The sequence below is a fragment of the Saccopteryx bilineata genome, chromosome 2, assembly GCF_036850765.1.
Source record: "Saccopteryx bilineata isolate mSacBil1 chromosome 2, mSacBil1_pri_phased_curated, whole genome shotgun sequence".
In the NCBI taxonomy this organism is placed as follows: Eukaryota; Metazoa; Chordata; class Mammalia; order Chiroptera; family Emballonuridae; genus Saccopteryx; species Saccopteryx bilineata.
The window spans coordinates 191,316,337-191,586,282 of record NC_089491.1 but is presented as its reverse complement, the minus strand read 5'-3'; the positions used below and the strand labels follow the sequence as shown (position 1 = coordinate 191,586,282).

The 269,946-nt window shown below is 40.5% G+C and overlaps 2 protein-coding genes across 9 annotated transcripts; one reads left to right on the top strand and one right to left on the bottom strand.

Annotated features, from left to right (window-relative positions):
- Window positions 1-67,028: 67,028 nt before the first annotated feature.
- Window positions 67,029-235,218, bottom strand: WASF3 (WASP family member 3). Of its 8 annotated transcripts, none has more exons than XM_066258978.1 (11): window positions 235,092-235,218; window positions 195,202-195,309; window positions 154,559-154,653; window positions 105,163-105,305; window positions 88,780-88,914; window positions 86,701-86,854; window positions 83,431-83,548; window positions 77,284-77,459; window positions 72,385-72,642; window positions 70,079-70,446; window positions 67,029-67,766 (listed from the first exon to the last, which is right to left on the bottom strand). In XM_066258978.1, the coding sequence occupies exons 4-11, from the start codon at window positions 105,293-105,295 to the stop codon at window positions 67,609-67,611; spliced, it is 1,500 nt and encodes a 499-aa protein (XP_066115075.1). In that variant the 5' UTR covers window positions 105,296-105,305; window positions 154,559-154,653; window positions 195,202-195,309; window positions 235,092-235,218; the 3' UTR covers window positions 67,029-67,608. The 8 variants fall into 8 exon arrangements, with proteins under 8 accessions (XP_066115075.1, XP_066115080.1, XP_066115073.1 ...); XM_066258983.1 differs by lacking the exon at window positions 195,202-195,309 and adding an exon at window positions 105,726-105,787 and having other exon boundaries at window positions 235,092-235,202; XM_066258976.1 differs by lacking the exon at window positions 195,202-195,309 and having other exon boundaries at window positions 235,092-235,202.
- Window positions 131,714-131,930, top strand: LOC136323094 (mitochondrial import receptor subunit TOM5 homolog). Its single transcript, XM_066254905.1, has one exon. It carries the CDS (start codon window positions 131,714-131,716, stop codon window positions 131,867-131,869), a length of 156 nt encoding a protein of 51 aa, XP_066111002.1. The 3' UTR covers window positions 131,870-131,930.
- Window positions 235,219-269,946: the final 34,728 nt, after the last annotated feature.

The window sequence follows — 269,946 nt, the reverse complement described above, 5'->3', positions numbered from 1 at the left end:
CTGGGCCAGAATTCTCTAGCAATGTATTAGCTTAATAAGCAACATTGTATTTCAGAAGTCATTAAAGCAAGACAGTTAGTTGCTTTCTTAGTTCTACTGAGGAAGGAAGGCATTGACTGAGTATTTTCTAGTCTTCCAGGTTTACAAGCTTTCTAAGAAAATGGCCTATACTTGGGTCTCAAGTTCGATGAGTCAGCTGACTACTGTATGAAATGGACATCTAAATAGCATTTTCATTGAAATATTTCATCAATATAAATAGCATTTTCACTTATATTGACTCATGGAACTGACTCATAGAATTGAGACCCAAGAATAATAATTCCTACTGCAAGTAACACCTACTTAAAAGCATACTTCAGTGGTGTGTGTGCACACATTGGTACAGATGTATCATCTAAGTATTCTTGTTTAGGTTTTGGCAATGAAAACTGTCAAGGATGTATAAAACAAGCTTATTATTATTTTTTCTACAAGAGATATGAAATAAATTGTGGGAATAGAACAAAACTGAAGAGTTCAAGAATGCATACTCAGTTTTCTCAAATATGAGTTTTTAAAAGCATACAATTCAATAGTCAGTGAGTTATTTTTAATGGCAATATTTCATATTGATGTTACATATTTTGGATTGTATAATTTTAGTTCATAAATATTTACTATAGAACTATCAAAAGTAAATATTTATTTAGTTTTAAAAGCTCTATCAACAGTTACTTGTTTTAAAAGCTGTGCTAACTGTATTTTCTATTTTGATCACCTAGAAAAACTCGGGAGAAGGGCTGTCTGATGGAGCTTCCTGTGTTGACGGAAATATTCTATGTGTGTGGTATCCAGCCTAGAGGCCGCTGGCGTGTGACTGTTGAGCATTTGAAATTTGCTAATGAGGCTGAGGAATTCAATTTTTAATTTTATTTCGTTTTAATCCCTTAAATATAAAAATCCACATGTGGCTAGTAGCTACTGTATTGAGCAGCTCATACCAGATATAATTTCTCATGGAGACAACTGTAAGAAAGATTACATTTAAAATAGCTACAGATGTGGTTTTTAGAAATCATATTTCTGCCCCTTAGTTCTTCTTACTTTCCACCAGCTTTAAATTGTACACTATGCCCTGTTTTAAGAAAATTGAACATGAAGATTTTAAATCAATGACACTAAAACATTGTGTGGTTATCACTTTGAACAAGAATTTTACTTTATAAGATTCAATGTTTTTAAAAAAAATAATACAACCTTTTCTCCTGCTTTTAAATTTTAATTTATTTAATTAGCCATAGGATACAAAGTTTCAGTTATACAAAATAAATAAGTCCTACAGACTACTACACAGCAAAGAGCCTATAATTAACCATACAGTATTGTACACCTAGACATTTGCTAAGAAGGCAGTTCTTAGGTTAAGTGGTATAATAATAATAATAATAATAATAATAATAATAGTAAATAGGAGGGTGGGAGGAAACTTTTGGAGGTAGTGAACATGTTTATGGCATAAATTGTGGTGATAGTTTTACAGATGTGTATACTTTTATTCCCAAATTCATCAAGATGTATACATTCATTTTGTACAGCTTTTTATATGTCAATCATATCTTGACAAAGTGGCTTTTTAGAAAAAAAATGTATTGTACCAATTCTAATAAAGTTCAAAGACCATTTACATATATAAAACTCATTTTTATGAGAATTATCATCCCGCCCTACCCTGCCCTGCCCTGCCCCATGAAGTGGTCAGGTCAGGACGGATGGGAAAGAGGAGGGTGGGTCTCTGAGCTGTTTGCTGTGGCTTCAAAGGCACCAACTGGTCATTCCTCTTGAGCTTAGGTTAGAATTAGAAACAGTGTCTTTTGTCATGAAGTGTCTGTATTCTGGGACTGGTGGGTGAGCTGGGGCCAAGCTGGGAGGCCCTAAATAAAAGTGGGTCATCAGGTTTCTGTCTGCTTGGGGGTCATGGACACTCAGCAGGTAAGAGAATAGCCGTCATTGCAAGTGTAGCCATCCTCAGGTCACCTGCAAAGAGGAATGCGTTTTCTTGATTCTCATACAATACTTTTTTTTTCTTTTACAGAGACAGAGAGTCAGAGAAAGGAACAGATAGGGGCAGACAGACTGGAAGAGAGAGAGATGAAAAGTATCAATTCTTTGTTGTGGCTCCTTAGTTGTTCATTGACTGCTTTCTCATATGTGCCTTGACCGGGGAGCTACAGCAGACCGAGTGACCCCTTGCTCAAGCCAGCAACCTTGGGCTGAAGCCAGCAACCATGGGGTCATGTCTATGATCCCATGCTCATGCCAGCAACCCCACGCTAAAGCCGGCAAGCCTGCATTCAAGCCGGCAATGTCACGATTTCAAACTTGGGTCCTCTGTGTCCCATTCCAATTCTCTATCCGCTGCACAACTGCCTGGTCAGGGTCGGTTCTCATACAATACTTTTGTTATTACAATTGTGTGTTTACTACATTTCCCTTCCCTTTCCATTGATGTTTGATGGATATGAAGAGAAAGAGAAAAATGCAAAATAATCTACAGTGATCTTCTTTCATGTATTTTTTCAGATATCAGGAATTAATAATTTGCTTTTTTTTGTGACAGAGACAGAGAGAGACAGAGAAAGGAACAGATAGGGACAGACAGCTAAGAAGGGAGAGAGATAAGCATCAATTCTTCCTTGTGGCACCTTAGTTGTTCATTGATTGCTTTCTCATATGTGCCTTGACCGGGGGGCTACAGTGGGCCAGCAACCTTGGGCTCAAGCTAGTGACCCTGTGCTCAAGTTGGTGAACATGCTCTCAAGCCGGATAAGCCCGTGCTCAAGCCAGTGACCGAGGGGTTTTGAACCTGGGTCCTCTGCATCCCAGTCTGACACTCTACTCACTGTGCCATTGCCTGCTCAGGCTAATTTGCTTTTATTTGAGCAGCTGATTTCAGCTGCACATGGTATGAGCCCCACCCCCTCTAATGGAAGCAGACAGTCTCAGCACCTTGGTGTAAAGGTCACTTTGTCACAGTAATGCTAACTGATGGTTGATTGTATGAAGACTCTGTGATTAACTTTCATACTGCCTCCTAAAAAACTTGTTGTGACACTTTGAAAGTTAATCTTTAAAATGTCAAATATTAAGAATGCATTGACTTCTTTCTTTAGTTTCCTCAAGGTTTCAACTGTGGGTGAAATCAGCTTTATGTGATTTGCATGATCATACATTTTATTTTAATTTTTTTAAAAGGGTATAAATTATTCTTTGTCAAATATCACAATGGCACTGTGCTGTCAGTCTCTTGCTAAATTGAACATGTACAGTTTTCTAGCTCATATTATAAAATAGCTTAGTTAAAAACAAAACATTGGCCCTAGCCAGTTGGCTCAGTGGTAGAGCATTGGCCCGACATGTGTATGTCCCAGGTATGATTCCTGGTCAGGGAACACAGAAGCACCCATCTGCTTCTTCACCCCTCCCCCTTTTACCTCTCTCTCTTTCTCTCTCTGCCCCTTCTGCAGCCATGGCTCGATTGGACTGAGTTGGCCCCAGGAGCTGAGGATAGCTCCGTGGCCTCCCCTCAGGTGCTAAGAAGAGCTTGGTTGCTGAGCAGCAGAGCAATGCCCCAGATGGGCAGAGCATTGCCCTCTAGTGGGCTTGCTGGGTGGATCCTGATTGGAGTGTATGTGGGAGTCTGTCTCTGCCTCCCCTCTTCTCACTGAATAAAAAACAAATAAAAAACTTGTCCATGAGATTAATGTCATTTTATATGTGGTATATGTGACAAACACATTTTGCTTTGCAAAATATCTCTTTCTGTTGAATGGGCACATTTGTTGATTGTTTACAATTCATCTAAGTGTACCCTTTAGAAATAATAGGTCACCTATGTCTAGAATGCAGATGTTGACTCTAGAACAGTGTTTCCCAACTTTTTTTGTGCCATGCCCCACCTTAACCTTTCTAAAATTTTTATGTCCCCCCTATGTAACATACATAATTTTTAACATTAAAAAATTGATTTGTTCACTTAATAATCATAAATGATAGGTTCTAGGAAGAAATCACTATGAAATTGTTAACAAAACATAGTAAGTAAAATTTCAAAACATATAATGAAAAACAGAAATTTAAATTCCAAATAATTTTAATACAGATTTTTCTATATTAATTTATTATTTTAATTTAGTGTGATCCTTGTGCTTGATGCTTGCTGCACAGAGATTTTATATTAGGTTCCAATTTGGTTAGCTTTAGTCTCAAGTTTCCACGTTGTGTTATATCCAGCTGATTTCTTTTTTTTACCAGTAAATCATTTACAGCACTAAATCCACATTCAGCTAAAAATGAAGATGGAAACGGTAGCAATAGTTTTCTTGCACATTTGGTTGAATTTGGGTATTTGATTTCTGTTTCCTCACAAAGCCATGCCATCGCTCCTTTGATATTAAATAAAGCTTTAACTGACTCATCATTTTGCAATTCTGCGAGTTCTTCTTGATACTGAATATTTGATATATCAGACAAATCCACTAACATTGGCTGCATCATCCATGTTGGGAAATCAATTTGTTTTAAATCAGAAAATCTTTCTTTTAAATCAGCCGATAGAATATTCAAATGATTGACAATAACAAGTAAAGCGGTATCAGTTACTTCACATTTTTGGAGCCAATGAAACTGTTTAAAGTTTTTGTTGTTAATATGTTTCTGACATAACTCAATATTGGTAATGAAACCAAATATCTTTGCTTTTGCAGCGACAAGAGTTTTATTTGTTCCTTGAAGTTGCTTATTTAATATATTTAGTTTTTCTAAGATATCGGCTAAATAACTCACAAATGCTTTACCATCTATTGTTAACAGATACTTCATTTCAGGTTTGTCGCTTAAAAAATCACTAAGAGTATCAAACAGTTCCATAAATCTTTTCAAACAGTTTCCTTTAGATAGCCATCTTACTTCAGTATGAAGTAAAAGTCTCACATGGTCTTCATTTTATTCTTCACAAAATAGCTTGAAAAGATGCTCACATTTGGCACTAGCTTTAATAGCATTAACACACTTTATTACTGTATGTAATACTTCATTCAGAACAGGCGAGATGTTTTTAGCTACCAAGTTTTCCCTATGAATAACACAACGCACAAGAATCATTTCTGGATTCGCATCTTTCATCAATTTTAAGCAGCCATTTTTCTTGCCCATCATATTGGGAGCACCATCTGCAGCACAAGATGTTATATTTTTCATTGGTATATCATTGACATCTAAGTAGTTTTTTAGTTTATTATATATATCTTTGGAGGTAGTGGTGCTTTATAATCTTTTCCAGAACAACATTTCTTCAGCAAAATGTCCTTTATCAATATATCTTACGTAAGTTATCAATACTGCCTCACTGTCTCTCAAAGTTGATTCATCCATTTGCAAGGAGAATTTTCTTGTTTTCAGCTTTTCAATAAGTTGTTTTTCAATATCCTCACTCATTTCGTCTATTCTTCTGCTAACAGAATTGTTACTGAGTGGCATAGCTTTTACATCTTTGTCATCTTTTTCAAGAACCGTTTTAAAAAATGCTGATATTGACAGTTTTATTAAATTCTCTCCTATAGTGTGATTTTCTCCAGTTTTAGTGATGAATAAAGAAATTTGATAACTAGCCTCAAGAACACGGTTATTAGTTAAAGTATGAGCAGTAAATAGAGACTTTAATGTTGTTCTTTTTTCAAAATTTTTCTTTAAAGTTTTAAAGTAACTCAAATCTGAATTAATATGAGCACTATGTTTCACCTTCAAATGAGCCTCAAGACGACCTTGATTCGTTGGTCAAGCATTGCTGGCATAAAAGACAAAAAGGAATCCGCTCATCATGAACAGTGGGTATGAACCCAAATTTTAAATATTCCTCCAAATATTGACGAGTTTCTTTCTTGCTTGCACCACTCATTTTACTATGTGCTATAATAAAAATAAGATCAATTAAAAACTAATATTAAAATATGTGTTAAAATATATTCAATGTGACATAGAGTAAACGTATACTAAAAATTCATATTTATTTAAATGTATATAACACATTTACTACACTACCACCGCAAATCAAAAGGTATGTATATTTTTTCCACTTGACAAAATTTTCTGGAAAGTTATGCTTCTAAAATTAAAATTGTCGTGCATGCACTATTATAGCCCCAATAATATTTATAAAATATTAGTGCTTTCTAGCCCCGATGCAAGAAGTACTTAATAAAGAGTTTAATATTGGTAAAAATAAAATCAAATACTTACCAATTATATCTATACAATATATATATGTATATTTATTAAATCAACGAGCTTTTACAACAGTTTTGACTGACACTTATTTCAAATTAACACCAACTGAATGATGTGAAACACTACAGAAGTTGCGATGGGCCAATTCGGTGAGAATAACTGCATTGTTTAGCGAGTTTTTAAAAGGTCCGGGGTTCCCTGCGGCAGACGGCACACTCCACAGTGAACCCAGGACGAAGTTTACTTGATGACGCCAATCACCCAGTTGATATTTTGGTTTCGTCAAACGAAATTACACTTAATAATTATTTACCGCAATCATTTAAGAATTGCATTTTTTGTTAAATTTGGCACCAATATCTAGCATTGCATTTAAATGGCCCGGGGCGAAAGAGTTAAAGTCGTGTTGAGTCCATTTTCAAATTGCCCCCCTTAACTATCGAATTGCCCCCCTGTGGGGCGTGGGCCCCACGTTGGGAAACACCGCTCTAGAAGTTGAAGTTTCAAAACCTTGAAAAGGCAACCAAATTTCATTTAATTACATTTTTTATAAAATTCTGATTATATTTTTGCATAAACTAAACACTTTTAGAATGTACAAGACCTGAAACAGACAAAGCTTATATATGGATTGAGCCAGAGATTAAATAAATAAAATTTACATGTGTCCCCCCAAAATATAAACTCTGATCTTGCCTTTACAGATTTAGCTTGTTTTAGGAATATTTCTATAGCAGCTCTGTACTACACTCTGTCCTCCTGGGCTGTGGGGAGCCCATGGCCTGCCTGCAGCCTCTAGGAGGGAGGTTTACCATCGCCTGTCCTAGGGATGCTTCTGAATTTCAGCAGGACCACAGCCCAGGGAGGGTACAGATGTGGAGGGAGACCAAACCCAGGTATCACATCTCCTGGAGGTTAGAATTTACTGCCCTCGTCTTTCTCCCAGTAGCCATGTGTTGTGCGTAGAGCACTAGTGGTGGTGGTGCCAGCCAGCTCCCCTGACTCTGGGGCAGGGTACCAAGTCAGGTGAAAGAAGGCAGACATTAGCTTGAAACTTGGGAGAAGGCAGGTGTGTGGGCCCACCAGCTGCTTCATCACACATTACTGATCTTTTTGTGATCTGCAAGTCAGATTTTAAAGCAGTTTAGTTCATACCTTCTTCCTCTTAGAGATAAGGAGAGATTTGGGGAGATTGAGAAAGAAACAGGAGCCCCAATCTGGAGTCTGGGTTCAGCACCTCCTTTTCTCCATAATTTGGGGGAGACACATAGGAATGCCCTGAAAGAGGCTCTCTCTCCAGTGTGCCCTCTGCTGCCCAGAGCACAGGGCCTTGTCCTCCCACACAGGCACTTCTAATACAGCCACTGGGGCCCAGCCCCACCTCCGAGAAAGCATCAATTGTCTCCCACCAAAGGGGTAGGGGAAAAGACACAGTAGAGAAATATATGTATCTCAGTTTGCATAAGTTTAGGGTAGAACTGTTAGGGTGGTTGTAAAATTGTATGTAAAACTAAGGCTCTAGTGACCACACAAGAGGTCCCCCTTCCATCTGCCTTCCATCAGAGACAGAGGAGGACCTCTACCAGAAACAGGCCTGTCTTGTGGGGGTGCCCCTCATACCAGGGGTATCTGCCTCTGGGGGCTCTCTGATTGAGGATTAAGCTAGGTTAAGTAATGTCCTAGATACAGAGTAGAATTTAGAAAGCGGTCACCCAGAAAATATCCTAGAGCAAGGGGCATGGGGTCAATTTTATTCCCATGGGACAGCCTCCTGGGGCTGACAGAACTCACAATCAGATCAGTCTCACAATGTCCAGCCCACACGACCTGCTGCTGTACGTGTAATGTTCCCTCCTCACAGCCTGGCAGTGGGAGCCTCTCCCTGGGGGAGGGTGGCAACTCCCCACAGGGCCATCCTGCAAGCTCAGGTCTGGGGCAGGTCCATGCCATCAAGTTTTCCGGGTGCCACACCATCTCAGCCCCTTCTTCAGTTCGGCCACAGCCCGGATGCTCTATCTCATTCCAGCCCATGCTTTTCTCTGAGGTCACCCCGGGTGGAGGTCCTGTCCTGGAGCTGGCTGCAAGGTGACTCACCTGGGCCAGGGGTCCTGTGCTCAGGGAGTTGGTTGCTTCTTGCAGGTAGGGAGCTGTGTGTGAATCCTAGAGCTCTTACTTTCTGTGTGTCACCTCAGGTAAGTTACTTCATGTCTTTACGCCTAAATGTCCTCCTTGGTAAGAGACCTCTGCCAAGGTCATGGTATACAACTGCATCTGGCAGGGCTCAAGAAGTAGAGCTGTTTTTATTTTTACAAATAAAAATTCTCCTGAGCATCAGTGTAAGCAAGTATTCCCCAACCTAAAAGAGTCAGATATTATTCTCCAAATGGGTAAACAAGACCTGGAGAGGTAAAGGAAAGAACTAAAATCACAGCGGGAGGAATGCAGTGGGGTTGGCTCTGGCCCCCACCACCCAGCGTGGGGCTCTGTCCAAAACTGTTCTAACGGGGCAGTTGGAGGATTCCAGCGAGACTCTTTGTAACACTAAAGCGAAAGTACTAACTAACTCGTCGCTGACACTCAGAAAATTCAGAAAAGCACAACGAACAACACATAAATCTGCAATTCTTCTTCCCATTAATAATCACTTGAAGTTGTATTTTCTCCCATTATTTATGAATGCTTCTCTGAAACATCAGGTCATACTATTAAAAGTGATAGTGATTAACACAGGGTTAACTATCATCAAAGTGCTAAGTGCTCCACCTGCATTCTGTCTTACAATGTTGTCAACTGCATTTTGCTACTTAATGTCCAGTGAATATATTTCTAGAGGTGTAAGTGGTATAATCTTTAACCGCATACTTTTAAACAACTCTATAGAATTATACAAAATGAAAACACTGTGGTTTATTTAACCAATTCTCTTTTTATTGACTTCCCAATTTTATTATTGGAAGCATGCTTCAAAGAAGGCCTCTATCACCCAAGTGTTCTCAGTAGATTTTTTTTTTTTAAGTGAGAGGAGGGGAGATAGTGAGATAGACCCGCATGCACCCTGATCAGGATCCACCTGACAACCCCCATCTGGGGCTGATACTTAAATCAACAAAGCTATCCTCAGTGCCTGAGGCTGACCCTCGGATCAACTGAGCCACTGGCTGTGGAAGGAGAAGAGAGACAGAAGAGGGACAGGGAGGAGAAGAGAAGCAGATGGTTACTTCTCATGAGTGCCCTGAGCAGGGATTGAACCTGGGACATCCACATGCCAGGCTGACACTCTACCACTGAGCCAACTGGCCAGGGCCTTCAGTAGACTTTTGATTCTAGTTTTGATACATCTGCCCAGACAAGAAGGCAGAGAGTGTTTAATGATTCTGTTGAGTGAGTGGCTTCCCTTGCAGGTCCGACCGCAGTAGGAGCTGTTGGTGGTTCTGTCTCTACCTGGAGCATAAGGAGAGGAGACACTAGTGAGGTACGAGGCTCCAAGTAAACACAGAAGGAGGGTGAGGCCTGCCTTTCCTCCTACCTCTGCCCCAGTCATGTTCCCACAGTCCCTTGGGTTCACTGGGGACACTATTTGAAAATGGTCAGTGTTAACTTGATTAAAGATCAGGAAATAGTCAGTGAGGAAAGATGAAAGGAATTGGGTTATTTGTCCTGAAGAAAAGGAGGCCAGTTGGTGACCTAATTACTATCTTAAAGTTACAAAGGACTTGAAAGAGAATGTTTTTCCCCCTTAGTATTAATGAAATACTAAGTAAGGATAGGTCCTATTAAAATGGGATTTTTCCAGTTGGAGACTGCAAATGCTTTACATTCATTTTCTCATTTAATCCTAATAACCACGTTTTGATATAGGTATCGTTTTCAGTATACTCCAGAGCACTGAAAGAAATTACTTATCTTGCTAAAGGACCCACAGCTCTCTGATATCCCAGTCACTGCCATATACCCAAACACCTAGCACTGTGCCTGACAGTAAAGACCTATCAACTGACTGCTGATTAAAGGTCATAGAACTATGACTTGAACCCAGATCTTCTGGACTTGCTTGGACATGCTGCTATGCTTTAACCACTAGGATACACTGTCCCAGTGCAGTCAACTCTGGGTGCATTTTGAGGCTACTGTGTGACCCAGATATCAGCTGTTTCCTTGCAAACATGATATAAATCTTAGTCTTGTCATCACTCTCCTTCTGAGCACATTGTGATACATTTTGGTTTCCCCAACATTTGTGGGGTCCAGGGATGAGTCCATGGTTCAGTGTGTCCTCTTCCCCCAAATTCTCCTTGGGCAGGTTTTTTCTCCAAACAAGATATCCCCCGTTCCTGTCCCAGCAAAGGAGGCTTTCTGCCTCTTCCCCAGGTGGCAGTGTGCCAAGTGGTCGCCCCCCTGCCTCTTTCAGAAGTAAGCTCCTTCCTCGGCTCACCCAGCTCTTCCAGCTTGTCTGTCATGGCAGCAGCTGGCCACAGTCCTCTCCTCTGAATCCTGAGGAGTTAGGGGGAGCTTTCACACACAGACACACCGCAGGTCTCCGCCAGAGACAGTGTCATAGCAGCTGCTGAGAAAATGACATTTAGTCCCTATCATCTTATTACATAATATATATCACCTGGTGTGAAGATATAAAAACATTTCATTCAGCTTGAGTCTATACAAACCTCCTGGCCAAGCTCCATCCCACAGCTGCCGGAACTGCACTCCCCTCACTCTAACAACTGACCCTCGTCTCTTTTTTTTTTTAATTTAAATTTTTTTAATTTATTCATTTTTAGATAGGAGAGAGTGAGAGAGAGAGACAGAGAGAGAAAAGGGGAGAGGAGCAGGAAGCATCAACTCCCCTATGTGCCTTGACCAGGCAAGTGCAGGATTTCGAACCAGCAACCTCAGCGTTCCAGGTCGACGCTTTATCCACTGCGCCACCACAGGTCAGGCGACCCTCGTCTCTTAAACTGCCACCACGGGGTCTTCCTGGGCCTCCAGCCTCCAAAATGCTGAAGGTCAGCGGGTTCATCAAAGAATACAGTTGCCTGGAGCTGGGAGAGCCATCCAGGTGCAGCTGAGGAACCCTCTGTTGTTAAAAACGGCCAGTAGGTGCATTTCAGGGGCAAGCCAAGGATGGGTGGACGAGCAGAAGGTCATAGCGAAACTCAGAGAGGATGTGCACTTTTCCTTTTTTAATTGAATTTTATTGGAGTGACACTGGTTAACATAATTATATAGATTTCAGGTGCCTAATTCTACAACACATCTCTGTACAGCCCCCCAAGTCAAGTCTCAAGTCTCCATCCGTCACCACTTACCCCCCCCCCCGTACCTTCTTCCACCTCCCATCACCTACAGTTTTATTTTCCAAAACATCCTCTTTGGCTGAAATTCAGTTGCAAATGTGGGCTTAGAATTTGCGTGGGCTGAGTGTACACAGGTGATCTGCACCGAGAGAGGCCCTCCTGGAATTCCAGAGCTGAAGTGCCGCAGCATGTCACTAGCCAGCATTCTACTTGTGAGAGACGCCTTCGGGTGGAGGTGTCCTCCACACCCCATCAAACATGGGCACACGGGACCCAGGTAATTCTCAGTCCACACTTGTTTCACTTTTGTCTTTCTATGTTAGTGAGGAGTATTTTCTATGTAGAGAACACCATGTGAGACTGTGTCCTGAGGTCAGAAGGAACCAGAGCATCACCTCAGCACCTGTTGTGGCTAGTAGTCCCCACGAGGCACATTCCTGGGCCCACTCACTCACACAGAGCCTGCACTCCTCCCACTTCAATTTTACTCAAGAACACATACTGGGATGTAAGTGAGGGTGACAGTCACTCTGGAGATAATCTTGACTCTGCCTTAAATGGGGTTGAAAGAGTAAATAATTCAAGTGCCAGCTCTTTCTAGTCAGCAACAATCTGCTCAGGACACACAATCGTCTGAGATAGGATTCTCAGCTCTCTAGAGGGACAGAATTCACATCTCAGTGAAGACAGGGCCATTTCCACAGGACAAAACTTGGTCAGACAGAGCGACATACTGAGAGCAGAAGGGTCTATTGTTGCTGAAAAGCTGGACGAAGTTTGGGGAAGGTGTAGCTCACTTTGTTGATGATCTATCTGCTAATGCCCTGTCTCAAACCCCACACCCAGGAGATGGAAATTCAGGCTTTGGACTAACACACTGTGAAACCCTATGCATGTGCAAGACATGAGTCTTCTCATGACTCTGCCCTCTCACTTCCAGCCTCTGCTATAAAGACTTAAATGCTGCTGACTCAGTTCCTCCTCCCCCAACTCCCAGCCCAGGAAAGGTTCCTTTTGCAAGAGCATTGAAGAACTGGAGAGGCAGGAGGTAAGGGAAGGAAGAGACCAAAAAGCCCTGTGGGCTGGGGGTGAGGAGTCAAAGTTAGAGTCTGGGTTTGGGGCCAGAAGGCCCCAGTGCAGCTGCTGGGGATAGGTGATGAGTCTTTTCATGGAATCTGGCTGTGCATTCATAAACTGGATCAGCTTTTGTGTTTTCTAAATTATGCAAGTAACTATTGGAATTGTTTCCCTCCTTCTGTTAGGAGTATACCCATATTTTAGCAAGAGTATGACTACCCAGAATAAAAACTACACTTACTTGCCTTCCTTGTACCTGAGGTGACCAACGGGCTATAAGCAAGATTGGTGTCTATAACTACCTAGAAATGTCCTTAAAAGGAAGAAACACACTGTTTCTCACCTTCTTCCTTCTAGCTAGCTGGAATGCTTATGTGAGAGCTGGAGCTATAGCAGTTATCTTAGCCATGACATGACATTCCTGTGTTTGAGAATTAAGGTAGAAGGATCTGGGTCCCCAACAATGTGGTGTACCATCTCAGTCTGCACTTATTATACTGATGATTCCTCTGACTATTGACAAATTGTCCTTTGGCTATCAACTTACACTTCTCCTAGCCATATATGCTCTGCCCTAAACTGACTTTTCATTCTGACTAGTCTTTAAATAAATAATGGAAGGGGTGTCCCCCTCTATTTGTTTAAACCATTGTTATCTGGTATTCTTTATTCCTCACCTATCATCTTAATTTTAGTAAATATTAGCCCCATCCAATGTGTGAGAGTGTAGCATATTGCTAAGTAAAGGAAGTCAACCTGAAAATGCTACATTCTGTGATTCCAACTATATGACATTCTCAAAAAAGCAAAACTGTGTATACAGAAAAAAAAATCAATGGCTGCCTAAGATTAGGGTGCAGGGAGGGATGAATAGCAGAGCACAAAGGATTTTTTAAGGGCAGGAAAACAATTCTGCATGAGACTAATGGTGGACATATGTCTTTATATATTTATCAAGACTCATAGATTGTACAATACCAAGAAGGGACCCTAATGTGAACCATGAACTTGAGTTAATAAAAATATATTGATGATTGCAAATGACATCAGAGTAATGGCAGTGTGTGAGATATTCCTGATCATTCCCCTTAAAATTTCATCAAATTGAACAATTATGATGCAGTGAAGAAACCCCAGCTGGGCTTGCAGGCACACCTGAAAGATCCGAGCACTGAATAGACTGAAGGTGGGACGGGGTGAAAAAGGGAGCAGGAGACAAAATGCATTCACGGTCAGCTCTGCAGAGGAGACAAACTCGGATTTTATTTCTGTCTGCTGGACTATGGGGAGGAGGGAAGTTCAGGCTGTTTGGATCTTGTCTGAGGGGTATGGAGAGGGAAACCTGGAGTGACTGGGTCTCCTTCTGCCAGGAGGAGCAGTGAGATATAGGGGCACAGGGAAGATAAACCAAAGCAGCCAGAGCACAGGGTCAGTGTTCCTGTGGTCTGCCTGTAGCCCACACTTGGCAGAGACAGAGAAAACTAATGTGCAGCCCCAGCCTCCCAGATTCCACTTCTCTTACCTCGTGGTAAGGAGAGTGGCAGAGACAAATGCCACAGCTAGCTCTCCAGAGCCCCCCCCAGAAGAACAGAGGTATTCCACATCTAGCCCCCAGGTCTGTGGAGACATGGGGAGGAGCGCCTGGAAGCCTGAGATCACCATTACTAGTGCAGTAAAGCCATAAAACCACAGCTGCAGAAGCCATAGAGCCCTTACAACACATCCCACCCACCAATGCAACTGTGGCCCCATCTACACAATTGTGACAGCAACATCTCAGCAGAGGGCATCCCAGGAACTTCGCAGTTAAAACTTGCCATACAGAGACTCTTATTGGAAGAAACCTCTCAAAACTGAAATTTATTTTTACTTTTTTTCCTTTTTCTTCTTATTCTTTTTCTCTTTCTCCCTTTTAAATTTCATTTTCTTTAATTTTTATATATCTTTAAAATATTTTTAATATATCTTATTCTTATTTTTTTCTGGATGTTTTTTATTTTTTGGTTTTTGGTCATTTTTTGTGGTTTTTCTTCTTTACTTGGCATAATTTTAAAATTTTTTATATTTTTTATTGTATTTAAATTTTTTTAAATTTTTAGTTGCTTTTTGTTGTTGTTAGGGTTCTTAAAAACACCACTCTCAAATGCCATCAAGGCCTGACCAGGCGGTGGTGCAGTGGATAGAACGTTGGACTGGGATGCCGAGGACCCAGGTTCGAGACCCCGAGGTCACCAGCTTGAGTGCGGGCTCATCTGGCTTGAGCAAAATAAAAAAAAAAAAAATTCTCACCAGCTTAGACCCAAGGTTGCTGGCTCAAGCAAGGGGTTACTCCGTCTGCTGAAGGCCCATGGTCAAGGCACATATGAGGAAGCAATCAATGAACAACTAAGGTGTCACAATGAAAAACTGATGATTGATGCTTCTCATCTCTCTCCGTTCCTGTCTGTCTGTCCCGATCTATCCCTCTCTCTGACTCTCTCTCTCTGTTCCTGTAAATAAAAAAAAAAAAACTTAAAAAAATGTCATCAAGGAAGAAGAAATGGCTATACAAGACAGAGATATAGTTCAGAAATAAAATTAAAAATCTCCAGACAAGATCTCAATCACATGGAAGCCTTGGAGTTAAATGATAGAGAATTCAAAATTGAAGTTCTGAAAATACTCAACGAGATGTAAGAGGACACCAATAAGCAATTTAATGAGTTCAGAAAACAAAACAAACACCTTGCCAAGAATATTGAAACTTTAAAAACAGAAATGAAGAACTCAATACATGAATTAAAAACTGAAGTAGCAATTTTGACTAATATAACAGGACAGATAGAGGAAAGAATTAGTGACATTGAAGATAGGCAACTGCAGATACTACAGAGAGAAGAGGAGAGTGACTCGCAAATTAAAAAAACACTGAGAGAGCTCTACAAGAATTGTCTGACTCCATCAGAAAGAGCAATAGAAGAAAAATGGGTATATCAGAAGAAGAGAGGGAGAAGGGAATGAAGAGCCTATTCAAACAAATAATTGATGAGAGCTTTCTAAGCCTATGGAAAGAGTTAGACTTGAATCCAAAAAGCAAACAAAACACCGAATCACCACAACACAAACAGACTTACTCCAAGGCTCAACATAATAAAATTGTCAAAAATTGATGACAAAGAAAAAATAATAAAAGCATCTAGGGAAAAGAAGAATACAAATATAAATGAAAGCTCATTAGGTTATTGTTGAAATTCTCAGCAGAAACTCTACTAGCCAGAAGAGAGTGGACCCAAACATTGAAAGTACTTAAAGAGAAGAATTACTGTCCAAGAATACTATATCCATCAAAGTTATTCTTCAAATATGAAGGGAAAATAAAAACTTTTACAGACATACAGAAGTTGAGGGAATTTATCACCAGAAAACCCCCATTGCAGGAAATATTCAAGGGGGTTATTCGACCAGACATGAAGAACAAAACAAATCAAAACAAGTAAAAGCTCTAACAAAATCACAATAAAAACAGGAATAATCTGTAACAACAATAACATAAAAGGGGAGAGGATAAAGATCTGCAGTAGCAAAGGAAGATGGAGTGCAGAAGCACTCATAAGAAAAAGGACTCTTGTACATATGAACATTTTTCTCTTAGTAACCCTAATGACAACCACCCATGAAAAAGCCACTACTGAAATACACAGCTCAAAAAAAGAAGAAACAGGGGAAAGAATTGTGAAATACCACCAAACAAAAACAACTGACAGAAACAAAAAAAGAGAAGAATCAAACAAGACACAGAGCTACCTGAAAACAAAACATCAATTGGCTATAGAAAACCCTCAAATGTTAATAATTACCCTAAATGTAAGTAAACTGAACTCACCAATAAAAGGCACAGAGTAGCAGAATGAATCAAAAAGCAAAACCCAACTAGCCCTGGCCGGTTGGCTGAGCGGTAGAGCGTCGGCCTGGCGTGCGGGGGACCCAGGTTCTATTCCCAGCCAGGGCACATAGGAGAAGCACCCATTTGCTTCTCCACCCCCCCTCCTTCTTCTCTGTCTCTCTCTTCCCCTCCCGCAGCCAAGGCTCCATTGGAGCAAAGATGGCCTGGGCACTGGGGATGGCTCCTTGGCCTCTGCCCCAGGCGCTAGAGTGGCTCTGGTCGCAAAAGAGCGATGCCCCAGAGGGGCAGAGCATCGCCCCTTGGTGGGCAGAGCGTCGCCCCTGGTGGGCATGCCGGGTGGATCCTGGCCGGGTGCATGCGGGAGTCTGTCTGACTGTCTCTCCCGTTTCCAGCTTCAGAAAAATACAAAAAAAAAAAAAGCAAAACCCAACTATCTAAGCTGCAAGGACACATCTAAGCTGCAAGGACAAAAGTGGACTCAAAGTGAAAGGTTGGAAAACAATTCTCCAAGCAAATAATATCCAAATGAAAGAAGGTTCAGCCATACTCATATCTGACAATGCTGACTGCAAGACAACAAAAGTAACCAGAGACAAAGATGGACATTTCATAATGATAAAGAAGACATTTTATCATGAAGACATGACACTTCTTAGTATATATGCACTGAACCAGGGAGCACTAAAATATCAATATATGACATCTACTAACTGATCTAAAAATAGAAGCAGACAAAACCCCAATCACACTTGGAGATATCAACACACCATAGATCATCGAAACAGAAAATCAATAAATATCAACCTTAAACAATACACTGGACCAAATGGACATAATAGACATTTATAGGACATTTCATTCCAAAATGTCAGATCATACATTTTTCTCCAGTGTGCACAGAACATTCTCAAGAGTAGACCATATGTTGGGCCACAAAACTAACATCAACAAATTCAGGAAGGTTGAAATTATATCAATCATATTTTCTGACCATAAGGCTTTGAAATTAGAATTCAACTGTAAAAAAGGATGTAAGAAAACCCACAAAAAATGTGGAAATTAAGCAACATACTCCTAAAAAATGATGAAGTCAAAGAAGAAATAAAAGCAGAGATCAAAAGATCTATACAAACAAATAAAAATAACAGCGTGACATATCAAAATTTCTGGGATGCAGCAAAAGCGGTAATAAGAGGGAAGTTTATATCATTATAGGTTTATATCAAGAAACAAGAGAGGCCCTGGCCGGTTGGCTCAGCGGTAGAGCGTCGGCCTAGCGTGCGGAGGACCCGGGTTCGATTCCCGGCCAGGGCACACAGGAGAAGCACCCATTTGCTTCTCCACCCCTCTGCCGCGCTTTCCTCTCTGTCTCTCCCTTCCCCTCCCGCAGCCAAGGCTCCATTGGAGCAAAGATGGCCCGGGCGCTGGGGATGGCTCTGTGGCCTCTGCCTCAGGCGCTAGAGTGGCTCTGGTCGCAACATGGCGACGCTCAGGATGGGCAGAGCATCGCCCCCTGGTGGGCAGAGCGTCGCCCCTGGTGGGCGTGCCGGGTGGATCCCGGTCGGGCGCATGCGGGAGTCTGTCTGACTGTCTCTCCCTGTTTCCAGCTTAAGAAAAATGAAAAAAAAAAAAAAAAAAAAAGAAACAAGAGAGATTCCAAATAAACAACCTAACACCACATCTTAAGAAACTAGAAAAAGATAAACAAAGGCAACCTGAAGTCAGCAGAAGAAAGGACATAGTAAAAATTAGAGCAGAACTAAATGAAATAGAGAACAAAGAAACTATAAAAAAATTAATACAATAAAGAGCTGTTTTTTTAAAAAATATCAATAAAATCAAAATACTAGACTCACTAAGGAAAAAAGAGGAAGGACTCATATAAACAAAATCTGAAATGAAAGAGGAGAAATTAGCACAGATATCACAGATATACAAAGAATCTAGTAGAATATTATGAAAGATTAAATGCCACCAAATTCAACAACCTAGAAGAAATAGATAAATTCCTAGAACTATACAATATTCCTAGACTGAGTCATGAAGTGGAAAACATAAATAGACCTATAAGCAGGGACAAAATAGAAACAACTATCAAAAAACTTCCAAAAAAAAAGGCCCTGGCCGGTTGGCTCAGTGGTAGAGCGTTGGCCTGGCATGCAGGAGTCCCGGGTTCGATTCCTGGCCAAGGCACACAGAAGTGCCCATCTGCTTCTCCACCTCTCCCCCTCTCCTTTCTCTCTGTCTCTCTCTTCCCCTCCTGCAGCCAAGGCTCCATTGGAGCAAAGTTGGCTCGGGTGCTGAGGATGGCTCTATGGCCTCTGCCTCAGGTGCTAGAATGGCTCTGGTTGCAACAGAGCAATGCCCCAGATAGGCAGAGCATCACCCCCTGGTGGGCGTGCTGGGTGGATCTTGGTCAGGTGCATGCGGGAGTCTGTCTGACTGCCTCCCCATTTCCAACTTCAGAAAAATACAAAAAAATAAAAAACTTCCAAAAAAAAAAAAAGTTCAGGACCAGATGGCTACACTAGTATATTCTACCAAACATTCAAAGAAGATTTGGTACCTACCCTTCTCAAAGTCTTCCAAAAAAATTAGAGGAAGCAATACTCCCCAACACATTTTATGAGGCCAATATAAACCTCATATTAAAACCTGGCAAAGACAACACACAAAGAAAAAAGACTACAGACCAATATCTCTAGTGAATACAAATGCAAAAATTCTAAACAAAATACTAACAAATCAAATAGAACACATTAAAAAAACCAAACACTGCCTGACCAGGCAGTGGTGCAGTGGATGGAGCATCTGACTGAAATGTGAGGGACCCAGGTTTGAAACCCTGAGGTTGCCAGCTTAAGCGCAGGCTCATCTGGCTTGAGCATGGTCTCACCAGCTTGAGCACAGGGTCGCTAGTTTGAGCTTGGGATCATGGGCATGACCCCATGGTCACTGGCTTGAGCCCAAAGTCGCTGGCTTGAGCCCAAGGTCACTGGCTCGAGCAAGGGGTCACTTGCTCTGCTGTAGCCCCCCCTTCCCATCAAAGCACATATGAGAAAGCAATCATTGAACAACTAAGGAGCCACAACGAAGAATTGATGCTTCTTATCTCTCTCCCTTTCTGCTTGTTGGTCCCTATCTGTCCCTCTATCTCTCTCTGTCACTCACACACACACACACACACACACACACACACGGGTGTATGTTTTTTTCAAATTAAGTGTTTGGTATTAGTGTATTATATATTTAATACATCACAATCAAGTGGGAGTCATTCCAGGAACACACGAGTACTTCAACCTATGGAAATCGATCAACGTAAAAAAATCAAGAAAACAAGAAAAAAATCATATGATCCTATCAATAGATGCAGAAAAGGCATTCAATTAAACTCAATATCCCTTTATCTTTAAAACACTCAATAAAATCAGAATAGAAGAAAAGTACCTCAACATAATAAAGGCCATATATGATAAACTATCAGCTAATATCATACTAAATGGTGAAAAAATGAAGGCTTTTTTTCTAAAATCAGGAACAAGACAAGGCTACTCACTCTCTCCACTCTTATTCAACATAGTCTGGAGGTTTTAGCCACAGTGATCAGGCAAAAGAAAGAAATAAAAGGCATCCATATCAGGAAGAAAAAGTAAAGGTATCACTTTTTGTAGATGACATGATCCTGTATATAGAAAACCCCAAAGACTCCACCAAAATGATTAGAAAATGATTAGAATCAAAAAATGATTAGAAACAATAAACCAATACAGTAAAGTTGCAGTATACAAAATCAATATACAAAAGTCTATTGCTTTTCTATATGCCAATGATGAAACTTTGGAAAATTAATTAAACAAACAAAAATATTTCTTTTACAATTGCAACAACAAAAAAATAAAATCCCTAAAAATAAACTTAACAAAGGATGTGAAGGACCTATATACTGAAAACTACAAAATATTATTGAAAGAAATGGAAAAAGACCCAATAAAATGGAAAAATATTTCATGTTCATGGATTGAAAGAATCAGCATAGTTAAAATGGCCATATTACCAAAGAAATATACAAATTTAATGCAATACCCATTAAAATCCCAAATGTCATTTTTTAAAGATATAGAACAAAAAATTACCAGGTTTGTATGGGACCATAAAAAACCCCGAATAGCCAAAGCAATCCTGAGGAAAAAGAATGAAGCCAGAGGTATCATACTACCTGACTTCAAATTATACTACAGAGCCATGATACTCAAAACAGCATGGTGTTGGCAGAAAAATAGACAAACAGACTAGTGGAACAGAATCAAGAGCCCATAAATAACACCACATATATATACTGCTCACAAAAATTAGAGGGTATTTCAAAATGCACTTTCAAGATCAGGGAACGTGCAGATACTCCAGTACTTTCAGCCTTTTGTATAGTGCATTTTCACCAATGAAGTAAAAGTTGGTTTTGCATATCATTTGCATAATCAACTTCCTTTGACTTGTTTGCTTTTCTGATTCTTGTTTAATAAAAAAATCAAATGCTTCTTTTTTTAATCACTTCATATTCATTTTGAAATATTCCCTAATTTTTGTGAGCAGTGGACAAATCATCTTTAACGAAGGAACCAAAAACACACAATGGAGAAAAGAAAGCTTCTTTAATAAATGGTGCTGGAAAAATTGGAAAGCCACATGCAAAAGAATGAGACTTGACTACAGTTTGTCCCTCTGCACAAAAATTAATTTAAAAGAATCAAAGACCTAAATATAAAATCATAATAAATTACATAGAAGGAAACATAGGTACTAAACTTATGGCCATAGAGAACAATTTATGAATTTTACCCTAAAGGCAAGTTAAAGCAAAATTAAATGAATGGGCATATATCAAGCTAAAAAATTTCTGTACAGCAAAAGAAACTGACAATAAAAGAAATAGGCAGCCAGCTAAATGGGAGATGATATTTGGAAACAACAGCTTTAATAAGGGGTTAGTATCCAAAAGACATAAAAAATTCACAAAACTCAGCAACAAATAAGCAAGCAATTAAATTAAAAAATGGGAAAGGACATGGATCCTGGCAGTTGGCTCAGTGGTAAAGTACTGGCCTATCGTGTGGAAGTCCCAGGTTCGGTTCCTGACCAGGGCACACAGGAGAAGCACCCATCTGCTTCTCTACGCTTCCCCCTCTACTTCCTCTCTGTCTCTCTCTTCCCCTCCCTCAGCCAAGGCTCCATTGGAGCAAAGTTGGCCCAGGCACTGAGGAAAGCTCCATGGCCTCCGCCTCAGGCAGTAGAATGGCTCTGGTTTCAACAGAGCATCGTCCCCTAGTGGGCTTGCTGGGTGGATCCCGGTTGGGTGCGTGTGGGAGTCTGTTTCTCTGCCTCTCCGCTTCTCACTTCAGAAAAAATACAAAAAAAAAAAAAAATGGGAGAAGACCTGAACAGACACTTCTCCCAAGAAGACATACAAATGGCCAACAGGTATATGAAAAGATACTCATCTTTACTAGCTATTAGAGAAATGCAAATCAAAACAATGAGATATCACCTCACACCTGTTAGGTTGGCTATTATCAATAAGACAAATAATAACAAGTGTTAGAGAGGCTGTGGAGAAGAAGGAACCCTCATTCACTGTTGGTGGGAATGTAAATTAGTACAACCACTATGGAAGAAAGTATGGTGGAGGAGGGGGAACTGCACATACTCTTCCTGCCCTTGGCTTTGTACCACTGATGTCTAATTGCTTTATGAGCCAGACCGCCCATGGCCAGTTGTGGACCCACAGTCTGATTGACCATCTTTGAGTCTCCCTGTATGTAAATAATAAAAGCCATGTCTGCTCCATCTGGTCCTCCTTGTGGTGGTTTTTTATTTTTTATTTATTCATTTTAGAGAGGAGAGAGAAAGGGAGAGAGAGAGGAGAGAGAGACAGAGAGAGAAGGTGGGGAGGAGCTGGAAGCATCAACTCCCATATGTGCCTTGACCATGCAAGCCCAGGGTTTTGAACTGGCCAACCTCAGCATTTCCAGGTCGACGCTTTATCCACTGCACCACCACAGGTCAGGCTTTTTATCGTATCTGTGAGACAGGTAGACATACCTGTAATACTCCATTGTGTAAATGTACCACAGTTTTTTATCCACTCATCTACTCATAGGCACTTGGGCTATTTCCCAGTCTTGGCTATTATCAATACACCACAATGAACACAAGGGTGCATGTATTTCTTTTAATTAGTGTTTTGGGATTCTTAGGATATATCCCCAGAAGTGGGATCGCTGGGTCAAAAGGCAGTTCTGTTTTCAATTTTTTGAGATAACTTCATTTTGCTTTCCACAGTGTCTGCATGCTCACCAACAGTGCACAAGGGTTCCCTTTTCTCCACATCCTTATCAAGACTTGTTTGCTGATTTATTGATGATAGCCATTCTGAGAGGTGTGAGGTATTATCTCATTGTAGTTTTAATTTGCACTTCTTTTAGAATCAGTGGCATTGAGCATATATTAAGGTCTCTTGGCCATCTGTATGTCCTTTTTAGAAAAGTGTCTATTTGGGTCCTTTGTCCATTTTTTAATTGGACTGGTGTTTTGGTGTTGAGTTGGGAAGTTCTTTATAAATTTTGGATATTAAACTCTTGTCAGCTGTATCAGCAAATATGTTCTCCTATTCAGTGGGTTGTCTTTTCATTTTGTTGATGATTGCCTTTGCTGTACAAAACTTTTTAGTTTGATGTAGTTCAGCTTATTTATCTTTTCTCTCCTTTCCCTTGCCCAAGGAGATCTATCTGGAAAAAATATTGCTACATGAAATGTCTGAGATTTTACTGCCTGTGTTTTCTGCTAGAATTCTTATGCTTCTTTTGTTTCTAATATTTAAGTCTTTAATCCATTTTGAGTTTATTCATGTGTATGATATAAGAAGGTTGTCTAGTTTCATTTTTTGCATGTATCTGTCCAATTTTCCCAATACCATTTATTGAATGAATTATTTTTATCCCACAGTATGTTTTTACCTCCTTTGTCATATATTAATTAACTGTATAGGTGTGGGTTGATTTTGGGGCTCTCTATTCTGCTCTATTGATCTATATGTAAGTACCATGCTGTTTTGGTTACTATGGCTTTGTATACAGTTTGATATCAGGTAGTATGATTCCTCCAACTTGGTTCTTCTTTCTCAAGATTGCTTTGGCAATTGGGCTTTTTTTTGTGTTTCCATATAAATTTTTGGAATACTTCTTTTAGTTTTTTGAAATACAACATTAGTATCGTGATAAGAATTATAGGCCGATGTCCCTCATGTGGATTATGTGAGCTTACCTATTGTAATTGAGTCTTGATTGCTATTGGCCCATTGTGCATGAGACTGACCCTCCGGCTGGCTAACTGGAGGCTGTACCTTGACCAATGTACACAAGTGGCTGTTGTAGGTGCTGACTACAGGAAGTAAAATTCGCCTCAGCTGGATCTGGTGCCTGATGAGTTCTCCCTTCGGATATGCTGCTGATAAAGCTAACTGAATTCTGCTCTGATGTTTCAGCTCAGACCAAGGCTGTCTTTTATCAGCACTGGGTCTGGGAACAGGTCAGCCAAAGGCTTAAGGCACCCTGAGATCCACCACGAGCTGCCTCTGCCTGCCAGCTGCTTGTTAGGCCTCAGCCACTGAAAGAGCCTAGAGTCGAGTTGGAAGGATATGGCTACTGTATCTCCTCTGATGGGGAGATGCCCTTCTGGCTTTAGGAAAGGTGGTGGGTGTGGCCCCCACCCCAGAGCCACTGGTCTCAATCTGTTCTGGATTTTTATTCCAACTAGGAATTGGGCAGGTGGGGCCTCTGGAGTCACTGGTATACCAACAGCCAGGAAATTGTTTCTACTAAATCTCCTGTGAGGAGGAAGCACCAGTTAGGTTCTCAGGAAAGTGGGGGGCATAGCTTCCATCTCAAAGCTAGACCAAGTCACTGTCTCCCCCTGAGTCTGTCTAGACCTCTACTCTCTGGCCAAGGCTGCTGACTTCTCAGCAGGGCCTGATCTCTGCAAGGTGGGGTGAGGGAGATCCCCAAGGGTGGGGCAGTTACTTTCCTCCAGGCTGATGCCACATGGAGGGGAGTTCTCTGCCAATTGAGATGGCAACTGCAGTATTGGAGAGTGACTCAGCACTGGGGTCCTGGGGCTGAGCCCAGAGCCATAAGCCTCAGATTTTCCACACACATATCTAGTTTGCTCAGCTCTCCCTTCACCGGAGTTCAGGGTGAGTGGCTATGCATTGGCCCTGTAAGAGGGTGCCTCTGTCTCTACAGACTCTTGTCTCTTGTTGGCAGGCAGAAACCTTGCCACTTTTCACAACTGAACTCTATGTGGGTTCCTCTTCTCAGCTCTGGTGGCTGGGAGCCCCACACTTCTCAGGGTTACCCCCCACCATCTGAGATTTCCCTCTGAAATTCAGCTGTCTCTGGCAGGAGCAGGACCAGCCCTTTTCACATCTCTGCTCTTCCTACCAGTCTTGAAGTGGCTTCTGTGAATCCTTGGTTATAAAACTCTTCTTCATTTAGTCTTGAAATGGTTTTTCAGGATGATTGTTCTCAAATTTAGTTATATCTCCAGTTTGAACTGGGGAGGAAGTGGATGTGACATCTACCTACTCCATGAACACCTTGGATCTGTAAACTCCTGTCTTTTTTAATCCTTTTCTTTCAAACTTGCTTTATCTTCCTTATATTCCAGATGTGTCTCTTATAACCTGCATGTAGCTGATTTGTGTTTTTATCCAGTCTAATTTTCTTTTATTTATCACATTTATAGTTAAAGACCTTGTATACTATAGATTTTATAGATTATTTTTATCTCATTTTATGATCTCATTTTTATCTTATTATATACTTTTTCATATTCTTCCAGTGGTTACCATAGAGATTATGAAAACACTTCAGTTGTGTCCAAGTCCAGTATTTATGGGTTGGTCTGCTTATTTCTGCTGTGGTCTGCTTCCTGTGCCTTTTTATCCACAGCCCCAGATTGTTGAATGTATTTGACCAAGTGTACTGGCTGGCCAGAGCTCAGGCTCAAATTGTCCTGCAAATAGAGTCTGAACTGCCTCAAGAATCTATTTGCACCCATGACTCTTTCCTGGGGGAGGACACTCAACCTTTGTTGACAACCTAGCATGGTGACACCTGCAAGCCCACCCGCCATACATGCCAGGGTGGCAGGTAGAAGCCGACTCTCATAAAAAATATCAAGACTTCTAAGGAAAAGAATGCACCATGGGGAGGAGATCAGAAGGTCAGTGTTCAAGAGAGTGCAGGTACCTAGACATACCCGCTCCAAGACTTTCTGGCCACACATGTGAACCCTGAGAAGCAAGATTAGCAGACTTTGGGCTGTGCCAGGCCACCTCCCTGAGGGTGCCATTGGAAGTGGGTGGGTTCTCTTCTCTGGCTGAGCGTCACTGACTGGGAGGAAATTGCAGGGACCCAAGATGAGGATAAAGGCATATCTGGCCCACTACATGGGACCCTGGTTACCTTGCCAGTCATCTGCAAAGGGAAAGTGCCCCCTGACCCTCTGTGCAGGATGCCCAGAGACACTCGGGACAGCTCCGTGAACTCTGATGTTAGTGTTCATATGATTGTTTCAAACTCACCAGCAGGGAAGCCAGACACTTGGGGTTTGTGGAAGAGAGTAGACCACAGTCTAAACATGAAAATCCCACATGGGGATATCTTGTCTGATAGACTGTAGGAAGGGGGCTTAGAAATCACTGGGCAATAGGCTTCTTGACTGGATGCAACAGGCCTGAGGCTCTAGTCCAGTGGTTCTCAAAGCATGCGCCCTAGGAGATTTCCAGGTGCGCCCTATGGTATTCCAGAGAACTATGTGCCTGTTGGGAACCAAAAAACCAACAGGGTTTTTGGAGTTTAGATTTTTGGGGGACAGAGGTATGGGGAATTGGCTGTAAGCTGACAGTCTGCCCAACCCTCCACCTCACTTGCCTGATTAGGTTGCAAAAGTCTGTTAAGTTGTGGTGCTGGATTGTTTACACTACCCTCCATGTTCCCCAGAAAGACTGGAGGCAAGTTTCTTCTATCCTTTGTTTGGTGTAAAGTTAAGATGGTATGTATGGTGGGGGTTTTGGATTAATGATTAAACATAATAAATTGTCTCTTGAAGCCTTTTGGATTTCTATAAAAGAAGGATAAGGATATGTGGCAATATCTAAAAAAGCTTCGAGCATTTTACTAAAATTTCAATACCCTACTTATGTGAATTAGGATTTTCTACCCTCAACACACATAATTAAGAGTAAAAAGAGAGGAATTCTTCAATGTATTGATGAGGAAATGAGAGTTTGCCTTTCAAATATATGCCCAAACATTAAAGAAATTGCTAGGACACATCAGGCTCATGTTTCTCATAAACACAAGAATGAAAAATCTTAACACATTCATGCCAAGATCTGCTGAATTTACTAAATCTTCATAAGAATGTATCTATATATATAAAAAGATAACTTTTTTCTCATTTTTAAAATTTTTTAACCCCTCTTTTTTACAAATTCTAAAAAAGCATAACTAAAAAAATGTAACATAAAATTGTTTTTAATGTCAGAATAAATTTAATTTTGTCATATTTATTTTGTTTAATTACCATAAAAGCATGCTTGGACTTTATATATATTTTTAATATTAGACTTAATTATTATAACATATTTCTCAGAAATTTGTATATAGTGCGCCTACAATTATATGTAGGATTTTAAATGCACCCCAACTTCAAAAAGTTTGAGAACCACTGCTCTAGTCAAATCTTCCAGGGATCTAATCAAAACTGCACTTCATGCTTCTTCAGTAATGTTTTCTGAGAATTGCTGCCTCTTAGAATGCCCTTCTCAGCTGAGACATCTTTCTTGTCCTCATATCATAGCTGTCCTGGTAAAGCACATTTCTGGAGAGTCACCCCTCTCCCAGACTCACCACAGTGGTTCCTGGAATCTCACTGAGGAAAGTTGGGGTCATGGCCCACCAGTCACAAAACCTCTAAAGAACTCAGGTGCCAGCTTTCTCCGCAGGCAGCCATGGTGGCAAAGAGGAGACCATAAGTCTGAGCTTGGGTGCTGGGAGGACAAACAGAGCCATTTCTTCACAAGACAGAGGTTCACAGAGGCTTGAAATAGAGCTACACTCAGTTTTTGGTGGTTGAATGCTGACAGCTCTTTTTCCCCCCACAAGGCAGTTTCCTATTTCCTGAGCCTCTCTGTCACACCCAGAGGCGGATTTAATGGTGGGTGCCCTGGGCATGCTCCCTGGGCCCCGACTTCTGAAGGACCCTGCAAAACTCCAACTTTACACTTTTTTCTAATATAAGGGGCCCGCTATTTTCTTCTGTACCCGGGGACTCAACTGACCTTAATCTGCCTCTGATCACACCATTTGGTGGCATTACTCTGGGGAAAGCAGGAGGCGGAGGCCGAAGAACCAGCCGCCGGGCCCATCCCTTGCCCTCACCAGACAGGCCGCTTCAGCAGAGTCCTCCTGGTGCCTCTCAGCTTCTTCCTGTCTCCGTGGAGGCTCATGGAGACTACATGTGACAGCACCTGAGATTTAACAGACCATAAACTTTAGTTTTTTCTTCCTTTCCAAATTCTATTTTCAAAAGAATTATTCAACTGATTTGATCTTACAGTAGACATTTTTCTCTCCCAGCCTCACTACCTCCAGCTGGCCCAGGGTCCTCCCCTGACTCCTGGGAGTGGATAGACTGGGACATTGTGGGGAGGCATATGTGTGGGCTCTGAGTGCCATTAGCCCTTTCAAAGTCTGCTTTTCGTCTCAGGCAGAAATGGCCTTGCATTCATCATAAAGAAGCTTCAGTTGGCATAAGTGAATTTTTCAAAACTGTAAAGAAGCTAAAGCTTTCAAAATATTGTGAAAAAATTTGGATAGTCTCCTTAAGAACTATGTTCTTGCTAGTGTTCAAAAGAAGCAACAAGCCCAAAATGGAGTCACTTGTGCCAAGCCTCATGTCAGCTAACCAAGGTTTAATACTTAACCTCACTGCAGTGTCTGCTTCCCAGAAATGTATCCATCAATCCATCAACATGAAGTTGCCTGGTCATCACTAGGGAGATAATTGGCCAGGTGGGCCCTTCCATTCCCCTCAGGAGGGCAATCTTGCCTGAAAAAATGCATTTTTTGCTGATAATTTCCTTCCGACCCCTTTTCTATCTTTAAAATCTTCCTTTTTGTGCAACCTTTTGGAGCTCTTTTCTAGTTGCTAGATAAGATGCTGCCTGATCCATGAACCATTCAGTAAAGCCAAGTACATCTTCAGTTTATTCAGGTGAATTATTTAACACTAGCATTGAAAAAGGATTTTTGAACAGTACAATCCAGCCTCCCTATACTGCTTTCAAGGAAAAAAAAAAAATCTTTTGGAGGGAAGAGATCTTTAGAAAACATTTCCTAGGTCAGGGGTTGATGTAAAAAAAATGAAACTTTTGAATTTGGAGTGCCAACCTAGCTCTGGACTACCTACCTTGGCTTGATACTAAGGTAAATCTAACTTGATGTTTTGGGTTTTCCCCCAACTCACAGCTAAACTTAATCTTACTGGTACAGACCCATAAAACTCTGCCCTCCTGTGTTGCATTCATCCAATCTGCAAGACAAAATGACCCCTCTAGGAGTGGGTCCAATGGGGCAGGCCTTGGGTTATAAATGTTAATTAAATAAAAGACAACTGCAGATGGAAATAAAGGTGGGAACCCTTCTCACCGCTATGCTATTTCACACAGCTAAGATTTTGATGAAATGAACCCAATGCACTTCAGAATACATTTGCATAATCCCTTTTAATTAATTATACTGGTTAATAAGTTTACTCAGCTTGAGGAAGAAATACCACTGCCAGGTCTTTAGGGCAGCCACCCGGCTGTAAGAACTGGGGTCTTGTGGTCGTCTATTCTCTGCTGGGGCTGCCGAGCAAAGTCCCCCAGATCAGGTGGGTTAAGTCACAGCCACCCATTCTCTCCATGCTGGAAGCTAGTAGTCCAAAACCACGATGTTGGCAGGGCTGCCCTCTCTGAAGACTCTGGGCGAGGACCCTTCCTTGTCACCTCCCGCTCTGGGGCTCCTGGCGTCCCTTGGCTGTGGCAGCATCCCTCCAGTCTGCCGGCATCATCACGTGAGTGCGCTCCTCTGTGTGTCTGCGTGTCCTCCCCTCCAGGCAGCGGTCCATCTCGCTGGCCCGAGGCTGGGGCGATCTTCTCAGGATGAGCAGCTCCTGAGCACGCACAGTTGGGAAGGAAGGGCCAGGCTCCCCCCGGGTGCCGCCTCTGCCCTCCTCTTGCCTGGCCTCCGGTCTTTACAACTACAACCTGAGACCCAGCCCGGCCTGGGCAGCCATCCTGGCGCAGGAATGGCAACTGGACTTGGCTGCTCGCCCAAGTCCTTGTCTTAGTAACTTCCTCTCTCACTCAGGGTTCACCATATTGGCAAAACCAGAAGCCCAACTCTGACCAATTTCAGCAGAAAGGAAATATTTTTTTAATGGATATTAGGATGCTCCCAGAGGGCAAGTGAATCGGGACTCCTACATGCCAGAAGCAGTGTCAGGAGACTTTACAAGTCTCCTCAGTGACTCTGATGTGTGGCCAACATCCCCAGGCACGGAGGACCCACCTTTCCTATTAACTGCAGCACTGGTGAACAGGGAAAACACCACACACAGCTTTTAATGATCGCAACATCAAGTTTGTGTTATGCTAAGAAAATTCAGCTGTCTTGTTATTTTGCCTATATCCCAATCAGCCTAAAGTTGTACCGCATGGCATAATTTAGAACCTTAATGAGAACTGCTTTCTTGGTTCTAACTGGGTTCCAAGTTACAATAGTCCTTTATAAAAATCTCTCAATATCTTATGCTTACTATGCCCACCTGGGTATTAACAAGCTCACTTCCTTGCTACGAAGGCACTATTACATACCTGACTTAAGTAGTCTTGTAAAATCAGAAATATCTAGATGCCTTGCATGTGCAAAAGTAAACCCACACCAATGGAAGAATACAGCTAAGGAAAGACAATGGGGACACTCTCAGGTGAAATTTGGGAAGTAGACTTTACTGAAGTAAAGAAAGGAAGATATAGATACAAGTACATACTAGTCTTTATTGATACTTATTCAGGATAGGTTGAAGCCTTCCCTACAAAGCATGAAACTACTACCACTGTGCTCAAGTACCTCACCTCTGAGATTATCCCTTGATTTAGCCTTCCCTTTGCTCTGGAGTCAGACAATGGTCTGGCTTTAATAACCTTAGTTTCTCAAAATTTAGCCAAAGCTCTAGGTATTAACTGGGAACTTCATTGCATATACAGGCCACAGAGTTCAGGACAAGTAGAGAGAATAAATAGAACCCTAAAAGAAACTTTAACTAAATTAAGAGAGGAAATAAGTGATGATTAGGTAGGCCTCCTGCCCTTTGCCCTTCTCCGTACTAGGTGTTCTCCTTACTATAAAGGCTTAACCCCTTTTGAAATTCTTTTCGGAAGACCTCCTCCTATCCTGTCCGAGTTAAGTTCAGGCATGTTAGCCCCCTTTGATAACTCACAGTTCCTTAAGTCCTTATAGGCCATCGAGGTAGTGCAAGCAGAAGCCAACTCCCACACCCAAAGAATACCTAACCAGCACCCGCATTCCAGTGAGCCTCTCATCGAGCCTGGCCAGTGGGTTTAGGTCAGGCGGCTCCATCGTGAGAACCTTCAGTCCACTTGGGAGGGACCTCACCTTGTTATCCTGGCTACTCCAACAGCAGTTAAGGTAGCGAACCGCAAACATTAGATTCATCACAGCCAGGTAAAGCGAGCACATCCTAACCACATACCCACTAAGGACAAACAATAGAAGGTAAAAAAGGACCCTATAGACCCCTTAAAGCTCCAGTTCACACCATCACTGGGGTAATCCTATTTACACTGACTTTCACTCAAGCAGGAACCCCTAGCTGCAGTGAGTGGGTCCTCATTAGAACTCAAGATGGGTCTGTAATTACCAGGAATCAAACTTGGGTTACTTCAGCTGTCACCTTGTCAGTAGATTTTTCTAAACTCTTTGATGAGAAATTTTGTGACTCACCGCGGCTTGGAGGCACTCTGATTCAGCAAGGAGCCCCCTCCTAGACGACTGGCCTAGTTCATATACATAGGTAGCAAATGCTCTCCCCACGTTAAAAATAGAGCCTTATAGTATACTCCTCATTATGCTTGTCCTGAACCCCCTTCTGGGCAGCACCATACTTGTGGGTCTACCACTGATTATTATTGTAAAAAGTAGGGTTATGAGACTCTTGTTAGTGAATTCCAGTGGAGTCCTCCTAAACAAGACCCGGACATAAACCTTCTCAGATTAGGAACAAGACCAGGGGGAAAAAGACCAAATGATGGATGGGATGATAATTGTGCTAAAGATAACCCCACCATCATTACTATTAAGAAACCCCAAGACCCAAGTTGGAATACAGGGAAAACGTGGGGCCTAAGAATATATATCACGGGCTCAGATCCAGGAACCTTCTTCACCATCAAGAAGTTACCCCCTGAGGCTCCCAAGCCTCTCTTGAGAGGGTTAACTCATACCTTACTTAAAGCCTTTAAGCCCCCTAAGGCCGACTCACCTAAAGTAGAATTAAATCCCAATTTTACTGCTTCGCATAGTCCGGAAACTGTATCACCCACTAAAGCTACCCCTATAGCTAACACTTTACCACTTCCTGACCCCACATTAGAACAGAGTTCTTCAATCTTCACACTTCTAGACTCTGTTTTTCCAGTTGTAAATAGCTTCCAACCCGAAGCTACTAAGAGTTGTTGGCTCTGCCTGGATCCTCAACCTCCCTACTATATTAGATTAGGAGCTAATGTTTCTTTTCAGAATGTCACTGTAAATGATTCAGACTCCCTTGTTGAGTGCGAACAGGAAGGACGCATCCCTCTGGCTGGATTCCAAGGAAAAGGACATTGCTTCACCTTAGGAGAACTGACGGACCCCACCACCATTGGATATCAGAACTCTTGTCCCTCCATGACTCACATCAGTTCACCAGCAGCCAGAGACCGTGGGTACTAAAAGCACCAGAAGGAACTTAGGTTTCTTGTTTATCTCGAGTCAGTAAATGTATCTTACCTAGCACCTCTGATGATTTTTGTATATCTACCTATATTGTACTTCAGGTTTACTTATATGGGGAAACTCTGAATCCCTTCTCCAACCCGACATCAGGTACAGAGCTAAAAGAGCTGTACCCCTACTTTTACCTATCATAGCAACTTTAGGGATCACTGGAGCCATAGCTACAGGAGCATCTGCTCACATCACCCTAGAAACTAGAATTAAACAATTATCTTCGACCTTTTCAAAGGATAGATCTATTTTACAAACTCAGATGTCATACCTTGAACATGCTGTAGATTCTTTAGCAGAGGTAGCTCTTCAAAACAGGAGAGGGCTAAATTTACTCTTCGTGAAACAAGGAGGATTATGTACTGCTCTAGGAGAAGCTTGTTGCTTTTTTTTTTTTTTTTTTTTTTTATAATTTTATTTTTTTAATGGGTGACATCAATAAATCAGGATACATATATTCAAAGATAACAAGTCCAGGTTATCTTGTCGTTCAATTATGTTGCATACCCATCACCCAAAGTCAGATTATCCTCTGTCACCTTCTATCTTGTTTTCTTTGTGCCCCTCCCACCCCCTATCCCTCTCCCATTCCCCCCTCCCCCCCGTAACCACCACACTCTTATCAATGTCTCTTAGTTTCACTATTATGTCCCACCTACGTATGGAATAATACAGTTCCTGTTTTTTTCTGATTTACTTATTTCGCTTCGTATCATGTTATCAAGATCCCACCATTTTGCTGTAAATGTTCCGAAGTCATCATTTCTTATGGCTGAGTAGTATTCCATAGTGTATATGTGCCACATCTTCTTTATCCAGTCATCTATTGATGGGCTTTTTGGTTGTTTCCATGTCCTGGCCACTGTGAACAATGCTGCAATAAACATGGGGCTGCATGTGTCTTTACGTATCAATGTTTCTGAGTTTTGGGGATATATACCCAGTAGAGGGATTGCTGGGTCATAAGGTAGTTCTATTTTCAGTTTTTTGAGGAACCACCATACTTTCTTCCATAATGGTTGTACTACTTTACATTCCCACCAACAGTGTATGAGGGTTCCTTTTTCTCCACAGCCTCTCCAACATTTGCTATTACCTGACTTGCTAATAACAGCTAATCGAACAGGTGTGAGGTGGTATCTCATTGCCGTTTTGATTTGCATTTCTCTAATAGCTAAAGAAGATGAGCATCTTTTCATATATCTGTTGGCCATTTGTATTTCTTCCTGGGAGAAGTGTCTATTCATATCCTCTTCCCATTTTTTTATTGGATTGTTTGTTTGTTTGTTGTTGAGTTTTATGAGTTCTTTGTATATTTTGGATATTAGGCCCTTATCTGAGCTGTTGTTTGAAAATATCATTTCCCATTTAGTTGGCTTTCTGTTTATTTTGTTATCAGTTTCCCTTGCTGAGCAAAAACTTCTTAGTCTGATGTAGTCCCATTCATTAATTTTTGCCTTCACTTCTCTTGCCATTGGAGTCAAATTCATAAAATGCTCTTTAAAACCCAGGTCCATGAGTTGAGTACCTATGTCTTCTTCTATGTACTTAATTGTTTCAGGTCTTATGTTTAGATCTTTGATCCATTTTGAGTTAATTTTTGTACAGGGGGAGAGACTGTAGTCCAGTTTCATTCTTTTGCATGTGGCTTTCCAGTTTTCCCAGCACCATTTATTGAAGAGGCTTTCTTTTCTCCATTGTGTGTTGTTGGCCCCTTTATCAAAAATTATTTGACTATATATATGTGGTTTTATTTCTGGACTTTCTATTCTGTTCCATTGGTCTGAGTGTCTATTTTTCTGCCAATACCATGCTGTTTTGATTGTCGTAGCCCTATAATAGAGTTTGAAGTCAGGTATTGTTATGCCCCCAGCTTCATTCTTTTTCTTTAGGATTGCTTTGGCTATTTGGGGTTTTTTATAGTTCCATATAAATCTGATGATTTTTTGCTCTATTTCTTTAAAAAATGTCATTGGAATTTTGATGGGAATTGCATTAAATTTGTATATTGCTTTGGGTAATATAGCATCTTGATTATATTTATTCTTCCTAGCCAAGAACAAGGTATATTCTTCCATCTCATTATATCTTTTTCGATTTCCCTTAACAATGGTTTATAGTTTTCATTATATAAGTCCTTTACATTCTTTGTTATGTTTATTCCTAAGTATTTTATTTTTTTTGTTGCAATCGTGAAGGGGATTATTCTTTTGAGTTCCTTCTCAGTTGTTTCATTGTTGGCATATAGAAAGGCTATTGACTTCTGTATGTTAATTTTGTATCCTGCGACCTTACTGTATTGGCTTATTGTTTCTAGTAGTCTTTTTGTGGATTCTTTGGGGTTTTCGATGTATAGGATCATATCATCTGCAAAAAGTGATACCTTTACTTCTTCTTTTCCGATATGGATGCCTTTTATTTCTTTGTCTTGTCTGATTGCTCTGGCTAGAACCTCTAGTACCACATTAAATAAGAGTGGAGAGAGTGGACAACCCTGTCTTGTTCCTGATTTAAGGGGGAAAGCCTTCAGTTTAGTGCCATTTAATATGATGTTAGCTGATGGTTTATCATATATGGCCTTTATCATGTTGAGATATTTTCCTTCTATACCCATTTTGTTGAGAGTCTTAAACATAAAATTGTGTTGTATTTTATCGAAAGCCTTTTCTGCGTCTATTGATAAGATCATGTGGTTTTTGTTCTTTGTTTTGTTGATATGGTGTATTACGTTAACCGTTTTACGTATGTTGAACCATCCTTGAGATTCTGGGATGAATCCCACTTGATCATGATGTATTATTTTTTTAATATGTTGTTGTATTCGATTTGCTAGTATTTTGTTTAGTATTTTAGCATCTGTATTCATTAGAGATATTGGTCTGTAGTTTTCTTTTTTTGTGCCATCCTTGCCTGGTTTTGGTATGAGGGTTATGTTTGCCTCATAAAATGTGTTTGGAAGTATTGCTTCTTCTTCAATTTTTTGGAAGACTTTGAGTAGAATAGGAACCAAGTCTTCTTTGAATGTTTGATAAAATTCGCTGGTATAGCCGTCAGGGCCTGGACTTTTATTTTTGGGGAGGTTTTTAATGGTTTTTTCTATTTCTTCTCTACTGATAGGTCTGTTTAGGCTTTCTGCTTCTTCTTGACTCAGTCTAGGAAGGTTGTATTGTTCTAGGAATTTATCCATTTCTTCTAGGTTGTTGAATTTAGTGGCATAAAGTTTTTCATAGTATTCTACAGTAATTCTTTGTATAGCTACGGTGTCCGTGGTGATTTCTCCTCTTTCATTTTGGATTTTGTTTATATGAGTTCTTTCTCTTTTTTCCTTGGTAAGTCTTGCCAAGGGTTTGTCAATTTTGTTGATCTTTTCAAAGAACCAGCTCCTTGTTCTATTAATTTTTTCTATAGTTTTTCTGTTCTCTAATTCATTTATTTCTGCTCTGATTTTTATTATCTCCTTTCTTCGGCTGGTTTTGGGTTGTCTTTGTTCTTCTTTTTCTAGTTCCTTAAGGTGGGAAGTTAAGTGGTTCACTTGGGCTCTCTCTTGTTTGTTCATATATGCCTGAAGTGATATGAACTTCCCTCTTATCACTGCTTTTGCTGCATCCCATAGATTCTGATATGTCGTATTGTCATTTTCATTAGTCTGTATATATCTTTTGATCTCTGCACTTATTTCTTCTTTGACCCATTCATTTTTTAAAAGTATGTTGTTTAGTTTCCACATTTTTGTGGGATTTTTTTCCTCTTTTTTGCAGTTGAATTCTAGTTTCAAGGCTTTATGATCAGAAAATATGCTTGGTACAACTTCAATTTTTCTGAATTTGCTGATATTGTTTTTGTGGCCCAACATATGGTCAATTCTTGAGAATGATCCATGTACACTGGAGAAAAATGTATACTCAGTCACTTTGGGATGAAATGTCCTGTAGATGTCTATCATATCCAGGTGCTCTAGTGTTTTGTTTAAGGCCACTATGTCTTTGTTGATTCTCTGTTTGGATGACCGATCTAGAACCGTCAGCGGTGTATTGAGGTCTCCAAGTATGATTGTATTTTTGTCAGTTTTTGTTTTAAGATCAATAAGTAGCTGTCTTATATATTTTGGTGCTCCTTGGTTTGGTGCATATATAATAAGAATTGTTATGTCTTCTTGATTCAGTGTCCCCTTAGCCATTATGAAATGGCCATTTTTGTCTCTAAGTACTTTTCCTGTCTTGTAGTCAGCATTATCCGATATGAGTATTGCTACACCTGCTTTTTTTTGGATGTTATTTGCTTGGAGTATTGTTTTCCAGCCTTTCACTTTGAATTTGTTTTTATCCTTGTTACTTAGATGAGTTTCCTGTAGGCAGCATACAGTTGGATTTTCTTTTTTAATCCATTCTGCTACTCTGTGCCTTTTTATTGGTGAGTTTAATCCATTTACATTTAGTGTAATTATTGATACTTGTGAGTTCCCTATTGCCATTTTATATCTTGCTTTCTGTTAGTTTTGTGTCTTGTTTGATCCTTCTCTTTCGTTTTTCTATCTTTTGTTTTTATTTGGTTGTATTCCATACATCTTTCCTCTGTTGCTATCTTTTTTATCTCATGTGCTTCTGTGGTGGTTTTTTCAATGGTGGTTACCTTTGAGTAATGAAAAGGGTCCCTACCCTGTTCATTGTAGCGAACTATTTTGTGAGTACTTTTGCACTCCATCGTCCTTTGCTACTGTTAATCTCCGTCTTCTCCCCCTCTTTCTTTTTGTTGTTGTCACAGTTTAAATTTGGTTTTATTGTGTTCTTCTTGGAGCTTTTACTTGTGGCTCTGTTTTTTTTTTGTTCTTTGTATCTGATTGGAGAACCCCCTTTAGTAATTCCTGGAGTGGGGGTTTTCTGATGATAAATTCCCTCATCTTTTCTGTATCTGTGAATGTTTTTATTTCTCCTTCGTATTTGAAGGATAGCTTTGATGGGTATAGTATTCGTGGCTGAAAGTTCCTCTCTTTCAGGACTTTAAATATTGGGGTCCACTCTCTTCTAGCTTGTAGAGTTTCTCCTGAGAAATCTGATGATAATCTAATGGGCCTTCCTTTATATGTTGTATTCTTCTTTTCCCTGGCTGCCTTGAGAATTTTTTCTTTGCTGTTGGTTTGTGTCAATTTCATTATGATATGCCTTGGAGTAGGTTTGTTGGGGTTAAGAAAACTTGGAGTTCTGTTTGCTTCTTGAACTTGAGGCTTTAGTTCTTTCCACAGGCTTGGGAAGTTCTCATCAATTATTTGTTTAAGTATGTTCTCCATTCCATTTTCTCTCTCTTCTCCCTCTGATATACCTATTATTCTTATGTTATTCTTTTTGATGGAGTCAGATAATTCTTGTAAGGCTATCTCATTTTTTTTAATTTTTGAGTCTCTTTCTTCTTCTCTCTGTTGTGCCTCAAGTTGCTTGTCTTCTATTTCACTAATCCTCTCTTCTATCTGACCTGTTCTATTAGCTAAGCTTGTTACTTCATTTTTCAGCTCGTTAATTGAGTTTTTCATCTCTGTTTGATTTGTTTTTATAGTTTCAATTTCCTTGGACATATATTCTTTGTGTTCATGGAGTTGTTTTCTGAGCTCCCTATATTGCCTTTCTGTGTTTTCTTGTATATCTCGGAGGATTTTTAGGATTTCTATCTTGAATTCTCTGTCATTTAGCTCCAAGGTTTCCAATATATTAAATTTTTTCTCCATAGATTTTTCCTCATCTAGCTGTGTTACCTCTCTTTCTTTTGTATCCATGATATTCGATTTTCTCTTCCTTAATGGCATCTGAGGGTGGTTTTGTTGATAGTATTAATGAGATTTAATAAAGAATAAAAAGTTAAAAAAAAAATAAAAAAATAACAAATCGAAAAGAGTTGTTTTTTTTTAAAAAAAATTAATAATGAAATAAAGAAAAATAAAATAAAATAAAAATTTTTTAAAAAAGGAAATTATTCCCCCCCTCTTTTTTTCCTCTCCTCTCCTCTCCTCTCCCCTCTTTCTTGAGAAAATCTTGTGGTGGACTGTGAGTTATAACAAACAATGCCTGTGATGGAGGGCCTGAATTGGGGAAAAGTAATAAAGGGGCAAAAAAGAGAGAAAGAAAAAAAAAAAAAAAAAAAAGAAAAAAGAAAAAAAAAAAGAGCGTATGGACCCACAAAAAGCAAATAAGGAAAAAATTTGGGTCAAGAATAAAATGATTTGCTTTTAGGTGTTGGTTTTCTAAGAGTTATGATGAGAGGAATAAGAGGAAAATGGAAAAATGGGGGGACAAATTAAAAACTTACTATTGTATTTAGTGGAACAAGAACTAGATAATATGGAGAGCCAGGGATGGGAGCACTGCTAGTGAGTTAAAAAGGTGAAGTAAAAACCCCCCAAAATGCCACAAACATAGGTTTGAGTCCCAGATAAGATAATTTGTTTGTTATTGAGGTTTGAATGAGAGGAGATGTAAAGGAGAAAGGAAGAAACTAATATAGAGGGAGAAAAGAAAGAGAGAGAGAGAAAAAAAGAGGGAACCACTAAAAGAAGAAAAAAGAAAGGAGAGAGAGAGAAAGAGTTAAGGGTTTTGGAGTGCAACCCTCATAGAGAGAAAGGAAGAGAAGAGAAATGATAATGGGAGATGTAACACTTATGGGTAGTGTAGTTCAAGGAGGGGAGAGAGTAAGACCGGTAGAGAGTTAATCGGCCAAATTGGAGGAGGAAAAAAAAGTATCAAGAATGAAGATAAGAGAAACAAACGAACAAATATAATAAAATGGGATAGGTTATAAAGTCTGCAGATTATTCTTGATTTTGAGAGGTTATCTTCTTGCTTTTTCTTTTCTCTCCCTCTTCCTGGTCGGTGACTCTGTACCCCGGGTTCTGCCCCTTTGGCACGCTCAGGTAGAGGTTTGCAGTTGATAAGTCTCTATGGCAATGTCATGTATTATGCTTTATTCTCGTTGGGAGTTGAGGCTCATTAGCATTTATAGGCTCCGACAGTGAGAGAGTCCGTGTTCCTGGAGCCTTTCTCCTAGTCTTTCCTTCCTCAATTAGTAGCCTGATAGTCCAGGTATGGGGTTGCTGCTGCCTCTGCCTGGATAGTAAGAGGCTCAAATTGCTGGCAACTCCCCACTCTATTTCCACTCAGCACAGGGCTCTGGGTAAGGCTCAGTCAGTCAGAGCTGCTAGCATAATCAGGTGGGCTTTCCGCCCACTCAAAGACCACTGGCTCTGCCACTCTGTCCGGTAACACAAGCGGGCGCCCACTTCCGGGGCGCTTGGAGGAAACTGTCACTCACTGTCTGCAACCAGGATATCCGGCCAGCAGTCTCACGCTCTGAGTGAAACCCCCAACCGCAGGGAAAAGTTGCAGCGTTGGAATTGAGTCTCGCTCCGTCCCCGTGTGCGGCTTTTGCAAGGCGCTGGGGCGGCCCGAGATTCCGCTTTGGCCCACACAAAGGCCCCTGACTCTGCCCCTCTCTGCGATAACACGGGCGCGCACTGCCGAGGCACTCGGAGGAATCGCTCACTCCTTATCTGCGCGCGCACACCAGGATATGAGGCCGGCCGCGGTTCCCTCTGAGTGAAACCCTCACCAGCACGGAAAATCTCCACCGTTGGAAGTAGTTCTCACTCCCTCCCGTGCGTGGCTTTCCCAGGGCGCTGGGGCTGCCCAGAGACTCTGCCCTCAGCCCACAGAAAGGCCTCTGACCCTGCCTCTCCGTGGGGCAACACGGGCACCCACTTCCGCGGCTTAGGAAGAAATCTCTCTTCCACTAACTGCGCACCGACCAGGAGACCGGGTAAAATGGCCGCTCCGCTTGTCTTTCTTTGTTTGGGTTTGGCGCGAGTGTTAGCTTGTATTGCCCGGGTTGCCACAGGATCAGATTTTCCTCGGCTTGGATCTCTGAGCCACAGCCTGGTTCGGCCGTTTTTGCTGCGGCGGCCTGGATCTATTCACCCCCTTTGCCCGCCTCAGTTTCTATATTCACAGTTACCAGAGAAAGCTGCCCTGTTTAGGTTAGTGAGGAAGGCGGAGCATTTCTTACTCCCTATTTCCTTCGGGGTTTGGTTATATATTTAGCCAATTTTTCACTCAATCATACCTTTGGGTGTATTGCGAAGAATCTGGAAGCTCCAAGTATAGGTTTTTCTGTTTCTGGTTGAAGATCTTGTTGAGTTTTGGGGGAGATTTATCGGTATCGCTTCCTACCCCGCCATTACTTTGACGTCCGAAGCTTGTTGCTTTTATGCTAACCATTCAGGAATAATTAGAGAAAGTATCCAAGTTTTAAGAAAAAGGCTCCAAGATAGGGAAAAGAAATTACAACAAGACAATAACTGGTATCAAAATCTTTTTAATTGGTCCCCTTGGTTAACAACCTTACTTACTGCATTAGCTGGGACAGTTTTAATACTGCTACTCATCCTCACCTGTGGACCAATCATTGTCAATCGTTTAGTAGCATTTGTTCGAGAAAGAATAGATACTGTAAGACTTATGGTCTTAGCTCAGCCCTAACAGATTATACCCAGTTCAGATGAGCAATACCAAAGTTCAATGGTTTGAACTAGTAAGAAGAAAAGGGAATGTGACATCTTACAACAAGCAGTGCAGGCCACCAGCCATGAAAACGGAGTACATCCAGTACATGGCTGGAGGCAAAAGATAAACAACCGTTAGAAATGTAGCAATATATTCCACTGAACTCTATACCCAACATCCAGGAAGCCCTACCCTAGAGACTTAGCCAAGAACAAGGTCAGCTAATAGTACCTCTTCCGCCCTTGTAAACGCTGCTTGCTTGCTCAGCCTAGATAGCCACCCTATAAAAAGGAGCCATTTTAGAGGCTCGGGGCTGCAGTGTTCCCTTGCATGGGTTACCTGCAGTCCCTGCGCAGGTTTGCAATAAAACTTATAAAATTCACTTTGGGTTTGCTGTGGTCTGTCTCCTGGGATGTAACAATCTCCATAGTCTACTTGCCTCTTCTTTCCCTAAGGCTACATACACTCTCTTGATGACTGAGGTTGGGTAGTGTCCATCCTCTGATTTTGTTCTTCTCCTTCAATGTTGTAGACTGCAAGTGGCAAAAAACCTTTGTAAATTCGAGGCTTAGCAAAAGGCTAAATTCTCCCCCCAGCACCTCCATAATGGCTATGATGCTGAGTATTTGCACCCACTTCACTTGCTTGCTTATACATGCCCTTCCTCTTACTCTTTGATTCAGATGTTGGTTGATTTGGCTTATGTATGGTAGGGGGATTCCTGTTTATGCCTTAGGAGAGTTCTTGTTTTTGCCTCAGATGTGTAACTTTGTATCAAGGACTTCCTTATTTGCATATGGCTATATAATAAAGCAAACTGGAGCTATTGGGCACTCGGATATTGCCATCAGCATTGAAGAGGCCTCCCAATCCTGTCCTTTTTACTTAATGAATCTGTTTTCTTAATTCCGCACCGTTCTCCCTCAAGACCTGGAATTAGGAGCCGCGTTGGTCCACAGCACTAAAATACTGTGATGGCTCTTCTGAGTCACCTGCAGATCAGCGCTGGCCCATCCACAATCACTAGCAGCAGTGGGCTCTTTCTAGAGGCCAGCCCACCTCGTCTGTGTGCTCTGGTCAGGTCAGGCCACCTCTGCAGGCTGCTAAAGCCTGTCCTCATCCCCCGGGCGCAGGGGCCAGCCCACAGTCCCCGATAGGGTTTGTGTCTTTGTCGCCAGTAGCCGGCACATTTTTGCGGTAGCTGCCACTCTTTGCAGAGGCCTCAGTGTTGTGGGAGGGTCCTTCCCTCCCTAAGTCCTTGGGGTCTTCATGGTGTTCTGGCTCACCTACAAGTAGTAGCTGTTATATACCACCTCCTACCTCTGAACTCCCTGAGGGCCTCTGGGACCCCTGTTAGTAATTTGCCACCTTGAGCTGTTCCACTTAATTATTCTTTGTATTAAAATATCCCTGTTCAAATAACTGATACAGTTTTGGTCTCCTGGTTGGACCCTGCCCTACAGACCCCCAGCAGAGCCAAACACGGACCGCTGGCTGAGGCGGGAAAATCGCTGGCAGAGTTCAGCTCCAGGGCACAGAGCAGAGTGTGTCTGTGTGTGGGGTGAGGGTGGGCAGAGGAGGGGTTGGAGATAAGAGACTGTTAGTGACTGGGACAGAGGGTGAAATAAAGACATTTTCAGATGAGCATAGTAAGAGTTTTACCAGCAGCAGATCGTCCCTAAAAAAATAAATTTAAAATAATGTACTTTAAGAAAATCCTAAATGATCCCGAATGGAATGCCTGAAACACACACAAAAAATGATAAAAGTATTAGGGTAAATCTAAAAGGACATGGACTACATGAAATAATACAATCTTATGAGGTTAAAAAAAGAAAAATATGCCTGACCTGTGGTGGCGCAGTGGATAAAGCATCGACCTGGAACGGTGAGGTTGCAGGTTTGAAACCCTGGGCTTGTCCAGTCAAGGCACATATGGGAGTTGATGCTTCCTGCTCCTCCTCCCTCCTCTCCCTCCCTCCCTCTCTCTATCTCCCTCTCTCTATCTCCTCTCTAAAATGAGTAAATAAAGTCTTTAAAATAAAGAGAAGTAATAATATTGTAATAATTACGTATGGTGTCAGATGGGTATTAGATTTATTGGGGTGATCACTTAGTTTTATGTCTAATTACTGGGTTACTGAATCTAATGCAATATTGTATATCAACTGTAATTAAAAATAAAAAAATTATATAAAGTAAAAGAAGGATAAGGAGAAGAAGAGGAAGAAGGAGGAGGAGGGGGAGGAAAAGGACAGTAGGAAGAAAAAAAGCCACGTAAGTCAGACAGGGGTAGTTATGGACCAAACCATATTCCTCCAAAACTCCTGTGTTGAGACCCTGTCCCTCCATGAGATGGTATTAAAGGTGGGGCCTTCATGAGGTAACTCAGTTTAGATAGAGTCATGAGGGTGGTGTCCTCATGAAGGATCAGTGCCCTTCTTAGAAGAGACAGCAAAATTCTTTCTTACATATATCTGGTGAAGGTTTTTATTTTATTTTAAATAACATACCTACAGCAATCATCATATATATTAGCAACCCATTAATATAGTAAGGCAAGAAAAAGACATAAAAGTTGTAAAGATTAGAAAAGAAATAAAGCTGTTATTCAAAAGTAACATGAATATGTACATATATGTGAATCTGTACATGTATGCATAAAAATATTTAACACAAAAGATACAGAAAGTTTTTTTAAAGTTATTGACTATATCCCAGACAAATATAAACAAAAAGAAAACAGGTATAGCAATTTTGGTATCCATATCAAACCGTTTTAAAACCAAAAATTTTAAAATCAGAAAGAAAAGGAAAGAATTATAAGTAAAAGGAGAATTAACAATTGAGTTAAAGATTTTAAAAGTCATTTTGAAACTGATAGAACAAGCAGACAAATCATAATGAAATGAGTGGAAGACCTGCAGTGCTTCATAAGCTTGTCAGCTAGACGTCAGAGAACATGCTTAGCGCCGCACACAGAACCTTCACACACGAGACTGGACACATGGCCACAGGGGCTGCTGGGCATTGCAAGAAGTCAGCATCGTTCAGACTATCTTCTCTGACCTCATATAAAATAAAGTAAATCCCTATTAAAGGATCAATATGTAAAATCCCATTTAAATGAAAAAACTAAAAAACAAAAACAGAATGTGACTGAATCATCTTCAGAATAAAGAAGAAATAAATTATTAAACATTTGCAATTGAATGACTACATGTCAAAAAGTACAGAATAAAGAGGGCTAAAGTGTTATTTAGATGTAAAATTAGTTTTTTTTGTTTTGTTTTGTTTTATAAATAAATTTTTATTTTAATGGGGTGACATCAATAAATCAGGGTACATACATTCAAAGAAAACATTTCCAGGTTATCTTGTCATTTAGTTCTGTTGCATACCCATCACCCGAAGAGAGATCATCCTCCGCCACCCTCTATCCAGTTCTCTCTGTACCCCTCCCCCTCCCCCTCTCCCTCCTTCCCTCCCCCCACCCCCCATAGCCACCACACTCCTGTTCATGCCTCTTAGTCTCGCTTTTATGTCCCACCAATGTATGGAATCCTGCAGTTCCTGTTTTTTTCTGATTCGCTTATTTCACCCCGCACAATGCTACCAAGACTCCACCATTCCGCTATAAGTGATCCGATGTCACCATTTCTCTTAGCTGAATAATATACCATGGTGTATATGTGCCCCATCTTCTTCATCCAGTCCTCTATTTTTTTTACAGTGATTAACAGCCTTTAAGCAAACTCTTGGCCAATACAGCAAGAATCCATGAATGAGTAGTGTCCTTAACATGTTCCCCAAGTCCAAGTTGGCCCCATCACCATGCCAAATCCCTGAAAAATGCGACCCAACCACAGTTCAGTCTGTTAGGAGCTGTCACAGGGAGCAGGAGTCCAGGAAAGTTCCCCACAGGAAAAGTCCGCATGGCACTGGAATTGTTGTCACCATTCTATACTTTGCAGCTCATGTCCAAGTCCCAATGACCGCTGCTTCTAGCTGGTAATGATTCAGGCAGACTGGAAAAAGCCATTTGCAGCATGCGTGGATATGGAGCTTCTGTTCTCCTCTGCCTGGAGAGTTGAGACCAGGTTGCTTTTCCCTGGAGCTCTGTGACTGTGGCCTGGTAAAGAGAACCTTGGGATACACTCAGCTGGGTGGCAAAGGTAAATTCATAATAAAAGTTGGCAAAAGGAGGAAAGAGAGCTCTAAATTAAGAGTAGGTCTCAGCCTGAAATATGAGTGGGGCATTGAGGTAGGAGGGATAAAGGAAACACTATATATTAAGCAAAGCAGCAGAAAATAGGACTATCAACACCCACAACAGAGATCTTTGAGGGAAGAATAAAAAACCTGACTATTCAGGCAAAACATAGTTAAGTGGCCCTTGTGCAAATGAGATCAGTTTACCTGCTTCTTGGAAGAAATACCCTAGGCTCGTCCACAGTGTCGTAAATGGGGCCTACGGCCCTGGGCACCTTCAGCCTTCAGTGGCAAACCCCAGCTTTCTGGGCAAGGTTAGGTCATAGGTGGCTGGAGCAGGGCTGGAAGAGACTGTACCCTCCCTTAGAGGAGCGAGGGGGAAGCCCACCTTCCAGTGTCCCTGTTTCCTCACAGCAGAGGCGTGTAAGCCTGGCAGGCTTTAGCTCAATGACCTTCCTTTCCACTATTGAAGCAGGACCCAGATGGCATCCTATGAGACCCTTTGGGGTGTTGGAGCCTTTAAGGGTGTATCCTAAAAGCTGGTAGTTCCCCTGATCTCTATAGGGCTTTTTCTGCCTCTAGGTATCTTAAAAGCCATTCTCAGAAGATCTCGCTGAGGGGTTTGAGGATCCCCTTCCGCCTATATAAATCTTTTCCATATATCTGGAGCTATTTGGAAAAAAGACAGAACAGTGTTATTAGCTAGATCTAATAAAGAAGATAGTAGTTTGCAGGCGAAAAAGATTTGGTGTCTCTTGTTCATCAGCATTCTAAAGAAATGTAAATTTTTTTTTTTTTTAAGTAAAAAGCATGATATGGTAGACCCGTCGGAATCATTGGCCTAGTGTGCAGGATTCCCGGGTTCGATTCCCGGCCAGAGCACACAGGAGAAGCGCCCATCTACCTCTCCACTCCTCCCCCTCTCCTTCCTCTTGGTCTCTCTTTTCCCGCCCGCAGCCAAGGTTCCACCGGAGCAAATCCACCCTGGACACTAAGGATGGCCCCATGGCCTCCGCCCCAGTCGCCAGAATGGCTCCGTTGTAACAGAGCAACATCCCAGATGGGCAGAGCATTCCCCCGGGTAGGCATGCCAGGTGGATCCCAGTCAGGCACATGCAGGAGTCTGTCTGACTTCCTCCCCATCCCCATCCTCAGAAATATACAAAAAATAAATAAATAAAAGAAAAAATACTAAAAAAATAAAAAATAAAAAAAAAGGGGGGGGCATTCCCTTGTGCTAAAGCACCAGGGAGCATGGAGTGAGCTTGAGTATGTCCTATGAAACATGGAGCTCTATGTTTACATATAAGTCTTTGAAGAAGGAGGAACTGCTGAAATAGTTTATCAGCATTTGTCCCTAAGACAGCAGTCTTTATAGTGGGAACACCATACATAAATATTTGCTGTCTGTCTATAGATTAAGGGGGGAATATGGCAAATGCAGAAAAGCCATGATCTTTGTGCCCCTCCTCTCCCCCAACTCCCTCCCTCTCCTCCCCCCACCCTGTAACCCCCACACTGTTGTTCATGTCTCTGAGTCTCATCTTTATGTCCCACCTATGTGTGGAAACATATAGTTCTTAGTTTTTTCTGATTTACTTCTTTCACTCAGTATAATGTTACCAAGGCCCATCCATGTTTTTGTAAAAGATCCGATGTCATCATTTCTTATGGCTGAGTAGTATTCCATAGTATATATATACCAAAGCTTTTTAATCCACTCGTCCTCTGATGGACACTTGGGCTGTTTCCAAATCTTTGCTATTGTGAACAATGCTGCCATAAACATGAGGGTGCATTTCTTCTTTTCAAACAGTGCTATGGTGTTCTTGGGGTATATTCCTAACAGTGGTATAGCTGGGTCAAAAGGCAGTTCGATTTTTAATTTCTTGAGGAATCTCCATACTGTTTCCCACAGTGGCTGCACCAGTCTGCATTCCCACCAGCAGTGCAGGAGGGTTCCCTTTTCTCCACATCCTCGCCAGCACTTATTCTGTGTTGTTTTATTGATGAGCGCCATTCTGACTGGTGTGAGGTGATATCTCATTGTGGTTTTAATTTGCATTTCTCTAATCATTAGTGATGTTGAGCATTTTTTCATATGCCTATTGGCCATCTGTGTGTCCTCTTTGGAGAAGTGTCTATTCATTTCTTTTGCCCATTTTTGGATTGGATTGTTTGTTTTCCTGGTATTAAGTTTTACAAGTTCTTTATAAATTTTGGTTATTAACCCCTTATCAGATGCTATGTCAAATATATTCTCCCATTGTGTAGTTTGTCTTTTTATTCTGTTCTTATTGTCTTTAGCTGTGCAGAAGCTTTTTAGTTTGATAAAGTCCCATTTGTTTATCCTGTCTTTTATTTCACTTGCCTGTGGAGACAAATCAGCAAATATATTGCTGTGACAGACGTCAGAGAGCTTACTGCCTATGTTTTCTTCTAAGATGCTTATGGTTTCACGGCTTATATTCAAGTCTTTTATCCATTTTGAGTTTATTTTTGTGAGTGGTGTAAGTTGGTGGTCTAGTTTCATTTTTTTGCAAGTAGCTGTCCAGTTTTCCCAACACCATTTGTTGAAGAGGCTGTCTTTACTCCATTGTATTGTCTTACCTCCTTTGTCAAATACCAGTTGTCCATAGAGCTGTGGGTTTATTTCTGAGTTCTCTGTTCTGTTCCATTGATCTATGTGCCTGTTCTTATGCCAGTACCAGGCTGTTTTGAGTACAATGGCCTTATAATATAACTTGATATCTGGAAGTGTGATACCTCCTGCTTTTTTCTTCCTTTTCAGGATTGCTGAGGCTATTCGTGTTCTTTTTTGGTTCCATATACATTTTTGGAATATGTGTTCTATGTCTTTGAAGTAAGTCATTGGTATTTTCATTGGTATTGCATTGAATTTATAAATTGCTTTGGGTAATATAGACATTTTAATGATGTTTATTCTTCCTAACCATGAGCACGGTATATGCCTCCACTTATTCGTATCTTCCCTGATTTCTTTTATCAATGTTTTATAATTTTCCGCGTACAAGTCTTTAATCTCCTTGGTTAGATTTATTCCTAGGTACTTTATTTTTTTGGTTGCAATGGTAAAGGGGATTGATTCCCTGATTTCTCTTTCTGACAGTTCATTATTAGTGTATAAAAATGCCTCTGATTTCTGAGTATTGATTTTATATCCTGCCACCTTGCCAAATTCTTTTATCAGGTCTAGTAGTTTTTTGACTGAGACTTTAGGGTTTTCTATATACAATATCATGTCATCTGCAAATAATGATAGTTTTACTTCTTCTTTTCCAATTTGGATGCCTTTTATTTCTTTTTCTTGTCTGATTGCTATGGCGAGGACTTCCAGAACTATGTTGAATAAGAGTGGTGAAAGGGGGCACCCCTGCCTTGTTCCTGATCTTAAGGGTATTGCTTTTAATTTTTGCCCATTGAGTATGATGTTGGCTGTGGGTTTGTCATAGATGGCCTTTATCATGTTGAGGTATGTTCCCTGTATTCCCACTTTGCTGAGAGTTTTGATCATGAATGGGTGCTGGACTTTATCAAATGCTTTTTCTGCGTCTATTGAAATTATCATGTGGTTTTTCTCCTTTCTTTTGTTTATGTGATGAATCACATTGATTGATTAGCAAATATTGTACCAGCCTTGCCTCCCAAGAATAAATCCTACTTGATCATGGTGTATGATTTTTTCCATATATTGCTGGATCCGGTTTGCTAATATTTTGTTGAGGATTTTTGCATCTAAGTTCATCAGGGATATTGGCCTATAATTTTCTTTTTTTGTGTTGTCTTTGCCTGGTTTTGGAATCAGAATTATGCTCGCCTCATAAAAGGAGTTTGGAAGTCTTCCTTCCTCTTGAAGTTTTTGAAATAGCTTGAGAAGGATAGGAGTTAGTTCTTCTTTGAATATTTGGTAGAATTCACTTGTGAAGCCATCAGGCCCAGGACTTTTCTTTTTTGGGAGTTTTTCGATAGCTGTTTCAATCTCATTTGTTGTAATTGGTCTGTTTAGGTTTTCTGATTCTTCCAGATTGATTTTTGGAAGATTATATGATTCAAGGAAATTGTCCATTTCATCTAGGTGGTCTAGTTTTTTGGCGTACAGTTCTTCATAGTATTTCCTTACAATATTTTATATTTCTGTTGTGTCAGTTGTTATTTCTCCACTCTCATTTCTAATTTTATTTATTTGAGTCCTCTCTCTTTTTTTCTTGGTGAGTCTTGTTAAAGGTTCATCGATCTTGTTTACCTTTTCAAAGAACCAGCTCCTGGTTTCATTGATCCTCTGTATTGTTTCTTTAGCCTCTATGTCATTTATTTCTGCTCTGATCTTTATTATTTCCTTCCTTCTACTAGCTCTGGGCTTTACTTGCTGTTCTTTTTCTAGTTCTTTTAGATGCAGGGTTAAGTTGTTTATTTGAGCTTTTTCTAGCTTCTTGAGGTATGCCTGTAATGCTATAAACTTCCCTCTCAGGACTGCTTTTGCTGTGTCCCATAAATTTTGAGTTGATGTATGCTCATTATCGTTTGTTTCTAGGAATTTTTTAATTTCTTCTTTGATCTCAATGTTAACCCATTCATTGTTTAATAACGTGCTATTTAGTTTCCAAGTGTTTGAATGTTTTTCAATTTTTCTATTGTGGTTGATTTCTAGTTTAATGCCATTGTGATCAGAGAAAGTGCTCGATATGATTTCAATCTTCTTAAATTTGTTGAGCCCGCTTTTGTGCCCTAACATGTGGTCTATTCTAGAGAATGTACCATGAGCACTTGAAAAGAATGTATATTCTGCTCTTTTAGGGTGAAAGGTTCTGAAGATATCTATTAAATCGAGTTGATCTAATATGTCCTTTAAGTCTGCTGTTTCTTTGTTAATTTTCTTTCTTGAGGATCTGTCTAATGATGTTAATGGGGTATTGAAATCTCCTACTATTATAGTATTGCTGTTGATCTCACCCTTTAAGTCTATCAAAGTCTGCTTTATATATCTAGGTGCTCCTATATTAGGTGCGTAGATATTTATAATGGTTATATCTTCCTTTTGTATTGCTCCCTTTATCATTATGTAGTGACCTTCTTTATCTCTAACTATGGTCTTTGTTCTAAAGTCCATTTTGTCTGATATAAGTATTGCTACCCCAGCTTTTTTTTTTATTTCCATTTGCGTGAAATATTTTTTTCCATCCTTTTATCTTCAGTCTGTGTGCATCTTTTGATTTAAGGTGTATCTCTTGTAGACAGCATATGTATGGGTCCTGTTTTCTTATCCACGCAGCTACCCTATGTCTCTTGATCGGATCATTTAATCCATTAACATTTAAGGTTATTACTGATATGTAATTGTTTGTTGCCATTTTTTTTTCTTTAAAACTGTTTTTTCTCTTTTGCTATATTCTTTTTTTTCCTTTGATCTGTTTACAAGAGGTCCCTTAGCATTTCTTGCAGCCTTGGTTTGGTTGCAGTGAAATCCTTGAGTTTTTTTTTGTCTATAAAGCTTTTTATTTCTCCTTCAATTTTAAATGATAGCCTTGCTGGATAAAGTAGTCTTGGTTGTAGGTTCTTGTTCTGCATTACTTTGAATATTTCTTGCCATTCCCTTCTGGCCTCAAGTGTTTCTGTTGAGAAGTCAGAAGTCAACCTTATGGGGGCTCCTTTGTAGGTGATAGTCTTTTTTTCTCTAGCAGCTTTTAATATTTTCTCTTTATCATTTAGCTTTGGTAATTTAATTATGATGTGTCTTGGTGTTGGTTTCTTTGGGTTTCTCCTTAATGGAGTTCTCTGTGCTTCCTGAACATGTGAAATGCTTTCCTGCTTTAATTGGGGGAAGTTTTCTGCTACAATATGTTTGAACAAAGTCTCTATCCCTTGTTTTTTCTCTTCTTCTTCAGGAACCCCTATGATGCGGATGTTGTTTCTCTTCATGTTGTCACAGAGCTCTCTTAGAGTTTCCTCAGACTTTTTGAGTCTCTTTTCTTTTTTCTGCTCTGCTTCCATGCCTTTATTTATTGTGTCCTCTAACTCACTGATTCGATTCTCTGCTTCATCCATCCTGCTTTTAATTCCTTCCATTGTATTCTTTATTTCAGATATTGTATTTGTCATTTCTGTCTGATTCTTTTTTATTATTTCAATGTCCTTTTTTATATTTGTTATCTCTTTATTTAGGTTTTCGTAATGGCCATCTATGGTGGTTCTAATATCTTTGAGCATCCTAACTATCGTTATTTTAAACTCTGCATCTGGTAATTTGGTTATATCTGATTCACTTAGGTCCTTTTCTGGGGATTTCTCTTGGTTTATTTGTGTTGTATTTCTCTGCCTCCGCATTTTCTCTTCACGAGAGTGGCTGTGATCACGTGCTTGGGTGCACAAGGGTTGGTGGACTTGGCCTTTGCCCCGCCCCCGTGTGTGACGTTATGCTCCGTCCTGAGAGCACTGGCAAGCACCTTTGCTCTGCTGCGGGTCTCCACCTGTTTCCAAGCTTTCGCTCTGCCTTTGCAGGATGATCCCACTCAAGGAACAGCTGCTAGCCTTGGCTCTACCACCGGGCAGGAATGCGTGCCCAAGCTCAGCTCAGTAGCAGAACTCCGCCTCTTCTGGGCTTTTGGCTCCACCCCTTGCGGGAGGAGCAGGCTACCAAGTCAGACCGCAAGCCTGGGTTACAGGGGCGGGGCAGCGATGTGCTCCTCTGCCCTTGCTCCGGGGCTGGTTTCTACCCTTTCTGGGTTTCCCGCCCTTCTCCCGGAGGCTGGATTACAGGCTGCCGGCAGCTGAGCTTGGCCGCTTTTGCACGCCCCCTTCTCCCTAGGCGGGCAAGATTGAGCTCACACCTGAGCCCACTGGTGGCCAGCCGGCTTTCGCCCCTGCCAGCAGAACCGCGCTTTTGTCTCCCGCTGCTGCCCACTCTCCGGTGCACCCTCAGCCGCGTGGGTGGGGGCGTTGCAGCTCGGACCCTAAGACTCACTACTGTAGACCATAAAGCTCCCTCCTTCTATGCGACTCTGCTCTGAATGCTGCGGGGGAGCTTGTTTGGCTGCTCTCCTGCTTCCCTTTGCTGATATTGCTGTTTCCGGGGGAAATATTCACTTCAGCTTTGGGGAGTGACTCGTCCCAGGGGTTAGGGTGGCTATCTCCCAAAATGTTTTTCCCTATGCCTCCTAGATTGCACTCTCTTCCTGTTACTGTGGTTCTCTCCCCTCTCCCTCCGTCTCCAGGAGCCCCGGGTGAGTGTTTGTGAGAGAGATGTTCTGCGTGGTCCCTTTAAGAAGGATCCTGGGTCTGAGAAATGAGACTCTCTCACAAACAGTATCCTGACTTGTTTCCAGCTAAATACTGTCCTTACGCTTCTTCTGGGCTCTGGGGCTGCAGGCTGGGGCTTTGTTCCTGGGGCTCAGGACCCTTCCCCCTCTGCTAAACTCACTTCCCGCCACGCGAGTCTCTCCCTGCTGCCGTTCACTCCGAGAAGCTGGGCAGCCCTCTCCGCGTTTCCGCTTTTCCTACCAGTCTCTGTGTGGCTTCTTCAGCATTCCTTGGTTGAAGAGTCCTTTTAGTTTAGTCCAAAGTTGGTTTTTCCAGCTGATAGTTCATAAAATTAGTTTGTAATCCACATTGGTTCTGGGAGGTAGATGCTGGTACGTCCGCCTACTCCAGCGCCATCTTGTCTCTCTAAAATTAGTTTTAAATACCATTTATTATAAAACAACAAATGAGCCTGACCAGGGGTAGTGCAATGGCTAGAGCCTCGGCCTGTGATACAGAAGACCCAGGCTGGAAATCCCCGAGGTCACTGGCTTGAGTGCGGGCTCATCGGATTGAGCCCAAGGTCACTGGCTTAAGCAAGGGGTCACTGTCTCTGCTGTAGCCAACCCCCTGCCCCGGTCAAGGCACATAAGAGAAAGGTATCAATGAACAACTAAGGTGCCGCAACGAAGAATTGATGCTTCTCATATTTCTCCCTTCCCATTTGTCTGTCTCTGTCTGTTCCTGTCTGTCCCTTTCTCTCTAAAAAGAAAAGAAAAACAACAAATGAGTTAAGTTCTGATTCAATAAGCTCCAAAAAAATAGGAATAAACCCAAACAAGCAAGCAAACCACCACCAACAAAACAAAGAGAAAGGTAGAAATAAATGAAATAAGGAATTATACAAAAATAGAGAAAATGAATAAAACCAAATAACTGGTTCTTTGAAGTGATTCCTAATAAAGACAAGCCAGTAGTAACACTAATAAAAAGACAGAGAGAGAAAGTGGGGGAGGGGAAATTCAAATAAACAGAAATATAAAGTAAAGGTAGAAGATAAAACAGATACATTTCTAAAAATTTTAAATGCTTAAATTAAATAGAAAATTTCAATCAATCAAGCTAATTGCCCCAAACTCAACAACCCTTTGTGATTAATCCTATTATCCTCCACTGGACAGAGGAGGAGACTGAGGAGTCAGTCACAGGAGTAACCTGCCCAGGGTCACATAACAAAGGCAGGACCTGAGCAGCAGCAGCCCAGCTCCTGAGGCCTCACTGTGAGCCCCCATACTGACCTGCTCTGCCGGGTAGAAGAGCAGTAAGACACACTTGATAGCTGAACAGGAGCTCTGTCCTTCCTCTCTGTGTCACCCACCTCTAGCACATCAAAAAAGCTTCATACACTTAAAAATAGTCAATTTTAAAGCTAGGCGAACATTCACTTGGTTGGGAAATTTGCAGGGACTACAGGGCATGCCACAGAGACTGCCTCTCCCCATCCCTGGAGAAACCCAGAGCCCAGCCCTCAAGGGCATGCTACTCCTTTGTTGTGGAACCTTTCAGAAATACTTTATGTACATAAAAATGAAGACATATATTACTTTTCCTTTTTTATCTAATGACTAGCACATACACACATTTTTCTGCTCATTTTTTTCACTTTCATAATGTGTCCTGAAGATCTCATTGATTAAAAATCCTCATTCTTAAAGCTGGGGGCATTACAATACCTGACTTCAAACTATATTATAGGGCCACGACAATCAAAACAGCATGGTATTGGAAGAAAAATAGACACTCAGACCAATGGAACAGAATAGAAAGTCCAGAAATAAAACCACATATATATAGTCAAATAATTTTTGATAAAGGGGCCAACAACACACAATGGAGAAAAGAAAGCCTCTTCAATAAATGGTGCTGGGAAAACTAGAAAACCACATGCAAAAGAATGAAACTGGACTACAGTCTATCCCCCTGTACAAAAATTAACTCAAAATGAATCAAAGATCTAAACATAAGACCTGAAACAATTAAGTACATAGAAGAAGACATAGGTACTCAACTCATGGACCTGGGTTTTAAAGAGCATTTTATGAATTTGACTCCAATGGCAAGAGAAGTGAAGGCAAAAATTAATGAATGGGACTACATCAGACTAAGAAGTTTTTGCTCAGCAAGAGAAACTGATAACAAAATAAACAGAAAGCCAACTAAATGGGAAATGATATTTTCAAACAACAGCTCAGATAAGGGCCTAATATCCAAAATATACAAAGAACTCATAAAACTCAACAACAAACAAACAAACAATCCCATAAAAAATGGGAAGAGGATATGAATAGACACTTCTCCCAGGAAGAAATACAAATGGCCAACAGATATATGAAAAGATGCTCATCTTCTTTAGCTATTAGAGAAATGCAAATCAAAACGGCAATGAGATACCACCTCACACCTGTTCGATTAGCTATTATTAGCAAGACAGGTAATAGCAAATGTTGGAGAGGCTGTGGAGAAAAAGGAACCCTCATCCACTGTTGGTGGGAATGTAAAGTAGTACAACCATTATGGAAGAAAGTATGGTGGTTCCTCAAAAAACTGAAAATAGAACTACCTTATGACCCAGCAATCCCTCTACTGGGTATATACCCCAAAAACTCAGAAACATTGATACGTAAAGACACATGCAGCCCCATGTTCATTGCAGCATTGTTCACAGTGGCCAGTACATGGAAACAACCAAAGAGCCCGTCAATAGATGACTGGATAAAGAAGATGTGGCACATATACACTATGGAATACTACTCAGCCATAAGAAATGATGACATCGGATCATTTACAGCAAAATGGTGGGATCTTGATAACATGATACGAAGTGAAATAAGTAAATCAGAAAAAAACCAGGAACTGCATTATTCCATACGTAGGTGGGACATAAAAGTGAAACTAAGAGACATTGATAAGAGTGTGGTGGTTACGGGGGGGAGGGGGGAATGGGAGAGGGAAAGGGGGAGGGGGAGGGGCACAAAGAAAACTAGATAGAAGGTGACAGAGGACAATCTGACTTTGGGTGATGGGTATGCAACATAATTGAACGACAAGATACCCTGGACTTGTTATCTTTGAATATATGTATCCTGATTTATTGATGTCACCCCATTAAAAAAATAAAATTATTAAAAAAAAAAATCCTCATTCTTGGTAAGGTTGCCAAGTATTCCATGTGTCTACACTATATAACTTAATCCATATTATGTTGATAGAACAGTATAATGTTTCCCATTTTTTTGCTATTTCAAACAATGCTGGTGATGATGTCACATATGTAAATAAATTTTTTTTTGCATGTGTGAAAATAAACCTGAAATGTACACCAATCCCCGTTACTGAATCACTCTCTCAATCACTAAAGCCATGTAACAGATTACTGCATGTCTGAGACGCCTAAAATGATGACATTTATGTTTGTTCACAATCCGCAGGTTTGGCAGGCAGGGCTCAGGGAGGATGGATGGTCTCTGCTCCACTGGGCATAGGCTGCAGCTCAGGGCAGGGATGGGACCCCGGTCACTCACAGGACTGGCAAGAGGTGCTGGCTGTTGGCTGAGATCTAAGCTTGAATGTGGCTTTTCCAGGTGGCCTAACCTTCCTCATCACATAATGGTTGAGCTTCAGAAGTGGCATTCTAAAACAGATATAGGCCCGCTGCCTTTTGAGACCTAGACTCAATGTCAGTCATGCAGCCGGACACTCCCCAAAACTCACCAGCTTCTGGGGGAGATAGACTCCACCTCTTGACCTGGGTAGCAGAGTTCTGGAAGAGAAAGTGGGCCCGGTAATACGTGGTCACACTTTTGGAAAATCAGTCTGCCACAGACATGTTTCTAAATACGGACTTGTTCCATCAGGGGTATGTACCAACTCCCTCTCAACAGCGTTGCATGGGAAACACTTGCTTGTCTAAGAAAGGAGTGCAATGTGAAATCTGGCCAGTGAGCAGGGAGCTGTGTGCTGGAGAGCTGGCCTTCAGAGGGACACTCATCTGCCCACTGGAGGGCAGTGTGTTCCCGTGGCAGCGCAGGGAGGGGCCTTGGGAAAGAGATTTCTTAGCACTTGAGTGACATTTGCTGGAGGAGGAGGAGGCCAGGAGTCTCTCTGCATCCAGGCCCAGTATATTATGGTTTTGTATCTCATTGGATGCCCTTGACAGACTGGGAGAGGAAAGACAGGGTCACAGCTTTGCATCTATTTGTTCTTTATGGCACAGGAGGCCTCGGAGCCATGTGTCACATCCACCCAGAACCACAGGCCCAGAAAGCAGAACAGACCTGGCTTCTTCAGGGGCCTCCAGGGTATTGAGGCAAGCCTGTCAAAAGCAGATTTCCAAAAGGCTTTAGTGTGAAGGCTATAAGTACTGGCACAGCCCCGGATCACTAGAGCTGGTGTGCAGAGACCAGAGAGAGGCCGAACCCCGCCCTCCAGCACTGCCCCAGGGTGAGTCCTCCCGCACTCCTTTACGGAAAACCACTGGTCAGTTCCAGAGACAGCTTAAAGTTACCAAGACCTGTACCTTGCCTGACTCTTCTCTCCTGCCCAGGGAGGCTGGCAGGCCCTGGGTGTGGAGTCTGGGGGTGTCAAGCAAGATTTTGCCATCTCCAGGTATACCACTGGGCAGACCCACCCTGCTTCTCTGTCCATACAGCCTGTCCTCTGAACTTCACATCCTGAGCCCCCAGCCTGCTCAGGTCACCCACTCGTATGCTACTGCCTGTTTCCTGACATGCCACCTCCCAGTCTGCAGCCAGCGCTGAGTCTGTGCCGAGTCTGCTCACCACAGCATCCGCCATCCTGTCTCCCTCTCCACCCGTGTGCTAGGGCAAAAGGCCAGGGAAGCACACGGTGGCCTGTGACAGTCCATGAGCAGCAAGCATTTCACATGGGGGGGTACCCCCCAGAGCAGGGCTGCAGCTGAGCAGCCTTCCCTGTCCCAGGTGGGTCCAGCAGCTCACCCTCAGCTTCCTGCCTCCCTAACACTGCTTCTCACACATCGCAGAGAACAAAGCAGGGCATTTTGATAAGGCAGCTTGGAGGTGAGGCTTATTCCATTGGGTGAATTTTCTAAAAAGCCAGGTGAGATGGCAGATGTCCCCCTACCCATCCTGAATGCTACCTCCGTCACTGAGGTCCAGGGCCAAGCTCGGAGATGGGATGGGGAATCAGGGATAGTACCCGGAAAGCAACAATAGGTCTCTGAACAGTACCAATTTGTTTCTAGTCCAAACGAGGAAAGCAGCAGGCCTCTTAGGCGAACCCTGCAGCCTGCCAGTAAGAGGCCATGCCATCACTTGCATTAAGCTCATCTACTTATAGAAGTCCACGTGGACCTGGTACCTTCAACGCACAGCCCTGCCTCAGCTCGGAGGTACAAGAGCAGCAAAGGCCTGTAAGCTGACCACCAGAGTCACATGAGGAAGGCCTGGCTTTAATGTCAGTTTTGTGACCTTGGGCTGAGGACTGGGCCTCAGTTTCCTCACGTAGGAGACAATGCCAGTTCCTACCTAATACAATCACTGTGTTAATCAGTCAGAGGGCAAATGCAGCCAACTCAGCACAAAGCCAGGACAGAGAGGCAACCTTGGGGCAGTTCCCACCAAGCCTGCCCTTCTCGTACCTTGTAGCCCAAACACTATTTTCCAAACAGGGAATGTAGGCATTTTGTCCGCACTCCCAGCAGAGTGGGGTCAGGCTGAGACTTAGCACCGCTGACCCTGATGGGCGGTCACGGCCCCTCTTCAGCTGCCTGTCTACACTGGTTTCTCCAGCTGGTGTGGACAGCGCTCTCCCAGCCTGGAAGATGCAGTGATGGCTTGTTCTGTCACCTGTCCCTCAGGGGAGTGTGTCAGGCACCAAATGTCAATTAGGGTCAATCCCTGGGCCATTTTTTTGTCTGATTACATGGATGCAAGTTTCACCCTGACCCCCCGGCCACAGAGGGGTGCCACGGTTGTATTGCCTCCCTCTTCTCCCCCAGCTAACCTTACACAGGCCCCTGGATAATGCCCACACAGAGAGCCCCATCTCCTGCCCCTGGAGTTCTGAGAGAGACATCGGTGCCAACCCACTGCCAACATTTCTCCTGTCAGTGTGGCCTGAGTAGACAGCGCTGCTCCCCAGTTCCAGGAGTGGCTGGGAATGGGTCCAGCGGGTCAGGCAGGGGCAGGGTGGGCAAGCTCAGCTCCAAGCCACTCAGGCACTGGCTCTCTGAGTGGTCCTGGGCCACCAGGTTGAACCCAGACACAGTCTTTTGCATAGGTCAGGAGCCCACCAGGGTATAAATCAGTCTCTGGGCAATTAATTATCTTAGCAGAGGACAGGTAACCATGACTACCAGGTATGGGCTAACCTAGGAATGGTTATTCTATTCCCCATTTAGAATCAGCTAACTAAATGGGAAAGGGCACCCCTGGGGAGCCCCCTAAGGGAACCAGTTAGCTCCACAGACTGACAACACTTAAGGGAGAAGATCTTCCTTCTCTGTTGCCCAGGGTGACCGACTGTGGCCAGCCCCCAACAAAAGCATCTTGGTAAAGTGTGTGACCCAAAGAAAACCAACGAAGTGTTTTGCTTTTTATGCTTCCTATGATGCAGCCTGTCCCAGCAGGGGCCAGCGGTCAGCTCCTGCCAGTGTGGTTTAGTGCCTCATGTACACTTGTTGCCCAGGGAGGAGGGACTATGCAGCCAGAAGCGGCTGGACTGGGAGAAAAACTCACTAATCAAATGGAACAGGGAAGAAGTCGGGAGAGGGGGCTGGACCATGAAGAAAGACAACTTTTAAGAGTGTGTGCTGAGGTTCTGGCTGCCACAGGTCACCTCAGCCCTACTCTTGCCCCCGAGGCTCCACAGCTGTTGAACCAGAATCCCTCTGCAGCCAGGGAAAGGTGAAGGCCTACGGCCGATGGAGACAGCCCACTGAAGGAACAGTAGGGATCAAGGCTACCATGTCTCCCCCTTGGTACTGGGGACAGGAGCTGAAAAAGTCTAAACAAGGGTCCCCAAACTACGGCCCACGGGCCGCATGTGGCCCTCTGAGGCCATTTTTCTGGCCCCCGCAGCACTTCCAGAAGGGGCACCTCTTTCATTGGTGGTCAGTGAGAGGAGCATAGTTCCCATTGAAATACTGGTCAGTTTGTTGATTAAAATTTACTTGTTCTTTATTTTAAATATTGTATTTGGTCCCGTTTTGTTTTTTTACTTTAAAATAAGATATGTGCAGTGTGCATAGGAATTTGTTCATAGTTTTTTTTATAGTCTGGCCCTCCAACAGTCTGAGGGACAGTAAACTGGCCCCCTGTGTAAAAAGTTTGGGGACCCCTGGTCTAAACCATCTGCTCCAGGACCAGAACATCTCCCTCGTCCTCTGTGCCACCACACCTATCGGTACTAACGAGTGAAGAGCTTGCGCACCACTCTAGCGCCGGACTTCGCATGGTGGCTAGAAACCCAGAGATGCCACCTGCAGTGATCTGGGCTATGAGTCAGCAAGCTGAGCTCTGAATGGACTCGAGGCTGGTCCTGAACCCACCAATCTGCAGCTATCCGTCACTCTAGTGCCTGGTTGGTGGCGGTGCTAAGATGGTGAACTTTGGTGTTCTTCAGGATCACTCTAAGTCAGGGAACAACCTGCATTCCAGAGACCCACGCTCAGGATTTAATTCAGCAGGTTTTGAGATGGGAGCCCAGAAATCTGCATCCCAGGCAACTCTGATGTGGGTGGTCTCACCTGGGACGTCTGCCTGGCTCCTATCCTGATATTCAGGGGCCTCTCAGCTCAGATGCACTTTACAGCAGTTTCTGACAGGGTTCACCCCTCTATTTACTTCCTTGGGCTTCTGTACTCCTAGTGTTGCCACCAAAGCCCAGGGCAGCAGGGTCTGGCCAGGCAGGAAATGGAAGAAGGTGAGGGGATGGGGGGGAGAAGAGGAAGGAATCATAAGCCGGAAGCTCCAGAGGGTGGATGGTGACAGTGATGGTGGTGTGAGGATAGTGGGAGTGTGGAAGATGACTTACAACAGTGACAGGAGAGCCACCCAGAAAAGGGGAAAGAAAGGGCGCAGGGTGGGCTGGGGACCCAATAACACTGCGCTGGGTCCCGGTGGGAAAAGCCAGGTGCCCAGTCAACCTGCAACAGGGCTGCTAACAGGCGGGGGTGCTTGTGGAAGGGAGGGACCCAGGGGTTGCTAAGGGGAATTCTCCATCTGAGACTCACTCACTGTGCTATTTTTGGCCCCAGACCTCAAGGCATAAGTCCTTGTAATGCTCTAACTTGCTAATCACATGAATGCCCAGGTCCATGAAATATTAAAAGACACTTCAAGGGAGCTGAAAGTTGACACCCTGCAACACAATCTGGTTACCAAAAGGGCAGAGTTACATTCCAAGCCATCATCAAGTATGTACACGGAAGGCGGCGTCTTACCCATGTGAGTGCGCAGTTACACTCACATTTTCAGGATGTGTAGGCCACATTACTCTTAAATCACTTGACTTCTATTTAATCTTGTTTTAGGCCAGAACAGTTGAAGTACATCTTAGAATATTATATGCTTTTAATGTCACTTCATGGCAAGTACCACCTGGTAGGTTTTAAATGACTCTCAAAAGGACATACCTTCTTAATTTTTCTTCATGGTAAACCATTTACCAATTCGGTGCCTCTAATTATGGTGCTGTATTTGAAGCTAATTACCATATTTTTCACTCCATAAGACGCAGCACCTGACCACACCAGGGTTTTGAGGAAAATAAGAAAAAAAATATTCTGAACCAAATGGTGTGTTAAAATATTTAATAAAATACTGTATTTTTTGCTCCATAAGACACTAGAGGAGAGGGGATGCCTAGAAGGAAAAAGCCTTTTGGGTAAATTTCCTGTTTTTTAACAGCTTTTTGCCCAAAGACAAGCTCTGTCTTGCCAACTGGGGCAGGTAAACTGTAACAGAAAACTAACCACCTTGCTGGCTTACCCCAGCCTTACTGGCTTAAAAAAAGAAGAGGACCAAATGTAGTGTGACTAGAGCAGATAGAAAGGGAAAGGAGGGAGGATCCTAGGGAGTACCAGAGAGCGGGGTCCACAAATTCTGTGTAAAACTGCCCAAATCTCTGGTTGATCCTGTAACCCGACATGAGCGAAGCAAACTCAGAGCAGCCTGGCTAAGAACTTAAGAGGTTTCTACTGCTATTCACGGCAGGGGGCAAGGGGCGGGAATGAGGGGAGGACTTGAGTCTAGCCATGTTAACTGTCTCCCTTAAAAAATATCAGTATTTTCCCAAGAAATGTAATAGAATCCACAATCTCTTAAATGTATGATTCACAAAGTTTATGATACAATTCAAAAGTACCACCATACACTCAAGAGAAAAGATAATAAGATTAATTCTGAAAAAATCCAGATGTTTGAATTAGGGGCAAGGATTTTAAAGAGTGTACTTATGCTCAAAGAGTAAAGGAAAATAAGCTTGTGTAATAAATGAACAAGTAGGAAATCTAAGCAGAGAAACAAAACTACAAAAAGAAACACCAATAGAAAATTCTAAAATGGGGGGAAAAATGCCTGAATAAAAGATTTACTAAATGGGCTTCAGAGCAAATTGAAGATGACAGAATAAAGATTCAGAGAACTTGAAGACAAATAAAAATAACCCAACTTGTAGAACAGAAAGAAAAAGAAATTTTAAATTTTAAGATCCTTAAGGAATTGTGGGCCAACTTCAAAAGGTATAAAATATGTCACAGGAGTAAAAGAATAGAAACGGACAAAAAATACATCTGAAAAAATGTCCAAATACATATTTCCCAACTACCACAAAAGATATAAATGTACAGAGTCAAGCTTAGTGAACCCCAAGCAAAATAAGTACCAAAAAAATAACATCTAAAGATGTGAATTAACATCACTGATGAGTGTGAAACAGTACAGCCATTTGGCAAAACTGGCATTTTTCATAAAACTAAAATACACCTACCTATGACATAGCAATTTTTAAAAAGATTTTATTGATTTTAGAGAGGGGGAGAGTGAGAACTATCAACTCATAGTTGCTTCACTTTAGTTGTTCACTGATTACTTGCTGTATGTGCCTTGACCAGGCAAGCCCAGGGTTTCAAACCAGAAACCTCAGCATTCCAGGTCGATGCTTTATCCACTGTGCCACCACAGGTCAGGCTGTAGCAATTTAACTGAATATTTATATAAGATAGGATGAATACAAATGTCCAGAAATTACTTGTATAGGTCTTATCCAAGAGAACAGATAAACCCACTCTGGTATATACAACAATGGAATCTTAGCAATAAAGAGAAATAGACAATTAATATATGCAATGATATAAATGAATTTCAAAAACTATGTCAAAGGAAGCCAATGTAAAAGGATACATACTGTTTTATTTCATATATATACAATTTGAGAACAGGCTAGACTAATTTAGGAAAAATAAAATCCAAACAGCAATTGCTCCAGGGAGTAATTGCTCTAGGACTAGGAGAGAATTGAGTGACAAGGCATGAGGGAACAGTCTGAGGTCACAGTAATGTTGTCATCTTGATGGAATTTGTGTTACATGAGTGTCACATTGTTAAAACTTGTTGAATGGTATACTTAAGATTTATGTATTTCACTCTAAGTATCCTTTACCTTAAAATTTTTAAGTTAAAATATTATGACATTTTTAAGTTAAAATATTATGATATAAAAGTTAATTTATGACATGGATATTGAAGTGTTCAGGGTGAAGTATACTGGAACTTGCTTTGAAATGCATAAAACATGGTGAATAGATGGACAAGTATGGGTATATTTCCATTACTGGACAAATTTTCTTCCTTTTTATTGAATATATTGCGGTGATAGTGGTTAAATAAAATTATAGGTTTCGGATGCACAATTCTATAACACACCATCTAAATGCTGCACTGAGTTCACCACCCCAAATCAAGTCTCCCTCCATCACCATTTATCCCCCTATGCCATCCTCCATCTTCCCCTACCCCTGGCTGAACAATTTTCTTGTAGGTTTAAATTTTTTTCATAATAAAACACTGGGGAAAGGGGATATTCACCTGACTCTTGAAAGACTACTGTGAAACAGGAGGATCAAGGTTGAAAACTCAGGAGTTAACAGACAAGCTTTGAGACCCAAGCAATGTCAGCAATGGCCAGTTTCCCCACCTTCAACACTAGGGAGCTGAACTCGTTGAACACTAAGATGCCTTCTAAATATAATAGTGCAGTCTAAGGCACGAGGCTTTCAAGGTCACTGAATAACCAATAGACTAAAATACGAAGAGATTTTCTGCACTCACATCTGTCGCTGCTACAGCTAGCTGTACTGGTAGCTGCTGGCACAAAAAGTTTCCTCAATCCTAAATGCTGAGGACATGAAGATTCTCACCATCTTTGTCTCCCGATACGTCCTCCTCCTCTCTTGCTTCCATTTCACTAATCCTTTGGTTCCACTGTCACCCACACTGTCCTTCCCACCTTAGGGAATGCAAGTCCTTTCTCTGCCGTTGAGAAACTCCTTATCCTATCCTTAGTCTCTCACTAATTTCCACTTGTTCTTAGACCTGTTTCCCTTGGCCCACAGACTACACTGGGCACTTCCCCCTCCACCCCCAACTAAAGCACATGTCATGTAAAGTGACCTCAATTACTTATCTGACCATATTAATGCCTCTCTTTCCATTAAAAGACCTCTGAGGGCAGAAACTGGCTTGTTGCCTCATCTCCAGCTGGTGACTTGTAGGTAACAGCGATGGCTTACACTCACACACTGTTAAACCTTTAGGGTTAAAAGTGTAATTTTATTTAGATGTTACTTGTACATAATCTATAGTAAGGTATACAAACAGATAAAAATTGTTTAACAGAAATTTTTAATATTACTTTAAATTCCATTTACAACAGCGCTGGTAACACTGCAGGATGACAGACACTGGGATCAGGAAACAGTGTGCTTGCTGCTCTGGCAGATACATTCCCCCTAGTATCGAATGGACTAACATGTATCATGTCTTTCAACAGCAAATTATTACACAACTTTTACAACCTGGCCACTTGGTGTTCAGAAAAGTTTTTATGTTCTCAAAATTTACTGAAATGAAAATGTTATTTGTCTAACAGTATACTTTTACTAAAGAAAAACGTAAGGATACCAAATCTTTTGGTCTGGTTGAGGGCTAACACTAGAAAATGGACCACATCATGCTCGTGTTGCCGACGAGGGGTCTGGGGCGCCCTGCAGCCCTCAGCCGCATCTGTGATAGGAAAAAAAGCTGTGGGACATTAAACTGAAACACATGGGGGGGGGGGGGGGACACTGGCGACAATTCAAAATAACCTTACAATAATATAGAACTACTTTAAAATGTAAAATTCGTAGACATGAAATACACTTATAATTGTCTTTTCTCTATTTGTTTTGGTAAATACCTCTTGAAAATGAAAACTAAACTTCAAAATATGAACTTTTTCCTTTTCATGTAATAATACCATATTAGAAAAAATGTCTGAATTTAAAATTTAGAGTCAATCAAATTTGCTGAGAAAAATACTGCAAAAATAATCTAAGCTGAAGTTTAGTCCTTTTTCCATTCTTTTAAAGGCTCTATAACTCATTAGGGTAAAAGCTTTTCTCTAGTCAGAAAATCAAGTTGAAAATAACTTGCTGACTAAACTACAGGAAGACAACTAATAACTAGTAGAATTATAAATACTTATCAATAAAGTGCCACTGGCTTTCTGGTAGTAAGATATAAACAGAAGAGGTCCTATGGAGAGAGTAGCTTTATGTGTTCTCTCTATATTGAGGACAGAAGGAACAGAAAATACAAGCATCACCAGATCAGAATTCTAAAATCACACAGGTAACTTCTAATGCAAAAGTAACAAAGATAAAATACTTTAATAAAGGCAAAATATTGTTATGAAGACAAAATAAGACTAAAAATGATAAAAGTCTCAAGAATAATGCCAACAGAGTAGGCCTCTACTTTGGAAAAAAGGAGAGCAATTTAAAGGTTTACTAATAACCATTACTTGTATTGAATAAAATTACGAGGACCAAATGATGACCAGCTCCAAGAAACAAATCCAAGAGCATGTGCTTGAACGGCTGGGGCAGCTGGAAAGTCTCAACACCCCAGGGTGAGCATGGTCCCGGAAAGGGGTACAGACACAAGGCTTTTCGAGTTTCAAAGCTACATGACCCGAACCCAGTGAACAGGCTTTACACAGTGCCCGCGTACAAGCTGAGCCAGTGTCCACGCAGAGCTTTGTGGGGCGGGCTGTTGCCCCAGGTGAACTCAGAGACACGGCCCTGCTATCTACAGGTTTGTTTCCATTCCTGCCATCTACCCACACAGCTCTGCCTCGAGTTTGAGTCCTTCATCATGACTGAGCACCACCAATACCTGATATCTGTCTGAAATGCTGGGAACTCCTTAGTAAGTAAAGTGTCTTAGTGTATTTGTGCAGTCCTACTTATAATCAGTGCCTGGGTGTTTGTTTATTCTAGAGAAGCGGCTATCCTTCACCCCAAATGACAAAATATAAGCTCTCGCTCATGAGTGTCCCCACAGTTGACTTCACCAGCAACGTGACCCCATGGGCCTCCATGGTGCCGTGTGGGAAGAACGGTGGGAGGGGCAACGGTGAAAGGAGTGTGGTCTGCTACTGCTGCGGCCTAATTGAATCTGAGTGCTTTTTAAAACGCAGTGTACTGATGACCACGTGAGAGAGGACTGTGCTTCTAAGATGGAGCGAAGGCCCTGCTCCTGTGAGGGGTCCCTACCCTGGCCACAGCACCAGGAATGGCAAGAAGCTGTCAGCATCCACAAGTGCCCAGCACGAGGCTCTCAAAGTTCAGACCAAGTGAAGAGGTGTCACCTGGTGTGCTCTCGGGAGCACGTAGAGGAGCTGAGAACTCCAGCTGGTCTCACTTGGGACAGGGCTCCTGGGAAGGGAAAGACGCAAGTCCCCTCGCGTCCGGAGCCGACACTCAGCAGGATCTGCCCAGCTCGGCCTGCAGCTTCCAGACCGCTAGGTCTGTTCTGCCGGGCTGTTCTGAGTGTCATCCCTAATGGCCCCTGAAGGAAAAAGGACCCTGCCCTTCATTTTTATTACTACTGAACAGCTTGCCTCTTAAAAAATTATCAACAGCATCGACTAAAATGAATGCCCATCAGGAATTGTGCCTGTAAAGGGCCCTTCCAATTTCACATTTTATAAGAACGTGCAAAGGCAATGAAATTTTATTCAAAAGAACATTCAAATTCACAGAGTTTATCACGCTAAGAAAACGAGAGCAGAAGCATTGGATTCTCCTGACTTTGCTAAAACTTTCTCTCTAGAACCAACTTCTGAAACACACACACACACACACACACACAGTTGAAACAGTATCACTGACTGGAAGACGTCACAATGACGCAGTCATTAATCCTGCCCAGGCCTAAACCCAAGCAGCTTCACAAACACATGGCAAGTCTGCAGGATCAGAAGGTATGAGTAAAACCAAACTGCACCGAACATTATCATGGCCAAGAAAAAGGAAGCAAAATGCTGTTTTCAGGACAATGCAATAATTACAGCATATTTTCTTGTGTGCTGCATGATCTGCTGTGTTTAGTGGCACTTAAGTATTACGCAGTAAGTACTGAAAGAACCCAGAATTTTTGGATGTGCAAAAGCAATATCACATTATTAATACAAAAGTTGCTAAGCTACAGGATTATAATACCACTATTTGGGTGTTGAGACCACTTAAAATTTTCAATACACTTCAACACATGGTCTCCTGGCTGGCCACCAGTCTTGTTACCATGCTGTCCCTGCACACTGCCTCAGTCAGACCAGTCATTTTCATCAAACTCTGAGTCATCGTCGGAATCGCTGTACTCCACCGCTATGCGTCTGGACAGGATGGTGGCCACGTCATTCCCCACAGGTTCACGCTTGGCCTCTAGTTCACGCTGCTCTTGAACTTTTTTCAGCTGAATTCCTAGAAACACAATACATGGTTTGGAAGTAAATTCTTTTGCTTGCTCCAAATTAAAGAAAAACAAACTAGAAAATCTACTTGACTTTGTTATATACATACACTAAGGATAAATAGTTTTGGAAATTTGAAGGGAGAAAAGTTTTGGAAATAGAAGTTTCATAACAAAAAAAAAAAGAATGTGTACTCCAAGTCATAACATTTTTTTATAGTGAAGCAATGTGTTGAAACATAAAAAAGTTGTAATTTCAGGGCACATGAACACCATAAAAAAATATTCTAGAGTTGCATGGTCTAACGTGGTAGCCACTAGCCATATATGACTGTTTCAAGGTAACCTGATAGTGGCTAGTGGTTACTATGTTGGACCATGTAAACATGAAACATTTCTATTATTAAAGGACATTCTCCTGGACAGGCTTGGACAGCTCTTGGCTAACCTGCAGAGGTAACAGAAAATTTTGTTTCAACAATTATTGCTGAAAATGGATATAAAATACAACCCTCTACTCTCTTATTTAGTAAGCAACAAAGTGGATTATGTGATGATTTAATGTATAAATTCTTTAACTTTTTCTTTTTAAATAGTTTCACATTTATAGAGTAGCTGTAAGACTAGTATTAAAATGCTTCCATATGGCCTACATCCAGATTCCTCAAATGGTAACATTTGATCACATTTGTTTTAGCAATCTTTCTCTATCATTGTAAATAATACATATATGCCCTGATTGGTGGCTCAGTGGATAAAGCGTCATCCCAGCACACTGAGGTTGTGGGTTTGATCCCTCGTCAGGGTACGTACAAGAAGCAACCAATGAGTACACAACTAAATGGAACAACTAAGGGGAACAATGAATTGATGCTTCTTTCTCTCTCAAATAAATGGGAAAAGTAAAAAAACAAAAAACAAAAAACAAACACATATAGGCAGCACTTTCTTCTGGATATTTGAGAATAAGTAGCACATAATTTGCTATTTTGCCCTTTGCCTCTAAAATAGTTAATGCATAATTCCTAAAAAAAACCAAAACCAAAACAGTTATCAAATTCAGACTATTAGCACAGATACAATACCACTATCCAGTCTAAACATTATTTAAATTTTGCCAATAGACCTAATACAGCAAATGAAAAACAGTCTCCACCAGGTTTGGGATCCAATACAGATCACCCGTTGTTAACATTAGTTGTGTTTCATTAACACTCCTTAATTGGGGAAGTTCCTCAGTCTTGGTGTTTTATGACCCTCATGGTTTTGTACAGTGTCTATAATATAGGCTCATCAGAGGCTTTCTCATGATCAGATCCTCATAGCTAGATATTTACATGTACCACTCATACTGGTCAGGGCTCACACAGCTGTTTAAAATTGAAACATGTTCTATTATGGCCCCAAATTCATTATCAATGAATCAATTCATTATCAATTAAATAATTCTGAGACTTTTTTTTCTTGATAAAATCAAAATGTGCCAATGACATTCAAGACAGATGAGAAACCTGGGATCTGCAGGTGTGTGAGCCACACTCAGGACTGACTCATGGTGCTCAAGCAAAGAGCAGAGGCAGCCGTGCCCAGCTGTCCTGTGAAGGATGTCACTGCTGCTACAGCCAGGCTCCTCAGTCACTGCCAAACTGAAATAACTACACTGTGACCCAGAGGCCGTGTGGCCCCACAGTGTCTGAGCAGCTTTCAGCATATTTCTAATTCCTGGCAATGGCCCTCAACCCTGGGCTCTGACCTGAGGTAAAGAACAAACGAGGAGAAGCAGATGTTTAATGAGGGTTCTGAGGGGAGGCCATAGTGGGGAGAGCCCAGGCTCCCCATGCTGACCTGACCCCAGATGCCTGACTTCCACATTTCGTGTTCTGGGGGTTCAATATAGGACTTTCATTTGACAAAAGAGTTTTGCTGCTACATAAATGTTAAAAACTATTGGCTAAGCTCATTAGGTTAAATATATGAAAACTCTAGGACACAGCTCAGATATTTAAAAACTTTAATATGAGCTCATTTTCTCTCATAATTTTATTAGTAGAGTAAAATGTAGAGAAAAGAGTCAATTAATAATCATTTATATTATTTATTTCTAGTCAAATAAAACTTTCCTGAATGTTCAGTTCTTTATCATTATACATTTACTTTGCAATGGTAAAAAGATCTACTATTTTTTAAAATATCAAATAAAGCTCCTTTAACCACATTCTAAAAAACAATGTAGTGTCGGAAATGTCCCTAAAGACGAGGCTGTCGCTGGCTGGAGACAGGCTCTCTCTGGGAATGGAAGATGGCATGCTTGGGGATCACTTACCCATTCGAATGGCAGCCAGAAGGTCACTGCGAGCATCACTTATGGGTGGCTGTGCGGCTTCTTGTCGCTTGGCCTCAGCCACTGGCAGGCCGTGCATAGGGGAGGATGACAGAGAAGAGCCAGCACCAGGAGGGCCTGGTGGGGGTGGCGGAGGGCCTGGGGGAGGCGGGGCCGTGACCACCAGCCCCGTGGAGGGCGGGTGAGGCGGCGCTGGGAAAGAGGACCCAGCTGAAGCTGGGAAGGAGGGCTGCATGGGAATCTGCAGAGGACTGACAAAAGCAGTTTGTGCTGAAGGGATCATGGGGGGTGGGGGGGGAGGGGGTGGTCCTGTGGGGCTGTAATATTCAACGATCTGGGCCGGGAGCATCCTAATGAGAGAGGAAACACAGAGTCACTAAAACAGCAGCAAAGGGTCATGTCTGAGGCTCCGGCACGGCTAACAGAAAGGCTTCCCCACACATAATGCAGACTGTCATTGGGACTTAAAATACTGCTGGAGGCCCTGGCCGGTTTGCTCAGTGGTAGAGCATCAGCCTGGCGTGCAGGGGACCCAGGTTCGATTCCCAGCCAGGGCACATAGGAGAAGCGCCCATTTGCTTCTCCACCCCCCCTCCTCCTTCCTCTCTGTCTCTCTCTTCCCCTCCCACAGCCAAGGCTCCATTGGAGCAAAGATGGCCCGGGCGCTGGGGATGGCTCCTTGGCCTCTGCCCCAGGCGCTAGAGTGGCTTTGGTCGCGGCAGAGCGACGCCCCGGAGGGGCAGAGCATCGCCCCCTGGTGGGCAGAGCATCGCCCCTGGTGGGCGTGCCGGGTGGATCCCGGTCGGGCGCATGCGGGAGTCTGTCTGACTGTCTCTCCCCGTTTCCAGCTTCAGAAAAATGGAAAAAAAAAATAGAAAAAAAATACTGCTGGATGCAATATCTACACCCTTTGGGTCAGTTGTTTTCACAGATCTACATTGTTCACTACGATGTAATTCACAATCATGCACTGAAATGCATTCAAAAGATAACCACGCAAAAACTAATTTTCTGTGAAATGCTAGAATAAAAGAGTTGACTGCAGAGGTAAGAACAGCAATACAAATGCATCCTTCATACTGGGCATCTCAAGAACAGGTGGTTCTGATGGAGGGCAATCTGACTTTGGGTGATGGGTATGCAACATAATTGAATGACAAGATAACCTGGACATGTTTTCTTTGAATATATGTACCCTGATTTATTGATGTCACCCCATTAAAATCAATAAAATTTATTTATTAAAAAAAAAAAGAACAGGTGGTTCACTAAACTTGTCTTACAAGGGTTCTGTGGCCAATCAGATTTGAAAAATTCTGTAGTTTACATCCCACATCCATGGAAATCCCCCAAGTCTACAATGCCCATTAGAGTATCAAAAGCTTTGAGAAGTCCTTCAACCAAGAAATCTGCTGAATTTTATTTAGTCAAAAGTTTTCCAAACCAACTGGATCCCAGACCCTCTTTCTGCCTGACACTTAAGAGTCTCAGACAGGCTCTAGGAGTCCTGACATAATAAGAACCAATGATGGGAAACAGCCAGGACTGTGTGGTCAGGGAGCAGGCCCCTGAAAGCTGAGGGACATACACTTAGAAAGTGACACATGCTTCTCTGGACCAAAGAATACATGGTTAATGGAAACACACATTCAACTTTCTTGGGCACTGACTCTGGAGGGTAACTCTTTCAAGATTAGGTCTAAGCAAAAAACGAGAGAGTTAAGACAGCCCATCAAAATACAGGATTAAATTACTAAACACTTGAACATGAGGGTCTTTTCTAGGGGGTGTTTGAATTTTCCCCACATGACTGAAATGAGAAATGGGTACCACGAGGTGGAGAAAGGAGACACACAGCCACGTGTGGGAAGTGATGCACAGGAGCCGTGCTGTGGTGCTCTCCCTGGCGGTACGGATTCTCTGTGGTTCACCCAGATATGTGAAGAAAACGGAGGATTTGGGATAGGCTCACAAAATTGGAGTTCCATCCTTTATCAAGGCCTCAGCTTAATGACCCACTCAAACATACATGAACTTGTATACAGAGGGAGTGTACCCATGACCACAAACACAAACCTAAGATTTATCCATAATAAAGAAAGGGAGGTAGTATGACACTGAATTTTTTTTAACAGAATTTGTCATAACCAGTAGTATCTTTATTTAATTATTCTGGGCTGCATTCTGGCTTCTAAAATATAACTATTCAACTGAAACACTTATATCACACACAGCATGATTCCATTCCAATAGTGAGCAGCAATCAGAGCACAAGGAATACAAAGTACCCGTAGTCTGCTGGAGCCGAGGCCTGGGGGCCCTCTGTCGCCTGTGGTGGGGGTGGTGGAGGTGGCTGCTGAGGTCTGTTCAGGGCCATGTGCCTTGCTGAGGCTGAGGGCGGTCGGTACTCATGCTCGGGGGCCTGGCTGGCTGGCCCATGTGGCTGCGCGTCGCCCGCTGCAAAGGCAGGGGTGATGGGCTGTGGGTGCAGGGAGTGGTTGGGAGTGGCTGGGTATGAGTAGTCTGTGACATCTGAAGCGTGAGACCTGACGTCCAAAGAAAGGGTGGAAGAAATTCCAGTTAAGTTAAAAAGACTTCCCCTAACAGGCATAAGCATATATTTGAATAATAACATTGCTAAGCACAGAAATCACATATTTATTTCCTTCACTTGTCAACTAGGTGTAGCCCCATGAGGCTTCCAAGCAACAATGTCATTTTTACCTTAGCAGTAAGCCCAGTGTTATATGGATTCAGACTCATAGCTTTGAAGTGACTAAGTTGGACAGACTGGCAAGCAGGAAATAGCAGAGCCCCATTTCACAATATTTCAGTGTACCTTTTTGTGAGAGAGAAGGCTACAAGAGAAGGTCCATTTAATTTAAAAACGGCGTCGAAGACAGAGAACTTCAGTGGTCATGAAACTGATAACCTATCGTTAGAAATTACGAAATGGCAGATGAACTGGATGAATACTAACAGTAAGAACAGAAAAAGAAATCAAGAACGCAGAATGGGGAAACAGTTTTCTTCCACAGAAGAAATGTATTTAGCCAAAAGAAAGAACAGGTGCAGCACAGAAGAGCCGTTCTGTTTTCCTTGAATGCACCTGCGGGTGAAACACTGAAAGGAAGGGAGGTCGTGCAGTAGTTGACAGAGCTCAGACAGACACTAGCCAGGCCCTCAGGAGGGCACAGGGACTTGTGGAATGCTGCAGCCGTACAGTGCCATGGCATCAGTGATGGACAATCACGCTCCTGGCCCAGTTACAGGACATGCGGTCAGTACAGGAGCTGCATATCCTCTTAGGATGACCAAAGCAGCGTGGGCAGCCTGAGACTGGCAACCCAAAGAGTAAAATGGCAAACCCTCTGGGCAGAGGCGATTAAAGTCAGGTGAGGCCCCAGGCACAGAAGAAAATATTGGGCCCCTTAAAAAAAAGAGAGAGGAAGAAAAAATAACAATACGTGTTAACCATATTTTTAAATACATAAAAAATACTATGTACTATTAATGTTAAAATTGCACATATGAAACCAAACTTGGAGTCATTAGAAAAAAGTGTAAAGTTGGGGTTTGCAGGGACCTTTGGAAGTCAGGGCCCAAGGTGCGTGCCTGGTGCGCCCACCATTAAATCCGCCTCTGCCTCTGGACGTCCTGTCCTCTGTCGTGCTCCCTGCCAGGTTCAGTGTTCACTTGTCACTCAAAAACTCAATGCCCATTTCCCTCTTCTCCCACTCTTCTCTTCTGGTTCTGACTTTTCGCACATTCATTTGCTCATTCTGGGTAGGACTCAGCTTGTGTTTCTCTCTCTGGAGACAGCAGACACACGGGATGCAGAGGAGCAGAGACACCAACTGAACTTAGCTGCAGAATCGCATGGCATAGGAAAGCTCTCTACCTGACATGAGACTGCTTCATTTTTTTCCCTTCTTTAATTGCAGTATAATAATAACTAACTCACTCTTTTCTTCCCTAATTGCAGTATAAATTCTATATTACAGTGTGCATATGATTATGTCTTTTTATGCAAACTGCTATAAGTAAGTTAAAAATATTTTTAACGGGGAAATAACCTGACCTGTATTTAGAGTTGGCATTTTTTCACAATGTAAATACCTAAAATTCTAGAGTCACCGGTAATGTGGGCTTAATTCTGTGTGTGTGACTTTGTCATAGGTTATATGTATAACTTTCTAAGGGAAATAAAGTTATCTATAAAAATATAGAGTGTTTCTCATTATATGAGAAGTGAGAAGTTGTAAATATTCTGGATTAATTTAGAGTGCAGTCTTTATAAAGAGCTTTGTGACAGGAGGCAAAAGAACCTGAATAAAGAGGGATGACCAGATGGATGAGTGAGTGAAGGAACAGGCAGGGAGTGTCTGAATTTGAGAATTACAGCAGGGAGTGTAGAGGGCAGGGCATGGGGGAAAGGTGCAGGAGACAGGACTGAGAAGTTGCAGAGTAAAGGCCCATCTAAAGGGGGATCCAGCGGGCTGGAAGAGAAGTGAGGAGTGGGGTGACTGCTGGGTGACAAAGACCCCCATGTAGGAAGGTAGAACTCAGCCACAGAGACACTATGCCAATGCGCAGGTGAGCGGAGCTGTCCGGTAGCATCTAGAGAACCAGTAGGAGTGAGATGATACGGAAACAGGAAGTACAAGCAGTGGAGACTCGGTGGGAGAACCCAGTGACTCCCCCAGGGTTCTGTGGACAGAAGGGCGGGCAGAGTCAGAGCTATAACGTGGGCCCAGAACAGGATGAGAAACAGCACAGGGACAGTGGAAGTCTCACACCTCCCACATAATGGTGAAAGAGGGCCATGGGCAAGCATCTAATCAAGTCTCATCCTAAATTTACACTCAGAATTAAAGAAAATTCCTGATAATCTATAAAGAGAGAAAAATTTTGTGATTAGCTTATGTGACCTGGGTTAAAATATACTACTTATATGAACAACCATGAAACTTAATATTTAAATATCCTTCAGTTGTTCTGAATATACTAAGAGCCACATTTCTAAACACTTAAAATATAAATATAAAAAAGTCAAAAGATAGAAAATATAGAGCATGATTTCAATTTTGTACAAGAAAAACATAGACCTGCATAGAAAAAAAGACTAAAGAAAAAATACACCAAGTGCAAATAGCAGTTTCTCTGGACAACATGATTATGGATAATATTTCAATGTTTTCTGTAATTACCAAATATAAAAAACTTGGCTCTGGCCGGATGGCTCAGTGGTAGAGCGTCGGCCCGGTGTGTGGAAGTCCTGGGTTCGATTCCCGGTCTGGGCACAAAGGAGAAATGCCCATCTGCTTCTCCATCCTTCCCCCTCTCTTTTCTCTCTCTCTCTTCCCCTCCTGCAGCCAAGGCTCCATTGGAACAAAGTTGTCCCAGGCACTGAGGATAGCTCCATGGTCTCTGCCTCAGGCGCTAGAATGGCTCAGGTTGCAGCAGAGCAAAGCCCCAGATGGGCAGAGCATCGCTCATCTTAACTTTACACCAAACAAAGGATAGAAGAAGCTTGCCTCCAGTCTTTCTGGGGAACATGGGGGTAGTGTAAACAATCCAGCACCACAGCTTAACAGCCTTTTGCAACCTAATCAGGCAAGTGAGGTGGGGGGTTGGGCAGACTGTCAGCTTACAGCCAATTCCCCACACCTCTGTCCCCCAAAAATCTAAACTCCAAAAACCCTGTTGGTTTTTTGGTCCCCAACAGGCACATATTTCTCTGGAATATCATAGGGCGCACCTGGAAATCTTCTAGGGCGCACCAGTGCGTCCTGGCGCACACTTTGATAAGCACTGTATTAGAGTATCAACCACTCAATGGAGGGATTGACAATTATTATCCATCTGCATGTACTGAAATAAAAGAGTACATATGGAGTATTATAAAATAGAGTATATATTTTGCACGAGTAAACAATACAACTAAATTAGCTGGAAGAATACAAGACACAAAACTGGCATCCTGGGAGCTATCAAGTTTAAGGGCTCCTCTCCACCCAAAGAACTATAAGCAGAACTGTATCGCTATTCTTATCATCAACAGAAATAAGCTCTAAGAGTCAAACTTGAGACTAGAGCTCCAGTAATTCTCTAATATTTAGCAGGTAACAACTCATGCAGAAAAATTACCTAAGAACTTGCCTCATATCCAGTGAATAACTTACAGCCCTTCTGAAGTAGGAATATTTACAGGCCCTATAAATAGTAAATATTAAACAGCTTCTGCACACAGAGTCTGTGCTAAACACTGAGGTTATAAAGATAAAATTTATTTAAAAAGAACACAAATTGAAGGCCAGGTTCAGGTTGTTGCTGTTTCTGAAAGATCCTTCACTCATCTAAGAATTCTCTATTCAAAGTTTTAAATGATGATGGAAGACTTTGAGAGATTATGCAAATGCAAAACAACTTTACAAAAGCAGAAATAGGAAATTAAACCATAAGTAAAATCGACTGGTCAGTTTTTGTTAGATGAATCCTTTTGTGACAAATGTGACGTACCGACTACATCATTCACACTTGCAAGAAATAATTTTACTTAATTGCTAACATAATTTTAAACACAAACAGAATTCTTCTCCTGAAATCAGAGCACATAAGATTAGTGAACTGCAGAAATAAATTTCTTTTGTTCATCAGTTTTTCAAAAGGTTATCAAAATAAATAATGAAGTTATTCCTTAATCACATCAATTACTACCTACCAATCATTTTTTGATACCAAGTAGCAAAGGAAATTCTACATTCTAATCTAAAGAGTAAGACAAAGAGTTAAATGATTAAAATAAAAATGTAACTCACCAGAAATCATTAAGCCCAAATCCGAATCCATGTTAAAACACTACACATCTATATAGACCAACTGAACAATAAACTAAAATAAAAATCAGAGATATGGAAAATCATACCACTTAACCCAACATAAAATAAAACTGTTTTAAAGTATTGTTTGAAATTTCAAATACATTGATAGCTAGAAAGACAGACAGACTGACAAGACAGATAAAATTTTTAAGGAAAGATTTGAAACATACTGTGGCCATATAAACACCAAATACTAGTCATTTCCAGGGAATAATAAAAACCAAGCACTCCTCAATACTACTATTACTACAACCACTACTATTACTACTACTACTACACACAGACACACACACACAAACACACCTAGTATCTGGGGACAGGGATCCCTCGGAAGACGCTCCATGGTACACGCTCTGAGACAACCTGTTGTCGGGTCTGAGCTCTTTGTCATACGCCATCATATTCCATTCCTGGCGCCTGTTTCTGGCTTTTCTAACCTTTTTCACCTCACGGGTTGTGCCATCTATACGCTTTTGCTCCTGAAGTGCAGGAAAAGAGAGCAAGCATGCCGAGACAGAAGGGAAAGGAAAACAGGTTAAATACAGTGATAATGCTCAGGAAACAAGCCTGATATGCAAAGAGACAGTCCCCTTTCCATCAGTCTGTTAGAAAATCAAACACAGCACATACTCTTGCCCAACACAGACCCAACAAAAAGTAACCAACACTTACTACTTAACCATAATAAATAAAAATTACTTTGCTGCAACTACCAGAATTGCTTACCATCATTTTTAGTATTCTCACCTTGTTTTAAATACACTATACCTTTTATTTCTATAATACACAGATGAAACATCTGATGACAACATACAGAGAAATCATGGCTACCCCTACATAGTTTGACTGGCTCTTTAACATGCAATCTTCTTTCAAAAAGTAAATCAAAATGTTCTATTTCTAGTTTCTAAAAGAAATATCTAGGCTAGTCCTGCAACAAGCTGAACCCAAAACAGATCAAAGTAAGAACTTACCTTCCCATACAGACTCTTTCTTGCTCCATCCCTACTTTGCCAGCAAAAATGTATTCAATAAATACTTGGGTCCCACATAGGTGCTTCTTTAAAGTTGAGAACAATGACTTCTCTGTGTGTTTATGTTTTTCCTGCCTCCCTCATAAAATTTTATGATCCCTAAGGACAAGAACTATGTGCCTTTAAATACCATACTCCTCTTCCAGTCTCTCCACACATGATTCTACCTACAGCACACAATCAATGCTGACTGAATGGCTAAATTCAGGTGAGCTTATGGGACTTACTATACTGCTCACAAAAGTTAGGGGATATTTTATCGCTTCATATTCATTTTGAAATCTCCCCTAATTTTTGTGAGCAGTATACATCCCAGCCTCTGCCAGGCATTGATGATACCAATGGCAAACAACAATAAAAAAAGACAGGTGTCTGCCCTCATGGAGCTTGCAGTCCAATGGAGGAAGCCTATAAAATCAGAGAAATAAATATGTGATTATAAAATGTAAAACATAAATGTACCATGTACAGAATGCTGCTTAGTCTGGAAGTCAGGCCAGCATCTGGGAGTGAGTGAGAGGTAAGACCCATATGTGAATGGGCATTAATGCTGCAAAGAAGCGTGAGTCTGATGCATTCCAAGAGAGGGCACAGTGTACAAGGGCTCTGAGGAGGAGGGAGTACATCCCATGGGGAGACGTGAAAGAGGTGAGTGGCAAATGAGGGTGAATGGCCCAGGGATCAGAAACATAGGCAGGACCTTAAAGGCTATGTTAAAAATATTGTTCTTTACCCCAAGAGCAATGGGAAACCACTGAAAAATAAGGGGAAAGAGCCTGACCTATGGTGGCGCAGTGGGATAAAGCGTCGACCTGGAAATGCTGAGGTCGCCGGTTTGAAACCCTGGGCTTGCCTGGTCAAGGCACATATGGGAGTTGATGCTTCCAGCTCCTCCCCCCTTCTCTCTCTCTCTGTCTCTCCTTTCTCTCCCTCTCTGCTCTCTAAAAATGAATAAATAAATAAAAAAAAATAAAAAAAAATAAAATAAGGGGAAGGGGTGACACACAAAGAAGAAAAGGCATTTGAAAGCCCCTACGTTGTGGAGAATAGACTGAAGGGGAAAGGTAGAGATGCCAACTAGGAAGCTGTTCAGGCGGTCTTGCTGAGATGATGCAGGTGGTTCAGGGTGGCAGTAAGGACAGGTGATGACCAGACTGTTTCAGAGTGGTTAAGGAGGTGCAGACAATGTATTGGCAAAGAACATGAACATAAAATTCACAGAACACATTTAATGGTTAATAAAGATGATGTGTAATGCAAATTGTAAGGTTTGGGTTCATGGCACTTTTAAAACCAAAGCTCCCTTTAAAACTCAAATTCCCTTCACCCAACATCTGACCAAAGCTCAACACAGAACATTTCCTCCCTCACTGTGTGGTTGTAGTTAACTGGCTTGCTATTCTCTCACTTACGGCTTCCTGGCCTTCACTTGGAAGTGTAGCTAAAAGTTTATCTTTGCAGAAATGTCAGAGAAAACTTATACTTGAAAGGGACCTGACAATTAGGAAAGTTTATATCACAACAGTAGTTTGTAAAAGCCTAGCTACAAGCCCAGAGATGCTGCAAACCAGTGGGAGGAGGGGGACTGGCTTGCTTGAAGCCTCGGCCTGCCTGGCCAGCCCGGATCTTTTGAACTAGCACAGGTCTCCTTTAGACAGGTGAGCCGGGAGAGAAACAACTTGGAGAAACTGTGGCGCCTCTCCAATCCACATACGAAAAAATATTCCTTTGCACCTATAGAGGCAGTGATGTCAGCGGCTTTTTCCAAGACCCCTGACTAATCTATAGAAACCCTACTCCAACCCGCCCCAGGGCTGACTCGGCTTTTGGGTCCGTCCCAGTACACCTGCGCCCAGGCGTTTAAAATAGACAATCTTTTTGGAACACACCAGTCTTGTGTTGTCAGTTCATCCCACAGTTTCAACCTTTCACAAATCAGACTTTTTTTTGGTGGGGGCAGGGCTCACCAAAAATAATAATAATATCCAGGACCAGAGGAGGCTTGTTAAGAATAAAAAATGGTTCAGTGTAAGGGTGAGGAGCAATATGATGGTATCTTTTAACATTCACCTTCAACTTCTAAAAATTTACCCCTACGAAATATCTGCATGTGTTTAGAGGGATACCAATTGCGGTATTGTAACAGCAACAATTTTTAAGCAATCTCAATATTCATTAATATAGTAATGGGCAAATAGTTTATGATACATCCATACTTTGGAATACTATACAACTATTAAAAGGAATGAAGTCCTCTTCAAATTTATCAATATATGTGTATGTGTATAAGTTATGTGTAGTACACAACTTACATATGTCTATAAAAATGTATAAAAATACACTATGAAATGTAAATGCATATATTTATGAATGCATGAGAATAAAAAGTCTAAATATAAAAATATGCATGCTAAACTGCTAAATGGTAACATAGTTAGTTATGCCCAGGAAAGGGAGAAATTATTTGTTAGGCAAACAAGTGTGTTGCAAGTGTGTTAGGCTTGCTCGCTTGTATTTTGCCTGGTTGATGCATGAGCACGGGGCAGCACATTGTAAATTGTGGACTGCCTGCTGCCACTGGGAGGGGCCCCTGTTTGCCAAAGAAGATTATTTTTTCCTGGCCTGCATTGTTTGTGAGTCCTGAGAAAGAGAGAGAGAGAGAGAGAGAGAGAGGTTTTCCCTGCCAGCTTCTGCCATTGCGAGCCTCTAATAAAGGGAATGGCCCACCATCCACTGGCTCCACAGTTCCTTTACCGAATCCAACAGGAACCTGCCTGGCCTCAGCCACAGGCCTTACATTATTCCCAAATTTTCTAAACTAATGTATTTACTTTGGTGCAGTTTGAACATTTTACAACCTGCATGTAATGTTGGCATATTTTAAAAAAACAAAAAATAAAAATACTAACATCAAAAGAAAAAAAAGGGAGATTTTAATGGATCCCAATATCCATCCTGAATAAGAACACTGTACTAAATTCAAATTGAAAGTGACCTGCTTTTCAAAAACCCCAGAGGATTCCCAGAATGAAGGACAGCTTGCCTCATTCTGTTCCTATATAAAGCACATTTGTATTACAATTTTCATAATCCTTTCCCTTTAAGAGTTCCAGGGGGCTGCATAGTTATTTAGTGCATTTCCCCCATTCTACTACAATCTCCACGAGGTGATAATCCTATCATTTCACCACTGTTTATCCTGCACTTAAAGGCACTTAAAAAAGAAAGAAAAGAATTTTATGTGTTTGAATAATGTGCAATGAGACAAAACTACCAACAAAATGACAACTAATTTTGATGACACAATAATCACACATAGATTAAGACTGTTTTGCCCCGAAGAACATTGGCAAAAGGATTAAACAATTTTTCCAAAGTATCACTGAGAAAGGAAACCTAGAAGGTAATGTAAAAGGACAGGCATGTTTTATTTTTTTAAATGAGATATAGAAACAGACTCCCACCTCCCACTAGCACCCAACTGGGATCCACCCAGCAACCCCCTTCTGGGGCCATGCTCGCAACCAAGCTATTTTTAATTTTTTAGCACTTGAGGCAGAGGCTCTATGGAGCCATCCTCAGTGTTCTGGGCCTTGGCTGTGGGAGAAGAAAAGAGAGAGAGAGAGAAAGAGAAAGAGAGAGAGACAGAGAGAGAAGAGAGAGGGGGAGGAGCAGATGGTTGTTTCTCCTATGTGCCCTGGCCAGGAATCAAACCTGGGACTTCCACACATTAGGTCAACATTCTACCACTGAGCCAACTGGCCAGGGCCATGACAAGCACGTTTAAAAGGAAAACGCTCTTAATAACTCCGGGGTTTTGCCCTGTCCTACCAAGAGCTATGGGAATTAAGACCAATAATCTTAAGTATGTTTCTTTTCCATTCTAGAAAATGGGATCTTCCTCCTTTTCACTTGAGTGTTTTGCAGCTTCTTAGCTTGACTACTCCTATACTTAAGTACTAAGTAACTCTTCCAAGATTCCCAGTTAATCTCCCCAACCCAGGAGCATGAGAAGAGGGGATGAGGAACCAAGCCTTTGGACTCTTTCCTAGAACTCAGTGGTAACGTCTTACACTGACAGTTTGCAAACTGTTTTCATATTTCCTGTCCTAAATCCTGTTTTTTAAATTTCAAATTCTCTTCGATCCTAAATTGTCAATCCTACTGAGCCAATACACCAAAACGCCTCAAAACTTTAAGGCCATGAACCCACAAAAAGGTAAGTATTTCTCTTAACTAAAGCACTCTTCTATTTGTCAAGCAAATCATGTGGTCATTTTTAAAAAAACACAGCCTATGTGTTCTTGTGAACTAATGCGACCCCATTAAATTTAATTTCTAAATTAAAAACAAACAAACAAACATAGCTTACATATAAAAAGTCTTAGCAGGCCCTGGCCGGTTGGCTCAGTGGTAGAGCGTCGGCCTGGCGTGCAGGAGTCCCGGGTTCGATTCCTGGCCAGGGCACACAGGAGAGGCGCCCATCTGCTTCTCCACCCCTCCCCATCTCCTTCCTCTCTGTCTCTCTCTTCCCCTCCTGCAGCCAAGGCTCCACTGGAGCAAAGTTGGCACTGAGGATGGCTCTATGGACTCTGCCTCAGGCACTAGAATGGCTCTGGTTGCAACAGAGCAATGCCCCAGATGGGCAGAGCATCGCCCCCTGGTGGGCATGCCGGGTGGATCCTGGTCAGGTGCATGCGGGAGTCTGTCTAACTGCATCCCCATTTCCAACTTCAGAAAATTACAAAAAAAAAAAAAAAAAAAAAAGGCTTAGCAAATATTAGCCTTTGGAAAACTCTTCTCAGTGGCTCAAATCTAATTTTTGGGCCCCAGAGGGACAACTTTCAAAACAGAAGTCCTTACACCTTAGTTGGGTATGCTTGTCTTACAATGCAAGTGCTTCTCAACCTTCAACGTGCTATGATCTTGCCTACCACCATCCACCAAAGGTATCTCCTCCAGTAAATACCATGCTCTGAACTGGCAGATCACACTTTTCAATCCAATATCAACAGCTCATCAAAGCAATAATTACAGCTAGGTGGCAACCCAACAATGCAAGAGCTTTTAAAACAATAAAAGCAGAGAATTATTTCTGATACTGTTGACTGTATAAAATTTGAAAGGGTAGAACAAAGTTTTAAAACATGGTTACAAACAATACTAAAATTTTAGCCATTACTTTTGTGAAAGCAAAGCAAGTATTAGAGAACAAATCAAGAGTATTTATTGAAAAATATTACTGTTTTTAATAAAGTGACTTGTCAGTCTCTTTATGTAAAAAATATAATTTCTAAAAAACCATCACTAAATCCAACATCTCAACCATTCAAGTAAAAAAATTTACTAATTTCTTTGTAAACAAGAATCCATTTCCATAAATTTACATACATTTCCCCTAATGGAATTTATTTACCTTTTGACGTCTTTTCTCTTTCCTTTTGTCTTCTGTGTCCTGTAGCATTTTTTCTTTCCAAAGGTCAAAGAAATAGGAAGGATCAGTATAGAACTTCAGCCCGTCCTTTTTATCATCTCTACAAATCAAGATATTACAAGTCAGAAAAAAAGGCTGTCAGCTATCTTCATAAGCACATAAAATTAATGCAATTGTAATTCATGAGATTATAACATCTACATGGGGCACTTTAACTGTTCTATACATTAAGTTTCTCAGAATTCCTTACTTGAAAAAAAGTATAAATATTAAAGACAGCAACTTTTTCTAGAGTAATTAGGTAAAAAGTACTCTTGAAAATTTATATTCAAGTATAAAAAAGTGCTCCTAAATATCACAATATGGCTCATAAAGTAACAATACTTCAATTATTGTCAGGAAATGTCTTGTTTATTCCAATAGGGGGCTATACACAGAAACAGATGGCTTCTTTATACACACACACACATTTACTTCAACTCTGGAATGTCAATGTTATGAGGATAAAAATTAGTAAGTACTCTGTCCCTTTTACCCTTTTTCTCAGTCAGGTTTGTCCAATATCTAAAAATATATTTTAAAAAGAAGCAAAATAGTCATGGTGTATAAACTGAACTAGGAAAAAGTGATGAATTATTTTTAAAGTGGAGGTAACTCACAAAGATAATTCACTCGTAGCCATTTTGTTTTAAGCACTGCTATAATTACTATGGTCTCAAGAATATCTAAATCTTTATATAAGTTATTAACTTATCATAAAATAGTAATGCAGCCAACATAAATCCAAAGTTGTAATATAAATCAATAACAAATCTGAAAATAGTCATGATATAAATTAAACACTCTATTCTAGTAATGCTTTAAAAAGTATCTAGCACTACCTCTAAGAGGAAACAAAATATTTACATTTCTAATGTAATTTAAGTTACATAGAGAAAGCAAAAATTAGTGAAATAAGTATAGGAGAAAGAGTTTATGCCCAAATAGTAATAGAAAGCTCAGTGAATTATTCCAGGGCAAACTTGTGTTCCTGCGAAACCCATCAACTCCTCATCAAACAAAGGCCCTCAGCCCTCAGCCCTCAGCCCTCATTCCTATGAGGACTATTCTGATCACTCTCTGAAAATCACTAAACTAACCAGTGCATTTCACTCTACACTTTAACCTTAGATTTCTTAAAATTCTTCCTTTGTTTCCAAATTCCCTAATTGATAAGCAAACTGAATTAGAGATTTTATTGATAACATTATTGTGAAAAACATAATTGATTTCCCTAAATACAAGGCCTTCAATACAGAAGAAGATATAGAAAATCTGAGCATGAACTTGCTGCAAAATTTAAGATGTAGAAAATGTACATTAAAAAAAAATGGAGTGAATATATAATGAGGGCAGAAACTCAAATAAATAATGTGAACCTGGACATAAAAACATAAGCAGAAATGTCCTGTCTACAGCAACTAAATATTTGATTTTCAGTCACAATGAACTCCTCATATATTAACTGTGGTGTGGCAGTGTCATACTTAACCTCAATTGCTAAAGTTTGTGCTTCACATACCTAAAACATTACTGTATTAGCAAAAGTCGATCTGAATTGGAGCTGTTATTCTTAAACGTACCATTAAAAAGTCAAAAAACATTTTTATTTTCCATAAAACTGATTATATACATATAATATATATAAAAGTCAATTCATTTTTTTGTGCAATTAAAAATTTTAAATCAGCACAAATGTTTCATCTTGATCTTGATTAATCAAATAAAGTAGTTAGTTGAGTTTTCTGGGGTTTTTTTCCTCTTTAGAACAGAATATTTAGTGAGGTTTCTTAGGAAAATATTAGTTAAGTAAGCCTCATGGCTCCCAGTATGTAAGTAAAATAGAAATTGTTGCAAAAAAATGCCTATTGAACCCAAGCAAAATTACAAGTTAAAACATCAGGCTTTCAATAGCACTGTTCACACATATCATTCATGTAGAGTAGTGTGCTAAAGCCATAGAAAAATGTGGCTCCTGGTCCTCTCTCACCAGCGTTTCCAGGGGCTCCTACGTTCTTCTGAGAGAGTCTGTGTCTGTGCTGAAAGGAAGGGCTGTAGCGTGAACTGCCACTTTGCCAGCAGAGCTGTAGATCCAAACACTGACTCGTGGACCATGAGGAGGGACAGGAATTGAGACCAAGAAAAACTCTGGACACCCACTGAGACACCAATGGCCCATGAAGGCAGAATGGAGGAGAAGTCAGTGAATTCTGGAAGGCCCCACGCAACACCACTTACCTGGAGGGCAGTGAGGACCAGTCCCCACCTGTCTGCTCAGGAGAGGCTGAAGGAATGAGCTCCACAGAAGGGTGGAAAGAAGAGAGAAACTCAACATGCAACAAGAAAGAATATGGAAAAGAGAAACAGGAGAGGAACAGAAAATATGGAAAGAAAGCACTGATGCAGCGGGAGGTAGCACAGGGTTTGTAAAAAAGCATTGTAATTTCTTAATGTTAATTTTTTGCAACTATTTATTTTTCATTCCTTATCTTGGAAGTCTGGTCCTAATAATATGTCCTAACATTTTGTAGTAACAGAAAGTTAATTCATTGATTGTATTTTCACTCTTTAAAACTCCCTAATGTGGCAGAATGCATTTTTTCTGAATTAAATAACAAATGTCTCTACAGGGCTGAAATGCTGACAGTTATTTTGCTGAATCACAAATGAATTATGTGGTTCCTTTAAAGTTGACTTTGAACAACACAAACACACAGACACACACACACACACACAATACTGTTATATAATGTGCTCACTTTTACTTAAGATGCTTACATTTTTTTTTTATTTAATCTTCTTTTTTTTAAATTTATTTATTCATTTTTAGAGAGGAGAGAGACGAGAGAGACAGAGAGAGAGAAGGGGGGAGGAGCAGGAAGCATCAACTCCCATATGTGCCTTGACCAGGCAAGCCCAGGGTTTCAAACCGGCAACCTCAGCATTTCCAGGTCGACGCTTTATCCACTGCGCCACCACAGGTCAGGCTAAGATGCTTACATTTAAAAACTAAAATTAGAACTCACACTTTTCTAGGTAAGTTTATCTATATTTTGAAATACTGAAACTTTAGCAATTCTGTACCAATGACTAATTTCATTGTCTATAATACTGCAATTGTTACTTTCAAAATTTGAAAGATGCTCTCACAGCCCGTCGCCCTCTTTCAACTTGTCTGTACTGAAAAGGCCCCAGGAACACATGAAACCATACCTGTACGGTGTCAGAATATTCAGAGGAGGTGGCTTATCGCTCTGGTTGTAGATGTCAGCAACAGGGTTAGGAATACTGTTCTTTGAAACCACCTGCTGGTCTTGGACTGTGGAACTTTTGAAAGCTTTTTTCATGTTGATGTCCTGTAGTGATACTATTTAGAGAACAAAATACTTTAACTGTTTTGAAATAAGTATAATTTGAGTCAAAATCATAAACATCTCCTAAAATAAACAAATATCATCTTTATTTTTCATTTACAAACATGCTGAAATAGCATATGCATTTCTTCCAACTCCATGAGATTGTGTCTTTTTTCTTTGGTAGTAATGTAATTACTTCATTGAACTTAACATTAGATTCAATCATTCTATTTAAATAAATCATTCTTTATTTAAATAGAACTTACTAGAAACCACACAGAAATATAGTTATAAATATTAACTGTCATGTAAATACCGACTTGGGTATCCTGGGGAGTGGAACATTCAAACAATATCAGTTTAATTATGACACACGTAGAAAAGATTTCTGCAAAATATTAAAAAACTAAAAAAGGCATTACATTTTTCTGACACTATCATTAAGGAGAGACAGCAAAGCTTTTCAATGTACAGTCCTAGAAATTAAGCAGTGTGATGTAAAACTAGACTAAGGAGTGAGAATTGGGCTGACTATGCTTATTTCTTGTGTTTGTGCTAACTTTACATCTCATCTATTAACTCATCTGACTTCTACACAATCTTTTTGAGATGGGCAAACTGGTCCATTAACCCACCTGACCAGGAGCACTGACACTCAGGATATTCTGTAAAGTTTCATGAAATTTATTCTACAGGTTAACCTTTCCCAGTTAAGGTTTATCACAAGCGTTTCAATATTTTAATTGTGAGACCAAAATAAAAAAAAATGAAGGAAGATAAATATAAATCACTTTAATATCTATTTGAAAAATAAATGATTGATTTAAGATGTTAAAAACTTCTTTGAATAAACCAAGTAGGGATTAAAATTTGTTTTTTAAAATAAAAGATAAATTTTAAAAACCAGATTAAAAAGGACATGCCTTTAGTGCCCCCATTTTTGTTGGAAATGTCCATAAGAATACTTATAATGAATATTAAAATTTTAATGTTTTATATTTTTGTTAAATTTTTAATTCACCTAATTTAATTCTGACCTTTGAAAAAGGCATGAAGATGAGAAAACGTTCTTCTAAATAAGAGATAAGTTCCATAAATAATCACATTAAAAAAACCCTTAACTTTTTATTAATACTACTAGTATAGGTCTAGCAGAAAAATCAGGTGTTAAGGGCATTTTAACACAATAAGACAAACTGTAACTACCATTATATAAAGGTAAAAATAAATTTTAATTTGAACATTTTCCTAAAAGTAAACATGTAATGGCATTTTTTATAATTTCTTTACAAATCCTTTCCCAGTCTAAGCTCAATCCTTCATTTAAAAGATATAGAAAGTAAAATTTTAAAAAAGGAATTGAATTTTAATTTTGCTTAAACTGCCACAATTTCAGAGTATCATCAAACTGATTACAGTTACCTACACAGTGCTTGCCAATAACTGGCGTTATTTTAAGACCCCGACACTATTCCTGAGATGTTAAATCACCAAGATTATTTACAGGCATCACCCTAACAAGAATATGGGGTGAGAGCCTTCACTCTGTCACACTCTGTATGTACAACCCTGTTTCTTAGTTGGATCACATCTTTGGATTAATTCTGTAATTTTTAGGTAAGAAAATAAAATAATTACAAATATCCTAAATTAGGCCTTCTAATACTGAATGCATTCAAAGAATTCTTTAAAACAAACACTACATGTGTGACTTTTTTAAAAAGAGAGTTTGGCATATGAGATAGACAAGATGTGTGTCTTTTAATCACTAATTAACCCAAAGTTGTGGGTTATTCCCCCTCACTATTCTTCTAGCAAAAGACAAGATGAAATATTAGCATACTACCCCAAAGGAAAAGCAGTAATTGCCCTGCAATTAATTACTACCCTTTTGTCAAGATCCCTTATAGCTCATTACTTTCATGCAATTACCTACCCTCTTCCACTGTTGAATCCAGCTGGGTAACTTTGACAGCAAGGCGATCAATTCTGTCTTGAAGAGAATTTGCTCTGATGTAAAAGTTGTTGGCCTCATTAAACAGCTCACCAAATATGTCTTCAGCATGTTTGCCTATAGTAGAAATGAATGGAGAAAGCCATCTGTTAAGAACTGCCAGGCCGCCTTCACACATTCTCGCCAATGCTATTTACTGTCAACACATGGGATTTTGTGTAAATGATTATAAAAATGGAGTGTCACAGTCAAGGGCCTTTAGAAGTTTTGAAAATTTATTATGGTTGTTCACACATATCTAAAATTGACCCAAAGTTATAGAATGTTAAAATACACCAGATAGTATAGAATTTTTATTCAATTGCTACATGGGCTATCATGCCAGTTGTTTCCAATTAAATTAAACTTCTTTGGAAAAAAATTACTCTCATTTTGTATGCTTTATGTATAAATAGAATCTCAGGACCTAAATTTTCCTTTTACTTCCAATGATAATTTAATAAATCATGATGGTTTCTAAATTTAGGATTTTATCTTATGCACAATTAGAAACATTAGATACCTTACTTTCCAATGCCATTAAATTGTTCTAATTCATATTCTGAAATCTACGTATATAGTGCTGACTCTGGCACTCTCTAAAAATCAATATTTTGAATTTTGAGTTAAATTTCTCTGTATGGATCACTTCTATATTCTTATGAGTGCTAAACACAACTACTTTTCTTAAAGTGTTCTTAAAATACATTTCTGAAAATCTGATAAGATAGCAATCATACCTGCTGCCTATGTTGAATTGCCAAATCCCAACACCATTCCTTGATTCATCCCACAAGTATTTCATGACTGCCTACTCTGAGTGTACCAAGCACATCTGCATCCTATCTGCCTCCACCCCCACACATGCACCATCTCCCCCTCTATCAACATCCAGCAACAGAGCGGTACATTTGTTATAACTGGTAAACCCACACTGAGACATCATCATCACCCAAAGATGGTGTTATACATACTATAGGTTTTGACATACAAATCACTGTATGTACATTCCTTTGTAGTATCATACAGAAAAGTCTCACTTCCCTAAAAATACTGTTCTACCTATTCATTCCCCACCCAACACCTGGTAACCAGTGATCTTTTTACTTGTCCCCATAGCATTAAAAGAGAGAATAGCAAGCAAATTAAGTACAACCTCACAGTGGGGGATGAGAATGTTCTGTTTTGAGCCCTAGTGGGAAGTTGGGTGAGGGGAATTTGAGTTTTGAAGGGGTTCTGGATTTAAAAGAGCCCTGAACCCAAACTTGACACTTTTGTGTGAACATAAATTGTCAACTCATTTGGGAAAATAACAAGTAGTAAAATTGCTAGATTGTATGGTAAGAATATGTTTAGTTTTATAAGTGAAACTGTCTCCTAAAGTGGCTGCACCGTTTTGCATTCCCACTGGCAATGAATGAGAGCTCCTGTTGCTCTACATCTTCACCAGCACCTGGTGTTTTAGTGTTCTGGACTTTAGCTATTCTAATAGATATGCAGTGGTATCTCTCTTTAATTTGCATTTCCCTTATGACACAGGTAGAACATCTTTTCATATGCTCATTTGGTACCTGTGCATCTTCTTTTGTGAGTTACCTGTTTAGGTCTTTGTAAGGCCAGGCTGCCTTCGCCATTGTGGCCATTCACATGCAGGTTCTCATTAAATTCAGGCAGACGGTAAAGAAACAGTGGAACTGGAGGATGGTGGGCCATTCTGTTTATTGGTGTCTCACCAAGACAGGCAAGCCACAAGAAAGCCAAGGGAAAAGCAGAAAACCTGCTTTTCCCATTGAGGGCGAGGGATCAGGGAGGAGAGAAAAAAAGAAATCCTACCACACCTCTTGGTGATGGGGGCAGAATATCCCAGTAAACATTAGCAAGACAATGGCCCCGCCCAATCAGGAAGGCACCTGCAACCTCACAGCTCACTGTATCTGGTGTTGCCCAGCCCCCAATGCAAACCATAAGCAAGCCGATATATACATCATATTTACAAATTTATTTTACCAACAGTCTTTTTCCTGTTTTTTACTCATTATTTTTTTCATTGTTCAATTTTAAGAGTTCTACGAAGAACTCTTATTTGGATACCAGTCCTTCATCTTATTATTCCTTTTGAAAATATTTTCTCCTAGTCTGTGGACTGTCTTCTTATTCTCTTGACAGTATTTTTTGCAGAGCAGAAGTTTTTTTTTATTTTTATTTTTATTTATTTATTTTTTTTATTTTTTCCCCGAAGCTGGAACAGGGAGGCAGTCAGACAGACTCCTGCATGCGCCCAACCAGGATCCACCTGGCATGCCCACCAGGAGGCGATGCTCTGCCCCTCTAGGGCGTTGCTCTGTTGCATCCAGAGCCATTCTAGCGCCTGAGGCAGAGGCCACAGAGCCATCCCCAGCGCCCGGGCCATCTTTGCTCCAATGGAGCCTCGGCTGTGGGAGGGAAAGAGAGAGACAGAGAGGAAGGAGAGGGGGAGGGGTGGAGAAGCACATCGCGCCTCTCCTGTGTGCCCTGGCCAGGAATCGAACCCGGGACTCCCACACGCCAGGCCGACGCTCTACCACTGAGCCAACTGGCCAGGACCTGCAGAGCAGAAGTTTTTAATGTTAATGAATTCCAGCTTCTCAATTATTTATTTCATTTGTTATGCCTCTGGTGTTGTATTTAAAAAGTCATCATAGGTCATTTAGATGTTCTCCTATGTTCTCTTTATAGGGTGGTGGGCAAGGGGAAAGGTCACGTGAGACATCAGACCCGGGAACTTGGCTAGAGCTGCCCACAACCATATGCGCCAAAAGGAACTTCCTAGGAGCCCTTTGGAAGAAAGTGACTGTCCGTCAGCGAGATTTCACCATGTCATATTAGCTCGACCACCCTAGAGACCTTTTAAATATCCCCCACGTGGGTCACCCTATGCGACTTCCCTGGCCTCTGTGTCCCTGGGATGCACTCTGTACTCAATAAAGCTTTTACTGTTCCAAACTTTGTGGCTACGCCCTTCCTTCTTGCTCAGCAGAGGAAAAATACCTTACACTCTTCTGATTATATAGTTTCATATGTAGGTCTGTGATCCATTTTGAGTTAATTCTTGTGAAGGGCAACAGGTCTTTGTTAAGATCTATTGTTCTTATTATTTGCATATTCTATCAATTTATCACTCAAATGAGAAGAGAGCCTGAATCTCCCAGAAAGACAACTTACTGGGTGCAAGAATAACTGTTATGCTCTCACAGGCATTCTCTCAGCCACTTTCCAGACTGCTGTGATCCTAGAGACTGCACACCCTCCGAGTTAGAATGTGTTGGCCTGCTCTGTGCTGCAGCCCAGCCCTGGAACAACGCTCCCTGGTGCCCACCTGTTTAATGAAAGAGGGAGCTTGTGCGGTAAGCAGGGAGCTATGGCTTTCATTTTCCAGATGACTGACTGAGCATCAGAAAGATAAGTCTGTTCAAATCCAATCACAAGTGGGAGAAACAGATAAAAAATACTTGTAAGGTACCAAAAGCTACAGAATATTAATATTAATATTTTAGGAAGCTTAAAGAACATTTTATTAATTTGGGCTAGGTTCAGAGAGATTTGAAAATGATCTTTGTACTTGTGTGATTAGCATCAAAACCAGGATGGCCGATGGCATTGTATTATAAATGCAGAGGGGAAGGAGAGTTGGATTCTCTGACCTCCCCCACACCTGTGAGGAAGTAAGTGAATAGCTAGCCAAGTGCAGGAAGAGAAAAGATTAAATTAAACCTTTTCTTATATTGATGGGCCATTTACAGGCATTTGTCCCCATGGAAACTACCTCTCCCCTCCTGAAAACATGTAGTTAATGTTTGTATCTATGAACAAAGGAATAGCAAATGAACACTAGAAAAAATAGAAATGTCTTTTAATATGTAGAGCGACATTTTTACTATTGTGTTACCTTGTAAGTTTTAATGTGTAGAAACTTTTTAATGAATCCTATAGACAAATGTTATAAACTTGCTAATGAACTGTGTCCCATCCCCCCCTTCATCCTTTTCCCAAACCTGTGTAGGTGAAAACAAAGGTTATAAGCTTATGCCATGATGTCAGGCTTTCCCCCCACCCATGTATAATTAAGGGTATATAACCAGCCCCTAAAATATTAATCAGACACATGATTTGGGACTGCTGCCTCGTGTAAGATTTATGTGGCCGGCATATTTAGTAAAATTCCTCCTTCAATAAAACTTCTCCAAATTCATCTGGACTGGGTGTCTCTATGTGAACTTGATGAAATGAGGTACAGTGCCTTCCAGAATCTGGGGTGCAGTACTTTATAACACACTTGGTCTTCTAACTTCCAATTCCCTGCTCTTATCATGTATTTTCTTAAACTTCCTTGGCTAGAAATTAGCAATTTTCAAGAATTAGTTCAGACCATAAGACACTTAGTAATATCCTATTTACTTAATAAAATGGACTCAAATATTTTTTGGCCTACATGGTTATTTACAGACACTAGTTAAGTATTATCAATTTAAACTAGTATGATTTTGTAAATCCTAGTAGTGTAACTGTCTTAACAAGAGGAATTTTCTATTAAAACATAACAGCAATAAAAGAAATGAGTAAAATCACCAGCCCACCCCAGATGAGCAGTAAACTGTTTCTTCTACTGTCATATATCTATAGTATGGTCCTCTGGAGTCACTTACACTTCTGCCAACACTTACCACACCCACAATATACAAAATAGTTCCAAAAAGGCAAAGAAATAAAGTCTTCACACAAATTATGTTTTAAAACACTACAGCTAGATGTGCTATCCAGAATTACGATTTTTACTGCCTTATGAACTCTTTCCTGAGCACTGGACCCATGCACTTAATCTGTATTGATGTCCATGTCTAATCCTGTACATATTCTGTATCAGTTCATTTTCACATTAACTCGAAGCCACACTCCCCATGTTGAAAGGCATCAACCATCCAAAATGAAGCCCAAGGAAGAAACAGTTCTCTGTGGCTGCTGCTCCCTTCCTCTACAGCTCACTGAATGCCAAATCTAGTCACTTCTCTCCCTACCACCCCAACTAGACCCTCCCATTTCTCTCCTGAATTATTCAACAGTTTTTGTTTTCTCTGCTTTCAGATTCAATTCTCACCCCTTAAAACCAACTCATCACGCTGCTACCAAATGTTTCTTCCTAAAGAAAGACCTGACTGGTTTCTTCCTGTTTATATCCCTCACTGCTTCCCCTCATTTCAAGACACAACCCAAGCCTCTGAGCAGGTCATGGAAGGCCTGGGCTCTTCATTGTGCTCCAGTCAGAACACCTTGCAGTCCCTAAACCCATCCCACTTTCTCACAGATTCTGTTACTCCTCTGCATTTTCAAACCCCTTCTATGCCTTGTCATCTCACTTGGAAAAACGTGGAAGGCTATGTGTGGGAAAACAGCTGTTAGGCCAGCTCTCTGGTTTCCTGGCTGCAAGTGCTGTGCAGGATTAGTGTGTGAGCATGTGGCAGAAAGCCACATGTGTGTCTCTATGAAAAGCTATGAGTGCTTTTCCTCAGGGGCAATTCTCCCAGATTGCTCTCCCGCCACCGCAAGGTGTGGTTCCCTCAGCCGCCACCATGAGGGGAAGTTTTCCCAATCCCTTGCCCTCCACTGCAAAAAGCAGGTTTTTCTTTGTTTCTTTGCTCACCTGTCTCTGCAAGCCTCCAGTAAATGGGAATGGCCAACAAATGCTTTCTGGCTCCACAGTTTCTCTACCATCTGTCTGAATTCAATGTCAGCCTGCCTGGCCTCAACCACCAGCATTACACTATGTCATGGCTTATAAAGTCCTCTGCACTCTAGCTCCATTTACCTTGGTAGCCTCATCATCTATTACCTCTCCCTCGCACAGTCCACTCCAACTACACTGGCTGCTCCCTGTTTCTCACACATGCTAATCACATGCCCTCTCCTAGGGCTTTTGCATTTCCTGCCCCTGCTGCCTGGGCCATTTTAGTCCCAGAGAGTCACATGGTTTGCCTCTTCACCTGTCTAGGACTACTCAAATGTCACTTTCTAAACTAAGCTGCTCAACACACACACACACCTTGTCCCTTCCTTGCAGTATTTTTCTCCTTAGCCCTTATCATCATTTGTATGTATTCATTTCATTTCCTGCCCCTCTCCTTCAACTAGAATGTTTGATTCAAGGGGACAAGGACTCTCTGTTTTGTGCTTTGCTACACCAATCTTTAAGGTCTAGGGCAGTATCTTTCAACTGCTGGTACATGGGCCAGTATGCCAGAAATTTCTTGCCAGTCTGCAAAAGAGTTAAATACACTGATGATGTGTGAAGATTATAGACCCAATGATCTTAGTTGAATTCACTTATGTTCAGGATGATTTCTGCCTTAGCAGTTCCCAAAATAATTCTCTAATTTTCACCAGTCCCCAAGTGTAGAAAGTTTGAAAACCACTGGTCTAGGACATGTCTGGCTTAGAGTAGGTGCTCAAAGCCATTTGGAATAAATAAAAATACATTAAAATTAATCATTCACGATGCAGATTAGTGTGTGTAGGATCTGATGCCCTCTCTGAGTTTTCACATACCCTAACATGCCTCAGTCGCAAGATCTTACGTCTATTTATGTAAGTTCCCTGAAGTTAAGCCTCTTCTCTCTGCATTGTGCTGAGCCAATGTTCCATTATTTCTTGAATGACAAACACAGATTCCATACCAATGTTTTCTTGTTAATAAGTACACAACCAACAAATGCTGCCTGGGCAAGTTTGGGGAACTCTAAGATAAAAAAAGATTAAAATGTTTCTATGCCTTCGGGCATCTCAAAAGCTTTAATTGCTAATGTGTATTAGGAATCTGCAAGAGAAGCAGCTAGCACACCATGTTTTCAAACTGACTGGACCTGGAAACACCTAATAAGATCTTTCAGAACTACTGTTTTACAAAGCCCAGTGGGGAAATGCCAGCCCGTTCAATCGGGTGATCTGGAGACAAACACCATATTCCAAATGCTTTACATCCAAGTCTGTCAGTAGTTTATTGTGAAACCCAATAGTCAAAATGTAACCCAACTAATTTTCATTTTTCTAGTTGATCATGCATAGCTTTAAAAAATTATTCCAGTGCAACTCCAAAAAAATCCCATTCCTTACCCTTCAGCTCTGCAGAAATCTAATTAACAGAGCCAGCATATGTCACCATGTGAAGATGGGAGTACTAAAGCCTCTTGCAAAAGTTACACCAGCATTCTCAAAGCACAGCAACTATGGTTAACAACCACACTCTGCGAGACACTATATAAATTGAAAAGGACACATACCAAGGAGCCTCTACCTTCAGTGCTTAACCCCATTTGAAAAAAATAAATGCATTGATACTCTACTCCCACTGGAAGTTCTCAATTTACAAAAACCAACAAAGAAATAGAAATTAAAGACTTCCATATTTAATCTTCTGCCAGCTGCTGAAAGCTGACAGTGACTAAAGAAAAGAGTACTGAAGGAACTATGTTTATTGATGAGCAAGAATAAAGTGTTGCAATTACAGTATGCAGCTTTGCAAACAGCAACTTATTTGAAAAGTGTGCCTTACTCTTTCAATGGCAAGTCCATTAATTGCTAAACTAAGAGAATTCTGAATTGAACCGAAGACCACATTGAGGTAAGTACAAATTCATTCATTCTTTACTGACAGAAAATCTCTTATGGATTTGTCAGGCTCATAATAAACTGTATGCAAGTATGTCAGGTTGAGAAGCATGTCTCTAAACTACCAAAGTATAAAAATTATGCATGGATTTTCAACTGCATTTTAATAAAAGTGAAGATTCATTGGAAACAACCAATATGTCTGTTATGAGTCTTTTCTGTGGAACAAAAACCATTCATAACAAAGTCATTCAGAAATTTTAATACACACATCTAGTACCTAGATCTTGGTTTGTCAAGGTGGTGACTTTTCATTCTCCACTAAAAGGAAGCAGGCTTCTTGGAACAATTACTGGATCTAGTGCTGAGGGTGAAAAAGTACAAGATGAACTTAGAATACCTTGCTGTGCTTTTCTTAAAAAAGTAAAGAAAGGGCCCTGGCCGGTTGGCTCAGTGGTAGAGCGTCGGCCTGGCGTGCGGGGGACCCGGGTTCGATTCCCGGCCAGGGCACATAGGAGAAGTGTCCATTTGCTTCTCCACCCCTCCCCTCCTTCCTCTCTGTCTCTCTCTTCCCCTCCTGCAGCCAAGGCTCCATTGGAGCAAAGATGGCCCGGGCGCTGGGGATGGCTCCTTGGCCTCTGCCCCAGGCGCTAGAATGGCTCTGGTCACGGCAGAGCGACACCCCGGAGGGGCAGAGCATCGCCCCCTGGTGGGCAGAGCATCGCCCCTGATGGGCGTGCCGGGTGGATCCCGGTCGGGCGCATGCGGGAGTCTGTCTGACTGTCTCTCCCCGTTTCCAGCTTCAGAAAAAAAAAAATACAAAAAAAAAAAAAAAAGTAAATAAGTACTCAGAGTGGTGGGAGCATTTCTAAAGAACACAAAGCCAGCCTAAAAGGGCTCCAGCTGGCCACATCTGAGAAAATGGGAGCATCAAAATAAATAATAAAGACAATAGCTTATAACCCAGATGATAAAATAAGAATCCATGAGTCCATAATGATACAAGTGAATGAATGAATGACAGGAAAGAAGGGAAAGCAGTTATATCAGAATCCTAAATAATAAGTGTAGAAGAAATCTGGAATGAGAAAAATCACCATTCTGAACTACTACAGTAGGTGTTTTGGTCAAGAATCATCAATGGATGCTCAGACTAGTGGAAAGAAGTGGGATGGGGACAGATTATAGTCTTAACCTGTCTCCCTGTAAGATACTTATATAGGGATGAGAGGGATATTACGTTAGAAAATCCAATGGACAAAATGTTAACCAAGTATCAAAGTTAACATAAGCACTTACGGGACAAGCAGATAATCTCTGATTCCTGATAAAATGCACTGAGGACAATGGTTATCACTCTGTGACAATCCTGCCAATATCCTATATCTAATCATGAGGAAACATCAAAAGATATGGACCAAGGGACAGTACACAAAATAAATGGCTGGTTCCCTTTAAAATTGTAAAGTCACAGCCCTGGCCCGTGGATGTGGATAGTGTCAACCTGGAGCATGGATGTCGGATGTCACCAGCTCGATCCCGAGGGTGTTGGCTCTGACCCCAAGGTCACCGGTTCAAGCCCTGATCAGGGCTTGATCCTGAGGGTACTGGCCCAATACTGAGGTCGCCAGTTGGAGCCCAGGGTTAGGGTCAGGACTGTATGAGAAGCAATCAATAGGTGCAAAATTATGTGGAACAACAAGTTGATGCCTCTCTCTCTCGCTCTCCTGCTCTCAAAAATAAACAAATAAATAATGAAAATGTGAAGTTACAAAAACTAAAAAAAGACTGAGAGCTATTCCAGATTAAAGGAGATATATATATATATATAATATATATATAATATATATATATATATTTACTTATTTATTTTTACTTTTATTTTTTTAAAAGTTTTCATTCATTTTAGAGAGAGAATGGAGGTAGGGAGTAGCAGGAAGCATCAACTACCATATGTGCCTTGACCAGGCAAGCCCAGGGTTTTAAAACTGACAACCTCAGTGTTCCAGGTCGACACTTTATCATCGCACCACCACAGGTCAGGCCGAGATATATTTATTAACATGGATGTATATATGTGTACATACACACACACCCATATATTGGGGAGAGGGAGGAGTAAGGAGGGCAGGAAAAAAGAAATAAGTCTCTAAGAGAAAAAATGTGGTAAAATAACATATGGGTAAGTAAAACTTTATGAGAATTCTTTGTACTGTTTTTGAGTTTTTTGTAAGACTGCTATCATTTTAAAATAAAAGTTACAAGGAGACTTTTTTATAGTACTTGTAATAAAGTCCAATTGCTACTGAATTCCATAAAAGTAACATAATTAGTGAGCCTTAAGGTTTTTTTCTCTTAAAAGTTTCTTAGAAGTACTATAGAAACTCTTAAAAGTACTATAGAAACAATTGATGTTTAAGAAATATAGAAAACATGGGAAAGTAATAGGAAAAATGGCTAAATCTATAACATTTACTGCTAACATTTTGATTTATCTTTGTTGTGAAAAATAATAAAACGTAGTATATACCCTGATTCTTTGAAATGTTTTTTTTTTTTGCATTTTTCTGAAGCTGGAAACAGGGAGAGACAGTCAGACAGACTCCCGCATGTGCCCGACCGGGATCCACCCGGCACGCCCATCAGGGGCTACGCTCTGCCCACCAGGGGGCGATGCTCTGCCCCTCCAGGGTGTCGCCATGTTGCGACCAGAGCCACTCTAGCACCTGAGGCAGAGGCCACAGAGCCATCCCCAGCGCCCGGGCCATCTTTGCTCCAATGGAGCCTTGGCTGCAGGAGGGGAAGAGAGAGACAGAGAGGAAGGCGCGGCGGAGGGGTGGAGAAGCAAATGGGCGCTTCTCCTGTGTGCCCTGGCTGGGAATCGAACCCGGGTCCTCCGCACGCTAGGCTGAAATGTTTTTATGTATAATACATGCTCATGATAGAAAATCTGAAAACTCAGGAAAATAAAAAGTAGAAAGGTCATACACAGACAACTACATTAATCTTTTTAATATACTCTTTACAATACTCTTTCTAAGCATTTTATAAGAACTAAGATAATAGATGTTGCTTATTAAGTATTTTCTGTCAGTTTACTCAGCAAATATTTATTAAGCACTGTGTACCAGGCACTTAAAGATATATCCAGGGTGAACACAGCCACAAAACTTGTATCATACATGAACAGACAGGCAATATATCACATGATGATAGGGTCATGAAGAGAATAAGATGGTAAGGGAAAAGAGAGTGGTAGGAAGTGAGTGGTATTTAGGGGTCACTCAAGGGAACCATATGGATACCTGGGGTAGGAACCTTCCAGGCAGAATGCAGAAACACACTCAGTATGGGCAAGCAGCACCGAGGAGGCCAATATGGCTGGAGCCCAGTGAGTGGACGGAAAAGTGGTAGAAGACAGAGAAATCAACATACCTCCCTTCAGGGAAGGGTAACGAGAGCAAAAAGCAGGGAGGATGACAGGATGCTACTGTAGAGCAATGGGAGACTGTGGTGGCTTGGACTAGATAAGCGGCAGTGGAGGTGCTAACAGACATACAGACTTGGTACATATTTTGAAGATGTCTAGTATGAGAGATAGAAGAAACAAATCAAAAGCAACTGGAAGAGTAGAGTTCCTATATGCTAACAGATGCGGGTAGAGAGGAAGGGAATCATTACTAGAGATGCTGAGTTGAGATGCCTAACAGAAATCTGAGTGAAGACATTCAGTAGATACAAGTTTGAAATCCAGGGGAGAGGTTTGAACTGAGGACACAAATCTGTAGGTCTCAGGGTAAAGATGGTATTTCAAACCATGGGACCAGATGAGATTGCTTAGTGAACAGGAACAGGCAGCACAGACTGTCAGTGACCCAGCCCTGAGCACTCCAGCATGCAGAGGTTGGGAAGATCATCAAAAGAGACTAATAAAAGAAGAGCTTGTGAAGTAGAAATACCAAGTGTGCTGGCATGCAAACCAGGCAAAGAAAGTTCCTCCAGAAGGAAGTTATCAGTGGAGTCAAACCAATGGATCAAGTAACAAGACAGAGACAGAGCACTGGATTTGGCAACACAACATCACTGGTAACATTGACAAGCAGTTTCAAGAGTGGACAGGATAAAACTTCAATGGAGACAAGATAATGAGGGAAGACAGGACAGGGGAGATATGAATGGTTCTTTAAAGCATCTGGCTATGAAGGGGAGAAAGAATGGGTCTGTAGGTCAAGGATGATATGAGGTTTTTTTTAGTTGGAAGATTTCTCAATATATTTATACTTAGTACTGAGTGCTATAGACAGAGGGAACAGATGATGCAGGGGAGAGAAGGTATATGGATGAGCATGAAGGGGAGAGGCTGGGTGCTTTAGATAGAAACATCACAGACATCATTCTAAAGGAGGATGAGGAGAACACATGGTACACGGGCATATTAGATCTGGCGGAAGGGTGATGTCTTGTTCTCCTATTACTACTTTTATTTTCCCAGTAAGATGAGTAAAGCAAGGTCACCAGTTCAGTGGGGAAGTTTGAGGTGAAAAGAGAAGATATGAAAGAACAGGAAAGCCAATTAACACAGGAACTGCAGCAGGTCGTCTGGGCAACACAAGGGCTCACCTGACAAATGTGCTCATGATTTTAAACCTTCCTTCTTCCTAGTATAAGCATTTAAAGCTACAGATTTCCCTCTAAGCACTTCTGTAACCAAATCCCACAAACACATTGGTATTTTGTGTGTTCATATCCACACTGAAATAGTTTCTAATTTCCTTTATTTCTTCTTTGACTCAAGGATTATATTAAAAGATACTGCTTTATTTTCAAATATGTGAGAATTACTGTATCTAAAATGACTATTATAATTATCATCTCATTATTATCATACTCCTTCTGGTATCAATCTTTTTAAATGGATCAGTGTACAGCTGAGCATATGTTCCACCTTGATGAACATTCCACATCCACATTAAGAAAATGTGTATTCTATAGAATGGATTGGTTGGCAGTGTGGTTAAAACCTTCTATATCCTTACAGATTTTTGTTTATTTCTCCCATTAGTTCTATTTTTATTCTATGTACTATGGAGTTCACTTACTAGGTATATATACATTTAAGATTGTGTTTTGATAAAATGACTCATCACTATGAAATGTCCTTTATCTCCAATTTATACTTTATTTGATATTAATGTACCATATAAGCTTTCTTATGTTTTGTGTTTACATGGTATGTTTTTCAGTATTTTCTTTGATCTGTGTTCTTCATCTTTATAAAAGCATGTATGTAGTCTTGCTGTTTTATTTAACCTAATAGACTCTGCCTTTTAAGTACAATGTTTAAAATGTTTCCATTTAATGCAATTATTGATACGGCTGGGTTTTATTTTATCATCTGAGTATTTGTTTTCCATTTGTCCTTTCTGTTTCTTGTTCTTCTGTTGGTTTCCTGCATTTTTTGGGACAAATTTTATATCCTCTATGTGTTATCCAAGAAGTTACTGAAAATTAAAATATGTATCCTAATTCATCAAATTATACTCTGAAATAATACAGCATTTCATAAACAATATAAAACACAATAGTATAAATTTCATTTACCCCCTTCTGACTTTAGAGCTCAACTGTATATATTTTAATTTCACACAGTAAACAGTTCATAATATTTTAAACAGATAGATAGATGTACAATTTTTAATCATCTTTCTGGTGATCTTAATTCATTCTTGAAGATCCAAGCTACCATCTGGTATCATTCCCTTCAGCCTATTCTTTTTTAGCATTTTTTTTGTAGTGTAGATCTGCCAAACTCATTCCCCCAGACTGTCTGAACAAAACGTCTTCATTCCACGTTTATTTTTAAGGACATGTTCACTGGTTTTAGAATGATAATTTTTTTCTTTTGCCACTTTATTCACTATTTTCTGGTTTCCATTGTTTCTCATGATTAAGTCACTGTCATTCTTAACATTGTTCCCCCTATTTATTTCTTCTTGCTTCTTTTAAGATTTTTATCTCTGTTCTTTAAGAAATATTATGATATGACTAGATGTGGTTTTAATTTACGCTTCCTGAAATCTGCTAAACTTATTGGATCCATTGGTTGATGTCTATCATCAATATTCAAAAATTCTCATCCATATTTTTTTCTGCCCTGTTCTCCTCTTCTCTGGAACTCCAATTACATACGTGTTAGACCAGTGTGTTTCAACGGCCAGTCCATGGACAGGTGCCAGTTCGCCATAAATTTCATGTTGGTCCACAAAAGAGTTCACCATCCTGATGTTGTATGAAGATTACAACCCCAATGATTATAGACCCCTGTAATCTTCTATTTCAAAGCCAACAATGGCCAGTTGAACTTTGCTCGTATCACAGTTCTCTGGCACTGATTCTTTTACCTCTTCTTTCTACATTTAAAGGACTCCTGTGATGACACTGGTCCCACCCAAAGAATCCAGAATCATCTTCTTTTAAGGTGAACGAATGAGCAACCTTAATTCTCCCTGCATATACAAAGGTCTTTGGAGGGGCTGTTGTTATTCTGCCTACCACAAGTGGACCATGTGAAGAAAAACCTGCTGTGTGATTAGTTTCACTTAAAAGAGACAGTGGCCACATGGACATAATAAACATGGCTAACATAACACTAAACTGAACATTTCAGCAAGACATACAGCTCAACAATTAAAACGTTAACATTTTGTGTCAGTTTTCATTACTTATACTCTATGCCGGGGGTTAGAAACTTATGGCTTACAAGCCAGATGTGGCTCTTTTGATGGCTTCATCTGGCTTGCAGACAAATCTTTAATAAAAAAATGTTAAAAATATAAAATTCTCATGTATTACAATCCATTCATTTCCTACTTCTCATGTCCATGGCTGCAGGTGGCTGGAGCCAATCACAGCTGTCCTCTGGGACAATACCAAATTATTATTGGATAATGCGTAACGTACACAGGTCGTTGTATGGCTCTCACGGAATTACATTTTAAAATATGTGGCGTTCAAGTCTCTCTCAGTCAAAAAGGTTCCCGACCCCTGCTCTATGCCAATACATTCAGCCATAATAACAGACAACTAAAACCTTCTTACAAAACAATATATGAATGCAAACAGAAACATTTTACCCTTTTAATAATTTACAAGGTATCTTCTGCTGTAATTATACAAATTTAATCATTTTATCAACCACTACCAAAAATCAATTCTAATTAGTTCAGATTCTAGATATCTATTGTGAAATCCATTAATTTCCAAGTTACTGTGACTTAGCCAATGATTATAGATATTAAAAATTAATGAGTAATAATACAGTACAGTTCTTTTTAGAAATACTTATCTATTCATAGGATTTCCTCTTAAAAATAAAATAAAAATAAAGAAAAGTACTTGAGGTTTTTAGGAAACATTCCCTGTGCTTGAGACTACCAGTATATGAAATTTCATGGAGGATTTTCTAGTTATTAACAGTTTCTCAAAAACTTAACTGTGAAAACCTGTCACTTAAAATGCAGTTTAGCCTGACCAGGCGGTGGCGCAGTGGATAGAGCATCAGACTGGGATGTGGAGGACCCAGGTTCAAGACCCCGAGGTCGCCAGCTTGAGCGCAGGCTCATCTGGTTTGAGCAAAGCTCACCAGCTTGGACCCAAGGTTGCTGGCTTGAGGAAGGGGTTACTCAGTCTGCTGAAGGCCCACGGTCAAGGCACATATGAGAAAACAATCAATGAACAACTAAGGTGTTGCAATGAAAAACTAATGATTGATGCTTCTCATCTCTCTTCATTGCTGTCTGTCTGTACCTATCTATCCTTCTCTGTGACTCTCTCCCTGTCTCTGGGGGGGGGGGGAAGGTCATGCAGTTTAAACTATCTAAACCTGAATGGAGTGGGATGAGGTGTGAAAACAAGATGACGCTATAGATATAAAAGTTAGGGAGAAACACTGCAACTTCAAAAAGCTTTGAAGGACAACATATTTTCAAACACATGTTTGAGTCTTAAAACATGGAATATTCCTTGGGTATTTCACATGAACGTTCACAATTAGAATAGAAAATCCTTTTCCAAACAAACTATGTATGTAATACGTGCGTAGTACTGCATATATGTAACAATCACATTTTACTTCAATCTGGAAGTCAGTTAGCTGCATTTTAACTTTTAGTAGGTTAAAATCAGTAAATATCAAGACTTTTAGCTTTATTTTTATTAATTTGAAATATTATTCAATCAAACATTTATTGAACATCTACTCTGTGCCAAGCATAGTATAGATGTTAACTAGTTTTCAATTTACATTTTATAAGACAGTTCTGTCCAAGTTTAACAAAATACTTCAATCAAGTTTAAAAAACTATATTAACCTCATTTTAATAAGCTTTTGAAAAATGTTTAAAATAAAAACACTACTTTTTATCTACTCATTTGGTCTCATCTAATAATTTGTGAATTGGTCAATTCTAACTTTATGTCTTTATCACGTAAAGTTGGTCTCACAAGACCAGAGAGGGTGCCAGTTAATTTCACACTGAGACGTTTAGGAGGGAGGAAGGGCAATTCATTCCTTCAAAGCTGTAGTCTCATCTTTGGATAAGAACATAAGTATTGAGTTGAAATCTACTCACAAATACTGAAATTAATAAAATGCCACTGGTAAAAAGTTGTTCTAGAAATGAAATGACTTACTTAGACTGCTTAGCTGGCGTATGATAGCAGCAAGGGTACTATTGGTTACACATTCAAGTTCACTGGTAATGCCTTCAGGCAGGGCACCCCGGCAAAGGTGCCGGGGTTCGATGTTCCTCTTCACTAAAGGCATGGCTTACAATCTGTAAATTAAGCAGACATTAAAAGAAAAAGGTTCATTACATATTTTAACAAAACTAGTCTTCATTCCCTTGAAAACTAATTTTCTTTCCCATGAGTTTTCATTATCCTGTCATTTCCAAGAGAAAATCAGATAAATATGTAAAAGATGTCAAATAACTTAAGTTTTATTGAGATCAAGGGTGCAGTGCAACCCAATTTAATAGAAAAAAATATATGCAAGATTTTCAGGTAAGCACAAATGAATGAATACATGCATTCTTACCTCCCCTCCCTCTCCACTGAGATGACAAGAGAGAAAAGGCGCAAACCCACAAGTAGTAAAAGTAGGACACAAGAGCCCTAGAACTGTGGGCACAGCTTAATCGGATTAAGACGGAAAAGACATACTGCAAGTGGAGGGAGACAGGAAGTAAGCTCACTTGTACCACAGAACCTCGCCCACTCTCCTCCACAAAGTTCAGGAATAGCAGATGCCAGGTATCTATGAAATGGAGAATGGAGAGGTATGAAAACAGAATTGGCTTTTAAAAATCCATAAATTCCTTCTCCCTTCTTGGGCTGACCTTCCTCTACCTCACCCAGCACATTTTACTCTCTGGAAAAGGGGAATTCGAGGATCTGGACTTGAGAAACTAGGCATAGCTCAAGGCTGGGGTAGACAACACACTGAAACCAGGAGTATTCAATCAGTCTGTTCTGACTGGTAAGTGAGATACGCTCCGCATGCTCTGCTCCCTTCTCCACTTGGCTTCCACAACACTGGGGCCTGGTTTTTACTGCCCACCACAGAGATTAGAACATTCTTCCTTGGAAAGTGTTTGAAGGGAAATAATGTACAAACATGAACACTGAACCAGGGCATCTCCCTAATGAACTGCCAACCAGGTTACCGTACAGTAACACCTGTCAGTAATCTCTCCCAACAGTTTCCAATCACCTTTCATACCTTAGACTTAATCCTCTGAATAGTACGAACATTCATGTATGTCCTCATGCCTACTGACCATCCAGAGTACAATTGTACAAAAACTTTTATTTTAAAGATGTGTAAGGCAGCATTTAAAAAAGGCAAATGTATGTTCTTCTTGTTTCTACAAATTGGTTATCAAATATGATTTTAAATTAATAAAACTGTAACTGGAAATAATTTCATTTTTTGAAAAAAAATACAAACAAACACATTCCCAGGGATCAGCGAGCATGAAAAAAACTCACTACTCAAAGGGTTAAATGAAAACAGTAAAGGATCATCAGACACTTTGGGAAAGTCTTCCCCATTATCCTGGGAATTCCTTTCATGTTTCTTTTCAAAAAGTACATTATAAATAAAATAAAACTTTTTGGTTAAGGGGGGTATATAAAGTATCACATCTTCTACTCATACAACAGATTTACTGCTCATACCATAGTAGATACTCCAGTTACTGTCACTTTGTTAAGATTGTCATATTTCCCAATTTGCAGGAGCAGAAACAGAGAACAGCCTAGAACCTCCGTGACATTTGTTAACAGTCAAAGCAGCCCAAAACATTGATCTGGAATTCTTTTCATGTGAGACAGATAACATTGCATTTGTTTAAGCCATTGTAGTTGGGCTGTCTGTAACCTAAACTTACAGTATTTCCACCTGGTACAATAACGGAATGGTATGCTGTACCTAAAGTTAGAGTTGAATGTGGTCACCATATAATCAACCTTTGTTCTTCTTCCTTATTTCTTCATAACCTTTGTTCATGTGCCCAGTAAATACTTTCTAAGCACCTGCCACATACCTGGCAATGTGTGAGGTGACAGGGACCCAATGGCAAATAAAACCAAAGTCCCCAATGGAACTTTACTGTGGTGAGGAAGTGAGACAGTACCCAACCATCCACGTCACTGGACAGGGAGTCCTGAAAATGTGTGGGGGCTGGAGTGCTGGCATCCCTGAGGAGTCACAGCAGCCCCGCTGGGGACACAACAAACTAAGATGTAAAGGGGGGACAAGGGCTTCAAACTGAAATCATAAAGGGCCTGTGACAGAGGCAGTATGGAAAATGAAGAAGAGGCCACAGCTAAAAAGGAAAAGTTCAATGTTTTCATTGACTATTTCTGCCTTATGTCCACTAAGGTGGTGGCTGAACAAACTGACCGTATTTTTAGATTCAAATACTATTTCATCTAGTGCCTCAGGTACACTGCATAGGGCCAATCACCTCTCTGTGCCTCAGTTTCCTCCCTGTAAAATGGATAACAGTACCTACCTCACAGAGTGAGGAATTACTGAGTTATTACATCCATAATCACTTAAGAGCAGAGCGTGGCATATAGCAACCTCAAAAAGTCTGGCTGATTAATTTTTAGTATCTTATGCCATAATGTTAATTATTATTCTGCTTACAGGAATAAAAAGGAACAGTTCACTGGCTGAGGATAAAGCTGAACCATGGAGAATAGCTAGAATATTTACACTAAAACTGTGTGAAAGAAGAGGGGCACACAGAAGGACTGCCATGACATGCAAGTTCCAGACACACACATCTCAGGGCCGAAGTGCAAGATTCACTGGGAGCCGTCACTTCTTTCTTGGAGAGCCAATTAGAACAATCAAAGTAGGATGGTAATTAATCACAGTAAAATAAACCAGGATTCCTTATAAGGAGAAAAAGAATCATTAATAAACCTAATAAAAGCATAAAGTGTGGGAAAGAAAATTACTGAAAATTAATCAGTAGGGACTCATTCCATAAAAGCTAGAAGAAAATCAATCAACAAAAACCATGATGTTGCCTGACCAGGCAGCGGTGCAGTGTCGGACTGAAATGCAGAGGACCCAGGTTCAAAGCCCCGAGATTGTCAGCTTTAGCACAGGCTCATCTGGCTTGAGCATGGGGTCACCAGCTTGAGCATGGGGTTGCTGACTTGAGCATGGGATCACAGACATGACCCCATGGTTGCTGGCTTGAGCCTAGGGTCACTGGCTTGAGCAAGGGGTCACTTGGTTTGCTGAAGCCCCCCCCCCCCCCGGTCAGGGCACATATGAGGAAGCAATCAATGAACAACTAAGGTACCACAGGGAAGAACTGATGCTTATCATCTCTCTCTCTTCCTGCCTGTCTGTCCTATCTCGCTAAAAAAATAAAAAAAAATAAATCCCATGATGTCCACAAACACAGAGCAATTGCGGGGAGGGGGCACATAAAGACAGCACAGGTAAGCTAAAGAAGGGACAGACCACTGGCTCTGAAGCCATCAGCAGTCTGCTTCTAAATGCTTTGTGAGACGAGCCCAGGCATGAATTAGCTTTTAAATAATTTCTCAAAAGAGGGTTTTACAAGAGTTCAGGGTAAACATGAGATTTATGAGCTGAATGTTGACTTTGTATGTAATAAACACTTTTCCACTTTCATTTTGTTTATTCAGGATGAAATGTCACCCTTTCCCTATATTTTAGATTGTGACATGCCCAGAAACATGCCAGCCTGCCATCCCCCCGCCTACCAACCACATTTCTCTGTACCCACAATTGTTCAAACAAACCTCCTAATTACACACACATCACACAGAGGTCCTGCCAGAATGTCCAAAAACATTCAAAGTTAGTTAATAGCTTACCTGCTCTTTCCCTGATATCAGACACACGGTCATTACGGCACATGCGGGAACTCGAGTGGCTGTTTTCCACATGGGGAGTCTTGAAAACACTCTTACAGGATTCTCTCAACATTCTCAGTTACAAGTGCCCATACCCTGCTCTGACAACCACCCCTGCCAAAGGCCTTCACTTACCTATTGAAGACATCCCCTTCCAGTGCCACACTGACTACATGCCAGGTGCTGGGAGGCTCCACGCATCTGTGGCAGCCTTGCTGAGAATGCTAACCTGGAGACTTGCTTAAGATGTCACTACACTGCAAAAGGAAAAACTTAACTCTATACAGGTGTATAAACCACATCTTCTACTTTTGTATTCTGTTGCTTTCATATCTGGGGCCCTGCTGATGCTGCAGAGACTGCCTTATCAGGACTAGCTAATTCCATGAACTAGTAAACAACTCATAGGAGCTTGCTTTCCATATGCAAACCTATCATCCAGAGCCCTTGCCCCGCACCCTTCTCTGTGGAGCTCTCACACACAAGACCTCTGTCCCCACACATAATTACACAGGGCCAGGTACCAAACAACTAGGGACAACATCATGCCTGTTCAAATTATCCAAGCCAGCGGATCCCAAGCCTGCTTACCCTGCCTCACCTGTTCCTGCATGCCCAGTCCTAGTTCCCACCGCCACCAGCTCCTGACAGACCCTGGCTTCCCTGTGTATTCTATATACACACCTCTCCTTAGCACAGCCTTCATTTGGGCAGTGTGCCTGTCACTGCAGCATTTCAACTAACACTAATTAATTTAGCCTTCATTTCTCACTACATGACATCCTTACTTGGAGCTCCCTCATTTGTCAATATACAAACAGAGAAAAGACAGGCTGCTGTTCCTACAATTTTAGAAAAAGGACTTCATAGATCCTTTTAAAAATTCTATTCACCTACAATGACTTTTACGGCTTTCTAATTCAGTGTAAAGTACTCTTAACAGTTGTATTTTTTTCCCAGATAGCCTTTATTTTTAACTGATACAAATCTGTTTAAATAAACTGAACAGCTAGGAAGAGTTAAAGGAGAAAATATTGGGTCCATCATTACTCTTGAAAATGCTTTGCAGTAACAAAAACAAACGTAACAAACTAACCCAAACAGTCACCAGTGATAAAGGAATGCCTCTGGATTCCTTCATTGGGAAAAACTGTGTGAGCTATCCAAATCATTCTTTAAAGTCATGATATGCGCTAAGAAAAACCCAAAGATTGCTCATCAAACGTTTAAGAATTATTTGAGATTACATAAAGTATCAGCATTAAACCTGTAGTCTGTACAACTTTTCTGGGAATGTTTCAATTTAGAGAGAGACAACCTGATTCACATAACTGTGAACTATATTCCAGACACAGCTAAAACCAGGCCAGTCCTTCCCTAGGAATTTGAAAGTGGGACCGTGGTATCCAGCCTAGTTGCTGTCCTCCTGAACAACAGAGATAATTCTTCCACCACGTGAAATGGAGGTTGACAAAGTTAGTCAGCAGCATGAAATCAAAATGAAACAACTGAGAAAAATGGGCAGAGACAAGAGAAAGACAGTGACTCCCCAGTGGCTCTGCCCTCTTCCCCAGACTGCACAGCTGGCTGGGAGAGACGGCACCCCCACTTCACTAAGGGTTAGATCAGGGGTCCCCAAACATTTTACACAGGGGGCCAGTTCACTGTCCCTCAGACCGTTGGAGGGCCGGACTATAAAAAAACTATGAACAAATCCCTATGCACACTGCACATACCTTATTTTAAAGTAAAAAAACAAAACGGGAACAAATACAATATTTAAAATAAAGAACAAGTATATTTAAATCAATAAACTGACCAGTATTTCAATGGGAACTATGCTCCTCTCACTGACCACCAATGAAAGAGGTGCCCCTTCCGGAAGTGCAGTGGGGACCGCATAAGTGGCCTCAGGGGGCTGCATGCGGGCTGTGGGCCGTAGTTTGGGGACCCCTGGGTTATGGGGACCCCTGGGTTAGATCGTAGCCTGTCTGATGGCTCTCTCTTCCAGTCTCTTCTTAGTTCTCTGTTTCCTTTCACAATCACATCCTTGCAGATGTGATCCATCTTGGTGTCTGTTTCTCAAAGGACCCAGACAGATACAAGTGGCACTGAGTGGTCTAAGAAAACATGTAGTGGCCCTGGCTGGTTGGCTTAGTGAATAGAGCATTAGTCTGGAATATGGATGTCCCAGGTTCAGTTCCCACTCAGGGTATACAGAAGTGACCATCTGCTTCTCCCCCTTCTCTCTCTCTCCCTCCCTCTTCTCCTCCTGCAGCCAGTGGCTCAACTGGTCTGATCGTTGGCCCCAGGGTACTGAGGACAGCTTGGTTGATTAAGCATTGGCTCCAGATGGGGGTTACCGGGTTGATCCCAGTCAGGGTGCAAACGGGGAGTCTAACTCCCCACCTTTCACTAAAAAAAATAAAAAAAAAAAATCAAGTGGTAAGATGGGAATTGGACTTACTCTGTATACCACTCTGCAGGTTGTCTAGTCCTGACACAAGTCATGTATAACTGCCAAAGATTTCATTGTTAAGTGACCTGGAAGGTGTCCTGGTGGAGGAAAATGCCATGACACGCATAATAATGCAGACACGTGGAAGATACCTCAGGAAAAACACCTACAGAAACAAAAGTGGCTCTTTACCGCCAGGCTGTCCTGACGCCCTGCACAAGCATAATGAGATCCTGGAAGCTGTTAATAAGCAGTTCATAGCTAAGTGTAAGAAAGAACCTTAGAGCTTTCCTGGTAGGAACAAAGTGGTCCTCATCATGACCTGCAATGGCACTGCAGGCTGAGGACCCAATTACAGCATTCAGAATGTTTGACTGCTCAGTCCAAGGAAGCACTCTTTCTGGGTCCAGGCTGTGGTAAAAAAAACCTGGACTCCTGAAACGCAGGATAGGGACTTCTGGCGGGTGCCCATGATGACACCGATCCTCCAGGTCCTCTAGAGTGGCAAGCACACCAGAGGGCTAGAAGATGCTGCAGGGGCCTTTCCCCAGAATCAGCACTGGCTGCACACATCTCTTCCCGGGTGCCTCCTGATAACTAGTGCTGGACCTGATGAGGGAGGTGAGAGATGACAGAGATGACAACATGCCAACTGCATGGAAGGAGCAAGTGGTGGCACCTGGAGGCCTGGGTAAGACACGTACTCCTCACCGTGGGAGATAAACCCTGTGATAATGCAGGATCTGGTAACTACTGTGAAGTTTCTAGGGGCCCAGTGGTCAGAGGCATGCTAGGATATCCCCTCCTAAGTGAAAGATACATCTTACATCCCCCACCACAAAGAAGGAAGCATAGTGCCTGCTAGGTAAGGTCTCAGGAGCAACATTCCTAGAATACTGCTCTGCTCCACAGACAGATGACACAACAGCTGTCACCTTTGAGAGGGCAATCAAGGACTCTGCAGTAGGGCCAGGTGGGGGTGCGAGCAGCCTGGTACTGAAGCTGTCTGATCTAGTGAACCCTGGATGGTGCAAAGGTGTCAGCGGTGGGAAAAATCACAGGATGGGGCCCATGAAGAGCTTCACGGGGGTGGGGTTAAAATGTATGCCCCTGGGATTCCGAAGTCAAGCCATGCCATTGAAGCAGAGATTTACACACCCTTTAATAAAGCTTTTGGTGTATTACTGCGTACTGGTAGAGACACAGGGACTGAGCATCCAAGGTGTCCCATGATGAGCTGAGTCTGTTTGCCAAGGTATTAAGTTAAATAGCAGCATCGACTCCGAGATGAAAATGGTACATCCCAGATCAAACCAGAGCAAAAGGACTGTGAGTCACAAGAGCGGGAAGCCCAGATCTCTGAGCCAGCCAGCACAGCTGCGTGTGCCCTCCATGCCCTGTGCCACCAGCAGTAAGTTGGCTGTATACCCAGTTGAGCACAGTTCACAAGCAGGTCAGCTCGACACAGAGGTATGAGCTACAAATGAACCCAAGCTGGTGACAACAGTATTCAGGGGTGACCTGAAGACTGACAGTGCAGAGGAAAATTTGCCCTATGGACAGAGCTATAAGCAGCCCACCAGTCCACCCTACTCTGTGTGGACTGAGAAGTAGCCTGAGCCGGAAAGATACATGGGCAGCCCTCAATATCCTGGTTCTGTGGACAGGGGACTGGAAGACAAGGAACTAGAATATGGGACAAGGTCTGAGAAAAGGCAAGTGGGTGGAAACCTGGGAGTGGGCATGGTGTGAAGACTTTGGAGCGTACGTTAACCCCCACTGAGATGAATCCACCACAGAAGAAGCAGTGGACACAGTGTAGACAAGAATCACTAGCCTCTATCACTGGCCCTCCAGAACTGACCTGACGGGATCCCATGTCATCACATCTGACCAAGGGCCTACTTCACAGTGGGGGGTCAGGAGTGGGCCTGTCACGGTGGGTGGTCACACACCATACCACTCGGGGCATACTGAAGCAGCAGCTCGAGACACTCTGAAAGGATGGGTGCCACCCTTCACCATGCCTCTGTCTACGAAGTCAGAGACCGCTAGGTGGCGCAGTTCCCTAAGACACTGGGGTTTAGGAGCCAAGGGGTACACACAGGAGTGGTCCCACTTGTCATTGCCAAAAGCCCCATTTGAGGGGCTTGTGCTTCCATTCCCACCCATGGGACTCTGCAGGGCTGGCGTCCCAGACAGAAAAAGGACTCACTCTTGCTAGCAGCAAAGCCAGGGTCCCACTGATCTGCAAGTTCCAGTCTGGATGGTTCTCTGAACTCATTCTTTCAGAGACTAGAGAGTGAAGAGAGAAGTCTGCATACTTGCAGAGGAAGCTGACTGTGACCAGCAGGACAGCGAGTGGCATCTGCCACAAGGGGCCAGGCAGGATTGTGTATGGAGCCAGCAGGCCAATCTGGAATCTCTGCAGGTATGGCCCATCTTGGCATCTGTTAAAGGAAGGATCTGATACTTTACTGATCTCCAGTATTTTGGGTGTGCTGTGTATGTAAAGTGTGTGTGCATGTGTGTTCACGCATGTGCGTGCATGTGCTGTATCTGCAGACATGTCCTTGAGGGTCGTACTTATTATTGTAAACAGCGTTTCTCACAGTGGAGGCTGGTTCTCTGCACTGTTTCATGAGTTCCCTTATAGAGCAACTTGTTTGCTTCTACTGAGACCCCAGCACAGGTCGAAAAACCCATTTCTCACTGAAGAGTTTGGGTTTTGTTCTTACTATAGGAGCCCTAGGCAGATGACAAGCTATTTCGCAGGGCTGGTGAACAGTTTTTCTATTCAAGTTTTTTTTTGGGGGGGCTCTCTTTTTTAATGTGATAAAATATGCATAACATTTATTATTTTGGCCATTTTTAGTGTACAATTGACTGACATCAAGTATACTCATAATGTTAAATCATTACAAAAACTGTATCCAAGGCCTGACCTGTGGTGGTGCAGTGGATAAAGCATCGACCTGGAAATGCTGAGGTCGCCGGATCAAAACCCTGGGCTTGCCTGGTCAAGGTACATATGGGAGTTGATGCTTCCTGCTCCTCCCCCCTTCTCTCTCTCTCTCTCTCTCCCTCTCTGTCTCTCCCTCTCCTCTCTAAAATGAATAAAAAAAAAAAAAAAAATTAAACAAACAAACAAAAAACAAATACTGTATCCACTAAACAATAACACATTATTTCCCCCTCCCCACCACCCTCAGTTTCTAGCTACTTGTATTCTACTTTCTTTATGAAGCTGCCTACTCCAAGAACATCATATAAGTCAAATTATACAATATATGCTCTTTTGTGTCTGCCTTATTTTCCTTAATATAATGTACTCAAAGTTACTCCATGTTGTAACATATGTCAGAATTAATTTCATTTTCAAGTTGAATAACATGCCATTGTATGTTTATACCACATTTTGTTAACAAACAAACATACAATGAAATTGTTGATGAACATTTGGGTTGTTTCTACCTTTTGACTATTGTGAATAATGCTGCTATAAAAAGTAGTATACAAATATCTATTTGAGTCCCTGTGTTCCCTTCCTTTGAGCATATACCTAGGAGTGGAAGTGATGGGTTATATGGTAATTCTATGTTTAGCTTTTCTGAGAAACCACCAAACTGTTTTCCACATGGCTACATCACTTTACATTCCAACAATACACAAAGGTTTCCATTTCTTCATATCCTGGATTAATACCTGTTATTTTCCTTTTTTTTCTTTTCCCTTTAAAATTAATTTTAATTTATTGTGTTAACATGTTATATTGAGTGGGACACTTGAATCTATTCAACTTTTAGGGCTCCGACAACCCATTTTCAGAAATGAGGACTCAGTTCTGGCTCATGCCTCAGGCTGGTCCAAGGCACATTCCTCTCACAGTGGCAGGAACAGAGCCTCCAGCCCCCATTTCAGGGTTCGGCCTGTCTCAGCTCCCTTAGCTGCTCCCATTTATGGAGGAGTCGCCAATTCATCTTTCTCAGCACAGTGATGTTTTTAAAAGATGTAAACGCAGACACACGTGTTACATTCTATCCAGCACTTGTATATGTTCACAGCAATCAGAGGAGCAAGCTAATTTCTTTATCATGTCACTTGTGAGGAATCACTTTAGAATCTCTGGCCTCTGCTAGCTCCCTCTCCATTACTGTAACTCCACATTTCACTGTCGCCCTACCACTCCCCAATGCAGTCCTCAAATGTATTTGGAATGATAAACAGGAGCACTTATCAATTGTTGACTATGTACAGAAGAAACCCAAAAAAGAGAATAAAGTGACCAGCAGAGAATAAACAGAAAATACAGCAAAAATGTATACTCAACTCTGATTTATCTATCACCTAATCAAATAAGCCCATGAGTCTCTGTGCGCACTACTGACAGCTTCCTTGCTTTCTTTACAGGGGGTGGCAGGCTCACACAGAAACATATGCTGGGGAAAAAAAAAACCTAGATCCTAATAATATTATTACTTTAATTTTAATATTAATAAGGTACTTAATATTTTCTAATTTTATTAAGCCTGAATTTTTCTGAAGTTTTACTTGTGATGCAACTAAATGCCTGAACACTGACATGGACTTCTCTTTGAATTAAAGTCAAATGATTAAAAAGTTTCAGGCCCTGGCCGGTTGGCTCAGCGGTAGAGCATCGGCCTGGCGTGCGGGGGACCAGGGTTCGATTCCCGGCCAGGGCACATGGGAGAGGCGTCCATTTGCTTCTCCACCCCCCCCTCCTTCCTCTCTGTCTCTCTCTTCCCCTCCCGCAGCCGAGGCTCCATTGGAGCAGGGTTGGCCCGGGTGCTGGGGATGGCTCCTTGGCCTCTGCCCCAGGCGCTGGAGTGGCTCTGGTCGAGACGGGGCGACGCCCCGGAGGGGCAGAGTGTCGCCCCTGGTGGGCGTGCTGGGTGGATCCCGGTCCTGCGCATGCGGGAGTCTGTCTGTCTCTCCCCGTTTCCAGCTTCAGAAAAATACAAAAAAAAAAAAAGTTTCAAAATACTCTCAATGTGCTTTCTACTTTAAAGGAACTATTCTACCTTCCAAAACCTTAATCTCTCTCTGTTTTTTAATTCCATAGGCTAAAGCTCTTAAGTATTCCTATGACTTTACTAATTGAATTTTTCCCCTAAAAAAAAAGTTACAGAAACAATTCAACCAAGGTTTAAAACAGAATAAAGTTCTATGAATGTCCTTTCCCATATCCACACCTGTCCACATTGAACCATCTGGAAGGTCTCTTTGAGACAGTACTCATTTTAGCAATCCGAATAAACTGGTGCATTTTTCCAGATCTCTTATGGTTACCAATTTTCAGTTTAATTTCATTGTATTTAGAGGACATGCTCTGATTTTCTTTTTAAATTTGTTCAAAGTTGTTTTATGTCCCAGAAAATGGTTTGTCTTGGTGAATGTTCCAAGTACACTTCAGAAAAATGTGTGTTCGGCTGCAATAATTGATGACATTGCTGTGATCTTATCCGTAATAGATTTTTAGTATATTTGTTCTATGAATAATTGAGAAAAGCATTGAGGCTGCCAACAGTAACTGTGGGTCTGTCGAGTTCTCCCTTGAGTTCTGTTAGCTTTTATTTATGTTCTTTGAAGGTCTGTTGTTGAATATATACACACATTTAAGATTATTGTATCTCCTTGGTGATATGACCCTACTGTCACTATGTGATGGTCTGTTTGCTGCTGGTCATAATCACTATCCCAAAGTATACTTTGATATTAATGCAGCCATTCCTTCTTCTTTTGATCAGTGTTTGCATAATACAACTTTTTCCTTTTAACTTTCCCATGTCTCTATATTTAAAGTGGGTCTCTTTATTTAAAGTTGGGTCATGCTTTCTTATCTAATCTGACAGTCTGACTTTTAGTTGGTGTGTTCAGATCATTTGCATTCAATGTGATGTTGATATGGCAGAATTTAAACCTCCCATCTTTCTGGTGGTTTTCTATTTGTCTCGTCTGTTCTTTGCTCCATTTTGCCTCTTCTTAGTCTTCTTTTAATTATTTTTATATCACTTAATCTCCATAACTAGCGTTTAGTCACTTTTTGTTTTAAACTTTTTTTTTAGTGGCTGCTCCAGGTCTTAACATATATGTTAACCGTATCATAATTTATCTTGAAATAATACTAAACTACTTCCTAAAGTGCAAACAATGTAACTTTAGAATAGTATATTTGTTTCCCCCTCCCATGTTTTGTCCTGTTATCATGTATTATACTAGAGACTGACCCCACAATACACTGTTACTACTTTTAATCTTGAAAACCAATTATTGTTTAAAGTACTTAAAAAGAAGGGAAAATATGATGTTTATATTTAGTCTCATTTTTACCATATCAGGGTCTCTTCATTTCTTTGTGTAGATCCAAATTGCTATCTAGTACTACTGTCTCAAGGACTTCCCTTAACATTTCTTACAGTGCAGATCTCCCACCAAAAATTTCCCCACAGCTTCAGTTTGTCTAAAAAGTCTTTATTTTTAAAAGGTACTTTTGCTGGGTATAAAATACTAGATCAAAAGTTTTTAGCTTTTTTCCCCCTTTTTTCTCTTGGTACTTTAAAGATGTTATTTCACTGTTATTCTTATCTTTTTCCTTTGTAATGTTTCTTTTCACCAAGACTTTCCTCTTTATCCATGGTATTTCAGCAGCTTGGTTCTGGTGTTTATAGCATTGGAGAGGAAGTAAGTCTCATTTTGTTTATCTGGGTTTGTCTGCTTGGGGTTTTGGTGTTTGTTTTTTTTATTCTTGTATCTTTTTGTATATATATATATTTATTATTATTATTATTTTGCTTTCATTAATTTTGGTTAGTTTTCAGAAATGTTTCTTCAAGTATTTCTTCTGGACAGGTTTACCTTCTTTTCCTTTGGGTTTCCACCCAATTACATGTATGTTAGACCACTGATATTGTTCCATATCTTTAGAAATTCTGTTCCCTCCTCCTGTACTTTTCCCCCGTTTGTGAAATTGTTCCTTGTACAGAGTTCTTAAAGCACTTGTAAATTCCTAAGTGATAAGAGCACTAAGAGCATCTTTTGTTATAATATTTGGTCTTTGAACCTGATTCCTAACACCATGCTCCTAAATCTCTTAGAATTTCTGGGTATTACAAATGTCTTTTGTTCTAAAGAAGTGATTCTGGTGGGCTCCTGGAAGGAAACTGGTCACCAGAAAGACTGAGCCATAATTAAAGTTTGAAACTTTCTGTCCTACCCCCTATAGTCTGGAAAGGGCAGAGGGGCTGGGAATTGAGTCAATGATTGATCATGCCTACATGATAAAACCTCCATAGAAATCCCCAAAGTGTGGGGTTTTAGAGAGCTTACAGGTTGGTGAACACATCTGCAAACTGGGAGGGTGGTGTACCCCAACTCCACAGGAACAAAAGCTCCTGCGCTGGGAAGCCTTCCAGACTTTGTCCTAGGTACTTCTGCATCTGTACCCTTTACGATAGCCTTTATTAATGTAATAAACTGGTAAATGTAAATAAGTGTTGCCTGAGTTCTGGGTGCTATTCTAGAAAATGATCAAATCAAATCCAAGGGGGTTATGGAAACCCTGGTTTATAGCAGGTTGATCTGAAGTTAAGGTAACAGTCTGGGACTTATGATTGGCAGAAGTCTTGTGGGACTAAGCCTTTTTAGCATCTGAACTGAATTAAGTTATACTACACTGAGCTAATGTTACACAGACTTGCTTGATGTGGTGTCAGAAATGATGTGTTTTATGTGTAGTAGACGAGAAACAGGAGTAATGTAGTTTTTCCTATGCACTCTCCTTTTCTTTTCCTGCCTATTCATTTTCTTTCTTTTAATGTTTTGCTGACCTGAGTTTCAATTCCTTCCTCACTTCCTCAGCTTTGTCCAGTTTGCTAACAACCCAACTTACATTTTTCTGTTTCCAGCAGTTTCCATTTAACTTGTTTTAGGCTTTCATCTCTCTGTTGATATTCTCCATGGGACTAAGCATGTTGTCCACCTTTCCCACTGCGTTTTTACATTAATCATAGTTATTTTAAAGTCCGTCTGACAGTTCTCAAATCTGGGTTATCATTGAGCCTGATCCTGTTGATTGCTTTCTGGACAATGGGTTGTTTTTTCTGTGTCCTCTTTTTTTTGTCTGAATGCCTGACATCATTTGTGAAACAGTAGCAACTGATATACCTAAAAAATGGGCTTATAGGATCTTCTGGTATGACACTAATACTGGAGATTGAGTCAATCTACGCAGTGGTTTAACAGATGTGTTGCTATGAGTTAATATATCACAGCATTAAAATTCCCTTGTGATGGGGGGGGGTTACCTTGTGCCAGATGTGGGGTCTAGAATGCCAGATTTTCCTTAGTGTTCCTGCTCCACCCTGCGGTCCCTTCACACTGTGTCACAAAAGTAGTTCCTCACTACTTCACCTTCCAGCAAAGGACTGCTGTTGTTTTGTTTCTAGGTACAAGGTTCATGGTAGGAACAGAGAGGGTTCTCAGTTCTGGTCCAGCCTAAATCTTACAAAGGACCTATGGACCTCAGAATGAGAGCTCTTCAGCACCTGTGTCTCTCTCCCCCTGACAACTAAGCTCTGCCTTGTGTTTGTCTTGTCTCAGGTGGGAGTTTCCTGCCTCTCCTCAGCAGAAGCAGAACTCTGTTTTCTATCAATGAAAGATCATGGGCCTGAGAAGTTGTCCTGCTTTTGCTACCATGCTTTGCCCCAGAAGCAGAGGACCTTTGCTAGTTACCTAGGGCAGGAAGAAGGGTTTCCTAGCCCTCCACTGGAAGCAGCAAATCATGGGGGTAGAGGGTTTGCTGCCCTCCCAGCAATTTTAGTGTCATAGGAAGATGACACTGGGGAAGCAGATGCTACATTGTGCCTGTCCCCCAGTACAATTACCTCCTGTGTGGCTGTCTACCAAAGGAGGCTCTGTCTAGCCTCAGGGCTGCCTCTAGTACTTCTTATGAGCACCTGGCAGAGGTCTGAGGGGAAGAGCTTTGAGTGTGACCTCCCCTTGTCTCTGGGCTCCTGGTTTCTAAACTGATGTAACTCACAAACAACCTTTAAGAACTCATTTTACCAACTCCTGTGGTGGTCACCTGTTCCTCCCATGCTCTGCTAAACATAAAATAGCTCAAGTGCTCTGTTTCTCTTCAGGAGGGCTTGTTACTCTTTAGAAGTCAAGAAAAATTATTCCTTTTAGACCATCTGGCTTCGTCTCTTTCTTACTGATGGAAGCAATGTTCTTGCAACATTTTACATCCTGATTGGAACAGGAACTCTGCCATCATGGTAAGAACAAGAATATATCAGCTTCTTGTTAAGACTTTAAACTGCTAATTATATATATTCACAAAGAAAAGTAAACTGACATTGTTGATGAGTGAACATTTGAGCAAACCATTTTTGAAAGAGAAGAACACTACTATTGTATATATTAGTATAGGTAATAGCTAATTTTCACGCACAGAATATACTGCAGTGGGCAATATAAACTAAACTGAAACTTACAACTGCAATCATTCCCTAGTTTATACTGTGATTATAGAAAAGGCTAATGGGATGCAAAATAACCACTAACTGTATTAAGTCCTTATTACATAGTTTATAGTACCCATAGATCTAGTTGACTCTACAAAACTGACTGAACAGATTTTGAGGATGGACTTCCCTCTCTATTATTCAGCCTCAAAGATTACTCTGTGAGTTCTGAGAGCATGAACAGTTCACAGAACCTGACAGGGTTAATGATTCTGTCTCTTCTGTTCTTGACATGCTTGCTAACCTTTGCTCTGATTGCTGTGTGCCCGACAATGAGAGCACAGTGCATGGCAGAGCCAAACCACACAGTACAGACGGTATTACACAAACCAGACTAAATGTGTGCAGACTGAAGATGTCTGACTTTAATCATGCTGACTTGTATGTACTTTTGAACTCAGAGTACAAGTGATCCGAGCAGAAGTGGTCGAGTGTTGTCCCTGTATCCATACAAAGCCAGTGACACAATGCTGCCTAAGCCCCTTTCTTTGACTTCCTGCTGTGCCATTCTTATTTTGAAAGGCAAAGGCCACATCGGCTCAGCCCAGTTTTACAGCACCCCACTTGCCTACTGACAGTCCCCAGAAGTTATTCACCAGTAAGAATACATTGCCACAACCAAAGAAGAGTCTAGGCCTCCTCAACTCCCAGCCTGTCACATTACCTCATACAGCTGCACTGCTTCCCCTCCTCTTACAGCTAAGTTTCAAGTGACAGTTGTGATGCAGCCAGGGGTTTACTCAACAATGTGTCATTACAGTAAGTGCTGACATTTTTCTATTTAGAGCATGGCCCATATGTACTGGAAGATGGACAGAAAGGCAGAGTGAAACAAGCCTGAATTAGGAGTGGGGACCTAACACTTTCTGACCGTGTGCAGGTTCTGTCATTGAGGTGGGCCTCACTTTCCTCTTTTGTAAGACATATTTGCTTCCTCAGTTTCCCTCCAACTTTTACAGGCTTTGTTTCCTTTCAGTTCAATATTCAGCCAGATTTCAGAAACTACCATATTGAATTCACCCACTCTTCAAACAGTCCATGCTTCTTTATTATGCTTTAGCTAGTGGAAGCACAAAGAACAGACAAAATAAAACAAAACCCTTTTCCATTAAAGAATTAATGGTTTAATAAGATAGACACATAAAGTTACAATCACTGTGATAAGCATTACATGAAAGGTATTCCTCATATCTTGGAAATGAGAACACAGCGAGACAGGCTCGAGTGGGGCAGGGGCCGGCGCAGAGCCTGAGTAGTACGTCTGGCACATAGAAGCCATGCAACAATATTAGAGATGGAAGAATGGAGTTCCTGCTAAAGGCTTACAAGTAGTAGTCAATCAGTTTTTTTAAATCATCTCTGGGATTAGAGGAAGGAAAGGGATGAGAGAAGGTAGAGGAGGGTAGAAGGGGGTATATGGTGATGGAGGGAGACTTGACTTGGGGTGGTGAACACATAATGCATTATACAGATGATGTGTTATAGAATTGTGCACCTGAAGCCTGTGTAATTTTATTAACCAATGTCACCCCAATAAATTCAATAAAAATAAATAAATAAAAATAAATTATCTGGTCTTTGCTAAATATCCTTGGAAACTAAGTAATAACTATCCTGAGGGAAAAAACAGATTTATGTCTATGGGATAACATAATGATATAGCTGAAACCTCTGTCAACTTTTGGAGGACGTTTAAAGATAAGAAGTGGCCCTGGCCGATTGGCTCAGTGGTACAGCGTCGGCCTGGTGTGCAGCAGTCCCGGGTTTGATTCCCGGCCAGGGTAGACAGGAGAAGCACCCATCTGCTTCTCCGCCCCTCCCCCTCTCCTTCTTCTCTCTGTCTCTCTCTTCCCCTCCCGCAGCCAAGGCTCCACTGGAGCAAAGCTGGCCCAGGCGCTGAGGATGGCTCTGTGGCCTGTGCCTCAGGCGCTAGAATACCTCTGGCTGCAACAGAGCAGCGCCCCGGATGGGCGGAGCATCACCCCCTGGTGGGCGAGCCCGGTGGATCCCAGTTGGTTGGGCACATGTGGGAGTCTGACTGCCTCCCCGTTTCCAACTTCAGAAAAATACAAAAAAAAAAAAAAAGATAAGAACTAATCATCTAATCATTTGTCTTTTGTGGGCTACAAAATGGCACAAGACATTGCAGGTGGAAACTAATGTCTGGTTCCAATGGACAAGTCAGAGATTAGGCACCTACATTGAGATTTCTCTCCACCAAGGTTTTCACCATTGGCTCCTGTCTTACGTTTCTCTGCTGTAGAAAGAAACGTCTAAACCAGTAAAGGTAAAGAAAAACAATCCATCATGAGTGGAAATACAGGAAAGGGGGAGCTTGCTAAATACAATGCTGGGTCTATCCTGGTAATAATGAAGAAGGGGGACAGCGGCTCTAAAAACAGCTGCTGTTCTACAATCTTCCACTATTTATTTCTATGCAGCTCTACTTAAATCTGTTTTATATGCCTTTGTTTGTTGTTTTTTATAAAACGTGGACACAAAGAAAAGATCTGAGAGACAGATGAAAGAAAGCAGAGGACTGAAACTTGTAAGGTGGAATCAGCCTCGAACATCGTTCACTGTGTATTTATTGGTTAACATACAGTTGGGGGTGCGCCAGTCTATGTTATTTTTATTTTCTAAATATCAACTGTAATCTTTAAATTATGCACTTCTCCATTTTTCCCGGAACACTAGGTGAAGGACAGGACAAATGCTTTAGACAGTCTTAATCATAAACAAGACATCTGTTTCTTGTGGTGTGCCTCCAAGATTCCTGTGTGTCTGCATGCAAAACAGCACAGGCCAATGTCTTGTCATTCTCAAGACTCCTTCACCTTCTCACGCCCTCCAATAACTCCTGCTCTGGGTTTATGTCAGTGCACAATTAAAATTCCTTCATTTGCTGTGCATAAAAATGTACTCTAATGCATATACTACCAGGAACCTCTGAGATGCTTTTACCAGGAATCACTGTCCTTTCTTTCCCGTTTTAACTAGATAAAACCAGCTATTTAATAAAATAATAAAGTTTTTAGATAAATGGAACCTGAGAGAGCTAAACTAACTTCATTTTACACTCAGAGATTAATACAAAGAGATAAAAAACCTCCCATCTTACATGTAGATTTGCCAAGGGTGAGTCAACACTAGAATCTCAACCTGACTTCCACTAGTGCTCTGCCCTCACATCTTGAATTGTAAATATTCCCCCACAACCTCTATTTGCAAATACAGGGTGGGGCAAAGGTAGGTTTATAGTTGTTCGTATGGAAAATAACACAATAATTAATAACTAGTAATAACAAGAATAAACTCCATGTTTCACGAAGTCACAAATGTAAGCCTACTTTTTGCCCTACCCTGTGAACCAACAAGCCAAGGCGACTTCATTTCTGTGTCGTATCAGGATATAAAGGGAGCCAATGCAGCAAAAATCGTGTACCTCAGTGTTCAAAGGAATCTCTGATTTATAACATGAGGTTTCTATTTTATTCTCTCTCCTTCCTTCTGTCCCTCCCAATACTTTTTTAAACTTATTTTTATTAATTTTAATGCAGTGACATTGATAAATCAGGGTACATATGTTCCGAGAAAACATCTCCAGATTATTTTGACCTTTGATTATGCTGCATACCCCTCACTCAAAGTCAAATCGTCCTCTGTCACCTTCTATCTGGTTTTCTTTGTGCCCCTACCCTCCCTCCACTCCCTCCCTCTCCTTCGCCCCCTCCCCACCCCTCCACCCCACTCCCTGTTACCATCACATTCTTGTCCATGTATCTGAGTCTCATTTTTATGTCCCATCTATGCATTGGTTCATATTGTTCTTAGTTTTTTTTCTGTTTTACTTATTTCACTCCATATAATGTTATCAAGGTCCATCCATGTTATTGTAAATGATCCGATGTCATCATTTCTTATGGCTGAGTAGTATTCCATAGTATATATGTACCAAAGCTTTTTAATCCACTCGTCCTCTGACGGACACTTGGGCTATTTCCAAATCTTCGCTATTGTGAACAATGCTGCTATAAACATGGGGGTGCATTTGTCCTTCTGGAACCATTCTATGGTGTCCTTGGGGTATATTCCTAAAAGTGGGATGGCTGGGTCAAAAAGCAGTTCGATTTTCAATTTTTTGAGGAATCTCCATACTGTTTTCCACAGAGGCTGCACCAGTCTGCGTTCCCACCAGCAATGCAGGAGGGTTCCCTTTTCTCCACATCCTCGCCAGCACTTATTCTGTGTTGTTTTGTTGATGAGCACCATTCTAACCAGTGTGAGGTGATATCTCATTGTGGTTTTAATTTGCATTTCTCTAATGTTTAATGCTGTTGAGCATTTTTTCATATGCCTATTGGCCATCTGTATATCCTCTTTGGAGAAGTGTCTATTCATTTCTTTTGCCCATTTTTTGATTGGATTGTTTGTCTTTCTGGTGTTGAGATTTACAAGTTCTTTATAAATTTTGGTTATTAACCCCTTATCAGACATACTGTCAAATATGATCTCCCATTGTGTAGTTTATCTTTTTATTCTGTTCTTATTGTCTCTGGCTGTGCAAAAGCTTTTTAGGTTGATATAGTCCCATTTGTTTATCCTGTCTTTTATTTCCCTTGCCCGTGAAGATAAATCAGCAAATATATTGCTGTGACAGATGTCAGAGAGCTTACTGCCTATGTTTTCTTCTAAGATGCTTATGGTTTCACGTCTTACATTTAAGTCTTTTATCCATTTTGAGTTTATTTTTGTGAATGGTGTAAGTTGGTGGTCTAGTTTCACTTTTTTGCAGGTTGCTGTCCAATTTTCCCAACACCCTTTGTTGAAGAGGCTGTCTTTACTCCACTGTATTTCCTTACCTCCTTTGTCAAATATCAGTTGTCCATAGAGCTGTGGGTTTATTTCTGGGTTCTCTGTTCTGTTCCATTGATCTATGTGCCTGTTCTTACGCCAGTACTAGGCTGTTTTGAGTACAATGGCCTTGTAGTATAACTTGATATCAGGAAGTGTGATACCTCCCCCTTTATTCTTCTTTTTTAAGATTGCTGAGGCTATTCGTATTCTCTTTTGGTTCCATATAAACTTTTGGAATATGTGATCTATATCTTTAAAGTATGTCACTGGTATTTTAATTGATATTGCATTGAATTTATAAATTACTTTGGGTAATATAGACATTTTAATGTTTATTCTTCCTAACCATGAGCATGGTATATGCTTCCACTTGTTTATACCTTCCTTGATTTCTTTTATCAATGTTTTATAATTTTCCGAGTACAAGTCTTTAGTCTCCTTGGTTAAATGTACTCCTAGGTACTTTATTTTTTTGGTTGTAATAGTGACGGGAATTATTTCCTTAATTTCTCTTTCTGATTGTTCATTGTTGGTATATAAAAATGCCTCTGACTTCTGAGTATTAATTTTATATCCTGCCACCTTGCTGAATTAATTGATCAGGTCCAGTAGTTTTTTGACTGAGACTTTAGGGTTTTCTATATATAATATCATATCATCTGCAAATAATGATAGCTTTACTTATTCTTTTCCAACTTGAATGCCTTTTATTTCTTCTTCTTGTCTGATTGCTGTGGCTAGGACTTCCAGGACTATGTTGAATAAGAGTGGTGAAAGGGGGTACCCCTGCCTTGTTCCTGATCTTAAGGGGATTGCTTTTAATTTTTGCCCATTGAGTATGATGTTGGCTGTGGGTTTGTCATAGATGGCTTTTATCATGTTGAGGTATGTTCCCTGTATTCCCACTTTGCTGAGAGTTTTGATCATGAATGGGTGCTGGATTTTATCAAGTGCTTTTTCTGCATCTACTGAAATTATCATGTGGTTTTTCTCCTTCCTTTCATTTATGTGATGAATAACATTGATAGATTTGAATATTGTACCAGCCTTGCCTCCCCAGAATAAATCCCACTTGATCATGGTGTATGATTTTTTCCATATATTGTTGGATCCGGTTTCCTAACATTTTGTTGAGGATTTTAGCATCTATATTCATCAGGGATATTGGCCTATAATTTTCTTTCTTTGTGTTGTCTTTGCCTGGTTTTGGAATCAGAATTATGCTCGCCTCATAAAAGAAGCTTGGACGTCTTCCTTCCTCTTCAATTTTTTGAAATACCTTGAGAAGGATAGAAGTTAGTTCTTCTTTGAATATTTGGTAGAATTCACTTGTGAAGCCATCTGGCCCAGGACTTTTCTTTGTTGGGAGTTTTTTGATAATTGTTTTGATCTCATTTGGTGTAATCAGTCTGTTTAGGTTTTCTGATTCTTACAGACTGCTTTTTGGAAGATTGTATGTTTCAAGGAATTTGTCCATTCCATCTAGGTTGTCCAGTTTTTTGGCATACAGTTCTTCATAGTATTTTCTTACAATCCTTTGTATTTCTGTTGTGTCAGTTGTTATTTCTCCCCTCTCATTTCTAATTTTATTTATTTGAGTCCTCTCTCTCTTTTTCTTGGTGGGTCTAGTTAAAGGTTCATCAATCTTGTTTACCTTTTCAAAAAACCAGCTCCTAGTTTCATTGATCCTCTGTATTGTTTCTTTAGTCTCTATGTCATTTTTTTCTGCTCTGATCTTTATTATTTCCTTCCTTCCACTACATTTAGGCTTTACTTGCTGTTCTTTTTCTAGTTCCTTTAGGTGCAGGGTTAAGTTGTTTATTTGAGCTTTTTCTAGCTTCTTAAAGTGTGCCTGTAGTGCTATGAACTTCCCTCTCAGTGATGCTTTTGCTGTGTCCCATAAATTTTGAGTTGTTGTATGCTCGTTATCATTCGTTTCTAGGAATTTTTTTATTTCTTCTTTGATCTCATTCTTAATCTACTCATTATTTAACAACCTGCTATTTAGTTTCCATGTGTTTTGAGAATTTTTGAGCTTTTCTGTTGTGGTTGATTTCTAGTTTCATGCCATTGTGATCAGAGAAAGTGTTTGATATGATTTCAATCTGCTTAAATTTGTTGAGACCACTTTTGTGCCCTAACATGTGGTCTATCCTAGATAATGTACCATGAGCACTTGAAAAGAATGTATATTCTGCTGCTTTAAGGTGAAAGGTTCTGTAGATATCTATTAAATCAAGTTGATCTAGTGTGTCCAATAAGTCTGCTGTTTCTTTGTTAATTTTCTTTCTTGAGGATCTATCTAATGATGTTAGTGGGGTATTAAAATCCCCTACTATTATAGTGTTGCTGTTGATCTTGCTCTTTATATCCATCAAAGTCTGCTTTATATATTTAGGTGCTCCTATATTAGGTGCATACATATTTATAATAGTTATATCATCCTATTGGATTGCTCCCTTTATCATTATGTAGTGGCCTTCTTTATCTCTTACTATATTCTTTGTTTTAAAGTCCATTTTGTCTGATATAAGCATTGCTACCCCAGCTGTTTTTTCATTTCCATTTGCATGAAATGTTTCTTTCCATCCTTTTACCTTCAACCTATGTGCATCTTTTGTTTTAAGGTGTGTCTCTTGTAGACAGCATATGTACGGGTCCTGTTTTCTTATCCATCAGCTACCCTGTGTCTTTTCATTGGATCATTTAATCCATTTACATTTAGGGTTATTATTGACATGTAGTTGTTTATTGCCATTTTATTCTTTAAAGCTGTATTCCTCTTTTGCTATATTCTTTTCCCATTTTGATCTGTTTACACCATGCCCCTTAACATTTCCTGCAGCATTGGCTTGGTTGTAATGAATTCCTTGAGTTTTTTTTTTTGTCTGGGAAACTTTTTATTTCTCCTTCAATTTTAAATGATAGCCTTGCTGGATAAAGTAGTCTTGGTTGTAGGTTCTTGTTCTGCATTACTTTGAATATTTCTTGCCATTCCCTTCTGGCTTCAAGTGTTTCTGTTGAGAAGTCAGATGTCATCCTTATGGGGACTCCTTTGTAGGTGATAGCCTTTTTTTCTCTCACAGCTTTTAATATTTTCTCTTTATCACTTAGCTTTGGTATTTTAATTATGATGTGTCTTGGTGTAGGTTTCTTTGGGTTTCTTTTTAGTGGAGTTCTCTGTGCTTCTTGAATTTGTGAGAGTTTCTCCTGCATTAATTTAGGGAAGTTTTCAGATATGATATGATTGAACAAAGCCTCTATCCCTTGTTCTTTCTCTTCTTCTTCAGGAACCCCTATGATGCAGATGTTATTTCTCTTTATGTTGTCACAGAGCTCTTTAAGAGTTTCCTCAGACTTTTTGAGTCTCTTTTCTTTTTTCTTCTCTGCTTTCATGCCTTCATTCCAGTTGTCTTCCAACTCCCTGATTTGATCCTCAGTTGTATCGATCCTGTTTTTAATTCCTTCCATTGTGGTCTTCATTTCTGATATTGTATTTGTCATCTCCGACTGATTCTTTTTTAATATTTCAATATCCTTTTGAATACTTGCTATTTCTTTATTTAGGTATTCGTGATGACCATCCATTGTTGTTCTAAGATCCCTAAGCATCCTTACAATCATTATTTTAAACTCTGCATCCGGAAGTTTGATTATTTCCATATCACTCAGTTCATCTCCTGAAGGTCTCTCTTGTGGTTTCATTTGGATTGCACTTCTTTGTCTTCTCATTGTGCCTACCCAGGGTGTTTTCTTTGTAGAATTGGTTGAGTCTAGGCTTGGTGTTGTCTGCCTCTAGTTTTTACTTGTGTTGTTTCTAAGTCTTCTTGCGTTGGCATCAGCTATTATTTGTAATCCACTTTAGGATTTGGGCCGCTTTGAAGTCTTGATTTGTTTGTTTTCTTTTTTTTTTTTTTTTTTTGCAATTTTCTGAAGCCGGAAACAGGGAGAGACAGTCAGACAGACTCCCGCATGCGCCCGACCGGGATCCACCCGGCACGCCCACCAGGGGGCGACGCTCTGCCCACCAGGGGGCGATGCTTTGCCCATCCTGGGCGTCGCCATGTTGCGACCCTCCTGGGTATCGCCATGTTGCAACCAGAGCCACTCTAGCGCCTGGGGCAGAGGCCAAGGAGCCATCCCCAGTGCCCGGGCCATCTTTGCTCCAATGGAGCCTTGGCTGTGGGAGGGGAAGAGAGAGACAGAGAGGAAGGCGCGGCGGAGGGGTGGAGAAGCAAATGGGCGCTTCTCCTATGTGCCCTGGCCGGGAATCGAACCCGGGTCCTCCGCACGCTAGGCCGACGCTCTACCGCTGAGCCAACCGGCCAGGGCTATTTGTTTTCTTAACAGATAATTGTCTTGTTTGCTGATCTCAGCAGGGGGCTTATTTGAAACTGTATCCAGGAATGCGGTGGGTGTGACCTGAGGCTCTGAAGTCCTCTTCTGCCAGTTAATCTCTCCGGAGGTGGGTTGCTTTCTCAGCTTCAGTAGGGGGAGGTGTATCTCAGATCTCCAAGGAGACCTGAGTTACTGCCCCTCCTCCCCACTTCTTGTTTTCAGCTGTGTCTTGTTGTGCTGATTGGAGCTGGAGAGATGTCTGTATCTCTGTGACCTGGAAGTACTTTTGTATTTTGCTTTGTGGAAGGATCAGCCCCTCCCCCAGTTATGGCCAAGTCTAGCACTGAATGAGTCAGCTTTTTATGTCATCACCCATATTCCTCTCCCTCTCACCATCCGTCTCTCTCTTTCTCCTCTTTTTGGAAGACAAGCGGGCCCTTTCAACACACCTTGTTCCCTGGTCGCCAGGTAAGTGGCTGTGAGCAGTATTTACTGCTCTTTTCCTTGGAATTGAGAGCCCAGCCTCACCCCCCCCCATTCCTGTAAGCAGGGGAGATTCAGGCGCTCCCTTCCAGGTTTGTTGTGGCTTCTTCTTTGCTTCTTGATTTTTGAAAGCTGTTCTTGTAGTCCAGACTTTGGTTTTCACACTGATTGTTCATAAATTAGTTTATAATCTAGTTTGGTGGTGTGAGCTGGGAGTCTGTGCATCTGCCTACTCCACTGCCATCTTCAGGTCCTGTCCCTTCCAATATGGAACTGTCTAAACCCTTGACCATCTGCCATGAGTGGTCGACTCTGACTAAAAAAGGAATAAATTGATCTACATTTCTAAAGTTCTGCTTATAAAAGATATTTTATTATTTTATTAAAGAGTGGTTTTGTCTGGTCCCCCAAATCCTGAGCCTGCCTTGTTGCTGTGTGCATAAGCTTCAGACCTCTAAATCTTACTCTGTTCTGTACTTTGATATATATGACTTTTGCATCATGACTGGTTTTGGGTTACCCACTGTAGAATCCCACATGTGTGTGTCCTTCCCAGGCTAGCCCAGGGAAGCATTCTACTCACCAAGATTCAGCTTGACACCTGGTAAACTAAAATTCCATTTGATATCTGCCAGGAGCTGTGCATATAAGACTTTGAGTACATACTTAGTCTCTAAGAAGATTTAGGGACATGCTGCTGTGTGTGGTTACGGTGAAGAAAACTACACTTTTAACATGATCTCTGGGTCAAGAGAAAGGGACCATCTCCTTTTCCTTTGACTTAGAATGATAATTAATTTATTGTTTTTTTCAGGCCCTAGCAATGGTAAGCATATTTTTCAATTAAAATGAAACATTGATAAGAACTACAGTATAATAAGTATGTGTGATATTAGCTCATTTACAGAAAATCATGGCCAAAGTATGTAATTTGTACTGGAGGATTAAAAAACAAGAAACAAATCTAAGTAAAGAGAATAAAGTGATGCTTATCTTTAAGTTTTAAATCCCACCCCCATAATGACAAAAATAAATCTGTATTTAAAATACCGACAACAGTGCGGCAGGTGGAACACGTTGGGAAAGTGCCGCGATGTTCCGTATTGAGGGCCTCAAGCCAAAGCTGGACCCAGAGGAAATGAAATGGAAGATGCGCGAGGATGTGATCTCCTCTAAACAGAACTTCCTCATCTATGTGGCCCTGCTGCGAGTCACTCCTTTTATCCTAAAGAAAGTGGACAGCATATAAAGATTGGACATCACATGTGAACACATGATATGAAGAACTTGGTTCCAGTTTCTTCTCTGCAAATGAAAAGGCCCAGAAGGATGTAGGATACTCTTTGATTGAATGGACATAAAACTTCTACTTGTTCAGACCAAGTTTGGTTGTGGTAACTGACTTTCATAGCTAAAACAGAAAACTATTTGGGAAGTATGAAAGACATTTTGGGGTCATAGTACACCCTTATGTCTGTGATTTCAGCCTCCGTGAATGTTGATATAATTGTAAATAATGTCAAATTCAATTTTCTAGCAAGTACTAATTCTATAAGGGACTATGTCTGCAGTGGCCCTGTCTTGTCAGTCATTTCTGTTGACCTTTTTACTTCTGTCTGGAGTATATTTGTCGAAGAGCTCCTTATGATTAGTAGTTATGTTTTATGGAAGCCAGCACACAACCACAAGAACATTTAAGCACAGGACCATTAGTCTTTATTTTTAATAAATGTACCAATTAGGAAAAAAAAATACTGACAACAATACTAGAGGAATATAAATGACAGATAATCTCCAAAGTTAAAAGGCAATAGGATCAGATTAAAGGAAGTAAAAGCCAAACATATGACAGAGAGGACATGGCCATCAGTGTACAGGTACCAACCAAGAGATAAGAAGTTGTCCCATCTTCCTAGCAACAGGATAGTGGAATAAAAAGACAATTTTCCCCTTACCAAACTAGCAAAAATTTAAGTGTGATTCTATCAGGTGTTGGAAAGATAAGGAATTAGTAGAGTTGTTTGATGGACATGTAAATACCATCAAATTGCCCTTCCGAGGGGTAATATCTAATAAAACTAAGAATAACATATCCCTAATATTTCCACTTTTAATCTGAGAAAAACATGCATAAGGATTCATGTACAAGAATGTTCACTGCAGTACTTTTCATCAGGGTGAAAAACTGGACATGACTACCAACAGCAGAAAAGCAGTTGTTAAAAGCAATGAGCTGGCCCTGGCTGGTTGGCTCAGTGATAGAGCATCGGCCTGGCATGCAGAAGTCCCGGGTTCGATTCCTGGCCAGGGCACACAGGAGAAGTGCCCATCTGCTTCTCCACCCCTCCCCCTCTCCTTCCTCTCTCTCTCTTCCCCTCCTGGAGCCAAAGCTCCATTGGAGCAAAGATGGCCCGGGCGCTGGGGATGGCTCCTTGGCCTCTGCCCCAGGCGCTAGAGTGGCTCTGGTCACAACAGAGCAACACCCCGGAGGGGCAGAGCATCGCCCCCTGGTGGGCAGAGCGTCACCCCCTGGTGGGCGTGCCGGGTGGATCCCGGTCGGGCGCATGCGGGAGTCTGTCTGACTGTCTCTCCCCGTTTCTAGCTTCAGAAAAATACAAAAAAAAAAAAAAGCAACGAGCTAAATATTGCTGACCTGTGTTGGTGCAGTTGATAAAGCATCAACCTGGAATGGAATATTCAGGTCATTAGCCTGAAACCTCAGACTTGCCTGGCCAAGGCACATACAAGGAACAACTACTATGACTTGATGCTTCCTGTTCCTCCCCTTCACCCTTTCTCTCTCTCCTCTCTCTAAAAATCAATAAATATAAACAACAAAAAGGTCAACAAGCTAAATATATATGAAGTGATCTCCAAAAAACAGCGATGCGTAAAAAGCAAATTTCAGAGTTACAGTATACTCTGTGCAAAATTACTACATATTTCCTGTGTGTATGTGTGCATACATGTATGTGCGCACGCACACACACACACACAAAAAAAAAAAATTGGGAAGAAACATCCCAAATTCATAACAATGGTTACCTCTGTGGATGATGGGTAGATATGAGAGTCAAAGGGTACTTTACTCTCCAATGTGTTTCAAGTTTTTAACGAAGAATATACACAGGAATTACCTGTGTAATTTTTGTTTTAATTTAGTGCAAACAACTAGAAAATACTAGATATATCAATAGCAAACCATTACAGAAGAAAAAACTAATAGCAAAGGGAAAAAACGTTTATTTTTTTAAAATAAAGGCAGTAATAGTGAACATACAATATAATTACAATAAATGTTTATGGATGAACTTACCTATTAATATAATAGCTAAGATTTATATAATATGCAAAACACTTAGGTGTTTCACATAAATTATTTAATTATTAAAGAATGAGATAAAAACTATTAATATTTCCATTCTACAGGGAAAAAACTAAGGCACCAAGGGTTAAGTAAACTTGACCAACACATTATAACAAGTTTTTTGAAGAGTCTGAAGTCAAAACCAGGCACACTAGACTTGGGGTCATTGTTCTTACCCATACAAACTCACTTAAAAAGAAAACAACAGCTAAATATTCAAAAGCACATCTAAAACAAAACAACCAGGAAGGATGAAAATAAAAACAAAAAATCTAAATATATACTAGGCTAATGCTAACAACAAAAAAGAACAGGTAAGGCAATGTTAATATGACACAATAGAAACTCAAGTAAAAAGCAACTTAATAAATGAAGGCAAAGACACATTTGATACTGAGAACGTTAATTTTTTTTTTGTAGAAGACCCAACATTCTTATCTCAGAAATAAGAAAAAAAATCAAAATCTGAACTTTACAATTAGCAAGGTTTAACTGATAATATTTTTAAATTTGTACAATGGGAGAATGTATTCATTTCAAAATTACATGGAAAACTGTTTAAACATGGCCATGAATTAGGCAATACAAAAGGTCAACAAATTCCAAAAAGTTAGAATTACACAGAGTAAGTGCAACACAATTAAATAAAAAATGAACTGCCTGACCAGGTGGTGGCGCAGTGGATAGAGCGTTGGACTGGGATGCAGAGGACCTGGGCTCAAGACCCCGAGGTCGCCAGCTTGAGTGAGGGCTCATTTAGTTTGAGCAAGGCTTACCAGCTAGAGCTCAAGGTTGCTGGCTCGAGTAAGGGGTCACTTGGTCTGCTGTAGCCCCCCAGTCAAGGCACATATGAAAAAGCGATCAATGAACTAAGGTGCCACAACGAAGAATTGATGTTTCTCATCTCTTTCCCTTCCTGTCTGTCTGTCCCTAGTCCCTATCTGTTTCTGTCTCTGACTTTGGGGGAAAAAAAAAGAAAGAACGAACGAACCATCTAATTAAAAAGGAGATATAGGTAAGTTTTGTCTGCAAGGTTTTCACCAATGATTCTGAACCCCTGCTCTGTTCTCTGATAAGGACCCTGGGGTAATTCAAGCCATGCCTAAACTGCTTCCATGGTGCTTCAGATAAGCCAAGTCAATAGTGATCAGAAATGAAATGGCAGATCTCCAGACTCAAGAAACAATGCACTGACAAGCCTACAGCCAACAAACACATTCACTAATTATGGATCATTCACCTAAAAGGTATTTACTCAGATACAGCTAGCTGAGAACCTGACTCTAATAAAAGAGAATACAAGCCAAATATGCAGACATACAGAGGGAGAAAGGGTAGGAAAAGAGTGAAGAGGATGTCAAAAAGTAAGTTTATGGGAGGAAGTTGGAAAAAGTGTCAAAAATAAAAACAGAAAATAATTCTACAACACGCCCAAAAGTATCATTCTGGGGTAAAAGGGAAAAAAATTGCTAATAAAATAAAGTATAAATCATATCTTTAATAAAGTATAAATGATATATCTAGTATTTTTTATAAGCTTGAGACTATTATATTGAGTGAAATAAATCAGAAAAAGCTAAGAATGATATGATTTCACACATAGGTGAGATATAAAACTGAAACTCATAGACATAGATAAAAGTGAGCTGATTACTAGGGGAGGAGGTGGTGGGTGAGGTGAGTAAAGAGAGACAAATACATGGTGATGGAAAAAGATTTGACTTTGAGTAATGGGTACTCAACATAATCAACAGTTCAAACACTGCAGAAATGTTTACCTGAAACCTAAGCACTCTTATTGATGAATGTCAATAAATTAAGTTTTCTAAAAAAAAAAAAAAAGAATATGAAAGAACTCTCAAAGCTCAATAAAATATCCTAGATGAGAAAATACTAAGCCTGACTGGTGGTAGCGCAGTGGATAGAGCATTGACCTGGGATGTCCACTTGAGTGCAGGCTCACTAGTGGAATCATCAACATGATCCCATGGTTGCTGGCTTGAGCCCAAAGGTCGCTGGCTTGAAGCCCAAGGTAGCTGGCTTGAGCAAGGGGTCACTGGCTCAGCCAGAGCCCCTTAGTCAAGGCACGTATGAGAAGCAGTCAATGAACAACTAAAGTGCTACAACTACAAGCTGATGCTTATCATCTCTTTCCCTTCCTGTCTGTCTCCGTCTCTTTCTCTAAAAAAAAAAATTGCCCAGTAAGTTCATCCTACTAAACCAATATTACAAGAAATGTAAAGGGACTAAGTAAGAAAAATCAGAACAAAAAAATGAATAATAAAATGGCAAGAACTACATAGCTATTAATATTACTATAAATGTAATGATTAGATGTTCCAATCAAAAGACACAGGGTGGCTGAATGGATAAGAAAATAAGACTCGTACCTAAGCTGCCTACAAAAGACCCACTTTAGATCAAAAGACATACACAAGCCCTGGCCGGTTGGCTCAGCGGTAGAGCGTCGGCCTGGCGTGCGGGGGACCCGGGTTCGATTCCCAGCCAGGGCACATAGGAGAAGCGTCCATTTGCTTCTCCACCCCCTCTCCTTCCTCTCTGTCTCTCTCTTCCCCTCCCGCAGCCAAGGCTCCAATGGAGCAAAGATGGCCCGGGTGCTGGGGATGGCTCCTTGGCCTCTGCCCCAGGCACTAGAGTGGCTCTGGTCCTGGCAGAGCGACGCCCTGGAGGGGCAGAGCATCGCCCCCTGGTGGGCAGAGCGTCGCCCCTGGTGGGCGTGCCGGGTGGATCCCGGTCAGGCGCATGCGGGAGTCTGTCTGACTGTCTCTCCCCGTTTCCAGCTTCAGAAAAAAAAAAATACAAAAAAAAAATACACAAAAAAAAGACATACACAAGCTAAAAGTAAAGGGGGGGAAGAAAATGTTATGCAAATGGAAACAAACACACAAAGCTGAAGTAAGCAATACTTATATCAGATAAAACAGACTTTAAAACAAAGGCTATAACAAGAGACAAAAAAAGGACATTCATAATGATAAAGAAATTAAACAAGAGGCTATAGTATTTATAAACATTTATGAACCCAACATAGGAGCACCTACATTAATAAAGCAAATATTGATGGGCATAAAGGGTGAGAATGACAGTAATACAGTAATAGTAGGGTACTTTAACACACCATTAAAATCAATGGATAGATCCAGATAGAAAATCAACAGGAACAGTGGCCTTAAATGACACATTAGACCAGATGAATTTAATTGATATTTTTAGAAAATTTCATTCCAAAGCAGAATATACATTCTTTTCAAGTGCAAATGAAACACTGTCTAGGATAGACCACATGTTTGAACATAGAAAGTCTCAATAAATTTAACAAGATTCAAATACCATCAAGTATCTTCTTCAATCACAATGGTATAAAACTAAAAAAAGACACAAACACATGGAAGAGGCTAAATAACATGCTAGTAAACCGTATTTGGGTTAACAACAAAATCAGGGAAAAATTAAAAAACATGACAAAATCTGTGAGACACAGCCAAAATAGTCCAAAAGGGGAAATTCATAGCAATACGGGCCTACCTCAAAAAACAAAACACAAAAAAACAAAAAACAAACAAAAAAAATTAACCAAAAAAAATCTCAAATATTCTAACCTTATACCTAGAAAACAAATGTATAAAAATAACAACAAAGTCCAAAGTGAGTAGAAGGAAATAATAAAGATCAGAGCAGAAATAAAAAGTCTTAAATTACTACAAATATATGTCAACAAACTGGACAACCTAGAATAAATAAATAAATTTCTAGAACCATACAGACTTTTAAAACTAAATCAGAAAACAGAAAATCTGCTTGAACAGGTGGTGGCATAGGGGACAGATCATCGACGTGGGACACCAAAAACCCAGGTTCAGAACTCCAAAGTCGCTGGCCTAAGTACGAGCTTATCCAGCTTGAGTACAGGGTCACTGGCTTGAGCGTGGGAGAGACATGACCCCGATGGTTGCTGGATTTAGCCCATAGGTCAATGGCGTTGTTGGCTTGAGCAAGGGGTCGCTGGCTCAGCTTGAGCCCCTCCCCCCCAGTCAAGGCACATATGAGAAAGCAATCAATCAACAACTAAAGTGCCACAACCACAAGTTAATGCTTCTCATCTCTCTCCCTTCCTGCCTGTCTGTCCCTCTCTCTTCTTCTCTATCTCTTGCCAAAAATCCCCCAAAATCTGAAAATATAAACAGATAACAACTAACAAAACTGAATCAATAATCAAAAACTCCCAACAAATAAGTCCTTGACCAGTTGGCTTCACAAGCAAATTTTACCAAACGTTCAAGAAGAAATTAACATCTATTCTTCTCAACCTATTCCAAACAAACAAACAAACAAACAAAAAAAACGGAAGAAAAGTACAGGCTCCCAAGTTCATGTTATGAAGCTGCGACTATCCTGATTCCAAAACCAGACAAAGGCATCACAAAAAAGAAAATAATAAGCCAATATTCCCAATGAACACAGATGCAAAATTCCTCAACAAAATATTAGCAAACTGAATTTAGCAATGTATTAAAGAGATCGCACATATGATGACATATGATTTATTCCTGGGATACAAAGTAAAACTGTCATTATTTGAAGATTACATGATACTATATAAAGAGGATCCTAACAATTCCACCAAAAAGCTATTAGAATAAATGAATATATTAAAATTGCAGGACACAAAATTAATATTCAGAAATTGGTTGCATTTTTATACACTAATAATGCATTGTCAGAAAGAGAAATTAAGAAAACAATCCCATTTATAATTACATCAGAATATAAAATACAAATTTAAGGAGGCAAAAGACACATACTCGAAAAATTATCAGACACAAAAAAATTGAAGATACAAATAAATAGAAGCATATACTGTGTTCATGGAAGAATTGAAAAATTAACATTAAAATGTCCACACTATTCAAAGCAATCTATGAGAAAATGCAAATCCTATCAAAATACCAATGGCATTTTTCACAGAACTAAAACAAATAACCCTAAAATTTATATGAAACCACAAAAGACCCTGAATAGCCAAAGCAATCTTGAGAAAGAAAACAAAACTGGCAGTATCACACTATCTGATACCATACTACAAGACTATAATAATCAAGAAAGCATGGCACTGGCATAAAAATAGACATACAGATCAATGGAACAGAACAGAGAGCCCAGAAATAAACCTACATATATATGGTCAATTAGGCTATGACAAAGGAGGAAAGAATATAAAATGGGTTAAAGACAGTCTTCTCAATAAATGGTGCTGGGAAAACTGGACAGATAACATGCAAAAAAAAAAAAAATGAAACTAGACTACCTTCTTACACTATACACAAGAATAAATTCAAAATAGATTAAAGACTTAAATTTAAGTTCCAAAACTATATAAAAAATCCTAGAATTTCTCTTAGAAATTTTGGATTTTTGCTCATCAGGAATATGACATTGTTCTTAATATATATTTTCTTGGTTATGTCTCTTTGAGCAAGGGAAACAAAAGAAAAAATGAACAAATGGAATTATATCAAACTAAGTAGTTTTTGCATAGCAAAGGAAACCTTCAGTAAAATGGCAATCTACTGAATGGAAGAAGATAATCACTAATGAAACATCTGATAAAAGGTTAGTACCCAAAATATATGAAGAGCTCATACACTTCAACATAAAAAAATATATATATCCAATTTAAAAACAGGCAGAGGGCCCTGGCTGGTTGGCTCAGCAGCAGAGGGTCAGCCCAGCGTGTGGAAGTCCCAGGTTTGATTCCTGGTCAGGGCACACAAGAGAAGCAACCATCTGCTTCCCCTTTTCTCCCTCCCTTCCGCTTTGGCAGCCATGGCTCTAATGAGCAAGATGGCCCAGGACACTGAGGATGGCTCCATGGTCTCGCCTCAGGCACTAAAATAGCTCAGTTCCTGAGCATTGAAGCAGCAGTCCCAGATGGGCAGAACATTAGCCCCAGATGGGGGTTGCCGGGTAGATCCCGGTTGGGCGCATGTGGTAGTCTGTCTCTTCGCCTTCCTGCCTCTCACTTGATTAAAAAAAAAGTGGGCAGAGGACCTGAATAGACATTTCTCCAAAGAAGACATACAGATGGCCAACAGACATATGAAAAGATACTCAATGTTACTGATTACCAAAATGGCTATCATTAATACATTAACAAAGAAGAAGTATTGGAATGGATGTGGAGAAAATGGAACATTAGTGGGACTGCAAATTTTTGAAGCCTCTATGAAAAACCGTAGGGAGGTTCCTCAAAAAATTAAAAATAGAACTACCAAATGATTCGGCAATCCTACTTTTGTGTATTTATCTGAAGAAATCCAAAATACAAATTCATAAAAATACATGTGTCCATATGTCCAAAGCAGCATTATTTACAACAGCCAAGATATGGAAGCAACCTCAGTGTCTATTGATAGATGAACATATAAAGAAATTGTGGTACATATATACAATGGAATATTACTTGGTCATAAAAAAGAACAAAATGTTATCATTTGCAGTAACATGAATGGACCTAGAGGGTATTATGCTAAGTGAAATAAATCAGACAGAGAAAAGCTAATAATATATGGTTTCACTTGTATGTGGAATCTAAAAACAGAATAAAACAGAAATAAACTCATAGGTATAGAGAACAAACTGAGATGGTTAGATGGGAGGGGGTTAAAGGGCTAGGTGAAAAAGGTGAAAGAATTAAGAAGTACATTGTTAGTTACAAAACAGTCACAGGGACGTAAAGTAGAGCCTAGGGAATATAGTCAACAATACTGTAATAACTGTATGGTGCCAAGTAGGTACTAGACTTATCGGGGATCACCTCATAAACTATATAAGTGTTTAACCACTATGCTGAACACCTGAAACTAATACAATATTGAATGTTAAGGTAATTGAAAAATTTTAAAATTTAAAATAAAACTGGAAACAAAACAAGCTATCCAATTAAAAATAGGGACAAAAGGCTTGAATAGATACTTCATGGAAGAATACAAATGGCAAATAAGCACCTGAAAAATGTTTAACACCATTAGTCATTAAAGAGATGCAAACACACACCACAATGTACGTACCACTACATACCCAAAAGAATGGCTAAATTTCAAAGGACTAACCATGCCTAATGTTAGTAAGGACCTGGAGAACCTGGAACTCTCATACCTTGTTGAAGAGAAAGTAAAATAACCTAATCACTTTGGAAAACAGTTTGGCAATTTCTTCAAAAGTTAAACACACATTTTATCCAGTGGATCTAGCCATCCTACTCCTAGGTATTTATGCAAAATGAATAAAAGCATTTGCCCCCATAATGACTTGCACATGCATTTTCATACAGCTTTATTTGTAATAGCCAAAATAATCCAAAAATCCATTAGCAGGTGAATGGATAAATTAACTGTACTATACATGGAATGACATACATGCAAAAACATGCATGAATTTCAAGGTAATTACACTGAATGAAAGCCAGACTAAAAATATGTATATGCTGTATGATTCCATCTATATTACTACAATATTGTGACTTATAATAGGAAATATATACTTGATCTTCATCCCTGTTTTTGACACAGAGCTCCTGAGACCGTTGGAATTTCTTAATCCAAACTTGAAATCATAATTAGCCATAATTTAAATAATTTTTTTACAGAAAATTAAATTTAACAGGGTGACACTGATCAATAAGAAAGTACATATAATTTTGATATTTATAACAATCTTCTATCTCACATACCGTAAGTATATTAACAAGGTGACTTTTGGAAGGTCCCCAAGGATGGGTAATGGTGCCAGGCAAACCATCCATGTGATGAGGGGGTTGGACTGTTCCGTTCCACACACCCCCACCTCAGGGGAGAAGAGAGCCCTGGAGATTGAGCTTAATCACCAATGGCCAAAGATTTAATCAATCATGCCTGTCTTACTCTTTTGCATCAATTACTGGAGAAGGACCTTCACCAAACAACTTAACAAAGAAAATCCAAAATATATTGAAAATAAATTTCAGTTTCTGGAGGAAACAACAAATTATAAGCTACAAAATTAAATGATTGGCCCTGAAGAAACCACTGTTCACCGTACTCTGAAATATAAAGCCAAATCATATAAAAGTACCCCGTCTGTTGGTCAAAAATAGTCATTTTTTGTCAATTTCATATGAATGAACAAAACAAAATCAAATAAAGTCAAAATAGCAGTGTGTCCATGAAAGTTAAGATACATGAAATGCTTATTTTTGTTAACTATTCCCAATTGTTTGAGCCATGAAAGCAGAAAGAGGAGTAGGAGATAGTAAAAGATCTCAAATTTGCAATTTATGTACTTGATCTCAAATCATCAAGACTGGCATCCTGTCAGCTCCATTCTTCTGAACATACTGCAACAATAAATCATGTCTACAGCAAGGAAGATCAGTCAGAGTTTCTACGTAACTCTATAGAAAATCACCAACAAACAAAAGCATAAAGCTAATATTAGTACACTGGTAAAGATGATAAATGAGAACATTTTACAAACATATGCATTTTATATACATTATGTCATTTACATCCTACTACAACTTTATAGATCAGTATTACCTTCATTTAACAAAAGAAATCAGAGCTCAAAAAATAAGTAATCCAAAATGACATTAATTATTAAGTGTAAAACCTTAAATTCTTTTTTTTTTTTTTTTTAATAAATTTTTATTAATGGTAATGGGATGACATTAATAAATCAGGGTACATATATTCAAAGAAAACATGTCTAGGTTATTTTGTCATCAAATTATTTTGCAAACCCCTCGCCCAAAGTCAGATTGTCCTCCGTCACCCTCTATCTAGTTCTCTGTGCCCCTCCCCCTCCCCCTAACTCTCTCCCTCCCTCCCTCCCATGTCCTCCCTCCCCTCCCACCCTTGGTAACCACCACACTCTTGTCCATGTCTCTTAGTCTCATTTTTATGTTCCACCAATGTATGGAATCATGTAGTTCTTGTTTTTTTCTGATTTACTTATTTCACTCCTTATAATGTTATCAAGATCCCACCATTTTGCTGTAAATGATCTGATGTCATCATTCCTTATGGCTGAGTAGTATTCCATAGTGTATATGTGCCACATCTTCTTTATCCAGTCTTCTATTGAAGGGCTTTTTGGTTGTTTCCATGTCTTGGCCACTGTGAACAGTGCTGCAATGAACATGAGACTACATGTGTCTTCACGTATCAATGTTTCTGAGGTTTTGGGGTATATCCCCAGTAGAGGGATTGCTGGGTCATAAGGTAGTTCTATTTGCAGTTTTTTGAGGAACCACCATACTTTCCTCCATAATGGTTGTACTACTTTACAGTCCCACCAACAGTGAATGAGAGTTCCTTTTTCTCCACAGCCTCTCCAACATTTGCTATTACCCGTCTTGTTGATAATAGCTAATCTAACAGGAGTGAGGTGGTATCTCATTGTAGTTTTGATTTGCATTTCTCTAATAACTAATGAAGCTGAGCATCTTTTCATATATCTGTTGGCCATTTGTATCTCTTCCTGGGAGAAGTGTCTGTTCATGTCCTCTTCCCATTTTTTTATTGGATTGTTTGTTTGTTTGTTGTTGAGTTTTATGAGTTCTTTGTAAATTTTGGATATTAGGCCCTTATCTTAGCTGTCGTTTGAAAATATCAGTTCCCATATAGTTGGCTGTCTGTTTATTTTGATATGTTTCTCTTGCTGAGCAAAAACTTTTAATTCTGATGTAGTCCCATTCATTTATCTTTGCCTTCACTTCTCTTGCCATTGGAGTCAAGTTCATAAAATGTTCTTTAAAACCCAGGTCCATGATTTTAGTACCTATGTCTTCTTCTATGTACTTTATTGTTTCAGGTCTTATATTTAGGTCTTTGATCCATTTTGAATTAATTTTAGTACACGGGGACAGGCTGTAGTCGAGTTTCATTCTTTTGCATGTGGCTTTCCAGTTTTCCCAACACCATTTGTTGAAGAGGCTTTCTTTTCTCCATTGTGTGTTGTTGGCCCCTTTATCAAAGATTATTTGACCATATATATGTGGTTTTATTTCTGGGCTTTCTATTCTGTTCCATTGGTCTGAGTGTCTATTTTTCTGCCAATACCATGCTGTTTTGATTATCGTGGCCCTATAATATAGTTTAAAGCCAGGTATTGTAATGCCCCCAGCTTCATTCTTTTTCCTTAGGATTGTTTTGGCTATTCGGGGTTTTTTATAGTTCCAAATAAATCTGATGATTTTTTGTTCCATTTCTTTAAAAAATCTCATAGGGATTTTGATGGGAATTGCATTAAATTTGTATATTGCTTTGGGTAATATGGCCATTTTGATTATATTTATTCTTCCTATCCAAGAACAAGGAATATTTTTCCATCTCATTGTATCTTTTTCGATTTCCCTTAACAATGCTTTGTAATTTTCATTATATAGGTCCTTTACGTTCTTTGTTATGTTTATTCCTAGGTATTTTATTTTTTTTGTTGCAATCGTGAAGGGGATTATTTTTTTGAGTTCGTTTTCTAATATTTCATTGTTGGCATATAGAAAGGCTATGGACTTTTGTATGTTAATTTTGTATCCTGCGACCTTACTGTATTGGTTTATTGTTTCTAATAATCTTTTTGTGGAGTCCTTCGGGTTTTCGATGTATACGATCATATCATCAGCAAAAAGTGATAGCTTTACTTCTTCTTTTCCGATATGGATGCCTTTTATTTCTTTGTCTTGTCTGATTGCTCTGGCCAGAACTTCTAGCACCACGTTGAATAAGAGTGGAGAGAGTGGACAACCCTGTCTTGTTCCTGATTTAAGGTAGAAAGTCCTCAGTTTTATGCCGTTTAATAGGATGTTGGCTGATGGTTTATCATATATGGCCTTTATCATGTTGAGATATTTTCCTTCTATACCCATTTTGTTGAGAGTCTTAAACATAAAATTGTGTTGTATTTTATCAAAAGCCTTTTCTGCATCTATTGATAAGATCATGTGGTTTTTGTTCTTTGTTTTGTTGATATGGTGTATTACGTTAACCGTTTTGCGTATGTTGAACCATCCTTGAGATTCTGGGATGAATCCCACTTGATCATGATGTATTATTTTTTTAATATGTTGTTGTATTCGGTTTGCCAGTATTTTGTTTAGTATTTTAGCATCTGTATTCATTAGAGATATTGGTCTGTAGTTTTCTTTCTTTGTGCCATCCTTGCCAGGTTTTGGTATGAGGGTTATGTTGGCCTCATAGAATGTGTTTGGAAGTATTGCTTCTTCTTCAATTTTTTGGAAGACTTTGAGTAAAATAGGAACCAAGTCTTCTTTGAATGTTTGATAGAATTCACTAGTATAACCGTCTGGGCCTGGACTTTTATTTTTGGGGAGGTTTTTAATAGTTTTTTCTATTTCCTCCCTGCTGATTGGTCTGTTTAGGCTTTCTGCTTCTTCATGACTCAGTCTAGGAAGGTTGTATTGTTCTAGGAATTTATCCATTTCTTCTAGATTGTTGTATTTGGTGGCATATAATTTTTCATAGTATTCTACAATAATTCTTTGTATTTCTATGATGTCTGTGGTGATCTCTCCTCTTTCATTTTGGATTTTATTTATTTGAGTCCTGTGTCTTTTTTCCTTGGTGAGTCTTGCCAAGGGTTTGTCAATTTTGTTGATCTTTTCAAAGAACCAGCTCCTTGTTTTATTGATTTTTTCTATAGTTTTTCTGTTCTCTATTTCATTTATTTCTGCTCTGATTTTTATTATCTCCTTTCTTCGGCTGGTTTTGGGTTGTCTTTGTTCTTCTTTTTCTAGTTCCTTAAGGTGTGAAGTTAAGTGGTTTACTTCGGCTCTCTCTTGTTTGTTCATATAGGCCTGAAGTGATATGAACTTTCCTCTTATTACTGCTTTTGCTGCATCCCAGAGATTCTGATATGTCGTATTTTCATTTTCATTTGTCTGTATATATCTTTTGATTTCTGCGCTTATTTCTTCTTTGACCCATTCATTTTTTAGAAGTATGTTGTTTAGTTTCCACATTTTTGTGGGTTTTCCCCCCTCTTTTTTGCAGTTGAATTCTAGTTTCAAGGCTTTATGATCAGAAAATATGCTTGGTACACTTTCAATTTTTCTAAATTTGCTGATATTGTCTTGGTGGCCCAACATATGGTCAATTCTTGAGAATGTTCCATGTACACTAGAGAAAAATGTATACTCTGTCGCTTTGGGATGAAGTGTCCTGTAGATGTCTATCATATCCAGGTGTTCTAGTATTTCGTTTAAGGCCACTATATCTTTATTGATTCTCTGTTTGGATGACCGATCTAGAGCCGTCAGCGGTGTATTGAGGTCTCCAAGTATGATTGTATTTTTGTTAGTTTTTGTTTTAAGGTCAATAAGTAGCTGTCTTATATATTTTGGTGCTCCTTGGTTTGGTGCATATATATTAAGGATTGTTATGTCTTCTTGATTCAACTTCCCCTTAATCATTATGAAATGACCATTTTTGTCTCTGAGTACTTTTCCTGTCTTGTAGTCAACATTATCCGATATGAGTATTGCTACACCTGCTTTTTTTTGGGTGTTGTTTGCTTGGAGTATTGTTTTCCAGCCTTTCACTTTGAATTTGTTTTTATCCTTGTTGCTTAGATGTGTTTCTTGTAGGCAGCATATAGTTGGATTTTCTTTTTTAATCCATTCTGCTACTCTGTGTCTTTTTATTGGTAAGTTTAATCCATTTACATTTAGTGTAATTATTGACACTTGTGGGTTCCCTACTGCCATTTTATAAATTGCTTTCTGTTAGTTTTGTATCTAGTTTGATTCTTCTCTTTTGTTTTTCTATCATTTGTTTTTGTTTGTTTGTGTTCCATACTTCTTTCCTCTGTTGCTACCTTTTTTAAGTCAAGTGTTTTTGTGGTGGTTTTTTTAAGGGTGGTTACCATTAAGTAATGAAAAGGGTACCTACCATATTCATTGTAGTACCCTATCTTATAAGTATTTCTGCACTTCATCATCCTTTGCTACTGTTAATCTCCATCCTCTCTCCCCTTTTTTTCCTTTGTTGTCACAGTTTAAGTTTGGTTTTATTGTGTTCTTGGTGGAGCTGTTACTTGTGGTGTTGTTTTCTTTTGTTCTTTGAATCTGGTTGGAAAACCCCCCTTAGTATTTCCTGGAGTGGGGGCTTTCTGTTGATAAATTCTCTCATCTTTTCTGTATTTGTGAATGTAAAACCTTAAATTCAAAACCAGTCCAGTCAGATATCAAAGTCTTTGTTTTTTTGTTTTGTGCGTTTTTTATTTTAGGGTATAATTAACATATAATAGTATATTAGTTTTGGGGTATGCAACATAATTTAATGACAAAATAACCTAGACATGTTTTCTTTGAATATATGTACCCTGATTTATTAATGTCATCCCATTACCATTAATAAAAATTTATTGTTATAAAAAAAATAGTATATTAGTTTCAGGTGCATAACATTAATAATTCAGTATTTGTACATACAGTTGATCCCTGAACAACAAAGGAGTAAAGGCATGAACTATCCCCATAGTCAAAAATCCACATATAACTTAACTTAAGTTGGCTTCCTGAATATCTGGATTCCCAACTTCAGATGGAAAATGCATTTGCCCCTTGGATGTGTGTTTCTATGCGTGAGTGGACGCAGGCAGTTCAAACCCACATTGTTTCAGGGTCAACTGCACTGTGAAATGATAACCACAATAAGTTTAGATAACATGTCACAATTCATAATTATAAAAATATTTTTTTAATTTTTAATTTTTAATTTTTTGTATTTTTCTGAAGCTGGAAACGGGGAGAGACAGCCAGACAGACTCCCGCATGTGCCCTACCGGGATCCACCCGGCATGCCCACCAGGGGTGAAGCTCTGCCCACCAGGGGGCGATGCTCTGCCGAGACCAGAGCCACTCCAGCGCCTGGGGCAGAGGCCAAGGAGCCATCCCCAGCGCCCAGGTCATCTTTGCTCCAATGGGGCCTTGGCTGCGGGAGGGGAAGAGAGACACAGAGAGGAAGGAGGGGGGATGGAGAAGCAAATGGGCGCTTCTCCTATGTGCCCTGGCTGGGAATTGAACCCGGGTCCCCCGCACGCCAAGCTAACGCTCCACTGCTGAGCCAACCGGCCAGGGCCAAATATTTTTCTTTTTAAAAAAAATGTATTTATTGATGTCAGAGAGGGAGGAAAGGGGGGAGGGAGAGAGAGAAAGAAAAAGAGAAGCAGGCCTGACCTGTGGTGGCGCAGTGGATAAAGCGTCGGCCTGGAAATGCTGAGGTCGCCGGTTCGAAACCCTGGTCAAGGCACATATGAAAGTTGATGCTTCCAGCTCCTCCCCCCTTTCTCTCTCTCTGTCTCTCCTCTCTCTCTCTTTCTCTGTCTCTCCCTCTCCTCTCTAAAAAATGAATAAATTTAAAAAAATTAAAAAAAAAAGAGAGAAACAGAAACACTGATCTGTTTGTTCCTGTATGTGCCCTCACCAAGAACCGATGCTCTAACCAACGTAGCCATCCGACTAGAACAATATTTTTTCTTTTGATGAGAACCTTAAGATGTACTCTCTTCGCAACTTTAAAAAATGCAATACAGTATTAACTACAGTCATATCATGCCGTAGATTGTATCCCTAGGACTTAATTACTTGATAACTGAAATTTGTACATTTTGACCCCCTTTTCCAATTTTTCCCACCCTTTATCCACACCTTTGGAAACTACCAATCTGTTCTCTTTATCTATGAACTTGGTTGTTGTTGTTTTTAAAAGTACGCAAATGAGATCAGTATTTGTTCTTTTCTACATATTTCACGTAGCATAATGCACTCAAGATCCATCCATGTTGCTACAAATGGTGGAATTTCATTCTTTTGGGGGCTAAATAATATCCCATTGTAGATACACAATATCTTCTTTATTCATTCATCTATGGCACTTAGGTTGTTTTCATATATTGGGTATTGAAAATAACACTGCAATGAACATGGGAGTTCAAGTATCATCTCAAATTTGTGTTTTCATTTTCTTCAGATAACAAAAAGTGGAACTACTGGATCATACAGTAGTAGTGTTATCTTTAGTTTTCTGAGGAAACTCCATACTGTTTTCCAGAGGCTACATAATTTTCCATTTCCAAAAACAGTGCACAAGCATTCCTTTTTTCCCACATCCATGTCAAAACTTGTTAAGTTCTGACTTTTTGATAATAGTCATTATGACAGGTATGATGGTATCGCATTGCGGTTTTGGTTTGTGTTGTCCTGATGATCGGTGATATTGAGCCTATCCTTTCATGTACCTATTGACCAACTGTATGTCTTCTTTGGAAAAAAAATGTCTATTCAGATCCTCTACCCATTTTTTTAAGCAGACTGTTTGGGTTTTTTTGCTATTGAGTTGTATGAGTTCTTTTTATTATTTTGGATATTAACTCTTTATCAGATGTATGATTTGAAAATATATTCTCCCATTGAATAGGTTGCATTTTCATTTTGTTGATCATTTCCTTTGCCATGCAGAAGCTTTTAATTTGATGTAGTTCGCCTTGTTTATTTTTGCTTTTGTTGCCTTTGCTTTGATTTCAGAATCAAAATTTTATCTCCAAGACCGATGTCAAGAAGCTTACCACCTAAGTTTCCTTCTTGGAGTTCAATGGCTAAGGTCTTCCATTCTAAGTCTTCAACCCATTCTAAGTTGATTTTTGTGTGGTATAAGACAGTCTATTTTCATTCTTTTGCATGAGGCTGTCCAGTTTTCTCAACACTATTTATTGAAGAGACTATCCTTTCCCCACTGTGTGCACTTAGTTGTTTTGATCATGTAAGTGTGGGTCTATTTATGGACTCTCTACTCTTTTCCATTGATCCTTGTGTCTGTTTTTATTCTAGTACCATACTGTTTTGGTTATTACAGTTTTGTAATATTGTTGGTCCCCCGGAGTGCTTTGGTTATTTGAAGTCTTGTGATTCCATACAAATTTTAGGATTTTTTGTTTTATTTCTGTGAAAAACACCATTGGAATAGTTCTTCCAATCCAATTCAAAACCAATTCTCTCAGAAATCAGTCTTTTAATGTTTCTACAATGAAGATACTCTATAAGCATCACGATTTGAGTATCCTTAGTCTACTAGATGCTCTGAATATTGTTTTTAAAGTTTTCAGCAGCTCATCAAGATTAAGATCCTCCAAAAGGTACAAACTTCCTATTATAAAATAAATAAGTACTAGGTATGTAATAATGTACAACCTGACTACAGTTAACACTGTTGTATGATACATAAAGAAGTTATTGAGAGTAAATCCTAAGAGTTCACATCAGAAAGGAAAGAATTTTTTTTCTTTCATTTTTTTAATTATAATTTTTTAGATTTTATTCATTTTTAAAGAGAGGAGAGAGAGAGAAAGAAAGAGAAAGAGAGAAAGAAGGAAAGAAGGAAAGGAAAGGAAAGGAAAGGAAAGGAAAGGAAAGGAAAGGAAAGGAAGAGAAGAAAGAGGAAGGGAACGGAGGGGAGGGGGGAGGGGATGGGAGGGGAGGAGAGGGGAGAGAAGGGAAGGGAAGGGAAAGGAAGGGAAGGGAAGGGAAGGGAAGGGAAGGGAAGGGAAGAAAGGAAGAAAGAGAGAGAAAGAAAGACAGACGAGCGAGAAGGGGGGAGGAGCAGGAAGCATCAACTCCCATATGTGCCTTGACCAGGAAAGTCCAGGGTTTTGAACCAGTGACCTCAGCATTCCAGGGTAACACTTTATCCACTGTGCCACCACAGGTTAGGCTCTTCTTTCATTTTTATTATATCTATATGACAAGATGGATGTTAGATGAACCTATGATGATAATCATTTCACAACATATATAAATCAAACCATCATGCTGTACACCTTAAACATATACAGGGATATATATAAATTATTTCTCAATAAAACTGAAAACAAAGATTATCCGCTTTTTAAAAATGATGGGAATGAGAATCAAGGGTTTAAGTAGGTTTTGCTCAAAAGCTCAAGACTATATATGTTTTTAGCATTTGAACCCACGATTTTCTATTAACTACTAAACTTGCTCCCTCTACTATCACAATCTGCCACACCAAGTATGCAGCACCAACTCATATGGCCACTAATATGGGGTTAAAGAAGAAATGCATACAGTTATAAAATTACATGTTTGTATAAATTTGTAAGCATTTTACTTATGCTGAAAACCTATTACAAGAGACTCAGAAATTATTCCAGTGAAACCATCCAGAGACAGTTTTGTCACATAACCATCCTAGGCAATTGGAACTAGGACTCAAGATTTCCCCAGTTCTACACTGCCAACCATCATAAAAATAAAACAAGTATATGGAAAACAATAAAACAGAAATCAATAAGCATATTATGTGGCTTATATTATTATATAAAACACATCAATAAAAAAAGAAAAAAAACCACATCAATGAATTTAAAGATATAGACAGAAAGCAAACAAAACAATTTACACTCATACAAAGCCAAATGATAGTTATAATAAATTTAACAAATAATTTTGTTTGCCGTCTTAGGATTTAAGAGGATATCTTGACATTATTTCAGATAGGCTTTTTCTTTATATTAAAAAAGAACTAGTCAATAAAGTTATAAGGTATAACTTTTAAGTACTACACACAGCTTTTTTTTTTTTATTTTTATTTTCCTGAAGTGAGAAGCAGGGAGGCAGAGAGATCGACTCCCGCATGCACCCAATTGGGATCCACCCAGCAAGCTCACTAGGGGGCGATGCTCTGCCCATCTAGGGTGTTGCTCCTTTGCAACAGAGCCATTCTAGCACCTGAGGCAAAGGCCATGAAGCCATTTTCAGTGCCTAGGCCAACTTTGCTCCAATGGAGCCTTGGCTGCAGGAGGGGAAGAGAGAGATAGAGAGAAAGGAGAGGGGGAGGGGTGGAGAAGCAGATGGGCGCTTCTCCTAAGTGCCCTAGCCAGGAATCGAACTCGGGACATCCACAGGCCGGGCTGATGCTTTACCACTGAGCCAACTGTCCAGGGCCTACACACAGCTTTTAGTATATATTAGTAGAAAGAAAATGCTGAAATAAAAATCCTAACAGATTATGCTCACTTTTAACTTTAAATAGTAACTTAAAACCACAAGTGATATAAATGTTAATTTTCAGATCATAACCACACAAATAAAAATATAGATATTGTCTACTGGCATTCAACATCTATTCTCATCTCCTCCTATCCTATCCCAAACATCACAGACACTAGAAGGCTAACATCTACATTTCTCAGGTCCTTTGCTATGGGAATTCTGAATTTGATTTTTCTTATCTATATGACTTTTCTTTTTCTTGCTTTATTGCACTAACTAGGACAATTCTGAATAGGAGTGGTGAGTGACCATCATTCCCTGTTCCTAAAGTTAAACAAAAGCATTTAGTCTTTCACCAATAACATTAGCCATAATATTTTCATAAATACCTTTTATCAAGTTGAGGAAGTGCCTGCTCCGTTCTAATCCTATTTTTCTGTGTTTTTATTATGAGTGGATGATAAATACTATTAAATGTTTTTTTTCTACCTCTGTTGAGATGATCATATGGGTTTTGAAAATTTGTTTGTTGACGTGAACTATATTGACTGATTTTTGAATGAGGAACCAATCCTGCATTGCTGGAATGTACTATCCTTTTTATATAAACTATATTCAATCTGCTAATATTTTGTTGAGAAATATTTTTGTCTTTTGTATCAGAGTGATACTGGCTTCATAAAATAAATTAGTGTTCCCTTCCTCTTATTTTCTGAAGAGTTTGTATATAATTGGTATTTGGTATTTTATTTTTCCTTATTAGGTTGTTAGAATTCACCAATGAGTTCATCAGACTTGGAACTTCCTTCTGGGGAGGGTTTTTAACTACAAATTCAATTTTAGTTGAGTAGTAAGGTAGTAGCTGTGTCTTTGATGGAATTTGTTATAATATTCCCTTACCTTCCTTTTCATACCTATAGGGTCTATATTAATGTCCCTCTTTTCTAATATTAAAAATTTCTACCCTCTCTATCTTTCCTCTTTCCTGATGAGTGTAACTATAGATATATCTATTTTATGGATCTCATCGAAGAATCAGCTTTTGACTTAATTTTTTTTCTATTGTTTTCCTGTTTTCTATTTTAATGATTTCTGCTTTTTATTATTTTCTTCCTGTTTGTTCTGAGTGTAAATTTGTTCTTTGTCTTCTTTCTTAAGGTGAATGTTTAAATTATTTTTTTAAAACTTCTGTTTTCTAATATAATCCTTTAGTACAATAAACTTTCCCCTGAAGTACTGCTTTAGGTATATCCCATAAATTTTAATGTTGAATTTTCATTTTCATTCAAGTCAACATATTTTCTAATTTCTCTTGAGACTTCTTCTTTGACTCATGGGATTTTCAGAATATTATATTTAATTTCAAAATATGTTGAGATTTCCCAGTTATCTGATACTGATTTCTTGCTAATTCCACTGCAGTCAAAGAATACAGATATATTCCTGAAGAATTATCTGCAAAGTAAAAGTATGATAATTAAGTTCACTTTTCCAACATTAAATTAATGTACTGTAATGATATACCCAAGGCCAGGGTGAGATAGGATTAGAGATCAAGTCTTCCAGCATCCTTTCCTTCAAAGAATATTAATAGTAGTATGTTCTCTCTTAACACCCATCTCAAAACAAAGACTTTTGTTATTCTCCTTCTACCATTCTAAAAAAGGGGAAAAAAGGATAATTCCACATATATCATCTCATTCAATTTTTTAAAAATTCACTGGGGTGACACTGGTTAATAAAATTATATAGGATTCAGGTGTTCAATTTCATAATACATCATGTGTACATTCTGTGCGATCATCACCCCAAATCAAGTCTCCTTTCATTACCATTTACCTCCCCCAACCCTCTTTTATCTCTCCCCATCCCCCTTTCACTCTGGTACTTTACAACGATAAAACTTGCAAGACAAATGATAGCATTTTATACATGAGGAAAGTAAAACTCAAAGGAATAACTTGTCTTGTGAGTCAGCTATGTTTCACTACTCTTGAATTATACCTCAATGATAGAGTAATATAGATAATTTAAATCCTTAAATAATTCCAACCCTCATATTAGCCACTGTTAGAATCACCACCACTTCAGGTCAGAGTAAGCTGTAGTAAAAACTGACTAGGCTTAAGTTTTATCATCTTGGTTTCTCATACCTATTCATTATTAACACGGTTCAGATAATAAAGAACTGGTTAAACCTCAAATAATGAAAAGTAAATGAGCAAAATATATAGGGAGGAAAATGACAAACTATATAGCATCTTCATTGTTCACATAAAAATTAATATGAAATGAATATATCAAATTTTCTTTCAAATTCTTACTGTTGATTAGGATCTAAAGCTCTAAAATACTATCTCTTAATATTTATATATTAAAATATATTAATATTTTGAAATATTAAATCCTATTTTATTTCAAATTAAAATTCTAAACGGTATCATTATAGAAAGTAAATAGCGTAAGGTAAAGGCACACACTCTTACCGTGTCAGTGTTGACTTAGGAGTTGCAGAGATTTCCCTCAGACAGCATCACCACTTTGGCTCAGGTAACAGTAGTAACAGCAATCAAAATTAAAACTAAAAAGGAAAAAAAAGTTAAATACTGGCCAGCAAGATGCATTCAAGTATTCAGGAAAGTCTTAAATTCTAATTTCACATTTCAACAATTTCATCAAGGGAGCCTGAATCACAGAAATATTTCTTTTTCAATTAAAGCTCTGAAATTAACTTCAAGGAATCACAGTAAATAATAGCCAATAGGCAGAAAAATAAAAAGCCAAATATACTGCATTTATTCAACTGAAATTCTCGATTCATTTACCCAACAACAACACATACATTTTAAGTTTTGTAACTGCCCACAATGAACTGAATACTGATCCTTCACACAAAAACTCTATCAGATATGTGCATTTGTATTAATTTCACACAAAAATATTAAATTCAATGAAAATCTTGGTAATCACTATATACAAATTTTAATAGTATATGGGGATAAAATAGTAACAAAGATCGAGCTCCTAGAGAACTGACCCTATAAAGTGTTTTGTGGATAACTGATATTGACTGCAAGCCTAGAGCAATCTGACTTTGCTTGCCACATGCTAGACTTGTGAGGTACCTAAAAGTACAATATAGTTTCCTCCCAAAGAGAGCTACGGTTTACTTATAAGAATACACACAAGAAAAATTAGTGACTAAGCATTTATTTCATTTAACACAACTTTACCAAGCACCTGTACAAGTCAGCCCCCACTTTAAACACTGCAAACACAAAAACAAATAAAGAAATGCATGCTCATCAAAGAACTCACAGTCTCCTGAATCTGATTAATTATAATATAATAAAGTAGATGCTCAAAAACAAAACATGCGAAGGCGGATTTAACAGTGGGCACACAGGGCAGGCGCCCTCGACCTCGACTTCTGAAGGGCCCCACAAAACCCCAACTTTACACTTTCTTCTAATGACACTAAGTTTGGTTTCATATGTGCAATTTTAACATTAATAATACATAATATTTTTTATTTATTTAAAAATATGGTTAACATGTATTTTGATTTTCCCTATCTCTCTCTCTCTCTTTTTACAGAGACATAGAGAGAGTCAGAGAGAGGGATAGACAGAGACAGACAGGAACGCAGAGAGATGAGAAGCATCAATCATCAGTTTTTCCCTGCGACACCTTAGTTGTTCATTGATTGCTTTCTCATATGTGCCTTGACCGTGGGCCTTCAGTAGACCAAGTAACCCCTTGCTTGAGCCAGCGACCTTGGGTCTAAGCTGGTGAGCTTTGCTCAAACCAGATGAGCCCACACTCAAGCTGGCGACCTAGGGGTCTCGAACCTGAGTCCTCCACATCCCAGTCTGACGCTCCATCCACTGTGCCACCACCTGGTCAGGCTATCTCTCTCTCTTTTTAAGGGGCCCAATATTTTCTTCTATGCCCGGGGCTTTTATCGACCTTAATCTGCCTCTGAAAACATGGCACCAGAAGTGGGCTGGGGTATATATCAAATAGCTTCAGAGGAGATCAAGCAAGATGGGGAGGAGTGAAGCTAGGAAAAGACTAGCCAGCCAGGCAGAGGAAGGGAAAAGTGTACAATTTCCAGAGAGAAGTAAAGCAGTTTTCAATCTACCAGAGAGAAGTCTCTGGACATGCATGGATTACATGCAGGCCTTTAGATAATGAGAACCTACATAGTCAAGACTGTCAATGTCTTTTTGAAAGTATGGAAAAAACCCAGATCATTCAATGATACTCTAAGGTATGCACGTCCCACTAGTTTACTTATCTAAAATTAAAAGCAGCATATAATTTTCTCCCCCATCCTTAGGAGCAGCTGTAGAGCAGGCTCTTGATTATAGGAATAAAGAAAAAAGTGAGATTTTTCCTATGTAATTTGCATGAGTGATCGCCTTACTTTCAAATACTGAGAACTGACCCTGGGTTTTTAGATTATCCAGGCTGAATTTTACTTCTCCCAGATCATCTATTTGCACAGTTTTGATAGCAACATTATACACTTCACTTTAGAGATGGTTACATCTAGCTGTCTGTGTTTTCTGGATGTTACTCGCTTGTTTGGTAAAATGTGTCAACTCTTCCTTAGGGAAACATCATTTTCAGTTTTTCCATTTTGCGAAAGGCTATGTACTATTATTTTGTTATTAGCTATCTCAGGATTAAGCATAGTGCTAACATGTGAAACATATTTAACCTAATCTTCACAGGGCGGGTAATATCTCCATTTATAAATTAGGAAATTGAAGACTGGAAGGTGAGTTACCCAGGATAACACAGCTCGGAAGAGGCAGGGTCAGGACAGGTCTGTCTGGTCCTAGTCACTCTTTTTAATTAGTGTTAAATGGCCTCCTTTTGAATATGCACACATGCATTTTTCTTTCCTACTGTGATAACATGTATAACATAAGTCATAAACTTAGGTAATTTATAGTTATAAACTATAACCATAAAGGTCTTGAATTAACCAGATTTTGTGAGTATGCTGCCTAATTTTAGAGAGTAAAGTTATCTTAAATTCCTCTGAAGTTACAGGTCACCAAATGTGAAACCCAGTATGTTAGCAAGCACAGGGAAACAGATTTACATGCAACACCAGAATTCAAATTCTGTTTATCTACCCATGGCTAAGCCTTGACTGGTGCTGACAGTGCTGCTCTGTGGCTATGGTCTAGGAGTAGACCTGCCATGTAATCTCCTACCAATAGGCTTGCACCATGATGCTCCCCACACATGAATGCCCTCTCTTATTCTAGTTTCCATGCATCCAAATTGTCTTTTGCCTTCAAAATTCAATCTGGTTCAGTGTTCTCCGCCCTCCCATTCATTGCTCTATTTGCTCAATAAACATGTATTTTATTTGGCACTGTGTGTGGCCCTACCCTGGAAAATCAAAGTTCAATCCTGCACCCCTCAAAACCTCTTGGTCCACCAGAAAAAAGTCATAAATAAAGGGTTAGCATTTAGTGTGGTAAAGGTATACACATGGTATCAAGAGAGCACAAGGGAAGGCATAGCTGCACTGGAGACAGAATATGACAGGGAAGGATTCAGAGCCCTGGTAATACTAGAGTCTGAATTCGGATGACAGAAGATGAAGACTTAAAATAAGACAGGAGAGAATTTTTTAAGGGAACAAACTTGAGATGTAGGTGCTGGATGATGAAGTAGATGGGATGCTGAGATGTGCCTGGCTGAACTCCCTGCAGTGATGGGTATGTTCTATAGACGGACGCCTTCCGACAAGGCAGCCTCCAGCCACACAGACCACCTGACTGAGCACTTGAAATGTGGCTAGTGTGACTAAGGCGCTGAATGTTTTACTTAAATGTTAATTTAAATAGCAGCTTTTGTATTGGACAGGGACGCTCTTAAGATTTCAGGCTTGAGATAATGAGTTGAAGGATTATTACCAGTCTCTGACAAAAAGAATTACAAGATGAAGAGCATACAGACACTCAAGTATCTATTGACAAAAATGAACAAGTAAAGAAGAAACAACCAAACCATTGATCTTTAAGGACTCCGTTGATCTTTAAGGACTCCTCCCTTAAAAATCCCATCAAACAGGTACCTATCCTTACTCATTCAGGTTTCAAATAAGGTCCTCAACAGTAGCACCCATGTACTCATGCTGTCTCCCGATCTTATTCCAATTCTTTTTTTTTTCTTTTCATTTTTCTGAAGCTGGAAATGGGGAGGCAGTCAGACAGACTCCCGCATGCGCCCCACTGGGATCCACCCGGCATGCCCACCAGGGGGCGATGCTCTGCCCCTCTGGGGCGTCGCTCTGTTGCATCCAGAGCCATTCTAGCGCCTGAGGCAGAGGCCACAGAGCCATCCCCAGTGCCCAGGCCATCTTTGCTCCAATGGAGCCTCAGCTGAGGGAGGGGAAGAGAGAGATAGAGAGGAAGGAGAGGGGGAGGAGAAGGGGAGGGGTGGAGAAGCAGATGGGCGCTTCTCCTGTGTGCCCTGGCCGGGAATCGAACCCGGGACTCCTGCACGCCAGGCCAACACTCTACCGCTGAGCCAACCAGTCAGGGCCTATTCCAATTCTTAAAGTAGTACAACTAAATTAAAATTCCTTATGTTAGTCAATACAAAAAACCCCCCACAAAACCATAGCAAATCATAACTCAGGGTATTAATTATAGACCAATAATGATCAAACCAAGATAAATAACTGCCTAGTAAAATGTTTCTAAAAATGAAAAAGAAAGGAATAAAAAAAAAGAAAAGAGGGATGGGGAGGGGGAGGGGGCCAGGGCCAGAAAGCTTTCTGATGAGTTCAGGTAATTTCAAATGTACTGCAGTCTGCTCACCTCCTAACCAGTTCAGTTTACGTGCCTATGTCCTCTGTTGAGAGAAATGACTGAATTTATCTCATGAAATATCTTTTGTTCTACAGAGAATTTTAAAAGGTCAATGATAATAAAGTTTTCCCTAGTAATACGCCCTTTCATCTTAGTTATCTATCTATACCATCCAAAGTCAATAGGAAATAAAAATTCTGTGACTTGAAAACATTGAATCTGAGAACAGGTTGTGTCTAAATGACTCATTGTTAATCTGCCAATATTATCCTAATCTGACTGTATTAGGATTTGTTTACTATTTTGGTCCTTGCCCTCTCTCTTAAGCTTCTGAACTGGTTTTTAGAAATGAAAAGCTAGCATATTACAACACCCACACATGCTCCAGGTATCTGTTTACCATCTAAGTTTCCAATGCTACCTTCCTAACCAGACTCCAATTCTAAGTTCCTCTCTATCCATGAGATCATGGCAATAATGTTCTCACCTATTCACACATAAAGGTCTGTTTACAAGACTGTTGGACACTTAGAACACATAGCTCTATTAGCATCAGAGAAACACATCTCATCAGAATGTCTAATGTGAACGTGTTTAGCAAGAAGTGTATGTCTAACACAATAAAATAGCAATCTTTGTGCTTCCCTCCTCAGCCTCTCAGGTTGGTTATCTGAGCTTCAGTTCCCATTGCTAGAACTGCCCAAAATCTTTTAAATCAGAGGCTGTAAGAACACACTTACCTGGCCCCCCTATTCAATTTAGCCCACACGTGATCACTTATGTAGAAGGTGAGGTAAAAACATTGTTAAGTCATAAACTGTCCCCCAGAAAGCTTTAGCTGTTGGGGAAGTAAACAAACACAAAAAATCTAGAAAAAGCAGCAGTAGGGGCACTGCTATAAGTCAAACAAAAATAATGTCTGCTCGCTGACATCCACAGACATCTGTGTACAGTCTTGGCTAGGTGCACTTGCAGTAAACAACTGAGGAAACACAGCTGTGCTGGGATAGGAGGTGAAAAAAAGTCTCCCAGTTTTGAGTCATGTGTTCATTCAAAAATTATTTATCACAGATATAAATACAAGGGTCATAAAACACTATTTTCTTTTTCTTCCCCTTAGCTTAATGAACAATAGCTGCTCAGTAAAATATGAAGAACAACAGATTCTGGCTATAGTAAGACTTCGCAGAGATCCATGGATGGCCACTATCTCCAGGTGAACAGTCCCTAGCCAGAGTCTGACAGCCCAGATACAACCACTCATTGATCCAACCAGATACTATCTTCCTGCTATGCATGAGATATGACCATGGATCAGACAAAGGTGAAGATATTTACAAAAGTGACCACTCTCCAAGCTGGAAAATGCTATGCAGCAAGAGAGACACAGAGGTTGCCGTGAGAGAAGAGGAGACTGGTTCCAACTGCAATAAACAAGACTTAAAATCTGCATGTGGAACAAAGTGACAATAGAAACTGACTACTACTGCCCTTTGAGATGCATGGAGTATGCAAAATTAATATAAAAATAAATGTTATTACCATCCCTATATATTAGGACTTCATGAGGAGGTCCAAAAGTCCCCAGATTCAGAGCTGGCTCAGGAACTGGAATGTGTGTGTGCCTGCAGGCGTATCTCCAGGGAGCTCCCAGGTCCACAGGCTTGAGGAGCAGCAAGAGCTGGAAGGGGCTGTGAGATCTGCCCCCATGTAGTGCAGGCCCTGTACCATTTGTCTGTAAACTTCTGCTTGAACACCATTCAGGGAGAGGATTAATTCATGAGATTGTACCCCTACATGTTGAGAAACAGTTTTGAGATGAGGCTGTCTTTATATTCAGTCAAAGCCTTTCTCTTCACTCTGTTCTGCCCAGTGACCAAACTGTTCAAGTCCAAAAGCTCAGAAGTAGTGAAGGTGGGGTAAACATTCTGGCCCACTTGCCTTTTCCAGAAGCCGTCTGGGTTGCTCTTCAGGAGACACAGTTCTCAGAACCACACACATCAACTGTGGCCAGAGGTGGGAAGGGGCACCAGCTGCCTCATGAACTCAGTATCTGCCTGTGACACTGGTTTTATCATCGAATCCCTGACACTGCTGCTGTGCTGGGTGCACTTCTGCTGAGAAAGACTCCTCTCTGCCCCACTGCGCAACAGCCATGGCCAATTCCTAGGAACAGTATCCCAAGCCCTTCCTCCTGGCGCCAGCTGCCTTGGCAGAGTGGTCGCTGCCACTTCTCATGCTGTAATCACACCCTGACTGTCCCTGCATTTGCCTTTCCCAACATTTGCTGTCCTGCTCACAAGGCCTCCCGCTCCCTCTGACTAGTGAGCAGACGCAGTGGTTACTCTAGCTGCAGAGCCCTGCTCAGCTATCTTACACGTCTGCTCCCCTCATCTATGCTCACCAAACCAAAGGGGCAATAGAACACACCACAGTGCTCTGGGTTCTCAAGTCAGACTCAAGGTCAAACTGTCTTCCCCAGTGACACACTGTAAGAGTCCAGAGGTTTATTTCAGTATAAATCTCCCTGAACTACGAAAATGAGACTGAAAATTAAATGAGCTAACCCAAGGGCGGGAGCTGGCCTCCCACATGATGAACAAGAAATGAAGCAAGATCACTGCTAACACCCACAACTGAACCGCTGCCAGAACTACGACCTGCTCCTCATGGCACCGCAACACCCCTTGAGTGAGACAGAGGGGCTTCACGGCAACCTCTCCATCCATACTGGGTCCAGAACAAAACAAAGAGTGAACAAAAATGAGCACATAAAACCTAAAATCAAGGTGACTGAAGAAATTTAGATTTAGTTCTACCTTCATTTTGCCCATTATTCATCCACAACAAAAAGCTCTGAACTGCTAAGATATCTGAGGATTTAGAGGTTAAAAATATAAGAAATTCATAGTAAACAGAATCTATATATTTTCAAAGGAAAAATGAATTATCTAGTTGTATGATGCTTCAGTTTTTAAAGTGCTTCAGTTTTAAAGTGAGGTGGTCTGCCCTGAGCAAGCTACCTGTGAGCCCTAATATGTGTGACCCCTAACTGCTCTCTTCTCTTCACTATAAAATATGTTTTTCATTTTCTCTTTTAAAATTTCTGGTACCTGGCTCAATGCCTGGCACACAGGCACTCAAAAAGCAATTGTTAAATAAGTGACCTTTCTTGAACGGCTAGGTTTAAAAAAAAAATCGCACTGCATCTTCCTGACCTACTTCAGACATGAAAATTGGACCTGCCCTGTGTCGGTGACCTCATGTTGGCCCTGCAGTCACCACTTTCTTTAAGTGCTGGGCTTCACCCAGGCAAAGAGCAAAAGAATTTGGGTCAACAGAACACACATTTCAATTCAACCAAACAGTTATTGAGCTTTTGTGCAAGGGACATAAAAAAAATAAAATAATATAGTAGCTTGTTTAGGATAAAATAAGGCTTCTAGACTGAGAAGAGATTGCACACATGAGCAAGTGTTTAAAAAGCAGGTTGGCAACATTATGGAACAATCTACAATGTTAATATAAATGTGGTAGCAACTGGAAGCAGTTTTATTTCATAACACTCAGAGCGCAGGCAGCCTCAGAATGGCGAAAGGAATGGGCAGGGCAGATGCAGGGACAGGCTGACAGAGGTCATGACGGGGAGGACTCAAGGACGGAAAAATAAGGTGAGGCCCAGGGGTCCTTGACAGAATTTGTTCCAGAATTCTGCAGACAACATAGATGCAACAAGCTTATCTAGTAAGACATCTCAGGATTCTGGAGTTTTTGAAACTTTTCTTGTTAAAAAGTGGGACGCTATGTCCTTGGCCAATGTTCTGGCACTTTTCCTGTTGCTTGTGCCCCACAAAGATGACAAACCAGTGACTCCAGAGAGGCCTCATCTGAAGGTAACAGTTAAAACCTTGAAACAGATCCAATACAAGTAAAAAGATTTTCTTGCCTAAACGATATTAGATTTTTCTCTGCTTTAATTACTGATTGCTATAAGTAGGATTCATCACTGATTCAAGGAGATGTTAAAAATGTTTCAGAATGTAGAATGAAAAACATCATGTAATTTTGCTACTAAATAGACTTCTCCTTTTTTTCACAGCTCAGTAATTTATTCTTCAAATATAGTTCCTCTTTTTATTAACCAAAAATGTAGAACACTTCAGATACACATTAAACATTAATTTTCAAAACTAATTATGTATTTATAAGTTTGTAAGTGAAATCTCAGACATATACTAACTTTACTTAAAAAGTCTTGACTCTTTCCTCTACATCTAATCATGCTCTTCATTAAACACCTTTGATTGCAAGAGCACAATCTCATTTACATATGGTGAATGAATTAAAACAAAGCTGCTAGCCAACAGGCTCTCCACTACAAATGGCAAATTATTAATAACAACTTACATTGGAATCCACAGTGCCTTTATAAAAGCCATTCAAGTAAATCATTGCAGACTCCACAGCACAATCAATAAAGGAAGGAATTTATCTTACAAATTAGGAAACAGGCTCAGAGTGAAACAGGAAGTAAAGGTGGGAGAGGTACTCACCTACATCCTCCTGACCCTAAGTCCCACCTTGTATTCCAAATGCAGCTCCTTTTATAACTCACTCCATCTACCTCAGGACGTCTGGAAGCACCCCAGCCCGGCTGGTTTACCCTTCCTTCTGAACTCCACAAGAACCACAACAAGTATCACTCTTGTGAGATTCAGCATGTCTCCTGTCCACTGTGCTTGATCTTTGTATTGATATGCTGTCTTCTCAACCCAATTAGAAGCCCATGCAAGTAGAAATTTAGTCTTATATTTCTTAATGTCTAGAATAATGCCATGTGCGTAACAGGAATACATTGAATTAGTTTATGATGCCACCTATCAAAGGCTCATCAAGTAGACAAATGTCTCTTCCTGACTTCAGCATTCCAACTATGGCAATACTTTTTTTATTATTTATTTATTTTTTTATTTTTATTTTTCTGAAGTTGGAAACAGGGAGGCAGTCAGACAGACTTCCGCATGCGCCCGACCGGAATCCACTGGCATGCCCACCAGGGGGCGATGCTCTGCCCATCTGGGGCATCGCTCTGCCGCAACCAGAGCCATTCTAGCGCCTGAGGCAGAGGCCACAGAGCTATCCTCAGCGCCCAGGCCAACTTTGCTCCAATGGAGCCTTGGCTGCGGGAGGGGAAGAGAGAGACAGAGAGGAAGGAGAGGGGGAGGGGGAGAGAAGCAGATGGGCGCTTCCCCTGTGTGCCCTGGATGGGAATCGAACCTGGGACTCCCGCACACCAGGCCGACGCTCTACCACTGAGCCAACCGGCCAGGGCCTATGGCAATACTTTTAACTGTGGCCCCACCTTCCCAGCTGTGACTGTTAGAAAATCCTAGAAGTCATTCCCAGTTCATCATAATAAAACAGAGGTTCTCTTAACAATGGTAAAAGTTGCTTTATACCTTTAACTGGTTTGAGTCTCTTCTGTTCTCCAAATCAAATACAATCCATGGTTTCTGACTGCATGTTGGTTCTTGAGTATCTGACCCACTGGTTACCTATATTTTTATTTCCTTGATATAACCTATATTGATTCTGATATTACCCAAGTTTCTGTTCAGGCCAGGACACATGCCTTTAACTTCTAGCCCTGCCGCAGTTCTCTTGACCCTGAATTTCTAACCTAACTTTCACATTAACCACAGTTAGACCTGTACCATGGGTACCACCCACCTAGAGTGTGCAAAATAGCGATGTTGTCTTCTTCTTTACCTTCAGCTTATACCTGGAGTTCTGCATTTCTACAGTGTTGGAATCCATTGGAGTCCGAAAAGACCAGAGTAACAGGCTTTGCTGAAAGGAAGAAAGGAACCCTGCCAGGCACTTCTTGGGGGAGAAAGGCACCACCAGTACAAGCTAGGGGGACAAATTTATAGGGTAAAAGGAGAGTCTCGAGCAAGTGGGTGTTGAATCAAAAGTCCTGGTATGCTCCCTTCTGCAGTCCTACAATTTCGGCTTTCTGGAACGCTTCTCCTTGGGGCGGTCAACCAGCTTCCTAGAACTGTTCTGCTTCAGGGGCGATAGTCCAGTAAATAAGGGTGGGGTCAGACAGACAAGCGGAACAGCAAAAGGGAAGTTGGAAGTTCTGGTGAATTCATGTATGTATCATATAGCTATTTCAAAAGAAAGACAAATTAACAAAGATACCAGGGGCAGTTACTATACTCCTCATGGCCCTATATCCTTCCTCTTAAACTCATACTAAACAATATGACAACCAAGGGTAAAATACCATACAGTCAGCAATCAACAGCCTATGGGATGCCAAATAGATCTTAACTAAATTGGGATTACCATTAAGATTCATTACATAGGCTGAATCTCAAATTTGGACAAAGAAAATTATTACCTAAGTACACAAAAATAGACAATCTGCATATTATCAGATGGAAACTGATATAAATGCTGCATTGCAGATATATATCCATAACAATTTTTACATATTCCAGAATCAAAATATATTTCAAAGCTAGCTATGTCATAATAAATCTGAAGTAAAGATTTCACGTGCAATTTGACTAGTCACTCTGGTTATTTTTTCTAACAAACAGGCCCATAAACTCCTCACAGTGTACTTCGTGTGTTCAAACAAGACGACAAACAGTGTAGTCACATTTTACGACATGTCTACATGCCATCTCCTAAGCCTACAGTCAAAACCTAACATACACTGTAGCTAAAGTAACCAGGGCGGGATGGCTCACCGTTGCACCCAAGGATACTGCACTGTATGAGACAAGACAAAAACAAAGAAAACATCATCCTCACCACCCAAAAAGGAAGATAAAATTCCAGTCATCTGGAAAGTAACTAACTCATTACCACTGAAACATTTCTAACATTAAATTCTGTCTTCTACCATAGTAATCATTTAATTAGTGGCATCCACTGTTACTTTGTAGGAGACATTTTTAGGGACCAGAGGCTGCATGGTAAAGCAAAAAGCACAGGTGTGGGTGTCAGGGATCCGAGCCGAGTTCCACACCTCAAACTCTCCATCTGTAAAACAGACTAATACAACCTCTCCTTACAGTGTAAAGGTGAAGGGGAGACGAGCTATTCTGGCAAAAAGTATAGCAAGGTGGCAGAGGCACTTAAATGGTAGTTGCTAACCCTCTACCACAACAGAACAGGCACCTGTTATCAAACAAGGAGACAGAAAAAAGCGTTAATTGCCACAATCAGGCAGTGCAGAGGACAGCTTCCTCCCCTCAAGCTATAGTTGTTACAGTAGTAGTACCGTCTGTCCATGAATGACAAAGCAGATGCTTGTGACAAGTGGCCAGTATACACGATGAGCCTAGCTCTTCTCTGATTTCTAACAGTAAAGGCAATGATGGCCAATTTACCCACTGAAAGGGCCAAAATGTGGATATTCCAAACTAGGTATTTTGGTATTTCAAATCCCTATGTTTACTTAACTAATGAGAGCTCCTTTTATTTTTGTGGTTTTCTGTTAATAGGCTGAATTCTCAGTTAAATGCCAGCTAATCTGTCAACCCTGAAGGAACAAAGATATCAAGGTCCAGATTTCAGCTCTATTCTCTCCATCGCTCACCACAATCCCTAGCAGTCAACAGCATTTTTCTCTCCAAATGGACCTCAACTCAACCTTTCAGCAGCACAGGGTTCACGAGTAAATGACTAAATGGCTCAACAGATAAACTGAGGAAACTAAATGGCAATAGCTATACACAGGGAAAGTCCAAAGTCTAGCAAGTCATATCCACTTTTATCTTCTCCCCTCACACAAGTACTGAGTATATCTAATAAAATAAATACTACATAATTCAGATGCCAAAGATGTATAATTCATCAGTTGTGATGTACTGCAACAGTTAAGGAAAGGAAGGGAGATAGAAGGGGAAGGTGGAGAGAGGATCTGGAGAGGAGAAATGACTTTAAGATTCACCAGAGCTATGGACTTCTCCTCTGGGAGGGCATCAGTGATGCAGAGGGAGTGCCCCTGTTCTCTTCTGCTGATGACTCCAACACAGGAGGTTACAATCATGAGGAGTCAAAAACATCTGGTCTCCAACACTAACGACCCAGCAAAAGAAACAAGTATCCCAACTCTTGTGAACACTTAAGATTTCTTATTTAAAACACCTTTATAAGCCCTGGCCAGTTGGCTTAGTGGTAGAGTGTTGACCTGGCATGTGGATGTGCCAGGTTCGATTCCCAGTCAGGACACAAAGGAGAAGTGCCATATGCCTCCCCATCCCTCCCTGTCTTGCTTCTCTCTCTTTCTCTCTCCCCCTCTTATAGCCACAGCTTAATTGCAGTGAACTGGCCCTGGGCACTGAGGATGGCTCCATGCCCTCCGCCTCAGGCATTAAGAAGAGTTCAGTTGCTGAGCAACAGAGCAACACCCCAGATGGACAGAGCATCACCCCTAGTGGGCTTGCTGGTGGATCCCAGGTAAGAATGCATATGGGAATCTGTCTCTGCCTCTCCTTCTCTCCTCTCATTGAATAAAAAAAAGTAAGTAAATTAAAAAATAAAACACTTTTTTAGTTGAGATTTATATCATGAATTCTCTGCTGGGGTGAGAAGTTACCCGGGATTGCATCTACATACACATAGGCAGGTGTTCCATTTTCTATAAGAGGAAACTAGGGAAAAGAGAAGTTAAGTGATTTGTCCAAGGTTGAAATGCAAACCTAGAAAATCTGTTTCCAAAAATTAAACTTTTAACCACTATCCCACCAACCATCATTTGAAATTAAATAATCTCACTGTTAAAAAACATAGTTCAGCCTGACCAGGCGGTGGCGCAGTGGATAGAGCGTCGGACTGGGATGCAGAGGACCCAGGTTCGAGACCCCGAGGTCGCCAGCTTGAGTGCGGGCTCATCTGGTTTGAAGAAAAGCCCACCAGCTTGAACCCAAGGTCGCTGGCTCCAGCAAGGGTTTACTCGGTCTGCTGAAGGCCCGCGGTCAAGGCACATATGAGAAAGCAATCAATGAACAACTAAGGTGTTGCAACGCACAATGAAAAACTAATGATTGATGCTTCTCGTCTCTCTCAGTTTCTGTCTGTCTGTCCCTGTCTGTCCTTCTCTCTGACTCACTCTCTGTCTCTGTAAAAAAATAATAATAATAATAAATAAATAAAATTTTAAAAAGCATAGTTCATTATGTAATTCTCAATACAGTAAGTACATCATTTAATACTGGAAGCCCAAAAGGAAGGTAGAAGAGGGTGTTATACCGTAATCCCCAGGTAACAAACGAGTACTTTTCAGAAAGTACATAACTGAATACTACCACAAACTTGGAAGAGGTAAAGGCAAAACTGGGACATCTCAGTTCATTTAGAGCAGATGGTGCCTTTGGAAATGTTTTGTCCATTTTGTCTAAATGAATCAAATCACGTAAGATGACTGAAACTTCCATTCTATAGCATTACAAGGACGGTTTGCTCTAGAACTTATGAAGGAAGAGTCGTCCTGACGGATCTTGCTGGGCTCTAGACTGGACTTTTGGGGGGCCAGAAAAACAGCTACTTTATCAGGAGTCGATAAGAGAGTTGCCTGAACAAAGGCAATAATATCTTTGAGAATGCAAAAGGAGGCATTCCTCCCAAAATATACAACCGGCTCTGTTTCTCTAAGTCAACGGTCTACAGGTTCAGGACCCCAATGGGAGTGGGGTGAAAGAAGGGACACACGCTGACTGAAAGGGGAGAAAAGAAACTGAACCTTTCTCCTATTTAATACAAGTAAGGTGTTGCATCTTCATGTGGACCACAGATCAGTAGTCACATACCACAGGCTGTAGAAAACTACCCTCTAAGGAAAGCAGAGCTCCAGTTCTAAAAGCTGTCAGCACATTATGACGTTCTGCAGGGTTGCAGTCTATGGGGCCAGGCAAGTGGAATTACATATTTAGCCAGTCTTAATAAAACGAATCCTCACGCCTGACCAGGCAGTGGCGCAGTGGAAAGAACGTCGAACTGGGATTCTGAGGACCCAGGTTCGAGACCCCGAGGTCGCCAGCTTGAGCACGGGCTCATCTGGTTTGAGCAAAAGCCCACCAGCTTGAACCCAAGGTTGCTGGCTCCAACAAGGGGCTACTTGGTCTGCTGAAGGCCCGCGGTCAAGGCACATATGAGAAAGCAATCAATGAACAACTAAGGTGTTGCAACGCGCAATGAAAAACTAATGATTGATGCTTCTCATCTCTCTCCGTTCCTGTCTGTCTGTCCCTGTCTATCCCTCTATCCCTCTCTCTGACTCACTCTCTGTCTCTGTTAAAAAAAAAAAAAAGAATCCTCACAAAATGGAACAGAGATTTACAGAAAGGATTCCTGAAACAAGCAAAAAAAAAAAAAAAAAAAAAAAAAAGATTAAAGATAATGTTGTTAATGTAAGAATAAGCTAACAAGAAAGTGGCAAAGTTGGCTTTGTCCAGCTATGACCTTTTTGTCAGCTAGATGAATTAAAAACATTCATGATCTAAAATCAGATCTACAAGAAATCAGATTGACATTTTTTTTAATTTTTACTTATTTATTCATTTTTTTAGAAAGGAAAGAGGGAGAGAGAGAGAGAGAAAAAGAGAGGGAGGGAGGGAGAGAGAGAGAGAAAGAGAGAGAGAGAGAGAAAGAGAGGAGAGAGACAGAGAGAGAAGGGGGGGAGGAACAGGAAGCATCAACTCCCATATGTGCCTTGACCAGGCAAGCCCAGGGTTTTGAACCAGCAACCTCAGCATTTCCAGGTCGATGCTTTATCCACTGCGCCACCACAGGTCAGGCATGATTAACATTTTTTAAAAATCATCAGAACAATAAATTGGAATAAAGACCTAAATCCACTCTCAATAATATCAAATACAAATAAAACTTTTTAAGTTTTATCAATACTATAAGGCATAATGTCTTAAACATAAAAGTACAGTTCAATAAGCTAGTATATATCTATAATATGTAAGCTTTACATACATTGGGGAGTTTGTGCTCATTTTTTATTTATTTATTTTTTTTGTGACAGAGACAGAGAGAGAGTCAGAGAGAGGAACAGACAGGGACAGACAGACAGGAAGGGAGAGAGATGAAAAGCATCAATTCTTCGTTGTGACACCTTAGTTGTTCATTGATTGCTTTCTCATATGTGCCTTGACTGGGGGGCTACAGCAGACCGAGTGACCCCTTGCTCAAGCCAGTGACCTTGGACTTCAAGCCAGCAACCTTTGGGCTCAAGCCAGTGACCATGGGGTCATGTCTATGATCCCACGCTCAAGCCAGCGATGCTGCGCTCAAGCTGGATGAGCCCACACTCAAGCTGGCAACCTTGGAGTTTTGAACCTGGGTCCTCTGTGTCCCAGTCCGATGCTCTATCCACTATGTCACTGCCTACAATGAGGTACATAATCAAAAGGTTTTAAAGATCACTGCTTAAGAGAACAGATTACCAAAGGATGAGAAATTAATACAGGTACCATTAATACTTCAGTATCAAAACGTGGAACATACATACCTAAGAAAAAAATTAATAAAGAAAATTTGCCTAGCCTGACTGGTGGTGGCACAAAAGCAATCAATGAACAACTAAAGTGACGCAACTATGAGTCGATGTTTCTCATTGTAAGGCCAGAGGCCGAATGCCAGGCAAGTTCCCATTGGATTCAGGCAGACAGTAAGCAACTGTGGAGCCGGAATGTGGTGGGCCATCTGTTTATTAAAGTTTTGTAATAGTAGATGAGCAAACAGGCAGAGAAGACCGCTTCCCTCCTTCTCTTCGGACTCACCTGGACTCACAGGCCCCCACAAGGAAAACAGCCCTCTCCGGCCAAACAGGCCGGGTGGAAATCTCAGGGCTCCTAAGCCCCTTAGCACTCTCTCTCTCTCTGGACTCACCAGCCAACCAAGCAAGCAAACCTACACAACCTGAAACACATCAGTTTGCCCAACACTCATATCTCTCTCCCTTTAAAAAGAAAGAAAAGAAAATTTCCCTAACAATGAGTATAAGCTGGATAAAGCTATAAAACCACAAGTTTAAAAATAAAAAAAGTCTGTAAGAGAGCTCAGAACACAAAGAAACAATGAAGTAAATACCAGATACTAATAAGGCCTACAGAAGTGATCCACAGCTATTTTCATCCTGACAGGAAGAAAAATCTGCCATAAATAAGGGTAAGAAAACACCAACTGAACTGTTGAAAAACTTTTTTCATCTCAAGGAGCCCCAAGCACACAGCAAGTCTGCACCCACCTGTCAGCTCTTTCCCTTGGGTCTTACCAAACACACATGGGTAGTGTATAATGATATAAAACAGAAGAGATGCGGCCCTGGCTGGTTGGCTCAGCAGCAAAGCGTCAGCCCAAGTGTGGAAGTCCTGGGTTCGACTCCCAGCTTGGGCACACAGGAGAAGCACCCATCTGCTTCTCCCCTCTGCTCTCCATCCTCTCTCTCTCTCTCTCATCCTCTCTCTCTCTCTCTTCCCCTCCCGCAGCCAAGGCTCCAATGGAGCAAAGTTGGCCCAGGCGCTGAGGATGGCTCCATGGCCTCTGCCTCAAGTGCAAAGATGGCTCTATGGCCTCTACCTCAGGCACTAGAATGGCTCCGGTTACAATGGAGCAATGCCCCAGATGAGCAGAGCATTGCCCCCTGGTGGACATGCCAGGTGGATCCTGGTCAGGCACATGTGGGAGTTTGTCTGCCTCCCCACTTCTCACTTCAGAAAAATACAAAGAAAACAAAAACAGCAGAAACACACACACACACAAAACTAAAAAACAAAGCAAAAAAAAACAGAAGAGATGAGTGATTCCCTATCTCAGGCAGTTGTGAACATCCCTGGAAGTGAGATCTAAGGAACAGAAAGCTACAGACTGGAGAGAGCAAAGATAACTCATTAGTGTCCAAAAAACTAGCAACCGAACTATGTATAAAATTAATAGAGGTCTTCCATTGCTCAGAAAGTTAGCAGGTTGGCTCTAAAATATAAAGAGATCTTTGTCTGACTGGGGTTCATTCTAAAGCTCTGCCAAAAACAAAGTCCTAGCAAATGTTGGAGAGGCTGTGGAGAAAAAGGAACCCTCATACACTGTTGGTGGGAATGTAAAGTAGTACAACCATTATGGAAGAAAGTATGGTGGTTCCTCAAAAAACTGACCTTATGACCCAGCAATCCCTCTACTGGGTATATACCCCCAAAACTCAGAAACATTGATACGTAAAGAAAGACACATGCAGCCCCATGTTCATTGCAGCATTGTTCACAGTGGCCAGGACATGGAAACAACCAAAGAGCCCGTCAATAGATGACTGGATAAAGAAGATGTGGCACATATACACTATGGAATACTACTCAGCCATAAGAAATGATGACATCGGATCATTTACAGCAAAATGGTGGGATCTTGATAACATTATACGAAGTGAAATAAGTAAATCAGAAAAAACCAGGAACTGCATTATTCCATACGTAGGTGGGACATAAAAGTGAGACTAAGAGACATTGATAAGAGTGTGGTGGTTACGGGGGGTGGGGGAAAGGGGAGAGGGAAAGGGGGAGGGGGAGGGGCACAAATAAAACTAGATAGAAGGTGACAGAGGACAATCTGGCTTTGGGTGATGGGTATGCAACATAATTGAACGACAAGATAACCTGGACTTGTTATCTTTGAATATATGTATCCTGATTTATTGATGTCGCCCCATTAAAAAAATAAAATTATTTAAAAACAAAAACAAAAACAAAAAAAAAAACAAAGTCCTGATCTCACTCTCAAAATATTTGAAGCTAATAATGAACTAAATCTAATTATTGCTACTACAAAGTCCAGATCCAGCTCAGTCCCCTGTATTAGCAGTGTGACAAAAGGAAGGACAGGCCCTGTTCTGAGGGTAGATATCCCCCAGTCTCTCCTGTTCTGCTTTTACACACAATGTCTAGCACATAATAAAAAATTATGGGACACGAAGGGAAAATGATTCATAAAGAAGAGAAAAGCTGTCAACAGAAATAGACCCATATATCACCTTGAACAATATATAACCTTGACACTGCAACCAGCAAACAAAGTAAACTGCAGGTGGCTTAGTTAATGGTCTGGAAAAATACAGGTGTAATTATAAATGGAAAGTGTCTGAGCCTTATACAGTTTATCCTTCAGCACATTCAGGAGGCAGAACTTTCACAACCTCTCATGTTTCTCACCCTCAAATCAAAAACTCAAGACTAGAAAAGCAACATGTGTAAGGAGGCCTGAGCTTCTACTGAGTTGCTCTGGATCAAAATGAACTCCCACAGTAACACCAAGAGTAGAAAATTTCACAAGATAAGTGATCTTTCCATATGTAAACTAAGAATATTTTTTACATTTCCATTTTGATCACAGTGAGCAGAACCCTCCCCCTCTTCCACATACACATTCACCTAAGGTCATTCATTCATTCACTGAACCAGTATTTTATGGCAGAGACTCCCTTAAAATCACAACATCCCATAAAATTTACTCAGAAAGCTTAAGAACCATTTTCCATAATGCAAAAGGTTTGCTTAAGCAATCTGTGAAGACTAAACGGAAATACTGACATGAGTTGTACTACATATTGCAGAAATACCCTTTGAAATTTATATCTAAAACACAAAAACACACAAATATAGCTGAATGAAATATGTTCTCGAAAATGACCCCTTTTGTGGATAACTGGTAAGAATGTTACTCATATTCGAGATAGAGAAATTGAGAAAACACTGTAAAATAAAAATATGCATAATTCCATGAAGAAAACTACCACGATTCACACCCCTATACACACACACAAACAGCACAATATAACACAACACAAAAATACTCATAGTATTCTGGAATATTTCCTGAAAAGTAAATATAATTTAAATTAGTGATGATCAGTTGCTTAAAAAAAAAGTCAACCAGAGAATGATTAAAGTACTTTGCAGAGACTGGTGACATCATAAACTTCACTGGAACCATAATATAGCAAAGCATACCAGTACTGAGACCAAGCAAAGCCCAGAATAATCTAGAATCATTCTGACATACATACTAAAAGAGAAAAACAACTTCCTCTTTCCTTCTGGGTCCTTTAGAACTACTACCTAATATTTCCTCAAGCTAGAAGTCCATTCTGAAGTAACAGTGAGTACACTGGGGTTAAAATATTACAGTAAACCAAGTAGAGAAGCGAAGACCTCAAGGGTAACCACACCTAAAGTTATCAACACCTGCTGTTCCTAAAGCTTCCCCAACCTGAAGCCCCACAACTCACTCACTCCTTGAGCCTTTTTGCTTGTTTATCCACACTCCCTCTTTTCAGGATTTCATCCAGTCTCACAGTTTTAACGCCTAATGTACACTGGCAACTCCCAAATTTACATCTCTGGCTGAGACCACTCCTCTGAATTTCCACGTGGTGTGTGTATCCAATAGCCAACTCAACATCTCATGCAAAGGTCTAACACACACCCCAAATTTAACATGCCAAGGGATCACCACATGCAATCTGGCCTTCAGTGTTCCCCATAGCAGTTAATGGCAACTCCAGATTTGCAGCCTCTCAGGTTAAAACGATTTCTTAACTTCTCTACCTCTGATGCCTCCTATCAGATCCACCAGCAAATCCTTTCAGTGGTTCTACCCTTCCACCGTCTAACTACATTAAAATGAGATCTCTTCCCCCACCCAACTGCTTCCATCCCAGCTCTCACCTGATGAGCAAGCCTCCACCTGGTCTCCTGCCTCTACCCTGTGTTCCCAACAGCCTGCCCTCCTCCACAGACACCAGAGCTATTCTGTCCAAGGGGAAGTCGGATCATGTCTCTCCTCCATTTGAAACCCTCAAAGGCTATTCAGTGCACTCAAGTAAAAGCCAACCAACACCTTACAATGACCTAAAAGAACTACATGTCCTGCCTCCTTCCCTCCCTTTACTGCCCTGTTCTCATTTCTTGCTCTCAATCTCTCTTCCTCATTCTACTTCAGGTCTCCTCCTTGTTCTTCCTACACCCCAGGGAGCATGCTACCACAAGACCTTTGCACGTGCTACCTTCTCTTGGAATGTTCTTCTTTCTCCACACACCCCAAACACTGATGTTTAGTCACTCACATCTCCTTCAAACTTCTGCTTATAGACTAGCTTCTTTGACCACACCCCAAATAAAATTAAACTACCTTGTCCTTCTTCAATATCCTTTTCTCCACAGCACCCTGACAATTTCTTAAATGTTCTGTGTGTATGTGTGTGAGACTTGCTACAATTTACCTCCTTTATTGCCTAGTTCTCCCTTTAAAATGTCAGCTCTGTGAAGGTAGGGCAGGGATGTTATTAATATTTTATTTACTAATATATCCCCAGTGTCCAGAATAGTATGTGGTAGTGTCCAATAACTAGTTGCTAAAAGAATGAAGTTTATGTGGCATTTCATTTTTAATTTTTATATAGAAGAAACTAGAAAATTGTGAATATCAATTTTAGATAATTTACTTGGCCCCTTTTCTTGGTGATCTCATTTAGATTTGCCTTGCACTTAAATCTCATCCAGATTACTTAGTATGAGTAAACCTTTAGGGGATATTTGTTTTAGGACCTACCTTTTAAAGATGACATCTGTAGGAGAAAAGACATTGAAACAGAATAATAAACAATATTTCACTTTATGCCTTCCTTTAGTTTTTTTCTTCAAAAGATTAAAAAAAAATTTTTAAATTACTGAGGAAAAGCAAATATTATCTTATATCTTTATACAGATAGTGAGAGATAGGACTTTCATTAGTAGAGAAACAATTAAGAGCAAACATCAAAAGTTTAACTTCTTTTTTGAGTATGATTAAGTAAGTAGGAGGAATAAACTTTCTCAGCAGAGGGTCATGGATAAGAAATCAGCAGGACAGAAATCAAAGCAGCCAGGCTTCAACCAAGAACATCCTGACAAGTTCTTGCAAAATGAGGACAAAGCATATTAATGAGAAATAATGCTAGAATGCTATTCAGATGTGGTCTTCAGTTTCAGCATTCCCAAACGAACTAGTTTCAAAGAGAAAGGGGAAAGTTACACAAACAAGAGGAAAAGCAAAAGCATGTTATATGTCCCATCTCTTCCTGTACACTGGGCTCAGGAGGCAAACTTTTATCTGCACTGGCAGTAATCCACGGAGGGAGAGTGGCCAAAGAACTCATGCAAAAGAAATGAAAAATGCCTTCGACAGCATAACTTTGGCTTTGATTCAATGTAAGAAACATGACAACAGTGCTCACTAATATCAAAATATAAAGAAAGCCTGACCTGTGGTGGTGCAGTGGATAAAGCGTCAACCTGGAAACACTGAGGTTGCCGGTTCAAAACCCTGGGCTTGCCTGGTCAAGGCACATATGGGAGTTGATGCTTCCTGCTCCTCCCCCCTTCTCTCTCTCTCTCCCCTCTCTATAATAAATAAATAAAATCTTTAAAAAAAAAAGAAAAAAATTGAAAAAAAAATATAAAGAAACACCTAGCCAAACTGAGTATATGTATCTGTGTTGAAGACAATCCAAAGCATGAGATCTAACATTCTCTCAGAGGAAGATGGTATACCATATCCCAACCTACATTAAAAGAATTGTTAACCCCTTTGAGTAGTGAGTTCTTTGTTAACCTATTGAGTGAGGACGTACATCAGTGGTAGTCAACCTGGTCCCTACCACCCATTAGTGGGCGTTCCAGCTTTCATGGTGGGTGGTAGCAGAGCAACCAAAATATAAATAAAAAGATAGATTTAACTATAGTAAGTTGTTTTATAAAGATTTATTCTGCCAAACAGTGAAAATCCAACATAAAGTACTTGGTAAGTAATTATTATTATATGCTTTAACTTGCTGAACTCTGCTTTATAAATCACCACTACTGTGGAACCGGTGGGCAGTTAGAAAATTTTACTACTAACAGAGATACAAAAGTGGGCAGTAAGTATAAAAAGGTTGACTACCCCTGATGTACATGAACATTCATACTACTCTAATGGTTATTTCAAGAAAAGTATGCATATCAATCAAGCCTAGCTATGTTGTGCTTTGAAGACACAACAAAAGATTTAAAATCTAAATACAAAGTCATTCTAAAATATTAACATGGTACCAATTTCATTCATTCATTCATTCGTTTGTTCATTCGTTCATTCGTTCATTTATGAAAGAGAGGCAGGAACATCAAGCTGCTTCTGTATGTGCCCCAAACAGGGAATTGAACCAGCAACCTCTGCACTCCAGGAAGGACAATGTTCCAATGAACCAAGCTATCCAACCAGGACTTTTTATTTTTAGAGACAGAGAGAGGAAGGAAGAGAGAGAGGGAGGGAGAAGGTGAGCATTTGTTGTTCCACTCAGTTGTGCATTTTTTGGTTGCTTCTTCATGTGTGCCGTTACCGGAGATTGAACCCACAACCTTGTTGTTTCAGGATGATGCTCTAATCAACTGAGCTAAACAGCCAGGGCCCCAATTTTATTCTTGACATTCAAATAATGTTAAATAAACAGCAAGGCCCCTCATACAAATGCATCTGTTAACAATACCATGCCAGGCCAAGATCTCTAGGTCTCCATAGGACTTTGCCACCTACCTACATAAATAACTTTCTAAACAAGACAGTCCTTGATCTTGCTGAGCTCAGTTTGCAGTTCTGGTTTGCTGTCTACCAATCACAATAGTTCCCACCAGGACGCTCGCTCTGTTACCACTTCCTTTCAATCTCTGCTGGCACTTGCTCACCCCACTCCACCTAAGCCAGTCCTCAGATGAACGATGTTAGTGCTAAGTGTTATGCCTGTTAGAATAGGTTGAGACTTTTCCCAAAGTAATACTCTCAAAAACCAGAAGGCTCTTTGTAATGCAGCAATTTGGGTGAACAAAAACAGAGGAGGAAAAGTAGACATAAAAAAAAAATTGCTCAATCTCACACACTAGTAAAGAAATGCAAATTAAAGTGACAATGTATTATATACCATTTTTGCTTACTAGATTAGCTAAGATTAAAATATAAAAAATCCAAGTCTTGGGTAGGATGGGGTACATAGGCACTATTATAATTTACTGGTAGAAGTGAAAACTGTAAATTAAGCTTTTTAAGACTACAAAGGGTCCACAAGATCAAACTAGACTCCAAGGGAAAAAAAATACGTATTTTCCAAAATGTAATCTGTGATGACAACTGAAATGGAAGTCAATTTGGGGACACAGTTTGACTTTCATAGAGACACAGGTGGTTAATAACCTCTGGAGTTTGGGACCCTTATCCCTACCCCCTGACCACAGCTGACTGGATCAGAACAGACACTACCCAAAATGGGCCAATCACTACCACACCACACCACAGTAACTGGGAACTGGGACTCTGATTCTGGTTTATTCTAGTCACGTGTACTCTTAAACAACAATGTACACTCCCATCAAGAGCTTTAACTTAAGAAGGCGCAAATTCTTGGAATCTTTTATTCCTGTTTAGCATACAAGCAACATTTGAGAACTCAATAAACTTTCAGTTTGAATTTTTCAAATTAATACTGTAGGATTATTTTCTGCTTATATTCTTACATTTCCTAAACTCCCTTCTCTAATTTTTTTAACTTCAATAATGGTAATTTGTATCAATTTGTCCAATCATCATATTGACTTTTTTTTTTTTTTTCCTGAAGTTGGAAATGGGGAGGCAGTCAGACAGACTCCCGCATGCGCCCAACCGGGATCCACCCGGTGTGCCCACCAGGGGGCGATGCTCTGCCCATCTGGGGCGTCGCTCTGCTGCAATCAGAGCTATTCTAGCACCTGAGGCAGAGGCCATGGAGCCATCCTCAGCGCTCAGGCAAACTTTGCTCCAATGAAGCCTCGGCTGCGGGAGGGGAAGAGAGAGACAGAGAGGAAGGAGAGGGGGAGGGGTGGAGAAGCAGATGGGCGCTTCTCCTGTGTGCCCTGGCCGGGAATCGAACCCGGGACTCCCACATGCCAGGCCGACACTCTACCACTGAGCCAACCGGCCAGGGCCTTGACTCTTTTTTTAAATTCTTTTTATTTATTTTTTTTTTGCGAGAGGGAGACAGGCAGGAAGGGAGAGAGATGAGAAGCATCAACTTGCAGTTGTGACACTTCACTTGTTCATTGATCACTTCTCATATGTGCCTTGACCGGGGGGCTGCAGCAAAGTCAGTGACTTCTTGCTCAAGCCAGTGACCTCTGGGCTGAAGCCAGCAACCATGGAGTCGTGTCTATGATTGCATGCTCAAGCCAACAACCCCGCACTCAAGCTGGTGAGCCCCCACTCAGCATGGATGAGCCCACGCTCAAGCCGAGAGCCCACGCTCAAGCCAGGATGAGCGGCACTCAATTTGGCAACCTAGGGGTTTCAAACCTAGGTTCTCAGCGTCCCAGGTTGATGCTCTATCCACTGTGCCACCATATGTCAGGCCATATTTACTCTTGATCGAGAACATTATTTACATTCCTTAAATACAGTCTGGTATAACTAGACTCAACAAATCCCAAACCTCACCCACTATACTTCAGAATATTATCCTTGACAGGATTATAGGATTTCTGGTAAATTTTAGAATTTTTTAAGTCCTGTAGCAATTTTAAATCAATGGATCCTGAAAGTAATTTTTCAAAAGGGGCAAAAAAATTTCTCTTCATTTTAAAAATCACCTTAATTTAATGGTGACTGCCATTCACCAACAGATGAAGGCCAATTTTCTCTCAATGTTTGTTTCTTTATTTTCCAATCTGTTACAGAATTAGACAAACTATAGAACTGATTAACCCTTCAAAATGTAAAGTCTGACTTGAAATTATCAGTGTTGACAGTCTTCTTGCATAAATCAATTATTCTGTTCAGTGTTCTTGCTCAACCTAACAATGAATACTCAGAAAGAGAAGAAGATATACACATACTTATTTCAATAATAACAGTCAACCATGGCAAAGAATTCAAGCTTTCAAAGCACTTAATTCTGCTTAAGATGCAATCATGTTACATGCTTCGAAAATAACGCACTCCCCATCCTGTTTTTAGAGAACCTTGAAAATCTAGACAATCTGCTTCCTTTCAAAACACCAACTGCTTACAGAGGAAAAGAAAGAAATAGATAAATGATCTTGCCATGAACCATTTCTGTAGCTTCCCTAGGTAGAGTAGCCCTTTCAGTGGCTACAAAGATTTAAATTCAATCCCTGATTGCACTGATACACTTCTATTTTTTTAGAATTGAATTCTAGAATAAAAAAGAGCTCAGAGAACTCTATCTAATTCAGTTCTTTTTTAAGTATTAGGACCCCAGTGTAATGCTAAAAACTTTTTGAGGATTCTTACAAGTTTTATCTAGTGACAAAAAGTAAAAAAACAAACAAACCTACAAGTACACATTCTTTTAAAGCACCTGAAAACGTGTGTAAAATAGTAAAACATAAATCTAATATTTTATTACAGGGCCAATTAATGGCAGAATCAGGTCTGAACCAAGTCTTGAGACTTAGTACAGAGATGGGACTCTAAGAACCCAGACCATAGTTCATTATACAGGAAAGTTTTTTTAAGTATCCCTAACAATTCTCTTAGGAACAAGACAAGCTGATTTTAACGTTCTTATGAAAAACGAAGCACAGACAAGACAATTCTTAAAAAGGAGACTACAGAGCATCCTTATCAGATACATGTGGATCCTGAGAAAGAAGATACCTACCAAGAAGTTCTCCTGGTGGCTCACTGGGCTTGAATCTTCTTTCTCTTTTCCCACTTGAATTTCATTATCCTTAAGTTTTATACTTTTTATTCTTATTTCTTCATTCATTCATTCATTCACTCATTTATTTATTTTTGTATTTTTCTGAAGTGAGAAGTGGCAGAGAGACAGACTCTCGCATGTGCCCGACCTGGATGCACCAGCATGCCCACTAAGGGGAGATGCTCCACCCATCTGGGACGTGGCTCTGTTGCAACCGGAGCTATTCTAGCACCTGAGACAAAGGCCATGGAGCCATCTTCAGCACCCAGTCCAACTTTGCTCCAATAGAGCCTTGACTGTGAGAGGGAAAGAGAGAGATAAAGGAGAAGGAGAAGGGTGGAGAAGCGCTTCTCCTGTGTGCCCTGGCTGGGAATCAAACCTGGGACTTCCACACGCCAGGCCGATGCTCTACAACTGAGCCAACTGGCAAGGGCCTGTTTTATTTTTAATATTTTTTCTTCCATTTTTTTCTTTTTCTTTTTATCAATGAATTTCATTTTTCTTCAAATATTTATATTTTCTGATGGTGTTTACTTTTTATTTCATGTTTTTCCTTGTTATTTTTCTTGGTTCTCTGTTTTCTGTAGTTCCTTTTTCCAAATTGTTTTTAGAACTTTATTTTTTTATTGTATTTTTTCAAATTTTATTCTTCAGTTTTTAGTTCTTAACAATACTACTCTGAAATGCTATAAGGAAGAAAAAAATAAAATACCATTACACAAGACAGAGACGTAGTTCAGATAGATAATCTGAAAATCAAAAAAAAAAATCTTAATTACATGGAAACCTTGGAGTTAAATGACAGAGAATTCAAAATTGAAGTACTAAAAATACTCAGTGAGATGCAATAAAACACTGAAAGGCAATTTAATGAGCTCAAAAAACAAATTAATTAACAAAAGAGTACTTTACCAAGGAAATGGAAACTTTACAAAAGAACTGGAGATGAACAACATGAACTGAAAAATGAGGTAGCAAGTTTAGCTAACAGAACAGGCCAGATAGAGGGAAAAATTAGCAACATTGAAGACAGGCAACTAGAGATACTACAGAGAAAAGAGAGAAACTCACAAAAAAAGGAGGCTCTACAAGAATTGTCTGAATCCATCAGAAAGAACTATGTAAGAATAATCGGTATATCAGAAGAAGAGAGAAAAAGGGAATGGAGAGCCTACTGAAACAAACAATTGATGAGAACTTCCCAAGCCTATGAAGAATTAGGGTCTCAAATCCAAGAAGCAAACAGAATGCCAAGTTACCTCAACCCTACCAAATCTACTCCAAGGCACATCGTAATGAAATTGTCACAAGTTTATGACAAAGAAAGAATCCTCAAGGCAGCTAGAGAAAAGAATATAACATATATAGGAAGGCCCATCAAGTTATCGTCAGACTTCTCAGCAGAAACTCTATGAGCCAGAAGAGAGCAGACCCAAACATTTAAAGTACTGAAAGAGAGGAATTACCAGCCAAGAATACTATATCCATTAAATATGAAAGAGAAATAAAAACTTTCACAGACATAGAGAACCTGGGGGAATTTATGACCAGAAAATCCCCACTGTAGGAAATACTAAAGGGGGTTTATTAGACCAGATACAAAAAACAAAACTACACATAAAAGCTCCAACAAGGTCACAATGAAAACAAGGATAATCTGCAACAACAACATAAAAAGGGAGAGGATAAAGATCTGTAGTAGCAAAGGAGGGTGGAGTGCAGAAGCAGTCAGAAGATAATGGACTCTTATAATATGACAATTTCTCTCTTAACCCTTTGAGTAGTGAGTTTTTTTTTCAAAAAATGAAATTAGTTCCAGTTACAGTTTTATTAACTTAAAATCATGTTTGTTTGATAAGCAATTTATGGAAACAAGAACAACATGCATTTGCCTTTTTTAAATCTTGCTTTACACATTTTTAAAATAAATTGTACTCTGGATGGTCAGAAAGTACAAGGACGTACATGAATGTTTGTACTACTCAAAGGGTTAATAACCTAATGCCACTACTGAAACACGTAGCTTAAAAAAAAAAACGGGGGGAAAAGTATGCAGTACCACCACATACACACAACTGACAGAAAAACAAAAGAACCAAATGAGATACAGAGATATTAGAAAGCGATACATAAAATAGGTATAGGAAATCCTCAAATATCAATAATTACCCTAAATGTAATAGATTAAACTCACCAGTAAAGAGGCAGAGAGTAGCAGACTGGATCAAAAAACAAAACCCAACTGTATGCTGCCTTCTAGAGACACATCTAAGCTACAGAATAAAAACAGACTCAAAATAAAAGGCTGGAAAATGATTCTCCAAGCAAATAATATCCAAAGAAAAGCAGGTGTAGCCATACTCATCTGACAATGCTGACTTCAAGACAACAAAGGTATCCAGAGACAAAGATGATCATTTCATAATATTAAACGAGACACTGTATCAAGAAGACCTAACATTACTTAATCTATCACCAAACCAGGTAGCACCAAAATATATGACATCTACTACAAATTGATCTAAAAATAGAAGCATACAAAAACACAATCATACTTGGAGATCTCAACATACCATGGATGGCTCTAGATCAATCATCCAAAAAGAAAATCAATATAAAAATATTGGCCTTAAATGACACACTATACCAGTGGTCAGCAAACTCATTAGTCAACAGAGCCAAATATCAACACTACAAAAATTGAAATTTCTTTTGAGAGAAAATATTTTTAAACTTAAACTATATAGGTAGGTACGTTCCTTATTGAGGTAGCACCCACACATGGTATTTTGTGGAAGAGCCACACTCAAGGGGCCAAAGAGCTGCATGTGGCTCGTGAGCTGCAGTTTGCCGACCACTGCACTAGACCAAATAGACATAATAGACATTTACAGGATATTTCATCCCAGAACTTCAGAGTATACATTTTTCTCCAGTGTACATGAAACATTCTGAAGAACAGACCATATGTTATGCCACAAAACTAACATCAACAAATTCAGAAAGACTGAGATTATACCAAGCATATTCTCTGACCATAGGCTCTGAAATAAAAATTCAACTGCAAAAAGTAAAGAAACCCACAAAAATGTGGAAATTAAACAACATACTTCTAAAAAAGATGGGGTCAATAAAGAAATAAAAGCAGACATAAGATAAATACAGAAAAATAATATGACAACATCACACATCAAAATTTCTGGGATGCAGCAAAAGCAGTAATAAGAGATAAGTTTGTATCAGTACAGGCTTATATCAAGAAACAGGAAAGACCCCAAGTAAACAACTCAACATCACATCTTAACTAGAAAAAGAAGAACAAAGGCAACCCAAAATCAGCAGAATAGTAAAAATTAGAGCAGAAATAAATAAAATAGAGAACAGTAAGACTATAAAGAATTAATACAACAAAGAGCTGGTTCTTTGAAAAAATCTGTAAAATTGACAAACCCCTGGCTAGACTCACTAAAAAAAAAAAAAAAGAGAGAGAGAGAGAGAGAGAGAGAGAAAGGACTCAGAAACAAAATCCAAAATGAAAGAGATCACCATAGGTATCAAAGATACACAAAGGATTACTGTAGAATACTATGAAAAACTATATGGTACCAAATTCAACAATCTAGAATAAATGGATAAATTCCTAGAACTATATAATCATTGTAGACTGAGTCACAAAGAAGTAGAAAACTTACACAGACCCATAAGCAGGGAGGAAATAGAAACAACTATCAAAAACCTCCCTCCTCTAAAACAAAAGTCCAGGCCCAGACAGCTACACTAGTGAATTCTACCAAACATTCATTAAAGAGTTGGTTCCTATTCTTCCCAAAGTCTTCCAAAAAAATGGAAGCAGCAATACTTCCTAACACATTTCACGAGGCCAACATAACCTTCATACTAAAACTTGGCAAGGACAATATAAAAAAAAGAAAACTACAAACCAATATCTCTAATGAATACAGATGCAAAATTCCTAAACAAAACACAAGCAGGCCCTGGCTGGTTGGCTCAGCGGTAGAGCGTCGGCCTGGAGTGCGGGGGACCTGGGTTCGATTCCCGGCCAGGGCACACAGGAGAAGCGCCCATTTGCTTCTCCACCCCCACCCCCTCCTTCCTCTCTGTCTCTCTCTTCCCCTCCTGCAGCCAAGGCTCCATTGGAGCAAGGATGGCCCGGGCGCTGGGGATGGCTCCTTGGCCTCTGCCCCAGGCGCTAGAGTGGCTCTGGTCGTGCAGAGCGACGCCCTGAGGGGCAGAGCATCGCCCCCTGGTGGGCAGAGCATCGCCCCCTGGTGGGCAGAGCATCGCCCCTGGTGGGCGTGCCGGGTGGATCCCGGTCGGGCGCATGCGGGAGTCTGTCTGACTGTCTCTCCCCGTTCCCAGCTTCAGAAAAATACAAAAAAAAAAACAAACCCCACAAGCAATAACACATTAAAAATATAATAACATCATGATTAAGTGGGATTCATTCTAGAAGCACAAGGATGGTTCAACGTATGTAAATTGGTCAACGTAATACACCACATCATCAAAAGAAAGAACAAAAATCATATAATCCTATCAATAGATGCAGACAAGGCATTTGATAAAATACAACATTCCTGCATGACCAGGCAGAGGCGCAGTGGATAGAGCATCAGACTGGGATGCGGAGGACCAACGTTCGAAACTCTAAGGTCACTGGCTTGAGTGCGGGCTCATCTGGCTTGGGCATGGGATCATAGACATGACCCCATGGTCACTAGCTTGAGCCCAAGGTCGCTGGCTTGAGCAAGGGATCACTCACTCTACTGTAGCCCTGGTAAAGGCACATATGAGAAAGTAATCAGTGAACAACTAATGAGACTAGGAGCAGCAACGAAAAATTGATGCTTCTCATCTCTCTCCCTTCCTGCCTATCTGTCCCTCTCTGTCTCTGTCACACACACACACAAAAATATAACATTCTTTTATGTTTAAAATACTCTGTTTCTCTATCTCTGTCACACACACACACAAAAACAACATTCCTTTATGTTTAAAATAGCTCAACATAATAAAGGCCATATAGGACAAACATCAGCTAATATCATACTAAATGGTGAAAAACTGAAAGCTTTTTTTCTAAAATCAAGACAAGGCTGCCCAATCTCTCCATTCCTATTCAACATAGTGCTGGAAGTTTTAGCCAGAGCAATCAGACAAGAGAACGAAACAAAAGGCATTCATATAGGAAAAGAAGAAGTAAATGTTTCACTTGCAGATGACGTGATCCTGTATATAGAAAGACTACTAGAAAGACTATTAGAAACAGTAAATCAATACAGTAAGGTCACAGGATACAAAATCAATATACAGAAGTCTATTGCTTTCTTATACACCAAACAATGAAACTTTGAAAAATGAACTAAAAAAAATAATCCCTATTATAGTTGCAACAAAAAAATAAAGTACCTAGAATTAAACTTAACAAAGAATATAAAGGATCTATATACTGAAAACTACAAAGCATTATTAAAAGAAATTGAAAAAGACACAATAAAATGAAAAAATATTCCATGTTCATGGATAGGAAAGATCAACATAGTTAAAATGGCCATATTACTCAAAGCAATATAAAATTTAATACAATTCCCATCAAAATCCCAATGTCAATTTTTAAAGAAATGGAACAAAGAATCACCAGGTTTGTATGGAACCATAAAAAAGCCCAAATAGCCAAAGCAATCCTGAGAAAAAGGAATGAAGCTGGAGGTATTACAATACCTGACTTCAGATTATAGTACAGGGCCATGATAATCAAAACAGCATGCTATTGGCAGAAAAATAGAGACCAATGGAACAGAATCAAGAGCCCAGAAATAAAACCACATATATTTCAACAAATAATCTTCGACAAAGGAGCCAAAAACACACAATAGAGAAAAGAAATCTTCAATAAATGGTGCTGGGAAAATTGGAAAACCATATGCAAAAGAATGAAACTTGACTACAGTTTGTTCCTTTATACAAAAATTAATTCAAAATGGATCAAAGACCTAAATATAAGATCTGAAACATTAAATTACATAGAAGAAAACATAGGTACTAAGCTCTTGGACCTTGGTCATAGAGAACAATTTATGAATTTGACCCCAAAGGCAAAAATAAATGAATAGGCGTATATCAGACTAAAAAGCTTCTGCACAGCAAAAGAAAATGACAACAAAACAAATAGGCAGCCAACTAAATGGGAGATAATATTTGCAAACAACAGTGCCAATAAGGGGTTAATATCCAAAATATATAAAGAACTCACAAAGCCCAGTAACAAACAAGCAAGCAATTCAATTTAAAAATGGGGAGAGGACGGCCCTGGCCAGTTGGCTCAGCAGTAGAGCATCGGCCTGGCATGTGGGGGACCCGGGTTCGATTCCCGGCCAGGGCACATAGGAGAAGCGCCCATTTGTTTCTCCACCCCCCACTCCTTCCTCTCTGTCTCTCTCTTCCCCTCCCGCAGCCGAGGCTCCATTGGAGCAAAGATGGCCCAGGCGCTGGGGATGGCTCCTTGGCCTCTGCCCCAGGCACTAGAGTGGGTCTGGTTGTGACAGAGCGACGCCCCGGAGGGGCAGAGCATCGCCCCCTGGTGGGCGTGCCGGGTGGATCCCGGTGGGGCGCATGCAGGAGTCTGTCTGACTGTCTCTCCCCGTTTCCAGCTTCAGAAAAATACAAAAAAAAAAAAGGGGGGGGGGGGGAGGACATGAACAGACACTTCTTCCAAGATGACATACAAATGGTCAACAGATATATGAAAAAATGCTCATCTTCACTAGTTATTCGAGAAATGTGAATCAAAATGACAATGAGATACCATCTCACACTTGTTAGACTGTTTATTATCAACAAGACAGGTAATAACAAATGTTGGAGAAAAAGGGACCCTCATTTACTGCTGGAGGGAATGCAAATTATACAACCATTATGGAAGAAAGTATGGTGGTTCCTCAAAAATTAAGAATTGAACTACCATATGACTCAGCAATCCCTCCACTGGGTATATACCCAAAAAACTCAAAAACACTGGTATGTCAAAACAGATGCACCCCCATGTTCATCACAGCATTGTTCACAGTGGCCAAGACATGGATATAAGCCAAGTGTCTTTTGATAGAGGATTGGATAAAAAAAGATATGGCATATATATACTATGAAATACTACTCAGCCATAAGAAATGATGACATAGTATTATTTATGACAACATGGATGGACCTTGAGAACACTATATTGCTTGAAATAAGTAAATCAGAAAAAGCTAAAAACAGTATGATTTCACATATAAGTAGGATAGAAAACTGAGACTCAATGACATAGTTAAGAGTGCAATGGAGTGCAGGGTGAGGGGGGTATGGGGGAAAGGTAAGGGGTTGGAGGGAGGGTATAAAAAGGGACAAATATTGTATAAGGTGACAGAAAATGACCTGACTTGAGGTGTTGGGTATACAACCTAACTGACTATTCAAATGTTGTGGAGATATTTACATGAAATTTATGTACTCTTATTGATCAATGTCATCTTGTTAAATTTAATTTCCTAAATTAAAAAAAAAGGTAAATAAAAGAAAAATAGAAGTCAAACATTAAATTACTTGAAAAAATCAAATATTACTTTAATTCATAAAATTCTATAAAAAAAAGTCAAGATTATACATGAAATGAAGTCCCTTCAGAGTACTGTCTTCTAACCCAGGTCCTATTCTATCCAAAGCACTGCACTCTTTCTGTATTCCATACAAACCCAAATTGCTCAGAAGAAAGTTTTAAAACAGTACAAAAATCAAATCTAATACATTTCATGTAAAACTCTTCTTTCTTGCCTAGGTCTACAAAGTGAAATTTCTACAGCACCATCCTCAGCTATTACCTCCATTCATATTAGAAACCATCAGCCATAAGATAAGGCCAGGTCTTTCATTATGCATTTGGGGCCACAGTTTAGTATATGTGCTGCCAACGCAAGCCCCAGGCCACAGTTTAATTTTAATAAAGCATACATATAGTAAAGCAATAAGAGGACAACAGTTTTTCAAAATAAGCTTGCTCTGAGATGTATGGTCTGGCTGTCAACATGCAGGTTCAGCAGTGAATGCTTAGCAGATGTCTATCATCAACAGAGATCACTTAGAGGTACGTCAGACTCTAAAATGAACAACCAGTCTTCTGCTTTCCAGAAGCTTAAAACCTAACTTATTAGTCAAACAAACCATAAAGATATCTGCTTATCAACAACAGGAACCTATGTTATGCTTCAATCTTCAAATCTCCCATATGACTAACCAAGTAAAGCAATACTAAGGTTATCTAACATATTACCATGTGATTTAAAAACAAGAACAAAAACAAGTTTATAGGTCTACCTAAGTGACAGTCTAAAACAGCATGGCATATGAGCTGCATGAGGTGCTCCACCCTCAGGACAAAGTTCACAGCGGCTCTTTAAATTTAGACCATCAGTTCAGTATCATATTGATCCCAAAACCATGAAATTTTTATTCCCATGGATTTTGTCCTCTTTACCCACATCAGATATGTCCCTAACTTATCAATTTATTCCTTCTTTTGGACATAGAAATATTATTTATACTTATTGGCTCACTTTAAACAATTTCTTAAAAAGTTTTTCTTTTTTTGTTTTCTACACTATATTTTAATTTGCATTCCATTTTATTAGAAGTTTAGTGAATTCACTCACTTTTTACAGTGCACATTTAAATTCTGAAAGGGGATTGATGAGTACTAGCTAAACATTGTAGCACACTGCCAGTATTTCGACAAGTACAATGCTTTTTCATGAAACTTATTGAGGTGGCATTGGTTAATAAAATTATATAGGTTTCAAGTATACAATTCTACAATACAGTATCTATATATTGCATTCTGCACTATTGACTGGGAAAATCCCATTTATTATGTATTTTATGACGAAAGCTCGGAGTCAGAGGAGGAAATCCACCACCCCACTACTCTCTTTGCCCAGAGGATGAAATGCTAATATTCCTCCACTCCCTTGGCCATCCAGCATGGCCTATCAGAACTACTGAAGGAGTAAAAACCATTTTCATTTTTTTATTTACAAAACCTTGAAACAGTTACGACTTTCTGTAAGGTCAGCCTACAGGGCCATGCTGACTTTGCAAAGGATTCTGAAACCTCCTGTCCTATAGGTACTTTCAATACACAAATTCTAGCAACTAAAATTCCTGAATCTCACATTTTTCTTAGCTGCCTGTGAAAGTTCCCTTGATGACAACATAAAACTAAAGACTATTTCATAAGTTTCTTATTTTAAGGAAATGACTGAACTCAAGACAAACCACCCTTTTACCTGGTAATTACAAATAAATCGGTAAAATTATAACTCCAGCAATTTATCCTTAATAAATTTCTGTAACAAATAATTCCACTGGTTGACAACCAGAACTCTCAATATTCTGCAGTGAATGTATCAAATACAGATATGATTAAGAGATCATATAGTCTTACTTCCAGATCCTATGGCTACTGTTTCATAAAAATTATGTTTACTGCTTACTACTAGAAGTTCAAATCCCGCTTTTACTCTAAAAATAAACACTCTAGAGAGGTACTCTGAGCAAGCATTTCCCAGGAATTAATAAGAAGACACACTCCTTTGCCACAGTCAGGACTTTCATAATAAAGTTCTTAAAGATCCTGAGATGTTTTATTTGTGTACCAGCAGAAAACAGCTGGAAATCAAGAAAAAAAACAGTAGGATGGGGTTCCACATTCTGTTAATGTACTGATCTCTTGCAACTAAGTGACTGATCTCTGATAGACAAAGAAGCACTTACAGAAAGTGCCTTTATTATAAAGCTTGCTGGACTCCATAATCCAGCAAAACAAGTGTGTCCTTTTCTGCTGGGGGTGGAGGGAGTAGGAGAGCACCAAGGGTACCACTCAAACAGGGTTAAGTATACAGTAGACAAAAATGAAGTAACTTACAGGAGGTCACTGATGCAATGAGTTGAGCCCAAATATATTTCACTGAATTGAGTTTTCAGGATCTTTGGGGAAGTTCTTCCTCTGGTGAGCCTTCTGGCTTCTGCACTCCCAAGCTTTCCGACCTACTTAGGTGGCAACCACAGCCCTGACTCCTATTACTATCTGCTATGGCTATCTGAGGAGACTGAGATGGGTCTTTACACAGCCGCACCACACAAGCGGTAGAACAATAAAGCTAGAGTGGCCCAGGCTGTAAGAAAGGATGCTTTATAAATGGAATACAGGAGGGTAACTTCAAGAAAATCCAAACCCCATAGTACAGTGTGTTCAGGGCCACTTTTCTGGGAAATTGCTCAAAGAAATAACAAAAACAAGAAATATAATCAAACTCACAATTTAAAATATAATTTTCAATGAATAATGAATGTCTAATGAAAAGACCACCTAGCAGAAAAAGAACTCCAGCTTGGGTTTAAGGATTGCTGGGGGTCTGGCTTCACTCTGACTTCTGCCTATTCTGTGAACTGTTCTGCATCTCTAAGTTCTCCAGTTTGGGGACCAGAGTGAATAACAAGGCCTGCTTTGGAGAAAGAGCCCTACACTACAATGAGAAATTCTGGAAACAGCTTTATGCATCCACTGGCTGTGTGAGAACCCTTCTGCGTCCCACCATCAAGAAGAATAATTCCACTATTTCTGATCTTTGCTTCCTCACTGCGTTGGAACTTGACCCCATGCAAACCAGGATCATTTGAACAATAAGTTACTATACAGGTTTGCTGCAAGCATCAAATGTGATGATGTAATTAAGACATTTAACACCAAAAAACATTATACAAACATGCACTCATATGAAAACTGATACGTTATCTGTACTTTACCTTAGTTGTTATTCTCTTTCACTAAGACTCTGGGCTTCAAATTTCTAACTTAGCATTAATTTCTTTCAGTCCCATTTTTGTGTGTGTGTGTGTGACAGAGACAGAGAGAGACAGAGAGAGGAACAGACAGACTAAAAGAGAGAGAGAGATGAGAAGCATCAATTGCGGCACCTTAGTTTCTCAGTGATTGCTTTCTCATATGTGCCTTGACCAAGGGGCTACAGCTGACTGAGTGACCCCTAGCTCAAGCCAGCAACCTTGGGTTCAGGATGGTGAGCCTTGGTCAAACCAGATGAGCCAGTGCTCAAACTGGCGACCTCGGGGTTTCGAACCTGGGTCCTCCGCGTCCCAGTCTGATGCTCTATCCACTGCGCCACTGCCTGGTCAGGGCTCAGTCCCATTTTTAACATTCATAGAGGTGCCTGTAATCATGTTTCTTATTAATTAATGATGTCCTCAAGGTATCTACCCTATTAGAAGATATGTTGATAGTTTAAAAAGAGAACTAGGTTGTTTCTGTCCCTCTCTTTTGAAGGAATGGTCTCAAAATATATACACACACACACACCCCTCTGAAACTTTCTTAGGGATTTTCTGGCTATTGTTGCTATTTATTCTGTCAATTACTGGGCAATTTTCTATTTTCAGTACAGTGTTCAACCCTTTACTTCTTATTTAAGTGGTCTCCTTTACTCCTTACAACTCTGGGGGGCAGACATGGTATTCTTAGATGAGGAAATCAAGGCTCACAGAAGTTAAGAAAAGCCTTCCTAACCACACAGCTAATAAATGGCAAAGCCAAGATCTGAACACAAATCAGCCCAGCCCCAAAATCTCTGCTTGAAATTGCATATGCTTGAAATTGCAATCTGTTTTAAATAGCATGATAAAATCTCAGGCCATCATGCTCCCTTTGTCCTGTGCCTCCACACTGTACATGCTCCCTGCCCATCTCAGATGTCACATCAACTGTCATGGTATTACAGAACTTATATTTAAGTAACTTTTATCTTACTTAATAATGGCCCCAAAACATAAGAGTAATGATGCTAGCAATTCAAACATGCAAAAGAGAAGCCATAAAGTGCTTCCTTTGAGTGGAAAGCTGAGTACAATAAGATATTTTGAAAGAGACCACATTCGATAATTTTATTACAGGCAGTTCCCAAGATAGGTTCTAAAGGTTTGTTAAGTTGAATTTGTATGTAAGTTGGAACAGGTACCTTTATCTATTAAATGCAACTTCGACAGATGTTTATGTTAATATAGTATTCATCTTTACCTTTCTGTGCATATAAATACTTAAACATTTTTCAAATACACACACACACAATACACTTAGACAATCTTGGGTGGTGCAGAAGATGATGGACTTGTTGGAGAGGGTGGGATGGTGTTAGAGTCAGGGTTTGATTCTGAAGCTGGACTCAGTTTCATGAAGTAGGCATCAAGGGAGGTTTGTACAGAGCTTTCTTTCTCTCATCAGAAATGGCCCTGTAGCATCTCAGGCCTTTGGTAACTGTATGATAGATTTGGGTGAACCTCTCTGTATCAGGATCTTGCTCCTCTAACTTTGCCATTCCTGCTTCAATGAGACAAAAAGGATCAGCTAACTCTTTTGGTTCTGGAGTTTCTAGGTCCCTGTTTTCTTCCCTAAATGCTATCATCTGCTGATCAAGCTCTTCAATGGTTAGTTCTTTGCCGTGGGAGTCAAGTAACTCTATGTTATCATTTTCACTGATGTCCAACTGCAGTTGCTTACCAAGAGCCCTTACAGTTCACCAGTATGAGTTGTATGTAAGTTGGATGTTTGTAACTCGGGGACTTATTGTACAGTACATGGCCATAATTGCTCTACTTCATTAGTTATTGTTGTTAGTATCTTACTTTATCTAAGTTATAACATAGGTCTGACCGTATAGGCAAGAACATAGCATATATAGGATTTGGTACTGTATGTGGTATCAGGCATCCACTGGGGATCTTGGAAAGTATCTCCCATAGATAAGGGGGAGGGGGACTACATGTGTCCCAAATGGCCTCTTCTGCTGATAGCAAATGACTCTCAAGGAAAGACTCTCTAGTAGATGCTTATTAAAAGCAAAAATGAATGTTCTTATTTGTCTTCCACTGAAAACAAGATAACTTGAGACCCCCCTCCTTACCAAGAGAGGCAGTGATTTTGTAACTTTTTTTTAAACAGAACTTTTTTCAAAAAATAAATTTGTCATAAAACTCCAGAGGCTAGAAGGGAGTGGCTCTGGTTAGAATAAGAGTAGAAAGCTTCCAATTGATTTCTCTATCCTGATTTGTCTGAAACTTAACAAGTCACTGGTGACTATTCCATGTCCTTTTCTGATATTTGCAGCTAAACCATCTCCTATTGCAGTGATGGGCAATCTTTTGAGCTTGATGTGTCAAAATTCGCCAAAAAACCGAGCATAACTTTGGTGGTGTGTCAATTCGAGAAAAAAACCATAATTTCACGATATTTATAGTTCAAATAACAAAAATGTATAATTGTAATATATAACTATTTAATAAACCAAAAACTATTTAACTTACCTGCTTAGTGACTTCTTTGTTCATCTGTCAGTCCGTTTCTTTTGTTAGTCTTGATATTATTTAACTTGTGTGGGGTGCCGTGAACTAAGATAAGTGAGAGGGAGGGGGAATTCTTTAACTAATCTGTCTATTAGTGACTTTTTTGTTGCTGAATTGCATTGGCTAAATCTTCAATTGAAGGTTGGTATTCTGTACACTTCAAGCCCAAGCAAGCGCTACTAACTTCATCTGTCAATCTGTTTCTTTGGTTGGTTTTGATATTATTTAATGCTGAGAATACGGTCTCACAAAAGTACATAGAGGGAAAAATTGTGAGTAAAGCCATTGCTATATTTTTCAGGGTGCTAAAAGTGTCTGGTAATCGGTTCCAGGCACTCCAAATTTCCTGTTCAAAGTGGCACAACAAACACCTGAGCCCAGATGCTGTCTTGAAATTCTGCAAGTTGCATCTTATGTAAATTAAGATGGCTGCCGCTATTTCTAATGGCAAGAAACGGCACCCATAGCACAGGCCCTCGCCTCTCCCAGCCTCCCCCTCACTTATCTCAGTAATGATGGTCAATTAGAAATCCACGACACCCAGAACAGTAGATTGGATGATGGTTGCTGTGGTTATGTGGTTGCTGGTAACGGCGATCACAGGGCCCCCAGAGATGCATCCCCGCGGTATTCTGCTGCTCCCTGCTCCGCAGGCTGGAAGTGAGGTTAAAGATCCCCTAACAGCCTAACCGGAAGTACCAGAACTAGACGCTCTGTGCCGGAGTTCTGTTGTTTTGGCCTACAGACCTCTGGCAGAGAGTGTCTACACTACAGCAAATGTTTTATCCTCGGCTCCTACACCTGGCCATGCAGGAGCTAAGAATGAAATGTCCTTCTCGGCATGCGGCTCCATACTTCTCTGATATGTGGTGGCCACATGCAGCCGCAAGTGTCATCGAAAATGGCTACACGTGTCAGTAGGTTCACCATTATGGTCCTATTGCTTCCTTCCACAACAGGAATTTGTTTTCCTTCCAAAAGTAGAAATCATCAGCAAAAGTTAGACTAACAAGTCTATTAAATACATACATACATCAATACAAATACATACATGCATATACAAGAAATCTCATTGAAAATAGCAGCAGTAGTTAGCTCAGTGGGTTAGAGCATCATCCCAAAATGACAAGGTTCCAGATTTAATCTCCAGTCAGGGCACCTACGGGGAAGCAATCATAAATACATGACTGAGTGGAATAACAAATGAATGTTTCTTGCTTGCTTTTTTTCTCTCTCCCTCCCCCTTTCTCTGTCTCTCTAAAATCAATCAAAGAAAAAAAAAAAGACAGCATTAAAATATAACCTTAGGAGATAAAGCATTTATCCTTTTTTATTTCTGGGGAGAGAAAAGGAAACAGATCAAAACGCCATGGTCAACTCAAACCCTCTGGGTTCCTACTTACTCAACTTTTAAAAATGTGGTTTAACTAGTTAACTGTTCATAGCCCTCTTAGTTCAGAAACTCTGGGAACTTAAATTTAAATGAAATTTTCTAAATTTGATTATTTATTTTAGTACTTTAATGAGAAGACTACGATAAATCAAAATTTCAGTTTAGGAACAGAAATTACATTCCACCCACCCAGATAAGGGTTAAGGGTTCATTTCATCAACAACCAATGCCTGCAAGGGGAGGGATGGGAAGGAGGGGCAGGGAAAAAGAACAGGGGAGGGGAGGGAGGAGGAAATTCAAATTTTACCAAAATAATTTAAGGCTGACACCTTAAATTATTGAGGGGAGTCAATAAGCACCAAAATATAATATATAAAATCCAACACTTTGGACATTTGATATTTGAATACCAACTAGACATACAAAATAATATGAATCTAATGCTTGGCTGGTTTTATACAAAGCCCATTGAAAGTGTCACACTATTCATTAAGATTCTTTCAGACATTCCTGATAGAAATGGAAACCGACATATATCTTTAAGCTACATTACGCTACAGCACTTCTGGGGCCGGGGAGGGAACCAGAAAGCCAACTTTTGGACACATTCATATTAATAAGACATTATACTAATAGTCTTCTAAAAGGAAAAGTTTAAGAGGTTATTTTTAAATTAAATCATGTATTAGAAAAGCAAAGTACACAGTAAGAAATTACTGAAAAAGCAGGCTTCTCCAATTTTCAACATCTAAGGTTTCAGAAGTGCATACATTCTAGAAATCCTGTTTTTCAGTATGATTCAGTTTCATTTTTTTATGGACTCATTCATTCATTTCCTTTGCCAATTCACTTGTTCTGATGCCCATACATAACCAGTGTCCACATTGACCATTAAGAATGTCGTGTCCAGGTGGAGAAGGGTCATCACAGGGGCATACATCAATCATATCTATAGGGGTTGGGGGCCTGAGGGATCCAAAGAAAATCATATGTTTCTTTCCTTCTCACCCCCACCCTCCCAGAAATTCACAGAGACAAAATAACAATGGTAAAATAGACAAGCTGACAATGTATGTAAGATTGTTATATCTGCAAAAAACCTCAAAATATAAATGTCTCCTCGGTAAGGGAGAACTATTATTTTCAACCTTATTTCTTATCCTTAGCACTTCAATTTAACATTTGTCTAGAACCAGACTATTCACTTATATACTCCATGTAATGTTAAAATAATTGAATTTTATTTGTACATCATACAAAATTAAAATTACTCAATAAATCATAAGCAAAAAACGATCACCACCATCCTTCCCTTTCTCTTGGATACTTCTTTTTCTTTTGTATTTTAATCTAGTTACTCTCCTTTTGTTTTTATAGAGACTATATATTAGTTGAACACTCAAAAAACAGTCACAATCATCATTCTAAAATTCTATAGTCTAAAACATAATGACAGAACAGATAAGTTTTTAACCATTTTGAGGTTAAACTCTACCTAGAGGGTAAGATATTTATAAAACTGACATACCTTAAGACTGACTGAGAAAAAAGAGGAAGCACAAATTGGCAAAAACAAAAATGAAAGAAAAGATGTTGGTTACTATTAATCACACAAAAGTTTGCAGGAATTATAAGGAAATATCCCGAATAAATCCATGACACCAAACTAGACAACTCAAATTAAAAGGCAAAGTCCTAGAAACATAGAAATTAATAAAATTGATTAAAACTGAGAAAAGATGAATAAACTTATAGCAAATTAAGAGACTGAATTAGTAATTAAAAATCTTTCCACAAAGAAAAGCTCAGGCCCAAATGGCTTCACAAGTGAATGTCTACAGAAAAAATACCACTACTTCAGAAATTCTTCTAGAATATAAGGGGAAACTCGTTCTTAAGAACCCAGATCATTCTATAAAGCCAATTTTACTCTGACACCAAAACCAAGCAAAAATACCCTAAGAAAATTATATATCAGTATTCCTCCTGAAGCCTTACCAAGCACTGGTGCAGTGGATAGAGCACTGGCCTGGGATGCAGAGGATCCAGGTTCAAAACCCTGATGTTGCTGGCTTAAGCACAGGCTCACCTGGGTTGAGCGCAGGGTTATTGACTTGAACATGGGATCATTAGACATGGCCCCATGGTCGCTGGCTTGAGCCCAAGGTCCCTGACTTGAGCAAGGGGTTACTCGCTCTGCTGTAGCCTCCAGGTCAAGGCACATATAAGAAAGCAATCAATGAACAACTAAGATGCCACAATGAAGAATTGATGCTTCTCCATCTCTCTCCCTTCCTGCCTGTCTTTCCCTCTCTCCCTCTCTTGCTAAAAAAAAATCCCTCATGAAGATAGATGCAAAAATTCTTTTTTTTTTTTTTTTTTGGTATTTTTCTGAAGCTGGAAACCGGGAGGCAGTCAGACTCCCGCATGCGCCCAACCGGGATCCACCTGGCATGCCCACCAAGGGGAGATGCTCTGCCCATCTGGGGCGATGCTCTGTCGCGACCAGAGCCACTCTAGCACCTGGGGCAGAGGCCAACGAGCCATCCCCAGCGCCCGGGCCATCTTTTTGCTCCAATGGAGCCTCGGCTACGGGAGGGGAAGAGAGAGACAGAGAGGAAGGAGAGGGGGAGGGGTGGAGAAGCAGATGGGCGCCTCTCCTGTGTGCCCTGACCAGGAATCAAACCGGGACTTCCGCACGCCAGGCCAACGCTCTACCACTGAGCCAACCGGCCAGGGCCCAGATGCAAAAATTCTTAACAAAATATTTAACAAAACAAATCTAAAAACATAAGAAGAATTATATACCATGAACATGAACAAATGGCATTTATCTCAGGAATGTCAAGTTGGTTTAAGCTTCAAAAACCCATCAATATTAACAAAGGACAAAAGGACAAACCACATGATCATCTCAACAGATGAAAAAAAAGTATTTTACAAAATCCAACATTCATTTGTGATTAAAACTCTCAACAAACTAAGAACTGAAGGAAACTTCCTCAACCTGATAAAGGGCATCTATGAAAAGATTACCACTAACATCATACTTAATGGTGAAGGACTGAATGCTTTCCCCTTAAAATCAGGAACAAGGCAAGAATAGAAGTAAAATCATTACTTCTATTCAATATTGTAATAGAGGTTTTACCCAGTGAGGAGAGGCAAAAAAAGAGAGAGGGAAGGAGACCATGCAGATTGGAAAGGAAGTAAAACTGTCTTACTAGTCAATTTCATGACTCGCCCATGCCATTATCCTATGTGTAGAAAATCCCAAGGAGTCCACATTAAAACTACAAGAACTAAAAGACGAATTCAGTAAGTCACATGATACAAATCAGTTTTAAAAAAATCACATGATAAAAATCAATTTACAAAAATCAAACAAAGTGACCACAAAGAGGAAGCACGAGGGAGCTCCTTTGTGGTGATGGAAGTTCTGTAACTTCATGTAGTGGTGTCGTTACATTAACCTACATAAGCGGTTAAGTTGCAGAAAACAGTCAAATGAGTGAATGTAAAAACTAGTGAAATCTGAAAAAGGTTCTACAGATTGTACTAATGTCAATTTTCTGGTTTTAACAGTATATTATATTTTGCGTGACTGGTGGTGGTGCAATGGATAGAGCGTCAACCTCGAACACTGATGTCCCTAAGTTCATAACCCCAAGATCGTTAGTTTGAGTGATGGCTCAATCGGCTTGAGCACAAGCTCACAAGTTTGAGCACAGGGTAGTCGGCTTGCACACAGGATCATCAACATTAACCCAAGGTCACTGGTTTGAGCAAGGGGTCACTGGCTTGGCTTGAGCCACCTGGTCAAAGTACATATGAGAAGCAATCAGTAAAAAACTAAAGTGATGCAACTACGATTTGATTCTTCTCATCTCTCTCCCTCTCTTTCTCCTTTCCTGTCTCTCTTAAAAAAAATATCGTATACTATATTTATGCAAAGTTGGTTCCATTTGGGGAATCTGGGTGAAAAGCATAAGAATATATAAGAGTATATATGACCACTCTGTACTACTTCTGCAACTTCCTGAGTCTCCAATTGTTTTAACACAAAAAGTTATTTTAAAAAAGAAACTATTGTTTTTCAACATTAAAGCAATAACGAAAAATGAAATTAAGAGTCCCCAGGTGATTATTTTGTACAAACTGGGGAACCAATGAGTTACAAGATTTTAAGACAGTAAGATAGAAGGTAAATAAGCATATGATATATCGTCACTTCCAACTACATATCAGTACAATTCTCAGACTTACCTATAAGTTAAAAATCACCTAGAGATCACTTTAAAATTTCAAAGCCTAGCCTGACCTGTGGTGGCGCAGTGGATAAAGCATCAACTTGGAACAATGAGGTCATGGGTTCAAAACCCCAGGCTCATCCTATCAAGGAACATATAAAAAGCAACTACCATGAGTTGATGCTTCCCGCTCCTCCCCCACTAACCTTTTCTCTCTCTCTCCTCTCTCTAAATCAATAAATAAAATCTTGAAAAAATTTTTTTCAAGCCTGACCAGGTGGTGGAGCAGTGGATAGAGCGTCAGACTGGGATGCAGAGGACCCAGGTTCGAGATCCCCGAGATCGCCAGCTTGAGTGTGGGCTCATCTGGTTTGAGCAAAAAAAAAAAGCCAACCAGCTTGAACCTAAGGTCCCTGGCTCCAGCAAGGGGTTACTCAGTCTGCTGAAGGCCCGCGGTCAAGGCACATATGAGAAAGCAATCAATGAACAACTAAGGTGTTGCAATGCGCAATGAAAAAAAAAAAAAACTAATGATTGATGCTTCTCATCTCTCTCCATTCCTGTCTGTCTGTCCCTGTCTATCCCTATCTCTGACTCACTCTCTGTCTCTGTAAAAAATAAATAAATAAATAAATAAATTAAAAAAAAAAATTTTTTTTCAAAGTGTACACAACACCCCAAACTATTAAATCACAATTTCTAGGACTAGGACACAGGTACCAGTGTTTTAAAAACTCTTCAGGTGAAGCAATAATTCTCAAATTTTTGTTCAGGACCTATATAATTTAATATCACAAAGAGCTATACTGTTCATGAGTTATATTTATGAATATAACCTTACTATAAATAGAGACAGAAATGTTTTAATACTTATTAAATTATTTAAAAAGACAAAATAAACTCGTGTTAACAAATATATTTTAAAGAAAAATAACTCTCAAAACAAAAATAATTATTGGCACTATTATATTTTTGCAAGTTTCTTTACTGTATAGCTTAAGACAGCGGGATTTTCATATCTGCTTTCTGAATTCAATCTGCTGTGATTGTGTTGTTTTGGTTACAGTATATGAAGACAATATAGTCTCACACAGATACCTAGTAAGAAAAAGGAATGTCTTTTCATGTTGCTCCGTCATGTGGCCTCTGAAAAATAACACTGTATGCTGCTCCAAGAGAAATAAGGATAAAAGGGGATATAATGTCTAGTGTAATTATGAAAATAAGTATGACTTCCCTGATCCCTGAAAACATGCTGAAGACCTGCAGGAGTCCCCACACCACACTTAAGAGAACTGTGGGTATAAATTACAGAAGGAAGAAAGATTAATGAGGTCTGAAGTTGTCAAAGGCTTTACAGAGCAGTAGGACTTCTGCAGAAGGCTGGACAAGTACAGAATTGGTAGGAAGAGAGGGTCTGAAAAAGACTGCTCAGAAACCAAGTTGATTTTCACTGAGAAAATTAACATTTAAAAATGAATCACAGAGAAATGGCACCATGAAGAGCACGACTGACAAATCTCCCCAAAATTTCAACAAGTTCATCACCCAGAGACAGAAAAATCTATCCTTGGAGCATATGGAAGTTCCACACACTGAAGGCGAAGGAAGGATCGAGCGAAAAACTGACTAAATATATAATCAACCCTGAAGGAAATAAGTCGGACAAAGAAACACCCTGCCTTCCTCACTAACCTGAGCAAAGGCTGCTTTCACTTGGAACTGAGAGTCGGGAGGGGGGGAGCTAAGGGTGTGGAGGAAGCTAGGCTGCCGTATGGACGTTCATTCAAGCCAAAGAAAGAGTGTACCTGTGGTGAATCGACCCAAGCAAGCAACCGCCGGCGCGCCACGAGCAACCCAACCGCCTGCGCGCCATAAGCAACCCAACCCCCCGTGCCGCGCCACGAGCAGCGAGGGGAGTGCCCCAAAGCGAACTTCCCTATGCCAGAGCTTCTCTGGGCAGGCGGGGAGCCTCACCCAGCCATTCAAGCTAACAATCAAGTGTCGGGGGAGGGGCGTGCGGGCAGCTTGCAGTGCTTTCTGGAGCAGATCTGCGGATCCAATCGCTGAAATTAGCTTAACCCACAGTCTGTTCACCTTCCAACTGACCTATGCGGCTCTAATTGACAAGATCTCTCTCAGTTCAGTGATCCAAGACAAGAGGCGTGATATTTTTTAGTGCCTCTTGCTAAAGGGGTGGGGGCAACTTCTGATTGACAGAGCTTTCATACTCAGTAATAAACGCTAAAAAGAGGGACTTGGCAGATGTTAAGACCTCCTGTTCTGCAGGCAGCGACTAGGGCACCTTCTTCCCAGCCAAAACAGGTTACAAAGTGCAGAAAGCCTAGGGAGAGTGCTCCCACAGAGTGCTAGGTGAGCTGAACAGGCCTGGAGGCTCATAGAAAGTCACCTTAGAGCAGTTCGCGCCTAGCCCCGCCTGATTACCCTGGCGGCTCTGACTGACAAAGCCTTACCCAGAGCCCTGCAGTGAGTGGGGTTAGAGTGGGGATCTGCCAGCTCTCTGAGCCTCTTACTCCCCAGGCAGAGGCAGCAGCAGCCTCATAGCTGGATTACCAGGCTGCTAATTCAGGAAGGGGAGACTAGGAGAGAGACTCAGGGAAAACAGACTCTCTCATTGTCGGAGCCTGCAAATGCTAACAAGCCTTGACTACCAATGAGACTGAAGCCAAATATATGACATTGCCGTAGAGTCTCATCAACTGCAAATCCCTACCTACGCATGCCACAGGGGCAGAGCCTGGGGTACAGAGTCACCGACCAGGAAGAGGGAGAGGAAAGAAAAAGGAAGAAGTTAACCTCTCAACATCAAGAAACATCCACAGACTTTATAATTTGTTCCACTATTTTTTTGTTTCTTTCATCTCATTGCCTTTATTATTATTATTTCTATTTCCTCCACCTAGGTCCTTTTATTCTCTGCCCGTCTTATTCTTTCCTTTCCTTAAACTACACTACCCATAAATATTACATTTTATTTCTTTTCTTCTTCCTTACTCTCCATGAAGGTTATACTCCAAAACCCTTAACCCTTTTTTTTCTTTTTTTTCCTTTCCTTTTCCCCTTTTTCTTATTTCTCCCTTTCTATTACTTTCTTCTTTTCTCCTTTTACTTTTCCTCTCATTTAATCCTCAATCACAAACGAGTTATTTAATTTGGGACTCAAGGTGTTTTTTTTTTTGTGGCATTTCGGTGCTTTTTACTTCGCTTTTTAACTCATTAGCATTCCTCCCAACCCAGGATCTCTCAATTCTATTTAATCTTTGCTCCACTTCATACAATAGTTATTTTTTTCCATTTTTTCCTGTTTCCTTCTTATCCCTCTATTATATCTCTTAGTCAACCATCACTTACAAGCAAATCATTTTATACTTGACCCAAACTTTTTCCTTTTTTTCCACTTTGTAGGTTCCTACTTCCTTTTTTGCCCCTTGAACACTTCGCCCCAACTCAGGCCCTCCGTTATAGGCAGTTTTTGTTACATTTAGCATAATATAATTCACAGTTCATCACATATTTTCCTAAAGAGGAGAGGAGAGGAGAGGAGGGAAAGAGAAAAAATAAAAGGGGGGGGGAATAATAAATTATTATTGGGTTTTGTTGTGGGATTTTTTTCCAAATTTTTTTTCCTTTTATTTTTTTGTTTTACTTTTCATTCTTTATTAATTTTCATTAGTACTATCAACAAGACCACCCTCAGATGCCATTAAGAAAAAGGAAATCGAATATCATAGATACAAAAGATAGAGAAGTAACACAGATAGATGTGGAAAAATCTATGGAGAAAAAATTTAATATATTGGAAACCTTGGAACTAAATGACAGAGAATTTAAAATAGAAATCCTAAAAATACTCAGAGATAAACAAGAAAAAACAGAAAGGCAATTTAGGGAGTTCAGAAAACAACTCAACGAACACAAAGAATATATTACCAGGAAATTGAACCATAAAAACAAATCAAACAGAGATGAAAAACTCAATTCATGAACTGAAAAACGAGGTAACAAGCTTAGCTAATAAAACAGGCCAAATAGAAGGTAGGATTAGTTACATAGAAGACAAGCAACTTCAGGTACAACAGAGAGAAGAAGAGAGAGAATCAAAAATTTTAAAAAATGAGATAGCCCTACAGGAATTGTCTGAGTCCATCAAAAAGAATAACATAAGAATAATAGGTATATCAGAGAGAGAAGAGAGAGAAAATGGAATGGAGAATATATTCAAACAAATAATAGACAAGAACTTCCTAGGCCTGTGGAAAGAACTAAAGACTCAAATTCAAGAAGCAAACAGAACACCGAGTTTTCTTAACCCCAACAAACCTACATAAGGCACATCATAATGAAAATGGCACAAACCAAGGACAAAGAAAAAGTTCTCAAGGCAGCCAGGGAAAAGAAGAATACAACATATAAAGGAAGACCGATTAGATTATCATCAGATTTCTCAGCAGAAACTCTACAAGCTAGAAGAGTGGACCCCAATATTTAAAGCCCTGAAAGAGAGGAACTTTCAGCCAAGAATACTATACCCATCAAAACTATCTTTCAAGTACAAAGGAGAAATAAAAACATTCACAAATACAGAAAAGATGAGGGAATTTATCATCAGAAAACCCCCACTCCAGGAAATACTAAAGGGGGTTTTCCAACCAGATTCAAAGAACAAAACAAAACAAAACCACAAGTAAAAGCTCCACCAAGAACACAATAAAACCAAATTTAAACTGTGACAACAAAAGCAAAAAAAAAGGGGGTGGGCAGAGGACGGAGATTAACAGTAGCAAAGTACGATGAAGTGCAGAAACACTCATAAGATAGGGTACCACAATGAATATGGTAGGTACCCTTTTCATTACTTAATGGTAACCACTCTTGGAAAAACCTCCACAGAAGCACATGACTTAAAAAAGGTAGCAACACAGGAAAGAAGTGTGGAATACAAACAAAAACAAATGATAGAAAACAGAAGAGAAGAATCAAACAAGATACAAAAGTAACAGAAAGCAATTTATAAAATGGCAATAGGGAACCCACAAGTGTCAATAATTACACTAAATGTAAATGGATTAAACTCACCAATAAAAAGACAGAGTAGCAGAATGGATTAAAAAAGAAAATCCAACTGTATGCTGCCTACAAGAAACACATCTAAGCAACACGGATAAAAACAAATTCAACGTGAAAGGCTGGAAAAAAATACTCCAAGCAAATGACATCCAAAAAAAAGCAGGTATAGCAATACTCATATCTAATAATGCTGACTACAAGACACAAAAAGTACTCAGAGACAAAAATGGTCATTTCATAATGATTAAGGGGACACTGAATCAAGAAGACATAACAATCCTTAATATATATGCAGCAAACCAAGGAGCACCAAAATACATAAGACAGCTACTTATTGACCTAAAAACAAAAACTGACAAAAATACAATCATACTTGGAGACCTCAACACACCGCTGACGGCTCTAAATCCGTCATCCAAACAGAGAATCAATAAAGATATATTGATCTTAAACAAAACACTAGAGCACCTGGATATGATAAACATCTATAGGACACTTCATCCCAAAGTGACAGAGTATACATTTTTCTCTAGTGTACATGGAACATTCTCAAGAATCGACCATATCTTGGGCCACAAAAGAAAATCAGCAAATTCAGAAAAGTTGAAATTGTACCAAGCATATTTTCTGATCATGAAGCCTTGAAACTAGAATTCAACTGCAAGAAAGAGAAAAAAAACCCCACAAAAATGTGGAAACTAAACAACATACTTTTAAAAATGAATGGGTCAAAGAAGAAATAAGCGCAGAGATCAAAGGATATATACAGACAAATGAAAATGACAATACAACATATCAGAATCTCTGGGATGCAGCAAAAGCAGTGATAAGAGGGAAGTTCATATCACTTGAGGCATATATGAACAAACAAGAGAAAGCCCAAGTGAACCACTTAACTTCACACCTTAAGGAACTAGAAAAAGAAGAACAAAGACAACCCAAAACCAGCCGAAGAAAGGAGATAATAAAAATCAGAGCAGAAATAAATGAAATAGAGAACAGAAAAACTATATAAAACATTAATAAAACAAGGAGCTGGTTCTTTGAAAAGATCAACAAAATTGACAAACCCTTGGCAAGACTCACCAAGAAAAAAAAGAGAAAGGACTCATATAAATAAAATCCAAAATGAAAGAGGAGAAATCACCACAGACATCATAGATATACAAAGAATTATTGTAGAATACTACGAAAACCTATATGCCACCAAATTCAACAATCTAGAAGAAATGGATAAACTCCTAGAACAATACAACCTTCCTAGACTGAGTCATGAAGAAGCAAAAAGCCTAAACAGACCAATTAGCAGGGAGGAAATAGAAAAAACTATTAAAAACCTCCCAAAAAATAAAAGTTCAGGCCCAGTTATAAGACGGTTATACTAGTGAATTCTATCAAACATTCAAAGAACACTTGGTTCCTATTCTACTCAGTCTTCCAAAAAATTGAAGAAGAAGCAATACTTCCAAACACATTTTATGAGGCCAACCCTCATACCGAAACCTGGCAAGGACGGCACAAAAAAAGAAAACTACAGACCAATATCTCTAATGAATACAGATGCTAAAATACTAAACAAAATACTGGCAAATCAAATACAACAACATATTAAAAAAATAATACATCATGATCAAGTGGGATTCATCCCAGAATCTCAAGGATGGTTCAACATACGTAATACACCATATCAACAAAACAAAGAACAAAAATCACATGAACTTATCAGTAGATGCAGAAAAGGCATTCGATAAAATACAACACAACTTTATGTTTAAGACACTCAACAAAATGGGTATAGAAGGAAAATATCTCAACATGATAAAGGCCATATATGATAAACCATCAGCCAACATCATATAAAATGACATAAAACTGAGGACTTTCATCTTAAATCAGGAATAAGACAGGGTTGTCCACTCTCTCCACTCTTATTTAATGTGGTGCTAGAAGTTCTGGCCAGAGCAATCAGACAAGAGAAAGAAATAAAAGGCATCCATATTGGAAAAGAAGAAGTAAAGGTATCACATTTTGCAGATATATGATTCTATACATCAAAAACCCCAAAGACTCCACAAAAAGATTACTAGAAAATACACCAATGTCTACGGCCATACCACCCTGAACGCACCAGATCTCGTCTGATCTCGGAAGCTAAGCAGGGTCGGGTCTGGTTAGTACTTGGATGGAGAAAATACACCAATACAGTAAGGTCCCAGGATACAAAATTAACATACCTTTCTATATGCCAACAATGAAATATTAGAAAACAAACTCGAAAAATAATCCCCTTCAAGATTGCAACAAAAAAAAATAAAATGCCTAGGAATAAACATAACAAAGAATGTAAAGGACCTATATAACGAAAACTACAAAGCATTGTTAAGAAAAATCAAAAAAGATACAATGAGATGGAAAAATATTCCTTGTTCTTGGATAGGAAGAATAAATATCATCAAAATGGCCATATTACCCAAAGCAATTTATAAATTTAATGCAATTTCCATCAAAATTCCAATGACATTTTTTAAAGAAATGGAACAAAAAATCATCAGATTTATATGGAACTATAAAAAAACCCGAATAGCCAAAGCAATCCTAAGGAAAAAGAATGAAGCTGGGGGCATTACAATACCTGACTTCAAACTATATTATAGAGCCACGACAATCATACAGCATGGTATTGGCAGAAAAACAGACACTCAGACCAATGGAACAGAATAGAAAGTCCAGAAATAAAACCACATATATATGGTCAAATAATTTTCAATAAATGGGCCAACAACACATAATGGAGAAAAGAAAGCCTCTTCAACAAATGGTGCTGGGAAAACTGGAAGGCCACATGCAAAAGAATGAAACTCGACTACAGCTTGTCCCCTTGTACTAAAATTAATTCAGAATGGATCAAAGACCTAAATATAAGACCTGAAACAATAAAGTACATAGAAGAACACATAGGTACTAAACTCATGGACCTGGATTTTAAAGAGCATTTTATGAATTTGACTCCAAAGGCAAGAGAAGTGAAGGCAAAGATAAATGAATGGGACTACATCAGACTAAGAAGTTTTTGCTCAGCAAGAGAAACTGATAACAAAATAAACAGACAGCCAACTAAATGGGAAATGATATTTTCAAACAACAGCTCAGATAAGGGCCTAATATCCAAAATTTACAAAGAACTCATAAAACTCAACAACAAACAAACAAACAAACAATCCAATAAAAAAATGGCAAGAGGACATGAACAGACACTTCTCCCAGGAAGAAATACAAATGGCCAACAGATATATGAAAAGATGCTCATCTTCATTAGTTATTAGAGAAATACAAATCAAAACTACAATGAGATACCACCTCACACCTGTTAGATTAGCTATTATCAACAAGACAGGTAATAGCAAATGTTGGAGAGGCTGTGGAGAAAAAGGAACCCTCATTCACTGTTGTTGGGACTATAAAGTAGTACAACCATTATGGAACAAAGTATGGTGGTACCTCAAAAAACTGAAACTAGAACTACCTTATGACCCAGAAATCCCTCTACTGGGTATATATCCCAAAAACTCAGAAAAATTGATATGTAAAGACACATGTAGCCCCATGTTCATTGCAGCATTGTTCACAGTGGCCAAGACATGGAAACAACCAAAAAACCCTTCAATAGAAGACTGGATAAAGAAGATGTGGCACATATACACTATGGAATACTACTCAGCCATAAGAAATGATGACATCGGATCATTTACAACAAAATGGTGGGATCTTGATAACATTATATGAAGTGAAATAAGTAAATCAGAAAAACCAAGAACTACATGATTCCATACATTGGTGGGACATAAAAACGAGACTAAGAGCCATGGACAAGAGTGTGGTGGTTACCGGGGGTGGGGAGGAGGGGAGGCAAGAGAGGGAAGGAGGGAAAGGGGAAGGGGGAGGGGGAGGGGCACAAAGAAAACTAGATAGAGGGTGACGGAGGACAATCTGACTTTGGGTGATGGGTATGCAACATAATTGAATGACAAGATAACCTGGACATGTTTTCTTTGAATATATGTACCCTGATTTATTGATGTTACCCCATTAACATTAATAAAAATTTATTTATAAAAAAATAAAAACAAGCAAAACTGTGGCTTTGTTATATTAACAAAAAAAAATCAAATAAAAACTAAACATTAGCTAAAAAGAAGAGTTATATCCAAACATTAGTATAGTATAAATGTAATGTATAAATCTAGCTGTTTAATTCCAGATTGCCATGGTAAAAAATGGGATTTTTAAAAAATTACATAAAATACATTTATAGTAGATTCAAATGCCTTCTTCCTTTACTTTTTGTCTTTTAAATTTTAAAACTTTTTCTTGGAGGTATTACATATATACAGAAAATGTCACAGTCCAGTAATGTATAGCTTGAAGAATTATCAAAAAGTAGACAAACAGTTAACCGCCTTCAAGATAAGGAAATAGGGTATTACCATACCCCCAGAAATGCCTCTTGGTTATAAATCCCTTCTTCTTCCCCAAAGATAGTCACTTTCCTCACCCCTAAATATCCCTTTTTACTGAAATGAAATCATACAGTATGGACTCTATAATGTCTAGCATCTTTTGATCAACACTAACTTTGTGACATCATTACTGTTACTGCATATAGCTGAAGTTTTTTCTTTTCTATTTCTATCACTGAATAGTGTATGAATATAGTACAATTTACTTAATCATTCTACTGATGATGAATATTTGGGTTTCCAAAAGGGACAAAGAATGTTGCTATGAACAAACTGTAAATATCTTGATACAGTAATGCATGCCATTTCTGTGGAGTGTATACCTAGAAGAAAGATTCTGATTCCCATTACATGGGTATCCTCAACTTTAGTCAATAACACCCAACAGTCCTTCAACATGTTTCTACCAAGTTACACTCCCACCAGCCAGATACCGTATGAGTTTCCGGAGCCCTACCTTCTTCAAACTAGAGAATGGCAATCTCTTCCATTTGAGCCAATCTGGTAACTTGGTGGTTATATCTTATTACTATTTCAAATTGCACTTTCCTGGCTATAAATAGTTTAAGCTTCTTTTTATTTGTTCATGGACCATTTGCATACTCTCTTTAAAGTGTTAGTGTAAGTAACTCTCTTACCCATTTTTCTATTGGATTATCTGGTTTTATATTGATTTTCAGCTAGATCCTTAATCTTTCTAGGTGGGAGACATGTTAGTTTACATGTGATTCAAATACTCTTTTCTAGTCTAGGTATTACTTTTCTACTTTTAATGGCATGTTTTAATAAACAAATGTTCTTAAAACTAATTTAGTTCAATTTATTATCTATTCATTTATGGTCAGGGCTCTCCTCCCCATTCTCTTATGCCACAAAATTATTTTTTTAATTTTTATTTTTTTATTTTATTATCGTTTTATCTTTCACCTTTAGATCTAAAGTCAATCTGGAATTGATTTGCATGTATGGTATAAGTTAGAGGTTAAATGTCATTTACGGATATCCATTTCAGGGACTGCACACTAAATATCAAAAAAACTGTTCTAGATCAGGCTTGTTCAGGGTGGTATGGCTGACTATACACGCTGGGGGCAGCTTTGTAAGGTATATGACTGTCCAACCACTATGCTTTACATGTTAAATTAATACAAGATGATACTGAATATAAATGGTAATGAAAAAGAAAATTAAAAAGACCATCCTTTCCAGACTATTTTGCATTTAACATAATCAAATGGCTACACGTGTGTGGCTCTGTTTCACGGCTTTCTAATCAGTTTCATTAATCTATTTGACTACACTTATGCCAATACCATTCTTTCTTGAATACTAGATATGACTTTACGATAATCTTAATATCTGGTAAATCCTACCACCTGTTGTTCTTCAAGAGTGTCTTGATATTCTTGACCCTCTATATTTCCATATAAATTTTAGAAACAAACCCATCCCCAAAACTTTTCATATTTATAGATCTAATTATTTTTTAGAATTTTTGGAAGTATGTTCATGAATGCGACTGTCTTACATTTTTTTTTCTTGTAACAAACATTGTTTACAATATCTGATATCAAGATTATGCTGCCCTGGCAGGACTTACAGGTTTAGAGGATTTTAGCCACCATATTCCAAATCTCATCATATATCCTCCCTTGAAGACATGTATAGATCTCTACAGAGAGAAAAAAAAGAAAAATCATGTGTAATTCAAGCCTTCAAGCATTAGGAGGCAGAATACAATAGCTTTAAAATTATCTATAAGTAGAGAAATAAACTAAATTCCAACAGAGCTTCTACTACACCCTGCAAGCCTATGGGTAGAGAACATGGGAGGAGAGATGAAAGGTTCTGTAGAACAGAGATATGTAGAAGACTTAAAAGAGCACAATCCCCTCAAAATAAAGAAAGTGCTAAATAACTGAACACAGATCCAGAACTTGGTAGTTCACAGAACTTGCTACAGAAAAGGGGCTAGAGAGCTAGTAGAACTAGAAGTTGCAGCCTTGGAGAAGTAATGCTTATGAGACAGAGTCAGATATACAGAATGGGTGGCACTCCTAGGAGACATGGTAGAAAAGGCAAAGAAATAGCTAAAAGAAAAAGTAAAATCTCACATAAATAAAAGCAAAATAATGCCACCCACCCCCCAAAACCAACATCATCTAGTAAAAGAGCTGCACAGAAGACAGGACTGGAAAACCTATGCACAAAATAAATAGGAGTTCAAAAAACTAAATAAATAAGTAAAACCCACATCCACATGAAACTACTATTGATTAAAAAAACAAAACTCAGAGAATGTGTGAAACTTCTCCCCTGAAAGCAACCATGAAAGAAAAGGAAACTTCGATACAACATTCAAAATTGGATGAAATATCTTCAAACATATAGGAAATTAATATAAAAATTAAAAACCAAAATGGAGAAAAAAGGAAAGAAAAAGAGCAAGGCTGATTGAACTTAGGAAAGAAATAGAAGAAAGGTATACAAGAGAATAAATTCAAATGAAAATTTAATAAAAGGCATTGAGGAAAAGCAAGAAAACAACCAAAAGAAAAAGATAAAGAAGGAAGTGACTTATAGAAAACACGCAAAAAAGGGTCAAACATTCATATAAGTGGAGATAAACTCACTCCAAGGTGCACTATACAAGACTCTGGAAGAACAAATTCAAAACACTGAGACGTTATTTAAAAGGGTAATTCAAGAAAACCTTCTGGAAATAAAAGGAAATATAACTATACATATAAAGAGCCAACTGGGGAAAAATTACCAAGAACAGACTATAATGACACAGACTTATAATGACTATCAGACTTTAATGATACAGAAAAGATGCCGGGGGCCTCCAAGACATAAGAGACAACTTCCAAGAAAAGAAAAACAGACTGGCATCAATTTATTAAAACAACATAAAAAAGGCAAGACAAAGGAAAAAATCATTTTTTTTGTCTTTTTTTTTTTATTCATTTTAGAGAGGAGAGGGAGAGATAGAGAGAGAGAGAGAGAGAGAAGAGACATAGAGAGAGAAGGGAAGGAGGAGCTGGAAGCATCAACTCCCATATGTGCCTTGACCAGGCAAGCCCAGGGTTTCGAACCGGCGACCTCAGCATTTCCAGGTGGAAAAAACCATTTTTTGAGAAACTTAAAAACAAGTGTTTTATATCTTCAAGCTGTCTTTTAATTATTAAGGAAAAAAAAAAAAAACTTGAACAAGCAGGCACAAAATACTTAACTTAAGCAAGTACTCTTCTTAAGGATTCTGATCACCTTTCTCAACCCAGTTCATCATATGAATTGCAACAACATAAAATTATCCCAGTGACTCTTTTCTCAGTTCTGCCAACTATACAAAAGTAATACAATTCTAGATGCATAGGAAAGAAAGAAAATAATCCATTACATTCAATGAATGCTTAGGGCTTAACCTCCAACTAACCAAAAGATGAAGCAAAAGAAGAAATTTAAGCAAAAGGACTAATGAATAAGTGAGCAGTTTATGTATTTAACTGTAGAATTAAAAACAAGACTGAGCTCATGTAAAAAGAATGGTGTTTAAAACATGTTCTGACAAGTAGAAAAATGCAATAAAAATACAGGAAGAGCCCTGGCTGGTTGGCTCAGGGGTAGAGCGTCAGTCTGGTGTGTGGATTCCCAGGTTTGATTTCCGGCCAGGGCACACAGGATAAGCGCCCATCTGCTTCTCCACCCTCCCCCCTCTCCTTCCTCTCTGTCTCTCTTCCCCTCCTGCAGCCAAGGCTCCATTGGAGCAAAGTTGGCTCAAGCGCTGAGGATGGCTCTGGTTGCAACAGAGCAACACCCAGATGGGCAGAGCATTGCCCCCTGGTGGGCATGCCGGGTGGATCCCAGTTGGGTGCATGCAGGAGTCTGTCTCTCTCTGCCTTCCCGCTTCTCACTTTAGAAAAAATACAAAAACAGGAAGAGAAGAGAAAATAAAATCACTGACTACTGAATGAAGCAAAGAATGCCATTTAAAGTAGACATGCTAATAGTAAAAGGGTAAGTTAAAAAGTGGAAAGGGATTAAAAGCACTAAAAAAAAAATCTACAAGCAAAAAATAATCACTGGAACAAAAATGTAGCCCTTCCTACATATCAAAAGAAGTATTTTTTTAAACTAAAGTAAAACACACCTAATAATAAACATAGTAAGTATAATAGACAGTAATCATAAAATGAAGAATAGAAAACAAACACATCAGTTATAACAATTAATGTGAATAAACTTAAGTCACCTATTTAAAAATTTTTTTCTTTTATTTCTTTTTCTTCTTTTTCCAAGAGAGAGGAGGAAAGACAGAGACAGACTGCCGCATGTACCCCAACTGGCATCCACCCAGCAACCCCCATCTGGACTGATGCTCTGCCCATCTGAGGCCATGCTCCCAACTGAGCTTTTTTTAGCGCCTGAGGCAGAGGCTCCTTGGAGCCATCCACAGAGTCATCTTCAGAGTTGGGAGGATGCACTTGAACCAACTGATGAGCCATGGCTGAGGGAGAGGAAAAGAGAGAGAGAGAAGGAGGAGGAGAAGGGGCGGAAAAGCAGATGGTCGCTTCTCCTGCATGCACTGACTGGGAATCCAACCTAGGACACCCACAAGCCAGGCCAACGCTCTACCGCTGCCAACCAGCCAGAGCCTATTTGAAAATTTCCAAACTTGCTTAGAGAGCAAAGTCCATCTCTATGCAGTATATATAGGACATACTTAAAATGCAGTGATTCAAAACAGCTAAAAAGAGATGAACAAATACCAGGCAAATGAAACAATCAGGTGCAATCATACCAAACAAAATAAAATTTAAGCAAAAAATATTCAATGGAAAATGCTAAGAGCTTTATTTCACAATGAAAAAAATAAGTTAACATCTATGAACCAAATGATAATTACAGCTAGCCTAAGAAGAAATAAAGATTCACTATAAATAAGACCTGATTCAGTATGAGAATTCAAAGGAGATATGTTAAGCAAATATATAAATGATCTAAGCAATATAATCAGTAAAGTAGGTTTTTTTGGACGTATATTAAACACTACACTACAATTATAGAAAATATACCTTTTTTGAACAAACACACAACAAATTATCCTATATTTAAGGCACAAGGAAATCACGAATATACGCAGTCATAAAATAGAAATAGTACAAACAATATCCTCTGATTACAATGCAAAAAAGACACAACAACCTAAAACAGAAACAAAAAAGACATTGGGAACAATATAAATATCCACCAAAAGGAGTGATGGAAAATGAATTGTATAATCTCCCAATGAAATATTATACAGCAGAAAGAATGAACGACCTATGAATACATGCAACATGGATGAATTTAATTAAACTGTTGAACAAAATATCTGAACACAAGACCATATATAATAATGATATATATTCAAAATCAGGCAAAACTCATCGATGTTAGAAGTCATCACAATGGCTGCTCTTTAAGAGTAAGGTGGTCATGCCTCAAAGGGAGCACTTAATGTCTAGGTGCTAGTTTCACACATCAATTCATTTTGTGAAACTTCACCAATCTCAATATGATTTTTAAAATTAAAAAATTAAACTAGAAATTAAATACAAAAGTCTTTCCATATAAAAATTGAAACAACTCTTGGATGATAACACACAAATCACAAATTTTCTGAAAAATAGGGATAAGGAAAATGTTACATGTTTAAGTCCATGGAATAAAGTAATAACCAGGGGAAAAGTGCTCTAAACACCTATATCAATTTTTTAAGTTAAATAAATGAATTATATTCCTAACTCAAAATGCTGGAAAGAGAACAAGGTAAACTAAAAGAAAACAAAATAATAATAATTATAAGCAGAATTTAATGTTATAAAGAACAGATCAAATTAATAAAAATCTTGGTTCTGCATAATTCAATGGAAATACATTTTAAAACCTAGATGAAATGGCTAATTTCTTAAGAAAATATAATTTACTAAAATGGACTCTTACACAACTACTTTCCCCAGAACAATCAGAAAAAGTTGACAAATAATTACCCTACAAAAAGAAAGAAAAAAATAACCAAACCTTTAATGTTGGCAGGGTCTTAACGTGGTGTTACCTTTTCATTTCTAGTATTGGTTACTTGTACCTCTGTCTTTTTGAAACTGATTTATCTCACCAAATTTATTGATGTAAATGTTCTCTGGTATATATTTGTTTTCTATTTTCTTAACTTCTCCTTTTGTAATGTTTATCTACTTCCTCTGGGTTTATTTTGCCAGGGTTTTGATTTCCTAACTTCTTGAGATAGATGCTCAGATCACTGAATTGTTTTCAGTCTTTCTTCTTTCCTGTCATGCATTTAAAGCTATAAACTTTCCTCTCAGTGTGACTTTAGCTGTACTCCACAAATTTGTTATACAACATTTTTAATTTTAAGTGGTCAAACTCTTTTCTCAATTTTTCTAATATCTTCTATAACCTATGACTAGAAAAGATTTGCTAGTTTCATTCTGCTATTGATTTTAGTTTAATTTAGAGAATACTATTCTGTTTGATTTCAATCCTCTGAAATATACTGAGACTTGCTTTCGCCCCACAAGCTGACAGCTTGGGTGAATGTCAAACGATACTGTTTATGAATGTGTGCTCAGTCATTAGGGGCAATTCTAGGCAGGCAAAGCAAGTCCATTAATTGTTCAAATCTTTTACAGCCTTATTAAATTTCATTCTATCAATTACAAAGATAGTGTTAAAAAATTTCCCTCTATGACAGTGAAGTATCCATTTCTTTTAAAGCCTGTATCATAATCACTAAAATTCTTCTTGGATGACCTAGATACACTATTATAGAGAACAGAAAGGTAATAACCAACAAAATACTCTCTACACCAATAAAAATGGCAGCTAATTATTATCCAAAATGGCTGAATATCACCTCTAAAAAATAAAAATCATTTTACAGACATCCTCCAAACTCTAATGGATCATATCCAATAATTCCCAGACAGCATTATCAATTTGTTTAATTCCTCAGAGGTACATTTTACAACTAATTCATGCTGCTGGGCCGATGGGAAAAGTCAGCAATGCTCTGCAATATATTCTATGGACAAATTCTGAGACTTTTCTAGAGCCATATGGTACTTATTCGTCCAGACCAAAGTTACCTTGGTCCTCCTCTCTGGCAAGATGGCAGACACCACCCCCACCACTTCAATGCCCATCGCACTGTCCCCCATTGGGCCTTGATGCTGTCTAGAATCATTCCCCCACAATGCTCCAGAGAGCACTCACTATGATCTGAAACCCACCGCCACCTCTGCTCTATGGCAGAATCATTAACGATCTGACTATGTCTGTTTATGTTGTCCTAAGGTTCCCAGACGTCAGGTATAGAATGGCCAAATATACATTAGCGTCTTCCAGTTCTCAGGTGAGGCGTCATGGCAAGTCCAGCTCAAGCACCCTCCTCTGCAATCCCATGGTACCTCTTGCTTTCCCACTGGTTGCAGTACACCACAGTGGACTGTGTGCTTGTTGTTCTCAGCTAGTATCCTGTCAGCCCCTTGGAGACAGGAACCCTTTAATTCATCTTGATATCCTCAGCATCTAGCACGGCCTAGCACAGAGACACACGTTCCTTCTATGCTTGATACCTCCAATCTAGTCTCTACACAGCACTCCTTATGATCCTTTCAAAATCTAAGTCAAAGGAGACATCATTTTTCCATTCACAACCTTGCAATGGCTTTCCATCTCAGAATAAAATGCAAAGTATCAACACAGTCCATGGGCCCTACATGATCTGGCCCTTTATCACCTCTACGACCATACACACCCACACTCACTCATACTGCCTTCTTTTTACTTCAAGGGCCTTTGCACTTGTGTGTCTTCCCCCACAAAAGCTCTTTTCCCAAAGTATTTGCCTGACTGGCTCACATCTCCACCTCCATTCATACATCTGCTTAAATGTCACCTCAGAAATGCCTTCCCTGACGACACTGTCAAAAATAGTCTCTGACACTCTCTTTCCTTGCTTGCTTTATTTCTTTATAGCCATTACTAAGACATATCTTAATATTGTTTATTTACTATCTCTCTCCCCCACTAGAATGTGAGCTCCATAAGAAAGGGCAGGAATTCATCCTCTAGAGCAGTGGTCCCCAACCCCCGGGCCACGGACCGGTATCGGTCCGTGGGCCATTTGGTATCAGTCCACAGAGAAAGAATAAATAACTTACATTATTTCCGTTTTATATTTAAGTCTGAACAATGTTTTATTTTTTAAAAATGACCAGATTCCCTCTGTTACATTCATCTTAAGACTCACTCTTGACGCTTGTCTCGATCACGTGATACATTTATCCGTCCCATACCCTAAAGGCCGGTCTGTGAAAATATTTTCTGACATTAAACTGGTCCGTGGCCCAAAAAAGGACCACTGCTCTAGAGCACAGGTCAGAAATTTCTGCTGTGAAGGGTCAGAGAGTACCGATTTTATACTTGGAAAGTTAGACAGTCCCTGTCGCTCTCTCCTCAACTCTGCCTTGCACCAGGAAGGCAGCCACAAGCAATACATGAACAAATGGGCATTCTGTGTTCCAACACAGTTTTTCTTTACAAAATCAGGCAAAAGGCAAGATGTGGCCCATGGACTGTTGTTCACCAGTCCTTGTTCTAGAACAAGCTTGGCAAACAGTACATCGACTGAATTATTCAATCATGTCTCTGTTCCTGGTCTCAAAGCTACCTTCAATTGACAACATAAAATACCAGCACTCCAACTTCATCAGGAAAATAATGCCAAGCTAGCTAGCTTCTACACATCCTTTACCAAAAAATACATTTGATATTAATTATATTCCTGAATGGCTATTTGAAGGATATGCAATTCTTGCAACTAGAAAGTATATAAACCACATTAGTTTGACCTGGAAATGTTTCTGAGGTGCATTTAACTTCATGTAAGAACATTACAATAAGCCTCAGCAGAACCGCTGTTCTAGGTGCTGTAGTAATGTCACTGAGCATGCCACACACTAGTTTTCAATGCAACCTATATGAAGCCCCAAGTGTGAAGTCAGGAAACATTTTAAGGAACAAAAACTGGTATGTTTGTTACGGATGTTGAGAATTACCATGTAAAACTAAGGATGTTTCCCTTTCATTCTGGCCATCAGGATGCTCAGCCAAATTCCTACCAGCCTGAGACAAACTGGTTGTATAACCATTATCCATGTGCTCTCTTCATGCGAGGCTACGTTTTTTAGCATTAACTAACTTAAATAAGGCCATGTCTGAGTATGGCCCATAAAACCTCCCACAGACTTTGTTCTTTCCCCACCCACCAGGTGACCTGAGCAGGTTCCCCCTTCCTTTTGGAGGAGGAGTCACAATGTGTAAAAAAAAAAAAAGCCTGACTACCTGAATGGTGGGTCCTGTGGAGGACCACCCCATGAGAACCAGAGCACTGAACTTCAATGTGCATGAGATACAGATGTTTCTTGTGCTAAGTCACTGAAATCTTGCATTTAATAAAGTTAGCCCAATACATGGAAAACGCTGACCTGGGGGACACTTGAGTGTCATTCAAAGTATAGTTCTTACTCTTTTAATTCCTCATCCCCATATAATTTTGATTCTCACCATTTATACTCAGCTTTATTACATATATTTCAATAAACTAATTCAAATCTTTATTTAATGGGAGATGAGTGAGATAAACCTTAACTGTTTATGTTCAATAAAATCATAAGCAAATGAGAAATAAAAATTTGGATAAAGTACATATTCCATTTAAACTATTTTTTACTTTCACTGATGCACAGTTGATCTAAATTTCTGGATACACAGTTTCCAAAAGAGAAATAACCAGCTGAGAAATATTAAAATGCAAGGCAATATATTTTATCTCAATGAAAGTTGACTATCATTAGAAACTAAATAGGCTAAGAAATGAAACCACAAACTTCTAAATTCTTGTCTAGCAAGAATAAGTAACCATAAATGTAGCTTCAAAGAAAAATTCTGTTCTAAACCCTTTAATGCCTAATTCCGATATAATTTTTTCAAATGATGTCCTGAGGTTTAATTTTTTTTAAAGGTAGTATAGAGGGAGCTGGATATGTCAGAAATGGAAAAAGTGTTTAATTAGCCTATGTAACACAATGAACAAACAGCACAGAACCTACGAAAATTTTATAGCTTAGGATCAGGTATGAACTTCATTATCATTGATAAGCCTTATAACCATACAAAATTACAAAGCCAACTTTCAAAAAGGAGTAACACTTTGTGTTTATTTTTTTTAAGTTTATTCATTTTAGAGAGGAGAGAGAGAGAGGAGAGACAGAGAGAGAGAAGGGGGGGAGGAGTTGGAAGCATCAACTCCCATATGTGCCTTGACCAGGCAAGCCCAGGGTTTCGAACTGGCGACCTCAGCATTTCCAGGTCGACGCTTTATCCACTGCGCCACCACAGGTCAGGTAAAAAGGAATAACATTTTAATAATCCTCCTCCCTGGGAAATTTCAAAGAACAATTCACATTTTAGTAAAGCCTTTGGAATCAAAGTTGCTTGCAGTGTACAATTAAAACCTGAAGAGAGGTGACTGGGGAATTTGTGTGTTTCTGTGTATTTAAATAAAAAATTAAGATAATTAATTCTAAACAATGTACAAAAATGGGAGATAAATACTATGGAAAACCAAGAACAAAATGTGTGATATAAATTCTATAGGGTTGGTTACAGAACAAAATGTGTTTTTCTTTCAGTTGAAAATGGACACATTTCCTATACTGGAAAATCATAATTACCCACAAATAAACTATGATCTTACTTTTGAAGAGATGGTTAGTCTGTTCCTCCTCATTCTCAGGTCTCTCAGAATGGACAACATAAGCCTCTCTGTACCTTGCAACCTCCTGGTTAATGTCACCCATCAAACTAAACTAGAAACTTTTATCTGTGTTTAGACACTTTTCCTTCCATATACCACAGGGAGCAATTTAAATCCATGAGCCTCTCCATAAACTGAGGAAAAAATATGTCCCAGCGAAGAGTTATGAAACCAATTCAGAGCTGAAACCTGCCTAGGTAATACCCTAAACAGGACTATATAACAAAACAGGCAAATAAACAAAAATTAATATGTCACATACATATTTGGGGAGCTGAAAAAAGTACCGTAGGGAAAAATGACTCAGACCATTTTCCAAATTACCTAGTAGTGATAGTGTTAGGCTTATTATGTGTCCATGAATCAACACATATGACATATTCAGTCAATGAAAAAATATTTGTTCAGGATCTACTACGTGCAAAGAACACATTTCATCCATTTAACTGACCAAATATGGCCACATAGATTCTAGTTCACAATCACACTCACATTTTTATATCACAGTGTAATGTCACTGAACTGTTCACGTGCACAAAATGGGTAACAGCCCTCAGTGAGAGGATGCTATGAGCTGCACTAACATAGCTCTGCGATAGCACGGCAATAAAATCTTCAGCATGCACTGAGCACATTTAAAAATCCAATACCACTTTCCACTGCTAGAGAAAAAGGAGTACTCAAGGGCAAATGAAAAGAAACATAAAGTAAAAATTAAAATAAATAAATAAAATACATAAAACACTAAAAAAGTTCAAGAATACATATACATCAATCTTTAGAGCATAAATAAAATATGTATTTCCGATGGCTTTAGGCAACTCCTGTGTTTTGGTCGTTCGACCCCCGCCGGGGTCGCGACCCACAGGTTGAGAACTGCTGCTTTAGAGCCATTTCAAGACCACTGCTCCCAAGAGATCATAGTGCATTCTAAGAACAGGCCCCTGGGAAAATGTCACAAGGAAAAAGTTGAGAAATGATCCCAGATGCTGAGTCAAGCCCTAGAAGCTCTAGTAAACCTGAAAGATGAGAAAATACCCTAAATGTTTGGCATGTTTAAAATTAAAAAAAAAAAAAAAGTCAAAGAAAGAGCTCACCTCAGAGAGAAGAGGCATGGGTCCAGGGAAGAAGAAACAGAACAGGACTGGCTCCAGAGTATGAGTGAACTCTGAGGTGGAAAAATACTCTAATCTGAGGACATCTTTCAATGTAGAAGGACAGGCTCTAACAGAGAAAAAAAAAAAAAAAACCTAACAAAAACAAGACAGACATAGAGATCTGTCACAGACAGATATGACTTCCAGATACCAGGAGCTAGAAAAAGGCAAAGCCATGCCCAGAGGACCCCACTGTCAGAAGGACCAACCAGTTCTAAGAAAAAATGACCTAAGAAAGGAAGAAAATAATCATCTTTAAAAATAATTTTTTATTCAGGAAATAAAGTCACTGTCAAAAAAATTCACTCTGCACCAACCAGATGTCCCTCTCTAGTGACATCTAGTCTCCTATACACAATCTACCCAGCAGCTGCCCCACCTCCACACAGCCTGCAGCACCATTCACTCTTTAATCCACAGCAATAAGGATACCCTGGATTCTTCCTGCCAAAATCAGTAGTTCTGTTCTAGGACTAAGCCCAATGGAAACTGAAACCACTATCCAATTGGATCTCTCTCCAGTATCCTCTCCCTCTGGATTCTTTAACATGCTCAAAGCATTCCATTAAAAAAGAAAAAGTTTCCCCCTTTACCCAACTGCCTACACATCGTGACCAAACTTCTTGAGCTGTCCACATGAACTAGCTCTATCCTGACTCCCACTCACTATTAAACCCTCTTACAAACCGGCCATCTCACTCCTGTCCCCATCACTATGTCACCAGTGCCGTCAACTATATTATTAATGACCTCCTGACGGCTGACGGCCCTCCATACTGAGGTTCCCTTCGACCATGGCTTCCAAGACACCATCCATGCCCCCACAAGCCCCATCCTTCTGGGTCTCAGTATGGGAGTCTGGTGTCCTCCATATCTTTCAAACACAAGAGTTCCTCAGATCACATTTGACATCACTCATTTTCTCACTCTTTACACGCTTCTTGAATAATCTCATCTAACTCAAGAGCCTCCATTAACAAACACTGGCAATGGCAGAGGTCCCAGAAGTCTCTCTGTCCACTGCATCCTTAGCATCTCAGGCCAAAAGAAATGGCTATTAAGTAATGGAATCAAGATAAATTCAAATCACTAAGTATCAATAGTTATGTCCTATTACAGGGGTCGGGAACCTATGGCTCGGGAGCCAGATGTGGCTCTTTTGATGGCTGCATCTGGCTCGCAGACAAATCTTTAATAAAAAAATAATGTTGGCCCTGGCCGGTTGGCTCAGTGGTAGAGCGTCAGCCTGGCGTGCAGAAGTCCTGGGTCTGATTCCCGGCCAGGGCACACAGGAGAAGTGCCCATCTGCTTCTCCACCCTTCCCCCTTTCCTTCCTCTCTGTCTCTCTCTCTTCCCCTCCCGCAGCCAAGGCTCCATTGGAGCAAAGATGGCCCGGGCGCTGGGGATGGCTCCTTGGCCTCTGCCCCAGGCGCTAGAGTGGCTCTGGTCGCAACAGAGCGATGCCCTGGAGGGGCAGAGCATTGCCCCCTGGAGGGCAGAGCGTCACCCCCTGGTGGGCGTGCCGGGTGGATCCCGGTCAGGCGCATGCGGGAGTCTGACTGTCTCTCCCCGTTTCCAGCTTCAGAAAAAAAATAAATAAATAATAATAATGTTAAAAATATAAAACATTCTCATGTATTACAATCCATTCAATTCCTACCGCTCATGTTCATGGTTGCAGGCGGCTGGAGCCAATCACAGCTGTCCTCCAAGACAACACCAAATTTTTATTGAATAATGAGTAACATACACGGGTCGTTGTATGCTCTCACGAAATTATATTTTAAAATATGTGGCGTTCATGGCTCTCTCAGCCAAAATGGTTCCCGACCCCTGTCTTAATAGCTTAGTGCCCATTTGGAACAAAAACACACTTCAACTGAGAGAAAAATGAGTGTTTATTTTATTTTTAATAAACCACAAGCATTTACTCATGGTATATGTACACATGTTGAGCACCTCACAACTTCTCAGACTGGATATCACCTCCTTCATTTCCTGTTCCACACTGTTTCCCACACATGGAACAGCAGCTGCTGAAACACTCAGCTTTACAAAGATGACATAATCAAAGAGAATGCAGTGCAACCTATCAATAATTACTCTGAATTTGTACAATAGTTTGCACAGGATTGGACAGATGTTACACAGTGCTGGGTTTCCTTCAACAATTTAATAGCCTGCAGTCTCCCTGTGAGTTCACTGCAGCATTTCAGCAAAGAATTTAGGAGCTATGGTGCCAAGAACCCTGTTGGGCAAGATAAAATATATTATGCTCACTTTGTTAAAGATGGTGCTGCCCACATGGAGGCCAGTTGCCCAGGTGATATTAATGTGTGTTGGGGGCAGGCTGTAGGCAGGCAGGATCCTTGTAGCCTGGGACTTGGTTTTAAGACTAAGCCTTTTTTGATGTGGGGTGGTGCAATCCCATCATGCCTCAGATAAGTGACTTTGTATTAGAGATTTCCCTATTTTGTATATTGGATTAAAGGTTTTGATGTCTACACTATAAAATGGGGGCGGAACGGGAGCTTGCTCTCTCGGTTCCTGAGATTATCATTAGAGGAGACAGCAGAGAGCAGAGAGAGCCCATGTGGAAGAGACCAGGAGAAGCAGCCAAGATGGTGGAGTGCTGAGTGAGAAGCCAGTTTGTGCAGGGAGAAGGAAGGAGATGGGGAACAGAGGTGAATAAGTCTGGTGAGCTAAAAACCTTTGATTCTAGGAAACTCGGATAAGTCAGTAGCTTTGTAAGCACTGAATGAGTGGGTTTTGGAGCCCAGTGTGTGTTTTTACTTGCCCACAGGGTGCAAGCTAGGACTAAAGATGATGGCCCATCAGCTTTTGGCTATTGTTTCTTTACCGACTGTCCGAATCCAATGCGAACCTGCATGGGCCAGGATGCTGTGATGGTGGCCCTGGCTACTGGCTTTACAAACCCTCAAATGTGTCCCCAGTCCAGATGCCTCCTGATGTCCAGATCCCTAATGTAGCCAACTGATCACTACGTCCCACAGGCACCTTAAACTTCAAGTGAACAATCATCTCTCCCCCAAATTAGCTGCTGCTTCCCCTCCTGCCTCCTAAAGATAGTGCTATCACCCTCAACCGTCCAGCCAGGACCCAGTACTGCCCTTAACACCATCCTCCCTCAACTCCCCCACCACACATAGTCACAACAAACAACTAAGTCCTCGAATTCTATCTCCTCAAGTATCCCTCCTTCCAGTCTTGCCTCTTCTATCCATTGTCCAAGGGCAAATTTGATCATGTCCTTCTTTGGCTCAGAATTCAACTGCTGCCTATCGTTCATTGAGGTGTCCTTATAACAATAACAAGAATCACAAGCCATGGCCCCTAGTTTCTTCTCCTGTCTCACTCCTGCCACTTCCTGGCCCTTGCACTACAGCACCGCCAAACTAAACTTTGTTTTTAGTTGCTCCAGCGCACCCTGTCCCCCAAACAAGATTTTGTACACTGTCTCCTCTACCCAGAGACTCTGACCAATTCCTGCACTCATACTTCTCTGGGAAGCTTTTCTTATCTTTCTGGCTAGTCCCTAAGCGTGGGTTGAGTCATCCTGTGAGCTCCTGTGCTGGCCCTTTCAAAGCACTTACCATGCACTGTTTTGTAGTCAATGGTTAAATCCGTCGAAGAACAGAGCTGAACAATAAGCTCATCTAGGGCTGATAGAGGTGTCCACCTTGTTTAGCTTTGTATAAAGTACCACACCCCAGATTCTGAAAGGTACTGTAACTCATTTCATCCAGTTCATGTAGAGACACCCAGTCCAGATGAATTCTGAAGAGCTTTATTAGAGGAAGAGATTTATTAAATATGCTGGCCACATACGGCTGACACAGGGCATCAGACCCAAATCATGCAGTCCCCAAAAATAGTTCAGGGGCTGCTTATACACCCTTGATCACACACGGGCGGGGGAGAGCATGACATCATGGTATAGGCTGACAACATTTGTTTAGGGGATACACAGAAACATTAAGACTTTCAAGGTAATACAATCAAAGATGTTTACAAATCTTTCAGGGTTCATCTTCACTCACTAGCCTAGAGATATGTTACCCTCAAGATTCCAGGGAGGGGGGGAACTACAATCAGTGCAAGGTGTTATGCAAATTATGCCTCCTATTGAAAGAGAATAAGTTTCTTGGTTAACCTTTATTTTAGATTTGAAACTGAATGACCCATTGTTCTTGCAAGCCAGAAACTTCTACATCCTTCTCCCTCCCCTCCCCAAAGGAAGGACAGGACAGAAAAGCCTGATAGGAAAGCCTGACCTTTATTCCCAGAATATCAATATTAATTTTCAGCTTTTTGGTACCTTACAACATTCCCCACTGGTTCTATTTCCTAAGTCAAATCCTTGACTTAATTTACTGAAGAGTATGAGGCTGCTGTCTAGGGATATTAACTTATAACATGTAATGGATATTTAACAGACAGCATTAATAGCAATACAGTCATTAAAGAAATAAATATTACTAATTAATTTCCTATTAACTATACAATCCTTTTTGCAATTTATATAAAACTACTTGGCCTTTGTAACAATTTACCTTTACTCAGAACTCTTAATTTTAAAGCCTTTAACCTTTAGTGACAATTAAGTTGACTTTCCTTTTACCCTAGTTTCCCTTTACCCAAAGTCTGATAAAAAGAAGTTCTCAGTGAGTTTTTCATACATTCGCCGTACCATAGACCAACCAGCTTCTGGTTTGTGGTTGGAGTAGGGCACGCCGTTTTTCTACCTTAGCAGCAGTGGGAGTGGTCAGGATCACGGTGTGTGGACCCGTCCACATGAAAGTCAGTCCTTGGGTGATGTACTGCTGGAAGTGCCTCTTGGACAGTCTTTGAACAGTTTACTGAGTAACCTGTAAATCCTGCAAGTACTTAAGAGAAAGGGTGGTTTCGCTTCTTTTACTATTTGATTCATGCAATTTACTTGCCTGGACCTTTTGGTACCTGTGGGCACAATGTAATTTCAAATTAGTTTCTAATTAATATTGGGTTCTTATCCTACTAGCTTTGAAACTGTGGACATAAATGCAGGTCCAATACTAGAATGGGTAAGCTAAATCTGGAAAGAATTTTATATAGCCATTTCAAAACAACTGTTACGGCCCTGGCCGGTTGGCTCAGCAGTAGAGCGTCGGCCTAGCGTGCGGAAGACCCGGGTTCGATTCCCGGCCAGGGCACACAGGAGAAGCGCCCATTTGCTTCTCCACCCCTCCGCCGCGCCTTCCTTTCTGTCTCTCTCTTCCCCTCTCGCAGCCAAGGCTCCATTGGAGCAAAGATGGCCCGGGCGCTGGGAATGGCTCTGTGGCCTCTGCCTCAGGCGCTAGAGTGGCTCTGGTTGCAACATGGCGATGCCCAGGATGGGCAGAGCATCGCCCCCTGGTGGGCAGAGCGTCGCCCCATGGTGGGCGTGCCGGGTGGATCCCGGTCGGGCGCATGCGGGAGTCTGTCTGACTGTCTCTCCCTGTTTCCAGCTTCAGAAAAATGAAAACAAAACAAAAAAAAAACAAAAAAAACTGTTAATTATTTTATTAAAGTCTATTTTAAATGTTTACTTGCAAAAATTCCTTTTTCCCTGTGTTTTCTATAATTTCCTTATTTTGCTTAGTATTCACCTGGGCATAAACTAAACATTCAGATATTATGCCTTCTGTAACAGATTCTAAGTTTGGCTTTTCTAATTGGCCAAATCTTTTTCTAATTGGCTTCGAATAAACCTTTGGCAATAAGGGTCCCAAGACCCCACTGGTTCTGGGTGGCATCTATGTTCCAACTTTAAGGCAGACTGGAAAAATATACAATTAACAATAAAATTCAAATAGCTAATGTTAACAAATACTGTAACAAGCATCTTAATACAATAAAGTGACTAAAGCCTACTAGATTATTAAATAAAAATAAAATTCTAACTAATATAACAGGATTCAAAATAAAATTCTTACAGGCACAAATGTTAACATATTAACGTAATTTTACTAAGTCTATGTTGACACTATTGCTGCTTTATATTATTTGCCAATGTAATTCAATCTTATTAGTCTGAGAAATGTCCCAAAGAACAGGAGTTACACACATTCAGGAAAAGTCCATAAGGCAAGGGAGTTGTGGTCACATTCTACACTTTGCAGCTAGAGTTTAAGTCCTAATGATCACTGCTTCTAGGTGGAATTAGGAGCAGGTCCCATCTACAATAGGCATGGGGCATTGAGACAAGAGGAATAAAGGAGACACTATACATTAAATAAAGGAATAAAATTAGACTGTCAATACCCACAGTAGAGATCTTCGAGGGATAACTAAAACTCAAATATTCAGGCAAGGCATAGTAGATGGCCCTTGTGTTCACAAGAAATGAGATCAGTTTACCTGCTACTTGGAAGAAATACCTTAGGCCTGTGAACAATGTCGTGAGATGGGGCCAATGGCCAGCCTTGGGCACCTTTTAGCCTTCAGTGGCAATTCCCAATATACTGGGCAAGGTCAGGTCACAGGTAGCTGGAGCAGGACTAGAAGAGACTGAACCCTCCCTCCGAGGAGCAAGGGGGCAGCTTACCTTCTCGTGTCCCTTTTTCCACAGCAAAGATGTGTCCCCTGGTTGGGCCGAGAAGCCTGGCAGGCCTCAGTTTAATGACCTTTTTTTCCACTCTTGAAGCAGGGCCCTGATGAAATCCTATGAAGCCCTTTGGGGCGCTGGAGCCTTTAAGAGTATATGCCAAAAGCTGGTATTTCCTGACCTATTTGCCTTTTCTGTTACTACCTTGGTCATTATAGACCTTAAAAGCCATGCTCAGAAGATCTTGCTGAGGGTCTTGAGAGTCCTTATCTGTTTATATAAACCTTTGGAAAAAGACAAAAGCAACATTATTAGCTGGATCAATTCAAGAAAAACAGGTTTTTTGGTGCCTCCTTTAGAATTCCAGAGTCTCTTTGCTGCTGAATAATTCAGTACATTAGCATTTCAAAAGAAATTTTAATAAAAATATGATATATGCAGTTCCAAGATATGACTAACATTACATAAAAAGACATTATTAACAATTCCTAATATTTAAACTAAGATTCCAATATTACAGGGCTATAAAACAGCAAATAAAAGAATCAACAAAAGACTTTTAAAATAATATATACATTTTAACATGGAAGATACTTTTATACAATAAGGGATTCTTGGTATAAACTACTCAGCTGGCAATGAGATATTAACTTTCTTTTGACCCACAGTAAAGTCAATCATGAGGGGCGGGGTGGATGCCGGAGAGGGAAGCAGACTCCAAGAACTGAGAGCTTGCCGCTTTTACCTTTATTCTCCTGCAGTTTGTAGCCAAACTCCTTAGCAAGATAATGGGACTTCTCCCTAGCAGGACTTGAACCAATTTGCCACCTGTAACTGCCTTGCTTTGAGTAGCTAAATACAATTTTCACAAAATTACTTTCCCAGTAGTGAGTTGCTTTAGCCTATATGAGGTTTCCAATTTTTTCTGCAATTCCCTGAAAATTCTTTTTACAATTTTTACCATTATGGTTAATGCTGTGGGTCTTCCTTATGAACTTCATGTCTTTTACATAACTGAGAGACTTGGATATCCCCTTGGTCCAGCAGGAGAGTGTTGGAATTTTTCTCTAATTTTTTACACCTGTGGATGGCAACCCACGGAGAGCTTATTTTTAATTCTATTCCCTATAGTCCTATTACTTATGATTCTATCACTCCTTCTGGGGTTGCAATTTAAGAAACTGCAAATTAACTAGCAAGGTCCACACCTACAGTTTGTTAATTACTAAATTCTTTTTAAGATTTTTTTTTTAAAGCAAAGTTCTAATTTTTAATACTATTTCACCCTATAATTTCTAAATGGGCAAAACCTCCTTTGGTCCGCCAGTGGACATTTGAAACTAATTTCTATTCTACATTTTAGTTATTTTATCCTTACCTCATTGCTCTTTCTCCTCTGCGCTGCACACAGCAAGCTGAATCCTAACCTAACTGTGTGCCTGATGGTGGCGGGGCTTGTCTCTTGGTTTGCTGTTTACTGTTTGCCTTCCGCTCAGGTGCAACGTGAAGGCTGAGGCGGGAGAACAGCGGGGAGGGGAAGGGGCATGCATATGTTCGCCTCTCCTCAGCTGCGGCCCCACCCCATCCATGTCATCCCTGCTTGGCTTTTTTACTCTTCTCTCATTTAAATCGCTTGCTTGCTAGTCCTTTCTGTATTGAGCAAGCTTTTAAGCCACTATGGTGGATTCATTGTTAAATTTAGCCACCGATCAATGTATAGAAACGGATCAGGACAACCTGGGTTCCCAATTACTAATCTAGACTGTCCTTATTATCTGGGAATTAGAATTCCTGGTTGTTATTACTTATCACAAAAGTGAAACTTGTTTCAGGAGAATCTAAGAATTAGTGCACTATCAAGAAAGATAGGATAATTAACTAGCACCCAGAATAAGAGGGTGTTTGACTACAGAGGTATTAATTATTACACAAAACGAGAGGAAGAAGCCAACCGAAGAGAATGATTTTTTTTCCCTCAGAGAAGAAACAACCCTACAGGGCGCCCCGAAGCTAATTTGAGAACAAAGAGAATAGTAGTTCACTACTTAAGATTGCTTTTTAGTCAGAAGCTTTCAATTTTGACACAAAAGACTCAAATAGACACATTTAGACACTGAACAAAGGACTTATTACACACAAACAATGCGCGCCTATTTCAATTAAATAATACCGGATAATTTGATGAACAAAGACAAAGCCTCACAGACAAGGGAAGGCTCCCCCTCGTGGCCTCTCAGGTGCATGCAGGTCTCGGCACCAGAATTTTTTTTTTTTTTCCACAGAGACAGAGAGAGTAAGAGAGAGGGATAGACAGACAGAACAGAGAGATGAGAAGCATCAATCATTAGTTTTTCATTGCACGTCGCAACATCTTAGTTGTTCATTGATTGTTTTCTCATACGTGCCTTGACCACAGGCCTTCAGCAGACCTAGTAACCCCTTGCTCGAGCCAGCGACCTTGGGCACAAGCTGGTGAGCTTTTGCTCAAACCAGATGAGCCCTCGCTCAAGCTGGCAAGCTTGGGGTATCAAACCTGGGTCTTCTGCATCCCAGTCCAACTCTCTATCCACTGCGCCACCGCCCAGTCAGGCGGCACCAGAGATTTCTTAACCAGGAGTTTTAGAGACAGTAACATTAAAGCAAAGACTGAGATCTCGACAAACACAGAGACGTCTCTTGGAAGTCTTGGGTCGAGATAAATCAATCCAAGTTAGCTCGGCCTCCACTGATTCAGTGCGATGTGAGACTGACTAATCCTGGATGAATTTAACCTCCATTAGCCTTCCTAGAGATAGATGCATGTCCTCACTTCTGATATTCACTGAGAGCGCAACTAGAACCCAAGGCAGGACCACTAAAACTCCCCACCAACATCTCAGTCTTGGAGAGCCTGCACGAACTTACGACCACGTCTGGTCTGTTTCGCGGCAACTCCAGTTCAAAATATAAAGACTACAGACTAGTAACAACCAGCAAAGTAGTTTTGAAAACCCTACCTACTCACTGGGATTCCACATCCCTGGAGTCACAACTCAGCAAAGCCCCCAAATCCACTCTACCTACATTCTAGTCCGACACATAAAAGTGAAAGCAAGAGTTCAGAGGAAAGCCAGAAAGTTCAGTAAAGCAGAAAGAGTCGCTTTACCTACCTCCTCAACTTCTCTGCTGAATTATCCAAATTGTTGAATTTGGGAACCGGATGGTGTTTACCAAGGAATGGTCCAGACCCCAGAGGAAGACCGGGAGCCCTGAAAAGTCTCAAGTGGCGCGCCTCTCCATGAGATTCAAGAGGGGCCGGGCAGCTCCCTGAAGAGACCAGCTGATTCGGGGTATCTCTATCCGGTGACACGAAACACTGGATTCTGGACGAGCCCCCATATGTTATAATGTACCGCACCCCAGATTCTGAAAGGCACTGTACCTCATTTCATCGAGTTCACATAGAGACACCCAGTCCAGATGAATTTTGAAGAGTTTTATTAGAGGAGGAGATTTATTAAATATGCCGGCCACACATGGTTGACACGGGGCATCAGACTCAAATCGTGCAGTCCCAAAAATAGTTCAGGGGCTGCTTATATATCCTTTCACATGCGAGGGGGGAGAGCACGACATCATGGTATAGGCTGGAAACATTTGTTTAGGGCAGGGGTAGTCAACCTTTTTATACCTACCGCCCACTTTTGTGTCTCTGTTAGTAGTAAAATTTTCTAACCACCCATCAGTTCCACAGTAATGGTGATTTATAAAGTAGGGAAGTAACTTTACTTTAAAAAATTTATAAAGCAGAGTTACCGCAAGTTAAAGCATAGAATAATAATTACTTCCAAGTACTTTATGTCGGATTTTCACTAAGTTTGGCAGAATAAATCTTTATAAAGCAACTTACTATAGTTAAATCTATCTTTTTATTTATATTTTGGTTGCTCCGCTACCGCCCACCATGAAAGCTGGAACGCCCACTAGTGGGCGGTAGGGACCAGGTTGACTACAACTGGTTTAGGGGATATACAGAAACATTAAGACTTTCAAAGAACACAATCAAAGTTGTTTACAAATCTTTCAGGGTTCATCTTCCCTCACTAGCTTAGAGGTATTTTACCCTCAAGATTCCAGGGAGCGGGAGGAACTACAATCAATGCAAGGTGGTATATAAAATCTGCCTCCTATTGAAAGAGTAGAAATTTCTAGGTTAACCTTTATTTTAGATTTAAAACTGAATGACCCATTGTTCTTGAGAGCCAGAAACGTCTACATTCTTCTCCCTCCCCTCCCCAAAGGAGGGACGGGACAGGAAAGCCTGAAAGGAAAACCTAACCTTTATTCCCAGAATATCAATATCAATTTTCAGCTTTTTGGTATCTTACAACAGTAACCCCAGGACATTTGATAAACTCTGAAATCACCAGAATGAACAAACCAAGAGAATGAATGGATTAGGTCATTCAGGTGATGCTCTCACACCCCTCACCGCTTACCAACTCTATCACCGCACTCATTGCACTGCACAGAAATTGTGTGTCTTGGTAGACTATGACCATCTTAAAGGCTCTCATCTCTTATTTCTGCAACCCCAGTATTAAAATAGTGTCTGGTACTTAGCAGGAATTCACTAAATAGCTTCTGAATAAAAAATGTTACCAGGAAAATTCTGCAAGGCTACACCCGTAGTATTAAGCGTGGCTACCTCTGGGGAAACAGGACTAGGGCAGCAATAAGTGGAGGAAAAGGGAACCGAGACTGTTCATTCCATGTATCGCAATAGGGATGCTAAACTTATTTCACAATATGCATTACTCACTTATGTATTTACTGGTATACAATATTTCTATACTACTAATGTAAAATTAGTCATGGGCAAAAACATGCTGCATGGATTGGAAGCAGCATTTGGTTCTCAATGTCCAAGAGCGGTACAAAGAAAAATCTGACCTTAAAGATAAATACAGGGTACACAGAAAAAAAAAAAAAAAAACTAAAAGAGAAGCTGAGCATTTAAGTGAAGGTCTGTACAGCATATGAAGCCACTCCCAAGAAAATATAAGGAACGATAACAGCATATGAGAGGGAAACATCCTTCAAAGACAGTTCTCACAACTCTAAAAGAAGACCACTAGTACTGGCCCACTACCATAGAAAATTCTTTCAATACTTACAATGTCGTTGTTTAATCAAAACATTCCAGCAGGATACTTGCCACATGCAGGTTCCCACGGTAACTATGAAGTCTGTCTAATTAAGGATACAGAGAGGAGGCTATAATGTTGGCAAGATCACTTACCAAAGTGTGTTCCGCCTTTATTTTCAGGATTTTTAAGAACAGTATAGTATAGTACATCATAAATTTTAAGCAAACAGATAAAAAACATTGCTACAAAGCAATCTCATGTCAGCAACTGGAAGTGCAAAAATAATTCCTATATGTATTAGTTCTAGAACAAGCTTCTTTTCACTGTTTAACAGTGAATGCACAACAACAAGACAGTAAATACAGGTCAGACAATAAATATATAAATATAGTGAACCAAACTTTCCATCCTACTGACTTTTCAATATCTGAAAAGACACAACTTTTGTGAAAATAAAATAAGCTCTTAAAAAATGAAGAAAAATGAGTACTCCACAGACACCACTGGAGGAGACCAGACAGAACAAGAACTGTCTATGGGAAAGGTCAAACCCAAAGAGCTTTCTTTTGTTTAAACTCTCAAGTAGATGAAAGAACTAGCTTTAAAGAATCACTGCATTGTCCCACCAACTGAAAAGGAAAGTTGAGTAAAGCATATACAAAAGCAACCAACTTCCAACAGAATTCACCCTAGAGGCAATAGAAAAAAAAAAAAAATGAGTCAAATCATAACACTTTAAACTCAGTTTTGATGAAGCAGACATTTTAAGTTTCAGACAAACCGAATTTCAAAGATGCAAAATATTTCAAATGGCTAGCCCCTTCCCCTTTCATTTAAAAAAAAAATAGTGGATTCCGAATATTACATTAAAATGCCATTTACCCCATTATACACTTGACTGGGACAGATTCAAAGCAAGAGGGAGTCTTTTTAATTTTCAGTTTCTAAAAAAATAAAAAATTAGTGCTGGCACTAACTGTGATGTTTATTTTACATCAATCTCCAAGCGAGAAAGAATCCCTATGCCGCCCAATGAATGGCACGTAACAAAATGAGATGCTCCCATTCATCCCTAAACCCATCGCTCAGTTTCTAAATAATTAATAATTGTGCTCCCCACCAGAGAACGACTCCTTGCAGAAAGGCTAGACCGAGAACTCGCCAATTCCCGTAAGTAGCACTGACGGAGAGGAAAAGGTTTTCCACTCGCTGAATCCCGCACGCCGCGGCCCCCGCCGCCGCGCAGTCCGGTTCCCCGGGAACGACCCCTGCAGACGACGCGAGTCCGGGAGCGCAGCCCTCGCCCAGCCCTGCCCGCGCTGCGCCTCGCCTCGCCAGTGTCCGACCCCTTCCCCGCTCGCGGAGAGCCGAGCCCGCACCGGAGGCCAGAACCCTCGCAGGCCCGCAGCCCCAGGGGAGGAGGCCCCGGGCGCGGGGCCTCGGACGCAGAGGCGCGGGGAGAGCTAACAGGAGTACTGAGAGGACCCCAGGGTGGCGGCACGCGGGCCTAGGCCAGACGCGGACGAGCGCGCGCGGAACAGAGAGAGATAAGAAGGTCCCGGACGCGGGGCGGCCCCGGGCGTCGTGCGAGGGGCGTGAGTGGAGGCCCGGCGCCACCTGCAGCCAGGTAGCGCGCCCCGGACAGCCCGGGGGAGATCGGCCACCGGGCCGCGTAGCGACGGCTGGAAGCCGCGGTCGGCGCGGGAGCCAGCAGGAAGGATGCAGCCGGCTGAGGAGCAAGGCGCGGAGCAGCCCCGCGGCCCGCAGTGGGCCCCGCCGCCCGCCCGAGCGCGCCAGGCGCGATGCAGCAACTTCATTGGCCGCGGGGCTGCGGAGCCGGGTCCACGCCGCCCTCCCCGGGACACCCCCGCGGCCCCGAGCCAAGCGGGAAAGGGGCCGGGACCGGGGAGCGCGGCCGGTCGCAGCCTGAACTCACCAGTCCGCGGTGCCGCCGCCGGCGCCTGAGACGCACTCCGCATTCCATGGTCCCGCCGTGCCGCTCCACACCGCACGCAGCGGCGCCAGCGACCGCCTCCGGCGGGGCCACAGCCGCGGCAACGCCCCCGCTCGGCGGGGGGCCCGTCCGCATCAAGAGGGCGGCTCAGCGCCGACTCCGCCAACCAAGGCCCGCTCTCCGGGCCGCTTCGCCAGGATTGGCGAGCGCCTCGGCCAATGGGGAGGCGGCAAGGGCGCGAGCGTCGGGTCTGAGGGGCGGGGGATTGCAGAGAAGGTGGCTCTCCCTTCGCCCTACCCCCGAGCCGAGTGCGAGAGTCGGCCGACGTTCTGTCCGTGCGAGAGTTATAGGGCTGCGTGGGGACGAAAGTATTTGCAGGGGCTTTTGCATAGCCTGTGTTTAAGATGTACCACCGCCTGCTGTCCCTTTCAGTTTCCACCCATACCCTGGGTTTTGAGAGTCTCCTAGAAACAGCTCTGTCAACCTGCATGTTGTCTGCAACCCGGAGAGGAGTGTAGCCGTATCATGGGTTGGTTTTATACCCTTATCAAATCTGTTAACATTCTACCTCAAAAAATCTTCTCATCTCCCTCTACAGATTTCGCCTTTTTATGCACACTATCGCCAATCATCCTCCACCCATCATGTGGGAAAACCCACAATATCTCAAACATTGGATGTCCCTGAAACTACCAACCTAAATCCCATGGCAATGGAACGTAGGTGATATTTGATGACTCAGACGGAAACTTAAAAAGGAAGGAAAGAAGACAAAAGCCCCATATGTTCTCCCTAGGTCCTGAAGGAAAGGGGTTCAAAGGCATCAAGTAGAAATGTGATCTTTGCTTTACCTGCATGCCTTTAATCTTCTGATTTACAAATAAGATCACTTCGCTGAAAATTTACAGAAAAAAAGTTCCAATCCCTATAGAGCCCAAGAAAAACTAATTCAGGTTGTCCTCATCTTGTCTTTACCAGGCCTCTGATAACTATCCTTGTCTGTTGCAGCTAGAAACAGGCAACATCTAACAGCTAGGAAAAAAAGAATAGCAGTTCATAATACTTTTAGCAAAGTAGGCAGCAACACAAACGCAAAAGAATAGTCATGCACCCCTCTTTATGTGTAATCTACATTGCTCACAAAAATTAGGGGATCAGGGAATGTGCAGATAGTCCAATATTTTCAGCCTTTTGTATAGTGCATTTTCACTAATGAAATAAAAGATGGTTCTCTTTGCATAATTGAACAATTTTCTTTGACTTGTCATTTGCTTTTCTGATGTTTTTGTTTAATTAAAATATGCTTTTTTTAATTGCTTCATATTCATTTTGAAATATCCCCTGATTTTTGTGAGCAGTATATTTGCCCATGCTCCTTCCAAAGGAAGGCTTTTAAAAACTCTGTTTTAAGTTAACGTATACTTAGTTTGCATATAATCTCAATGTGAAATATACTAGTAATTAATAAGGTAAACAAGATTTTAGTGAATTATTACAGTACTCTGTATTTGAAATATTAATACCAGGATGATAATTTTCTGTTGAATTGGCATTCATATTAAATTTACTTTCCTTTATTTTGTTTTCACTGACTTAAGGAAATAATTTCCATGTCTATATTTGGGTCATTAATTTAGAACTCAAAAATATGAAGGTATAAGATACCCAGAGTGTGTTGTCAGGGTTGCTAATCACATTTTCCTTCCTCCCCCCAGTTTCAATGACCCAGCCATGTATGAGCTGTTGTGGCATTTAGTTTACCCACTACTGACTGTTGATAGTACTGTCCTGAATTGTTCTATATAGGTCGGTCTTACCTCTACTTCAGTGGCAAGTTCCATAAGGGTAAGGTCCTTATTTTATATTCCTGTTTCCGCCACCTGTAATGCCCGACACAATGCACAACATGTAATAGGTATAACTCTATCCTTAGTATTGTGTCCGTAACATAAAAATCTTTCAAATACAGTACTTTTGTGAACCAGTCCTTTAAATAAAAGTTGCTCAGAGTAGTCTTGTTTGGGGGCTAGTGCTTCACACTTAACAGTGCTCAAAAAATGTTGCCAAATATGGGAGTGAATTGGTTGTCTATAACAGAAACTTGACTGAAGTGTTTACCAAACAGGGGCTGTTTCTTATCACAAAGCAAATCTAGAGACAGCACAGGGCTTCTGCAATATCTTCTGGGTGTCAAGGTATCTCAGGCTCCTTCTAGTCATTGGCTCTGCTATGCTTGACCTGTGGCTTTGTCTTCCTCCTCACAAGATGATCGCTCCTCTTCTGGGTATTGTATCATAGAAAGTGGTAGCTGGACAGATTAAGGGGGAAAGATAAAAAAGGTACATGCTAGCTTAGTCTTCCCATATAACAGTCATAATGGGAAGCTCTAACTAGCACCTTCTGCTTGCTTTTCATTGGCTGGCTCTGTCACATTGACCACCCCTAGATGCAAGGGAGCCTGAAATACTAAGTATTTAAAGCTGGGGACCTTGTCTGCAACAATGCAGGGTTCTGTCAGTAAGTGAGAAAGGGAATGCAGTTAATGCTATAGTTGCTGAGTGAATGAATCACTGTATTCATGAGATGAACCATTTTTTAAAATTAAGAAAAGGCATTCAAATCTCAATAAGAAAACAACGAACCTAGTTTAAAATTAGCAAAAGATCTAGACACTTCACCAAAGTAGAGATGGCAATGTACAGATGGCAAATAAGCAAATGCTCAACATTATATGTCAGAGAATTGCAAATTAACAATGAAATATCACAACATACCTTCTAAAATGGCTAAAGTCCAAAAAAAAAATAATACCAAATGCTGGCAAGGATGTGGAGCAAATGCTCATTCAGTGCTGGGGGGAACACAAAATGGTACAGCCACTTTGGAAGACAGAGTGACAGTTTTTCATAAAGCTAAATATAATTTACCATATGACCTAGCCATCAGGCTCCTTGGTATTTACCAAATTGAGGTGAAAACTTATACCCACACAAAAACCTCCACACAAATGTTTATTAACAATCATCAGCCTGACCTGTGGTGGCGCAGTGGATAAAGCGTCGACCCGGAAATGCTCAGGTTGCCGGTTCAAAACCCTGGGCTTTCCCGGTCAAGGCACATATGGGAGTTGATGCTTCCAGCTCCTCCCCCCTTCTCTAGCTCTGTCTCTCCTCTCTCTCTATCTCTCCCTCTCCTCTCTAAAATGAATAAATAAATTTAAAAAAATAAAAAAAATAAAAAACAATCATCAAACACTGGAGGCCCTGGCTGGTTGCTCAGTGGTTAGAGGATTGGTCCAATGTATGGATGTCCCAGTTTGATTCCCAATCAGGGCACACAAGAGAAGTGACCACCTGCTTCTTCCCCCACCCCCAGCCAGTAGCTCAATTGGTTCAAGCATGGGCCCAGGTGCTAAGGACGTCATTGGTTCTAGCATCAGCTTCAAGTGTTAAAACTAGTTCAGTTGATTTTGGCCATCAGCCCCAGATGGGGGTTACTGGGTGGAACCTGGTCCAGCTGCATATGGGGAGCCTGTCTCACTATCTCCCCTCCTCTCACTTAAAAAAGAATAAAACACTGGAAGCAACCAAGATGTCCCTTAGTCGGTTAATGGATAAACTAACTGTGGTACCTCCAGACAATGGGATTTTATTCAGTGATAAAAAAAAAAATGAACTGTCAAGCCATAGAAAGGCATGGTGGAACTTGAAATCAACATAATCCTAAGTGAGAGAAGCCAGTCTGAAAGGGCTCTGTAGTGTACGATTCCAACTATACAACATTCTGGAAAAGGCAAAAGTGTGAAGACAGTGAAAAAGAGCAGTGGTTGCCAGGGGTTGGGGGAGGGAGGGGTGAACAGGAAGAGCACAGAGGATGTTTGGGGCATATCTGTATGATATTGTAATGGTGGACACGTGTCGTCAATATTTGTCAAAATGCATAAACTGTAAAACATAAAAATGAACTTTCCTATAAACTGTGGACTTTAGTTAATAACAATGTATCAAAATTGGTTTATTAATTGTAACCACAGTAATGTAAGATGTTAATAGGAGAAACTATGTGAGGAGTAGAAAGGTGGGAGGTGGGCGAATACATGGCACTCTATGTACTGTCGGCTCAGTTTTTCTATAAATCTAAAACTGTACTATAAAACAAAATCCGTTAATCATTCAGAACATAACATAATCATAAGTTAACAAAACAAACTTAATATAATGAAGTTAGCATAACAAAGAAAAAATGGAGGGGGAGAATTCAACTTTGCTTTATTTATGAAACTTGAATGCATTCACAGACAATTCTATTGCCCTTCAACCACTGCTAAATCTTAAAAAAGTTCTTCATCACATATGTGTAAATATATATTTTTTTGTTTGAGGAGGTTCCCCTGATTTTTATATTGAAAAATTTCAAATGTAAAGAAAAGTTGGAGGAATGGTACAATGAGCACCTATATACCTTCTACCCAGATTCACCAGTTGTCTCTGCACTGTTAGCTGTGCCTGTTCATTCTTCATCACAGTCCTTCTCTCTCTTCTTCTCTCTCTCTCTTCCTCCCTTCCTCTCTACAGAGACTAAGTACTCCTAAGTTTTCAAGACTTCATTACTCATTTTCTTTTTTCCCTTTCTTCTAAATATTTGCCCAACCTGGTATCTAATGCCTTATCCCCATGAACTGGCATCATGCTGACATACTAAAATTAAATTTGGGGACATGGGAGGTGGTGCTATGGCATTTGGCCATATCATGATCAGAGTAAAGAGAACACTGATGACACAAGGCAGTCAATCATTTGTGTTCCATGAAGTGATGTGTATGAAGCACCTGGTCCTGGAATCACCACTGAGCTGACTGTGTGCTGTCTGGTATTATTATAACTGAACAATATGTCAAGTGAATTCCTAATAAGATCTTCCCAACTATGATTTCAAAACCTTTTTAAATGTGCTGTTTTTGTTCCTCTCTACCCTTGGATGGTCAAAATCTTGGATAAATTTTCTAAATTAAAATGTAGGCATTTTTAGTGTCATCTTTGCTTTGAATCAGATAACTCTGGTAGTGATGACATTGTGACTTTTTCAACACATTTTATAAATTAGATACTTGCTCAGTGATTTGCTTAAATTGTGTCATTACTAACTCATTAGTGGAAAAACAATTGCCATTCTCTTTACCTGATAGCATGTCATCTTACATGAAAATTACAAACTGTTTTGTGGTAGGATGTAAGTTCAGTCTCACTTTGGGGAAGCTAAAGAACTAGAATGTTTGCTCATTAGAAGAACATAATTAAAATATGTAAGAAATCAAATTATAAAAGCATAATCATTGTCATCATTTTTAACATATTCCTCTGTACTTGCTCTTAGAATGAAGTGAAATAATGACTACAAATACCAGTTCTCAAGAATTAATTTAGCTTCATACATAAATCTTCATAAACAAGTTTCAATAACTATACATAGCTTTGTTTGAAGGATAGTATCTATTTTTATGTTGACACTAGAGTGTGAAACAAATACATCTACATACCCACATCTCATAAGAATAAAATCTTCCCCAGAAAAATAAGAAACTTTATCTTAAAATGGGATGTGAACCCAATTAGCTCATGAGAGTAGGGCAGTATATTGATATTATTAACCTAATTTTCAAATGAATTTTTTTTTTTTTTTTTTTTTTGTACTTTTCTGAAGCTGGAAACGGGAAGAGACAATCAGACAGACTCCCGCATGCGCCCGACTGGGATCCACCCAGCACGCCCACCAGGGGTGTCGCTCTGCCGCGACCAGAGCCACTCTAGCGCCTGGGGCAGAGGCCAAGGAGCCATCCCCAGCGCCTGGGCCATCTTTGCTCCAATGGAGCCTCAGCTGCGGGAGGGGAAGAGAGAGACAGAGAGGAAGGAGGGGGGGGGGGGTGGAGAAGCAAATGTGCGCTTCTCCTATGTGCCCTGGCCGGGAATCGAACCCGGGTCCCCCGCACGCCAGGCCGACGCTCTACCGCTGAGCCAACCGGCCAGGGCCATAATTTTCAAATGAAGACAGTGATGCAAAGGTAGATAAACATAGCATGTACAGAGGTGGGCAAATGTGGTTTATAGTTGTGAGCATGTACAACAGAGTTTGTTCTTGTATGATTATTAATTATTGTATTATTTTTCTGTGCCAACCACCGTAAACCTACTCTTGCCCCCCCCCGCCCCCGTATTGAGAATGAACTATTTGCAGCATGGTGTACTTGCTGTATTTGACGTTCATAACATTTATTGGATACAGGGTGTTAACGCCCATTTTACAGATAAGAGAAATTACGTTATCCACCCGCAGTTACTCAGACTCAGTGATATTTTCATGGGAAAGATGTACTCCCAATGAACCAGAACAGCAGTGAAAGCCACGACAGCCAGCATTTCCCTCAAGTCTATTTCCTCCCCCAGCCTTTCCTATCACCCCCACCCAAGTTAAGGTCACTGTCATCGCCTTCTATACTGTGATAATATTTTTAACACATTTCCCTTGGCGTCATCCTCCTTAAGCCTGTCTTCACGCTATTTTATGGGTGACTTTTACACCCTAGATCTGCTGCACCCGTTGCTGCCCCAAAACCTTCAGAGGCCCCCGCCGTCTATAAGACAGTCAAATAAAGCCCTTAATTGTTATCTGGCTCCAACCAGTTTCCCTAAAGCATTCTGCCCCACTCACAGCTCACATTCTCCCCATGTACCTGGGCATTTTCTGTCTGAATACCCTGCCCTCCTTCACCTGGGAGGTTCCCCTTTTCTCGAGGCTGCTCAAACGTCACCCCCTCTGGAGCCTTCCTGCGCAGTTCTTCGCTCCCGCCTCTGCCCTCTCCCCGCACTCCTTCACCAGCCTTTCCTACCACAGTTGTTTCACTGTCTCCTCGCCACCAGACAGGGAATTCCTAGAGGGTAGAGTCTGTTTGTATTCTTCTGGAATCCCTGGCTCCTATAAATGCTAGGCATACAGTTAATATTTGTTGAATGGGTGTTAAGATATTACGGAAATAACTAATACCCAAGCAACCCATACAGCACTTAAAGACAAAGGGCTCCAAGGCATCAGGCTTAGAAATTTCCGTGGGACGCATAAGGAAAACAAGCTTCCGTCCTCACAATACGCGCTGCTGCTGAGTGCAACAGCATCAGGAAGACTGACGGTGTCCGGTGTCAGGGTGGCTGTTTCCTGGCAGCCTTGGTGTGCTGCCTACCCCCACACTGTCCCAGCTTCTTGTCACAACACATGTCAGCTTCTTCTGACCTCATCTGTGACACACAGTTCTAACCCTGCTAGGGGGAGAGCACCTGGATCTGAAGTTAACCTGGCTGCTGAATGTTACAACAAGATAAGCACAGGCCATAATTAGGCGCCATGTGTTGTCTTCTTACTCTGGGCTGCAGACGTTGGGAGGCAGGCAGGACAGGATGTAGTGAGCTCGGGCCCTTGAATTAACCCACTGTTTACTTAGGAAAGTAACACTGTCTGGGAGCCCCCACTGCCTTCATAGAAAGTGAGCACAAAAGCAGTGGTACAATTGCCAGTGTTCAGGAAATAGTATTCATACCCCCTTCCAGACTGCTTTATTGATTGATTAGTTGTGTGTGGGTAGGGAGGAGGAGAGTAGTGGGAAAGTTACACAGAAATGAGACTAAAGAGGCAAACTGAGGCAGGTCATGTATTTATACATTATTACAAAGAATATTTAAGATGCCTTATAATATATATGCAACAAAAAGTATTAAAAATTTGTGAGGAAATCAAAGAATGATCATGTGGTTTGCACATGTGAAATAATGCTGAAATTATGAATAGAGGTTAAAGGTGGATTATTTATTTGGTTCTCAGCTTCCTAGCTGCCAACCCAACAAAGAAAACATGACTCAATATCTATGAAAGGAACGCAGGTGCTCAGTGGCACTTGGAATATAGAAAATGCTCCCTAAGTTTCTCTGAGAAGAAGGTTTCCAGATAGGAGCACTGAGACCTGACAAGTAAAGATTCAGGGAGTACTATTCTTGAAAGGCATGAAGCCTGACTAACTGCAGGGAGGAGCAAGGCCTCCAGTGTCCCCTCTTTGCAATGTGAGTTTCTTTCTTGCCATTATGAAAATAAATCAAGGTCACACCCTAGGGCCTGCGGGCCATATTGAGCCAGCGGCTCTAGCTGACATAGTGTTTTGTTTATTGTTGTCTTTTACTTTTGCTGTTACTTTTTGTAAAACAATACATTTGTAACATTTTGAAAACACAGATGACCAAAAAGAAAAAAACAAATTAGAATCCTGCTCAGAAATCAGCACTATCAATGCTTGTTTTTTATCCTAGATACTTGCTTCAATGTTGTTGTTTTTCTTCATTTGGACCTTCTAGGTAGGACATAGTATCCTTAGGTGCCTGTGCCACCTGCTCCCCTATTGCCTATATTTGGCCCAAGTGTTTCCTATCTGGTCTTCATGAGCCCCAAAATAAAATCCCAAACTGTGATCTCTAAAATTAAATCACAAAGTAAATATATATATATGTATATATATATATACATATACATATACATATACATATACATATATATATTAGACAAAAGATTAAAAGGGAAAGTAGTTGTTCAGTAAGTGAATAAATCTAGTAAGTTAAAATTAATTCATGGCATTCTAAAACAGCAAACATTTTAAATAAAATAATTTACTAAACCACACCAAGATCAGAATTCAAAAATGTTTAAATAATAAAATAGAGATAGGATAAATACAATTTAGTCTAAAAGATAATTAAGAAAAGTAAAAAAATTAAAACACAAAAGTGAAAACAATAGAACATTGAGAACAAGAATAGAAAGGTAAAATTATTACAACAGAAACAGAGTATAAAGTTAGGCAACATGATAGGGACTTAAAAAAATAAAAAGTAAAAACAAAATTGAAAGTAATGAAACTGAAAGAGAAAACAATTTTAAAGAAAATGAACCTAAGCATTCTGAAAATTAGAGAAAAGAATGAATTTGTAAAAGTGTTTAAAGACAATGAACGTCACATAAATCAGAGCCATAATGTACCCCTAGAATAATCTCCAAGTACAAAGATGAAGCAGTAAAGAAACACACTTCTTGGTTGAAATGGAAGAGAATGAAATGAAACTAGTGTAAGCACACAGCAGTAGGGATCTTGAATAGGTCCCCAAGTCTTCCCTGGCCTCTCACATCACTGATCCCTTTGGTCAGAGGGTGGAAAGTGTGAAGGACAAAGGGCAATCTGATGCCCTGAGCGAGGCAGTTGCACCTCTGGCACAGCAGCTCCTCCCCCTGATCATCACTACTCTCCGCAGCTCTTATCAGGGGTGGTTTGCTTCTTTGATTCACACATCTAGGGGGTACCGGATTCAGTCTCAGGAAAGGTCCTCCAGTTACTTATACTCCTCAGTGGAAGAAGTACTACTTAGCTTATACTGAGTGGAACTTGTGCAGAGCCAGGGTTACCCTTGAAACAAGCAGAAAAGCAGGCAGAGCAAGCACAGCTTCATTAGATGTCCCTGGTGTGGTGCAACCTCTCCGATCCAGACTCTGGTCTTCAGCTTGATGGGTTTAGGAGATCTCATTCATCAGCTCACTCAGCAAGAGTCCATGGTAGCAAGCTCTACCAGTACATGGACTCAATAAACTTGTTTACACTGAGAAATACAACACAAACTAACAATGGCAGATTCTCAGGAAAAATACCATTTGTGTTGTGACATTACCTTAGACATGTTAAAACTAGATCTAAGCTTAATTTCTATTATTAGTATTCACATTTTGGTGTTTTGATGAGAGCTGACATTCACTTAATTCTCTACGTGATACCAGAAGGCATCCTTGGGGCTCCCATTCTCTTGGACAAGCAGTCACTTCCCCCTTGGTGTGGGATAGCCTGAGAGAAACATCAAACTGAGTGAGAAACACTCTTCTGGCCCACCAACACTTTCAAGTTTTCCTAACTTTTGGTATGAAATCAGTTGAAGTTTATATCTTACATTACATCTTATGGGATGTAAGGGCAAGATTATGACTTATTTATGGTTCCCATTTGGAGAAGAAAATCAAGAGTTAAAATTCAGCTTGTATTTTTGTATGCATTCTTAATATTACTACTTTGTCTCACCCTCGCATCCATTCTCAACAACTAAATTACCTGGCAAAACTGTTTCTAGATGTCCTTGTAAGAATTTCTTTCTCAAGTCTGGCTTAGATCTTTAAGAATTCTTTCTGCATCTCACAAATCATATTATTGTTACTAGAACAGGGCAGTAACAGGTATGCATGAACCAAAGCCTCTATCATACATCCATCCATCCACCCCATCATCCATCCACCCACCCATCCATCCCTCTCATACTCCCTCCACAGGAGTGAGGTTTTAAACCTTAGGGAGAAAAAAGACCAGAGAGCACTCTTTTTTGTTTTTTTCTTCTTACTTTGGCCTTCTCCCCCCCTCCCCCCCCCCCCCACCTTTAACCTCCTTCTTCTTAAATGGACCTTTATTTTATCTCTAGTCTGGCCACTGTATGAAATGGCTTTCTTACACTTTCTTTCCCTTTCCTGTCCTGTTTCTGTTGAGCAGACTGAGCTGCTGCTGAAGCCACCCAGGGCAGTTTGGCACGGACCTAACTAAGGCTTAAAGCGGAGCATGAAGAAGAGGGGTGGGTGGGGAGGGTAGGAGTGGGAAAGAATAAATAAGATTCACAGAGGACCTTCTCTGTGCCAGGGGCTTTCACAGCAATCCCATGAAGGAGGTATTTATTATTCCTACTTTTCAAAAATGAAAAACACTGCAACTAGGAAAAATGCCATGATTACAGAACAGTGAAGAAGCACTGAAATCGGGGAGTTGAGGGAGATTTAAAGTGAGAAAAGCAAGGAGTGGAAGTCAAAGAAACTCAAGGTGAGGAGGTGTCCATCTGAGTGCTGCAAGATCTCCGCAGAGAGCCTACAGAGAGGTAGTAACCACGCCCCCCAAGCTACCTGCAGGGCTCAGTCTCCACTGCGGACCTCACCTGCTCCCCACCCAGCCACCTCCCTCCTACCTACAGCGGTGCAGGGGCCCCAGCAACAGTGCTCCCTCCCCGTGTCCCCCAGGTCCAGGTCTGCTAATGGCCTTCCGCTTCTGCTAGTCCTTGGGTTTGCACCATCCCTCCTCCATTCCCTCAGTCTGTCTGTACCTCTGTAACTTATTCCTTCATTAAACACTTCAGTGACATCCCTGAAGTGTACCATCTGTTTCCTGCGGGATCGCGTCTGAAACACTTCCTGGTCTGCTCTCCCCCAAAATAACTGCAATGAAATTATCTGTCAAATTCTTAGTTATAAACATGCCCAGAAAGTTTAGCCTCTGTGTGAGTTTGCTTGGGCTGCCATAACGAAGTGTCATAGGCTAAGGAGCTTAAGCAATAGACATTTATTTTCTCGCAGTTCAGGAGACTGGAAGACGAAGATCAAGGTGTCAGCAGGGTTCATTTCTCCCGAGGCTTCTTTCTTTGGTCCATAGATGGTAACCCTCTCACCGTGTCCTGACGTGGTCTTCCCTCCATGCATGGAGCCCGTGGTGTCTCATCCTCTTTCTATTGGGACACCAGCCATATTGGATTAGGACCCACCTAGAGAGGTCTCATTTTGACTTAATCACATCTTTAAAGATCTTACCTCTGATCATGGATACATTTTGAGGTAATGGGGTTTGAGACTTCAACATATAACATGGGGGGCAAAATCCAGTACATAACAGCAGCAGTAATAATGTCTAACTGGAAAACATGGGCTTCACCTTATACTACATATATTTCTACAGTGGTTTCTACTGTGGTGTCTGCCCCAATATACACAAAAGATATCTCACAGGCCTGCTTGTAAGACCCTCCAATGACAGTGCTCTTAAGACAAATGTGATGAGGTGGTGTCTATCCCAGCCCCAGGAAAAAATCAGAATTGGAGGGTGAGGGTAGAGCAATCCGCATGCCTGGATCTTGAATCATTGTTTTTTTTTTTTTAAGGTCTTTATGAAGATCTGGAATCCTTGTTAATAACAATTGCCAGACTCTTAGAGATGGATTTTTCTAGGTTTAAATATAGCTACAGTTGATGACTTATAGATTACTGCAGCGAGGCCCTGCTAAAAGCGGTTTCCTACTCGATTGCTGGTGGAAACCAGGAGAAGAGGGAGAGCTCAGCCAGACTGGTAGACTAACAGTGCCCACAGTCTTTCTTTAATGCTGGGGGGTTTGGAACAGAGAGAACCATCAAGCAGATGCCATAAAAAGGGTGACAGATACCCAGCAGTGAGGACAGATCATCCTCCACACACTGTGGAGGCAGTGGGGGCTCTGTGCACTGAGGTGGGCTGGTTTGGGTCTGTCCCATCTTTCCACCATGTATCTACACTTCCCCCTCTCTTCCTTTCCCTAACATTGGGTCTGTAGAGCTGAAGTTTAAGAGACCATTAATGTACTGCTCTCCCCTCCTTATCCTCACATGCAATAGTAATAGTAATACTCCTCTTCAAATGATTCAAAATGAAGTCATTTTCTCTTTGAAAATAGTATTATATACATTTTTAAATTACAAAGGAAAGTGAAAGGCTTTCTGAATCAATAAATAATATATTTTTTGTTCCCTATACCTTTGCCCAGTTTGATCCACATTGTTTAAAACATTTATTTTCCAGTGTGGTAGACATCCACCCATCCAGCAATGCTTAGCTTCCTTCCATTTCCTTCCTTGGCAGAGGAAATCCCAGAGCCGAGGAGAAAAGCAGGACCGCTTCTGAATAAACAAAGACCCCAGGGTCAGGGCATACATGTTCTCACCACCTCCACATCACCCCAACATCGTGCTGCTCAGGAATGCCTCAGAGAAGTGGGGCTCAATCTTTCATACAGAACGTGGGCAGGACGCAACATCCCAGGCCCTACACTGCCCTCTACCAGGATTTCATGTCCTTCGCCTACTTGACATTTCCCCTGCCTCCCTACCTCAAGTCTTAAATGCTTTGTCCCATTAAAACTGTAGGATCCCTATGTGCAGACACTTTTTTTCTGTGCCCCACTTACTGCCTTTCAAAAAGTGACATTATAATATATGTCTCAAGACAATCCAATCCAATATGCATTTAGTGAGCATCTGTGCTATGCCCAGAGCAACAACAGCACACATTTACCAATGTTCAGTGCACTGCTCTTTGACCCAGGTTAAGTGTATTAGGTGTGTGACATTGAACTCTCATTTTTAGGCTTGTCACTTCGGTGCATGTGGCTAACAGTATGGCTTGGTGCAAATTGGTGTTCAGCACTTAACATTTCATGACGACAGATTTTGATACCATACTACAATTAAGGTCCTGTGGCTCTCTGGCAAATATAAAAAAAAAAATTTGAAAAGGAAGTATGGTCTAGATCAGGTATAGTCAACTTTTTTATACCTACTGCCCACTTTTGTATCTCTGTTAGTAGTAAAATTTTCTAACTGCCCACTGGTTCCACAGTAATGGTGATTTATAAAGTAGGGAAGTAACTTTACTTTATAAAATTTACAGCCTGACCAGGAGGTGGTGCAGTGGATAGAGCGTCAGACTGGGATGCAGAGGACCCGGGTTCGAGGCCCCGAGGTCGCCAACCTGAGCGCATGCTCATCTGGTTTGAGCAAAAAGCTCACCAGCTTGAGCCCAAGGTCTCTGGCTCCAGCAAGGGATTACTCGGCCTGCTGATGGCCCACGGTCAAGGCACATATGAGAAAGCAATCAATGAACAGCTGAGGTGTTGCAACACGCAATGAAGGATTAATGATTGATGCTTCTCATCTCTCTCCGTTCCTGTCTGTCTGTCCCTCTCTCTGACTCACTCTCTGTCTCTGTAAAAAATAAATTAAAAATAAAATCTGAATATTTACTTAAAAAAAAAAATTTATAAAGCAGAGTTACAGCAAGTTAAAGCATATAATAATAATTACTTACCAAGTACTTTATGTCGGATTTTCACTAAGTTTGGCAGAATAAATCTTTATAAAACAACTTACTATAGTTAAATCTATCTTTTTTTTTTTTTTTTTTTTTTTTACAGAGACAGAGAGAGAGGGATAGACAGGGACAGACAGACAGGAACGGAGAGATGAGAAGTATCAATTATTAGTTTTTCGTTGCAACATCTTAATTGTTTATTGATTGCTTTCTCCTACATGCCTTGACTGCAGGCCTTCAGCAGACCGAGTAACCCTGCTCAAGCCACCGACCTTGGGCTCAAGCTGGTGAGCTTTTGCTCAAACCAGATGAGCCCTCGCTCAAGTGGCGACCTCGGGGTCTCAAACCTGGGTCTTCCTCATCCCAGTCTGCTGCTCTCTGCGCCACCGCTTGGTCAGACTATATCTATCTTTTTATTTATATTTTGGTTGCTCCGCTACCACCCACGATGAAAACTGGAACGCCCACTTGTGGGCGGTAGGGACCAGGTTGACTACCCCTGGTCTAGATGGAGAATAACAAATAATTTCTAGTTTATTTGCCAAGACATGTGGTAGGCAAATATAAAACAAAACTCTAGCAAGTTTAGCATTTCCCATCTCCAAATATAATGCTGCTGACGGCAGGCCAACAGCACAGCCGTGCATGGCTTCTTGCACTAAAATTGGCCAGGAATGAGATGCCATCACTGTTCAGCATTTAGATGCCACCATAGACACTGCAAGTTTGTGGCCAGATACTAGTTTACTCAAACAACCTGCAACCTTATTTATAACCTTGCTTTGGAAATAACAAAGATGATAGCAGTGGTATTCTTTGACAATGTTTAGCTTTTACCAGTGACCAGATATCGTAACCTAAAGGGCACCATTAATCTTTTTTATGCGTGTGAAGCAACGGCTTATGTACAGTTCCAGTGAAGCAGGGAATCTCGGCACGTCACAGGTGCCCAGGTAGGAGATTTCAGTTAGCACTTTTGAAGGGCAAGAGAGTCATCTTCAGGCCACACAATTCAATTCAAATAATAAATGTGTACTACAGTGTGGAAGGCATGACACAGCTTCCCGGTATGTGGTTCCAAAGAGGGACTAAAACAAGAGCGCAGAAAACTGGCAAAGAAGTCAGGGCACACTCAGGGCTGGGGCCTGATGCAGAATGATGCACAGATGCCAGGGAATGGAGGGCTACTACTGTTTGGAGACAGAGAAAAGAAAGGCTTCGATGAAGGATGTGGCATTTGAGATGGAGTTTAAAGAATGTGTGGTATTTCCGGAAATAAAGAGGACAAACGCAAACTCCGTTAGAGGGCCAGGTAGGTTCTAGACTCAGTCTGCCTGCCTTGTCTTCCATAAAAGCTAACACTGGTTGCACACTGACTGTGTACCAGGTACCAGGTGAAGTAAATGCTAATAATAGGATTCATTTGATCTTCAAAATTTTTCTATGAAACTATCCATACAATAACCTTATCCCATTTTTCACATCAGAAAAATAATGCACAGAGAGGTTAAGCAACTTGCCCGGGGCTGCACAGCTATCAAGTAGTGAGCTGGAATTCAAACCCAGGCAAGCATCTCATCATTACAGCCTTAAGCACTCCTTAACCTACCCCCCAGAGCTTGGGCCCAAGACTTTGGGCTTTGCTGCAACCTCTAGTTTTTAATTTGACTCTGCTTTCAGGTCAGTGCTCCCAGTTGAACCTTTGCCTTGCTTCTGAGACTGGCACCCTTAGAGTTACCTGACATGGTTTCTTTATAAAAATAACATCTTTTTACTCTTTTTCTTATTAAAAAAGCAATGCAGGCCCTGGCCAGTTTGTTCGGTGGTAGAGCGTCAGCCTGGCGTGCAGGAGTCCCGGGTTCGATTCCTGGCCAGGGCACACAGGAGAAGCACCCATCTGCTTCTCCACCCCTCCCCCTCTCCTTCCTCTCTGTCTCTCTCTTCCCCTCCTGCAGCCAAGGCTCCATTGGAGCAAAGTTGGCCAGGGCACTGAGGATGGCTCCATGGCCTCTGCCTCAGGTGCTAGAATGGCTCTGGTTGCAACAGAGCAATGCCCCTGGTGGGCATGCCAGGTGGATCCCGGTCGGGCGCATGCGGGAGTCTGTCTGCTGCCTCCCCATTTCCAACTTCAGAAAAATACAAAACAAACAAACAAACAAAAAAGCAATGCACATTTACTGCAGAGTAATTAGATGATGGAGATAAATAAAAAGAAGAAAATAAGGAACTTCCATAATTTTACCCTCGGCCCCAGGCCTCTATCCTTTGTAGGTTGTCAAGTCTCCTTGCAGACCAGCCTGGGGTGTATTGCATACAGCCAGCTGGACACATACAGATACAAACTAGCTTGCAGTCTGCTTTGTTCACTTAGCACCCACACAAACATCTGTCCATATCATTAAGTATTTATCTATAGACTCATTTTAAATTGTTCTGTGTCGTCTCCTAAGAGGAAGTTAGATGAGGCCAGACACAAAGCATGCAGGTGGCAGGGTGGAGGGCATTATTTGGGGTCTGAACCAAGGAAGAAGGTCCTGGAATTGACCAAACACAGGAGGAAGTAGGAGCAAAGGTGGTACCTTGGAAAGGGGTTCACAATTAAAAAGCCAGTCCAGATGGGACAGCGGGGCGCAGCAAGCAACTGATGCCAAGCAGATGCAGGTGCCCAGAGGGACTGTGTCAGGACCCGACCTTGATGAGGCCTCAGGAGAGCAGCCCAATGCAGAAAGAACCAAAGGAGTCCAAAGTGTGAGGAAGTGAGGTGCAGCAGAGCAGGAGGCAGGCCAGGCACCTGGAATGAGGCCGGAGAGTGTGTGCAGACAGGTGGCCCAGCCTACCAACTGGGTGTGCAGGATTCAGGCCCGTCAGGGTCAGGTAGCCAAGGATTAGGCCAGCTCCGCTGAGACAGGGGGCCAGGGCTGTGGCAATACTCTCTGGGCAGAAGCTGTTGTTTTAGGAGATGGAGAACAGACAGCAGATTTCTGGACCCTTGTTATTGAAAACTGGGGCCCTGGCAGGTTGGCTCAGTGGTAGAGCACCAGCCTGGCCTGTGGAAGTCCTGGGTTCGATTCCCGATAGGACCACACAGGTGAAGCTCCCATCTGCTTCTCCACCCCTCCCCTTCCTCCTTCTCTCTCTCTCCCTCTCTCTCTCCCACCCCCCTCCCACAACCATGACTCAACTGGCTTGAGTAAGTTGGCCCTGGGTGCTGAGGATGGCTTTGTGGCCTCCACCTCGGTGCTAAAATATAGTTTGGTGGCCGAGCAATGGAGCAACACCCCAGATGGGCAGAGCATCGTCCCATAGGGGGCTTGCTGGGTGGATCCCAATTGGGGTGCATGAGGGAGTCTGTCTCTCTGCCTCCTCTGCTCTCACTTAATTTAAAAACAGAAAGAAAGAGAAAAGAAAAGAAAAGAAGAGAAAAGAAAAGAAAGAAAGAAAGAAAGAAAGAAAGAAAGAAAGAAAGAAAGGAAGAAAGAAAAAAAGAAAGAAAAAATTGGGATGGAATCAGACTGAGGCCAGGACTAACATTCTACCTGGTTCTCTTTGCTTACCTAGGCTTGATAATCTGCGTTTAGGGCTTTGGGACCACAAATATGTGGCTGGGAGCCTGCTCTGATCTGTGTTGTTTCTACTTGCACCTCTGACTATAACTACCCCTGCCTCACGGGGCCCCTCCAATTCCTGCTTTAGGCTTCTATCATGTTTGGCCTCCTGTCCCTCTGATGCCACATTCTGCCTGCCAAACAGGTCTTCCTCCCACATCTGCACCTGGGCCGGTCCCTCCCAGAACCTCTGTACTGCAAGGGTGGACAAGGCTAAACCCTGCCACATCCAAAGACATGACAGTAAAAGTTGTGGGGAAGGCAAGAAGAGGAAAGAGGCAAGCCATAGGCACTGAGGTTGAGATGGGCTGGCCAGGGCTCTAACTGCAAAGGTCAAATTCAGAAGTAAATATGGAGCCCCTGAAGCATTCTAAAGCATGAGACCAAAAGATTTTTCTGGAGGAAGTATGGAGCTGGATGTCTAGGAGAGTGGCTGACACCGTGGTCAGTTCTGGTGAGTGTAAAATCATATGGGAAGTTGCTGTTTTTATTGCATGCCTAGGTCCCACCTTCAGAAACTCATATTTAACTAGTCTGGGGAAGATTTTTTAAAATCTTCTTTAAGACTCTCTAATGAGAGTCTTACCTGAGAATGAAAAAGTCTTACAGAAAGGAAATATTCTCAAAATGTAGTTGAGCAATATACCCATTCTTTCAAAATCAGTCCGTGAGCCTGACCGGTGGTGCCACAGTGGATAAAGTGTCGACCTGGAACGCTGAGGTCCCAATTCAAACCCGGGGCTTGCTGGGTCAAGGCACATACGGGAGTTGATGCTTCTTGCTCCTCCCCCTTCTCTCTCTCTCTCTCTCTCTCTCTCTTTCTTTCTCTCTCCTCTCTAAAATGAATTTTAAAAAATAAAAGTAAAAAAAAAGCAATGCCAAGTTTTTTTCTGGCCAGTTGGGTCAGTGGATAGAGCATCGGAAGGTGTGCTGATGGCCAGGGTTTGATACCCAGTCAGGGCACACAAGAGAATCAACCATCTGCATTCCCCCCTCTCTCCCCCTCCAGTGGCTCCATTGGTTTGAGGGTTGGCCCCAACCGAGGTTTGCCAGCTGGACCCCCATGAGGGCACATGTGGGAGTCTCACTATCTCCCCTCCTCTCACTAAAAAAAAAAAAAAAAAAAATAGGTGCAATATCAAAATCAGTCCGCAAAAAGCAATTCACAGGATGGAATTCTCTTATCCACTTCCTCCTTGGATCTCCGGTTCTTGCTCTTTCATTCTTGTACTGTTACCCGAATTTGGGTCCACTCTTCCATCCCTCTCCTCTGCCACCCTCCACCTTTACTTACTGTCCCCCCCATCTCCACTCACGTGGTCAGCCACCCGAGCACTCAGTAATTAGCCATGACTGTGGTTTCAAATTCTGCATTTGTCTTTCTGACTTGATTAGATACGTCCTGTTATTTTTCAGGCAAGCCCCCCCCCCTCCCAGTCTGTGTAACACTGATTGGGGGGGGGGTCTGAGAGGCAATGCAGAAAGGAAGCACGTGGGTCTCTGCAGCAGAGTGAGTGAGACAGGCTGTAATCACACCATTACAGCTGAAGAAAGGGGAGCAAAGATTCCGCTGAGCTAACAAGGATTTGTGCAGCCTCTCGCTCTTCTGAACACACAGGGCGTGAAGACTGTAAGACGGAAACTATTCCCTGGGTTGCACGTCTTTACCTGAAGGAGGATTTGTGTTTCAGGCAGTGATGTGTCCATGGTGGCTAACGAGGAGAGGAGAGTGAACTGACAGGTTTGGCAGGGCAGAGCAGGAGGCTGCCCCTCAGGAAAAGATAACAGGTGAGTAAACCCACAGAGGAAGAGGAAAGGATTAGAACTGGGTGAGCTGCCAGACAGAGGGAAGTGCTGGATGTGAGGGAATGTTCTGGGCTTTGATTGAGCCATAATTTGAGCAAATGCATTTTCTTTAGTGTATTAGAATGATTTTCCTTCCCAGTATAAAATTAAATGATTACAGGTGAGTGATGCTTAATTTTTTTTATATTTTTCTCTGTTATAATGGACTCAGTTGGGAACTGACACATGGGACATGGCAGTTCTGGTCTAATGAGAACAGAGTCCCACTCTCATTGGTAGAGAAGCCCCATTCAGCTCTGAAGTGTCCTGGTAGGCACACACCCACGGACCTCAGCCTGAAATGCCAGAATTTGTTATACATTTTATGTCCTTTTCTCTTTGATCCTCTTTTTAAAAACCAGACTCTCATGTAGTGATAACACATTAAGCACATTTGCACCAAGGTATAATGATTCCTCACGTCTCCTTTCCTATGACAGAATGTTTAGTAAGGGCGAAAATAACAGGAACTTGGATTATATGCACACTCGTGTTTACAGCAGCATAATTCACTATAGCCAAAAGGGGGAGCCACCTAAGTGTCCACAGATGAATGAATGGACAGATAAGCAAAATGTGATCAATACCTACAATTAAATATAATTCAGCCTCAAAAAAGGAAGGGAACTCTGACACATACTATAGTACGAATGACTCTTGAAGGCATGATGCTACGTGAAAAAAACCAATCACAGAAGGACAAAGAGGATATGATTCCACTTATATGAGGCCCAGAAAGTAGTCACCGTCTTGGAGACAGAAAGTAGAATGGTGGTTGCCAGGGGCTGGGGGAGGGGTTGGGGAGTTAGTATGCAGTGCGGACAGAGTCGCAGTTGTGCCAGATGAGAAGCTCTGGAGACTGAACAGCAATGTGAATATAAGTAATCCTACTCCTAAACTACACACTTAAAAATAGTTAAGTAGGTAAGTTTTAGCTATATCTATTTTTTTTTTATTTTTTTTATTTTATTTATTCATTTTTTTTTAGAGAGGAGAGAGAGACAGAGAGGGAGAGAGAGACAGAGAGAGAGAAGGGGGGAGGAGCTGGAAGCATCAACTCCCATATGTGCCTTGACCAGGCAAGCCCAGGGTTTCAAACTGGCGACCTTAGCATTTCCAGGTCGACACTTTATCCACTGCGCCACCACAGGTCAGGTTTAGCTATATCTATTTTGTCACAATTAAAAAATAAAAGTTAACGATAGTGAAAGCCAAAAATAAATTTGCCATTTTTTAAATTTTGCACAGAGCAGGCCCTGAATGTTTTGTTTTGTTTTGTTTTTTTAATATTTTGCCTGTGTGTGTGGTCACTACCTAAGAGACAGAAGAGAAAGAAGTGTATGGCTATTGCTTCTCTGTTCTTGAGTTCCCATCTCTGAATCCTCATTGGGCGGCAGTAGGGTCTCCCTCCCAAGCATCATCGGTGAGCGCCTCCTCTACTGTCAGGCACGCGGGCAGCTTCTCTGAGTCCTCGCGGCAGCAGTAGCAAGGCAGGTACCCTTGTTCCTGTTTTACAGATGGAGAAACGGAGGCCAGTAACTCCTCTAGGATCAAAGAGCTGGAAAGTGGTGAACTCTGGTTTTGGAAAGTTCTTTTTCTTGCCCTAATTATCAGTACTTGTACCCCACGTCTTCTTTATTCATCTCAGAAGATGGCAGAAAACTCAGAAGTAGAAAATATGTGTCTTCCTAGATCTTAACAGCCAGTGAGAGAACCAGAGTGAGTAGAAGAGTCCAGTTAAATGCCAGCCCACTGTGCGGACAGCCCCAGGCCAGCTTCCTGCACTGGATTTCATCTAAACTTAGCACAAGAAAATGCCCCTTACTGTCAAGATGTTTATATGCATAGTTAACAGAAGTATGTAAGATCTTGGGACATTAACCAGGACTGGGTAGTAAGAATTTCTGAGCTTGTTTTCTCTCTCCAATCATGTAAGGAGACTACAGCGAACAGCTGTGTCCCTCATGTTTATGCTTCAACACGCTGGGGCAGAGCTGGCCCTCTCCCCTTGCTCCCTTCTCCATTCTACTATCCAACCTAGCAGGCTGTCAGCCGCCCCTCACCCCATCCCAATCAAACCTTCCACTGGCTCTCTCTGGGCTCAGGTCAGAGCCCACACTCTGATGGACAAGATGCCCCTGCCCCTCCAGCCTCCTCTCTTGGCAGATATACATGTGGCCAGTTCCAGCCATATTAAGTTACTTGTAGTTCCCTGAGCACATCTTTTTTTTTAAATTTTTTTTTTATTTTCCCATTACTATATCTTTGATTTATTTTTTGTTACATTTTTTAAAATAAATTTTTATTTTAATGGGGTGACATCAATAAATCAGGGTACATACATTCAAGGAAACATTTCCAGGTTATCTTGTCATTTAGTTCTGTTGCATACCCATCACCCGAAGAGAGATCATCCTCCGCCACCCTCTATCCAGTTCTCTCTGTCCCCCTCCCCCTCCCCCTCTCCCTCCTTCCCTCCCCCCACCCCCTGTAACCACCACACTCCCGTCCATGCCTCTTAGTCTTGCTTCTATGTCCCACCAATGTATGGAATCCTGCAGTTCCTGTTTTTTTCTGATTCACCCATTTCACGCCACACAATGCTACCAAGACTCCACCATTCCGCTGCAAGTGATCCGATGTCATCATTTCTCCTAGCTGAATAGTATACCATGGTGTATATGTGCCCCATCTTCTTCATTCAGTCCTCTATTTTTTTTTACAGTGATTAAAAGCCTTTAAGCAAACTCTTGGCCAATACAGCAAGAATCTCTAAAAGAGTAGTGTCCTTAAAATGTTCACCAAGTCCAAGTTGGCCCCATCACCATGCCAAATCCCTGAAAAATGCAACCCAACCACAGTTCAGTCTGTTAGGAGCTGTCACAGGGAGCAGGCGTCCAGGAAAGTTCCCCACAGGAAAAGTCCGCATGGCACTGGAATTGTTGTCACCATTCTATACTTTGCAGCTCATGTCCAAGTCCCAATGACCGCTGCTTCTAGCTGGTAACGATTCAGGTAGACTGGAAAAAGCCATTTGCAGCATGTGTGGATATGGAGCTTCTGTTCTCCTCTGCCTGGAGAGTTGAGACCAGGTTGCTTTTCCCTGGAGCTCTGTGACTGTGGCCTGGTAAAGAGAACCTTGGGATACACTAACCTGGGTGGCAAAGGTAAATTCATAATACAATTTGGCAAAAGGAGGAAAGAGAGCTCTAAATTAAGAGTAGGTCCCAGCCTGAAATATGAGTGGGGCATTGAGGTAGGAGGGATAAAGGAAACATTATATATTAAGCAAAGCAGCAGAAAATAGGACTATCAACACCCACAACAGAGATCTTTGAGGGAAGAATAAAAAACCTGACTATTCAGGCAAAACATAGTTAAGTGGCCCTTGTGCGAATGAGATCAGTTTACCTGTTTCTTGGAAGAAATACCACTGTTAGGAATATACCCCAAGAACACCATAGCACTGTTTGAAAAGAAGAAATGCACCCCCATGTTTATGGCAGCATTGTTCACAATAGCAAAGATTTGGAAACAGCCCAAGTGTCCATCAGAGGACGAGTGGATTAAAAAGCTTTGGTATATATATACTATGGAATACTGCTCAGCCATAATAAATGATGACATAGGATCTTTTACAACAACATGGATGGACCTTGATAACATTATACTGAGTGAAAGAAGTAAATCAGAAAAAACTAAGAACTATGTTTCCATACATAGGTGGGACATAAAGATGAGACTCAGAGACATGAACAACAGTGTGGGGGTTACAGGGTGGGGGGAGGAGAGGGAGGAGGCTGGGGGAGGGGAGGGGCACAAAGATCATGGCTTTTCAGCATTTGCCATATTCCCCCCTTAATCTATAGACAGACAGCAAATATTTATGTATGGTGTTCCCACTATAAAGACTGCTGTCTTAGGGACAAATGCTGATAAACTATTTCAGCAGTTCCTCCTTCTTTAAAGACTTATATGTAAACATAGAGCTCCATGTTTCATAGGACATACTCAAGCTTACTCCATGCTCCCTGGAGCTTTAGCACAAGGGAATGCCCCCCCCCTTTTTAGTATTTTTTTCTTTTATTTATTTATTTTTTGTATTTTTCTGAGGACGGGGACGGGGAGGCAGTCAGACAGACTCCTGCATGCGCCTGACTGGGATCCACCTGGCATGCCTACCAGGGGGGAATGCTCTGCCCATCTGGGGTGTTGCTCTGTTACAACCGGAGCCATTCTAGCGACTGGGGCGGAGGCCATGGGGCCATCCTTAGTGCCCAGGGTGGCTTTGCTCCGGTGGAGCTTTGGCTGTGGGCGGGAGGAGAGAGACGAAGAGGAAGGAGAGGGGGAGGGGTGGAGAGGTAGATGGGCGCTTCTTCTGTGTGCTCTGGCCAGGAATCGAACCCGGGAATCCTGCACACCAGGCCAATGACTCCGACAGGTCTACCATATCATGCTCTTTACTTAAAAAAAAAAAAATTTACATTTCTTTTGAATGCTGATGAACAGGACATGCCAAATCTTTTTTGCTTGCAAACTACTACCTTCTTTATTAGATCTAGCTAATAACACTGTTCTTTTTTCCAAATAGCTCCAGATATATGGAAAAGATTTATATAGGCGGATGGGGATCCTCAAACCCCTCAGCGAGATCTTCTGAGCATGGCTTTTAAGATACCTAGAGGCAGAAAAAGCCCAATAGAGATCAGGGGAACTACCAGCTTTTAGGATACACCCTTAAAGGCTCCAACGCCCCAAAGGGGTCTTATAGGATGCCATCTGGGTCCTGCTTCAATAGTGGAAAGGAAAGTCATTGAGCTAAAGCCTGCCAGGCTGACATGCCTCTGCTGTGAGGAAACAGGGACACTGGAAGGTGGGCTTCTCCCTCACTCCTCTAAGGGAGGGTTCAGTCTCTTCCAGCCCTGCTCCAGCCACCTATGACCTAACCTTGCCCAGAAAGCTGGGGTTTGCCACTGAAGGCTGAAGGTGCCCAGGGCCGTCAGCCCCATCTACGACACTGTGGACGACCCTGAGCACACCTTTTAATTTCATTTCTTTCACATAATAGTGATTGCTACTGTTCTTTGAGTGGCTCAGGCACTGTGTTAAAGGCTTAACATGTGGAACCTTCTTTCATTTGTAGAGCGATCCTGCAAGGTGGGAATTCTTAATTTCATTTTACAGATGAGGAAACTGAGGCTCAGAAATACTCAGGAATTTTCCTATGGTCTCATAGTTACATAGTAAGTGGCAGTCACGATTTGAAACAGGTCTGCTTGACCCCAAAGCCAGTGCTCTCAAACACAGACTGTGCACGTGGCCACATTGTACGTTTCAAAGCACTACTCACATTCTGTCACTACAAATCCTTCTTTAAACACTCCTTGCTCTGTCCATCTTCACCCTTCACATGTATGCACAGTGTTTGTCCTTCCTGCCTCCATCACCCTGGCCATACTTACTACTTGTGCTAGTGCAACAGTATTGAGCACCTGCTAACGGCCAGTCCTGTGTGGTGTGCACATGACAGCAAGATGAACATATCATTCCTTAAGGGCAGGGCCTGGTTTGCACTTTGGTTGAGATCTTTTATTCTGCATGACTCCCTGGTTGTTGACTACATAAACCCGATTCTCAGCCTATACGCTGATGATTAGGAGCAGGTTCGAGGGACCTTCTTCCCAGTTTTGTAGATTTCACTAAGGGGGGATTTCTCTTCTTCCTAAATCCTCTGTGATTCCCACACACAACAGGGCAACCCAGAATTTAGACTCAGGGAAGAAGACCACAGACCCATTGCCCCTCAATGTGTGTGGTCATCATAATCCCCCAATTAATCATTTCTTTTAAAAAATCCTTTGAAGAATAATAAACTTCTAAGAAATACTCTGCTCGAACTTGTCACATACCAAGTTTGCCTGCTCACTGGAGCTGAGGACAAAGAAGGGTGACCTTGCTCTGGAGTTCACGGCATGTTTTCTCACGAGGAGGGGAGCACATGCAGATGTGGTTGTCCAGATGTCCAAACACACTGGCTGTAAAAGCAGGGGATGCTGTGAACTCAGGACTCATCAGCCGCAGGGGTCCAGCTTGTTCAACCCTGACTTCCCTTCTGCTTATGTGAAGGAATGTCCCTCTCACCTGCCGGCATGTTGGGGAACTGCCGAGCTGAGTCTACCCGGTAACAAGAACAAGATGCCCTGGTGCTAAGGATTCTGCCCTGAGCAGTAAGCCATGTGGAAGCTACACTAAGTCTCTTCAGCTATGACAGTCTCATCTTCCAGATTGCTACTTCAGAACAGCCAGAGCACCTGACTCATTAAACAAACAAACAAACAAACAAAAACAATAATCACATGCCTGCATTCAAACAGGCGCAGAAGAATTAACAAGCACACAGGGGCTTTGACTATCAATTCTGTGCCTTAGGAATCCGCCTGCTTTGTAAAACATTTCAAACCAGGGAACTCTATCCTATTTTATAGAAATCTTCAAATATCAGTCTCCTGATAAGCTGTTAATAAGGCACCCATGATAGGCTGCCCATAACCATGTTAAATCATCAATACAGAAGACAAACAACTTCTGAAAAAAGTGATTAGACATTCTCAGCAGAGGCTTGCTTTATGTAGATACAAACTCAGGGTGTGATTTTTCTTCTTTTCTTCCATTTAAGTCCAAATCTTTTTGTCCATTTTCCTTTCACTGAGAAATGTACTTATGAGGCTAGGCTTACACAGGTAAATGCTCCCAACATCTCTTCTGGAGCTCTTTTTACTGGGCCTGTTTTTTATTGCCTCTAGTCTTGATGTTCCAGGTGTTTCTTTTTGGGGAAAAAAAGCAATATTACAACTTGTATTTGCACTGACTTTCAGCCAATAATTTTCTTTTGGAAAAAATGTGGTTATTCTGGGGGCAGAATAAGGAGCCAGGTTTGGGGGCGGTGCCAATGTGATTTTTGTCTTTCTCTAATTGTCAACTATTTTTCTAAAGAAGCATATATTCTCCTGACCAGGCGGTGGCACAGTGGATAGAGCATCAGACTGGGATGCAGAGGACCCAGGTTCAAGACCCCGAGGTCGCCAGCTTGAGTGCGGGCTCATCTGGTTTGAACAAAGCTCACCAGCTTGGACCCAAGGTCCTGGCTCGAGCAAGGGGTTACTTGGTCAGCTGTAGCCCCACAGTCAAGGCACATATGAGAAAGCAATCAATGAACAACTAAGGTGTTGCAACACACAATGAAAAACTAATGATTGATGCTTCTCATCCTTCTCCGTTCCTGTCTGTCTGTCCCTATTTATCCCTCTCTCTGACTCTCTGTCTCTCTCTCTAAAAAAAAGAAGCATATATTCATGCATTACTAATATAATGGTAAATTAAATTTTAAATAAGTATAGACAATAATGAGACAAAAATCTGTTGTGACTGATTTGAGGTTGGTATTGTTTTCCCCAAACACAGCTATTATACATTTATTCATTCCCTAGGTCCTTGCTGCTTTCTGAGGGATTTATTCAGCCTACACAAGCTGCTCATGCTGCTGCTTGGCCAGCTGTGGAATCCACCCTTAGTGCTGGGCACTCTCCATTTCCTGCTGTTCATTTCTGCCACGGCCTCCTGGGGTGATGCTGCATCTGCCTAGGGGTCTGCTTCTAACATTCCCAAAGTAGCAAACACTCTAGAGCCCAAATAACCTCTGCTTTCTTCAGAACTCTGAGCTCTAGAGCCTGTATAGGTGCATGAGTTGGGGGAAATGTTTCTCTTTCCACAGGTTGACTTTAGTCCTTGGAGCTGAGATGTGCCCCAGATACGAGACTCCCTGCTTCTTGTCTTTGCCTTGACTGAAAAATTGACCTCATTTATTGTTTCCTCTTAGAATCTTCAAAATGTTTCCTTTGAAGATCTTCCTTCCCCTTGCAAATCACTCAGGAAGATAACTTGGAAGGGAAAAATGAGTCTTCTCTGGCCCACTCCTATGCAAATAGCTTAGGTTTAGTCATATATATTGAATATTTACTTGCACGTGCATGTATGAATATGTGCGTGCATATTTGAAAGCATAAAACCATATATATGTATGCAGATATATGAGTGAACATACAATTCAAAGAAAGACTCAAGCAAGTACCAAGAGCAGTGCTCATTTCATAATTTTACTACTTGTTGCTTTGAGAATTTTATTTTCACTGGGGTTGAATACATCCTTATTAACATAGTTTTATCTTATAATTAATTATCTACAGGATCCACTATTTAAATATGTTTGGGGTGCTTTCCTTATATTTTCAAACATTGTTATCTTTTTAAACCCTGAAAAAGTCATTGTGGAGTAAAAAAATATTTCAAAATGTCAGAAATTTACTATTAATGTCATTTTACAAGTTATATTAATGATAAGAAGTGATGGAGCCCTGGCCAGTTGGCTCAGTGGTAGAACGTCGGCCTGGTGTGCAGGAGTCCCAGGTTCAATTTCCGGCCAGGGCACACAGGAGAAGTGCCCATCTGCTCTTCCACCCCTTCCCCTCTCCTTCCTCTCTGTCTTTCTCTTTCCCTCTCGCAGCCAAGGCTCCATTGGAGCAAAGTTGGCCAGGGAGCTGAGGATGGCTCTATGACCTCTGCCTCAAGTGCTAGAATGGCTCTGGTTGCAACAGAGCAATGCCCCAGATGGGCGGAGCATCGCCCCCTGGTGGGCATGCCGGATGGATCCCAGTCGGGCGCATGTGGGAGTCTGTCTGACTGCCTCCCTGTTTCCAACTTCAGAAAAATACAAAAAAAAATAATAATGGTACAAAATTCAGTAACTAGCCATGATTGACAGAGGAAAATATAATGGTTTCTTATTATAATATGTTTTCACATCCTTGTACCTATTACAGGATTTTTAAAAAAGTTAAATAGATATTACTGCCTATGAGTAAATGAACAAGGCAGTGAAAATATGTTAAAACAAAGGACCTTATTAGGTTTACTTAGAGAATTCTTAACATTAATGACTGGGTCTTGGTTCTTCAAGTGGCTAAGCTTGGAAAATCTGGCTCACAAATATCTGTGTTCTAGAATAAAAAAACAGAGTATATTGCTCACCTGGCTGGAGCACACGGGTTATTTCAGGTGAGGGAGTAAAGGAGAGGGTGTGCAAGTTTATCGGCATCTTTAATTTACAGTGGCTTCGCTTCTGGCATAATCCATTCATTCAGCAGTAGGAAAACTTGCTTACTTACTTAAGAGACCCAGAAAATAACAGCTTATCTTCAATTTTTTTTTTTTACAGAAAGTGACCTTTTAAAACTTTTATTTATTTATTTATTCATTTTAGAGAGGAGAGAGGGAAAGAGAGAGAAGGGGGGAGGAACAGGAAGCATCAACTTCCATATCTGCCTTGACTTGGCAAGCCCAGGCTTTCGAACCAGCGACCTCAGTGTTCCATGTTGATGCTTTGTCCGCTGTGCCACCACAGGTCAGGCAAGATCTTTATTTCTGGCAAGATCTTTATTTCTTTTTATTTATTTATTTTTTTTATTTTTCCAAAGTTAGAAGTGGGGAGGCAGTCAGACAGACACCTGCATGTGCCCAACTGGGATCCACCCAGCATGCCCACCAGGGGGCGATGCACTTGCTCTGTTGCATCTGGAGCCATTCTAGCGCTTGAGGCAGAGGCCATGGAGCTGTCCTCAGTGCCCCGGCCAACTTTGCTCCAATGGAGCCTTGGCTGCAGGAGAGGAAGAGAGAGATAGAGGGGGGGGGGGAAGGAGAGGGGGAAGGGTGGAGAAGCAGATGGGTGCTTCTCCTGTGTGCACTGGCAGGGAATCGAACCCGGACTTCCACACGCCAGACCGATGCTCTACCGCTGAGTCAACCGGCCAGGGCCGCAAGATCTTTATTAAAGGAAGCATTTCTGGCCTCTTGTGCTTCATTCTTTGATAAGCTGATGATTGCTTTAATGACGGCAGTCTTTTCAGGACCATGGACAGCTCCCTCACAGTGGGTTGTGTGTTCTCTGCCTCTGCTCTCCTTGTAGAATGTTAGGGGGAAATAGACCCGAAAGATTAACTATTTTCACACCTCAACTTTAGGGATGAGGAAATGGATGCTTATAAGAGTTAAATGGTAAGCTCAACTCACAGGCTTAAACCCAAAAAGTGGTGTCTCCCCTAACATAGCATAGTAACAGAAGGATCACTTAGAATGAGTGGGTTTAAATCCATTGTCTGCCTCTTAATAGCTGTGTGGAATTTGAATTTCAGTTCTCTCATTCTGTAAAAAGGGTGTGAGAATGTCTTTCATGCATAGTAGTGATAATCAGAGATAAAGCAAGTAAACTCAACATGACAGAGTAAGGACTCCATAAAGATTAACCAGTGGTTATATCAACACTGATCCCATGCACCATACTGAGAAATAGCTAACTGTAAAATCTCTACTCCCCCTAAGGTACTGTTTGCACCTAATAAGCCATACTTGCTCTTTAGGGCAAGGACTTTAAAAAATAACTGGTATCTTCTTTTTTCTCTGAGGTCATAAGGTTTAAGTATTAGCGAAACCATGTGCACATAATTGGGTAGTTTGAACCCGGATTTATCAACCTTAGCAAACTGGAATTTTTTGTTTAATGTTGAAACCTTGCTCTATAGCCTTCTAGTCTTTGTGTGCTCCATTGGTTTGCATTCCTCTCCTTCAGAGAGTGTTAATATCACTGTGTCTGTGACTGCCCACTCCACTTGTGTAGGGTGTTCACTGAGTGCCTGCCATGTGCCCAATATTGTGTGAGCAGGCAGGCATCATTTCTGGCTTCATGAAGCTACCATCTGAGGGAGAAAGACATTAAATAAGCAATTACTATAAAGTAGTACTCTTATCATCTATAAGGATCTCCCTGTTTTAGGGAAGTGAAAGTAGCCCTTACAAAGACCTTAAGAACTCTCCTCCAAACTGAAGAAAAATAACAGCAGAAATCATTATCATTATAGTAGCCCAGTTGTTACCTCAACGATGGATGCATAATAGCAAAACCCAGCACTTCAAAGCTCATAAAATGAAATATATGAATTTTCTTAGTGCTGTCAAATTTCTCCTTTACTGAAAAAAAAAGGTCTCAGAAGAGGGTCTTTTTAATGTATCTAACATATACAAAAAGGAAATCTATAAGTGCATTAAATAGGCACCACGAAGCCTTGCAGTGTGCCAATAACTGCACTGGAATGAGCACAAAGGATTAAAATACAGAGTGCTGATAGTTCGGTCTGGAATGAGCGTTTGGGAACTGTTGATTGATTATATGATCCACGTGGGTGCTGAACATGTACATGTACACGCGTTTCTACTTTTGAGCCATGTTACTTGACTTATGGCATAAATTTCACATCTAAGGTTTATTACACAGAGCATATTAAATATTAATAAGGATTTATTAGTGTGTGACAACGTTCACCCTCAAAGAACTTTGTGAACCTTAATGGATATGTGCATCCTTATGGGGAGATCTGTTCTGTATCCCTAATGTTCAGAGACTCGGGACTACACATGCTTCATCTCAGGGCACCCAGGGCATCAGCATGTAAGGTCCTCAGCTTCCATTTTGGGGGTGTGAGTATCTCTAAGAATGTCCTCCCCACTCTCTTTAATTTCCATCTCTTTTCTTTCTGCTATTATTTTTCTCACCAAACTTTGGGATCAGCAGTTTGAAAACAAGTTACATTAGCAAGCAATTAGCAGAAGAAAAAGAAATGAAATTGAAAAGAAATGAAATTTTGTTTGTAAATGCTTCATACCAACTTATATGACATTAATTGCCCTTCCCATCATTTATTAGTGTTTTTTTTTACTTTTTTTTTAGATTTTATTTATTCATTTTTATTAGAGAGAGAGGGAGGAGAGAGAGAGAGGGAGAGATAGAGAGACAACAGGGGGAGGAGCAGGAAGCATCAACTCCCATATTTGCCTTGACCAGGCAAGCCCAGGGTTTTGAACTGGCGACCTCAGCATTCCAGGTTGACACTTTATCCACTGTGCCAACACAGGTCAGACCCATTTATTAGTTTTATTAAAATTATAATACCAGCAATCCTGTGTTGAGTGACTTATACTCCAGGCATGTATCAGACACCAAGGATAAAGATTTTTCTAAATTTTTTTAATTTTAAATTATTATTAGATCTTTTAACATTTAATATTGCTTTGTCTCAGTTTAAAGTGTACAGCATAGTGGTTAGACAATCATATACTTTACTAAGAGGTCTCTCAGATATATCCAATACCCTGACACCATAATAGTTATTACAATACTATTGATTATATTTCCTATGCTATATGTTGCATCCCCATGACTATTTTGTAACTACCAATCTGTACTTCTTTTAAAAAAATTTTTTTATTTATTGATTTTTAGAGAGAGGAGAGAGACAGAGAAAGAGGAAAGAGAAAGAGGGGAGAGTAACCAGAAGTATCAACTCATAGTTGTTGCTCTCGCATGTGCCTTGACTGGGCAAGCCCAGGGTTTTGAACAGGAGACCTCAGCATTCCAGGTCGATGCTTTATCCACTGCGCCACCACAGGTCAGGCCCAATCTATACTTCTTAATCTCTTCACTTTTTTCACCCTGTCCCCCAACACCCCTTTCCTCTGGCAACTATCAGTCTGTTTTCTGTGTCTATGAGTCTGTTTCTGTTTTGTTTGTTCATTTAATTTGTTCTTTAGATTCCACATATATGGGGGAGGGGGTTGTCCTTGGGCTATGACAGTCTCAACATAACAGCATTTCAAGTTCACAATACTTCCATAAAAAGTTAAAAAATTGAGACGTGTTTTGGCTTACATGGTTAGCATCATACTTACAGACTACATGGGCGAACTAGTTTGGATGCACGTGGTGGAAGAATATGCAGTAACACGGTCTGTGAGGGAGGGAGTTGGTGTCCCCCAGTACACTTAACTATGCCGTTTTGGACTGTTAACAGCACAGTATTTTGTTTCTGTTGCTACAGTACAGAACAGTATATTTATGTCAACTTTTTCTGTGGTTTAGTTGTGTTTTTATGTTTTAGATTATGATTTTACAACTGTGTTAGGATAGGTGAGTGACTTAGGGTAGAGTGTGTTTTGACTTACACCAAAACTTGGATTACTTCACTATCATAGGAGTGGAACCGTGTCTTAACCCAAGGACGCTCTGTAAGTAAAATCATATTGTATTTGCCTTTCTCTGACTTATGTCACTTAGCATGATACCCTCTATGTCCATCCATGTGTCACAAATAGTAAGATTTTATTTTTTATGGCCAAGTAATATTCCATTGTATATATGTACCAGTACTTTTTTTATTCATTTGTCTATTGATGAGAATTTGTGTTGCTTCCATATCTTGGCTATTATAAATAACACTACAAGAAACATAGGGGTGCATATATTTTTTTGAATTATGGTAGTATTATTTGGTTTCTTCAGATAAATACCCAGCAGTGGAATTGCTGTGTCATAACAGTTCCATTTTTTAATTTTTGAGGATCCTCCAAACTGTCCTCTGTAATGGCTGCACCAATCTACATTCTCACCAGCAGGGCACGAGAGTTCCCTTTTCTCTACATCTTTACCAACTCTTGTTGTTTGTGGATTTATTAGTGTTAGCCATTCTGACAGGTGTGAGGTGAAATCTCATTGTGGTTTTAATTTGCATTTCTCTGATGATTAGTGACGTTGAACATCTTTTCAAATATCCATTGGTTATCTGTATGTCTTCTTTGGAGAAGTGTCTATTCAGGTCCTCTGCCCATTTTTTAATTTATTGTTTGTGGGGGGGAGAGGTTTGGTGTTGAGTTGTATAAATTCTTTATAAATTTTGGATATTAACCCCTCAATTAGATGTATCATTGGTGAATATGTTCTCTGAGTCAGTAGTCTGTCAGAAAAATATTTCTTTTAATAGAAGGGATAAGGTCCTTGCGTTCAAGAGATGTTTGCTCTATTGGGGAGATGACCTTGAAATCAGGTAACTGTGATACACTTTGGTAAGTGACAGGATAGTGTACTCACAGACTGTAAAGACAACAATAGCAGAAGTATTTGATCTAGTCTGAATCAGTCATGGGAAAATTCTTAGAGGAGCTGGAACTTTAGCAAAGTCCTATGAGGTAAATAAGAGTTATCAGGGTGGCATGGGGAGAGGCATTCCAGGCCTGGAGGGCAGCATGAGCACCTGTGAGCAGGTCTGACACAGCAGGGTGTCGTGAGCAGGCATGGTCAAGGAGAGAGGCAGGTAGAGAAAGCAGGAAATTCTTATCTGCTACAACCAAATGACCAAGGTGAAGAGTGATAGGAATTAAATTTAGAACATAGATAGAAGCCAAGCCCATAACTAATGGGAAGCCATCATTTTTATTCGGTGGTGCTGTATTATCTACATTGTACATATTTTATGGAATGAAATTGCATTCCTGGATATATATTTCATAAAATTTGTTTTTCTCATTTGAGCCTCCAATGACACCAGCAGCTACAGTTTCTCAGAATGTCAAATGAGATAAGAATTTTTCTGCCTAGTCATGCATTCTGCAAATATTGATGTATAACACTGCACTAGGTGACAGGAAGCAAATGCTAACAAGGTCACACTACCCTCAAGGAGCCCAGATCAAGTGCAGGGAGGAAGCAAGAACCCCAAGATTCTCCAACTCTGGGGTACAGACTAACAGAAGTATGCACAAGGGGTGACTGAGGAACAGAGGAGGGGCCATAGTCAGCTCTGGCTGCCACAACAAAATCCCACAAACTGGGTAACTTAAACAGCATAAATCTATTTTCTTACAGTTCTGGAGTCTAGAAGTCCCAGATCAAGGTGTCAGCAAGGTTGGTTTCTCCTGAGGCTTCTCTCCTTCACTTATAGATGGCTGTCTTCTCCCTGTGTGGCCTTTTCCCTAAGCACACGTTTGTCTGATGTTTGTTCCTCTTCTTATAGGGACACCAGTCATATTAGATTAGGGCTTACCCTAATAACCTCGTTTAACTTTAATCACTTCTTGAAAGACCCTCTCTCCAAATACAGTCACATTCTGAGTCATTAGGGGTCAGAGCTTCAGCGTATGAATCTGTGGGGGTGAGGGAGCCAACTTAACTCATAACAAGGGGTATTTAACAACTTGGGGCTGGGTAGGAAAGAATCAGGAAATACCTCCAAGAAGGGATGGTGAGTGTTTCCCTGAGGCGAGTTTGAGAAGATAAGTAGGTTTAGGCAGTCGGAGAAGGACCTGAGGGGTGGAGATTAGAGGACGCCTGCTAAGTGAACTTGGGTTGCTTCTAGGCTATGGGGTGCGTTTGTGCTCCAGAATAACTAGAACAAGAGGCTCACACAGCTGCTCTGCCAAATTTTTTTTTTTTTTTTTTTTTTTTTTTTTACAGAATGAG

Coding starts and splice junctions, on each gene's coding strand:
- WASF3 (XM_066258978.1), bottom strand. CDS start 105,295: ATGCCTTTAGTGAAGAGGAACATCGAACCCCGGCACCTTTGCCGGGGT. Junction 88,915..105,162: donor ACGCCAGCTAAGCAGTCTAA/GTAAGTCATTTC, acceptor TTTCTACTATAG/GCAAACATGCTGAAGACATA. Junction 70,447..72,384: donor TCGGCTCCAGCAGACTACGG/GTACTTTGTATT, acceptor CTCTCTCATTAG/GATGCTCCCGGCCCAGATCG.
- LOC136323094 (XM_066254905.1), top strand. CDS start 131,714: ATGTTCCGTATTGAGGGCCTCAAGCCAAAGCTGGACCCAGAGGAAATG.